Below are 288,358 nucleotides of genomic sequence, written 5' to 3'. Positions count from 1 at the left end.
AAATTCGGTTTATTTCTAGAAATATTAAACATACTTGTACCTTAATTAACCTAACAACTGTAATGTTCCGACTATTGATCTATATTCTGTAGCTGGATAAAGAGATGGGTAATAATATGTCATCATTGACCTGAATCATCTTGACTATGTTACGAGTCCAATTGTTGTGTTACTGTCCATTACTCCGGCTGAGTTCGCTTCCATCATCAACACGTCTGTGGTGGAACCCAGAAGACCTGAAGCCACCAGAGGTCGTCATCCTGGGGAGGGGCTCAGCACCCGAGGGAGGATGATACCTGATGTACCCAGAGGACGGGCGGCCGGGCACCTTGGTCCACAAGAACATACTCTCGTCAACCTTGGCTTAAACTCATCTTCCTCGACGAGTGTCGGACATCGAAGTCCCGCCGTGTGGCGACAGGAGTCAAGAGAAAATCCAGAGCTTCACAGATCATCATCATCAACAACAACAACAACAACAACAACACAGTTTTGATCCAGCAGGACTGAGGACTTTCTGAGTCTGTGACGAGAAGCCAAACACCTCCTCCTCCAGTACCCTCATGACCTTGACTCCTCGTTCACTGAGGACCCAAGAGTTCCTCGTGCCAGAGACACATTATCTTTATCAATCAAGTGAACGTTAGCTGCACCCGTGGCTGGCCTCCCCACGCTAAAGAACTGGAGGAGGTCATTAACCTCACGTGGAGAACTGTAGCCGAATGAATCCTGTAACATACAGTTGTAAGGGGTCATCCACATGACTGATCCTCAGATAAGACAATAAAGAGGTGATGAGATAGGAAGCTGGCTGCTCTCTTATCTTTAACTGACTCGATGAGCTGGGAGCTGAGACCACTCTTCTCCCACTTAATATCATCAGACACTCGCCCAGGCTTGTGCTTGAGTGTCTGTATGCCAGAGTTCGTGTGTGATATTCTGTGGGCCAATGATATAACTAACTCTGTTGAGACCAAAGTCACAGAACCAGTTGCAATTAAGAGTTACTGTGGTTCCAGGGACGTGTATCCCGTACTCTTTTGCAGCTCGACGTAGTCGGCAGCTGATCTCTAATCTTTCTGAGTTTCTTTTTTATATACTTATCAGCCAAAGTGGAGGTTCATGGGTATTACCACACCGACTGCCAGCCTCCCGTCCAGGAATATACAGTTACACCGACACGCCACTCGCCACTTCCACCAAGCCTGAAGAGCTGGGGTTTTCTTTCCACTGGACAATTAGCACAAGTAAGACTTCTTGCAACAACGTCATTACTTCCACGAAGCCTAGCTCCTGGGGTAGATGAACGCTTTGAGAAGATGATTAAGGAAATGAAGGTACAAGAGGAATCCTTCCTTTCATGCAGTGAGCACATGAAGTGTAGGCAACGTATGACGCACATGTATGATCTTAAGGTTTCTGTTACTGCATGAAAAGAAATGAAGATTTAAGACTAAAAGATGTTATAGGCATGTAAATTTGATCGAAGGAATGTGTATAGGAATGCGTATAGGTGCTTGGTGATCGTAAGTTGAGTCAAAAGCGGTCGCCCACCTTACAAGCTCTTCCAGACTAATTGATGAAATTGACCCGCTTGCCCTACGCCGCAGTGTTGGTTCACTTTCCCTCTTCTATATGTATTACTTTGATTTTCCCAAGAGCTGGCTGCTTGTGTGCCCCCACCACTAGCAAGACCCAGAATACTCGGCAAACTGCTGCGTTACATGATTTCTGTGTGGCCGTTGGCAACTCACAGGTGGGCCGTTTTGATAATTGTATCTTTTTCTACACCTCGAAGCTGTGGAAATCTCTACCCTCTCATAACTTTCCTAAGAACTATGAACTTGCACAATTATCAAAAGACAGTTTTTCACTCGCTCCAAATTCGTAAATGCTTTCCTCTGTGTCTTCTTTTTCCTTTTCTTAATCCGTTCTATATTTCCGTTAAGGCCCAGCCTTGATATGGACTTCTGTCCATGACTGAATCCTCCAACGTTAAAAAACAAAAACAGGATGATTTCAAACTACTGTGACGATGTTGGTGATGAAGCCTAGCAGGGAGTGACTTTGGTCGTCAGCATCAAATGTGTTGCTCCATAAGATGTTCAAAGAAATTAAAAGGTGAACACGAAGGACATGCTGACCACCAAGCGGGTAAGGTGGAGTCTGTGGCGTGTGGTGTTGAAGGTAGCCAGTGTGGGAACACCAACCGTGGTATTGAAGATCTTCTCTACGGTGAAAATACCTTCCACAAGCGACACTGAATGTACGTTTGGCTGTGAGTGCCGCAGGGGGGGCTTCCTGGTCCGAGGCTCCTTCATGGTAGAGCCTATTCACCCATCTATTAAATATCACTTATGTAAACATTCAAGTAGGGAGCTTAGCCTGCTTTTCCATCCTGCTTTCTCCATCACACAAAGTCTAGAATTTCTTTACGGTTTCCTTATCCACAACTTCACAATCCTAGCTCTCCACCACCCTCTCACTATCACTCATTACTTCCTCATTATCTTAGTTCTCCACTACTCTCACAATATTAGTATTTCCTCAGGTCATCTGTTACTCTTATGTTCGATTGTTTACTGTTTTTTCCTCCCGTCAAGCGGTTATCATCTCTCACTACTGTCTATCTCAACTGTCTATCTCAACAACTATCACCAAAAGTTGTGATCATATTTCACCTCAGTTGCTTCCGCGTGATATAGAAAATCTTAGTGTAACTGACCTCTCCTTGTGTGTGTGTGTGTGTGTGTGTGTGTGTGTGTGTGTGTGTGTGTATGTTTATTGATTTTGTTATTAATCTATCCAACACCGTCAATCTTTCTATTTGTCTGTGTGTCTATATGCCCGCCTATTGTCTGTCTGTTTGTCTGCCGCAAAAATGAAAATGGTCTAGACACAGCAGTTGATGACGTTAGAGAGAAGTTCTCTCCAGCACCAGGTTGAACCTCATCCACCTCCACCACACACAAGACAGCAACAGTTAGACCAGTCAGGGATAATACTGGTTAACACAGAGTGGAACGAAAGCAAAATCATGGATATCATTAAAATATATGTAACACTAGTGTTCAGAGAAGGATAAAATCTAACCCACAAACAGTGCAGGCCAGTCAGCTTGACTTTACACGTAATATAAGACTTTCAGAGAGTGATAAGATCACACATACTGTGACATCTGATCACGAGCAACCATATACATGAAGGTTAGCAGCAATTTGTACCAGGTAGAAATGCACACTCCTGATCATTCCTTCATAATAATGACGCGCATGAAAATTCAATGCAAGCAAACACAATGAACGCTGAGACAGATATATATCTGTCTGAGTATACATATATATATATATATATATATATATATATATATATATATATATATATATATATATATATATATATATATATACTCACTGACACACACAGAAACCTACAAAGGTCTGTAACCGTATTTACCAAGGGATGTGAGGGAGGGAAGCGTCAGCAGGGAGGTAAGGAAGCCGAGGGAGAGGGTGCACCATACACCTCCCTGACCCAGGCATTACACAACCTACTATTGCCAGGCGTCTCACCTGAGCTCCCGGCTGCTGCTGCTCCTCCTGCTGGTGGTTGAGGTAGTCTACAACACCATCACCATCACCACCACCATCACCACCACCATCACCACCACCATCATACGCCACATGTGGTGCCTCCCACATCCTCCCTGACCAACTCACGAACCATTTAAGGTTTGTGGTGAATTTTTCCTGGTGTGGCAGGTCTCGTGTGGCGGCGGTAGTGTGGTGGTGGTGGCACCGCCTGGTAACATGTTGCAACCCCGGTAGACCAGACCCCATTATTCACCAGCTTAAGCTGGGCTGGGGTGGGGGGGAGGGGCCTCACCCCAGCCCATAATCCTCACCACAAGCCCCACCGCACACACCCCTCCCCCCTCCCCTCCTTCTGTAGATAGTGTAGGGGCAGCGCTGGGTCGCCGGCTGACATGAGTCGACAAGCCTCCGCCACCGAGAAGTGACATGATGACAAGCCTTTCCGGCGTGTGTGTCGGGATGTGGTCGTGCAGGGGCATTACAGCCCGGCCGCTCGTGACTCGATGGTACCAACAGGAATCATAGCCAGTGACATGACAGGCACTGCCGCCTGACATGACGATCAAACTGACATGACCTGCCGGATGACTTGATGTGATATATTGTATGATATGACATCTAGAGCAGCCTTTGTAGGAGGTTCAGTATTGATCGTGACTGGTTCACTGACGTGACTGGTTCCAACGACTGACATGAGCTGTGGTGACTGACGTGACATGCGTGGTGGCTGAATGAGTCATGCCAACTAACGTGACACACCAGCGCCGTTATCATCAGCATGACATAACGAAGACGTGATATGACATAACGTATCACGTCTCTAGTGAGTGACATGATTAGCTGAGGTGACTGGTTGTGACGGGTCAGGTGAGTGACTACAGAAATAGAAATACAACAGGACCAGAATAATACTACAACACTACACCAATAACAACACCGACTCCCCAACACTACACCAACAACAACACCGTCTCACCAACACTACACCAACAACAACACCGACTCCCCAACGCTACACCAACAACAACACCGACTCCCCAACACTACACCAACAACAGTACCATGCTAACCACTGTAGCTCTTGAGGTCTTCCTCCCTGCCTAACATGACCCCTTGACCTCCACCAGACCTGAAATTATGCAGAGGTTAAAGTAATTACCACATGTTATGATGTGCATATGACCTCCATACCTTCTCTCTCCTCCTTCTAGGTACTTAGAAGGGCCAAGCCTTCTCTCTCCTTCTAGGCATCTAGAAGGACTAAACCTTCCTAACTCTAGGTATTCGGTTATTTCTTTACTTGTCCTAGATATCTAGAACTCTCCCCTTGCCGGACATTCTATCATTTCCATAGCTTTTCTTTTCCATCTAAATATCTAAAAGGACCTGAGCTTTCCCGTATGTCTCATGAATACAGAGGAATACACAACAACATTCCCAGAGGACAATGAAGCTCATGAACAAACTTTCCTAAGTCACTGTGTGGAGTGACGTGAGGCTAAGGATCTAAACCAAGCAATGGTCAAGATGGCTCCAGTCTTGTGTGACGTTCTGTGACGGAAACCTTGCTTCAGGGGGAGGAAAGATCACCATAGATAACACTTCAATAACAACATGATGAATCTATACCACTGGGTAACATGATAAACTATAGATAACCGAATCAGAGCACTCCACTGTGGCCAGAACTCGTCGTAAAAAGAATCAGAAAAACGAAAAATGTTGATTTTCTGATGTTTATCGAGTCTGATCCCCGAGAAGTTTCCCTAAATAAGATCTTAAAAATTATTACCTAAAAGAATGTAATGTTTGTGCCAGAGATTGTAAGGGAATCTGACTCTTCTTAGGTTACAATCTGAGCCAAAACATCACAGGAAGGAAGTCAGTGCTCCACAATCCTCACAGTACGTCATAGATAGCCAGGACCTTATCTAATCAGGGATGTGATAATTTCAGGGCCTTCCCTGCTGCTGGTGACTGACTCACATCTTTCCCTTAATCCGTTGAGCACGACGCGTCGGTACGACTATTGAGCACAAAGGTACGACACCTGGGCACGACGGTGCGACACCTGGGCATGTCGGTACGACACCTAGGCACGACGGTACGACACCTGGGCACGACGGTAAGACACCTGGACATGACGGTGCGGCCCTTGGGTATGATGGCCTGGCCTTTTGTTTGAACATTAAACTTACAGAAGCAGCAGCAGCAGGAGACACATGCCAGGAGCGCAGACGAGATGTGCCATTACAGCAGAACTGGACAGACTACAAGAAACCAAATAGGACATGACTTGTATTATACAACATGAAGGAGGGGGGGGGGGGTTGAGAGGCCTCCTGGGTGCTAAGGACGTGTTCTTGTCTATGTCCTTGTGGGGACTTGTGGGAGATGTCCTTGTGAGGACTTGTGAGGGATGCTTAAACAAGCAACAGTCTTCATCCGTCCACAATCAGAGACAACAAAATCTTACTTCATTCTCATTATCAAACAAAAAGTCGCTCATGAAGACCTTTGGTACATTACACAACCTAGATTACGCGGGTATTTGAGTCGACCTCTTCCTACTGTGTGGTCGCCCTCCTCACAGATGGCGGTAAACACACTTTGTACTTCAGCTTCAGAAGTCTGAGTAATGCTACTTCTCTCATTGCGAGACTCTGAAGCCACAGCGAGAAGCAGAGAGAATGGCATATCTATCCTTCACTACTATTCCCACGAGAGCTTGTTGGCGCATTTCTTTACATGAGGTTGATAAAACATTTGGTGATATGTTTTCTGTTTACATCAGGTTTATTGTAACGTGTTCTTTATCATCATATGTTATATACCTGTTCTGTCCACTGAATCAGTTCATGTTTGGAAATTTGGGCATTACGGAGAATTTTCTTGATTATATTCTTATCCACACCATCCTATGGAAACAACACTCAGCCGTACTGAAGGAGATACGAAATAGATTTTGCAAAGTCAGTTCAATTGCTCAGCAAACGAAATATGAGCTATGTGATATGAGGTCAGATACTGTGTAGTACTGACAACAGACTATCAGCTTCACTCACTATATGGTCACTACTATCAGGGAGATTCCTAACCCCATTGTTCAGAAACCTCGATTGATTTAGTGTTGACCTGGTAACCAGAGTTGAAATAATATTTGGAACACTCATTTTCCTCTTAATGATAGTGACCAGGGGCACTGGTGAATAGGAGTGGCGTTAAACCAGTAGTACTGGTGAGTGGGTGTGGTGTGGTGTTGGTAGTAGTGGTGAGTGTGTGTGGTGTGGTGGTGGTAGTACTGGTGAGTGGGTGTGGTGTGGTGGTGGTAGTACTGGTGAGTGTGTGTGGTGTGGTGGTGGTAGTACTGGTGAGTGGGTGTGGTGTGGTGGTGGTAGTACTGGTGAGTGTGTGTGGTGTGGTGGTGGTAGTACTGGTGAGTGGGTGTGGTGTGGTGGTGGTAGTACTGGTGAGTGGGTGTGGTGTTGTGTTGGTAGTACTGGTGAGTGGGTGTGGTGTTGTGTTGGTAGTACTGGTGAGTGTGTGTGGTGTGGTGGTGGTAGTACTGGTGAGTGGGTGTGGTGTGGTGGTGGTAGTACTGGTGAGTGGGTGTGGTGTTGTGTTGGTAGTACTGGTGAGTGGGTGTGGTGTGGTGGTGGTAGTACTGGTGAGTGGGTGTGGTGTGGTGTTGGTAGTAGTGGTGAGTGTGTGTGGTGTGGTGGTGGTAGTACTGGTGAGTGTGTGTGGTGTGGTGGTGGTAGTACTGGTAAGTGGGTGTGGTGTGGTGGTGGTAGTACTGGTGAGTGTGTGTGGTGTTGTGTTGGTAGTACTGGTGAGTGGGTGTGGTGTTGTGTTGGTAGTACTGGTGAGTGGGTGTGGGTGTGTCATGTTCGTCACATGAGTGTCATGATCAGCTGTTCCTGACGAGTGAGGGTCTGTGAGGGAGGATCATGACGCGAGCAACGTGTAAAAAATCTGGTGTACCGCTGCAACATGGTGGCCACAGAAGTGTTCACTTACCGCTTTAGGGGAAGGTGTCTGCCTTTCCACAAATGGTAGTTTTGTAGTTTAACTCTGGAAGGAAAGTAGTTCAACTTAGGGCAGTAATGGGGTAGATGGTTGTTGGGTAGCTTGTAAATTGGCACCGCAGAGCTGACTTCTCAGTGGCTTAAATCCTATTTCTGAGGTACGATCACTGCAGTCAGCGTTGGCGTTGGAGGAAGTGAACAGAGCAGAGTATGTCTTGTGATACCACACACATATTTGTGAGGAACGGTTCCGAAGGTTGGTTTGTGGTAGGGATGAGTTAATGTCCCCATGGTTGTTTAATTTGTTTGTGGATGGAGTGGTGAGGGAGGCAGATGCGTGTCTACGAGACAGACGCGAGTATGCGGTCTTTATGGGATGAGAGGGCCTGGGAAGTGAGTCAGTAGTTGTTTGCTGATGATACAGTACTTGTGGCTGACTCGAGTGAGATACTGCAGAAGTTGGTGACTAAATATGGAGGAATATATGAAAAGAGGAAGTTGAGAGTAAATGTGAATAAAAGCAAGGTTCAGCAGAGTTGTGGGACAGTTTGGTTAGGGAAAGAGTTTGAATGGAGAAAAACTGGAGGAAGTGAAGGGTTTCAGATACTTGGGAGTGGACATGTCAGGGATGAAACCATGGAAGCGGAAGTGAATCATATGGTGGGTGTGGGGCGAAGGTTTTGGGAGAGCTGAAGAATGTGTGAAAAGAGAAATCGTTATTTGGAAGAGCAAAAATGGGTATGTTTGAAGGTATAGCAGTCCAATCAATATTACATGAATGCAAGGCATGAGCTATGAGTAAGACTATGCGGAGGGTGGAAATGTTGGAAATGAAATGTTTGAGAACAATATGTAGTGCAAGGTGGTTTGATCGCGTAAGTAATAAAAAGAGCGTGGTTGAAGAGGGTGTACTTAAATGGTATGGACTTATGGAGAGAATGAGTGAGGAAAGGTTGGCAAAAAAGATTATTTGTTAAAACTAGAGAGAACATGGAGAACAGGGAGACCAAATTAGAAATGGAAGGATGGAATGAAAAATATTTTGAGTGATCGGGGCCTGAACATGCAGAAGGAGGAAAAGCGCGCACGAGATAGAATGAATTGGAATGATATGGTATACAGGGGTCGACTGCTTCCAGTGGACTGAACTAGGGCATGTGAAGCGTCCGTGGTAAACCATGGAAAGGTCTATAGGCGCCTGATTGTGGATATATAGCTGTGGTTTCGGTACATTACACATGCCGGCTAGAGAGTGGATGTGAGAGGATGCGGCCTTTTTCGTCTGTTCTTGGCGCTACCTTGCTATATCAAGAAACTGCGATCAGCTATGAATACACAGTAAGAGTAACAACAGCAGCAGTACCAATAGCAGCAGTAACAACAGCAACAGTACCAACTGCAGCAGTACCAACAGCAGTACCAACTACAGCATTGCCAACAGCAGCAGTACCAACTGCAGCAGTAACAACTGCAGCAGTAACAACTGCAGCAGTACCAGGATAGTGCCAACAGCAGCAGTACCAACAGCAGTACCAGTAGTAGTGCCAACTGCAGCAGTACCAACAGCAGTGTCAGCAGCAGTACCAACAGCAGCAGTACCAGCAGCTGTACCAGTAGTAGTGCCAGCAGCAGGAATATCAACAGCAGCAGACCCAGCAGCAGTACCAATAGCGGTGTCAGCAGCAGTACCAACAGCAGCAGTACCAGCAGCAGAGGTACCAGTAGCAGCAGCAGCAGCAGCAGCAGCAGCACCAGCAGCAGAGGTACCAGTAGCAGCAGTAGCAGCAGGAGCAGCAGCAGTACCAGCAGCAGAGGTACTAGTAGCAGTAGCAGCAGGAGCAGCAGGAGCAGCAGCAGTACCCAGTGCGGGCCCCAGGCTCCACATGCACCACCACCATTGATCCATGTGGACCCATCTCGTGGTGCTGGGGGGAGGGGGTGATGGGGAGTGGGTCGTTGGGGGATGAGGGGGGGGGCCTGGAAGGGGGTCGTGGGAGTGAGGGAACACGGTGGGGGTCGTGGGAGGTGGGGGAGGCAGGACGGGGGTCGTCGCACGCAGCACACTCCCAGCTGCCTGGGTACAAAAACAACTGCAACAACGACGACAACAACACATAGTCCACAACAACACGCCCAGAGTACTGCTGAGTGGCGTGGGAGCTGCTACTGTGGTGTGGTGTGGTGTGGTGTGGTGTGGTGTGGTATGGTATGGTATGGTATGGTCTGTTGTGGTGTGGTGTGGTGTGGTGTGGTGTAGTATGGTCTGTTGTGGTGTGGTGTGGCACTGTGTGGTTTGGTATGGTGTGGTATGGTGTGGTGTGGTATGGTATGGTCTGTTGTGGTGTGGTGTGGCACTGTGTGGTTTGGTATGTGTGGTATGGTGTGGTGTGGTATGGTATGGTCTGTTGTGGTGTGGTGTGGCACTGTGTGGTTTAGTGTGGTGTGGTATGGTATGGTCCGTTATGGTGTGGTATGGTGTGGTGTGGTGTGGTATGGTCTGTTGTGGTGTGGTGTGGCACTGTGTGGTTTAGTGTGGTGTGGTATGGTATGGTCCGTTGTGGTGTGGTGTGGTATTGTGTGGTGTGGTGTGGTGTGGTGTGGTATGTTATGTATAATGATGATAATGATAATGATGATAATAATAATAATAATAATGATAATAATCATAAAAATGATAATAATGATGATGATAATAATAATGATAATAATAATAATAATAATAATAATAATAATAATAATAATGATAATAATAATGATGACGATGATGATAATGATAATAATAATAATAATAATAATAATAATAATAATAATGATAATAATGATAATAATAATAATAATAATGATGATGATGATCATGATAATAATAATGATAATGATAATGATAATAATAATAATAATAATAATAATAATAATAATAATAATAATGCTAATAATAATGATAATAATAATAATAATAATAATAATAATAATAATAATAATAATAATAATAATACCCAGGCCAGAGCAATAGAGAGAACCAGGATGTCAAAACGTAAATTTGACAAGTTTTTGTCCTGGTTCCTGAGGTGTGGCCAGAGCAGGTGATACCTGTCACACAAACACAGGTACATGACTGGGACTCACGTGGCCTTGTCCTACCATCCCTTGTATATCACGGGTACCAGGGGAGAGCCCCACCTCTACCAGGGAATACTAGGAAAATACTACATTCAAAGTGGTATGAAAACGGATGTTGCGTCTCGTTTTCAATCACAGGAAGAGAGTATGGGAGGGAGTGTGTTCACAACGGTCAACAGGGAGAGGATGTGAACCAGAGGAGTTCCAAGTGTCGGTCTGGAAAAAGAAGAGACGATGTTGAAAACCACGAGCGATGATGATGATGTTGATGATGAGGCAGCGAGGGAGGCAGGCAGGGAGGGAGGCGGGCAGGGAGAGAGGCAGGCAGGGAGGGAGGCAGGCAGAGGAATCCAGGAGGCAGGAAGGGGTCGTCTTGTGAGCACGATGGTATGACTTTTGGGTATGATGTCCTGACCTTTGACTTGACCCTTTATGGTGACATCGATGGCTAGGTCAACATACCCAAGGGTCGTACCGTCGTGCCCAGGAGTCGTGCTGGTGTACTTCACGACGGTCGTGACCCAGGGGTGGTCGTACCGTCATGCTCCACGGGTCGTACTGTCGTGCCTAAGGGGTGATCGTACCGTCGTGCCCTATGGGAGTAGGTGCATACTGGACGAGAAGAGAGTACGTGAACAATGATGACCTAGAGAAGGCTGGGTTAAAGGAGATATGTCGTCGAGTGCGCTGAGTGAGGATCCAGGGGCTGCACCGCAGTACTCCAGCCTTCTGTCCCACTACCACGAGCAGGGTAGAAAACCGTGGACGGAGAAACAGTTGGACAAGATGACTCAATGAGACTTGGAGTGAAGAGAGGAAGAAACAACTCGGACGTCTTGGAACTCACTGCAGCGATAGGAGCGATGAGAAGCCACGAGACTTGTTACAGAAGCTCTGAGAAGCTGAGACACCTGATATAGAAGGTGTCATGAGCTAAGAAACTTTCTAAAGAAGCTATGATAAGCGAGGAGACTTGCTACGTGAGCTGTGGTCAGCTAAGAAACATGCTACGTGAGGGTGTGACAAGAAAGAAATTTGCCATAGAGGGAAAAGACGATTGAGGAAGGATGCCGCTGGAACTAAACGATCAGGTGATAACGAAGGAACCAGGAGGAACATGATGATTACAACCTGCAGAAGAAGGATCTGCGAGCGCTGGGTCTGAAGTGATTGGGTACGAGGTCATGCAGATTTTGCTCAGGGCGTTGGAGGTGAGTGGGATGAGGAACCGGAGTATGCTTTACGCTTCCACGAGAAGACGAAAGTAAGTTTGAAAACTTCCTGTATCTCGAGTGATAACTTCAGGCAACACGGTGGGAGTGGCGAATGAAATACAATCGCCAGCTGAGTTATCGAAGCCAAGAGGAAAATGTAAGAGAGTTAGTGATGTTTGGTACACGTCAACCTCACTGTTGTATGTTTGAGAAACGTAGGTAGAGTGAAGATGATAACATACTGAGTTGCTTTTGTCATGCAATAGAACGAGGATGGAGACGATAGAGAAAAATGAATGAGGGAACAGGTTGAGTCAGGGAAGACAGAGCTTCACACGATACGAGGAGAGAAATAGAGTGTATGGCTGTCATGCCAGGGTTGAGAGAGGAATGGCTGATGACAAGACCAGAGAGAGAGAGAGAGAGAGAGAGAGAGAGAGAGAGAGAGAGAGAGAGAGAGAGAGAGAGAGAGAGAGAGAGAGAGAGCGCTATGGTAGAGAGGTGAGAGTGTGGAGGTGGTTCAGCGTTTCACTGTCTCGTTCTGATCTTCACATGGTGTCAGACTGCTCGTTGCATCACTTACGACGTAGTGCGAGCTTATGTAAGGTCACTTTTATAACGAGATCAGAGTTACCATGCACGGTCGGTGTACACGCAAACATGATCATCCATGCTCGCTCATGCACACACACGGCGGATTCAAGTCCCCTGCTTTCCTATGATGGGTTCGAGTGGACCTCGGGACCCAGTTTGAAGCAGATCGGTCTGATGATTTTTGAGTAATAAGAGCAAATACTGGACGCTACCACACCACTCACATACCTGGATATTTATGATGGGGTCGTGTTGATCATTCTGTACGTCCTATTTTTAAGATTCTTCGTGGTATCTCCGTGAAATTTATCGTAGATTTTCGTCTGTCATTTATGTACTAGCAACATATATGGTGAGTAACGACATTCAGAATGATGTATGTGAGACAAAAGTGTAGAATCTTTATATTCAAACTGATACAGGTGGAGAATACGTCGACATTTCGGTGTCTAGATTGATTTATTTGAAGAAAAAAGTTTATATTCACATATGTCTGATGATGAATGCTGACAGAAATTAAGAGAACTGACGGAGATTAACCTGTCTCACCTTGCCAGATCTGTCACCAGAGCCTGACCCACTGGCTCATGTGGGACGTGGAAACACAGGGTTCGATATCATTTATGAGGGATCGAGGTCTCACATTTACCCTCGCTTATGTTGAGGACAGGAACGTCTTCCTTGACCTACTGAGAGTAAGGCAGGCTTGGCGGAACACCACAGTGCCTCACGTATGGTCGATCATAACCTTTCCTGAATTCCCACAACATTTAATATTACCGGATCCGGTGTAAGTATAGGACGTAGCAATGGTGATACATCAGTCCGTCTCATCCTTGTGTGATCATTGACGAAGTAGTCGAGGACGTTTTCCTCTTTGCATTCGTAAGAACTTTTGTCTCCACGCGAATCCAAATTCCCTCAGTACGTCTCTTTATAACCAATATTCTCCATTATCAACAACTTATCATCTATGAGAAAAGCGTGTTTAACTGCCTCACCATCAGTCTCATTGTTCCCTCACTGTCATCATTGTATATTTGTTCTGATTGGTCAAAATTCGTCGAAGAATTATGTATTACCAACACCGCTGTTCACTTCTCCACAGTTTTCCTCCTCAGTCTGCAGTGCTCGAACGGCCTGTGTTTCACTATTTCCTGAAACTTAAGACAGTTTCTTAACAAGACGTCCGATCCTCCTCTTCTTTTGTTATACCTTTTCCCTTATTGCCATCTTGAATCATTTTGGACAGAACAAGTGGGATCTTGTCTCTCTTGGAAGGTTTGTCTCCAGAGAACCAAAAATGTCAGGTACATTTCTCGTAATACAGTCTTGAATCCCAGCCCCTTAACACATGACCATCTGTATTTGTGTACATTATTTCCAGTCTGGCATTTCCCGTCTCTTACCGTTCCTGTTTTCTCATCTGTCTCACTGGCGGTCCTCTTCTCTTGTTTGTCTGGAATATAGTTTCCTACAAGTCTAAAAATCGTCAGACTGATCTACATCTACCTACCTCCGGCTTCGCTCATCTACCCATCTCCAAGCCATCTACTTTTCTACCAAATCCATTGGTGTTGACTCATTAGCTTCAACGTCTCTGGTTATCTTCGAAAATCTTGTTTCGCCATCGACAATTCTGACCCTGTAAACTGAGTACTTTTTCAATCCTTGGATCTGCTGGACAGTAAATACAGCTGATGTTTCTGTTCTTTAACAGTGTATATCATTCTCTCTACCGCCTCACGTTCTTTCTATGCCCTCAGGTCTCTTTCTCACAGCCCCTACTATGCCTCCCCGTATATCATGTTCGTACTCTGTGTTATCGTTGCTTCCTTTAGCCCTAAGTCTCTATAACAACCATAAAAGACCTTCTGATGCTTTTTGATTCCCCTTTATCTCTTCTTTCCTCTGGCTACACACGCTCGGAAGCTCCTCAGCCGATTTGATTTTCTTCAACTCCTTAATTTCCTCTTTCATCGGGTAGCACTTATCAACGTCTTTGGTTCAGTTACTCATTTTTTTTACTTCTTCCTTCAACTCTGTGTGTGTGTGTGTGTGTGTGTGTGTGTGTGTGTGTGTGAGTGTGTGCGCGTGTGAGTGTGCGCGTGTGTGTGTGTGCGTGCGTGTTTCAGGTGTGGCACTGTAATACACGCGGCATCGATCTGGTACCCCCCTTGCCACCCTCCCCTCCCACCGTGTTGCCTCACCCTCCCCCCTTCCGAGTACCCCCCCCCCCCCCAGCCTATCAGTGTCTGCCTAGGAACGTGACCAACTGTGTCCCTGGCAACAAGGGCTACACCTGCCGCTGCTCCTGCGGCTGGCGCTGCTCTTGTTACAAGTCTGGCAGCACTCGTGTGCGTCTCTCCCTGTTGGCCTTACCCAAATTGTCTTTACCCATCATAACCTTCCCTTACCCACCACAACCTTCCCTTCCGCAACACAACCATCCCTTGCCCACCACCACCTTCCCTTACCCCCACAACCTTCTCTTGCCTATGATCGGACCAGACTGGGGTCAGGTCTCGTCCCTCCCCTGACAACATCACCGCTCCTGAATTCTTTACAGCAACCTCCAGCTGCCAGTGGGGGGTGAGGGGGAGGGGCAGTCCATGGTGTGGTGGGGAAGGTAGCAGCCAGCCCATGATGTGGTAAGGTGGGTTGGTTCCAGCCCATGATATGGTTGAGAGGGCTGGCCCTCAGCCCATGGCGTGATAAAGAACATGAACAGAGATACATAATGTTGGAGATGGTGAAGTTAGAGGGAGTTGGAGGACCCAAAGGCTAGTGAGGGAGGAGGTAAGACAGCAGCAGCAGCAGTAGCAGCCCCTCTCCCTCCACCACACCTTGACCTCAACCTCCCAGTCTGGAAGGTTGACCTTCCGCTGTTCCGTCTGTATACAGACCCAACACTAGATGGATGACTCCTTCTCCTCGTCTGTGGTACAGACTCAAAGACCCTGAAGGGCGATCTCTTCTCTCCCTCGACGTATACACACAGACACAAAACTAGAAAATCGATCGCTTTACCCCTCTGTATACAGACACACACAACACTCACCCCACGTCAGCATATGCTTCACAAAGTCTGTTATTGCTGAACCTCAGGAGAACAAATGCTAATGTTGAACCTTCGTACAATAGATGTTAATTTTGAGCACCAGAAGAGAAATATGACTTACACAGAGCTAAACAATAACTTTACCTTCCCACAAGAACATTGAGCTAAAATGAAATGAATTAAATGAAGTAGAAAACAGATTCATTTGAAAATAACACCGATAATTATTAAGTGACAATATAACGATAATGGTGGTTGTTTACAGGATATACAAACGACAAAGAAAAATGACAAAGAAAAAGGAAAATATTGAGACACATTCAAAAGAACTTCACCAGTAGACAGAATTACTCATTAAAAGAACAATAATGAAAACGCATATATGCATAGAAGACGGCTACGAGTATAGAGCAAAGAACTATAAAAAAAAACAATATATCTATCTAAAAATGATAGACACAGTATTTGATCATACGTTTCTGTACGAGTCAACACACGCCGCCACACACACCTGCCTGAAGGTCGCCTTGTTCACAGTTCCAAACTCACAGCTCCTGAGGATAGTCATCACGTACACGGCCCTGGAGGACACCACACCAGGTGACAAGTACCTATAAACGCTTAGTAAGAATTAGAGTAGCATATAATGAGCTCATAAAACACTAACAACGAGAAAATCAATGACAAATACACTATGAAACGTATGGAACAAAAACACAAGCGATACTGAACTAACACGTCATCAAGTGCTTATGAACAAGTATACAAAACCTCACACACACACATATATATATATATATATATACATATATATATATATATATATATATATATATATATATATATATATATATATATATATACATATATATATATATATATATATATATATATATATATATATATATATATATATATATTTCTTTTCTCATACTTGATGGCTTTTCCCCATTAGCGAGGTAGCACAAGAACAGAAGCGAAACCACATCCGCTCATATCCATTCTCGAGCTGTCATGTGTAATGCACCGAAATCATAGCTCCCTATCCACACCCAGGCCCCACACACTCTTCCATGGTTTACCCCACACGTTTCACATGCCCTGGTTCAGTCCATTGACAGCACATCGAGACATAGTGTGTGTATATATATATATATATATATATATATATATATATATATATATATATATATATATATATATATATATATATATATATGAAGTTGCTCGAAAGTAAGAACAAACGGGCATTGACAAAAAAGGAGACCAGGTTACAAGCAACAAGTAATCCACACAGACGCCATTGCGCTACAACACACAAAAAACCTCGAGAACAAAAACACTTTCACAAAACGAAGTAAAACTTTACAAACAATAACATGAGATATTCTGAACAGTATAATGAGTGAATATAACAAACAAGAGACGCCGTATGACTAGGACAAATACCTTAACAAAAGGACAAACAAAAACAAAACCGTGATTACAGACAAAGAAAAACAAGAAAAGTGCAAAACGGGTAACAAATACATAAACACGGACCAATCAAGAAATAACAGACCCACTGACATAAATACACAGGACAAGGAAAACAAGAACAGAAGTAAAAACAGAGCAACATGATCAAGCAATGCGGGACACTAAAACAAGAATATCACAAAAACAAGACGTTCACAACGAGGCTGAGTGAGATCAGGTGCTGTTGCCGGGAAACCCAGCATCCGCTTGTGGCTCCTGCCCGGCCAGCAGGGGCCAGCAGGGGCCGGCAGGATGCAAGCAGGAGAGCAGGGGGGCGGGGGTGGGGAACACGAGGAGTAAGTAATGCAGTAGATTGGCAGCAGGAGGAGGAACTGGTAGAGCAATGGATAGGCAACAGGTACAGCAGCAGAAGAAGCAGAAAGTAGGGTAACGACAGCAGGTAAAGCAGCAGGTGGAACAGCAGGTGACTTACCACACTGGGGACCCCGGACGCCTACATCCAAAACAGGAATAACCTCAGATAAGCGACGCAGCGAAGTCGTCAGTACTCAGGGAGAGTCCTGGGTAGGACCTTTGTCCTGTGGGATCCCTATCCTCCCCCAGGCCAACTGGGACTGTTCCTTGGCCCAGTCCTGTGTAATGTGTCCGTCAGTAAAGTTGTCAGGGTGTTCCCGAGGGCGTCTGGCTGGGCAGGTGGTTGGTCCCTCCAGCTGGCGATATGGTGGCTGGAGAGTGTCAGGGGTCATCTTGCTGAGGACATTTGCCTCGGACGAGGTACTGGAAATGTTGAGGCCACGCTGCTGCCCAGGATCATCAAGGAGAAGTCTTCACACACATCTCTGAACACATCCTCGAGCGAAGGACGACTCGACAATGCTACTCTAGGTAACTTGTAATGAACCTCAGTCACTGAGGCCCAGTTTCTACACCTTTATTACACTATGCATACTTCTGTTGCGCCGCCGCTGCCCACAAGATAGTAGGGTAGGCACGCAAAATGAATTAGACTCTCTTACCACCAAAATCAGAATCAAGATAAGAAGGACATTACGTATATAGTTTTCAGGATACCAGTGATGTGACAGGTGGCATGTCTGTCTGTCTGTAGAAAATTTTCTGACTCTCAGTAAGGTTCGGGTCTGCGTCTGTTTGGATATCTGAGCTGCGCCAGCCAGGGGCAGGATTTTATTTCCTCTTACGTTGGAGGTTCCGATCACGAACAAGTCATCATCAAGACCGGGGTCTATGCTGGGGGCCAGATTGTGTAGTTAATCGTGAAGGATTAGAGATGGAAAACAGCTCCAGATAATTTGCTGAAAATGGAAAACGTGAGGGCTTGTCCCCCCACCATCCGTATGGAAGGAGTTCAACCATTCCCTATGGTGAACGTTGTAATACCCTAAACAGAAGATCTCGGCTTGCAGATGAAAGGATGCCACAATCTCTTGGCAGGAGTTTAAATATTCGAAGAAAGACATAAAATTTCTTAATCTGGGAGAGCAGCAGGCAAAACAAATGAAAAATGTGGTAGTTGAGAGAGAGACCTTGAGCCAGATAACATCAGAGTTTGGGGACTCACGTTCCTCGAGGCGTGCTACAGATGTGTTCATGTTGGAATAAGCACAGACACCACATTTGAACTGGAGATTGTTGGGTATGAAAACGTGGCTAGTGAGAACATAGACAACTGAGCCTTACAGAAGAGTAAGATATTAAGGAGAGGTACGAGACATGTGGTATTCAACAGAGGAGAGGTTACTAGAAAGGCCACAAATGTTGATACAGTGACAGAAAAAGAGGCAGTTCTATCAGAGAGATAAAAGGTCGTGTTAGGAGCCGGTACTACAACTGTCTGAGCCTCTCTCTCATTAGCAGGTTGGAAACCCGGAGATTCTTACCACCTCATGATGCTGGTAACTATGGACCAGAGGTTTGTGGGATCCTATCATGATTACATTTAAGAATGTTTGTACAAACAGGAGGTGGCAAGGGAGCTTGTGTGAAGAAAACGAATGAGGTTTGGTTAGTCGTCTCGATGACACAGAAGGTAAGACCATCAATGCTAACATGGAGGGAGTAAGATGGTTCCGAGTGCCACTTTAACGCTTCTCAGTCAGGAGGGAAGTACTACCCTGGGCGGCCGCTGTCAACACTCTACTGCCGAGTGAATTGTTCCAAGGTATAGGGAACGGGATAGCCATTGACTTAGCTGGGGTATTGAAAGGGACCCAACACTACCACCTGACCCTTCCCTCTTGCTGGCAGCAGAGTCACACAAGTAAGTGTAGCCGCAGAAGTACAACTTAGATTTGCAGGGGTCGTGGGAGGGGCCATTACTACCTGAGCCCTTCCTCCCATTGGCAGCCAAGTGCACTGACCTCACTATACATTTACAATATATATATATATATATATATATATATATATATATATATATATATATATATATATATATATATATATATATATATATATATATATATATATATATATTTATATATATATAAGAAAATATTTCTAAACATTCAGTGGACAACATCACAGCAATATAGATATGCAAATACAGACTAGTGGTGTCTCAGTTCTAATTCCAACATGACAAACTGAATAAGACGAAGAGTGTTCAAGCAAAAACCAAAACAAGAATACGTGTTTGTATAACACTCACGCCGCCTGTTTATGATCTTGTACTCCCCTTGTGATGCTAACCTTTGACCCAACGACCTTCAAAGTGCGACCAGAGGTAGAAATTTGCATGCAGCAGGTTGGCTGGTTGGTTAGTTGGTTGGACCTATCACCTGCCAGTGTCATTAAGCTACTACATCCACAGTCTTACAGCCACTGTGCAGGGAAGAGCCTAACACCCCACAACCTGGACATGACGCGCACTCAACCAACACCTTCACTTGGACGATCACCCCACCCTGGGACGACCACCACGGGAATGTGGCAACCCACACGGTCACCAGGAAGGATCAGAGTCACGATACTCAGCGTGTGGCTTGGTTCTGTCTTGCACCTGAGGCACCAGTAGCCACAACAAAAGCGATGCTCTCAAGCAAGGTTGCGAGCGGTCGCCCAGGTCAAACACCTTACCTCGACAAAGATCAGTTCCGAGGTGAGTGTGTGGCCGGCGATGACAGATGCGGGGTTATGACCAGCACACAGCAGCCTACACACAGCAGCCCCGCATCACGTACACAGAGCAGGGAGGCCAGCAGCCCCGCATCACGTACACACAGCAGGGTGGCCAGCAGCCCCGCATCACGTACACACAGCAGGGAGGCCAGCAGCCCCGCATCACGTACACAGAGCAGGGAGGCCAGCAGCCCCGCATCACATACACACAGCAGGGAGGCCAGCAGCCCCGCATCACGTACACACAGCAGGGAGGCCAGCAGCCCCGCATCACGTACACACAGCAGGGAGGCCAGCAGCCCCGCATCACGTACACACAGCAGGGAGGCCAGTAACTCTATACTACGTACCCATAGCAACATCCTGGTCTTCTCTTTCCCTCATCCCAGCCTCCCTCCACCCTCACCCTTGCCCTCCCTCAACTTTCATCCTTGTTCACCCTTAATCCTCACCCTGCTCTCTACCTCACCCTGGCCTCCCTCCACCGTTACACAGTCATTCTAACCCTCTCTCAAAAATCACCCTGGCCCTCCCTGGCCCTGGTCCTCCCTACACCCTTGGTAGCTGCGTAACAAAGCGTGATAAGGGAGATACACCACGGCAAATGGCACAGTACTGATAACATTCCTGGCTGCAGGGCTAGGGCGTCCCCAGCCCTCAGCCCTGGCCCAAAACACCTCAGATAAGGCGCTCGTAACAGGCACAGCCAGGACGCACATGAGCTGGAGGTCGTGGTGTGGCACAGATCATGCCATGGTGTGGCACAGATGATGACATGGTGTAGCATAGATCATGCCATCGTGTGGCACAGATGATGACATGGTGTGGCACAGATCATGCCATGGTGTGGCACAGATGATGACATGGTGTGGCATAGATCATGCCATCGTGTGGCACAGATGATGACATGGTGTAGCACAGATCATGCTATGGTGTGGCATAGATCATGCCATCGTGTGGCACAGATGATGACATGGTGTGGCACAGATCATGCTATGGTTTGACATAGATGATGACACGGTGTGACATAGATCATGCCATCGTGTGGCACAGATGATGACATGGTGTGGCATAGATCATGCCATCGTGTGGCACAGATGATGACATGGTGTGGCATAGATCATGCCATCGTGTGGCACAGATGATGACATGGTGTGGCACAGATCATGCCATGGTGTGGCATAGATCATGCCATCGTGTGGCACAGATGATGACATGGTGTGGCACAGACTATGCCATCTTGTGGCACAGATCATGCCATGGTGTGGCATAGATGACATGGTGTGGCACAGATTATGCCATGCTGTTGTATAGATGATGACATGGTGTGGCACAGATCATACTATGGTATGGCACAGATGATGACATGGTGTGGCACAGATCATGCTATGGTGTGGCACAGATGATGACATGGTGTGGCACAGACCATGCCATCTTGTGGCACAGATCATGCCATGGTGTGGCATAGATGACATGGTGTGGCACAGATCATGCTATGGTGTGGCATAGATGACATGGTGTGGCACAGATTATGCCATGGTGTGGTATAGATGATGACATGGTGTGGCACAGATCATGCCATGGTTTGGCATAGATGATGACATGGTGTGGCATAGTTGATGATATGGATATGCCATGGTGCGGCAGGGACACAAGCCATGGTATGGTCAGTTGAAGCAGCAACACCTGCAGCTCTACCAGCGAGGCGGCTGGCTGGTGACGGTACTGTCAACACGTCACACTACGACAACACATACAACAACAGTATGAGGTGTGTATGATAGTGCGACGTATGGCAGGAGCAGAGCTATAGAACAGCCGCCGAACACCAAGCATAACGCGCTGTCACCACAACGCATGGGATGACGCCGGCTCGAACCTGCAACCGTGGGGTCGCTATGTTACGCGGACCGCAAACAACACCTGCTTCATTGAAGGTTCGTTATGACCGAAGCCTTCTGGTACCTGCCTGCGGGAAGTAAGGTGAACGATAGTTAATGACACACAGGAGGAAGAAAAACATCATAGGAGTAGAGGTTAAAGGGAGAATTGTATAAATAGAAGTGCGTGACTGAAGGAGGGAAGAGCACGAGATGGACGAGGTACACCATCACCAGGACAGAGCCACCCGCTGCAATAACTGGGTATTGATCTGTGGCCTCTCTCTCTCTCTCTCTCTCTCTCTCTCTCTCTCTCTCTCTCTCTCTCTCTCTCTCTCTCTCTCTCTCTCTCTCTCTCTCTTGCTCTCCTACACTCATCCACCCACACACACACACACACACACACACACACACACACACACACACACTCCGCCAGCCACACTCCCACACACACACACAAACACTTCCATATCTAAGCTATTAGCATGGCCCATCACCAGCCAGCCAAAATTAGAGGACAAACCCACTTCAAATCTCCCTCCATGTTGTCCACTTCCACCATAACACATTGCTTCCTATAGAAGCTATATGCTATAGCTATGCTCTCTATCTCTCCAAGTCTTCGTATCTACCAGACTGTAATTAACCTCGGGATGATTTAATCATGCTATATATAGCTCTGCATTACCGTATTTTCTGGCGTCATTAACTTCACTGTAAAGATGATCTCTCTTGCGAAGACGATCTGATTACAAACCCAACTGCTGTACGTCATCATTATTGCAAGTGCATCATCCGTATGATAGTACAAGTGGATGACCTGTAGTGATTACTACAAGTGGATGACGTGGATGACCTCTAGTGATGGTATAAGTGGATGACTTCTGGTGAGTAGTACAAGTGGATGGCCTCTAGTGATTACTATAAGTGGATAACTCTAATGATTACAACAACTGAATTATCTCTAATGATCACCGCAGTTAGATAACTAGCAATATCCTCAGCTACACACCAAGGACATCAGCTCAGTAACACTCCATATCCACTCGACGCAGAACATGTATCCCTGACAGAGGTCTGGATAGCACGAAGGAAAGATACAGAACATCTCATGATCAACAGTGGATAAGGAACACGTCTGTCACCATCATGACTCTCTCCCGGAAGCATCAAACAGCTAGATCTCTGTTGCGTCCTGTTTACGGTACGAGAAAACGCTCACTTTTCTCTTGGTGTTGGATCATCAACATGGCTGCCTGGGAATGGCGTCTCCCAAACATCAGGGGTTAAAACTCGCCCCCTTGAGGATGCCTGAGGAAGACTTCCGAGAACACAACATGCGTTCCTTCATGTGATGGGTGTTCATAAAGGATCCCCCTGGCATCCACGACCACAAGAATATCAAAACCTTTAGTTTAGAAGGTAAGTCTTTACCCCAGTGCTCCTCCCTGATCCACTGTCCACACGTCACTAATGTTTTATGTAATGTTCAGAATGATGTGTAGGATTCCCAGTCAGAATCAGTAAATGAACACGAGGTAACTCTGTCCACTGGAACACATGCTAACCCTGGCCACTGGAACACATGCTAACCCTGGCCACTGGAACACATGCTAACCCTGGCCACTGGAACACATGCTAACCCTGGCCACTGGAACACATGGTAAACCTGGTCACTGGGACACAAGGTAACCCTGGTAACTGGAACACATGGTCAACCTGTTCACTGGAACACATGGTGACCCTGGCCACTGGAACACATGGTGACCCTGGCCACTGGAACACATGGTGACCCTGGCAACTGGAACACATGGTGACTCTGGCCACAGGGAGACATGGTAACTCTAGCCACTGGAACACATGGTAACCCAGGCCACTGGAACACATGGTAACCCTGGCTACTGGAACACATGATAACCCTGGCCACTGGAACACATGGTAACCCTGGCCACTGGAACACATGGTAACTTTGGCCACTGGAACACATGGGAACCCAAGCCACTGGAACATGCAAGCACCTAGTCCATCATACCTTGCGTCTGGAAGTACTATGGTCAACGTCATCTATCGCAGCCAGAGGTAGATGTGCCCTTGTGTCACGTAGATAGACAAGTGTCATGACTCTTCTTTCCTGGAACACTACTGGAAGGCTATTCTCTGCTACCTCGGTTGATGTCTTCAAGATTACTTCACGGGACACACTGTTTTCAACTTCAATTGGTGACTTCATGACCCAGTTGTGGGATAGTGATAGCCCAAGACCGGACCAATCATCGATTAATTTTCTTTCTCGTTCAGTCACGTACAAGTGGTGCCACGTACAAGTGGTGCCACGTACAAGTGGTGCCGCGTACAAGTGGTGCCACATATAGTTGGTGCCACAAATATTGTTGCTGGCTTCTTAGGTTCCCCGAACAAGACACTCCATACCTAAAGGACTGTGCACCTCCCTCGTTCGCTCTTCGCACCTCGCTTCGTCTTCTTTACACTTGCAGTAAGAATACACTGGATGATGTGCGAGAGACTGGCTCCCTAGAGTGTGTACTGGAGATAATGATAATGATGTTTATTCACCAAAGATGATATGTAAGGAGGTAGGAGACATGTCGTACAACAGACCAGTCCTCTGATTCAACAGACTCGTATAAAACCTTCGTGATTCCAAATCTGTTCATTCTGAATTAATGAGTTCCCATATCTAGATATTCCCAGAACCTCTGAGCATCCATATCTATACATTCCCATGAACTCTGAACTCCCATATCTATACGTGTTGAGAATTTCTGAGCTCTCATACATAGGTATTTTAGATTCTTTAAACTTGTATATCCTTACATTCTGAGAATGAATGAGTTCCCACATCTGAACATTCTACTATGTATTCAGATATGTGACCGTCCTATGACCCTGCTACTTCTAACAGTGCTATTCTTATCAGCTGGAAAGAGGTCATTAATATAATCTATGCCTCTAATGGCATTGCTGATAAGGACTAAAAGCTGCTGCTAGGTAAACAGGATAGTATCTACACTGGCTTTCATGATAAATGGAATATTTTTTCCCCAAGCTATTTTTCTATTTCCCAACCTCACTATGATGACGGAGTTGTGAAGGCTGCAGATTGTGTACATAACTTGTCCCTATACAAGGATTACTAATGTTGTGTGTGTGGAGGTCAGGTAGATCATTCAACCTGAATGTAGAAGAAACATTTCTATTCTTCCTTTAATGTCAGCTGAGACGGCACGGGCAACTGATTGCCCTAATCAAAGCCATTTTATTAACGATGTATATTCGTACGTATATACCTCAGCCTCAAGCCAGGTATCCATTTTATCAACTAAACTTCAGGGAAGGATGAAGAGCTGGTGTTGACTGTAGAGCGACTGCAGGAACCAGGATTCAAACCTATGCACTTGGCCCATGGACAGCCCGTGAATGGGTCTCAGTCAGCAACGCTAACCGATACACCACGGAGGTCCGTGCTGTATGGCTTCACAACCTCTGTATAACAGACGGTTACGGCAGGAACAATGCTGACAGACATAGACGCTCGGGGTCTGCAGATACAGATCTGTCGAAGGCATCGTCTGCGCTGCTTTGAAATAGTCATTACTTGTCTTCCTTAAGGTTTGTGTTGATGTTCTCTCTAAACTATCTACCAACTCGAGGGTAAAGGAAAGTATTGTGACATCTTTATTCTGCCAAGTTGTTCGTGTCCTACTGCTAATTGTTGCTGCTGTAGACGTCACTAAGCGAAGGTTTCGGATACCAAAAGGGTTTTCATACCAAAAGGGTTCCGAACCATCGTTCTGGGATGTCAAGGCAGAGTGTGCTTGTCGACCACACTATTAACGCACCTCAAGAGAGTGGGACAAGCGTGTGATCATATAGAGTGTGTTGTTGAGGTATTCATCTACCTCTCACTTACCATCCCACTCTGGAGGAGAGTGCGTGGCCCTTGAGGGAGATCACCACGCATGAGACATACTTCCTGGAGTGTGTTGATGTCATGATGGACTCATAATTTTCCGCCTTTGGGATCAGAGGACCAAAGGTTGGACGCCTTCATAGGTCAGTTGTTCACTTGATAAGAATCGGTGTGTCCTCCCACCTCGTCCATCGCACTTTACCTGACATAATCTTTCCAGTATTTTGCAACATCTGCTCGTCAGTGAACTTTGAGATTTTCCCACGTGTTATACAACGTCGAGACCAAAATACATCATTCCTTGCGTTCGCTCACACACGTCGCTTTGTGAACGAATCCTCAAAACAGAAGAGTAATTGAGTGAAAGATTTCTCATCAGATATTAACAGATTTGTTTGTCATGAAAACTGACTGTTAAGGGTTATTCGAAGCAGTCCTTCCCTCGTTTCCATAACTGATACTGTTATTTCAACTCGCCACTACAGTGATATCTTCGCCCAAGCAACATTTGATTGCTGACATTTCCGCAAACATTCGATGTTTGTTTGTCTGTCTGTGTGTATATTTCTGTGTATGATTGTGTGTATATTTGTGTGTATGATTGTGTGTAGTGGACGTGAGGATGAGACTATGTGTCGGAAGGCGGTGTGTGTGTGTAGGATGGGTACGTGTAATAAGTGATTGACGTATTCATTCAATGTGTGTTTCAGGAGCGACAATTTTTACCAACCAAATAGCAGCAGGCTAACTATCGGCCAAGCAGCACGCCAGTGCGCTGCCTGGTATACGATCCACAGAAAGACGCGTTGTACATGTAACTGAGAACTGTCAATATACACAGTATGAGATCGAGAGCAAAGAGATAATAGATAAGACGTAGTTAACAATACAGATAACAGAAGGGTTAACAAAACACTCTCTCCCTCTGTAACCTGACCATGCACTAGGTCCAAGGTTACGTTTCTCTCGAGGACGCCTTCTGCCTTCACGCTTCCCAGATAACAGGCACTCAGAGAAATAAAGAAGAGGGTTCGACTCATAGATTTGTTTTTTCATCCCTAATCATGAAAATAACAGTTGTATCTCCAAGGTTGAAAGGATGAGATAGCCAGAGCAATGTATATATGTATGTATATATATATATATATATATATATATATATATATATATATATATATATATATATATATATATATATATATATAAAAAACCTGCATCCTTACATGCGATGCACACGCGTCGCTCACTCCCGCACCACAAGCGTCAACACAAAAACAGTAAATAACCTTCAATACTCTCAAGATACTTACTGGTTCCAGATGTGGACAAGCAGAAGAATCCCATGGTATCCTCCTCATACAGTTCATCCTCTTCGCCCTCAACGACACCTCATCTTCCTGGTTTTTCAAACCTTCAAGAGCAAACACAACACCATCGCAAACCACACTAAACAGAACAATCGCCGGCGGCTGCTTACCAACCACAAATACTCAAAATCTATACAGAGGAACAATGATCTTCCAATGCAAACTCCCTTTCAATATACTTGGCACTTTGTCATCTGCAACAGCGCCCTATGACTAACCATCAACCTCTAATCAGATACAAAAAGCTCACTCCGTTTCACACTTCAGCAACTTCTACACACACACACACACACACACACACAGTTCCCCACCACCAGCAAACACAACAGTAACAAAACATATACACTCCAAAATGACCTGACAAGCACTAAACAACCGCCTCCTAAACCTGTCTTAAAAACCACCTCCCCAGACATACTCTCATATGAAACCACAATCCCCAGACATGTACGTTACACTTTTTCGTCTCCACTCTTGTCACCACCCATGCAACATTGCATGACTCATCATCACCATCATCATACAACAAGAGATGCAACGTCCATAATGAACAAAGCGAACACTAAATTGTCCTGCACTCACTTTGCACAGACATATACATACAGCTTCACTACACTCGATCTATAGTCTCGCCCATGTGGACGTGGCTGGCTTCCTGAAAGCTGCGAGGTAGCTTCTGGGAAGGGAAGGTAAAGGGCCAGGTGGATGCCTCTGGCATCTAAGAGGCCAGATGGAAGTCTCAGAGAGGAAGCCATGAGGAAACAAGATAAGAGACCAGTAATTAACCACATCAGCGGCTGAGGTTGTCCCCTTGTCCCTCATTAACATAAACAGATGAGTAAGATATGGACGGGCTAGGGCTGGTGTCTTCTCCTAGCACACGCAACTCTCACCTCAGATGAGAGTCTGCTCTCCCTCTCCCGTGCGCTGAGGCTCAGGGCACTGGAGCCAGCCCTTTGCCCTCAGCCCTGCCGGTCTGGCTAATTGATAAGGTTCACCTAGAGCCACTGGTGGTGGTGGTGGTGTCAGTGGAGTGAGTGGCAACGGGGGAGGTGCAGCAGGAGGGGTGGCAGGGGTTGAGAGAAAAGGGACGTGTAGGCAGGGGAGTGGGCAGTATAAGGGTTAGCACGGGAGTGGGTGGCAGGGAAGTGGGTGGCAGGAGGATATGTGGCAGGGGGTGGGCGGCTGGAGGGAAGTTTGGTGGCAGAAGAGTGGACGGCAGGGAAGGTGGGATGGGTTGCAATAGGGTGGGATGTAGTAGCTTGGGTGGCAGGGGAAGGGTGGCGAGGAGGGTGGGCGGCAGGAAGGGTGGCTGCCGCCGCCCACTGCTACTGCACCTTTGATCATGGACGGGGGCTGGGTGGCCCGGCCCGTGACCCACACCGCCTGGTCTCTCTTCCTTCAGAGGACAAATATTATAACAAGAAGAGACTTGATGACGTTGTTGAGACACGAGAGTTGATCAGTCCACTTAACAGGTCTACACATAACATCAGTACACAGAGGAGGATCCACGCTTCTATCAATCATGTACAGCAGACCAGTCAGTCTGATACCACAGGATGTTAATCTTTGTTTATGAAAGAGTGATAAGGAAACATCCTGGAACATCTGATTATAAAGAGCTGTTACATAAACGAAGGTCAGAATAGATTTAGTATATCAGATAAATGCACACAAGGTAGAGTCTCAGTTCACAGCATGTATGTCTGGGGTTCCTAATGCCATATACTAATGGTTCCTGATGTTTTAGATATACCCAGAATTCTAGTTTTTCACCGCCAGTTTCTCTATCGTAAAATATTTTCTTCCACTTGAATGTAATTACTGACCCAATTAATCCTGTAACTCCCTTGCCAAGACGGACCCAGTTCGTCCTCATGTACTATGGTTCGCACGTACATCTCAACCTTTACCGTCGTCAGCTGCCGTTGATCGCAATAGATTAAGTTCGGAGAAATTCATCATCTGATGTGGGATTTATAGTTGATCTTCTACCCGCAGTCTTCTTTCTTGATTCGTTAAGTTATTGATTAATTCGCCTGCCTATCTTTAGTTTCAGCATTGAGCTTATGCTCAACACGATAGCAAGGTAAGGCGGGCTCCTCTGAGGCGAAATGGTCCTTAACTGCTCTTTACTCTTTCCCTTCGTTGACGATGATACAGCCTCGTTGAAGGTAACTTCTTGCTCGCGGTGTTATCCTCTTCACTATGCTATACTTTCACTACACCCTCATCTCCACCATGCTGTACCTTCACTACATCCTCATCTCCACCATGCTGTACCTTCACTACACTCTCATCTCCACTATGCTGTACCTTCACTACACCCTCATCCCCACTGCAACCTTGACACAATTTGCTTTTGACTTCAACCCTCTGGACCAGGACAAAAACCACCTTCACTAAACCCTCACCATCCTGGACACACTTGACCTGAAACATACTGTTCAGGTCAAAGGCCACCATCACTACGCGCCTATCTTCACTACGCCCTCACGTATATTACACCCTCGACATAAGTGACCATTGACTTGAACCTTGTAGTTCAAGTAATGTTTCCAGCACCCTCATCTTCGGTACACCATTGTCTTTACTACACCCTTGTCTTCATTGCACCCTTGTTCTTATTACATAAGAGAGAAAACATGGGTACATGGGAAAGGTAAAGGAGAGGCGTACCCTCGTCTTCAAAGATCGTATCCTTGTGGTCAGGGGTCGTACCGTTGTGCTGTGAGGATAAAGTGAACAATGACCCTCGCATGGCCAAACTGGCTGTGTATATGATAATAAGTACACCCAGCTCAGGACGCCTTTACCATAACAAGTTTCAGTGAAGCAGACTGTTGGTAGAGGACGTGGGTGACGTCTGCCAGGCAGTTGAAATAACAGAGTTCAATGGATGGGATGTGACGAAGCGGCGCTTAAGGATCCGATACCAAGTCTAAACGATTCCTGGCGACAAAAACTGGACTGGACGATCTGAATGTTAAGGGTTCTACCCCCCTACTCCCTTACCCTGATGGCTCAGCCCTCTGGGAACACACACACACACACACACACACACACACACACACACACACACACACACACACACACACACACACACACTGGCAGTAAGGAGGTAAGTGTGGATGAACAAGAATACTAAAGAATCAGTGGAAAGCAAAGGTAACAAGCGGTGAAGAACAGACATAGGTTTATGTATCACCATTCCCTCCAACACCACCATCGCAACACTATTCCCTCCAACACCATCATTGCATCATTCCTCCCTCCATCACTACCATCCCCTCCATCCCTCTATCCTCCCTCCAAACTCACACTCTCACTATGGAGGCTACCTCCTGGTCCCCTCAACTTTCATACCCATGTCTTGAAGGTTCTCCCTCCCACTCCCCCTCCCCCCTCCCAACATAATCCCCCTCCCTGCGCGCCTCTACAAGAGCCATAATAACTCAAGGCGGACGCTACCGCACCCATCTAACACCACCAACAAACCTGTAAATTCATTATTCCTCTGTATGTATGTATGTGAATGTATGTGTGTGTGTGTATGTGTGTGTGTGTGTGTGTGTGTGTGTCGCATATTATTTTCCTCAGTTCCAACGGTATACATTCCTCGTGGAAGCTCCTCCCACGTGAGTGAGTCATCCTCTCGCCAGACGTCTCTGCTGTACACCTTCAAAGATTCTGATGACGGATAAAAAACTTTTTTCTTTCATTCAAGAATTGTTCACACGTTTATATCCATCCCAGAGTGGTATCTCCACAGTGGTATCTCCACAGTGGTATCTCCACAGTGGTATCTCAGAGTTCTCACTCGCCTACTACACTCTTCCTCCCTTCTGTCAACGTCTTCCTGTCATCAACAGATACCCAGACACGTATAAAAGAAACAAAAAAGTGAATGAAAGAGAAACGAGAAACAAAGATAAACAGATAGGAAAACGTTGAGACAAACAACAGACAGGCAAAACAGAAGAAAGTGAGTTTCATAATATGTAGATAGAAACGGACGGACAGAAAGGCTGGCAGACAGAAAAACAGACACACAGAAAGGCTGGCAGAAAAAACAGACAGAAAGACTGTCAAACAGACAGACAGACAGACAGGTTCGTGGATAGAAAGACACATACTAACATGAGCAGGGAGAGCATCACACACGATACATCAGTAGGAAAAAGTTGAACTTGTAAGGCTTCAGTTTGATGATGTGGTAAGTCAGAAGGTAAAAAGAGCAGAGATGAAACGTGACTCAAAGAGAAGATAAAATCGTAGAAATCAGACAGAACTCAACCAATTCTGTGATCACATAAACTGGAAAATGGAGATCAGTGGCCGGGAATCAGAATTCTGTGGTGGAGGGCCTCCGTGAAACTTACCAGGGAGTAGGAACCTAAAGTTCTAGGTAGAGAGGAAGGTTAAAAAAAAATGGTTCAGTTCAGAGAAGAATCTCGTAGATTTCTACGAGAAAGTGAACTCCGCTTTAGACAAAATAGACAGATGGGTGGATTGTCTTTATCTGGACTGCCAGAAAGCATTGGATACAGCCATATAAGAGGATAATAAAGAGGTTGGATCTTCAAGCAAGATTAAGAGAGACACCATTAAGGGAGACATCATTAAGGGAGAGACCATGTCGATAGATAGATCATTTTGCAAGGAAGGAACAAAGGACACGTGTCAGGATCCCGTCCAGTTCTATCAATATCTTCCTGGATGGGTAGGATTCCATCCTCGATATGTTTGCGGGTGATGACAATGTCATGAGTTACGTAAAGAGCCAGGAGGACTGCGCTAACCTACAAGGGGGCCTAAACAAGCTCCAAGGTTGATGTGATACGTGGTTGATAACGTTCATTCCAAGTCAGTGCCAGGTAGTGTGGTAGGGTCGCAGTGAAACATGGCCTCAGTGTAAATATCATGAAGCAGGAAATAAGATATAAAGATCAGAGAGAGAGAGAGAGAGAGAGAGAGAGAGAGAGAGAGAGAGAGAGAGAGAGAGAGAGAGAGAGAGAGAGAGAGAGAGAGAGAGAGAGAGAGAGCTGTAAGTCGACTTCATCCTTAACCTGTCATTTGTGTCTCACAAAAGGAGACAACCCGTTAGCAGGCAATTATTAGAATATCATCCAAGTATATGGAAAAGGAAATATTCAGCAAGCTGTTCACATCCTGCATTGGACCAAACCTTAGATATTCTTCTAAGGTCTGATCATCGCTCTTAAAGACGCAAAGAACTAGTAGAGGAGATCCAGAGGAGGGCAACAAAAAAAAAAAAAATTATGACAGCTAAGTGACAGGAATAAGTTAGAAGCCTTGAATACGCCCACCATGGAAGAGAGAAGAATAAAGAGCGACCTGATCACAACCTTTAAGTTTTTAATCATGTTTGATAATGTCAACACTGACCAGCCCTTCGCAAGATGCAAGGACAGAACAACTACAGTCCGTAACAAGAAGCTAAACATGAGAGGTGTTAGAGAAGATGTAAAGTGCTTCTCTTGTAGCACAGTGAGTGGCGGATGATTTGGAATAAAGTAAATGAAATTTTGGAAATGGACAGCTTACAGGATCATAAAAAGTGGTACGATAGTGGACGAATGTTCGAAAGATGGGCGCCCCATGAATGTGAAACTCCCTTTCTATACAATAATGGTATGTTATTACTGATAGACAGACTGATAGATAGATAAACAGACTGATAGATGCTCAAGAGATAAAGAGGGTGAAGAAAGATAGGAGGGCGGAATGAATGGAGGTCGCTTTAACATGGGTTCAGGTGGGTTTAGATGGGGTTAGGTCGGGTTTATGTGGCGTTTACTTTAGGTTTTAGTTGGGTTCACGTTGAGGGTTTTTGGGTTTCATACCTGGTTTAAGTGGGGTGGAAATGAGGTTCAGCGTGGGGTGGAGGTGAGGTTCAGCGTGGGTAGGAGGTGAGATTCAGCGTGGGGTGGAGGTGAGGTTCAGCGTGGGGTGGTGGTGCGGTTCAGCGTGGGGTGGAGGTGAGGTTGAGCGTCGGGTGGAGGTGAGGTTGAACGTGGGGTGGAGGTGAGGTTGAGCGTGGGGTGGAGGTGAGGTTCAGCGTGGGTAGGAGGTGAGGTTCAGCGTGGGGTGGAGGTGAGGTTTAGCGTGAGGTGGAGGTGAGTTTGAGCGTGGGGTGGAAATGAGGTTCAGCGTGGGGTGGAGGTGAGGTTCAGTGTGGGGTGGAGCGTGGGGTGGAGGTGAGGTTGAGCGTGGGGTGGAGGTGAGGTTGAGCGTGGGGTGGAGGTGAGGTTGAGCGTGGGGTGGAGGTGAGGTTGAGCGTGGGGTGGAGGTGAGGTTGAGCGTGGGGTGGAGGTGAGGTTGAGCGTGGGGTGGAGGTGAGGTTCAGTGTGGGGTGGAGGTGAGGTTGAGCGTGGGGTGGAGGTGAGGTTGAGCGTGGGGTGGAGGTGAGGTTGAGCGTGGGGTGGAGGTGAGGTTGAGCGTGGGGTGGAGGTGAGGTTGAGCGTGGGGTGGAGGTGAGGTTGAGCGTGGGGTGGAGGTGAGGTTGAGCGTGGGGTGGAGGTGAGGTTCAGTGTGGGGTGGAGCGTGGGGTGGAGGTGAGGTTGAGCGTGGGGTGGAGGTGAGAGAGCTTCCTCATGACTGATGCACTCTGCTGTCATGTCCAACTGGCCATACACCCCCGGGCAGGGGAGTCAGGTTCAACGACAGACGACCAGCAAGGCTGGTTCACCGAGGGATTAATGAGGGAACAGGTTCAACGAATGGATACCGAAAGATTTTGTTCAAAATCTTTACGACATGATCTTATGAACAGGAAGTTGGGTGGTTTGGTTCGATGAATAAATAAACGAGAAGTCAATTTCAACTTTAACGAGAGTTTGGCTCAGTGAGTGATCAACGGGACGTTTGATCTAACCAATGAACAAATGAGCAGTCTAGCTGAACATGCAATTCCCGAAATATCTATTTGATCGTGTGATCAACGAAATGTCTCTTCCAAAGAGCGATCAAACGAGATGTTTACCTCGACATCTTATCAACGAAAAGCCTGATTCAACGATTGATCAACAACAGGTTTTACTCAGCTAGTGATCAGAGGGGAAGCTTTACCCAACAGCTGATTAACGAGAGGTCTGGGTCATCAAACGACTATCATAAATTTCTGTTGAACGAGTATTTAATGAGAGGTGTCGCCCAGCCAGCGATCAGGATTTTGTAATGTTCACAATGTGTGTAGCCAACGTAAGGGTTGAGTTTAACGATCCTTTAATAACAAACCAGTCCTGATTGCTAGTCCACATATAATAACATCATTTAACTTCCATAGGAACCGCCCCTAATGACCTGTTCTCCTCTGATTGGCTTAGCGGGGCTAACGACCTCTAACTATTTAAAAAGAAAAGAAAGAATTGAACATATGAGTAAAGAGGACGACAGTACGACCCTTTAGCACGGCGGTACGACCCTTGAACACGGCGGCACGACCCTTGAGCACCGTCGTGCTCAAGGGTCGTGCCGTCGTGCGCACAGGGTTAAGAGTTTGGTGTAATCTTCAGTCCACCTCCAAGACTTCCCAATGATCGACTCACGAGACACTCGCTATTTGTAGGGGAGGGAGTTCAGACGTTTTGAGCAACGTCTTGGAGGCAGTGTGAAGAATCATGTTTACAGCCTCCTACAAACGGATATGATATAAAGGATTGGAGCGTCTGGGAAGAATCCGGAGTTTTGAATGCCTTGGAGGAGAGTTTGGAGACAACTAGGTATCCAGAGTTTTGTAGGCGCGTTTAGAGTGCGAGTAGGTATCTACTCTCTTCTAGCTACCTTTGGAGGCGTTAAATGTGTGGAGCCAACTACCCCTCGCCAGTTCATCTTCTGAAGGTCATAAAGACACAACAAATAACTGAGGTTATATCTGAGGTTATAGAGGAATCCAGAGAAGCTTTACACTCTGTAGAAATACTATAACTTGTGTTGTAGATCATGATTATAGGTCGAGGTCGTCATTGGACTACGATACTAACTACCCAAGGCCTCCCCTGCCTCCCTCCCCCGTGCATAAAGCGGTAGGCCTCTAGCTGGGCTATAATGCTGTTGCTACCCAGGTTGAACGATGAAAAATGGGACGTTTATATCTGACGATGGAAGGCGCCCTACACCGCAGGCCTACCATGGTCAACACGTTATTTTTTTTTCAGGAAAAAATGTGAAGGTGAAACTAGAATTGCTAGGGATTTCCTCCGTATGGCTACAATATATTTTCATTAATATATATTCAACACCTTTCATATATATATATATATATATATATATATATATATATATATATATATATATATATATATATATATATATATATATATAGCATTTGGTGAACGTCATCATACCAGAAAGAACAACAAGAACAACAACATTGGTCAGTTGGAGGCAGTGGAGGAGGGGGAAGTGTGTGTGGGGGGGGGGGGGAGACAGGTGGACATGTTGCTCTACACGTAAGTAATTTCCTACAGCACCCCCCCCCCCCCCACCCCCACACCCTACCCACACCCCCGTCCCAACCACCCTCCCTCCTCCCAACCTCCACCCCACCCCCCACCCCCCCTTCTCCTCCCCAGGTAGGGTTCATATTCCCTCCCTCCCTCCCTCCCTCATCCCGGTCCCTCACTTGGGGTGGCAGACGTGGCCAGTCTCAGGTGGTGGCAACAGGAGCTTTCCTCCCACTATAAGTGATCCATCTGGCCTGGTGTGTGTGTGTGTGTGTGTGTGTGTGTCTTCGTGCGCCACACAACCACTCCCTCCTCATCCTACGCACGTAGCCTCCCTCCCCCTCACCCCTGGTCAGGTGATCGTATGTGATACAAGCCTCGGTATCTATCACAAGTTACGCCACAGCATCAACACCAACACGGTACCACGGTGCTGGCCTCGCGCACCTTAACCCTTTGATCACGACGGTACCATCCTTGACCTCCTGACCTCTCCTCTTGTAGCTAGTAACACCAAGTAACACTCGAGTCAGTATGACGAGGGTGAAGGAGGCCACACTCGAGGAGAACTGTAGCCTCATAAGCCCTTCTATCTCTCTTGCCCTGGAGATGAAAATTCCTGGAGATTGTTATTCCATCTAGACTTTACGAGGAATAATGTATTCCATAAGATTTCTTTCCTTCCTTGTTGAGTTGGGCAACACTTGGGCAACACTCGAGCATCACAACCACTTGTCCCCTGCCTGGTCAGTGTTGTTGTCATGGGGACATCATCCGCTAGTGATGGGGTTGTGATCTCGTCACACCATCAGGAATTATATATACTACGATTCCCAGGAAGCTTATTACCATCAGGGAGAGTAGAGAACACCTTGCCCTTGGGTGAGGAAGGAAGGTCGTCACAACACAGCAGGAAGTCCTGCCTCAGACATACTGTGATAAGAATTATCACTCCTGACCTGATACAGCATTGCTCTCTCTCTCTCTCTCTCTCTCTCTCTCTCTCTCTCTCTCTCTCTCTCTCTCTCTCTCTCTCTCTCTCTCTCTCTCTCCTCGCTAGAACCCCTCACAGCTTTTCCATCAGCTATGATAGCTCTGTTATTCCACCACTCGTCACGATACACACACTTGGTGTTGAGCCCAAAACGACCATATTCATCATCTCTCCTCCCACTTACCCTACGCTATACTCTTGGATCCCTTCCTTCTTTCACGGAGATCTTTCCCCAGGAGCTGGCTGCGTTGGATGCCATGGCAACGAGCTACGCCAGACAGTACACAGCAAGCTACTGCGTCACATGGTTAATGTGGGTCGTTGTGGTATATCACATAATGCTCTCCAACAGCAAGGATTCGAACCAAGTACCATTTGTGAAGTAGCTGAGCACGAAGGTCGAATCCTTAAGGCTGTTGGCGGATATTTTGTGTTCTGTGAAAGTGTGCGTTCATTTACACTCCACACACACACACACACACACACACACACACACACACACACACACACACACATATCTTTATATCTACCTATGTACATAATATGGCCCTCTCCTGCCCTCACCTGGCCAGGTACAGATGCTGGCGCTGTCCTACACACACTTGGGATTTAATTACCGACGGAGCCACACCTGTTGTGAGCCACCACCAACTCATTTCTCAACATGCTGAGACGAAGAACGTAACGAGCCAACAGCTCATCCACATGAGACCTTAACTGTCATCTTCTAACACCAGATCATCCTTCATCTATCCATCTAAGCTTCATTTGGTTCAAGTTTTACCATAAAAACTAATATTTCAATAAATACGAACCTTGTGAGGCTAAGACCACTCCATTGCTTCGCTCTTCATTGTAAGTAATTAATCTTGGAAGTAAGAAGAAAAGTGAGCCTGATTATTGTCACTATCGTAGCTTAATGACTTATTCTTCCTCAGAAAAAGTAACAACGACATCTAAGCACAACAACAGCAGATACTGTATATGTTTTGTTGCTGTTATGATGACAAGTGTGTACGATAACGAGCGTACGATACTTTGGGCCCTTCAATAGGTTGATTTATGACATCGTGTGGAATAACGTCTAAGAATTTGACCATCATACCTTAAGTACGATAAGTAAACCACTAAACATGTTAGTTTTGCTTCGTCATACTTCAAGAAGCAGACGTATTCTCAGAGCATCATTAGTCAAGGCAAACTGGTCACTGGTCCTGAAGCTGCCAGAGTTAGCATACCTCGCTAGTGCAGTCATGGTCCTGAAACCGCTGCATTTAGCATACATTGGTAACGCCATCACAGATTCATTTTTCCCCTTAGCCCAAAATCTAAGTTTCGCTTTCATTTAAGACACGAATTCCGTTCATTCCGTTCATGTTTCGTTTAAACACTCGTTAATCTGCCGCTAGTAAGACAATGAATAAATGCTACGCTAATATGTTCCTGTGTTATGGACATGGAGGAAAGGTTTTGCATTTAGTTCATAACAGAAGAGAACGGATTATCAGTTTACAATTCTCGAGTCACTTGCAGCAGAGTGTGAAGTGTGTCGTGCTAACTTAAAGTGTTTGCTCAACATTTACTCACACTCTCTCACAGAGACGAGGGCTTCGTCTTATCAGCTGGAGGAGTTGATATGTTATCAGCTGTGGGAAACTCCCAGACTAACTCCCACGTACTCCAGCCACCAAGGATTGCGGTTGACTGGGTTTAGAGTGATCAAGAATGCGGATAGTTAACGTAATGGCGGGTAAGGAGGGCTAAGGTTAGCTGTGGTACGTTCAGCTGGCCTAGAGTGAGACAGCATGCTCATACTAGTGCTAGGATACGATAGGGTGTGTTTAACTAGAGCTAGGGTGTGGTAGGGTGCGGTCAACAGGCGCACGGAGCGATAAGGTGCACCGATAGCGTGCGGTTAACTAGGGCTAAGGTGACATTACAGCTACAGGGTGTGTTGTAAACTGTAGTCAGATCTTACAGCAGGACATTTCAGGCGAGGTTCAGAGGTATCAGCGAGTTTAGTGAGTCGTCAGCACCAACGACTTTTCAAACTACTGAACGACTCATTGCGGTAAACACGGCGATTACCGAGGTCAGTAATGCGATTAACAGGATTCATTGCGGTTACCAGGACCCAGTGCGGTTACCAGGACCCAGTGCGGTTACCAGGACCCAGTGCGGTTACCAGGACCCAGTGCGGTTACTAAGACTCAGTGCGGTTGCTAGGCCCCAGTGCGGTTACCAGGACCCAATGCGGTTACCAGGCCCCAGTGCGGTTACCAAGACCCACTGCGATAACTATGGCCCAGTGCGGTTACTTGAGCCCAGTGCGGTTACTAGGTCCCAGTGCGGTTACAAGGCGAAGGGTGAGATTGAATGCGGTCAAGAAGATACAAGATGAGAAATTACTATTAACGGGGTTCAAAGTAGGTTAGAAAACCGATTAAATGAGCTCAGTATAAGTTAACGAGGTTTGCATTGCTTTTTAAGTAACGCAGCATCAATAAACGGATCCAAAACGACGTTGATTATCGTTAATCATGATCTTGATCAACTAGTTTCGTTAAAAGGTCTCCTCGTTAACTAAGTCGGGGTGAAATTAAAAGCGTTTGGGGGTTTCCGTTTAACGAATACTAATGACAGTTAGCCACGAAGGTTACAGTACGTTGTGTGAAAACATCAAAAGATGACCGTTTGCCGCTTTGGCGAAGGTTGAGGCACTTTTAACAGATACAAAAGACCGTTGGCTGGTGTTTACGAAAGTTTAAGTACCGTTAACCGGATGTTGTAATAACGTTAACCGGCTGTAGCGTCCAGCACGTGCAGGATACACACCAGCAGTGATCCGGTCAGTTCTAGGGAAGCAACGCGACAAACATTTTTATGTAGTTTTCATCGTAAAGGAAACGGTGGCGTAATACTACGTAGTTGTCTCCCGTCCGGGTGATGGCCTGGTTTAGTGTGAGGCGGTCATGTTTTCCTACAGTGTTGAGATAATGTGTGAGCCCCAACGTAAGGAGGATGTTTACGTCAACACAACGGTTAAGATTCCCGCTCAACAGCCGGGCTCTGGACTCTGGGTAAACACCTTTTGAAAATCACTGACCGTTATGTATGAATGAGAATATTACTTAAATATCATACGTAAGTTAAGATAGGTAGGTTTTGTGTATATTTCACGTACCGAACGCTGGCTAATTAGTAAATCCATTCATAATATTATGGGAAAAAGAAGAGAAGTATCGGTGTGGAATTATGCCTAGTATCTTTTAGTTGTTCACCGTAATTTGTAAGTCCAATATGACATCTTGTAAGAGTATTTTATCTATATTTGCAAAAGAACAAATCCGTTAACTGTCCTTATCTTGTATACCTGAAAAGGTACCGTTTGTGAGGCAGATCAGCAGAAATGTGTTTGAATGTACATACTTTTCACTTTGGTTCCTTGTATTGAGATTACTTCTCTTAATTCCAACCTGTGCAACGTCTCAGAATGAGGATGAATTCGGCAGGGGAAAAAGGGAATTTCTCCTTATATCTCTAGCTAGATTTCACTTGTTTGACGCTAACACAGATTCCAGAACACTACAGTTTAGCCCTGCAACAACAAAAACATGTCAGGCACAGCCATATCCTGTACTCCATCATGGAAATCCCACATTATCAACGTCACAAAAATGTTTCCCGAAAGATGTGGATGTTGTTGCATACGTTGCTTTTCGAGAATGAGCGGTTATTCCACATGCACGGGGATACCACTCATCCCATATGTTGCACTGCTCACATGTCTTACATGAATCTTCTCCATTCTCTGACTCTCCCGTTACCGACTGTCCTCAACCATCCCTGTCCATCTGCTGTGTTGTTTTACTCTATCTGTTCTACGGGTAATAATTCGCTCACTTCTCTCATAAGATGTCGTCCCAGCCGCTAGCACCTGGATCTGCAGCACTCCACTGACCGCTGCTTCCCATAGTTTGTGTGTAGAGATGGGCCACACGGGTATTGACCATTATGTTACCTTCTTCGTTCCTCGAGATGTTGAAGAGTTCTCTTCCTTCTTACGTCTTTCCCTCTTCCATTAACCTTTCCACCTCTAAGAATCAGGTCAACAGGCACATGCAGGAACTAAGACTGATTTCTGTTACGACCTTTTTCATGCTTTTTCTTTCCCCTCTCATCTGAATTGACCATGACTGAGGCATATTTTTGTTCGTGTCCTCTCGACTACTATATATAAAAAAGCAAAATGCGTGCCTCCACCACTGTGGTAAAGGGGTGTGTGCTTACACCAATCACGCAAAGTGCAGAACATATCTGTAGGAATGTAGAATGTGAAATCGTTATGTCAGAGTTGTGAGCACTCCGTCCGTGGCTTTGAATTTAGTTGCAAGAGAGCGCTTGGCCTGGCGTGCTGTAGAGGGAAAGTAAACAGCCTTTAACAAAGTTGGAGTCGAGTGTGTGGATTGAATTACTGTAGAAACAACAGCCAAAACAGCGGAATGGTGCATGAACCCTAGCAGTGAGTGAATGACCTCAGAAACTATAGAAGAAAGTGCGTTGCTTTCACTAAGAGTTCGTGACTTCAGTATCTGTAGAAAAGATTGTGTGATTTCCATTGCTCTGGTGAGAAGTGTGTGTGTGTGAGTGTGTGTGTGTGTGTGTGTGTGTGTGTGTGTGTGTGTGTGTGTGTGTGTGTGTGTGTGTGTGTCTGTCTGTGTGTGTGTGTGTGTGTGTGTCTGTGTGTCTGTGTGTGTGTGTGTGTGTGTGTGTGTCTGTGTCTGTGTGTGTGTGTCTGTGTGTGTGTGTGTGCGTGTGTGTGTGTGTGTGTGTGTTTGTGCATGTGTGTGTCTGTGTGTGTGTGCGTGTGTGTGTGTGTGTGTGTGTGTATGTGTGTGTGTGTGTGTGTGTGTGTGTGTGTGTGTGTGTGTGTGTGTGTCTCACCGTCGTAGTGTGTAGTGCGTTGCTGACTGTATAGAGAGTGCGTGGCTTTCATAGATGTGGAGCTAGAGGGTGTGTTTCCTCGACCTCTCAGATACAGAGCACGTGACCTTAACACTGCAGCATTATGGTGGATGTGCATCAATTGCAGAGCAACGTGCGTGTTCTCGACCCCTCCCGCACGTGGCAGAGCGCGTGGGGTTATCGTCTGGCGAGGAGGGTGCCACACATTACGTATTGTGGCGCAGGAAAGTGCGTTATCCCAGTAACATTGACGAAGCTACGTCCTCCTGAACCGGAGACGACCATCGGTGACCCAGTAGAGTGCGTGGCAGTGACCCAGTAGAGTGCGTGGCAGTGACCCAGTAGAGTGGGTGGCAGACCCAATAGAGTGCGTGGCAATGACCCAATAGAGTGCGTGGCAATGACCCAATGGAGTGCGTGGCAATGACCCAGTAGAGTGCGTGGCAATGACCGAGTAGAGTGCGTGGCAACAAGAACGAAAAAAGTGCGTCGCTTGAACGGACGTGAGCCCGTGTGACGACACGGTGTTGTGGGTAAGGGGCAGCTCGCTCCCTGTCCTCTACCACCTGGGTTGTGGGGTAGACCACTGGTGGGTGGCCTGCGGGGTCGTCCTGGCCAGGGTGAGGAGGAGGGTGTCCGGCCACCAGGCACGAAGGGCAGGACGTGGAACTGAGGGGCTGTAGGGAGGCCGGGACCCTGGTGAATGTCAGGGATGGGCCAGTCTTCCCTGAGGGCGGCCCTGACTCACAGGGAACCTCAATTAGCCATAAAGGCAGTTCTAAACCCTAAGGCACCAAAGCCAGCTTTGAGGGTGACCCTGACTCCCAGGGCACCTTAACCAGCCCTGAGGGAGGCCCTGACTCCCAGGGCACCTTAACCAGCCCTGAGGGAGGCCCTGACTCCCAGGACAGGACAACTGGAGGGAGGGAAATATACGGGAGACAGTGTAGCCTCACCGCTCGTGCGGGGTTCAGGAGGTAACATGACAACAACGATGCATGGCGGGGGGGCTCTGGGAACCATGAGACAGACCCGCTCATCACCACAGTACCACTTAGCGTAAATAAGCAGCTGACAACCTCACATGACGTCATGGCATCCGGGAGGCCAGCTATGGCCGCCATTTTGTGGGGGGGGAGGGAAGGTGGGAGGTGGCGGTGGGGGTGTGTGGGGGGGTAGTGGGGGGGTAAACATAACTGAGGCACGTGTGGAAAACCAGCTTGTACCTGGCGAGGGACCACACCTGGCTAACCAGAGTCATGCTCGTCATGATATACCAGATGGTTGTTATCTCTCTCTCTCTCTCTCTCTCTCTCTCTCTCTCTCTCTCTCTCTCTCTCTCTCTCTCTCTCTTTGGCACCCAACCTCAAAAATCAGGATGTTGCCATTAAATCTCCTCTGTAAACCGGAAGGTCTTCCTGGTGTCCGGAGTGTGTGTGTGTGTATATATATATATATATATATATATATATATATATATATATATTTTTTTTTTTTTTTTTTTCATACTATTTGCCATCTCCCGCGTTAGCGAGGTAGCGTTAAGAACAGAGAACTGGGCCTTAGAGGGAATATCCTCACCTGACCCCCTTCTCTGTTCCTACTTTTGGAAAATTAAAAAAAAACAAGAAAGGGGAAGATTTCCAGCCACCCGCTCTCTCCCCTTTTAGTCGCCTTCTACGACACGCAGGGAATACGTGGGAAGTATTCTTTCTCCCCTATCCCCAGGGATAATATATATATATATATATATATATATATATATATATATATATATATATATATATATATATATATATATATATATATATATATATTCCTATGAGTCCACAAGGAAATGAAACACGATAAGTTCCCAAGTGCACTTTCGTGTAATAATCACATCAGCAGAGGAGACACAAGAAAGAAATATAAAAGTTGATATGCAACGAAGAGACGTTGTATATCAACTGACTGTTATATTTATATATATATATATATATATATATATATATATATATATATATATATATATATATATATATATATATACTTTTCCAAAAGAAGGAACAGAGAAGGGGGCCAAGTAAGGATTTTGCCACTGTGGCTCAGTTCTTTGTTCTTAACGCTACCTCGCTAACGCGGGAAATGTTAAATATGTATATAAAAAAAGATAGAAATGATACATATATACATATCAACACTTTCATCATACAATAGATTTTTCATCCTAAATCTCTCTTTTCATCATTTTTTTTTCGCTTAGTGCTATGAACGGGTTCCAACTTCCTCGTAAATAGCAGATAGAAAAAAAAAAAGACTTCCCGGGTGTTCTAGCCTAGCATGATCTTGCCTCGTACACATAGCTGAAGCTACAATCTCAGACGGGTATAATCAAAGCTCCAGCCCCGAGCTCTTTTAAATTATATAAACCTTTGATTGCCTGGAATCTAGACTAACTGGAAACTAGACTAGCAGCTGGGAGACCCTTCCAGCTTGTAAACTATGTTAGATGCTCTGTTAGGTGATTCTTTACACGTGGCTATGTTAGATGCTGAGGTAAGTTTGTCTATACGCATGGCTGTGGTAGATGCTCTATTAGGAGACTACGCAATGCTATGTTAGATGCTTTCATTGCTGACTCTCTATACACGGTTGCTAAGTGCTCTGTTAAGTGACTCTCTATACATGGCCTGAATCTGATTCCTAGGCTATAAGCTAGCCTTGATAAGAGTTTTGATAAAGCGAAGCTTGGTTTAAAGGTTATACATCATTGGCTATCTTAACCCAGAAGGTTATGCTTTGTTATAAACTACTTTGAGTCAGAAACAAAGCTACAAACCAGCAAACACCGACTGATCCTGTGTGATAATCTAGCTTAAGCAAGAATTTAGCTTGCCTTCTAAGCTGTTATAGTTCAACCTGTACACGATGTGACCTTTGCTACCATCAAACAAACTTCATACAGCTTGTTGACACCAGAGGCATCGACCTTTGTGTAAACCAGCTTCACCCAGAGTCGGGCTGAGGAGCCGGGGTTCCTCCTCGTTCCTCACGTCCGTAGCAACCTCGGTGAACTGCACGTGTGAGGAACAGCAAGTAGCACGGAGCAGAGGCATCTGGCTTGGTCTGGAGCGAGGCGGCTGCGTAGTACACTGTGTGCGTCGGCCGCTGGATCCGACATGGTTAAGACATGTAATATCATGATACGATCTACTGGTCTCTGGGGGAGAGAGAGGGAGACTGGTCTCTGGGGGAGAGAGGGGGAGACTGTTCTCTGGGGGAGAGAGGGGGAGATTGGTCTCTGGGGAGGGAGGGAGTGGCTAATCACAAGGCCTCACGTCACACTACAGTGTCAAAGTTTTCCGCCTTACTTACAACCCTTCACCTCGACACACTTATGACAGTGTTATGACTAAGACAACGGCATGACTGTGACAGTAGCATGACTGTGACAGTAGCATGACTGTGACAGTAGCATGACTGTGACAGTAGTATGACTGTGACAGACGCATGCCTGTGACAGTAGCATGACTGTGACAGTAGCATGACTGTGACAGTAGCATGACTGTGACAGACGCATGCCTGTGACAGTAACATGACTGTCACAACAGCATGACTGTCATAATAGCATGACTGTCACAGTAACATAACTATGAGAGTAGCATGACTATAATACTTGAGTGATCATGGATGAGGCTCACACATCCTCAACCTGTGAAGTACGTTGTTTATAACCAAACAAATACGTGCCACTTTCCTAGTGCTTTCGTTTGCCATTGCACCGTCGAGCCCGGCGTTGCTCCTCACTGTTGGATCCAGCATTGCTAAGCTTTATGGCCCTTGTGACCACAGAGGAGAGTCATTGACATTCCTGAACCAGGGCTCACGAGAGGCCCTTGCACCTGGTCGTCCTCCTCACTACACTCGTCGTGTTGCCTTGGTTGATAACATCGACGAGGGAGACTCAGCACTGGTTTACCCAGCTCTTTCCCAGTCATGAGAGGAGTCCCGGTTAAGTCCTTCCTTCACCCTCATAAACTCAGCTGAGGTGACCTCATTCAGTGAGGTATCAAATGAGCTTGAGAGTACATGGTAACGCAGACATAGCTTTCTCCACAACCAACTCGTCCTAACCAATACGAGGCGGCAAATCCACTTTCACTAGTCTCATTCCTCAAACCTCATACCACAGAGAGTGGTACCACCTCACACCACAGAGATTGGTACCACCTCACACCACAGAGATTGGTACCACCTCACACCATAGAGTGTGGTACCTCCTCACACCACAGTGGTACCAACTCAAACCACAGCAACCACAGATCAAGGTAAGCCTCTGCTGACAACAGACATGTCATTTGTTTTAAGACAGATAAGCATGTAACCAGTTCCTGTAAGAAAGATCCCTCGAAAGTTTCCTTTGATGATAGCATGAGCTTGACCCCCTCTATGATCACGCTATGAGCCGTCATAAGCTACACTGAAGAACTTGTGACTACCATGAAGCGCCATCAGCTCCGATGAAGTGCAAAGCGTACCATAAACCTCCATAATCCCCCATGAAGCACCTTGGAAATGTCCTAACTTCCCCTACATACCACCTCTGGCTACCATACATCACTGTGAGGAACCATAGGGTCGTCCTAACTCCACCTCACCCCTCCAACCCAGCACCGCATACCCCACCATGAATCACCATAACGTAGTGTGACTCCTCCCCACAATAGCTTCTCTCTTTCATCTTCGCGTGTGTCATTCTATGTGTGTGTGTGTGTGTGTGTGTGTGTTGGTACGACACTCTGCCGCCTTTTATAGTCTGCTGACGTCACGGGTTTCAGAAATACACTGCCAGCCGAGAGCCACACGACACTACTACATCTAGCTTAGCTACACCCGACTATACGTCGCACCAGCTCAAGCCATACCCTCCAGCTTTACGATAAGCAGGTTCTGTACTCCTACACTGATCCTGGGTGTACCTTCACACTGCCAGTTGATCTGACTTTACCACACGAAACTACAGTAAGTGCTGCGATATTATAACGTACTGCCCCACTACTCCACAAACACCACACTTCCCTACATCGTCACACTATACCATATTTCACTACACAACACCACACCATCATACAAAACCACAACACAACACCTCACCATCATACAACACCACACAATACACTCCACATGTAGGAACTTTCCGCCCTCACTGTATATTTTCCAGAGCGCTTGGAAAATTCTGCACAACACCCACGTCGGACACTGGTGACGCATCGTGTCGTGCTCTGCTGCCCCTCGTCTCTTGCTTCTTGTCGTCCTGTGTTCTGCTGCCAGTGTTCTGTTTGGTCCATCTGTGTCGTGCTAAGGTCTGCTGCCGCATCTCGGATGCGTACGTGGGGGTACTGCAGTGCTCGTTCTGTTAGCTTCAACCGCATGATATTGAGATATCCTGCCTTATGTTGTTGCTTTACTCTGTCACGCAATCTGTTGGCGCTGTCTGTTCACCCTTTTCTTTTTAGAATGAAGTTCTGTTGCCTCTGTTGTCTTCTTACGTGTTGCGTAGTCTGTTAGGCATGTTTTATCATTCTGTTTGTACTGTTTTGGGATTTCGTTGTCCCTCTCTAGGATGTCCTCAGATATGTTGCACCTGTTTGTTTGTTTTTATTGTTTATAGGACGGTGAGGCCTGCTGCCACCGTCTGTTAGTTAAGTATGTGTATCGTAAAGACTTAACTTGTCTGAAATCTCTGGCAGCCACTTAAAGTGACCCAAATGGTTTGCCACACAATGCGGTGTTGTTTGCCGCACAGTGTGAGTCTTTTTTATCCACAGTTTGAGTATCTGTTGGCCACACGATGGTAGTAGTTTTCCACACATCGTCTTTCTTCTACGCATACAGACGCCTTCGTGTTGAGCCCGGCCAAGCCCTACGTCTGGTACTTGCAACAGTACAACAACCCTTACATCGCTGCCCGGAGCTCTCATTCGAAAAGGCAAGTACATGAATTATGCAAAACATCTGTCTTGGTCCAGACTATTCGCGATGTTCTCCATTATTCATAATGATTGATCACTTTCGCTCAAACTTTCCGTACTCAGGAGAGGTAAACATGATGAGAAAAAGAGTTGACACAAGGTTTATTTGGGTTTGGTATGCTGGCTAGGGGCCATGATACGGGTCATCCTAGTGTAGCTAGACGATAAGCTTAACGTAGCGAGGTTGGCCGCGTAGATGGTAAGGCGGACGTGCGCAGTACTGGTACACCCACACCTACACCGCGCACCTCACATGCACCAGCCAGCCACCACCACTTTCATTCATAAACATGACTGCCCGGCCACTTTCTATCCACGTCACAATGTTTCCCCATAATATCGGCTTTCGGACGTAATTCCTTATCACCCACTCCCACATTAACTACGTAGCTGGGAGTGATATAGCCGAGAGAGGAGAGATAAGAAGGATATGTGAGGCGAAAAGAGAGCCAATGTATCGTACGCCAGGCACGGCGCATCGAGCCGTGGGCGGCAGCGTAGGTTACATTGGGCTACTTACCCGGGCCGGCGAGGAGCATCACGCTACAAAACCCTATTTTTATACGTCGACAGTCGTGTTGCTCCTGCAGGGAACCCAAATGTGGAGCATAGATGATGCCACTTGAGGCATAGCGGAGCCCTGGTCACGGCTCAGCTTGCAACTAGTGGCCAGGCAGGTAGGAACATAAAAGCACATTAACCCTAAGGACGAAGATGATGCAACAATTGCTATGCTTTGCAATAAACACTAAAAAGCTGTGTCATCATCCATACACGCACTGTCATCCACCACATAGGTAGTTATCCGTGCTCATCCACGCCCCGGACCAGCTGAGTGGCCATCCACATTCTTGCGTCTTTCAGGGCGAGTTGAGGGTGCTGTTGGTTACATGACTCTGCAGAGCGCCAGTGGCAGCCACTGCGCGTCGCTCTCCGACCCCAGCTCACGGCACGACAGCCGCCACGCGCTTGGTCTGGCACCCCTCCCGACCCTTGTAAAAACCCAGCTGGTTAGCTACTGTCGTCTACGGGAGGAAATCCGGCCCTATTTGACCTAGATGAAGGAGGCGAAGGACTTCATGCCCACTAGATAATGAGAGTATTACCACACGATCCTTCGGTCTAACTAGATATTTCCAAGAAGGAATAAAATGGACCTCAAGAACACTACTCTTGATTCGTTTCCGTTGAGTTCTTCACCACGACGAGCGCCTCTTATATAGGAATATCTTCTTCAGCGGTCATCTGTTAATCCTGACCTCTCTTAAACACACAGCTTCACTGTCTTGCCTCCTGATCCATTTTCTCTCATTATCCATAGCACTTCAGCATTTTTATCTTGCGCCCTTATCAAGAACAATCCCTACAATGTATAGCCCCTGATGTCGACACTATACCAGATGCCTTAAACAATTTCACATCGTATATAACCATCATCTGCCACTCTCCTGGTCATCCCGACCTATCCTGAGCCTCATCAAACGTAAGGTCACGTCATACGCCGGGTCATCACACCTGAGTTTTAACGTCCTCCTCAAGTTGTTCTTAAGGTCGAACTCAAGGGTTGTATCATCGTGCTCAAGGGTCGTACTGTGTGGCTAAGGGTAGTACCGTCGTGGTTAAGGGTTGTACCGTCATGATCAAGGGTCGCACCGTCGTGGCTAATGGTCGTAACTTCGTAGTCATGCGCCGTACCGTCGTGGTTAAGGGTCGTACCCTCGTGGTTAAGTGTCGTACCGTCGTGCTCAAAGGTCGTGCTGTCGTGCTCAAGGGTCGTACCGTCGTGCTCAAGGGTTCTACCGTCACCGTCAGGGGTCGTACCGTCGTAGTTTAGGGTCGTAGCGCCGTGGTCAAGGGTTGTACCGTCGTGGTCAAGGGTCGTTCCGTCATAGTCAAGGGTCGTACCGTCATGATCAAGGGTAGTACCGTCGTAGTTAAGGGTCAAACCTTCGCGTGCTCAGAGGGTTAGCGTACGATGGTGGTAAGTGCACTTGCCCCTCGCTCCACCAGAAGGGTTACATGTCTCTCCTCTTACTGGTCAAGAGCTCTGGCAGTCTGCCCGTCACCTGATAGTTTCTCGTACACAGTTCCCATTCCACCATCAGACGACATGTAACTTGTGTCGTGTACAACTTGACTTTATATATGGGCATATACTGGTCTTGTCCTGCACGCCCTGCCCCTTCAGTTAGTATAGGGCGATGTGTACATCAGGTGCTAATATCTTGGAGTAATGGTCCAACCAAACCTCGACTCTCACTGTCGAACATAACTATTCCCGCAAGTCAACCTTGTATGCAGTAAAATAACTGTGGTGGAAAAATGAAGGTTTCCTCGCCTTTCTCCAACTTGATTAACTTCAACATCGTTTCACGTCTCATTTTAACATGTGTGTTACAATTCTACAGAAGCTGTTCACGACACATTACAGCTTTCCTCTACAAATCCTCCACGATTACTGTCTCATAAACCTGTTATGGATCGTCTTTTCCAACATAAACACCCGTCCTCGTCGCCATGATTACCAGAACTAAGATTATCTTGATGATCTCATCATGAGACTCAGTTCTTTCAATAAATCAACTTTGTTTGTACCTCATTTCACCTCTTGTTCTTCTTCATGATTGTCTTCATGACTGACCTCACGTATATCTCACCTCCTCCCTGTAACCATGCAAGAAGCTTGATAACTACTTCATCTTTCCACAAGTCTTGTCACACTAAGTATCCGGACCCTCTGCCACCTTCACCTCTTCCCATATTTGTACATGGCTTACCTACGAACACGTCCTCGTCCAGGAGCCCAGATTTGACTTCATCTACTTCAGACGACTCCACCTGCGTCACTCTCCTCACTACCTGCGTAATCATTATCTTGCTTCACTTCCTCACATCGTCGTCTGGCCTCAGAAGAGGTAGGGCTAACCATCTGGCCCTATAGTTATGTACAGCCTTCAATGGATCATGAATATTTCATCACTCACTTATTTCTTAGTTTAAAAACATTTGCTTATGCAGACGTTCTATATTCCCTCTGGATACCTGGTTTCTCTTTTTTATACTTTTACTTTCACTTGAGATAACAAGTCATACTACAATCCGTGCTCGTCTTCTTTCTCATTGCTCGTCCGTGTACTCGTAACTGCTGTTTCTCACGAGTCTTCTGTCGTTTTTCATCCTCCGACATCCATTACACATCTTCTTTCCATATCCTTTATATCCCAGCGTTAATGGCTGGACTTTCTTCTCCAGGATTGCACTTTGCAAAGTCTCGTTCCATCACGCTGTCCCTTTTTGCTTCTTGTCTTCCTCAACCCACACACACACACACACACACACACATGGCCAGCTTCCTCGACACTTCATCACTCAAAAAGTTATCCGGTATCGTACCCGCTGTATCCAAATACTTCCCCGCCCACTGACACATGTCTTAACTTTACTCTCTCTCTCTCTCTCTCTCTCTCTCTCTCTCTCTCTCTCTCTCTCTCTCTCTCTCTCTCTCTCTCTCTCTCTCTCTCTCTCTCTCTCTCTTGCCTCTCACACTATTGATCCCCGACACTCGACGTAGAAGTGTGAGTTAGGATGAGTCAGTAGTGTGTGTCCTGGGTGACGTAATGCCTGGAGAAGGTTGTTGTGTATGTCTCCTTTGGCTCTCATTCCAGACGTTCGGGATGCGGTCGCAGGACCTGAGGATGTCCTCATTTCACAGCAGTGGCTCCCCGAGGGCTCTTCTGAGCATACAGACTACTGCTCGTGTTGTCAGCGTTGCAGGTACAGTTAACAAACACCTCTCGACGTCATTTCCTCGTAGCTCAAGCTTTCTTTAATCGGTTCCTCTCCACATTTCATGGCCAGGGTATCATGCACGCAGCATAGATATCGAATCAATTTCTCTTTATTACCTTGATACTTGGTGACCTTTCGTCCATCCGACTCAGCTCAAACCAGAGTCAACCAGATCTGATATTTCAGTGATCAATATTGCTTTCACAACGGTATCCATAACCACAGTGGCCTGTGTTTCTTCCTTAGTTGTGGGTGTTGGTCGTGTCTTGTGGGTGTTGGTCGTGTCTTATGGGTGTTGGTCGTGTCTTGTGGGTCTTGGCGGTGTCTTATATCACCAAATTTGGGAGAGGATTAGCCTTATCTTACTCCAGTGCTGTTCAAGGTTCAAATTTTCCATAACTATTTGGGCTTCTCATTATTCTTGTCGTGCAAACATGTCTCATTGTGTTCCACATCTCTCACAACTGATGCACATGATTCTATCTTGCTGCCTGACACCCACAGCAGCCATGGCTTCACACTCCTGCTCTCTTCTTGAATACACGATTACGTCTAAATCTTTTCAAGGCGAGAATCATCCTTTTTAAGTGAAGATCATCCTCCTTAAGGCGAGAATCATGCCCTTTCCATCCTATTTTGCCCTTTTCTCAGTCCTTCTCTGTGACTGCCAGGCTGTCTGTAACTACCCGCTTTCCTTGATCATCTATGTCTCTCTTTTGTGTGGTTACCTCATCCACGGATGCACAGCTCTGCTTCTCACGCTTTTCTTTCCTATCTTTTCAAATATTCTGATCAGAGTCGTATGTGTTTTGCTGTGACAAACATATCTGGTGATGTTGAGGGTCGTCAACCTGTTTCCCCGTTTCACAGTCTTTTATTCCATGTTATGTGTTTCATATCTTAGTGTCTTATGGGTTTCACAATGTTAGTGTCATGTTGGCCCCGTGTTCACTTGGTTGTCATCTCGCAGGTTTGGTAACTACTACCGGATCATTCCATGAACGGTGGATTTGTAAATCCCTTTCTCCACTCACGTCATGTCGTATCTCATCCTGGGAAACAACTCGACTGACTGATGATGGTCTTCAAAATGATCACCCGAACCTCTGATGCCTTTCCTGTGTTGTTAGGAAAATACGCAAAAGTAGACTTGCAAATCTTGTAAGGAAAAGAAATTGTTGTTTGAGATTACACCTCCGGACACTTCAGGAGGTGGGGGCCCTATGCTCTAGGTCGTGGTGGGGGTGTAAACCGGTTGGGGTAACATGCCCGACCCTTACCTGGACTTGTTACCCCATCCGGCCACTAAGGGAGCCAGACTCCCTCTGAGGGAAAAGAAAATGTATCATCTTGATCACGAATTACTGGTTCAATGTTTGTTTTACTGATGACGTGGCTGTACTCACGCCACACAACACCGCTGGAATTCCTCATTGATTAACAGTATGTATATTGACGGCTTTCTCGAGGACCTTATCAAAGACAGGAAAGTTATGGGCCTCATTAACTTCTTTTCTAAACAGTCGCTGTAGTATATGAACGACTCCTCATCAGTCATCCCAGCAGCTGTGAGCTGCCTCAGTCAGGTAATACAACTCTTATGAAGAAATGTCTCCCAGTGACTGAGTCAACCCCCTCCCCTCTCCTTCCCTTCTCCCAGTAATTGAGTCAACCCCCATAACTTCCGTCAGCCCCCCCTCCCCTCCCCTCCCCTCCCCTCCCCTCCCCTCCCCTCCCCTCACCTACCCAAAAAAATGGCCTCGGAACGTCATTCTTCTTGAAGAACTATTTCCTTCTTCGGAAATACTTGTCCTTCGGGTCACGACGCATCTGTGTCTCCCTCTGTTTCTGATGACTCCTGATTTGCTCGCGCATGACACTATACTTGGACCAAACCTGTCTGTTCCTTTCCTTCTGAGACAAAGAAATCTTTTCCTTTTAGCTCGCATTTACTTTCAGCCGCACCCGACATTAACCTGGTCTGAGCTTTCTCATGTTAATCATATCCAAACATTCACCTTTATCTAAATATGTTCACAACCCGTTATCTGGGGTCAGAGATCAGACATACGCTCCTGTAGTCTTTCTACTGTATTCTGTCTTCCAAAGTTTGTTACAGTGTGGGAAGAACTGCAAATTCATATAGATTACAGGAACCACCAGGTTTGAACTGGTAACTGCTAGATTTATGAATGTATTTTTCATTCTAAAAGTTGGACAGCAAATCTAATGTTACGTAAAAAGTGTAGGTGACAAGTTGCCTCCCTCAGGGACCCCTTATCTTCGGCCTTTATTTCGAGAGTATTGATGACTTGCCAGTCATGGTACGGAGACACATCATGACCGGTACACTATGGCTTGCTCTGTAGTGGGTGTGTAGCAGTATGTGGTGGGCTATGTAGGATGTGGTGGGTTATGTTGGCTGTGGTGGGTTATGTAGGATGTGGTGGATTATGTAGGATGCGGGGGTTTATGTAGTATGTGGTGGGTTATGTAGGATGTGGTGGGTTATGTTGGATGTGGTGGGTTATGTAGGATGTGGTGGTTTATGTAGTATGTGGTGGGTTATGTAGGATGCTGTGGTTTATGTAGTATGTAGTGGGTTATGTAGGATGTGGTGGGCTATGTTGGCTGTGGTGGTTTATGTAGGATGCAATGGTTTATGTAGTAAGTAGTGGGTTATGTAGGATGCTGTGGTTTATGCAGTATGTGGTGGGTTATGTGGGATGCGATGGTTTATGTAGTATGTGGTGGGTTATGTTGGGTGTAGTGGGTTGTGTTGGATGTGGTGGGATATGTAGTATGTGCTGGATTAAGTAGTATGTGATGGATTATGTTGGATGTAGTGGGACGTTGATATTAGGCGATGGCAATATTTGATGACCGCTGAAGTTCGTAGCGGTGGTAATATTTGGCGACCGCTAAAGTGTGTAGCGGTGGTAATATTTGGCGACCGCTGAAGTGCGTAGCGGTGGTAATATCTGACGACCGCTAAAGTGTGTAGCGGTGGTAATATTTGGCGACCGCTAAAGTATGTAGCGGTGGTAATATCTGATGACCGCTGAAGTGCGTAGCGGTGGTAATATTCGGCGACCGCTAAAGTGTGTAGCGGTGGTAATATTTGGTGACCGCTAAAGTATGTAGCGGTGGTAATATCTGATGACCGCTGAAGTGCGTAGCGGTGGTAATATTCGGCGACCGCTAAAGTGTGTAGCAGTGGTAATATTTGGTGACCGCTAAAGTATGTAGCGGTGGTAATATTTGTGGTAGATGATGGAGGACGTGGTGGCTGATGTGATGCTTGGGTGTGGATGTATTGTGGTAAATGATGCATTGAGGTGGATTATCAAATGTATGGTGGTGGTGGTGGTGGTGGTGGTGTGTGTGTGTGTGTGGTGTCAAATGTGATGAATCGCTGCTTCCCAAGAATACTTGAGTGAGCGATCAATTCGACCTGGAGCGAGGCGATGTATTGTGTGGTGACTGGTGTATTGTGTGGTGACTGGTGTATTGTGTGGTAACTGATGTATTGTGTGGTGACTGATGTATTGTGTGGTGACTGGTGTATTGTGTGGTGACTGATGTATTGTGTGGTGACTGATGTATTGTGTGGTGACTGGTGTATTGTGTGGTGACTGATGTATTGTGTGGTGACTGATGTATTGTGTGGTGACTGATGTATTGTGTGGTGACTGGTGTATTGTGTGGTGACTGATGTATTGTGTGGTGACTGATGTATTGTGTGGTGACTGGTGTATTGTGTGGGGACTGATGTATTGTGTGGTGACTGGTGTATTGTGTGGTGACTGGTGTATTGTGTGGTGACTGGTGTATTGTGTGGTAACTGATGTATTGTGTGGTGACTGATGTATTGTGTGGTGACTGGTGTATTGTGTGGGGACTGATGTATTGTGTGGTGACTGGTGTATTGTGTGGTGACTGGTGTATTGTGTGGTGACTGGTGTATTGTGTGGTGACTGGTGTATTGTGTGGTAACTGATGTATTGTGTGGTGACTGATGTATTGTGTGGTGACTGGTGTATTGTGTGGTGACTGATGTATTGTGTGGTGACTGATGTATTGTGTGGTGACTGGTGTATTGTGTGGGGACTGATGTATTGTGTGGTGACTGGTGTATTGTGTGGTGACTGATGTATTGTGTGGTGACTGGTGTATTGTGTGGTGACTGATGCATTGTGTGGTGACTGATGTATTGTGTGGGGACTGATGTATTGTGTGGTGACTGATGTATTGTGTGGTGACTGGTGTATTGTGTGGGGACTGATGTATTGTGTGGTGACTGATGTATTGTGTGGTGACTAGTGTATTGTGTGGTGACTGATGTATTGTGTGGTGACTGATGCATTGTGTGGTGACTGGTGTATTGTGTGGTGACTGGTGTATTGTGTGGTGACTGATGTATTGTGTGGTGAAATGTATTGTGTGGTGACTGATGTATTGTGTGGTGACTGATGTATTGTGTGGTGACTGATGTATTGTGTGGTGACATGTATTGTGTGGTGACTGATGTATTGTGTGGTGACTGATGTATTGTGTGGTGGATCATATTTCTTACCTCTGGCGTCGTAGCGATCGATGTATATCAAATGATATTGCGTTATTGCACATGTACGATGATGTACTAATAGTGGTGGGGTGGGAGGGGGAGTGTATTGTTTTACCCCTCCTCCTCCTCCTCCAAGGAATCAGCAACACTACCTCACAACACACGTGAGGCAGTGTTTCGTCATGTCAAGTTGTAAGGTCGACTACAACTTAGTGTGGCGTGGACTTCGGCGTGACGCAACGCAGTGCAACAACTGCGTAGGATCTGAGGCGACGCCGCGTTGAACCAGGCAGTGGGTCAGGCCAGGGCCGCAGTCTGCCACAGTTGAGGTCACGTCGGCTGCTCCACAAGGTCAGGTCACACCTGCCGTTGCAAGCGGTCAGGTCACACGTGTACTTCAGGTCCGGTCAAGGACGCTGTGGCACTGGTGAGGTCATACCAGCTCTTGCACAAGGTCAGGTGAGGAGTCGCTCTGTTGCAGCCGCTGGTAGCCAGTACTGGGTCAGGCCAGGGCCGTCGTTGCATTAGTCAGGTCACGCCTGCTGTTCCACTGGGTCAGGCCAGTAGGTGCCAGTGTTGCACTAGATGTGGTGAGGTGGCCTTACATCAGCAAGAACCCCTTGCTCCTCTCCCACTTTGGGAAAGTAATGTATTCACTGAATAGTTGGAGGCAAGGCGGGGAAACCCAGCTACCGATGACGCGTGGCCACCTGCGTGAGAAATCTGCCGTTCCTCATCCTGGGAATTGAGAACTACGAGTGACTCATTCAGTCAAGTGACTGCTGCTGCTGCTGCTGCTGCTGCTGCTGTCGAGGTCATGATGGGCGGAGCCTGACTGGTCACCGCCCCATGACATCACACCGAAAGCGCCGGCACGAGAATGGTCTGGAATTTCCACAGTTACTCAATGTGTCGCCATCTCCCGCCTTGCCTGCTGCCACGGGCAACGCAGATTAAAAGAGAGCCGGTCGGAGCGGAGTGATGGCAATAGGCAAGAGAGAGAGAGAGAGAGAGAGAGAGAGAGAGGTGTTTGTGTGTGTGTGGCCACAACCTCCCTTCACAGTTCGTGTGTGTGTGTGCGTGCGTGCGTGCTGGGGCAGGCAGCGTAGGCGCCAGGATTCATACGTCTGGCACGCGGGCCACAAGCGCCGCCCACATACTCTGCTCACATGTGCTGTGCGTCATACTGCCAGACTCAGCAGTAAACAACTGGCCGTGCTACACTACGTAACCCGGAGAGCCACGGACGGCACCTCAGCTCTCCCCACAGTGCAGTGACTGGACCTTTCCTGGCCCTCACACTCCCGTGCACAGTGACGCATAAAGGATTCCCTCTACATTTTACATCATTTATCTAGAGCGAGGTGGACAACTACGTAGTAGCCTAAGACAGGGCATTGGTAGCCTAGCGATGGTGCCAGTCAATGAATGTTGCTTAGTGACACACTGGCGCTGCGCGTAAACACCAGCGGATTCAGTTCAACTCGTGCCGTGGCAGCGTGAGGACGTGTGCTCCACCGCCCTCCCACCACACCACACTCGTTCAGAAATTCCCAATACCTGAACCTGAAGCACGTGGAACATACTGAGGATACAAATGTTGAAGTGCCAAGGATACCCATTATAGTGCAGGTGCGTTCTAGCGGTGGCGTCTGAAAATAGCCTAAATGGTGTCGCGAGCGAAGGGTTCAGCGGGGACGATGGCGCTCCACTGTTCACAGGCAAAACTTTGGGTGAAGACCCACTACGAACGTCACGAGGACGGCGTGGTAGCCAAGTCGGTCATGTACAAGCACTATGAGGACTACTGCCGCGAGCAGGGCCGCAACATCATGGAAACAAGCATTTTCGGCCGCGTGGTCAAGTCCGTCTTCCCAGACGTAACAATCCGTCGGCTGGGCGGCCGAGACAACCTGAAGTACTACTACTGCGGCATCCAGGCGAAGGAAACCTCTCCCTACGCCATCGACAACGCCACCACCACCAGACCTAAGCGTCGCCTGCGTAAGCGAGAACTTCTTACGGACAAGGCTGACGTACACCGCTGTCTCCTCTGGTTACACAAGAATTACTGCGTCGCTCCAGACTCCTCCGTTAGCAAGTCGGAAGTTCATGACCGGTACGTTTTGGACTGCATAGCAGGTGCGACGGAGCCGTTATCCATGCAGTACTTCGGCATGGTGGTGAGCCACGCCTTCCCACACATCAGTAAGAGGAAGCTGGGGCCCAGAGCCAACCAGCAGAAGTTCTATTTTGGCATCCAGGAGCGTGCAGCGCCCCTGCCCCTCGACACTGTCCCGCCGGAGCTAATGCGTGCGGTGGACCTCATGTTTAATAACGGCAGGTTATGTTACCGGGAGGAACTGGACGCCGACGATGATGACGAGGACGAGGAAGACTGTAGCTGTCGCAGCCCGGTGTCTGACACGTCAGAGGGGTCGCTGCGTGACACCCACACGCCGCTCTCAGGCGAGCCCCTCGGCGCCCACGCCCACCACTATTTCCACACCTGCATTAAGGACGAACCCGTCGACTACAGCCTCCAACACCTCAAACTCAAAGACGAGCCGTTGGACGACAGTTGCTCGGTGAAAGAAGAACCTTTAGACTTACATATCCCTCGCGACATGCATGACATGGACACCTCTTACATAGCCAGTCCCGAGCGATCCCCCTCGGTGGCTACTTCCATAAGTGGTTCTCCTAGTCCCTCTGTGAGAGACCAAAAAACTAGAAAAATCTATAAACCTCGTTTTCACATTATATCCGACTATAATGACGACGGTAGTTGGAATAGTGACCCCGAAAAAAAGATGGAAAAATCAGGAGTACAGTACTGTAATAATTCGATGCAGTCTCAGTGGGAGACGTTCCTCAGGGACTGGCTGTCACGAGCATTTGAGGAATGCGAGAGAATGTGTGTAAATAGGGATCAAGTGTACGCTTACTACGAGAAGTACTGCGAGATGGAGGGCATCATCGCCCTGCCTCTCACATACTTCGACGAGACAGTGCTCAAGGTGTTTCGTGGCGTCGGTACCATGATTCACCCTTCAGAAAAGACATTCTACGAAGGAATTCGTGTCCATATACATTCCGATTTATATAGTCGTATTGAGGAATTAATAGATGGCGAGCCGGTCATCTATCAGTTGATAGACGACGAGTCCAGCATTCAGCAACATTCCATGGAACTGTCGCCTCCGCCAGGCGCTGCCCCCCGGATCTCCCCGTTGACGCTCGACGACGACGATGGGGCCGAGGAGCGCTACGCCGACAACTACCGCGACGCCCCTGACGAGGAACTACATTCCACCCCGGAGGTGCTACGGGATGGCAAGTACTACCTTAGGATGTGGCTCACTGACAACTTCGAGTCCGTACCAGACTCCTGCGTGCTCAAAGCCGACGCGTACCGCCACTACGAAATCTACGCCAAGACCATCAAGCAGACGCCCTTTGAAATGAACGTCTTCGGTAAGATCGTGCGTCAGGTGTTCCCAAAGGTGACCATCAGGCGTCTGGGTGGGCGCGTTAAGCCCCAGTATCACTACTGTGGCATCGCCGTTAAAGCATCAAGCCCTCTTTTCAAGTTCATGAGCGGTAAGGACCCCGCCCAAAGATCCAGGAAGAAGGAGATAGCTATGGATAACAAGAGCGCCGAGATTGTCATCGACTGGCTTCGTAGCAACTACGAACCTGGTACGGAGAGGATCATCATGAAGGGCGTCGTCTTCAGTAACTACTGCAGTTACTGTAAGTCCATTAACGAGAACCCGGTTACTCTGAACTACTTCGGCAAATTAGTGAAGCATTGTTTCCCCAACGTGGAGGTGCGGAAATGTGGAGGCCGTAGTGAACCCACTTGGTATTACTTTGGTCTCGTACCTCGCGGGGAAGTCGGGGCGTCGTACCTAAGTCCGCAACACCACCACGACCCTCACGACGATCTCCAAGTACCCCAAAGTACCTTAGCTGAGTCCAGACAACTGAGTCCCATGGGCCATGACTTGGCTCATCAGCACAGTATACCAACTCACAGTACTAGTCCCATTCCAATCTGCCTGAGTAAAGGTGAAGCGGGGATGCATACGACCGCACCTCCCAATGGTTCCTACAGCTCGACCTCCATGATGCTCCAGTCAGTACTGCTCAACCAGCGCGTTAATCTTGCTCAATCTCCGCTCCTGAGTCGCCGCTCGCCCTTCCCCGGCTCCCCCGGCGAGGGGATGTTGGAAGCGTCGTACCAGCGGCCGCCTCGCGACCTCTGCGGCGCATCGCCCACTCGCACCTACCCGGACACCCTCACCTCGCACTCGCCGGCGGCCGAGGGCAGTAGCCTGCAGGAGTTGCGGCGTCAGCTGCTGGCTCGCTCGCCTTACGAGCCAGGAGACGTGCCCTCAGACAATATGTTCTCACACTCCCCTGGGGACACGTCGGCCCAGTACTGCAGGTCACCTCGAGAGCTGCTGGACAGCGAGGGGGCCATGGCAGCACACTCGCCTGCTGACACGTCCCTCATATTCTCCCACTCGCCGCTAGAGGCCAACTACCCCGGGGCTGTGAGGCCGCGGTCGTCCCTGGCGGCGGGGGGCGGGGGCGGACAGGTGGTGCCGCGTCTGCCACTTCAGCAACAGCAACAGCAGCAGCAGCAGCACCCAGGTGCTCCTCAGGCACACAAGCGACTCAAAGGTCATCTCCAGCTCGGCCTCGACAGTTACGACGTGATGAGTGACATACAACTCGAGTGAAACTCCACGTCTTGTTCTGGTGAGTAGAGGGGTCTATGGTGTTGAGTAGTGGGGTCTATGGTGGTGAATGGTAGGGTCTATAGTGGTGAGCTATGTGGTTTATAGCAGTGTTGCATGAGGATGGTCCTGCAGAGTTGTGTGGTTTATGGTAGTGTTGCATGAGGATGGTCCTGCAGAGTTGTGGTTATGGTAGTGTTGCATGAGGATGGTCCTGGTGAGTTATGTGGTTTATGGTAGTGTTGCATGAGGATGGTCCTGGTGAGTTCATCGGGCTTATGGTGGCGTGCGGTGACGTATGACAGGTGGTCACGGTGAACTGTTGAACTCTTGACACAGTGTGGTGACGTGTTCCTGGTGAACTGTGGTAGTTATGGTGCTGTATGGTGACGTGATTTGATGTGACTTTTTTGTTGTATGGTGAATGATTATTAGAAGAGGTCAGAACCATAGAGCAGTATGGTGAGTGGAGGACCATGTCGGGTCTCACACCCATGGTGGAGTATGAGGACTGGCAGAGTCTCGGTCGTGCTCAAGTGACAAGCCCTGATCACAGCGGTGTGGTGGTCGTGGTGTAGGGCTGGGATGGTGCCGTGTGGCAGTTCGATGATGAGGTGACAGGTTGTTTGTCGATATTGTGAGGAATAATGTTGAGATTCTTAGACGATTTGTTGCACAGGGTGTGGTGAGTGGTAGTACATGGTGTGGTGAGTGGTAGTACTTGGTGTGATGAGTGGTAGTACATGGTGTGGTGAGTGGTAGTACATGGTGTGATGAGTGGTAGTACATGGTGTGGTGAATGGTGGTAGTCCTGCTGGTTTGGGAAAGTGGTGATAAAGTGGAGGAAGTGTGGTTAAGATGGGCTGTGGTAGTATTGGTGTAGTTTTAAAATGAGATGAGCGAATGATAGGTGATATTTACCTTTATATCTGAAATGAGGAAGTTTGCTGGTCTGAACAATCTGGTAGATTGAGGTAGAGTGAATGCTGGAGAAACTGGTAGTTGGAGTGAGTCTGTAGCCAAAGGTAAGTGGGAGGGAGATATTGTGAATATGGTGAAATGTCTTCAATTATGAAGAGTGAATTGATGTTTCTTGTGGTAAGGGGCGAGTGATTTATATATGGCGAGCCTTTTGGTAGTGTTGAGAAGGGGTTAATAGGAGGTAGTGGCAAACATAGAGCTAGTACTTGTTGTTATGTTGAAGTGAGATGGTTGGTTCCAGTGGTGCTTAGTGGCTTTGATGATATGGGCGATAGATACAATGTATTGTGGTCGTTACGGTTTAGTGAATGTATGACGTGTAATGAGTGGCTGTGCTTATGGTGTATGTAAGGGGATGATGATGACCCATTATGGTTAAGGGTCCTGTTTGGTGACAAGTGTACAGTGGCATGTTGTTTGTATCCATAAAGTATTGTAACAGTAATGGTGATTCTTGGTAGTCATGGTGAATGATATCTGGTTAGTAATTACAGTGATACGTATAGTGAAGTGTTGATAGTATTAGGTAATTATGGTGACTAGTTGTGGTGGTTAGGTTTGGTTACTGTGTGTTGTTTGTGGCAGTGATGTTTAAGATCGTTTTGCTGAGTGATTGTTGTAGAGATGAGTACATTGAGATATTAGTGACTGTAATGATAATGATGAGTCATAACTAGTGGTTGTGGCAGTTGTTGTTGTGGGAGAGGTGGCAGTAATGGGAATATTAGTGAATTATGAGTAGTTATGGTAGTGAAGGTTATGGTCGATGTTGTACTGTTAGTTATAGCGAATTATGATTGGATGGTGTTGTGAGTTGTGGTTATGCAGAGTAGCTGTATAGCAAGTGATGTGTACGGTGAATATCATCAGGACTAGTGGGAGGAGAGAGTATGATGACGAGTTAAAACGAGTGTAGCAGCTGTGAGTGAGGGGGAAGGCCAGAGTTATTTCTGTAGTGAATAGTTTATGTCTATCTAAATATTAGGATAACCACGTGATGAATGGGATTGATGAATGGTTGTATGATGACCGAGAGATATGGTCATGGCCGAGTGTTAAGTTTAATGTATGTTGTCCACCGAGGTTGCCAACGGTGATTACCCACCTCGCCAACCAATCATATGTGGTTATGACAAACTGTCACACTGCTACTTGGGAACAGTGGTTGTGAATGGCTACGGTTGTTAGCGTTTGTTAGTGGTTCTTTTATGGTGAAAATATGGGCAAGATGCTGATGATGAACGTGTTTTGATCTGTAGGAATTGTGGTAATGTTAGCATGGCTTCACCTTGTAGGTCGGGAGGTAACCATCATTCGATATTGTACTGTATAACAGTTAAATATGATATTCATGATTATTGCTATGATTTATACTTACTCTTCAAAATAATCTTGATATCTTGTGTAATCGTTTTGATTAATTTGACAGCATTAATCCTTTGTGATAAGATTTAGTTCTACGTAGGAACAAGAGAAAACGGAGGAGTAAGTGAATGGATAACTATACTATATGCCCATCTTCGTCGGGTTTTTATAAAAGTTCTTTTAATCTATTAACATACGTGTAATGCTTTTAAAGTACCAAACATAATCGTTTTCGAAGAAAATAACCAGTATCTCTCTTAAAGGCTGAATCTCAAATAGTGAATTTATAGTAATTTGTAATTTTAGGAATATACTGAAGAATTTAATGTTCACCTTGGCATGATTTCGCACACGTTTAACACATCGCAGGTGATGGTTAGCATGATCCGGAAGTGTCCTGGGGAGTCAAATGAAATGCAAATTAGCAGCACAACACATTTATCTAGATATTTTGTTATTAGTTATCACTGGACGTTCTCTGATCACCGTTGTTGTTGCTGCTTGAATGGTTCCCAAGTCAGTCTTGAACACAAGTTGCTCAAGCATTGTAAGTGATGCATAATGATGACATCCCAGCCAGCCACTGTTCGATGCTGACGTCATGTTGGTAACATGTTCGTGTGGTTTTGTTGCCATCATGTTGGCAACAGATGTTCATGTGGTCCTATGTTGCCATCATGTTGGTAACACATGTTCATGTGATCCTATGTTGTTATCATGTTGGCAACAGATGTTCATGTGGTCCTATGTTGTTATCATGTTGGCAACAGATGTTCATATAATTCGTCACTGATGTGAACGAATACTTTCCTAATTTCAGTGTATTGCCCACTGAGGAAGGACCCCTGGACTTCTATGTTGATATAGCCTTTTTTATAATCTTACCAAAGTTAGGTTCGTAAATTCGTGTTATATCATTTTCATTTAAGGTTCCCTGAACATATATATATATATATATATATATATATATATATATATATATATATATATATATATATATATATATATATGATGCTATGGTGCCTTTCTTCGTCAATTCCTGGCGCTACCTCGATAACACGAGAAACGTCGATCAAGTGTGTGTGTGTGTGTGTGTGTGTGTGTGTGTTCTAATTAGCAGCAACCATATTGACGTTAATTAATACTGATTTCTCTGGACTTTACAGATACGACTGTGATACCTTGACGTACACATAGTCTCATCTCCCACTCACTTGTGCCTCCCTCGCCCGGTCAACATGGGGGGCTGCCCCACCGTCAGAGTGGTGCCCCACCTTCAGGAGAGATGCCCCTTGTCGGAGTGGTTCCCTCAAGCAGGAGTATCTTCGTCACCAGCAGGAATGGTGCCCCCCCACAATAGGAATGGTGCCCCCCAGCAGGAATGGTGCCTCCCCCACAGTAGGAATGGTGCCCCCCCCAGCAGGAATGGTGCCCCCCCACAGTAGGAATGGTGCCCCTAACAGGAGTGTCGCCCCTCAAGCAGGTTGGGGGCCTCTCCTACAAGCAAGAGAGGGCCCACTCCACCCATCTCCACCACCGCCTACCACCCTCCTCCTCCCCAAGTTCACCTGAACCCAGAAAATGCTTGGCCACTTGTTATGTTCTTTTCAACACACACATGGACCATCTCAAGTGTGCTCCCCTGTGCCTAAGAAATGCTCCCTGTGCCACAAAAGGAAAATATATGCTCCCTGTGCCTCAGAAATGCACCCTGTGTCACAGATATGCTCTCTGTGCCACAGCAATGCTCCCTGCGTCTCAGAAATATTTCCTGTGATATAGAAATGCACTTCTGTGGTATAGCAGTTCTCTGTGTTACATAAATTCTCTGTCTCAGAATCTTTTCCCTGTGATATTAAAATGCTCCTTATGTGACAGAGAAGCCGACTATGCCACAGAACTGCTGCCCAGCCTCAGTACCTGCTATTGACAACACAACTTCGTATGGCCCACAATCATGTATCATTCCAGTACGGGAATACTTGTTTACCTTTCATCAGGTACTTAGTACGACCAGGTGCCTCGTTCGACCAGATGCCCGGTGCTTCCATATGCTTGGGAACACCAGGTACCTGGTGCATCCAGATGCTTAAGAAGACCAGGTGCCTAGGACGACTAGATGCCTGGTACGACCAGGTGCCTGGTAAGATCAGGTGTTCCTGGTGAGACCAGGTGCCTTTGACGACTGGATGCCTGAGACGACCAGACGCTTGGGTCAGTTAGGTGCCTGGTACGACAGGTATCTGGGACGACCAGATAACAAGGACGACTAGGTGCCAGATGCCAAGGACAACCAGGTGTCAGGGACGACCAGGTACAAGGAACAACTAGGTGCCAGGAACGACCAGGTGCCAGGGACGACAGGTGCCAGGGACTATCAAATGCCAGGGGCGACCAGGTCTCAGGAACGACCAGGTCTCAGGAACGACCAGGTGCCAGGAACGACCAGGTGCTAGGAACAACCAAGTGCCAGGGATGACCAGGTGCCAAGTTCGACCATCCCCAAAAGTTCCTCAGTGTCTTCCCCTAAAGGTCTTGCCCTTCGTCGCTCGTCCTGCCCCTCTTGCTCTCCAGTCTTTCCCCCTACCATCTCATCCTGCCCACCACCACCTACCCCTTGCCCCCTACCATCTCATCCTGCCCACCACCACCTACCCCTTGCCCCCTACCATCTCATCCTGCCCACCACCACCTACCCCTTGCCCCTCCCATCTCATCCTGCCCACCACCACCTACCCCTTGCCCCTACCATCTCATCCCGACCCAGCAGTCCCAGGGCCCTGGTCCAGCATTGCACCCTCGTCAACCAACAGTACCACAACCCTCACACGTCAGACAGAAAGTTTAGTTCAGCTATTAAATGTATCATTAAGATGTTGCGCTGTTGTCTATTTATTTTATTTATTGATATTACACTAATTGTAGTTTTATACAAAGCCAGATTTCTGTAATACAGGAAGAAGGTTTGGTTTTACTTGTTTCACTCAACCTTTAATCTGTATGTATGCTTGTAAGATGGTATGTATCTTGGTATGTATGCTTGTATGTATGTTGGTATGTATGCTTGTATGTATGTTGGTATGTATGATGGTATGTATGGATGTATGATGGCATGTATGGATGTATGAAGGTATGTATGGATGTATGATGGAATGTATGGATGTATGATGGTATGTATGGATGTATAATGGTATGTATGGATGTATGAGGGTATGTACGGATGTATGATGGTATGTATGGATGTATGTTAGTATGTATGACTGTATGTTGATATGTATGACTGTATGTTGGTATGTATGAATATATGTTGGAATGTATGATTGCATGTTAGTATGTAAGGATGTATGATGATATGTATGTTGTTATGTATGGATGTATGATGGTATGTATGGATGTATGTTGGTATGCATGACTGTATGTTGGTATGTATGGATGTATGATGGTATGTATAGGTGGATGATTTTATGTATGGATGTATTTTGGTATGTATGCTAGATGTTGTTATGTATGGACGTAGGTATGTATGAATGTATGTTGGTATATATGGATGTATAATGGCTATATGTTGTGTACGTGGCTGTATGTGTATTCGTACGTGGAAACAAGTGAGTATGTACGACAGAGACAAGGACAGGAAGATGTCAAGGTACAAAGATGCAAGATACCAATCAGAGTCGACCAGGCTTGGCTATCACCTGGCAAGGTAAACAACGCTATCCCAGACTGCCATCACACACACTCCTGCCCAAGATGACGAAGAGGAAATTTACAGTAAACATTTGAAAAGAAATCTAGATAATTATAAAATAAAACCTTATAAAGGCAGCAATTATGAATATTTACATGTGTATATATGTATATGTCTGTGTATGTATATATATGCATACGTTGAAATGTATAGTTATGTATATGTGCATGTGTGGACGTTTATTTATGTACATGTGCATTTGGGTGGGCGAGACAATTCTTCGTCTGTTTCCTTGTGTTACCTCGCTAACGCGAGAGACAGCGACTAAGTATAATAAATAAATATATATATATATATATATATATATATATATATATATATATATATATATATATATATATGTATATATATATATATATATATATATATATATATATATATGTATATATATATATATATATATATATATGAGAGCTAGAGAATGGTTGTTGTTACATGCTTTCTTCATCTGTTCCTGGCATTACCTCGCTAACACGGTAGACGAGGACCAAATATGAAGAAAAAAAATCACATTGTTAGAGATGGTAAATGTTCAGTCCAGTGAAGGAGACTAGGTGATTCAGAGACGACCACGTTTCACTAAGGTCTTGTGGTCCGGTAACCATACAGGGCGCAGGTTCTGCCTTAATGACCATTCAGAAGCCATTAGCCATTTACTCCAAACAGCCAGTTGAGGAACTAGTGGTTAAGTGTGTCCCATTTGAACATGAAAAATAGTTGGGTACTGCACTCGTATATCCAACACATGGGTCACACACGATGACTGCCCAAATATAGAGTTGGTCTCGTGTCAGTAGGGAACCACAGTGATCTTTCCTATGTCATGTATACAGACTGGTTGGATCAACCCCCCCCCCCCCCCCCACTTGTGACCTCCCCGCCCACCTCTCAACCAACCAGCAGGTACACCAATATGTTCCGTGAGGTAAACATTATGGAGACAGGCTCACGTATTTCTTAGAATGCAGGATCTGATTCCATCTAAGACGGTTGATATAGGACCTGATCCCTTCCATCTCAAGAGAAGTAGGATCTGATCCCTTACGTGACAACAAATACAGGATCTGATCCCAGCATGACAGCGAATAAAGCATCTGGGCTCCCTATGCAAACAATGAAGTCAGGTTCCGACCCCCTGGCAGACCAGGAAAATGTGAGGTTTGGAGACGTTGTTGCTCACCGAGGTTGTTGCATCCTGCTGGACCAGCGGGGTGGGGTGAGGGGGAGTGGCTACAGGGGAGAGTGATGAACGCTGTGCATACCTGGGTGGGCAGGCAGGAGGGAGCCGCGCCGGGCCTGACCTGGCTCAGTCCTGGACCAGGCAGCCCCGAACTGGCTCTGCCAGGGACCAGGCAGCCCCGAACTGGCTCTGCCAGGGACCAGGCAGCCCCGAACTGGCTCAGCCCGGGACTAGGCAGCCCCGAACTGGCTCTGCCAGGGACCAGGCAGCCCCGAACTGGCTCAGCCCGGGACTAGGCAGCCCCGAACTGGCTCTGCCAGGGACCAGGCAGCCCCGAACTGGCTCTGCCCGGGACTAGGCAGCCCCGAACTGTCTCAGCCCAGGACTAGGCAGCCCCGAACTGGCTTTTAAGTTATTCACTCACAGCAGTGACGTAGATTCTCAGTGTCTTACGTCATCTCAGAACAATTACTTACATTTATCTAATGTTCTCAGCGGACGGCAGGTAGTCGATAGGCTGGACCCTCAGCCCGTTATCTGAGACTGTTGATAATGAAAACGAATGACGACATAGATAAATGTTAATGAAAATGATGAGAGAAGAGAAAAAAAAGGTAAGTCTTCAGAACCGGATCTTGCAACACTGGGGCAGTAACTGTTGCCACCTCTTGTGATCACCATGATGGTTGGTTAACAGATAAGAAAATAAAGATTCCATGGTTACAACTGTTATCATACTATAGTTACAACTGTTATCATACCATAGTTACAACTGCTATCATACTATAGTTACAACTGTTATCATACCATAGTTACAACTGCTATCATACTATAGTTACAACTGTTATCATACCATAGTTACAACTGCTATCATACTATAGTTACAACCGCTATCATACTATAGTTACAACTGCTATCATACTATAGTTACAACTGCTATCATACTATAGTTACAACTGTTATCATACCATAGTTACAGCTGTTATCATACTATAGTTACAACTGTTATCATGCTATAGTTACAACTGTTACCATACTATAGTCACAACTGTTATTATACTATAGTTATAACTCTTATCATACTATAGTTACAACTGTTACCATACTATAGTTACAACTGCTATCATGCTATAGTTACAACTGTTATGATACTATAGTTACAACTGTTATAATACTATAGTTACAACTGTTATCATACTATAGTTACAACTGTTACCATACCATAGTCACAACAGTTATCGTACCATTGTTACAACTGTTATCGTGCAAGATAACCGTAAACATAATCATTTCTTAACTTACACTTTCCCTCTTCCTACCTTATTCGTCCAATTGTCGTACTTTAATCTTGTTTGACTTTTCATGTAGATATTATCTTACTTTCATGGAAAATAACAACTGTACTGCAGTGGCAGTTATCGTACATCATATCACTCTGCACATAAACAGCAAATAATAAATATGATTCGTGCAAAGACAACGGAATGTGTTGTTAAGGTTCTCACAAATCAGTGCAACATTATGATAGGAGCTATCGTGCAGAGCAACATGGTTATAGGACCTAACGTATGCGCAACATAGTAAAAGGAGATATCGTACAGTGCAACATGGTAATAGGAGCTATCATAAGTGCAACATAGCAACAGGAGCTACCGCACAGTATGACATGATAATAGGAACTGTCGCACTGTGTAATATGGTAATAACAAGTATCGTACTGAGGAGTATAATAATAGGAATTATCGTACAGTGCAACATATTTATAGGAAGTATCTTACAGTGTAATACAGTGATAGGACTTATCATACGATGCAACATGGTATTATAAACAATCGCGCGGTGCAATATAGCAATAGGACCTACCGTAATACACAGCATAGTTATATAAATTATAACACAGTGCAACAAAACAATAAAAACTATCGTACAGTGGAACAAAGTTATAGCAACTATCGTACATTGCAGCAATGAAAAAGCGTACCGGTAACCCCTTTAAGAATCATCGTACACCGGCACACGAGTGAACGTACTACAGCGTTGACTATCGTGCTCTGCACCGTGAAAGAACGTACTACGGACCTACCTATCCCGGAAACTCCAGTCGGAGAGAAGGAATCACACGCCAGCCCTAACAGTGCACCCCAGGAGCAGGGGAGAGGTTAGTGAGGGTGGGTGAGGTGGGTGTTATCTCTGGCGTGGGTTACCGGCCCACCTGGTGCAAGGATAGGGGGGGGGGCGGGGGGCGGGGGCGGTGTGCAGTAAACAGACACGCCAGCAACAACACTTGGGTGAGCGCCAGCACCGCTAACACCACTTCCTCCCCCCAGGTACTCCCCAGTCTCTCTGTTCCTCCCCAGGTACTCCCCAGTCTCTCTGTTCCTCCCCAGGTACTCCCCAGTCTCTCCATTCCTCCCCAGGTACTCTCCAGTCTCTCCGTCCCTCCCCAGGTACTCTCCAGTCTCTCCGTCCCTCCCCAGGTACTCTCCAGTCCCTGCCTCGCTTCCTGTAACTGAAGACCCAGTGCACAACATCACCTACAGATAATAACATTATCATTTATTAATAATAACAATAAGGAACCTACCTTGCTGGACCGTACTGTGGTAAAAGCAAGCATGAAGGCACTTTGCTTTCACCTGCAGATGTGGCGTCCAGTGAGATGACCCCGGCCAGGTGACCTAACTGGCCATGTGGCCCGCCCGGGGACCGAGCTGCTGGGGTCAGGCTCCCACCCGCGCGGTACATGACTCAGCAACTTTAGTCTTAACGTGGCGAGCGGATCGATCACAACCGGATGACGTGGGTGTAGGGAGGGTTGTTGTGGGTGGTTGTAGGGCGCGGGTGGTTGTGTATGGTTAGGGTGTGGTGAGGCATGGCAGTGATGGTTGTTACTGATCTCCCATGTCAACAGCAGCCGGGGGTGGAGAGCAACACACTCGACCACACTCTCCCCCGAGTTCCTCAGTTCAACGCACCTTATCCTGGGTACAGGCAGGAGGAGAACGCACCTCACCAGGGTCATCGCCCACACACCCCCCCACACACACACACACGCACCCCACACACATTCTGTCATCAAAAATGCCAGTGCACTACAACGCACCTTTATCAAAGACACACAGTAACGCACCTTCCTCAAGCTCACACGGCAACAGACCTGTTTTCCTCACCCCACCCCAATTAACGCACCCTCTCAAGCCCCTCCGGCCACCGTACATCTCCCGGACCTCACACGAACCACCTGTTCAACATCCTCTCCCCGTCAACATCCTCTCCCCGTCAACATCCTCTCCCCGTCAACATCCTCTCCCCGTCAACATCCTCTCCCCGTCAACATCTTTTCCCCGTCAACATCTCCCCGTCAACGGAACATTTGTATGACTCCTGTCTTTAAATCCTTTTTGTGTTGAAACTTCCACACACCTCTCCCAGGTCAACGCACCCTTCCCAAGCTCACCACAGCAACGTACCGTTTTGGGGGAAGTTTGACCCCCCTCCCCTCCTAGCAAGCCTCCGTCAACGTACCCTCCACGTCAACACATATCAACGGTCTCCCGCCTTCAGCGCCCCACACCAACTTACCTCTGAAAGCCTCTACATCAACCCACTTGCAGTGATCCCGTAGTCAACACACATGACCAGTTTGCCACATCAGATCACTGGAATGTGGCTTAAGGAACATAACTGGACGATCTCCCACGTCAACCTATCTGGTCGCTTGATCACTATCTCTTGAAGCCCACGGCAAGATGACAGTAGTCCACCTCAGATGGAACACAAGTCAAGATGACTACGTTAGACCCTGCGTCGTGTGGCCCAGTGCCAGGCTGTGGCCCAGTACCGGATGTGGCCCACCTCCATATATGGCCCAGTGCTAAATGGAGCCCAGTGCCATATGTGGCCCAATACCTCATGTGGCCCAATGCCAATTATGGTACCGTGCCAGGCTATGGCTCAGTGCCAGATGTGGTCCAGTGACAGATGTGGCCTAATGCCAGATGTGGCCCAGTGCTGTGCTATGGATCAGTGCCACATGTGGCCCAGTGCCAGGCTATGGACTAGTGCCAGATGTGGCCTAGTGCTAAGCCATGGCTCAATGCCAAATGTGGCCCTGTGCCAGGCCATGGCGTAGTGGCAGATGTGGCCCAGTGCCCGATGTGGCCAGGTGCCAGGCCATGGCTCATTGCCAGATGTGGCCCAGTGCCCAATGTGGCCTAGTGCCAGGCCATGGCTCATTGCCAGATGTGGCCTAGTGCCCGATGTGGCTCAGTGCCAGGCCATGGCTCAGTGCTAGATGTGGCCTAGTGCCAGATGTGGCCCAGTGTCCGATGTGGCCTAGTGCCAGGCCATGGCTCAATGCCAGATGTGGCCTAGTGCCCGATGTGGCCTAGCGCCAGGCCATGGCTTAGTGCCAGATGTGGCCTAGTGCCAGATGTGGCCTAGTGCCAGGCCATGGCTTAGTGCCAGATGTGGCCTAGTGCCAGATGTGGCCTAGTGCCAGGCCATGGCTTAGTGCCAGATGTGGCCTAGTGCCAGATGTGGGCTGTAGACAAGTGCCAGGCTGTGAGGCGTGTGACCCACTGCCAAACTGTGGTCAAGTGACCCAGTGCCAGATTAGCCGCCACGCTACCTGACACACCGAGGTGCGTGACCCACTGCCGGGGTGGGTGCGTGACCCACTGCCGCGGTGGGTGCGTGACTCACTGCCGGGGTGAGTGCGTAGCCCAGTGCCGGGGTGGGTGCGTGGCTCCATGCCGGGGTGGGTGAATTTTCCAGTGCCGGAGTGAGTGCGTAGCCCAGTGCCGAGGTGGGTGCGTGGCCCATTGCCGGGGTGGGTGCGTGGTCCAGTGCCGGGGTTGGTGCGTGGCCCATTGCCGGGGTGGGTGCGTGGTCCAGTGCCGGGGTTGGTGCGTGGCCCATTGCCGGGGTGGGTGCGTGGCCCAGCGCCGGGGTGAGTGCGTGACCCAGTGCCGGAGTGAGTGCGTGGCCCATTGCCGGGGTGAGTGCGTGGCCCAGTGCCGGGGTGGGTGCGTGGCCCAGTGCCGAGGTGGGTGCGTGGCCTAGTGTCGGGGTGAGTGCGTGGCCCAGTGCCAGGGTGAGTGCGTGGCCCAGTGCCGGGGTGAGTGCGTGGCCCAGTGCCGGGGTGAGTGCGTGGTAGGCCAGGCGGTGAATGGGCGGTGGGTGCCAGATGCACGCACCCCCCCCCCCCCCGCACCCTTATTGATCCACGCACGCGGGCTCCTCCCCGCCACGTACCTCCTCTCAACTCCTGGCGGAGTTGGGAGGAGGTACGTCTGGTCCCGGGCTCGAACCCCGCTCCCGGAGCTGGCCACACCTGTCCACGGTTCGCCCCGGGGCCCAACTGGCCACTCCTGCTTCAGCTGGAGCGAGCTGGCCAGAGCTAAATGGGGCCAACTCCCTGGCCAAGTTTGCCACCCTAGACTTGTACAGGTCTGGACCGGTCTGACCCTGGGTCAAAGTGGCCATCCCTGGGAATGGAGAGGTCACAAGTGACCCTCAAGGTTCAGGTCAAAGGCATGTCTCCATAGCCAAAGGCCGCACCGTCGTGGTCAAGGGTCGTACCGTCGTGGTCAAGGGTCGCACCGTCGTGGTCAAGGGTCGTACCGTCGTGGTCAAGGGTCGTACCGTCGTGGTCAAGGGTCGTACCGTCGTGGTCAAGGGCCGTACCGTCGTGGTCCACATCTGAGGCACCAGGTCAGCAGGAAAACATCTTGGCAACATGTAGTCATGTTGAGTGGGAACCTGGCAGAAAAAAGTCATGTGTTTCTCGTTATTGGATTAAGATTTGTTTAGAAAGAGAGAGAGAGAGAGAGAGAGAGAGAGAGAGAGAGAGAGAGAGAGAGAGAGAGAGAGAGAGAGAGAGAGAGAGAGAGTTGGAACACATGCCCCGGATGCCTTCGCGAGGTCTACATTTATTTACCATTTACAAGTGAGAGTCAGACGGGCCAGACAGCTCCACACGTGACCATGAGGAAGTGCATCTCTGCAGGAGGTGTCGCTCAGGGATGGACCCACAACGTTGCTCCTCACAATCACACGTGTTATATTATTGTGGCCGAAATGTATACAACGTCACCGACCCAGGTCAACAGTAAGGGTACAACTGTATCATCATCTCCCACAGCCTCCCCTGCACGACCCCCCCAACCCCCCCACCTCCTCCCCTCCGCCCAAGTTTTCATCAGTGTAGAAACATCTGGATGAGGGAAGACCATCACGCCACATTTACTGGAGTTACACGCAAGTTCATAACTCATAATGTTTACCCGTCACCCCGTCCGTCACCCATCACCATTATGGTGTGTGTGACGTATCCACCCTCTGAGACGTGACGCAACTTCTAATTCCCACTTACATACCTCCACAGTCGTAGCCAATAGGAACCCCGCGTTCCAGTGACGTCGGCTAAATCACGACGTAGAAAACGGGACGTGGGAGCCCCACTGGAAGAGTAAAAGGGGTGGCAGGGTAGGTGGGGGGGAGGGGGATTCTTATTTGCAAGGAGCATCGAACCCTCGTTTGCCACTTGAAGTATACACACACTTGCCAGTGGACAGATACACGACGGGGGAGTCAACTCAGCTGCATCTTACCACCAGCTTCGCTGAGGAAGACGAGGAATGGCGGGCACCACGACGGTACGACCCTCGACCACGACGGTACGATCCTCGACCACGACGGTACGACCCTCGACCACGACGGTACGATCCTCGACCATGACGGTACGACCCTCGACCACGACGGTACGATCCTCGACCACGACGGTACGACCCTCGACCACGACGGTACGACCCTTGACCACGACGGTACGACCCTCGACCACGACAGTACGACCCTCGACCACGACGGTACGACCCTTGACCACGACGGTACGACCCTTAAGCATGATGGTATACCCTGACCTCTGACCTAAGCATCAGGTTTTGTACTTTTACTAAGCAACGTCATGTTGTAAACATGTATCGGCTGTCCACTGAAGACATGGTCACCTCTCACACACACACACCCAACCTGGCGGTAACCTGTCTTATCGTCGCTCCCACGTCCCGTTTTCTACGTAGTGATTTAGTTGACGTCACTGGAACGCGAGCCTCCCTATTGCCTACGACTGAGGAGGTACGTAAGGGGAAAGTAAAAGTTGCGTCGCGTCTCAGACGGTTCAATACGTCACATTGACCATAATAGCGCGTGGTGACTGGTAAAGATTAAGAGAATCAGTTACGAACTTGCGTGTAACTCCAGTAAATGTGGCGTGATGGTCTTCCCTCATCCAGATGTTTCGACGCGGGTGAAAACTTGGGAGGAGAAGGAAGGGGGGAGGGGGGGAGGGGGGAGGGAGGGAGGGAGGGGTACTTGGAAAGGTCATCCCGGGAGGCCCTCGGAGATGCACTTATGCCCTTTCTGAAGACCGGACAGACGGCCTCACGTCTGCCTTAATGATAAGGAAGCCAAGTGGATGTATGAGCCATACTTACTACTAGGCAGTAAGTGTCACGGTAACACTCTGGCCCTGGTAACTGAAGAGTCGTACTCCCTCCTGCTCAAGGGTCCCTCTCAAGGGTCGTACCGTCCCTCTCAAGGGTCGTGCCGTCCCTCTCAAGGGTCGTACCGTCCCTCTTAAGGGTCGTATCTTTGGTCACACTCAAGTAGTTAGAATAATCTGACCCACTGGGGGTGCTCGCTCGACCTCCCCACACAAACACACACACACACACACACACACACACACACACACACACACCTTCCGTTACCCCAAGTTATCGTAGCGTGACTCTCGTCTGAACAACTTTGAAAAAAGAATTATTGAGATAAGTTACAACTACTGTGGTGAGGAGGGTGGTCCAGTGTTGTGATGGGCCTACGGGTTGTTGTTGTTGTTGTTGTTGTGTGTGTGTGTGTGTGTGTGTGTGTGTGTGTGTGTGTGTGTAAGGGGAGGGGGGTGACCACGTCAGGTGTTGAGCCGATGGTGGATGATTTCTCGATGGTGGACACGTTGGGTTGGTCTACTGGAATGCTGTACATTTCCTCTGGGAAAAGAATATATTTGAAGTTCATTATTATCGTTTATCAACAATTATTTTGTTTTTAATTTTATTAGATTATTCATCCAGACGAATCATCATAAATCGCTTATAAAATGTACTTATAATTAATCTGTAAATGAGACTTTATATAAACTTACCTCTGGGTAACACTTGCCCCCTGGCATATTTTTCCTCCTTGTACTCTTAGATGAAACAGACTTACGTGACGCGCAGCACACACGCGCGTGCACGGCTGTGTGCACACCCCACCCCCCTCAACAGACCTGCACCTCCCGAGCTGTTGCAAGTTGTGCAACAGCCTCCATGTGCACCATCTTCAGCCCCAGCCAGCCACACTGAGGATGGTCAGCCACAGCCACTGCAGGATGTACTCTTCCACGACGCCATTACAAAACATAAAGTGTAATGAAGTCTAGAAATGTTACATGGTTAAGGTATATATACACACATCATAAATGTTACATGAATAAGGTATATATACACACATCATAAATGTTACATGAATAAGGTATATATACACACTTCATAAATGTTACATGAATAAGGTATATATATACACATCATAAATGCTCAACGCGAAATAAACGGCAAAGAACAAAGAAAGTTAAGGGAAATTATTCTTCTCTGCCATTCTTATCTTACCTACAATACATTAAGATGTGACTTACATAAGAAAATATAAACCAATCTTTCCAAGTAAATATCCAAACCATACAATTCATAGTTGAATACACAGTGTAACGAAACATACAGAAACAACTGGATGATTCTTCTCTGTATCTAATTGAATCTATCTACAAGCATAATAACTCTGTTGATAACTCATTGTCAGCTACAGTAGCGGGTTAATGCCTACGGGGTGGTGGGGGGGGGACACTCCAGTAACAACATATTGGTGTTGAATGAGCTAGTTTAGCAGTTTGTTGGGTTCTACAGCCATCGATCTATGAGGAAGGTCATGAGGCCTGCAACCCTATTTGATAAATGAACTCATCATGATAAAAAAGTATAAATCTGATACTATGATAACAAAAGTAAATAATGGAAGGAAAAGATGTGGGTATTGAGCCAACATGGCGCCAAATACCGCCCAGTCGGTACAGCAGACACGGTTGCAATGGAGTGCGAGAAGGTAGGACAGACAGGAGATGGTCCTGCACCATGTCGTACACACATAGATGATAGGAACTTATTCTGCTGACCAGGACAGGAGAGGACGCTGACCAGCACACTGGGTAGTCACTGACAAAACCGTTATTCTGTACTGCTTGGGAAGGTGGTTTGGTAATTAGGCGGTTCGTTCTTACTGTCTGCCCAAGGTATTCGTGGTGAGGTGTTGGCTTCGACTTAATAATACACCAAACGTTACCAGCTGTTACACCTACAGTGGTAGACCATGACTATCGTAACGCCGCAGGAGTAACAACATCTCTGGTCTTAGAAAATGATCGGGTTGTTGTTGTTGTTGTTGTTTTCAAGATAAATGTTAACCGGTGGAAAAATCTCACGGATTCCAGTGGTTGGTTGCATGGCGGGCGGAGTGAATAACCTGCCCTCCCAGTGAACAGGACTGGAACATACATCACATACCCAGGTGCAGTTGATGGTCTTACTGCAGGATATAACAGTTTGTTCAGTGTTCTATCAACATACACGTTAATGATATTGTGAGGGAAACAATTCAAGTGTAAAATTTTCCTCAGTGAATTTATGTCATCGTGGAATTGTAAATAATGAGAACATAAATGAAACGATTGTGTGAAGTTGTCACGCTTACTAACCTTGATATGATAATACGAGTTCAAGAATATTTGAATCCAAAACTCATAAATCCAACAAAGTATAAATTCAGAAACAAAATCCAGCAACGACTGAGTACAAATATATAGAAATCAAGGTATACACACATCCAAAAAAACAGACATAAACATTTGAGCCAAACAAGGGAAGGGGAACGTGGAACATTGGAACGTCTGGGAGAAGCAGATAGAGAGGAATACGGCAAGAGATGAGAAGAGGAGCACAGCTGGACCGTGGACAACATGCAGGAGAGGGAGGGACGTGGCTTGCAGAGGCATTGGACAAGACGATAGGAATATGGACCAACGTGCAGCGTGAATGTAAGTCTATATATTGAGTACACGGGGTCCTCAGCCCACCTCTGTAGCTTGTTGAGCACACGGGGTCCTCAGCTCACCTCTGTAGCTTATTGAGTACACGGGGTCCTAAGCTCACCTCTGTAGGTTATTGAGTGCACGGGATCCTCAGCTCACCTCTGTAGGTTAATGAGTGCACGGGGTCCTCACTCTACCTCTGTAACTCGCTTCATGTTCACTCTACTCACTCAAGTTAGTCAAGAGCCTCTCACGTCTTGCCAGTGCTGCAAAATGTGGTGTTGTAACTCAAGCGACGAGATCATATGATTGCATGGAGGACGATCAAAATGAAATAGATGAACTTATACGTAGACTTCATAGAAGGGAAAATAATGTGTGGGTTTATAAGTAGAAAAATGAGGCGTTTACGGATCTGAGATGAGAAAGCAGGTAGGAATGTGAGAGGAAAGTAAAGAAGACAAGTTGTGTGGAGTGAAAACATCACAGGAAGTGTTCATATCTTCACCACTCAATATCAGCAACTTTTTTTTTACGTAATCAAGATAGATAATGAAAAATGAGTGTAGTGATATATCTATTGAATCTGTATAGATAAACTAAGTAATGTTTATAGTTTTTAAGAAGATAGTGAAAGTTTCCATGTACCATCAAGTGAGTTTTATACAGTCAGTGTAACAGAACCTTCATGTTTTAGTATCATTAATGATTCCATGTTTCTTGTGGCCCCGTACCAAAGTCATCAGTGGTCTCATGGTTCATACAGGTGCGCGTTGTAGACCCTCTCCACCAACTTGTCAAACTTTGCTAACGTGAAAACTATCATTAGCTTAACTTAGGACCACTTCAGAAATTACTTGATTCACAATGCACTAACGATAGGTCATTACAAATAGGTAATTATACATTATTATCACGATCATTACAGCTGAGGCTAATTATAATACTTTATATTTTCTTAGAACACACATTCCATTTTCTCAAAAAGCCTTTTTTTTGGCGAATCAGATTTATATGACCTTCAGAGATCAATATGATAAAGTTAGAGAAGACATTAACAACCACATAGATCTCGACCATACAAACGCATGATGGACAGGTATCTCCTCCAGTCACTCATTCATGCTGGGTATGTTTACAATTGTTGATTCACACAGGCTGGGGATGAAGACTCGTTCATACAAACTGGAATTATGTATGTTTCTTAACCAAATCAACAAAGACATAAAAAGTAAGACACCTTGTGAAAAATCTCTACGTACTTGACACTCACTCTTTCAGTCGTTATCTATGTCTGCTTGAGCCGTTTCTTGTCAGACATGGTCCCAGACATGCCTCCGCCGATACAGACTCATACAGGCACACACACACACACACACACACACACACACACACACACACACACCACCGTAACCTGAGTAGACTTATCCTCACTACACCTTCACGCTCACTTGGCCCTCCTCTTCACTACCCTCTTATCTTTACGACACCCTTAATTTCATTGCATCCTATCTTCACAATGTCTTTATCTTCAGTAAACTAGGTTCGTTCACTATACATTTCTTCACTATACCCTCACTTTCACAATATCCTTATCTTACCTAAGGTAGGTGCAAGGCAACCCGTGATATTTCTTTACAAAGAGACGAACACACTGTTATCATTATCATTCATTATCATTATCATTATCATTATTATTATCATTATTATTATTATTAGTAGTAGTAGCATCCTTATCCAATAACTAACATCCGTTTAAAGGCCCTCAGTAATTGGCCTCAGCTTAAGTAACTAAAATACCACATATTTTCATAAAACTTCTCAAAAGATCCCCTAATTCAAAAACTTCCTTTCCTCATGAACTGTACTGGATCCATCGATTCTGAGGAAAGAGAACCTTCACACTTGACCAGAAGACATTGTCTTTTGTATAATTTCCTGACATCACACACCAGACTTAGTAAAGCCTTGACCTACCTTTCACGATGAAGGATGAACAACTCCACTGACCCACCGACACTCACTGAATACATGAATCTGTTTCTAAGAGTCAATGACGGACCCAAGTCGGGAATAAATATGACTAGGATATTTACGTGTGTACACCAAACCTGACTTTCCTGCGTTCGTCAAGGGGTTTACCTGCATCCATTCACAGATGAATGAAAAAAGAGTTTAAGCCAGAGAAGCCAGTTCTACGCTACATTCCCCGGGATAAGCCTCCATCCCTGGATTTGAGTGTTACTGCCAACACGATCAACTGTACCACATACATCTGCTCCTCCTACACTTATGTTTACATCATATGTGTAGTAAGTTGTGTTGGTCGGCTGAAGCCTTGACCTTCTCATCTTGGTAAGAACTCTTGTAAATGATCATATGAGAGAGAGAGAGAGAGAGAGAGAGAGAGAGAGAGAGAGAGAGAGAGAGAGAGAGAGAGAGAGAGGCTGTTTACAGTGATATGATCAGCTGGGTTTAAAGCCAGTTTATACAGTTAATGATATACCTGGACGTGTCATGGATTAGGTCAGTGTGTGAAGCGACACCTTGCTGGGTGACGTCAGCCTAGCTACTAGGCCACCGTGCCGCGGGTCGCCCGCTGACACCGTCGTCAGCAGCTGACGGCTTTCTACTGAGACAAAATATGTTTATTATTATTGTATATATTTCCTTTATTATCATCTTGAGATTTTACATTTGTAACTAGACTTCCAGACACTGTGACCTGAACTCTTGGCACTGTGACCTTAGATAGTGACACTGCAACACAGGAACGAGCGTTTGACCTCAGGATCTGGCACTGTAACCCCTGACCCTGGCATTGTAACCCCTGACCCTGGCATTGTAACCCCTGACCCTGGCACTGTAACTGCAAAGCCTAGCACTGTGACCCTAAAGCCTGGCATTGTGACCTCAAAGCCTATGACAATGACCCCAGAACCTGACACTGTGACCCCAGAGCTTGGCACTATGACCCTGAGCCTGGCGCTTTAAACCCACAGCCTGGTACTGTGACCTCAGAAGCCGGCACTGTACCTCCTGACCCTGACACTGTGACCTTAACATATGACCCTCTGACCCAGGAGCAGACTTTATGACCCAGTGCCTGGTACTACGGAGAGATGTATAGTGGCAGCCGCGGCAGATGTGTTCTCAACGCCTGGCACTCTGATGTGATCTGTGACGTATCGGTTTGACCATGAGAGAAATATGGCATTAGCAGAGACATAACACAAGCATATGTCTGCCATCACTGCCTTTCACTGTCTCGACCAACTCAACGTTGTAATTTACTTTTACTCAATGACCCTCGCTTTTTTTTTCCCCAGGGTGGTCACCACCTGATCTTGACCAGCTGCTTGGCACTAGAGGGTTGGCATTTCCTTCACCATCAACTGAATGGCATTAAATGGTTTCTATCACCATCCGACACTACATTTTGGTCTTATTGTAAGTAATGATGAAGAATTACCTCAGTCGAGGTGGTTGTGACTGTGAGTAACGAATCCGAAATACCCATCCTGCGAGAGAGAGAGAGAGAGAGAGAGAGAGAGAGAGAGAGAGAGAGAGAGAGAGAGAGAGAGAGAGAGAGGGGGGTTAACCACAGACAACACGACGTAGTGTTATAAGAGTAAACTTCAGAGCCATGATCAGTGAGTGAGAGGTGTATGCTTCCCTCTCCACATTGCACCCGCTACATATGTGAGACTTAGTGACGAGTGTTTGATTCAATTTCCATCATCATTGTTGGATGTAGAATGTATTAGCGGGAAAAAGTTTTTTTTTTTTTTTGGCAAAATTCGACCTCGTCAAGGGTATGATGTGAAGCAAGTGATGATACGTCTTGGTTGAAGGGTGACAAAGTTTCTCAGTGAAGTACGACCTTAACAGAACAATGTATATGACAAATCATGAATTCTTCCTGTGTATTGTATGGGGCTTGTGGGGAGGTGGCCGTATGCACTGCTTCATCTCGGTGACTGCGAGACACAGCAACCCTAAATACACCGGTTGACATTTAACCTCATAAAGTACTATATTTAGATGACCCAAACAAAGAAACACTGGAAAAGGTCCCAACGGGCAAGTGCAACAGAGGACATGACTATCCAGCTACGATTCAGTCGACCCCAGAATGGAAGCAAGGGCGCTACACCTCCGCTGTTGGCATGGGAAGGAAAAGGGATAAACAAAGAGAAGAAGAAAACGAGGAAGAAGATACTTGGCAACAAGATTATGTTTGTCTTCACGAGACGTAATCACATGACGTCAGGGAAATGATCACTTAAAATTATAAAGGATAATACCTCCAACTTTGGCCTAAGTTCTCCAGAATCCGGCAATAGGCCAGCTTTATTTCAGAAAACATACGCACATCAGACTTCAGAAAGTGACATGCATTTCAAAATCCTCAGAAGATACTAAGCTGACAAGTCTACAACACAACTGACTCTCTATGTAAAGCTTCAAACTGATGTGATGATAACATAACGACAGATGACAACTCAAAGTGTCACATAGAATTAGTTGAAAAGACAAGCTACAGTACGACTTCCTTTGAGCAACATATGGTAAATACGACAGAAGATTGAAGCATGATAATCTAGGGTGATCGACAGCTTAGTCAGCAGTTCTCAGAAGCAAGAAAACATATCAACTTCAAATTCTCAGATTCATAGTTACGGTTTTTGAATCCAAGTCTAGGGAAACTATCCTCACTCCTTACACTTCTTGGTTAACATATAGTGATTCACCAACCAGAGTGGTCGACAGCAGCAGCACCCACCATAGGTACGGTAAAGAGTTGACTCGTTACATTCTTCACTGCAAGTCCAGACTGACACGAGTTACGTCTCCTTTTGACGTGAAAAATCTACAGGTATTTCTCCTCGGATCACCTGCGTCCCTCCCTACTGTTACCAAACTTATCTACGAGTTTCTGGTCTCATCCACAATCACAAACAACCTCGAAAGGTCCCAGTGATCCGTTTCTGCTTGAATTAATTTTTTAACTAAAATGAAACTAACAGGAAGGCCTGTGTATAGCACAGACGCTTTGAAATGTAAAGGATTTCTCATTTAGGCTATTGGCCAAGTTCGTCAAGCCAGATAATTTAACGAAGCAAAATAGTATAACAGTCTGCTCTAATATGCCCTGTTAGCACACAAAAACAACAAAATCATAAATTAGTCTCCTGTCTTCACCAGGAGGGAAAAAGAACTAACTTTTGATTTGATTTTTACTCACAAAGAAAAAGTTTAGACTAATCTGTCACCATCACCAAGAAAATAGCCCGAAAACTAAGCAAGTCCCTTGTGTTCATCATCCATACACAGCCATACAGACGATGATCAGTGTGAGAGCAAGTGTGACTTGGGCTAAGCATAAATAGTTTGTGTGTTCCACGAGATGGCTAAAAATAGCAAGTGTATATGCTGTCTGAATGACCTAAAATCGTTTACTTTATTGATACACAGAAGCAGGAAATGATCCAAAAAATTCAGAGGTGTATCTTTTTCGTAAAATACACAGGTTTAATTCTAAGTTATGTAGCCTTTAAAGTCATCTCGTAGCTAGTGCACGCCCTTGTTGTGACGTAAGCAAGTGACATCACAGCAAAGAGCCAATCAGGGACCGAAAATACCGGTCTGTGGTTTTGTTTTTTGAGATCTGGTGTGTAGCGAGCATGGCAGCTGTATGTGTGTGTGTGCGTGTGTGCTGGCGGAGGGGGTAACGCCTTTGACGTACGCATAAAGGGGGTATTATTTTCAACAATTCTATATACAAGGGGGTATCATTTTCGATTGTTATAAATAAGAGGCACCTTAATCTCAGTGCTACAATACTCTGGGGTCTATTATTACAGTATGGGGTATAGATTATGACTCGGTAATATATAGATAGGGGGTATAATTTCGGTGCATCCAAGAACAGACGCTGTACTAGGCTCAGACAACGTTGCCTCCACAACCCAATCTTATTTTTGATGTAGCACCAACCTTGGGCAGTTGGTTACACCAGAGTATTCCCTCCTGACGTACTTGTCTGTTGCTGATGATACTAAGCTGTTCCGCTAACTGCATTTAATTGCAGTGGAGGCCTTAGGAGCTGGCCTTTACATGCACGTTCCTTGATGTCTTGATTTTTAAATGAAGGTTCCACTATGACGTATCTTTTTCTCTTGTTTCCAGGGCGAGGTCGCTGGAAGCCCCAGTGTTTTGCTTTTGTGCTGTTTTTGGAATTCTTCGCGATTTTCATCGTCTTGGTCTATCTCCCCACCCCATGATCCTCTGGTTCCAAGATATGAACGTTGCACACTGACGTTAGATGGGCATTACAGGAGCTGACCCGCGTGGCATCAACACTGCTGATGACACAGGAGTAGTACGTATGTACCACCGTGAGACCTGCCCTCAACACGTGCATATTACTCGCGTTCGCATACAAACTCACTTGGCACCAGTAAGGTAAACAGCCTCGGAGCATGGCTGGTTCGAACCCTTACCTCCTGAGTACGATGGTAGTGGAGCCGTTCAGCACGACAGAACGACCCTTTAGTGGAACGACGTAATGACATAGACGATGCCACACTACCTCAGAAACAGGTTAGAAAACAACATGAATTTGTTTTGTTTATATATTGAGTCTCAGTGGGATGGATAAGCAATCCCATGGGATAGATAAACATCCCATGCGATAGATAACCAACTGCTTAGGTGATATTCTGAGCAATGAAATCATCCATTACTTCTGCTTCCAGTTCCTGCAATATTTTTCAAGACTTTTGGAAACGTTCGTTGGAGAGCTGTTGCATTAGGCCGTACCGTCGTGCTCATGGGTCGTACCGTCGTGCTCATGGGTCGTACCATCGTGCTCAAGGGTCGTACCATCGTGTTCATGGATCGTACCATCGTGCTCAAGGGTCGTTGAACTTAAATCGACTAAGGTCCACTAAGAAGCGATGTAATTAAATTACACATCTCTAATGTAATATCATTTCTCATATAATTATGTAATTCAGTGGGAGATCGTCTTGTGGGTTGTCACCGTCTACTATGTGTGAGGGTGTAAACTTTTCGTAATCATTCGTTGTGTTACGAGGAGAGAGTTTTGCATTTGTGTTACCTTGTCTCTTAACCTTGCATATATATGTATCATGTCTTCACACACAAACCTAAGCCAGGAACCCATTCATCGACCAGCCACAAGGGGAAAATGAACACCTGGGTTGGGTGTGAGCCGACTGCCACGCCCAGGACACGAGCGCATATGTGTGCGTGTGTGTGTGCGTGTGTGTGTGTGTGTGTGTGTGTGTGTGTGTGTGTGTATCATTCATTGAATTAAGAGTATGATAAGTAAAGATAGTGAACAACAGGAACCTTATATATAAAGGAAGTTAACAACCTGGATCTTAGTTATCAGACCTGCTAGGCTGCAGCGGCCACTTGGGCGGCACGTCAGCACTAAATAAAGGAACTTGATAAAGGGTCGGTCATCAACCAGTCATCAATCATGTCTATAAAGTTTTGTTCAGTCTCCTCCTCACTGCTCACCGACGAGACATATAATATGTTCTTTTTTTCTTCAGATTTCATCGAGTCAGATGTAATGATGATGCCTTATGGCGCCCGAGACTGTTGGCTCGTCATGAAATCATGCGTCTTGGCAGACGACCATCGATAGAATATTTCTGCAGAGTTTTACTCGAAGTGAAGCGGTACTTGTGAGAAGATCAGATGGTGGAAGGTTGACTGACAGACGACAGACGATGTTGACGGGTACACAGTGGTGACAGGTGTTCCTCAGGTGAGCTGAGAAAGCGATAGTGTAGGAGCGGTGTGCACGAGTCCGGCTGGGATGCATACGGTTGTGACGCCGAACTGCCACTCGGGGGCGAGGGATCTCTGGTGACGGGAGATGAAGGTAGCGAGGACGGGGGAAGTACCTTCTTTTTAAACTGTCGAATGAGGTTCAGGTGATGCCTTAGAGAAGGTCGGAAGGGACAGTGCGGTTAGCGCCACTTGAGCGGTTATGTAAGAGGGAGCGAGGATGATCTTGCATGTCCTTTTTTTGCACTTCTTCCAGATGGCCTTGTTGTGTGGTGGCCGGGGAGGAACACGAGCCAGGTGAACGTAGGAGCCAGCCCACCTACGTATAGTCCCAGGTCGAAGGCGTCCTTGATGATCACCCGACGAGCGGCCTGGTTAACACCTTGGATGAAACGAGACGAGTCACAGATGCCTTCCCTTACGTTGTTGTTGTAACAACCTCTGAGAAGCTGACGAAGCACTGGGTTGTAGAGGCGGGACTTCATATGTATAAATTCCTGACGGTCAGCGGAACTGGCAGTGTGTGCGTGTGTGTGTGTGTGTGTGTGTGTGTGTGTGTGTGTGTGTGTATGTGTGTGTGTGTGTGTGTGTGTGTGTGTGTGAACATAAGTATGTTAAGGAAGGAATCACTAACATGAACCTAACGTATCAAGAATGTATTCATGAGTATCCTGAGTCCAAGAGTCATTAACAGCTTCAGGTATCTCACATTATCTCTCACGAAATCAGTGTACGTCATTTCCATAAACATTTCGCAGAGTTGCTGCATTTCCTGATCTTTGACCTCCAGAACTGGGATGAGACCGTCCACGAGAATGTTAGGATTCTATCCCACTGTGGAATGTATGCCTCAAGTTCTAGTTCGATTATCATCCAGTTTATGGTCGTAGAAAGAAAGAAAGAAAAATGAATACCCCTCCGCCCTCCCTCCCCACACTTTACGGGAATGCACACATCCTCTCCACAAATCGTCTCTGTAAGACGATATTACAACATTTTTTTTTTGTTAGTGGTCGAGGAGCTTAACCCCTGGACCACGAGGGTCACGACCCTTAAGCATGACTGTACGACCCGTGAGTACGACCCGATGACAAACATGGTACGACCCTGCGATGACATGATGCCCCGTAGTACCGTCGTGCTGTACCGTCGTACGTCATGCTCAAGGGCTGTACCGTCGAGGTCAAAGGGTTCAGAAGGCTTAGAGGAGCAGCAATGTGACCAAGAGGCAAACATGCCGACTCAAGGACGAACTCGTTGCTCCCATGTGTGTCCAACCCTCGGTCAAGATGGTCTCCTGAAGGGGAAGCAGGTGAGCGTTATGAGAGGTATTGATGTGTCTCCCTGACGTGTGCACGAGCAGGAACCATCATCCCTGTGACTCACGAAGGTAAATCCCAGTTTTGCTCTTGGCTGAGGCGCTCGTCACCATGTTTACCCTCCAGCGCCCTCTATCACCCCAACAGGAAATACCGTACGTGCACCAGAACAGACAGGCGTCTGACGTCACCAATGTTTTTTTCCATCGGCACCACAAAGCCATGTGATACACTTCCTTCACTTCTTTCGTCTTCCTTTATTTTGGGATTTGGTTGGAGACGATGTTTCGTCAGCGTCACCAGGCCATCCCACACGCCCGGGAGAAGCTCTAGATGGGGAGGTTGACACAGAGAATTCTCCCGTGGGAGAAAAGTTTGGCTCACGTACAAGAGCCGCCATGTGTGTTTCATACAGACAAACGTCATCAGTGAAACGTTTCGCTTCCAAACGTTTTGTTGTTGATTGTTGTAGAGATGAGTCACGTGCCTCGGGCGATTCTGTACTGGACCATGAGGGTCGTGCAGTGCTACAAATGTCCAGTCTCTCGAGAACGGCAGTACGACCCTTAAGCACGACGGTACGACCCTTGAACAAGGGCTGGTATTAAACCTGACCCTTGCATGTTTTCTCAAAGGTCAGACGAACATTACCATTAGTGGTACCGTCATGTTCAGGGGTCGTACCGTCGTGCTCAGGGATTGTACCGTCATGTTCAGGGGTTGTACCGTCGTACTCAGGGGTTGTACCGTCGTGCTCAGGGGTTGTACCGTCGTGCTCAGTGCATTAAGGCCAGACATGTACCGGCGGTGCTCAGGTCTGTTGTGAAGCTGTCAACAGAAGCTGTTTGCTCTGATGTGCGTGATCACTGGATCTGTTTCCTGTACAACAGCCAGATAGTATGATCATCAATCCCTCTTTGTTTCGTCTGTTCCAGCCAACGTATTCTGTCTCTCAAGAAAGATGGAAACGGAATTTTGACGTCATTTTCCCACGAGAAAAATCATTATATATAAAACGTTAGAGTGAGAGATGAAGAACGAACAACAACACTTCCCTCTGATCAGCTTTCTATAGTTGGCGACGAGGAAGCCATGACAACATTGGAGCACCACAACCAACATCACCATCACCATCACCACCACCATCACCATCACAACCTTCATCGCCACCATTACTATCATCATCATCATCACCACCATCATCACCATCATCACCACCATCACCATCATCACCACCATCACCACCATCATCACCATCATCACCACCATCACCATCATCACCACCATCACCACCATCATCACCATCATCACCACCATCACCATCATCATCACCATCATCACCATCATCACCATCATCACCATCATCACCACCATCACCATCATCACCATCATCACCACCATCATCACCATCATCACCACCATCACCATCATCACCACCATCATCACCATCATCACCACCATCACCATCATCACCACCATCACCACCATCATCACCATCATCACCACCATCATCACCATCATCACCACCATCACCATCATCACCATCATCACCACCATCATCACCATCATCACCACCATCACCATCATCATCACCATCACCACCATCATCACCATCATCACCACCATCACCATCATCACCACCATCATCACCATCATCACCACCATCACCATCATCACCACCATCACCATCATCACCACCATCACCACCATCATCACCATCATCACCACCATCACCATCATCACCACCATCACCACCATCATCACCATCATCACCACCATCACCATCATCACCACCATCACCATCATCACCACCATCACCACCATCATCACCATCATCACCACCATCACCATCATCACCACCATCACCACCATCATCACCATCATCACCACCATCACCATCATCATCACCATCACCACAAGCTGTGAGAACCCGCTGACCCTAGCTGTCTCCCTCCCTCTCACCCTCCCTTCCGGGCATGACGTCAGCGTCTGGGACCTATACATAACACTAGTGGTGGGGGGTTGTGGAGGAGGGGGCTCTTGCAACGTCATTCCTCCCACGTGACTGACCCGCATCTCCAACACCATTACCCACACCTGTGTATGGATCTCCACCTCTCCAACAACACTACGTTACATGTGCAGGTTTACGTAACCTCAGAGGCAGGAAACCTAGTTTACCTTCTGTAACCTATAGTCTACACGGATTATAGAGAGCTACAGATATGTATTGTATAATGGCCTCTTGTACTGTTTGCCTGGGAAGGTATGGTGTCTCCCGCGTGACTATAGCTATAGGTGTGTGTGTGTGTGTGTGTGTGTGTGTGTGTAATTATGATTATCTTTACAGTTCGAGGAGGGATTTCTATACTCGTGGGGCCCCATCTCTTGAACATTCTCTGTCATTATATAGTTTTATTAAAACTATTTATGTTGTTCACATTTATGATTTCCTAATTCAGTTTATTCCATTCGTCTATCATTCTTACACAGTAAAAGTACTTCTTTATATTCTTTCTGACAAGTTTCCTGCTTGATATCATGTTATGTTCTATGGTTGTTCTATCCCTACATCTAACGAAGAACTGTTCACTCTCTGGATCGTCGAACTGGCTTAAATGCTTCAAGTGTGTGGTCAGGTCATGCTGTGTTCGTCTCTCCGCCGTGTTTGAAAAGCTGAAATGATCTAACCCTTCCTTCCCAGTGACTCCTCTGGACCTTATCTAGCAGTTCACTGCGCTTCTATAAGTGTGACAGTCAAGTCTGAGATCCTACTCTGGTTTTGGCCGTAATGTAGGACGAAAACGGCTTGTTGGATAATTTCTCATTCATATTTTGGAAGACTGTTCTATTACTTGGCAGATGACAGTTTGTCTCGATGTGGGACTCTGGATGAAGGTTAGGGTAGATGTCACAGAGTAGAAGCGTTAGAAAAGTAGATATATGATTGTGCGAAAAAGTTATCGCAAAACAAAAACAGACGGAGACTAATAAGGGAAGAGATGGTCGCCAGTGTTGTCATATCTATGTAACCTGTATAGTATTCTTGACTCATTGTGTTATTTGTTATGTTGGGAATATAATATCTTGCAATTAAGAACCACTGTATGGAGGAGGGAGATCATATGTTGGCAACCCCACGGTGTTGATCGGTGACCAGGGTCACAACGAGGGGCCGACAGCTGGTGTGGAGCAAAGTATCATATAGTAAGAATAATGTAAGGAATTAGCACGTAAAAATAACCCGTGGCATTTATCATGAGTACAGCTGTAGGTTGATTATAGAGACTTAATTGGACGTGACATAGCCCTCAACAGCAGTTTCCATGTAGGATTACGTCAACTGCAAAGGTTTATTATCTACAGTGCTCAAACAAGAACTTACAGTGATCCATTTTCAAATAACGACACCATGAAAATGTATCGAGTGTGAAAAAGTGACAAAGTGACATAGTAAAGTAATTAACCAGGGAAACTGAAATGATCGCCTTGGCAACTCATCGTGATCCGGGTCACGCAGTAAACAGACGAGACTCAGTGTCACTCACTTAAGTACCCTACCTCCTTGGAGACAGTTACCCAGCCCGGGGGCCATAGCATTCATCATCCACTAAGAAAACCCGGTAAGCTAGCACCTCTATTTGTTGCAGATGTCTTTATACAGTGTGTATGGTTCGCTCACGGTGAGGGTAATGAGCCAATAATGTGTCTGCAAGAGACACTGATAACTACGATTCCAACAGGGCAGCTTGGTTGAGTCGAGCCTGTGTGGGTCGAGCACCTGTTTGGGTCGAGCATCTGTAGGGCACCAGTCAGGGTACCAGCTGGGAAGAGTATTAAGGACGTGCTTCTGGCGTGCTTGACCCAGCGCCGTTGTATGAAGTGCGAGCACGAAACCGACCCGACGTGGAGGACGAGGGTCCATTGCTTGGCCACAGACAGACCCACGCCCAGAGACCCGGCTGCAGTCCAGCTACTAAGAATCCAGCTAAGAACATGTGTTACACACTCAAGTGAACTTTTAGCACCAGAGAACAAGAAGTCCCTTGCGATTGTGAGTTAGGATGTTTAGTTACTATTAGCATTTGTGTTAGTATGCATAACACATTATTTCTGATACTGTGAGTAGCCTTAGATATTCAGTGTAACAATGTCTGCAGACCCATGCATTATGTTAGTACTGTTACAACCGGTTAGATATTAAGACTTCAGTCTACGTGATTATGCACATTTCTCATGTTGTGTGGACACATTTCATCTAGGTATTTATTGTAATGAAGTCATTGGCATTACCTTAGCCTACAAGGAAAGTGAGTAATCAAAGTATACTTGGAAATCCATTGGTCTAGTAGGGTCATTAATGTCTTAATCAAGGGGTTTCACCTAAACCTTGGCTATGGGCCCCCATGATAATCTCATCTGAACATCAGTTATCAGATGATAATTTCTATTTAGCATTACTGGCAATAATAACGTAACAGCAACAGTATTTTCTCGCCTCTCTTTTTTTTTTCGAACCGCTATATATATATATATATATATATATATATATATATATATATATATATATATATATATATTAGTCCATGGGGAAATGAAATGCGATAACATTCCAAGTGCACTTTCGTGTAATCACATCATCAGGGGAGATACAAAAAAGAAATAGAACAGTTGATATACAACAAAGATACCAGCTAGGACGCCAATTGGTAAACAAGTGACTACCCGAATGTAGGTCGGGTACGTTCGAGTCTGGCAACAAGCGTATCAAAGACTTGTGTGGACAAGAAAGAACTGTTTACGAATTTTATCAACAATAAAGCTATCCAATTTGTATAGACCTTCGCTATTATTGTTACAGCTCTATATTGTGATACATTATTCGAAATTATTACTCGTGGTACACGGTTAATAATGAGATGGCATTACCCCAGTTAGTACAATAATCATGATTCTAAACATGATTAAACGAGGCATTTGATTCTTGTCCTGTTCTTGCTGGAAAATTTGCTTCTTACATGCATGGACTTATCAAAACACAAACCAAATTTTCCAGCAAGACCTATAGTGAGTTCAGTGAGCTCCATTACATATAAATTGTCGAAGTGATTAGTTTCTGAATTAAGCCCATTAATGGATATCAAATTCTAATATCATGAACAATGCAGATTTAGTTAACAAGCTTACTGATATCAATGTTAATCGATTTCAAACTGGTTATCTTTGATGTTTCATCTGTTCACAAAAGTTCCAGTTGATGACATCGAATATTTATTTGATGTATTGGATGACATTTATTTACATGTTTCAAAGTCTGCTTTTATCCAATTGATAAAATTGTTTAAAAGATTGTGTATTTCAATTCAATGGAGAATATCGTGCTCTAAAATTTGGTTTGGCAATGGGTAAGCCTCTTTCGCCTGTCTTAAGTAATCGTAATATGGAAATCTTTGAAACAAAGTCACTAAAGATACCTTACCTTCTAATGCAATTTGGTTTAGGTATGTAGATGGTGTTCTTTGTGTCTAGCCAACAAATGAAAATTTACAAACATTTCTCCCCTTACTTAATAATTTAATACCTTCCATCAAATTTACTGTAGAAATGAAAATATTGGTATGTTACCATCTTTAGATTGCATGATCCATAGGGATGGAAACAAGTTAAGTTTGGCATATACAAAAAACTTGTGTATGCTCATATATCCGTTATTACTCAGCTCAACATGATAGGTAAATTATCAACATTCCAGTGTGTCTTCCTTGGGGCATTACGAATTTGCAGTCCAGAGTTTATTGATAATGAGTTTGGGGAGATGGATTCTATTGGATCCAAGTTAAAGTACCCCAGATCTTTCATTGAAAATCCCTTGAGTTGGCAAAGAAATAATTCTATAATAGAGTTGAACCTAAAACTCACCCTGACACCAAGAACCTTTTAGTTCTCCCTTTTGATAATAATTTTAGTTTACTTTCCGTGTTGCTTAAATCCTTTAATGTAAATGTTACTTTCAGCAACAACAATACTATAAAGAATATCTTAATCAGGAACTCGCTAGAAAGTTCTGCAGGATGCATCTATAGAGTGCCATGTAGAAATTGATAAGTTTTATGTTGGACAGACTGGCAAGGATCTTTGTTAGACAGAAGCAACATAAATATAGTATAAGAGCAGGACAAGAATCAACTGCCTTGTTTAACCATGTTAAGAATTGTGATCATTGTATTGACAGGAGTCATGCCATCTCAAGTTATTAACTCTATATCACGAGAAATATCAATGAATCATCTATCATTAGATACACAAAGAATTGTAACATTATTATTAGTGAAGGTCTATACAAATTGGATAACTTTATTGTTGATAATATTTGTAAATAGTTCCCCTAACTGTCCACATAAGTTTGATACTCTCGTTGCCAGACTCGAACGCAACGACCTACATTCGGGTAGTCACTTTTTTAGCAAATGGCGTCCTAACTACGTCTCATTAAGTTGTATATCAACTGACTGTTGTATTTCTTGTATCTTCCTTGATGTGATATCACACGAAAGTGCAATTAGAAACTTGTTTCATTTCATATATATATATATATATATATATATATATATATATATATATATATATATATATATATATATATATATATATATAAGAGAAAGCTGTGTGAGGTCAAGAGGAAGGTGCAGGGCTTGAAAAAGAGGGCAAATGAGAGTTGGGGTGAGCAAGTATCAGCAAATCGGTGAAGGGTGCAAAAGGGGAAGTTATAACAAGTAATGAAGTGAAGAGATGGAGTGAGTATTTTGAAAGATGCTGAATGCGTTTGATGATAGAGTGGCAGATTTAGGGTGTTTTGGTCGGGGTGCCATGCGAAGTAAGAGAGTCATAGAGAGTGGTTTGGTGAAGAGAAGAGGTGGTGAAAGCCTTGTGTAAGATGAAATGTGGCAAGGCGGCTGGAGTGGATGGTATTGCAGTTGAATGTTGAGGGAGCTGAAGAGGGTACGCTGAAATGGCTTGAACATAAGGAGAGAATGAGTGAGGAAAGGTTAAAAAAAAAGGATATGTCAGAAGTGGAGGAAACAAGAAGCGGGAAACCAAACTGAAGGCGGAAGGATGGAGTGACAAAGATTTTTAGCGATCAGGGCTTGAACATGCAGGAGGATGAAAGGCGTGCAATGGATAGAGTAAATTGGAACTAGGGTCGACGTGCTGTCAGTGGACCTAAGCAGAGTATGTGAGACGTCTGGGATAAACCGTGGAAAGGTCTGTAGGACTTGGTTGTGGATAAGAAGCTGTGGTTTCGGTGAATTGCACATGACAGCTAGATACTTAGTATGAGCTAGTACTGCATTTATTTACAATTACTCGGGTTTAATTTCACCAACCATATATCGGATCATCTTTAGAATTTGCCTGAGTCCCCTTGTATGACGATGCGATCCTTCTCACTTTGTGATAACCATTTTTGTGTTACGGGGAGAGAGTTTTACACTTGTCCCATCGCAATGTGATTACCTATTCGTAATTACCAACTTGTGATAAAAGGGGAGCGATCTTTCCACTCATTGGGGTCCATGATTTGGACATATTATATCATATAACCTTTGAAATTTCTGTACGTTGGTTGCTTTGACCGTGTTCTCTTTTAGTTTATTCCATTTTCCCTCCATTTCTGTACTAAAGAAATTCTTTTGTGTTTCATAAGTTTCTTGCTTAATTTCGTGTGTGTGTGTGTGTGTGTGTGTGTGTGTGTGTGTGTATGTATTATGGTGATCCAAACCACAACATCATTACGTCGGAAAATTCAGGAGTGTGTGGGTCTCGTGACCTTGAAGATTGTGACCTGGTCGGTGGGATCACCAGCACGTTATCACTAAGGCAAGTTCCGGGAATGTCTGGGTGTGGTGATAGTGAGTGCGGCGACCGTGGCTACACCATCATTGTTCATGATGCACAGTGAGGGAGGAGACCACCAGCACACTGTTACGTACTCCTCACTTGTTTTGTCCTGGTGAGTGAGTGATTTTAGTGATTGTGAAGATAGTGTTGGCCCAACTGCACCATGACACTATCAACAATAAGCAAGGTTCCGGGAGCATGAGTGGGCGTGGTGATAGTGAGGATAGTGACCCGTTGCCCTCGTCATTATCCCTCACCATAATTGGTCCGGCGCGCCCAAACCAGCTCAAGTTGTTTTCCTTGTGACGTCACATGTCATCGACTCCGGATCTCTCTTAGTGGCAAACTGCTGATGTCACTGCCCATATAGAGTAGCCAGCGTTATATTGACTTCAGCGCCATCTTCCCGTCAAGGTCATGGGCACAGGAATGTGGGTTGAAGATCATGTTGTGGTCTCGTAGCTGTAGATGGAAGGACGAGAGGATGTTATGTCTGGGAGACTGGAATCGACCCCGAGTTGATGTTCTGCTTATCTAATCATAGATGGCGTTAATACTGTGCTGTGTTTATAGAGCTGGAAGTGAACCGTGATTAATGTTCTGTTTATCTAATCATAGATGGTGTTGATTTTGTGTTATGTTTATACACATGGAAGTGAGGCTAAGTTGACGTTCTAGTTACGAAACTATGGAAGGCCCTGATGTAGTGTTATGTTAGGGAGGCTGTCAGGAACTACTATTCTAATGTTATGGCAACTCAATCGCAGAGGGCGTTGTGGTTGTGTGAAGTTTCTATAGGTGGAGGTGAGCCTTGGTTGATGTTCTGGTTACGAAACGATGGCAGACGCTGAGCTAATGTCATGTTTGTTATGGTAGACCTCTGTTTAATACTTTGGTTATTACATCACGGATGACTCTTGAGTTTGCGTTATGTTAATAAAGGTAGAAGTGAGGCTTGGTTGATGTTAGGAAGATGCAGATATTGCCCACCCTGAGTAGGCTGTAGATGGGAGTGAAGAGACACTGGCTTATGTAAGCACCAGCGAGCCTGGGGCAATGCTTGGAGTTTCCAGAGGTGTAACAAGGCAACTTGTCACAAGTATGACTGCCAGCCAGGCATCTCCCCCACGTGTTACACATGACAGTAACTTCACAAAAGTTCAGTACACAAAGTAGAAAATAAAACTTGTGTTTTTCCTGACCCGTAAAACTTATTACGAGTACGTCCGTCAGTTGTGCGTGTGTGTCCTCCGGTGGGCGACGCAATATGTCATCATCGTCTCACCAGATTTCCGTCACGTGTGACGGCTTGCGTCACTACCACCGGAAGGTGACCACACACGGAAGTCATTTAGGCATTTAGCACATGATGATGACGTCAAACGATGGAAATCTATTCGGCTACCAAGGTCTGGAGGGAGCTGGATGCTCGCGTTCTCGTGCTTGTGTAAGGCAGGCAGGCAAGCAAGCAAGCAAGAAGCGGGTGGGAGCGAGGACTGGGCAGGCAGGTGTGGGGGCCTGAACCTGCTCTGCCCGGGGCCTTAACCTTGCCATGATGGGTCATGAACTATGCCACCTGGACCCCTCACTTCCCTGCCAGATCCAGCTACTTCTACTGGGGACCACCTCCCTCCACCCCCCACCCGCTCACCCACCCTACAGCTGGACCAATCACCGCGGGGGACTGTGGGTCATCACCCACAGCATGGGCCACCTGCCCCCACCATCCCCACACATAGCAGGGCCATCTGCTCTCACCAGCCCAACACACCCACAACAGGAGACACCTGCCCCACCACCAGCCTGGCTTCTGCACAGCCAGCGCCACACCAGACCATGAGCGCCTCTGGCTCGCCTACTGACTTGTTTTCCTTCAGCGAGGCTCTGGCTCAGGTGGTCCACTCACTCCCACGTTGACAGTGACCTGGCTTTGTGTGGTGGAGGAGGGCAGCTGTTCTTGTAGTGGGAGGGGTTGACCTTTCCTGTGATGTGGGGGGGTAAGGGAACAGCCGGTCGTGTTTTGTAAGGGGGGGACAACAGTTCGTGAGGTGGGGGGAGGACGACTGTTCGTGTTGAGGGAGACGACCCCTTCTTGTGGTGTGAGAGGATGACCTTTCGTGTGGTTTGAGGTGACGGCCGTTCGTGCGGTGATCGTTCGTGTGGTGTGCAGGGTCCACGTATAACTGGTGATATCATTGACTGTTGTGTTGAGGAGGCCGAGTATAGGCATGGAGTTACGAGGACGACTGTTAGCGTTGGGTGGATAGGATCGACTGACGGTTTGATGTGATCTCGACAATTGTGGTGTCAACTATCGATGTGTTGTCATCTATTGAATCTGTGTCAGATTGTCGGCTGTTGTTGTGAAGAAGATAAGATTCCGTCGCGTTTCATTCGATTTAATTGATAAACTCTGCAGGTCATTAAACACTGATGGGTCATCATCAGAATTACACTTAAAAGTTTTAAGCATCCAGCATTTGTGATTATAACTAAGTCACGTTTGGACCGATCTTGTTCATATTTCACCTACGTCCTTCTAGACATGCAACGTAAGCGGGCATGCCGCAAGGTAATTCCTTGGTCCTACAAAGTTCCTTTACACAGAATTGAATATTTCCGCCAGTTGGAGGTGTCACACCTTGACTACTCGAGACATTTCATATAAAGGTCATATTCCTGACTTCGAGTCTTTGCGAAACTTGGAGACCAAACCTAAAACTGCTAACGGCCAGACCTTAACCTACTAAGGGCCAGACTTTAAATTGCAAAAGACCAGACCTTAAACTGCTAAAAACCAGACCTTAAACTGCTAAAAGTCAGCCCTTAAACTGCTCCCACTGCGTTCAATTAAGAACTTTTAATGAGTAATGAGTATAAAACATATCACGTGAAGCTCTTTACCTTCCTCGGTCGTCAGAACTTAAACAAAGATAAGGGTATCAGACCAGCACCAAATTGTTTACTTCCAGGCCCCATATTGACCTTAGATCTTCTTGACTTCTTCCAAGGACGAGCAAGGACGCCTCAGCCGTGGTGAAGGCAGTATGTGCATATTGCCAAGCGTTCTGCCCAGAGAACTGTTGTTACCTTAAGTGGCGGGAACTGCGCTGCTGTGGCGGGGTTCCGGTAACTCTGGCAAGGTTGTGTGGCGTAACACACTCTCTCTCTCTCTCTCTCTCTCTCTCTCTCTCTCTCTCTCTCTCTCTCTCTCTCTCTCTCTCTCTCTCCAAGTCTTTCCTTATCATGAACAACATCTATCCATAAATGTGTGTGTGTGTGTGTGTGTGTGTGTGTGTGTGTGTGTGCGGACCAGCTGTGGGGAATGTGAATTTTCGAGAAGACCGGATGTGACGTCAGCGCCTTCGGTCTAAACTCTGCGTCGTGTCGTATTTCGTTGTAGTTTTCATGAGTTGGTCTTGTGCAACGTGGTCGCACTGACCACCTACAGGCGACGTGGTCCTACCATCACCACACAAGACCTTCCAGTCATATGTTTACTTTCCAAAATATTGATCATTTGAGACACTTCTTGAAGGATATATCTATCACGTATGGTTCCTTCTCATGTGGTCTTCGTCTCCTCGTACTTCACCGTTTGCGGGATATTAGAAAGTTTCTTTTTCTAACATTTTCTGGTTTGACCACCATCATCTATATATAGTTGTACCTCCTGACTCGGTCATCTCCTCCTGACTTGTATGATTGGCTAATCATTCGTCACGAGAATGATTGTTTTTCGAATGATGAGTGGCTGATTATTTTCTCTTAAGAAGAGGAGGAGGAGAATTGTTTCAGTGTTGAGTGTGGCTTAGTGAAACGGAAGATTGTTCCTGTCATTGTTATATATATTTGTTTTTGTTCTTTGTCCTTGTTCTATATAATTGTTTTTGGTCTTTCTCCTTGTTCTATATCATTGATTTTTTGGTCGTTGTCCTTGTTCTGTATCATTGTTTGTGGTCTTTGTCCTTGTTATATTTAATTGCTTTTGATTTTTGTTCTTGTTGTATTATCACTGATTTTGGTCTTTGTCCTTGTTTCTGTATCATTGTTTGAGGTCTTCGTCTTTGTTCTGTGACCTTGTTTTGCGATGTGTCCTTGTTCTACATTTTTTTCTTGCTCTGCAGTTTCATGTCCTCTACGTTGAGTCTTTGTCCTTGTTTTGTGGTCTCTGTCCTTGCTCTGTGGTCTCTGTCCTCCCGTGCCCATGATTCGAGCCCGAGCGGGCCCGTGCATGGTGCGGTAAGCGACGCTAACTACTACTACAACTATACGCTCGTTGTCTGTCTTGGACAATCACATGTATATCGTATACCAAATGGCGTCCTAGCTACGTCTCTTCGTGGTATTTCAAGTGACTTATATTCATCTCTTGTGTCTCCCTGATGATGTGATTATTACGCAAAAGCGCACTTGGGAACTTATCGTGTTTCATTTTCCCCGTGGATTCATATGAATATATATATATATATATATATATATATATATATATATATATATATATATATATATATATATATATGGGGATGAGAGAGCTTGGGAAGTGAGTCAGTTGTTGTTCGCTGATGATACAGCACTGGTGGCTGATTCATGTGAGAAACTGCAGAAGCTGGTGACTGAGTTTGGTAAAGTGTGTGAAAGAAGAAAGTTAAGAGTGTGAATAAGAGCAAGGTTATTAGGTACAGTAGGGTTGAGGGTCAAGTCAATTGGGAGGTAAGTTTGAATGGAGAAAAACTGGAGGAAGTAAAGTGTTTTAGATATCTGGGAGTGGATCTGGCAGCGGATGGAACCATGGAAGCGGAAGTGGATCATAGGGTGGGGGAGGGGGCGAAAATCCTGGGAGCCTTGAAGAATGTGTGGAAGTCGAGAACATTATCTCGGAAAGCAAAAATGGGTATGTTTGAAGGAATAGTGGTTCCAACAATGTTGTATGGTTTCGAGGCGTGGGCTATGGATAGAGTGGTGCGCAGGAGGATGGATGTGCTGGAAATGAGATGTTTGAGGACAATGTGTGGTGTGAGGTGGTTTGATCGAGTAAGTAACATAAGGGTAAGAGAGATGTGTGGAAATAAGAAGAGCGTGGTTGAGAGAGCAGAAGAGGGTGTTTTGAAATGGTTTGGGCACATGGAGAGAATGAGTGAGGAAAGATTGACCAAGAGGATATATGTGTCAGAGGTGGAGGGAACGAGGAGAAGTGGGAGACCAAATTGGAGGTGGAAAGATGGAGTGAAAAAGATTTTGTGTGATCGGGGCCTGAACATGCAGGAGGGTGAAAGGCGGGCAAGGAATAGAGTGCATTGGATCGACGTGGTATACCGGGGTTGACGTGCTGTCAGTGGATTGAATCAGGGCATGTGAAGCGACTGGGGTAAACCATGGAAAGCTGTGTAGGTATGTATATTTGCGTGTGTGGACGTATGTATATACATGTGTATGGGGGTGGGTTGGGCCATTTCTTTCGTATGTTTCCTTGCGCTACCTCGCAAACGAGGGAAACAGCGACAAAGCAAAAAAAAAAAATATATATATATATATATATATATATATATATATATATATATATATATATATATATATATATATATATATACCGTCTGACCGTATATTAGAACAATCTTGTTTAGCAATATCTTATTTTGTGAATTTCTTTGAATTATAATTAGTTTTGACAATAAGCACGTATGATACAAACAGGAAGACATATCATAATTTATAACTGCCTTAATTTTTGTGTAATGGTCTCATAGTGTGGCACCGTCCACGAAAGGTACCGATAAGAGACTGAAAGTGAATTTCAGAGACCTTTTGGGAAAAGGGAACGTCACACACAAACCAAGACAGGAATTTCTGATGACTTGGGTAATCGGTGGTCAATCAAGGATATTTTGTGGTCACGAGGGGAATCAGGAGTAAAATTTGGCAGTACTTTTTGGCGTGTATGTGGATGACATGGGAGACGTGGTCTGCCATAAAGACTTTTAGGGAACTTTGGCAGTCAAGTTGGCCACCATCTCGGAAATAATCGATTAATCTTTAAGATAATCTAGAAATAATTGATCAATCTTTAAGGTAATCTAGAAATAACTGATTAATCTTTAAGGTAATCTAGAAATAATTGATTACTCTTTAAGGTAATCTAGAAATCCTGCCAACAACCTCGCTGGAGTTGTACCATAGAGGAGCAGGTCGTAGGACCGAGTTGGATGGTCGGCAGAAGCCTGGGGTCATCTGTGTTGATGAGGAGGAATGCAACCCACACATGGCACAGCCTAGTGCATTATGGTGGGTCAGGAAATATTAGTTCTCGTGAGGTCTCAGCAGTTCAAAGACCAACTTGGCGTCTGTTATGGTAAGAAAAAAAGAAATCTAGAACTAACTAGAGGATTTCTTAGACGAAAATCAGGTCTTACGCGAAATTATGATGGATTTTTTGTGTACGAACATGGGAGAATTGAAGTAATAACTCTAAAGACTTAAAGATATTACAGAAGTTATAGCTTGAAGAAATATGATCTGAAGGGGAATTTACGTCCTTTGGTTGGTTAAATATCAGTTAATGTGTGAAGGGAATTTGGTTTATCTTGACACGAAAATTTCCCCTGAATTTCTTGGCTGACGAGTCTATGTAAGAGTGGGACAGACCCAGCGTGGCGCCGCCCCGGCTTTTCTGTTGCGCCATCAAAAGATACGGCAGAGCTGGCGGACCCCAGGCCAACCCACAACGCCGCTGGCTCGAAAATGGACGACGGTTAGACCACCGAACGTAAAAGAAATTTTTCCGGAGTGGACACACGACCAAGCCAAGAGCAAGACTGACTGTGGAACTGGTGAGAATATAGAAGTGAGGACTGGCTCGTGTCAGGACCCACTGGAATGACCTGGTCAGAATCATGAGCATCAGGCGTGTGTGGTGTGAGGCGCGGGGTAAACCCACCTCTGATAAGATGAAACATAGCCAAGCAAGTGCTATTTATCCCTTACCTTCCACTCAACTCTTCCACCACCCCAGATACTGAGCCCAGGTGGTGGACTGAATACACCCTTGAGCACGACGGTGCGACCCTTGAGCACGACGGTGCGACCCTTGGGTACAATAGAGTGACGTTTGATTTGACCTTTAGGGGTCAGTGAAAGGTCACCTTATAACACTCGAAAATTGTACCGTCGTGCTCAAGGGTCGTTCAGTCGTGCTCAAGGATCGTACCGTCGTGCTCAAGGATCGTACCGTCGTGCTCAAGGATCGTACCGTCGTGCTCAAGGGTCGTACGGTCATACGGCCAGTATAGGACATACGGCCATGTAACAACTACGGACAACTCATTACAGGCAGTTCGCCACGGCCCTACATTGATCTGTATGAACAACAGTACAAGACACGTACCGGTCGGGTCATACATACACACACAACAGCTCTCTAGACCTGATCATAACACGTCCAGATCTCATCTCGAGGATATAATCGTCAGTGAAAAAACAATTATTTGAATTATGTATAGTAACGTCTGTAGGGACGCAGGAGAGTAGCAAGGAAGGGGGGAAAAAATAATCCACTCCCGCATGATTTGATATATTTGTGTGAAGCGGAAGCAACACAGAACCAGACGCTTTCCCTTTACTTGCAGTCACGGTATAGAAACAGTCGGTAGGAACAAGATGCGTGCTGATTCCAAGTGCTTCCTTATACTATCACCTCAGAACTAACGTTCACTGAGCTGACACAATCATCTACGGTGGTCACGAATTGACTAGTGTGTGTTGCTCAACGTGCCAGGGTCTGCTGCGGGCTAGAGTGTGTTGCTTAACGTGCCAGGGTCTGTTGCTGACCAGTGTGTGTTGCTTAACGTGCCAGGGTCTGCTGCTGGCTAGAGTGTGTGGCTTAACGTGCCAGGGTCTGCTGCGGGCTAGAGTGTGTTGCTTAACGTGCCAGGGTCTGTTGCTGACTAGTGTGTGTTGCTTAACGTGCCAGGGTCTGCTGCTGGCTAGAGTGTGTGGCTTAACGTGCCAGGGTCTGCTGCTGGCTAGAGTGTGTTGCTTAACGTGCCAGGGTCTGCTGCTGGCTAGAGTGTGTGGCTTAACGTGCCAGGGTCTGCTGCTGGCTAGAGTGTGTTGCTTAACGTGCCAGGGTCTGCTGCTGGCTAGAGTGTGTGGCTTAACGTGCCAGGGTCTGCTGCTGGCTAGAGTGTGTGGCTTAACGTGCCAGGGTCTGCTGCTGGCTAGAGTGTGTGGCTTAACGTGCCAGGGTCTGCTGCTGGCTAGAGTGTGTGGCTTAACGTGCCAGGGTCTGCTGCTGGCTAGAGTGTGTGGCTTAACGTGCCAGGGTCTGCTGCTGGCTAGAGTGTGTGGCTTAACGTGCCAGGGTCTGCTGCTGGCAGGATGACGAACCTGCCAGATATTTAGAAGACTGTGAAGGATAGGTCGATCCCAGGATATGCTAGCCAGGGTGTGTGTGTTGCATCAGAAGGTCACATACAATATGTGAAAGGGATTATACATATTTCTTTTTACAAAATCATATTTCATTCCTTTATTTCTCTCTTATATCTACTTATCTCTTTTCTTTCTAAGAATTTCAAAGCGATTTATGAATAGGGATATATGTATTCGCTTGGTAATTTGCTCCATTCACAACCCAACATTTTATTCACGGTTAAGAGTTATTCATTGTCACCTTGTAATATATAATGTTACAGTATAGTATTTTAAGGTGTATAATATCATACAGCTGTATACATTTATAGACATAATCATACATGTATACCACTTGAGTACCTCCTACATCTATAAGTAGGTACCTATATATGCATACCACATGTATACATATACAATTACCAACACATATTAACTACATGCATACACAGACTAGTACCAACACATATATACCACATGTCCCACACATATACAGAGACCTCCACATACAGACACAAGAACCTACACTTGTATTCATACACAAATACCCACACGTTTATACTGCATGTATACATGTATAAGGACCTCTACACTATACATACACAAGAACCTCCAGCTGTATTCATAAAGAAGCACCTAAATATGTAAACTTCATGTATGCACACAAAAGGACCTACTCATTTATAGCACATGTATACATATACAAGGACCTCCACATACATATATACACAAGAACCTACACAGAAGCCATACACCTGCAGGTGTAGGAAGAGCCATACACCTGCAGGTGTAGGAAGGCCCATTCATCTACATCTGTATATGAGTCCCACTCGTAGAGGTGTAGTAGCTGCAGGAAGACTGAGTCAATCCCTGAAGTGAGAAGGGGAAGACTCGAGAAACATGTATAGACAACAGTTTTCTCAATCAGATTTAAAGTCAGACACGTCCATTTTCAGCACTTGTGACACAAGGAAGACCAAGCTTGTGGCAGGTGAGAGTGGTGTGAACTCCGAGTCGAGAGCAAGTTATCAAATACACTGTTGAGTATTGATCACACAACAGTTCTGATAATACTTTGTGATGCCGGGGGGGAGGAAGCCAAGTAGGTAGGGAGGTGTAAGTTTACACATGGCAGGAAAAGATTCGATGGAAAGATAACCTCCTTGTCTCGTGTTCTCTTAGATCCATCGAAAATTGGAATCGCTAGAGTCATAAGAGGAATTTCTGTAGAATCTTTTTAAGAGAACGTGAGCCAACTGTTAACTGTGTCTTGAGAAACAGAAGGAAATCACTGTGGCTGTAGGAACAAATAGGATGATTATAAAGTTGGAAGAGCGAGGAGGGTCTTAAGGATGCCATCAAGGAGAGGAGGAGGAGGATGCTGTGAAAAACCTGGGTACATCCGCTGGCCAGAAAACTCCCTCACAAGGAGACAGATTCGCCCAGACTGAGACGAAGATGAATTCTGAAGATGTCGGAGGAATGAGCAACACAACGGAGGATCATTTTACAAGAGGAATGATAAGTGATAAATGTTAGTTACTTTGAAAAAAAAATTTATTAGAAGGAGGGAAGATTACGACGACCTCTCGAAGCTTACAGAGAAGGTAGTTAACAACCTACCTCCAGGGAATGGCATGATAGGCCAGCCTGAACTGGCAGGGTATAAGGCTCAAGTAACGTGTTTACAGAGGTCGTCTTGCCCAACAAGTTGCCTGGAACAGACGGGGCGGTACTGGAGCAGAGACAAGAAGGGGTGCGGGGGGCGTGATGGGAACAAGCAGTGACACCGAGAAGATCTAGAGTGCGGCAGCAAGTCGCCGGGGACTGGCGCCGCGCCTTGGGTCCGGCAGGAACGGAGGAACACTGGGCATGGAAGGCAAGGGCCGTAGAAATAGACCCTATCATCTCGTCCGAGGACAAGATCATCATATGAACGTCATGAAGTCGACGAAGACCAGACCTGTGGGTAACACATGATGACTGCATGATTGTGACAAGATAAGAAGCTACACAATATATTGTACACGTCCGTCCTCAAGTGACTGAAAGGAAGCTCCAGAAGATGACCGGTTGGTGAGGAGTGTCCCCAGACCCACCGAGCTGAAGCATCTGGCTGCGTTGACGAAGATCAGACAGCGGATGGCCATGGGGCAAACTCGGAGATTCATGGGAATAATCATCAGGTAATTTGACGATAAGTTGGTCGACTTGCCTACCTGCACCACATGTTCTTTCTGTCCAACTATCTATATCTATCTATATATTCATACTATTTTTTGTTTATCATACTTTGTCGCTGTCTCCCGCGTCAGCGAGGTAGCGCAAGGAAACAGACGAAAGAATGGCCCAACCCACCCACATACACATGTGTATACATACACGTCCAAACATGCACATATACGTACCTATACATCTCAACGTATACATGTACATACTCAGACATATACATATATACACATGTACATAATTCGTACTGTCTGCCCTTATTCATTCCCGTCGCCACCCCGCCACACATGAAATGAAAACCCCCCCTCCCCCGCATGAGCGCGACGTAGCGCTAGGAAAAGACAACAAAGGCCACATTCGCTCACACTCAGTCTCTAGCTGTCATGTATAATGCACCGAAACCACACTTCACATGCCCTGGTTCAATCCATTGACAGCACGTCGACCCCGGTATACCACATCGTTCCATTTCACTCTATTCCTTGCACGCCTTTCACCCTCCTGCATGTTCAGGCCCCGATCACTCAAAATCTTTTTCACTCCATATTTTCACCTCCAATTTGGTCTCCCACTTCTCCTCATTCCCTCCACCTCTGACACATATATCCTCTTTGTCAATCTTTCCTCACTCATTCTCTCCATGTGACCAAATCATTTCAAAACACCCGCTTCTGCTCTCTCAACCACACTCTTTTTATTACCACACATCTCTCTTACCCTTTCATTACTTACTCGATCAAACCACCTCACACCACATATTGTCCTCAATCATCTCATTTCCAGCACATCCGCCCTCCTCCGCACAACTCTATCTATAGCCCACGCCTCGCAACCATATAAATTGTTGGAACCACAATTCCTTCAAACATACCCATTTTTGCTTTCCAAGATAACGTTCACGACTTCCACACGTTTTTCAAAGCTCCCAGAACTTTCGCCCCTTCCCCCACCCTATGGTTCACTTCCGTTTCCATGGTTCCATCCGTTGACAGATCCACTTCGATATCTAAAACATTTCACTTCCTCCAGTTTCTCTCCATTCAAACTTACCTCTCAATTGACTTGTCCCTCAACCCTACTGTACCTAATAACCTTGCTCTTATTCACATTTACTCTCAGCTTTCTTCTTTCACACACTTTACCAGACTCGGTCACCAGCTTCTGCAGTTTCTCACCCGAATCAGCAACAAGCGCTGTATCATCAGCGAACAACAATTGACACTTCCCAAGCTCTTTCATCCACAACAGACTGCATACTTGCCCCTCTTTCCAAAACTCTTTGCATTTACCTCCCTAACAACCCCATCCATAAACAAATTAAACAACCATGGAGACATCACGCACTCCTGCCGCAAACCAACATTCACTGAGAACCAATCACTATACATATAGTGATATATATATATATATATATATATATATATATATATATATATATATATATATATATATATATATATATATACATAATTTATTTATATTTATTATACTTAGTCGCTGTCTCCCGCGTTAGCGAGGTAGCACAAGGAAACAGACGAAAGAATGGCCCAACCCACCCACATACTCATGTATACACATACACGTCCACACACGCACATATACATACCTATACATTTCAACATATATATATATATATATATATATATATATATATATATATATATATATATATATATATATCTTTTCTTTTCTTTCGTACTATTCGCCATTTCCCGCATTAGCGAGGTAGCGTTATCAACAGAGGACTTGGCCTTAGAGGGAATATCCTCACCTGGCCCCCTTCTCTGTTCCTTCTTTTGGAAAATTAAAAAAAAAAAAAAAAACGAGAGGGGAGGATTTCCAGCCCCCCGCTCCCATATATATATATATATATATATATATATATATATATATATATATATATATATATATATATGTACATAATTCATACTTGCTGCCTTTATTCATTCCGTCGCCACACCGCCACACATGAAATGACAACCCCATCCCCCCGCATGCGCGCGAGGTACCGCTAGGAAAAGACAACAAAGGCCGCATTCGTTCACACTCAGTTTCTAGCTGTCATGTATAATGCACCGAAACCACAGCTCCCTTTCCACATCCAGGTCCCACAAAACTTTCCATGGTTTACCCCAGACGCTTCACATGCCCTGGTTCAATCCATTGTCAGCACGTCGACCCCGGTATACCCTGTCATTCCAATTCACTCTATTCCTTGCACGCCTTTCACCCTCCTGCATGTTCAGGCCCCGATCGCTCAAAATCCCTAGAGTAATTACTGAGAGGCGATGTTGGCACAAGGGTCTGCGTGACCCAACCTCGACCTGACATCTCCCGGATGACCTTATTCGGGTTATTTGCTCCGGTTTATTGTCAAAACCTTAAAGTTTTCCCGGAGGATACACACATCTGCAGCTAAGTTACTCCAAACCAAGGAACAGTAGTCTACCCTCCACCCATCCTCTCCTGGGTGTGATCTGTTGTCTACCCTCTACCCATCCTCTCCTGGGTGTGTTCTGAGCTAATCAGTTCAGGACGACGACTGGTTTTGCGACATGTTTTTGTTCTTGTTTGTTATATTTCTTAATTTAGGTCACAAGCCCAGTGTAGTCCAATCTGTGTATGTGTGTGTGTAAATTTTCTTTCCTTAACAATGCCTTTACTACTGTGATCGTCTACTTGGCCACCTGAGTTGATGTGGGAGGAAGACAGCAAGTTCTTCCCAACTCCCACAGCAAGCCACGTCACGGGCCATGTCACGGGCCACGTCACGGGCCACGTCAACGGGCCACCTCAGCCTCAGTCAGTACCTACCCGCAGGTCATGATCCAGACTACGAGAAGAAAAACATATCCCACATTCTCTGATCCCATCCTCAATCTGGGCCAGGCTGGGTTCAGGTAGCACTGGGTCATACCGCCTCAGTCCTGACTCTATTCAGCGTCATGCACGCGTTTGTGCGGCCATGCACGGCGGATATACAACGTTACAGCCAGAGCTCCGCATCCTGTGTGGCTAATCTGATGGCAGAGTGAGGCTCGCGTGGCAGTTGACATCTCGTCTGATCCGGTTCTTGGTCTCTGATGTTCGCCTCTCTATAGTGCTTTAGAACGACCAGTCACAGCTGACCCGACCATCAGGTAGCGCCTCTCTCACTCTGTAGTGTCCTGAAGATATACCAGCTCCACAGTAGTGCCATGCCAGTAACTCCTTTCGACTCTGAAGATCTCAAGGGCTATATCAGGTCCTCGCAGGTAACGCTATAGACCTGAGGGTTGTTTCAGGTCCTCGCAGGTGACACTATAGACCTGAGGGCTGTATCAGGTCCTCGCAGGTGACACTATAGACCTGAGGGTTGTATCAGGTCTTCGCAGGCACCACATTAATCCTCTTTATATCCATTTCTTCTGAATCAGAGGTCGGACACAGGTCGCCTCTCTGGTCTCCCTCCAGACCATATCAGGGCAGGGGGGAGGGACCAGCGTTGGCCCCTGTGTGTTGACCTGACCTTCTGAAGGTGCCAACGTGACCCTCTTGTGGTGCTAACCTCAACTGGTCCCCGTGTTCTGCCCTGGGCACAGTCCGAGTGCATTCTTGACCTATCAGTAGTAGTGACACCTCGCCACGCATCTAGTCATCTTGACCTCGTTCACCCCAGGTTCTGACCCCATACTGAAGGCCAAAGTTGGCCCCAGATGACCTCGATGCCACAAACATTCTACACAGACAGGAGAGACTGTTCGGCTGATCAGTAGACGTCTGCAGCTTTAACATTTAAAGTGATGATAGTAACAGCAACAGGGAGGGAGCGGTCCAGCAGGGGAGGAGACGGTCCAGCAGGGAAGGAGACGGTCCAGCATGGGAGGAAGCGGTCCAGAAGGGGAGGAAGCGGTCCAGCAGAAAGGGAATGATCCACCAAGGGAACAGGCGGTCCAGCAAGAAGGGAACCTATCCGTTAGGGAAGGTCCGATGGGAGAGGTTGGGCCAGACGGGCCACAAGATAGGCCCATTGGGGACAGTTTGGGACAGACGGGCAAGCAGGACCGGCCCTGGGGACCGTGGGCGGGACGGAACAGTTCGTTGCGTCATGGAGTCTATTTTTATCGTGTGACCCTCACATGGCTGTGAGCCTGGCTGCCACTCCTATATTATCCTCTCCTGTGTTAAACAAGCTCCCCTTGACGCGCTCTGTTATCCTCGCTTCTGTTGCTTAATATTTTGATGCTTTTGTCCCGTTTGGCAATAACCATTCACCTATGTTAAGCTCTTTCATACATCACTTTGTGATGCTATGTTGTAATATGTATGTTATAGCTGTGTTTATACTACTTTGTTAAACATACCACAGATATACAGTTATCATGCATATGCTTTCCTTTGTCACATACTGCTCTGTTAAGTACTGTGGTGTCACACGTTCCTCTGTTATACTCTGTTCCGTCAGACACATCGCTCTGTTTGTTCTATTTAATTTGCTCTGTTTTACTACGCTCTGATCTGCTTTACAACTGCTTTATCTATTGAATTTTAGTTTGTTGTGATATGACTGACCCAGTAAACATTACGTTGCTTAAATGATACTCCTCTGTTACACAGGACTTTGTTCATATTTCCATTCTGATTTGTCACACATTGGGCCAATGTTACCTACATTACTCGAGTGTACATTCATTTGTTATGCACAAGTGTTCTACACTTTCAACAATGAATCTCCCGCGTTCCCCGCTAATTTAAAACCTCTGATACACACTTCCTGTTGTATTCACTGCTCATTCATACGTTTTTTGTGACACTGCGTCTTTACCCTTTTACACTTGCTGGATATCATAATTTTACATTTTCTATATATAATACTATTAAACTAGCGAGATATATGTAGATAACCACCAGTCTCCGTTTTCTTTATTGAGGCAATTCATTAGACGTATACTTTCTTGTTTGTGCCTGTTGTACACCTCTGCTCCCAGGATGAAAGTAACAGTATAGGAGAAGCAGGTACAATACAGGTATTGTAAGTGTCGTCGTTTTAATGTCAAACATAACAGCAATAGAAGCTGTCGCCGTAGTAGTAGTAGTAGTCACAGCAGCAGTGGTGACTAAACCACCAGTAGTCACAGGAACAATATATGCAGCTCAGCAGCACTGGCCCAGGTACCACAAATCTCAGCAATAACAGCAACATAACCACACAGCAGGGCTTATGGTCACTTTCGCAAAGATAAGTACAATCGATAATATAGTTGACACATGAGTGACTAATGAAATCTTAAACTATATCAGTTGATATTTTCTTGATCTGTTTTATATAGAAGCGGTTACCTTCTCCAGCTGCAGGAGGAACAACAGAGAGGACCAACTTTGGTCATGTCCTCGTGCGGCTGGCAGCGGGGAAGGACACTCTGGCTGATCATCGTATGTCTGGCAGCGGAAACATGTAACGTATCCCTTGGTCCTCACGTAACATTGTGTCTAACAATCTATAACTACGTAGTTTCAGTATGTGTCCTTTTTTTCCTAATTACTTTATTTTCCTTATTCTTTTTATTTTTGTGAGGAATCCGATCCAGACAGATGACTGGTCTATACACTCAATTATACTCGACTATCTTGTGTTAATTGGCTGGTTCTGCCCATATTTTCCGAATACCATTGTAAAATGTTTTCTCATTTTGTCCATTATAATATCACTTGTAATAGCATGTCCTTAAGGGATGTCTAAAATCCCTATTGTTATTGTTTAATGTCAAAGCGCTATCGCATTTTATCAATTCGCTTAAGAATAGAAAATATCACTTTATTATTATAATTTCATGATGCGCTTATTGCGATGATGACTTAATCCATACTTGAGAAGGATTTTCTCTATAACAGTACCTCCAGGAAACACTCAACAAAGGACCGCAAGACAGCTGGAGTTTGGCCAACAAGGTCATTACCCTCTGTCAGCTTGCGCCTCGACCAGCTGTCCCGCGGTCAAGGTCCGTGCTGACTGAACTCTTGGCCGCCGCCATGTTGGGGTTGTCTGTGTTGACGCCTGGGTACCAGCAGACGTAAGTGGCTTTGTTTTAACATAGGTTTGTGGTGCAAGGACGTTTGTATGGTAACCGTAAAGCTGACGTGGGCGCAGTAGCTACATCATAGCTTGGTAACAGTCTGTAATTGTCCTGTGTTGCTGCTGAATCATGCCTTGCACGAAGACGTGGTCATGACGCGCCATATGCTAGGTTATAATGTTACGCCATGACCCACTGGCTAGTTTATGTGTTTAGCCCAGGAGCTATGAGCGGCCGGGGTAACCTTACCAATTAACTTAAAAGTGCCCTGCCAGCTGGGAGGCGGTGCACCTCTAATGTGCATTAAATATGGCTTCGTAAATCATAAAAACCTAGCGATGGTAGGCTTAGATTGCTATGTTGTAGCCTGCATGGTACTCTGTGAAAAGCTCGTACTGTTATCATTTTAGTTACCAGCGTAACGTTACGCTCGAGTGATAGCATCCAACTGATTAATTTTCATATCTGATAAAAGGTAAAAACGTAAGAGTAACTTACATCGTTATTTTGGGCTAGAATTTGGCATATTGGATTATCTTTGGAGGGTACACTATCAGATTCAAGTGATCCAATTTCATCAACTATGAATGTTTTAAGGCCAAACTAGTTCAACATGGCTAAGCAAATATGAGTTTAGTTATGTTTGGTCTATTCGTTTTATCTGAAATTGGTTAGTTATACCTGAAAAAATTTCAGTGAAAGGTTGTAGGATAAAAATTCGTAAAATCACCGAATTGATCTAAACAAAACGTGTGTATAAAATGCCAGGAACTCTTATATTCATGCCATTTATCTAGCGAGTCCAATGCTTTAATGATCCAACTGGGGAACAATATATTCAGTTAGTGATGGAATCCTGTACTGATAGTTGATAGTTCCTTATACTCGTGCATCTATATTTCTTACCTGAACTGTTATTTCCTGTATGTGGCCTGTTTGTAACGTAGTTTTCTATTATTTCCTCTCCAAAATTTGTTTCGGACAGTGAGGGAAGTAGATAGAAAAGTGGTGACACGAAAGAGAGGTGAGAGATGGAATGGGTAATGTGGAGGACTGTTGAATGTATTGCATGATAATGTTTAGATGTGGGTGGTTGGAATGACAGACCATTTTTCCTTACAGATGCATGACTCGCACTCTATAATATACAGTTCACACTTTACTACATTTTTATACATACTGAAACTCGTATGTTGTGCAAGTGGTATGTGTAGCGAGCGAGTCCTGATGAATGGTTCGGTGAAACGATAGGAAGTAGTGATAGACTAGCTTAAGAAGTATGGCAAAGCGGCAGGAGTGGATAAGATTGCAGTTTTATGTCTCAAGAGAGGGCAAGAGAGTGTTGTTGACTGGTCAGTGATGCTGTTTAACGTTTGTATAGCCCAATGTCATAGCCGAGCTTTTCTCTGTCTGTCATAACCCTTAATACAACGAAGAGTAAAAGTAAACTGTAAGGGAGGGTTACAGGTGACAGAGGATAGGCCTAGTGCGTATGATGGTATGAGGTGCGTATGGTGGTATGAGGTGGGTGTGATGGTATGAGGTGCGTATGATGGTATGAGGTGGGTGTGATGGTATGAGGTGCGTATGATGGTATGAGGTGCCTGGGCCTCATGACAAGAGACTGGAAAACGAATTTGAATAGTCTAATATAAAGTTTGAAAACTACAAGTCATAGTCAATTTTAATGAATACATAGAAGTGTGTGTTATCTATTATCGATTTACGTTTACATATATAAAGTTTGTATGTAGAAATCTATTCAAAAGTAGAACGTGTTTATCTGGTTATCTGGCAAGCTGATAAGACGTTGCTTGTGTACTGGACATATCAAGATTGCTCTTTGTCACTACGGATATAGGGGTCAGCAAAAGTTTTAACATCTCGATTTGCCTAACTTGTCTAACTTAGCCAACTTGGTCAGCTAAAGTAACGTAATTCAACCATATTTTGCCCAACTTATACAAAAATATGATGAGATTAGACAGCACACAGTTCTAGTACGATGATCATAGTCGGTCTGAAAGTTTTGCATAAAAGAATAAATGTCTTTCATCATAGTCTACCAGCACTATGGGATGTGTCTTACCAGCCAACCACAGTATGTATCATACCAACCACAGTATGTATCATAACTACATCATGTATTATACCAACTACGGTGTGTATGATACTGGCTACAGCATGTATCATAGCAACTAGAGTCTGTATCATACCAACTCCATTCTTACAATATTCACAGAACATGTGTCACAGAACATGTGTCACAGACACAGAGGAAACAGGGGAGGCGAGAGTGTGACGGATGTGGTTATCATAAGAAGCATTCAGATGGTCTGGTGACCTGCTCGTAGTGTGCAGAGAGGGGGTCATGCAGACGTGGGGCTATACATCTCTTCAATCGTCTGTCATCCAGCAGCCATTTAAACCTTGGTAAAGTGGTTGTGGTCTTCACGGTTTCCTGGTTTAGTTTATTCCAACGTGGCGACCACCAGCCTTACGCTGAAACATTACCTTTTAACATCACTGTATTGACATGCTTCTAGATATAGCTTCTACTTACACTGACATTACATTTCAAAGATAACTGTTCGCTGCCGACGTCATATAACATAATTAGACTGTGTAAGGCTATGATCAGGTTAGCCCTGTCTTTCCTCCTCCCATGGTGGACATACTTGTATTCCTCTGCCACTAATTGTAACTTAGCTCTTTTGATGAGTTCCAGGAACCATTTTGGTTACAGTTCTCGAGACCCGCTCAGTTACACCTTGGTGTTTCTTTGTACAGGATTCAATTATTTAGGTCCAAATATGTATGTTGTAAATATCTTGCAGAGTATTTCCTCATCCATATGCTTCAGTGTGGTTCTGATATTTACCAGCGGAAAGTTTGTCTCTCTCACAGTCTTCCTGACGCGTACCTCTGGATACTCGACTCTCTCGCACACAGTTCTGTAGCTACAGTGTGTACTGTGTGTCGTGTGTGAGAGAGCAGGATAGGGATTTGCCATGTAGGGTAACCACTTATGTTAGATGGTACAGAACTAGAAATATGGATGAGAAAACGAGAATCGTCAGAATAGAAAAGTGTTGAGGAAAGGAAGAAAAAACCTCCAAGATAATTCAAATAAGGATGTTACCTCAGCACCTGGTGAGGGTGAGGTGATGTCGGGGCAGGTCCATTATCACATGTGTGTGCCACTAATGCACATATTAAGGAGGGAGAGGTGCAGTAGTGGGAGGTGGCTGAGGAGAGAGTCTGGAAGGAAGACCTCGGTCTCTCAGAGAAGAGGGGATGACTTAAATGGTAAAGAACATCAACGACAGAAAGATAAATGAAAAAGTTATGTCTTGGTGGATGAAAAATGAGTGGAACGCAAGTGATGACCGTGAAAGACGAACGAGAATATAAGGGAGAATAAGAAGCTGTATTGGAAAACAGGATGAACAATGCATGAAGGAGGGTAGTGTGAGCAGCAAGAGTGTGATGGACAGTTTTATGAGAAAGTTTGAAGTTTTTATAGGATGTAGAGGTTACTGGTACAATATGATCAGAAGTATAGATAGTATTAATGAAAACAAAGGTTAGTATGTGTCATGTTCCTACAGACTAGTAGAGGAACTGAAAATGAATATAAGAGAGGAATATGGCTTCATAACACAGTTGGGAAGGAGTGCGGTAGGACTATTACGAACCATATTAAAACTATTAGTAAATATCCGCGTAGTACGTGTAGAACAACAAGCTGCATGTTGGAAAGAAACCGGGAGCGTTGACCTGATTCCTGCACTTATGGAGGCAGTAGAGAAAATCGTGGAGAAAGATGATGTTTGCATAATTCATGTTTTTAGAAATGACAAATGATAGATGGAAACTTCATGGTGAAGATCTGACCCTATATGGTGTCCTCGAAAGACTTTCGAATGCTGTGAAGAGTTTTTATAAGTGAAGTGTGCGTGTGTGAGAGTAGATGGTATGAGTGAGAGGTTCATATTAATGTGGGAGTGTGTCAAGGTTGTATGATGTCACCGTGGCTGTTTGATATTTTTATGGATGGGGCATCGCGTGATGGGAGTGAGGTTAGGTGGGTGATAGCAGTGTACCGCTACATTCTAGTGAAACAATGTAAGTCAGTGCGGTTGTCGTATGCAGATGACGCTGTGATGTTATCTGGGTCTATGGAAAAATTAGGTAGAAAGATCCTGAAGGAGGTGCAGCAGTAAAGGTAGGATTTGTCTTTGAAATGTATTGTCAGTTTAACAAGTTGAAAAACTAGTAGTTGTAGATAAGTTTAGGTAGTTTGGAAGTTAGCAATTATAACAGTGGAAAAGGTAAAGCTAACGTTATAGTTTTTCAAGGTAGAAGAATAGTAGGCGCACTTTGCGCTGTAGTGAAGAGAGACAATTTCATATTATGCAGTAATCTAGCATGAATGATTACTTGTCTCGACTTTAATGTTTGGATATGCAACCCTTGTTGTTTGTAGGTTTAAAGTCAAAACTGCAAGCTGTAGAGACGAATAACTTACAAAGTATTTTTTGAAATAAGGAATAACGGAGCAGAATGAAGCGGAAACAAAGATATTATCCCCCCCCTTTTCTCCAACAGTGGTGTCCCTCGGGGTTCTGTCCTGTCCCCTACACTTTTCCTCCTTTTTTCATTGATTTCTTCTCGTCCACAAATAATCCACATATGTATGGCGCGTGGAAGTCAGAAGATATGGTCAGGCAACTCGTGAGGCAGATGATCAGAACGTAGGGTAGTTCATTGCTGAGGTTACAGGAAGGCCAAACACGGACTCGTACGGAGAGACGTGGTGTGGCCGTGATGTGGTGTGGCCGTGAGACGTTCTAGATGATGCCACAGGAAGGTGTCGTCATCGGGAGTAGTGGAGAGGTAGGGGTGCGGAGAGAGACTTTGCTTCACGAGATGAATCAGTTTGTGTACGTTGGAAGACACACAAAAGATGCTTGAATCATTATGGACTCCTACAGACACTGGACACTGGTTGAGGATTTGGGTTGAGGGTTTGAGATGAAGACTTGGGTCGAGGACAAGGGTTGACAGAGCACGGGTTGAGGGCGTGGGTTGAGGGCGTGGGTTGGGCCAACATGGGGAGTTTTGCCTATGTAGCGTATTGCAAGGAGGTGGGAGACAGGCCAGTGGTACTGAGTCAGCTTCCGCTGCCAGCCCTCATTGAGCACAGGTACGGAATATACCAGCAAAGTGAGCTAAGTTTATGGTACGTACCATAGCTGTAGCAGTGATAACTAAATTTACTTAGTTTCGTTACATAGCCAAGTTAGGTATGAACGAAGTCGAATTCTCTCATGTTACGTTGACTAGAGCTGGAGGAAGTACACACGCGGTCCTCTCTGAGCGGGTTGTGTGTCTCAACAGTGTGCGTGTGTGTGTGTGATGTTGACTGTCTTGGGTAATGTTAACCTTGGCAACGATAGTTCATCATAGCCGGACAGGCAGGACGGCGGCTCAGGGAGGTGTAGCTAGGCTGATCGTCTAACCACATGTTAGATTCCTGGCCGGGGACGCCTTGTGAGGCGTGTCTCCCAAGGTCGCCCGGGACTGGGCTAAAATTAGGATGACTTCCGCACCACTAAGCGTACTCCACTGAGCAATCCCCTAATTAGGAAAGAATTTCATTTTATTATATATATATATATATATATATATATATATATATATATATATATATATATATATATATATATATATACATATATTCCTATGAGTCCACGGGGAAAATGAAACACGACAAGCTCCCAAGTGCACTTTCGTGTAATAATCACATCATCAGGGGAGACACAAGAGAGAAATATAAGTCAGTTGATATACATCGAAGAGACGAAGCTAGGACGCCATTTGGTTTACTGACATATTTCTCTCTTGTGTCTCCCCTGATGATGTGATTATTACACGAAAGTGCACTTGGGGACTTATCGTGTTTCATTTTCCCCGTGGACTCATAGGAATATCTTGATCACCCTCAAAATTGCGATCCTTTCCAATATATATATATATATATATATATATATATATATATATATATATATATATATATATATATATATATATTATAATCTTTCATTCTTCTTCGCTGTTTCCAGCGTAAGGAACACACAAAGAAAAGGCCTAATCCACTCGCACTCAGTCTCTAGTTGTCATGTGTAATACAGCGAAACCACAGCTCCCTATTCACATCCAGGCCCCAAAGACCTTCCTGTGGTTTTCCCCAGCCGCTTCACCTGCCCAGGTTCAGTCCATTGATAGCAAGTCGACCTCAGTATACCTCATCGTCCCAATTCTCTATCCCGTGCGCGCCTCTCCCCCTCCTGCACGCTCAGGCGCCGATCGCTCAAAAATGTTTTTACTCCATCCTTCTACCTCCAGTTTGCTCTCCCCCTTGTTCCCTCCTTTTCTGACACGCACATCCTTTTTTGTCAACCTGTCATCACTCCCTCTCTCCGTATGTCCAAACCATTTCAACACACCTTGTTCTGCTTTCTCAACCACAATCTTTTTATTTCTACACACTACCCTTTCATTACTTACTCGATCAAACCACCTCACACCACATATTGTCTTCAAACATTTCATGTCCAACACATCAACCCTCCTCGGCATATCCTCATCTATAGCCCATTTCTCGCATCCATACAACATCTTTGGGACTACTATACCTTTAAACATTCCCATTTCGCTCTTTCTTTCATACAATTTGCCATTTCCCGCGTTAGCGAGGTAGCGTTACAAACAGAGGATTGGGCCTTTGAGGGAATATCCTCACCTGGCCCCCTTCTCTGTTCCTCCTTTTGGAAAATAAAAAAAAAAAAAAAACGAGGGGGAGGATTTCCAGCCCCCCACTCCCTTCCCTTTTAGTCGCCTTCTACGACACGCAGGTAATACGTGGGAAGTATTCTTTCTCCCCTATCCCCAGGGATTATATATATATATATATATATATATATATATATATATATATATATATATATATATATATATATATATATATGCGAGAAGAGGTAGTGAAAGCTTTGCGGAAGGTGAAAGCCGGCCAGGCGGCGGGTTTGGATGATATTGCAGTGGAATTTATTAAAAAAGGGGGTGACTGTGTTGTTGACTGGTTGGTGAGGATATGCAATGTATGTATGGCTCATGGTGAAGTGCCTGAGGATTGGCGGAATGCATACATAGTGCCATTGTACAAAGGCAAAGGTGATAAAGGTGAGTGTTCAAATTACAGAGGTATAAGTTTGTTGAGTATTCCTGGTAAATTATATGGGAGGGTATTGATTGAGAGGGTGAAGGCATGTGCAGAGCATCAGATTGGGGAAGAGCAGTGTGGTTTCAGAAGTAGTAGAGGATGTGTAGATCAGATGTTTGCTTTGAAGAAGCAGAAGAGGGTGCATTGAAATGATTTGGCCACATTGAGAGAATGATTGCTGAAAGATCGACAAAGAGGATATATGTGTCAGAGGTGGAGGGAACGAGAAGTGGGAGACCAAATTGGAGGTGGAAGAATGGAGTAAAAAAGATTTTGGGCGATCGGGGTCTGAATATGTAGGAGGGTAAAAGGCGTGCAAGGAATAGAGTAAATTGGAACGATGTGGTATACCGGGATCTACGTGCTGTCAGTGGATTGAACCAGAGTATGTGATGCGTCTGGGGTAAACCATGGAAAGTTTTGGAGGGCCTGGATGTGGAAAGGGAGCTGTGGTTTCGGTGCATTCGGTGCTACAGCGCTGATGGCGGATTCATGTGAGAAACTGCAGAAGCTGGTGACGGAGTTTGGTAAAGTGTGTGGAAGAAGAAAGTTAAGAGTAAATGTGAATAAGAGCAAGGTTATTAGGTACAGTAGGGTTGAGGGTCAAGTCAATTGGGAGGTGAGTTTGAATGGAGAAAAACTGGAGGAAGTGAAGTGTTTTAGATATCTGGGAGTGGATTTGTCAGCGGATGGAACCATGGAAGCGGAAGTGGATCATAGGGTGGGGGAGGGGGCGAAAATTTTGGGAGCCTTGAAAAATGTGTGGAAGTCGAGAACATTATCCCGGAAAGCAAAAATGGGTATGTTTGAAGGAATAGTGGTTCCAACAATGTTGTATGGTTGCGAGGCGTGGGCTATGGATAGAGTTGTGCGCAGGAGGATGGATGTGCTGGAAATGAGATGTTTGAGGACAATGTGTGGTGTGAGGTGGTTTGATCGAGTAAGTAACGTAAGGGTAAGAGAGATGTGTGGAAATAAAAAGAGCGTGGTTGAGAGAGCAGAAGAGGGTGTTTTGAAATGGTTTGGGCACATGGAGAGAATGAGTGAGGAAAGATTGACCAAGAGGATATATGTGTCGGAGGTGGAGGGAACGAGGAGAAGAGGGAGACCAAATTGGAGGTGGAAAGATGGAGTGAAAAGGATTTTGTGTGATCGGGGCCTGAACATGCAGGAGGGTGAAAGGAGGGCAAGGAATAGAGTGAATTGGAGCGATGTGGTATACAGGGGTTGACGTGCTGTCAGTGGATTGAATCAAGGCATGTGAAGCGTCCGGGGTAAACCATGGAAAGCTGTGTAGGTATGTATATTTGCGTGTGTGGACGTGTGTATGTACATGTGTATGGGGGGGGTTGGGCCATTTCTTTCGTCTGTTTCCTTGCGCTACCTCGCAAACGCGGGAGACAGCGACAAAGTATAAAAGAAAAAAAAAAAAAAAAATATATATATATATATATATATATATGTATATATGTATATATGTATGTATGTACGTATATTTTGAAATGTGTAGGTATGTATATGTGCGTGTGTGGATGTGTATGTACGTATATATATGTGTATACGGGTGGGTTGGGCCATTCTTTCGTCCGTTTCCTTGCGCTACCTCGCTATCGCGGGAGACAACGACAAAGTATGATAAATAAATGAATATAAAGGTAGATGTCACAGAGTACACGTTGGACAAGGAGAGATCTGACTGTGTGCATAAAGTGACATAGTGAAGTAATTAACCAGGGAGACTGAAATGATCGCCTTGGCAGCTCGACGTGATTCCGGGTCACGCAGTAAACAGACGAGACTCAGTGTCACTCAATGTTGGTGAGTATCGTACCTCCTTGGAGACAGTTACCCAGCCCGGGGGCCATAGCATTCATCATCCACTAAGAAATCCCGGTAAGCTAGCACCTCTATTTGTTACAGATGTCTTTATACAGTGTGTATGGTTCGCTCACGGTGAGGGTAATGAGCCCATAATGTGTCTGCAGGAGACATGATAACTACGATTCCAACAGGGCAGCTTGGTTGAGTCGAGCCTGTGTGGGTCGAGCACCTGTTTGGGTCGAGCATGTGTAGGGCACCAGTCAGGGTCCCAGCTGGGAAGAGTATTAAGGACGTGCTTCTGGCGTGCTTGACCCAGCGCCGTTGTGTGAAGTGCGAGCACGAAACCGACCCGACGTGGAGGACGAGGGTCCGTTGCTTGGCCACAGACAGACCCACTTCCAGAGACCCGGCTGCAGTCCAGCTACTAAGAATCCAGCTAAGACCATGTGTTACACACTCAAGTGAACTTTTAGCACCAGAGAACAAGAATTCACTTGCGATTGTGAGTTAGGATGTTTAGTTACTATTAGCATTTGTGTTAGTATGCATAACACATTATTTCTGATACTGAGTAGCCTTAGATATTTAATGTAACAATGTCTGCAGAACCATACATTATGTTAGTACTGTTACAACCGGTTAGATATTAAGACTCCAGTCTACGTGATTATGCACATTTCTCATGTTGTGTGGACACATTTTATCGAGGTATTTAATGTAATAAAGTCATTGGCATTACCTTAGCCTACAAGAAAGTGAGTAATCAAAGGATACTTGGCTGTCCATTGGTCTAGTTGGGTCATTAATGTCTTAAGGGGTTTCACTTAAACCATGGTTATGGGCCCCCATGGTAATCTCATCTGAACATCATCAACCATCAAATAATGACCTCTAGTAAGCACGACTAATAACGTAACAACGGTTCTCTCGTACACATTTTTTTTCGAACCTCTCTCTCTCTTTATTTATATATATATATATATATATATATATATATATATATATATATATATATATATATATATATATATATATCTGTTTCCCCTTTCAGAAAGTTAAAATACAAGGAGGGGAAGGTTCCTAGCCCCCCGCTCCCGTCCCCTTTAGGCGCCTTCTACGACACGCGGGGAATGCGTGGGAAGTATTCTTTCTCCCCTATCCCCAGGGATGGCGTATGGCTCATGGTGAAGTGCCAGAGGATTGGTGGAATGCATGCATAGTGCCATTGCACAAAGGCAAAGGGGATAAAGGTGAATGTTCAAATTACAAAGGTATAAGTTTAAGTATTCCTTGGAAATTATATGGGAGGGCATCGATTAAGAGGGTGATGGCATGTACAGAGCATCAGATTGGGGAAGAGCAGTGTGATTTCAGAAGTGGTAGAGGATGTGTGGCTCAGGTGTTTGCTTTGAAGAATGTATATGAAAAATACTTAGAAAAACAAATGAATTTGTATGTAGCATTTACGGATCTGGAGAAGGCATATGATAAGAGTTGATAAAGATGCTCTCTGAAAGGTATTAAGAGTATATGGTGTGGGAGGTAAGTTGTTAGAAGCAGTGAAAAGTTTTTATCGAGGATGTAAGGCATGTGTACGTGTAGGAGGAGAGGAAAGTGATTTGTTCTCAGTGAATGTAGGTTTGCGGCAGGGTTGCGTGATGTCTCCATGGTTGTTTAATTTGTATGTGGATGGGGTTGTTAGGGAGGTGAATGCAAGAGTTATGGAAAGAGGGGCAAGTATGCAGTCTGTTGTGGATGAGAGAACTTGGGAAGTGGCAATTGTTGTTCGCTGATGATACAGCGCTGGTGGCTGATTCGGGTGAAAAACTGCAGAAGCTGGTGACTGAGTTTGGTAAAGTGTGTGAAAGAAGAAAGCTGAGAGTTAATGTGAATAAGGGCAAGGTGATTAGGTTCAGTAGGGTTGAGGGACAAGTCAAGTGGGAGGTAAGTTTGAATGGAGAAAAACTGGAGGAAGTGAAGTGTTTTAGATATCTGGGAGTGGATTTAACAGCGGATGGAACCATGGAAGCGGAATTGAGTAACAGGGTGGGGGAGGGGGCGAATGTTCTGGGAGCGTTGAAGAATGTGTGGAAGGCGAGAACGTTATCCTGGAGAGCAAAAAAGTGTATGTTTGAAGGGATAGTGGTTCCGACAATGTTATAAGGTTGCGAGGCGTGGGCTATAGATAGGGTTGTGCGGAGGAAGGGAGATGTGTTCGAGGACAATATGTGGTGTGATGGGGGTTTGATCGAGTAAGTAATGAAAGGGTAAGAGAAATGTGTGGTAATAAAAAGGGTTTGGTTGAGAGAGCAGAAGAGAGTGTACTGAAATGATTTGGTCACATGGAGAGAATGAGTGATGAAAGATTGACAGGGAGGATGTATATGTCAGAGGTGGAGGGAGGGAGGAGAAGTGGGAGACCAAATTAGAGGTGGAAGGATGGAGTGAAAAAGATTTCACGATCGAGGCCTGAACACGCAGGAGGGCGAAATGCCATTTCATGTGTGGCGGGGTAGCGACGAGAATGGATGAGGGCAGCAAGTATGAATATGTACACGTGTATATATGTATATGTCTGTGTATGTATATGTATATATACGTTGAAATTTATAGGTATGTATATGAGCGTGTGTGGGTGGGTTGGGCCATTCTTTCGTCTGTTTCCATGCGCTACCTCGCTAACGCGGGAGACAGCGACAAAGTATGAGTAAATAAATGAATATATATATATATATATATATATATATATATATATATATATATATATATATATATATATATATATATATAACGTTTATAAGGGTTTGTTGTGTTTACGTAAGTCTAGTAACTGGAGCAGTAGAGGATGGAACTATGGTGGTAGATGACCCTGAGACTATACTGGTTGTCAGCCAGTGTATTGTTCCTGTCTAGTGGCTGGCCACTGTCTGGTGAGTGGCCACCTTCTGGGCCTGTCTGGTGGCTGGACAGTGTTTGGTCAGTGTCTGGTGACAGGCCGTTGTCTGGCTACTGTGTGGTGACAGGCCGCTGTCTGGCTACTGTCTGGTGGCTGACCAGTGTTTGTTCAGTGTCTGGTGACTGGCCGCTGTCTGGTCGTCGGCCAGTGTCTCCTCCTATATTATGCAACACAACTAACTGCACATCCTGTTTGGAGCTCTTTTTTTGTTACAGTTGTTGTCGGTGTGTTCTTGTTCCTACGATCGGTTGTTTTTGCCAGATAATGCTTTACGCTATCTACAGATGGATGGAAATTTATTTGGTTTACGTAGTTATTTAGCAAGCTTTATATCAAGGTGGTGCTTGCGGACGTGGAACATTCCTCCTGTGTTTCTGGCGCTACATCGCTAACGTGAAACGTCTGGGATAAACCATGAAAAGTTTTGTGGGGCCTGGATGTGGAAAGGGAGCTGTGGTTTCGGTGCATTACACACGACAGCTAGAGACTGAATGTGTTGCGGGGTGGCGACAGGAATGGATGAAGGCGGCAAGTATGAATATGAATGTAAATGTGTATATATGTATATGTCTGTGTATGATTATGTATGTATACGTCGAAATGTATAGGTATGTATATGTGCGTGTGTGGGCGTTTATGTATATACATGTATATGCGGGTGAGTTGGGCCATTCTTTCATCTGTTTCTTTGCGCTACCTCGTTAACGCGGGAGACAGCGACTATGATGTGAGGATGTAAGGCATGTGTACGTGTAGGAAGAGAGGAAAGTGATTGGTTCTCAGTGAATGTAGGTTTGCGGCAGGGGAGTGTAATGTCTCCATGGTTGTTTAATTTGTCTATGGATGGGGTTGTTAGGGAGGTGAATGCAAGAGTTTTGGAAAGAGGGGCAAGTATGAAGTCTGTTGTGGATGAGAGAGCTTGGGAAGTGAGTCAGTTGTTGTTCGCTGATGATACAGCGCTGATGGCTGATTCATGTGAGAAACTGCAGAAGCTGGTGACTGAGTTTGGTAAAGTGTGTGAAAGAAGAAAGTTAAGAATAAATGTGAATAAGAGCAAGGTTATTAGGTACAGTAGGGTTGAGGGTCAAGTCAATTGGGAGGTAAGTTTGAATGGAGAAAAACTGGAGGAAGTAAAGTGTTTTAGATATCTGGGAGTGGATCTGGCAGCAGATGGAACCATGGAAGCGGAAATGAATCATAGGGTGGGGGAGGGGGCGAAAATCCTGGGAGCCTTGAAGAATGTTTGGAAATCGAGAACATTATCTCTTAAAGCAAAAATGGGTATGTTTGAAGGAATAGTGGTTCCAACAATGTTGTATGGTTGCGAGGCGTGGGCTATGGATTGGATAGAGTTGTGCAGAGGAGGGTGGATGTGCTGGAAATGAGATGTTTGAGAACACTGTGTGGTGTGAGGTGGTTTGATCGAGTAAGTAATGTAAGGGTAAGAGAGATGTGTGGAAATAAAAAGAGCGTGGTTGAGAGAGCAGAAGAGGGTGTTTTGAAATGGTTTGGGCACATGGAGAGAATGAGTGAGGAAATATTGACCAAGAGGATATATGTGTCGGAGGTGGAGGGAACGAGGAGAAGTGGGAGACCAAATTGGAGGTGGAAAGATGGAGTGAATAAGATTTTGAGTGATCATATATGTGTCGGAGGTGGAGGGAACGAGGAGAAGTGGGAGACCAAATTGGAGGTGGAAAGATGGAGTGATAAAGATTTTGAGTGATCGGGGCCTGAACATGCAGGAGGGTGAAAGGCAGGCAAGGAATAGAGTGAATTGGATCGATGTGGTATACCGGGGTTGACGTGCTGTCAGTGGATTGAATCAGGGCATGTGAAGCGTCTGGGGTAAACCATGGAAAGTTGTGTGGGGCCTGGATGTGGAAAGGGAGCTGTGGTTTCGGGCATTATTGCGTGACAGCTGGAGACTGAGTGTGAACAAATGGGGCCTTTGTTGTCTTTTCCTAGTGCTACCTCGCACACATGAGGGGGGAGGGGGATGGTATTCCATGTGTGGCGAGGTGGCGATGGGAATGAATAGGGGCAGGCAGTGTAAATTGTGTGCACGGGTATATATGTATGTGTCTGTGTGTGTATATATATGCGTACATTGAGATGTATAGGTATGTATATTTGCGTGTGTGGGCGTGTGTGTGTGTACATTGTGTATGGGGGTGGGTTGTGCCATTTCTTTCGTCTGTTTCCTTGCGCTACCTCGCAAACGCGGGAGACAGCGACAAAGCAAAATAAATAAATAAAATATATATATATATATATATATATATATTAGGTACAGTAGGGTTGAGGGTCAAGTCAATTGGGAGGTGAGTTTGAATGGAGAAAAACTGGAGGAAGTGAAGTGTTTTAGATATCTGGGAGTGGATCTGTCAGCGGATGGAACCATGGAAGCGGAAGTGGATCATAGGGTGGGGGAGGGGGCGAAAATTTTGGGAGCCTTGAAAAATGTGTGAAAGTCGAGAACATTATCTCGGAAAGCAAAAATGGGTATGTTTGAAGGAATAGTGGTTCCAACAATGTTGTATGGTTGCGAGGCGTGGGCTATGGATAGAGTTGTGCGCAGGAGGATGGATGTGCTGGAAATGAGATGTTTGAGGAAAATGTGTGGTGTGAGGTGGTTTGATCGAGTAAGTAACGTAAGGGTAAGAGAGATGTGTGGAAATAAAAAGAGCGTGGTTGAGAGAGCAGAAGAGGGTGTTTTGAAATGGTTTGGGCACATGGAGAGAATGAGTGAGGAAAGATTGACCAAGAGGATATATGTGTCGGAAGTGGAGGGAACGAGGAGAAGAGGGAGACCAAATTGGAGGTGGAAAGATGGAGTGAAAAAGATTTTGTGTGATCGGGGCCTGAACATGCAGGAGGGTGAAAGGAGGGCAAGGAATAGAGTGAATTGGAGCGATGTGGTATACAGGGGTTGACGTGCTGTCAGTGGATTGAATCAAGGCATGTGAAGCGTCTGGGGTAAACCATGGAAAGCTGTGTAGGTATGTATGTTTGCGTGTGTGGACGTGTGTATGTACATGTGTATGGGGGGGGGGGGGGGTGGGGCCATTTCTTTTGTCTGTTTCCTTGCGCTACCTCGCAAACGCGGGAGACAGCGACAAAGTATAAAAAAAAAAAAAAAAAATATATATATATATATATATATATATATATATATATATATATATATATATATATATATATATATATATTACAGTATGTGAGGCGGGGTGGCGATGAAATGGATGAAGGCAGCAAGTATGACCATGTACATGTGTATATATGTATGTGTATGTATGTGTGTGTATACGTTGAAATGTATATGTATGTACATGTGTGTGGGGGGCGTTTATGTATATACATGTGTATGTGGGTGGGTTGGGCCATTGTTTCGTCTGTTTCTTTGCACTACCTCACTAACCCGGGAGACGGCGATTAAGTATAGTTCGTAAATTATATATATATATATATATATATATATATATATATATATATATATATATATATATATATATATATATATATATATATTTGTATGAGGGATAGTAGAGAACATGAGACAGTCAAGGTTCGAGTTGGTGTGTCGGGAGGAGCGAGAGATGCGAGGAGAACGTAGGCCTCTCACAGTAGGTTGGCCTAACATTATATAAGGAGAGAAGATATAACCCTATTGAGCTGAAGTGTAAGCTCAATACACCCAAAAGCGTTAGTCGTGTTTCTTAGATTGTTTGTTACAAATAGTAAGGGCAGAGATGATGGATACTTAGTGGAATATACGAAGCTTAAGAGAGTATTTTAAATAAGTCGTTAGGTTATCCTTGACTAGGCTTTATATGTTACGCAAGGAGCGAGGGCGTGCGTGAAGGCAGTAGTAGGCCAGTGTCTGGTTCACACCCACGGTTTAGGCCTACGCCATTAGGTAGGATGTTGCGCAACGCAGGTGGTGATAGGCTTGTGTGTGTGGTGGTCACGTGGTATTGTGTGACAGTCACGGGCACTGTTAACCAAGCAGCAGCACTGCTCATTATTGTTAACATCATCACTTTTCGTGAACATAACAATTGTCATTTTTACTATGTTGTATTTTGCTGTGTTCAGTGATCTATCTTATTTCGTTACTTATTTACAGTGGGGGAGAGAGCTATCTCAAACCTTCTCTGCTATCGTACAATTTTTAAAATTTGTGTATACCGTCAGCATTTATTTTCTCATTCTTTATTCCATTGATCCAATACTCTTATATACAATAAAAGTTACTTATTACATTGTTTAAGATTCTTGCTTGATTTCTTATGTAATCTGGATATTCTATCCCTAAAGAAGAGTTGTTCACTCTTTCTGTTATCAGTCTGGTTTAAGACCTCAAAAGGCTGTGATTAGGTCACGCCGTACTCGTCTCTCTTCCATGCTGACAAATTCATGGCCCGTAGCCTTTCCCTGTAATTCAGTTCTCGTAATCATGGTATCCAATCTTTGGCGCCCTCCTCTGGACCTACTCTCGTATGTTTCTTTAGGTTCTATGACCAAACTTTTGACCTTATGTTGGATGTGACCAACTTGCTGAATATTTTCTTACTCGTCGTCTTGAACGTTGTTCTAATATTTGCCATCACAGAACTGGTCTCCATTCCCATTTCTAGTTGATGATGTTCATGATGAGTCTCTCTTTATCTGTGATCCAGCCTCAGTCCTTTACGTCTATTCAGGATAAATTTCATGAACCATACATCAGACCAGCTGTGGGGTCTGATTAGGTCCCCGTGTAAGTTGCTGCAGTCCTCATCTACCGCTTGTGCCACCTGGAAAGATATTTGGGTAGGAGTCCACACTGTCTGGCCAGGCCTTCATAAACGTACATCCAGAAGAGTAATGATCTCAGGACAGATCCCTGCAGCACTCCTCTGGTGACCTTAACCCATTTTGAGAGGTCTCTCCCTAAGAAGCGTCATCTGTTCCTTTCCATTAAGATAATCTTATTCACTGTAGGTGTCTCGCTCTTATTCTTGTCCGGTCATCTGGCTTCTGTATCAGGTTGTGTTACGAATATCTTAAATTTCTATGAGAAAGTGAACTCCGTTTTAGAGTAAAAAGAGAGCTGGGTTGATTGTCAGTATCTGGACTTCTAGAAGCATTTGACACTGTACTACATAAGAAGCTGTACCTGGAAGCATTACTAAGGGGAGACTCCTTTGACGGATCGAGGATTATCGTAGTGGAAGGAAATAAAGAATCCACGTCCCAATAGCAATCTTGAAATGAGCCGAGTTCACTAATGGCGTGCCGCAACTTTCTTTTATGGGACTATTGCTGTTCTTGATCTGTGTGAATGATTTCCCAGAAGGACTGGATTCTTCTCCGAAGATGGTTGCTGATGATGGCAAGGTCCTGAAGGAAGTAAAAAGAGGAGTATCATATCAACTTGCAAGAGAACCTAAACAAATACCTAAAGTTGATCCGTTACATGGTTGATGAAATTCAGTGCAATTAAGTGGACAGTACAGAGAAGGGGAGACGACGAAAGAAGGCTTCGACACAAGTATTGTCTGGCAGAAACAAGCTGCAGGAATGTGTGTGTGTGTGAGGGACTTGGGAGTCGACATTGTATCGTGCCTATTACCAGAGCCACATCTTAAGAAAATTATAGTGGAGTCAAGCTGTCTGCTGGCAAATATCAGATCTGCATTTAAGTAATGGGTAAGAAATATCTACCAAACGATTTACATAGTATATTACGCAAACATTGGAATGTGTTTCTTACGTTTCAATCACCGCGCTTAGTGAAACACACGCTTACTGAGGACTAATAAGGACTATACAGAGGAGAGCAACAAGATTGATTCTAGAATTAAGAAAGGAGAGTTACAGCGGGATATTAGGGGCCATAGATTTATACAGAGTAAATGTGAATAAGAGCAAGGTTATGACGTTCAGTAGGGTTGAGGGACAAGTAAATTGGGAGAAGTTTGAATGGAGAAAAACTGGAGGAAGTAAAGTGTTTTAGATATCTGGGAGTGGATTTGGCAGCGGATGGAACCATGGAAGCGGAAGTGAGTCACAGGGTGGGGGAGGGGACGAAGGTTCTGGGAGCGTTGAAAAATGTGTGAAAGGCAAGAACATTATCTCGGAAAGCAAAAATGGATATGTTTGAAGGAATAGTGGTTCCAACAATGTTATACGGTTCTGAGGCTTGGGCTATAGATAGGGTTGTGCGGAGGAGGGTGAATGTGTTGGAAATGAGATGTTTGAGGACAATATGTGGTGTGAGGTGGTTTGATCGAGTAAGTAATGAAAGGGTAAGAGGTGTGTGGAAATAAAAAGAGTGTGGTTGAGAGAGCAAAAGAGGGTGTATTGAAACGGTTTGGTCACATGGAGAGAATGAGTGAGGAAAGATTGACAAAGAGGATATATGTATCAGAGGTGGAGGGAAGGATGAGAAGTGGGAAACAAAATTAGTGAAAAAAATTTTGAGAGATCGAGGCCTGAACATACAGGAGGGCGAAAGTCGTGCAAGGAATAGAGTGAATTGGTACGATGTGGTATACCGGGGTCTACTTGCTGTCAGTGGATTGAACCAGGGCATGTGAAGCGTCTGGGGTAAACCATGGAAAGTTTTGTGGGGCCTGGATGTGGAAAGGGAGCTGTGATTTCGGTGCATTACACATGACAGCGAGGGACTGAGTGTGAACGAATGTGGCCTTTGTTGTCTTTTCCTAGCGATACCTCGCGCGCACGCAGGGGTAGGAGGGGTGCCATTTCATGTGTGGCGGGGTTGCGGCGAGAATGATGAAGGTAGCATGTATGAATATGTCCATGTGTATATATGTATGTGTATATGTCTGCGTATGTATTGTATGTATACGTTCAAATGTATAGGTATGTAAATGTGCGTGTGTGGGCGTTTATGTATATACATTTGTATGTGGGTGGGTTGGGCCATTCTTTTGTCAGTTTCCTTGCGCTACCTCGTTAACGTGGGAGACAGCGACAAAGTATAATAAATATAAAGATTTATGCACCAAGGAAGATGAGAACAGTAAATGATTACTTGATCGCAACCTTTAATTCTCAAAACGAGTTTACTGATGTGAACTGTACAGTTCTTCGAAACATGGAAAGACAACAATTAAGAGGCCACAATACTGACTTAAGCAAGGAAACTGTTACAAAAGATGTAAAGAAATATGTTTATAACATGAGTAATGGATGGATAACAAAATTGTTTACAATATGAGTAATTGATGGATAAAGAAGTATGTTTACAACACGAGTAATGGTTGGACGGAATAAAGTGACTAGTGAAAGTGAAGGCTGAGAGCATACAAAAGTTTCCAGCGTTGTAGGAAGGTAGAGTTTACGAGATGGCACCCACAAGAGTAGGACTACCTTTATTTTCCGTACTAACAGGTCATGACACGCATGAGATTGACAACCTAACAAAATTCTGATGAATAGAAAAAAAAAATATGCTCTTTACGTCCCTCGAATTTGTCAACTATAAATCTGCAACAATGATCCTTAGCATCAATATAACCCTTTTTAAAAGAGTCTAAGGCGTTTATAATAAGCCACACTTTCATCTTCTTCAGGAGTCTTGTACCATTCAAAACGACGTGAAATTTGACCTAAAGATTTAGGGAGAAAAATAGGCAGTTCGGTCCACTGTCAGGGTTTCCAATATTATTGTCCCTTTGTCGAACATCGGAGGCACAAAGGTAGGAAGTGAGGCACTCCCTTGGTGAGGATGAGATCTACCGAAGGAGCCAACATTCTCTCTCTCTATAGACATCTCTATATCATAAGGAACTGACCTTGATGGAGTATTGGCCCATACATTGCAAACTCCTTAGATATCGGAAACTGTGAAACAAACTTTGTATATTGTCAGGGAGAGTTTTCCCATGTTCTGTTCTGGGAAGGGGCCTGATGGAAGAGCCTTGTTCTTGAGGCCACGCACTTTACCTGGTGTTGCCAATAAAAAAAAAAATTTACACCCTGATCTTGGACAATCTGGGAGATTTAAAGATCATGGGAACAACAGTTCCTTTATATTATGTGATGGTTTGTTCCTTTTCCTCAAGACCTGGTACTTGCATGACCCGTAGAATGCAATTCTCGCCCTTGACATGAGCCGTCTATCCAAATCATTAAGAAAATAAAAGGAGCTCTCCAAGGTTTAACTTAACCTTCCAAGGTTCCTATCTATCGCGGTGATCTTAAAACTAGGACTTTCTACAAAGTAGTCATCCTGGAGTTGTGCCTTTTGATGCAGGTATTTAACAAGTATAGATCAAAACTAACTTTTTATCTGTATGAGTCTTCTAGATGATGAGAGAGGCTCTTACAGGTTCTGATACATCCTGTTTCACATTTTCTGCTTACATGTCTTTAACCACGGAGTTAGGGCTGTTCTAAAATGTTCAACGGAATGGGTGGTTGAGAAATCCGTCTGTAACCTAGCCCCTTCCATAACATTAGATAGACCCACTGTCGAAAGCTGATAAAGCTCTGAAGCCAACTCTCGACTTGAGACTAACCTGAACGAAGGAAGGCTGACCTACTGCCTCAAAATGGCTATCGAGAAGGATGCCTGTGTCTGTTCAGGTATGAAATGGGATAATGCTCCTCTTCCGTACAGAGATGGGGTAAGTGGTTGACACTAGCAACATCCCTGACTCGTCCTTACACCATCATTAAGAGGTGTTAAGATCCACAATCACAGTTTTATCTAAAGTCAATAGTCTAAAAGCATCTGGTTCTACAGTCCTCCGTAACCTTCATTAGGTAAATTGGAATGGACAGAAGCAGCACTGATTTCCCTTATGTAGGGAAGACGGCCAGCTGTTTACATCTCTGGGTTGTCCATGCTGAAGACAAGAAGGTTGCCTGTAAGGAAAAGATAAATGTGTGGTAGCTGAATTTGAAACTGCCAATACAGTCAACCTTAATAGAGTATTCCTTTACACAGGGAGATGATACAAAGATTAGACATATCAGCAAAGACCCGGGAAAACTCCTGAATAATAAGTTAAAAAGGATGAGACTACAAACAGCATCTTGGATAAATTGTCTCCATTCCCCATCTACATATGCCAGTTTCTGGAAAGATCGGGGCAGTCTAAAGGGTCGGCACATCCCTTTTCCTCCCAAATAGGCCATTCTGAAGAAAGTCTAAAACAGACTAAAAGTCTCTAAATGGAAAAACATATCTGTAAGTAATAATGAAGGGAAAGTTTAAAGTTTTGATATGAGGACTCCTTTTGATTCCTCAGCAATTTGGAACATCTTGGCAGTATCAAAAATGTTCCAGGGGTAAAGAGAATCGAAATGGAACACTTCTCCAAGGTGAAGACTGTGGGAACAAATAGCAAGTGAGCAACTGATACCAAGCCCCTGAGTGCTAACCAAGTTATAATATGCATCCAGCAGTAACTTGATTGCTATCGAAAAGCAGCCAAGACTGACTATCGAAATTCAAGGAGTCTGGAAGTTTAACTCTCCTTGAAAAGACTAGAATTAAAATTCTGTTGACAATTCCTGATCTAAAATAACAGAATTGGAATCCTCCACGCCAAAAAATGAAAAAAATGGTTCATAATCACTTGATGCAGTGGACCCAGGAAGCTTTTGGTGGATTGGGAACCTCAGCTTATACCAGGAGGTGAAACAAGAGAGGACCTTGAGCCATACCTTTCTGAAGGTCGAGGTTCCTAGAATCTTTCCTGTTGGAGGATGAACAGACTCTACTTATGGTGGATACTAAGCCTAGTCATCAAATACCAGATTAGGCATAGGGACCTTCTGGAAATAATGATGGCTGATAATAATCATATCTAGTATTCCCCAACGATGAACTGGGCAATATAAGAAGCTAGTTGAACAAAATCGTTATAGTACCTAACCAGGAGCTGGGCATTACGTGGGCTACCTGAGTAGTAGAAACGCAAGACCAAAAACTTTAATAGGGATGGAATGCTGACGAGGTGAACCAATGTGTTAAAAGGTTTAGTTATTCCTCTAAACATCAGCTGGGCCTAAAACCTTTGATTCAGTTTCCACCTTGAAAATATATATCAATTTCATGGCACTTGACCACGTCAGCAGATAAAAACAAAGAAAGGTAAGAAACCTAATACTATAAAAAAAAAATGGTCCCAGAAATTAGGCTTATCGTTATAATTTTCTTATCAAAAGCTTTTTTCTTGTAGGGGTTATATCGCTCCTGCCCTCCAAGGGGCACTGATCCACCCCAATGCTTCATTGCATAACAATAGCTAATGTGTGGGACTGTCATATGAGTGGGGCAAATGATCCCAACTCTCCCATTGTGACCCGAGTGTGATCTTCGTCCACAAGTAACTCGCAGTGTTCCTCATCTTGACATAAAGTCTCTCTTAAAAAAAAAAAAAAAAAAAAAAAAAAAAAAAAAAAGACTACCCAAGGATCTAGAAACAGATGCAGCTTGTCTAACAAATCCAGCCCAGGTCAATAAGGGTAGAAACAAACCCCTGGAGACTTGATTGATCGACGTCCAGCCAGGGGTAGCAAAACTCAAGGGCTTAAGTCAATTTCATCACTTTAGGATGCCAACATTCTAGTGCCTGCCTATTCATAAGTACTCCCTATGACTTAATTCTGCTTCCATGGTTCTATTGGCTGCCATATCCACTCCTAGGTTTCTCAAACACTTCAGTTCCAAATTTTCTCTCTTCACTCTTGCATCCCACCTAACCTATCCCTTTACCACGCTTGACTTAACAGCCTTGCATTTTCTCCAAACTTACACTTGGGACATAATCCCAAACATGTCAAATTCAGCGATGTCTCGCTTGAATCAGCCTCCAGTGATGTGTTGTCAGCAAGCATTATTGTTATCTTAAAAAAGAAAAAAAATCGCTACGGGCTCCTGCATTTCCAGGACTGCACTACAATCAGCAACAGTAAAGGATGGACTCCTTTGGAGTGAATCTTGAGATTATACTCTAATGATATATCCTCAATGAAGGTGAGGTGACTTCATTCTTGGTCTACTATAATAAGTAGGTATTGAGCGGTAATACTAATATTCACAAAAAAAAAAAAAAATCTTTAAATTACTAATATATCCACTTCAGAACTGCTTCCAGAGAGTGGTAATCAACACTTAGAAGACAAACATAACATATTGTCAAGGGGTGGTTCAAATTGAGTACGAGAACAGCAAACATTCGTGTTCACAAGAAGACTCCTGGAACACGCTAAAAGTCTTCAAGAGAAGCCACCAAATATTTATGGTCGCAAAGCACACACAAAAAATGTCTTGATAGATTAAACCATTCTATTTTCAGAAATTATTTTCTAGTAAGTTGTAATAACCTCTGGAGATTATTTCTTTAAATAATTGAGAACATTCAGCATACAGTACACACTGCATATTAAGACTGCCATAGTGAAAGATTTACAACCATTTGTGTCAACTGTCATGGTTATCAGAAGCACTGTTGATCCCAAGCAAAACTATCAACAGGACCTTAGCCATTAGCAAATGTACAGGAAAAAAATCTATCAAAGTTATAAAATCCCCCTTATCCATAACTACCCAAAGATGTACAATTACAAGTTCAACTGAATATACTACCCTAACATTCAGTTCCTGCAATATACACTAATCCCATTCATAAAGACTACACCTGCATCCCTTAAAGCCAACTTCAAAAAATTATACCTACTGCTTTATACTAGGATGATTTGTCATACAAATTGAAGACTGACTCGCATTTGAAAAATGCGGAACGCAAAACTCCCAGGAAGTCATCTGCTCCAACGTTTTCATCACTGTTTTACAGCTCAACTAAGAACAATCTTCATAGCAGAAATATCACTGTCATAATCATGGATGTCAATGTAATAAGCACTACTCTGCCAACTGAAGATTCATGTAAATTTTTAATATACCTAAATCAATTGTCTTTGAAGCTTGCACAGACAGGAGTGCCTGTATCAGTTCTAAAAAAGTTGCACTTGAAATACTTAGTCATAGCAAGTCAAGCCTGAGCAAGATGAAAACTGAGAAACTTGACCATATATAAATCTTGTGATCCTATCTAAAATGCTGTCGAATCCTATAGCATTCCTCAAGTCAAGATCAAGCTAATTATAACTTTAAATTCTGTTATTAGTACAGATAATTGATACATACCTCCTTTCTTCATCTTGCAGACACAATGGCTAATTACTCAGCCATTTATTCCATAATAAGCTGCTGCATCGCTGTTTCTGAAAGATTGTAAACTCAAAAAGAAGAGCCAGATGTCCAATACCAACTACAAAGTAAACTAACACCAACAGATATAGGGTGAGGGACAACTATGTCAAGGCAATACAACTTCCCATATAAAATCATAATCAACTCTTATGATTGGCGAACCCCAATCACCAGTCATATGAGGTAAGGGTGACTGCTCTTGTTAAGTAGTCACACTTCTCAATATACAATGGATTCTGTCATATTTGTCTGCAGTTAGGTGTTAAATTCATGGAAAAAGTAATTATTCTTGTTTTGTATTAAGTTAACCTGTTGGAAATATTCCCAAATGTTCTTGGCCTTCCAGAACAGTTCCTGTTAAAGTTAAGCCAATACTAAAGGCAAAGTTTGCTTTAGGTATAATAAGTAAGAAAGGCCAACTATATAACATAAAAAATTTATATTTCAATAATATTAATGTATCACATGACACTAAAATTTACAAGACTATTTCTCTGTTGAGGAATCAAGAAATATATTACAATCTTCTGCCTTCTAGTAGATAAACAACTCAGTCTCCACAGAAACAACTTGTCCTTATAACAAAGTGAAGAATTAAAAAGCCAAGAAATCTATATAAATGACAGTAATGGCATGGAAATTTGTGACACTTAGAGAAGTCAAAAAAATAAATAATTCCACCTTTTGATAAAACATAAGTTATGTCTGATGAGCAATCAGAACTAAAAACTGTACAAAAGTAATAAAATTACAAAAGCAAATACAGTAATTTGTACATTCCTTCCTATTTACAATGGTAAAAAAGATATCAAAATATGGGAACACAAGTCCTCCCCCAGGACAACAGGTCCGGCGCCCAGAGCCCTGGCATTTAGGGTCAAAGGGCCTGGCCGGGGGTCAGGGGCGCCGTGCCCACCACACTGCCATGCTCAACAACGACCACCCTCACACTCCATACAAAAGTTACGGTAAAAACAGGGAAGGAAACAAGACATCTGGCTAAAGTAGCCAACTGAGGGCGGAGTGGGTGAACCAGGGGAACTACATCTGGTGGCTAGAGCCTGTTAGGCCCCAGTGAGTGAACAACTACCATAACATGGCTGTAAGGGAGGAGGCCAGTAGTGGTCCCTCCTGAGTCACCCATCACATTAACAATCATTGCCAACAGTGTAGCTGTACCCATGTAGAATCCCTTTAGGGGAGCGAGTATTTTTCCCTAACAAATGACAGTGCAGAACATTACATTAATAAAAAGAGAACAAAAATGGAGGCTGCAATCAGCCCATGAGATGCAAGTGATTTAATCCTTGCATAACTAACATAGTGCATCAAGTGAGCAACACCAACGGTATCTACATTTGTACATAATTATGGTAGTTTGTTACATTATTGAAATATTAAAATTATTACTATGAATGAGAAGCAATTATCATCTGCAGTCAGAGCCTTCCTTGTACGGGCATATCGTGTGGTGTAATGAGGGGACGTCTGGTAGAGGTGGTCCTGATTGCTGAGGAGGAGGCCCTAAGCTGCCGGCTGGGCCTCCACTTTCTGTTATACTTCTTCCGGCAGCAGCTATTTGAGCCTCTAATCTCTGCAACGTTTCTTCTGGTAGGTCAGATCTTGGTGGTGGACCTAACCCGCCAAGACCATAATCTACAGGGCCCATATTTAAATGTTCTGATGAATTAAATGACATAGGTGGGTCACCTTGATGAGGATATACATCATAGGGAGTACTTACAGGTGGGGGAGGATTTTCTTGTGATAAACGGGAATTAGCCTGAGGCTCACCCGTTATCGAAGGATCAGGTGGAGGTCGCGGTGATGGAGGGGCTGTGTCTGGTATAGAAATATCTGGCTGGGACTCAGGAGGATCAGGTGGTTTTGGGTCAGGAGGTCCTGGTCCTTGGTCCTGTACATCAGACTGTGGCTTTCTGGGAGTATTTGAGGCAACATAACCATCAGAACGTCTTGATAACTTTAATCTAAGTGGTTCCTTGGGAACGCTAGATTCTTCTTTATTGGAATCTGAATCTGGTTTTGGTAAGGACAGCCGAATTTTCAAGGAATGAGGCATGACAGTGTCAGAGTCCACTCTCTCCTCTTTAGAACTTCCTGAATCATTCGATTCTCCCTTTGTATTTCTATTATTATTTGAGTTTTCACTCTTACCTTTCCCAAACCTTATAACTAATTTCGGAGCATTTGTGCTATCCCCAGTTATTACTTTGATGTCATGTTTGTCAGTTGAGTCCTTCTCTGTACTAGAGCCATATCCCAACTCCCCTGAATGAACCTTCCGTTTCTTGGCTTTCTTGTCTCTGTCTGAGCCCTTTAATCCACCCTTCTTCCCAGGTTTGTCAAAGTCAGCCATAATTTGCTCACGAAATTTCATGCTATCACTCCTAATCTTAACCATGGGATTTTCTTCTGCAAGCCTTTTCTTAGGGGGTCGTTGTTTTCCAGCCAATTCTTTTGTATCTGTGGTGACTGTTGTGACTTCACTTCCTTTCTTGCCAAGACTTATTCGTAGTTTTGGTGGTTTAACACTTGAAACATCCTTCTCCTCCAGGTTCTTGGAATCCTTGGCACCTCTTGGTCTCTTTCTGCTTGCATCACTAATCTCGGCAGTTTCTGAATTGCGTTTACCCGATTCTTCCCTAATGGTCCATACATTCAAGTGCCTGAGTTCTCTTGGAGGTCTTTTCCGTCTACCCCCACCTCCTGTGGTGCTAGGTGGTTCATCCTGAGTGTACATTTTGTAATCTTCTCGAGTTGGTATTGATATCATGGATGCTACAGCCTTGGGAATAGTGATACCAGTTCTGACATGTGGCTGAGGGTTTGGAGCATTGTTTATAGGCCCAGATTCTGGTGGTTCAGCTGGCATCTGATCTTGATAACAATACTGCCGTATAAGTTCCTTTTTCCTCATTCGTCTCAAGGTTGATGTCGTTGATGTAGGTGTTGGAGCACCAACTGCCTCCTGGGGAGGAGCTGCTGTACTACTGTTTGAATAAGAATTGGCATATGGCCCTTTGATTTTGAGCTTGAGTTGGTTTGTTCGCTCATCTATGCCAATCTGAGCTGTAGGAACAGAGATTGATACTTTACTATGATCTCCAGTAGCCTTCTGAATAACTGTTAACTCTGAATTTTGGTTGGAATCTCTAGCCTCACTATTATTTGATATTGTAAGTTTGGTTTCAGATATATTTGCAGTGTAATCGGCATTTAACTGTGGCAGGTTTTGTAATCTGTCCGGTGTTTTTGGTGGACCGTCTGGGACGGTATCTCCCTGAGGTGGTGTGGGTGAGTGAACACTCCTCCGTAACTGAGATTTCTGCGTATTCCTATAATCTTCAAGTATTTTGGCAACTTTATCATCATCATCGTTAACCATTTTACTAGGACCCTTATCTTTGTATGATGATTTTGATTTTTTGCCAGACTTCTTGGGAGACTGTTCTTTGTGTTCCCCTAGGTAAGTAGGTGTGGATGATTGCTGCTGCTGTGGGGTAGTGTCTACAGACTGACGTTTTTCACGGGATTTTCGAAGATCATCCAAGGTATTGTTGGCTGGATAATCATCATCAAATTCGTTGTCAAAATCAAAGTCATATACCGTTCCCACTAATTCCTTGGGGACTGAAACAGAATTAAACCTTGGACTATAGCCCCTGCCTTTCCCTTTTCCAGCATTTCTTCCACGACCCTTGTTGTAGGACATTCTGTTAACTTTTGCTGACTTCTTTTCTCTAGTTCTTGTGCTTTCCTTATTCCACCGTGGAGACACTGTTCGAGATCTTGGAGATTTCTTCTCCAAGATTTTCTGAGACTTTAGTTCCTGCATATAAATTGGCACACGTTTCTGAACTGGTTCTTCTTTCTGGTGAATAACATTATCATCAACAGTAATAGTTTCAATTTTTGAGTCAGGTACTTCTATGGTAGTGTGCAGTGGCGATGATTCCCTTTGACTGAGGGGACTTGTCACTGCTGAGAGTGGAGATGTGTTTAGTGAGTTTAGACTAGTTGTAGTTGTAGCTGACTTTGCTACAGACATTATGGAATTAGAAATGGGAGGCAGCACATTCTTTGTTGTGAGCACAGAGTTGACAGTTGGAGACACCAAAGGGCATTTATTGCCCCCACTTACAGTGTCACTAGATGTTATACTGGCTGATACAGCCACCTGGGAAGCTTTGGTGGACTCTGGAGAGACCTGTGGCTCTAGTGACACTCTGTTCACTCTTGACAATAATACTGAATGATCAGCAGGTGATACTTCTGGCAGTGGTACTGTATTCTGTGGTGGCTGTGATGTTGGCTGTGATGCTGATGAAACAGATGCATCAGTTTTGTTAAAGATACCTGTGGGGGATATTTGCGGTTGTGCAGTTTCATTACGTGGTAATACTGGAGAGGGGGGTTTTTCTCTGGATGCTGTATGCTGTTGCCCTCTGCTGGTGGTGGGTAAAGTGAGACCTTGGACAATTTTATTACAAGAAGTTGGTGAAGACAGAGGCGGCGCAGTGATCATGTTTTGCAGTCCTGGAGAAGTTAATGGTTTCCCAACTTTATTGCCTGTGGCTGCAGGTCGGTTATTTGCCTTGTTATTGGTTTGAAGAATTTCTGGTGTAGGTGGCCGGTTATCAAGAGTGGTTAACCTGGCCAGGTCTGGAGCAGAACATATACTTGGTTTATCTGGAATCTGATTTTCTCGAGAAGACTGTGCATACTGTTGCTGACTGAGAGCTGCTATTTCTGAAGCATTGTGTTGCTGTATAAATGCTAAATTGTATAACTGCGCAGGAATGCGAGCTTCCATCATCTGACGTAATCGATTCCTTAGCAGAGCTTCTGGAAGCATGGCTGGGGCACTTAGAATTTCATATGGGTTAAACAGCTGAGGTGGGGCATCTGGGTAACGAGCTCTTAAGTCCAGCATTGACATGGACTGGGGAAGGCCAAGGTCAAGGCCACCCATAGGCAAATGGGGTGGAAGATGAGTTCCACTACTTGGATCCCCTTTACGGTCTGGTGGAGGTGGACTCTTTACCCACTGACCTCTCCACTGTTCCACAAAATTAGCAGTTGGAGAAGTTGCCCTTTTGGGAGTTAAGGTTTCCACAGATGATGCCTGAGAAGATGAAACAGAAGATTCTGGAGGAGGAATAGAGAAATTAGCTGAACTGGGCTGGCTGTGTTGTGGAGAAGCCGTGAGCTCATTCTGTATGTCAGTAGATGATACAGAATTACTAGGCTCAGGTTGTGCTTCTGCCTGTCTTTTCATCTCCCCTATAACATCTTCCAAGTTCTTTCTTCTTGTTGGAGACACAAATTTATTAACAGTTTGTTTGAGTTCCACTGGACTTGGTACAACCACCGGGGTTTTACTATTTGAGTCTACCACTTCCAAACATGACTCATCATGTATAAAATTATTTACAACATTATTTACACTGACCAGGTCATTACAAACAGGTTGAACTCTATCTACAGGTTCAGGTGTAGTTATTGCACTCTTGTATCCACTGTCCTTTGGCTGCTCTACTCTCTTATCTCCAGATACAATCATAGAATCCTCATCACTATCACCAACACGAACCCTTTTGTTCTCTGGCTCTGTGTCAGATGTTTCAACAATGTCCTCTAATCTCTCGACTTTCACTTCCTCATCTACATACCCAAATACACCAGGCTTTTTCTGTTGCTCTGTATTCACAGGAATGTCTAATACTCCTGCTGTAGAGTCCTTTTCTCTTGTTAGTACCTCTGGTTCAGCTGGTGCTTGTGTCAAAGTTCTTACTGTTTCCTCCTCCCTTGGTATCACCTCTTCAACTCTAGTCTCTGTTCTTAATGGCTCTTTTTCTCTTACTAATTCTATCTCTTCCTGTATGCCTTCCACCTTTTCCAATCCTTCAGACTCTTCAGTTTGTTCAGTTTCTGTAATCATCTCCAACTTTTGCCGTACCAGCTGGGACTGTTTTCTCTGTAGTTCTGCATGGTCTTCTGGTGAGTCCCGAGCTCTTGCAATCTCATTATTTTCTTTTGGTAAATCCTTCTCTCCCGTGTCTTTTCTTTCTGCTGGTAAAGCTTCTTTTTCTTTGTGTGATACCTGTTCTCTCAAATCTTCTTTCTTTTCCCTTGAAGGAACTTTTTCTCTTGGTGACAAAACCTTTTCTCTTGTAGGTACAACTTCTCTGGGTGGCATATCTTTCTCTCTTTGGGGCAAAGAAGCCTTTTCCCTAAAGGGCAAAACTTTCTCTCTTGGATGCAATATCCTTTCTCTTGAAGGTAATACTTTTGCTTTTGGAGACAAAATCCTTTCTCTTGGAGGTAAAACTTTCTCTCTTTGTACTTCTTTTTCTATGATGATATCACTGCTGTCTCCTGAAGAATCTGTTTCTTTTGGTTGTATATCTTGTTCTCTTGATGCTACAGCCTTAGGTATTGATGCTGTTTCACTTTCTCTTTCTCCTATATCCTTTTCTATATGGACAATTTCCCTTTCTCTTAATAGTGAGTTTTTGTCCTTAGGTCCTTCTTTTTCTCTTGGGACATCCTTTCTTTCCTTTAAAAGTTCTTTCTTTTCACACAATGCCTCTCTTTCTTTCAATGCCTCCTCCTTTTTGGAGGGGGTGACTCCTTTGGTGGTGGCTGACTTCTCTTCACTGTCTCCCTCTGTGATCTTCTTGGAGGGCTTGTGTGATTCCTCAAGCTGTATCTCTCGCCTTCCAGGGAGTTTGTTGTGACTGGCAACAAGGTCGTAGGTGAGTGAAGGCGGTTCTCTCTCTCTTCCTCTTCTTGGTCCTCTGGATGGCGCATGAGAGTTACTTCTGATGTCTTGCAAGGGGACATCACAAGAAGGAGTTCTCGGTCGGCACTGAGGCCCACTTTGACGCAATCTTGGCTCCAGTCCAGCCTCTCTTCTGACAGTTGGTTTGGCACTGTCATCTTTCGTCTCAGTGGACACTCGGGATTCACTTCTTTCAGTAATCGGCGGCTGAAACCCATGTTCAGGCCGCCCTTCGGAAGTTTTAAGCTTCTTATCAGGGGCCTTCCTAAGGGTTCCAACTGCCGGTTCCTGGTTCTCATCCTCTCTCTCATCACTGTCAGAGGTGAGGTGAAGGTCACCTGAGATGTTCGTGGAGCTGCGAAAGGACTGGTTTTTTGATGAAGACTCTTGGCATTCATCACCAGACCTACGAGCAGGGGACATGTGTGTCTTTCTTCCGGGAGTTGTAGGTCTCCCACTGTCGTTTTCATCTGATGAGCTTTGATACTCTCGGACAAACATATCGCCACGAAAAAACTGCCCACCTGTCTGGGCTTCCTTTGGTATTTCGGGTACTGGATCCGATTTCTCCTTTATTACTTTCTCCTTTTTGGCAGAGGTTGCAGATTCCTCATCACTGTCTGAAAATATTGACTTAGAAGACTTCTGCAAATTTTTCTGGTCTTTTGACCCTCTTCTAGTCACAGAAAGGCCTTCAAGTTCACTCTCTGATTCTGTGTCTGTGACTGTTGTTGGTGATGGATGTTTGGTTGCACGGGGTGACTTTGATTTGGGCCGTCCGCCAGATTTACTCTCTTGACGCGAGATTCTTTTTGCCTTTGCTGGTGGTACAACAGTTACAGGTGAAACCTCAGGTTCCTCAGCACCAATGGTAACTGATGCACCTACTTTACTGTTACCACCTTTGAGGTTCTCAGCAGCTTTCTTGGCTGCCTGGCGCATAGGTACATATGGCAGTATTTCTGGGGGCTCAAAGAGGTTCTTTTTAGGAGCATCACTTGCCTCAACTTTACAGTCTTCAACAACTTTATCATTCTTATCCTTGTTAATCTTTCCTTTTCTTCCTTTACTTGGTGATACTCTCTTTTCATCTAATGATTTCCGTTCCTCGATGATCTCAGGCTCTTCAGGTTCTTCTTTCACATCCTTAACTTGTCTTGCCATAGTCTTCTTTGCCTCAGCTGTTGTGGTATCAGCAGGCGTAGGTGCAGCAATAGCAACAGCAGTGGTGGCAGATGTACTCGTCGTATTCTGACTAGTGATGAGTTCTGATGCCTTCTTTGCTGCCTTTCTCTGTGGTACAAATAAATGGCCTGGCGTAGTTTCCACTTCACTATTTTTTGGGCTCACTAGCTCAGTATCAACCTCATCAAGCTGTCTACTATCAATTTTACCCTTTTCTACACTAATAGTTTTCTTCGCAGTTCTACCTCCCTTATCACTCTTCTTTTTGTTCATTCTCTCAGCCTTTGCCTCAATCTTTGGAGTAAACTCTTTCTTAGCTGCCTTTGTCTTTAATGTCGCATGATTTTGAGAATCTATGGTACTTTCTTTATTATCATCATCACTATTCACATCACTATCACTTAATATAGTTTCGTTCTTCTTATCACGTTTCTTTGGTCCTTTACTTAAAGCCGTATTGCGACCGTTATCAGAACTACTATCTGTCCGGTCACTGACACCAAATACATCACTACTAATAGCTGTTGGATCATTACTCTTCTCACTGTTGTCCTCATCACTGGACAGTTTGTATGTAGGAGGACCTAATTCATCATCATCACTTAACTCCAATTTTGGGGGTTCACTTACAGGAGAACCTACACTTGTCAGTTCAGTCCCAGTCCCACTTTTCATCCACTTCCCTTTACGATTACATTTTTTCTCCTTGCTGGGAGTAACTGTGACTGAAGGTTCATCCTCACTGCTCACACTAGATTCTACCTTAGGAGGTGTCACCTTTTTCTTATTTCTTCTTTTACTTGGTTGCGGTTTTGGTTTACATACCGTCTCTGTTTCATCCTCTGAACTTTCTACACAGGGACACTCCCTCACTGTTTTAGAGGAGGATGCATTTGTTTCACTTTTTATACACTTTTCTGATATCAGGGCATCAAAATCTTTTGTATCTTTATCATCACTGGATGCTGCAATACGATCCCTAAAAGATTTACTTTTGATGGCATTGGCTCGACCACTGCCTCTTCTTCTCCCAACCCTCCCTCTTGTTGACATACTCCCACTTTCTACCATAAGTTTTTCCTTGTCACTACTTTCTAACAATTTGCTCTTACTTGATACTGGCTCTAGCTTAATGGATCGATTCTCTTTATTCATTTCCTCCTCACTGCTCGTGTAAACAGAATGACGTGAACTGCCCTTTGGAGGAAGAGTCCATTTGGTTGATGCAAGAGAGGAGTCCGAGTCACTGGTGCTACAAAGAGAACTAGAACGAGAGCGACGCTGTTCAGCACCATTGACATATACCTTCTTGTAAGGATTGTCAGATTTTTCTTTTTTAGGTCTGATAAGGCCATTAACATCTTTCTTCTGTGGTGGCTTTTTGCTCTTGACCTTTTCAGTGAGAGTACCAGCGATGCATGCAATAATCTTCTCAAACTGCTTTTGTGTATGTTGTGGGGCAGTATGGTGAGAATATAGACGATCATACACAGAAGGGCCATGGTTGGCTTGCATCACTGCTTCAGCCTCCTGAGATGTCAAGTTTAAACTATTACTATTGAGGAGGGATGCCTGTTTTGAAAAGGTCTGCTCACGAATCTTGATAAAGGATCTTGATAGTCTCTCTCGTCGATTTACCATATAACACAGATTGCGAACCTGAAAGATAAAAGTACTTCTATTAGTACATAAAATTTAATCTTACACTTGGGATATTGCATTTTTATAAAGAAACTACTCCAAAGACTGATCAGATGCCATGACAGCATCACTGTGTATAGGAAAAGAATCCACAAATATATGTACTACCAACAAACTAATAAGTTTATGGATGGCAGTTTCTTTAAATGAATATCAGCTAAAGAAATTTTAGGAAAATATTCCAAAACTTGATTAGGAAAGGTTATGGAAAACTTCAAAGTGCATTGCTTGGAGGAAAATGCTAACGAATGCTGTGGAGAGATTTAACAAAATCTGACCACTTGTCATAACTGTGAACTATGTAAATGGTTAAAAGGCAGAACTATACACGAAAGCCCAGGGTACATTACATCACCATCGTTGTTTAAAATATACAATGATGTGGTGGTCAGAGATATGGCAGTTACGGAAAATAAAGGTACAGCACAGAAGAGACAGGTGCTCATGAGGATAGGAGTTAGTAGTTGCTACTTAATATTCATAATACAATAATTATCATAATAGCATAGAACTGTAAATCATGGTAAAGGTATCTGGATGCAAATCAAGAAAAAAATGCAAATACATGTCCAATATATGGAGTTCTAGAAAGGGGAATCAAAATGTGAAATATGACTGGATGGAGAGATGGTAAGACAAGCTGTAAACCCAGACATCTGAGTAGCAATTTCAGTAGCAACACACTAGAAGAATTCAGAAGGGTAGGCAAATTCCAAGCCTGGACCCTTAATGCCTAGAAACAAATACTTATGTAAGCTGGGTGATGCCTTGCTACAGATGTTTATGTAGAGAGTTTTCCTCCTCAATTCCAAGGCCACGCAACAAACCTGAGTGGTGGTTGAGGTAGCACTTCATGATACTGTCTCCCAAGACATCCTCCAGCCATAACAGTAACAGCACATCTTTGAGAGTTTTCAAGGAAGGAAACTGAGTGGCTTTTAGCTAGATTTAGAGAACCAGCCAGAAAAAGCTCCAGAATTATCTGACAATGATGATCTGACCTCAGATCATGTGGAGTGATTTTATGGACAAAACTCTTTCAGCATCAAAGGATGACCGAGAGGAAGAATGGAAAGGATTTCTGGCAAAAGTGAAGGCATTCTTACAAAATTCACCTGACCTTGACAATACAGCATCTAATTGTTGTGATTGGTAACTTTACAATTGTTTTATAGTTTTGCAGTCAGGAAATAATTATCAATGAATGATACTGATTAGAGCAAGAAAATATCTAATAAAAAAAGATAAAAGTATGAAAAAGTCAGTCAGTAATATTTCAACATGGGTAGATATGATAAAACAGTTGAATAGTGACAACTCACATGACATGACTTACTATACACTCTTTATCACACTGTAATAAAATATCTACAAAATTTCACTAATTACTACAGTGAAAGAAGTGAATTAAAAATACTTCTAAAAAGATAAGTTTCACTGTCGTATGAATATCTTTGAAAATGTAAGGTTAAATATATTTTCTATACTACTCAAAGAAATATGAATTTTGAGGGCTGGAAAGGATACCTTAGTTAAGGGGTTAAAGAGGGCTACTTTAGCACGAAAAGACTTTCTTCTGTACTGACAGAAGAGTCTTAAAAATCACATGTTTAGGCAGTAGTCCACTCAAGGCAGCAGACTTTTGGAGAGAAAAAAAAAAAAGTATCTACCACTCCCAACAAATGCCTTCCCTGGGATAGTTCAACATAACTTCTGAAAAAACAAATTAGACAACAGACAGATTATTGTATCGCCAATACACAGTGTTTGCTGGGCTTAAAGTATGATAACCAGCTAACTAACAGAAAAGCATGAGTTGCAAAGGCATTAAGCCCATTAGCAATACAGAGTAGCATAGATAGGAGGAAGGCACAGTATATGTCGTATTCATAAAGTTACCTCTGTTAAGTGCAGATATTAGTCTCCATATAAAACTAAGTTTCTGAACTCAAGACCAATTGAAAGACAAATGATAACTATATGAAAAGCCAGTTGTAAATGGAGAAATATAAATTTTTGCTGCTTGTCTCTCCCTGTGAGAATGCATCCATAAATCTCTTCAAAAACAAACAACTGAGCAAAGATAACTGGGTAATAAAATGTGCATCTTATCTTGTCCATGCCTGATTTGTGTTTTGCAGATGATCGTCTCCCTATCTCACTGATACCTCCTCCAATTAGAACTCCATTAGAGGGGTGGCCATGGCAACAGAGTCTCCATAACTAAAGAAGTCTACTGCCACTTCTTAGCCTTTAGCGCCTCACCCTAAACATGCCACTGGCAGAGGGCAAGTCTAGAGGAGTGTTAGCAGATCTAATTCTTAACAAGACCAAGGAAATAAGCAAGAAACAGTTTAGTCCTACAGTTATCAAAATCTATGTTCTGACAAGTTCACTGACGAAGTTACTTAGATGAAAATAAATGAAAGCAGTGTAAGGCTGATGAAGACAAGGCCAAGTAACAAAGATCACATAATCTATCTATCTATATCTCTGAAGCCTGTTCCCTTAAAGAACTCCAGCAAGGGGCTGGCCATGGCAACAGAGTCTTCATAACTAGTGAACTCCAGTGCTACTTCTTAGCCTTTCATGCCTCACCCTTAATAGGCCATGGGCAGAGGGCCAGTCTAGCACAGCATTTGCAGAGGCTCCTACCTAATGTCCCTACTGACAACCTACATCTACCTAATGTTTCTACCTAACACTCCTACCTACTACTTTTATCTGTTGCTCCTACCATTTTGCCAAAAGGCAGGGCTAGCACACAGTACTCACCACATGAAATCTAGAGTTATGAAGAATGAGCTGTGCGAGTTAAGTTGTGTGTGACAAGGAGAGAGATTTTGTATGTTTGTGGACAGAATGCCAGCAGTCCACATGTAGGTGAGGCAGAGAGAAAAAACAGCTACTTGGGTCAGAGGAGTGCAACTTGACAACCAATGAAGTGCTGGCTCACTATGCAGCTATCATTAACCCTCCTGACACCCAGGCGGGTAGTACTGGTAATATACCTCCCTGGTCATTGGCTGCCTACCAACTACTGCCTAATTTTTAAGAAACAGCAATAGGCCACCATTGCATAGGTGAGTATAATACCATGTTACTAGTTAGGCATTCCATACTAGGACAAAAGAGGGTATCAGTGTTCTGTGATATGGTGCTTCAGTTTACATATGTAGCTGCTGTCACTGTTGCCCAAGCATCTGTAAAACAACAGTCTAATCTGTTGCTCTGTTCTGAGACTGAGTTCCCTTGTCTGTTGTTCTCCCTTGCTATTTCCTTGTGTTTTGCCCATATAATAGTATCCAATAAGCATTCAAGCTCCATTGGTGAGTGTAGGACATTATGCTTATGACCTTACAGAAAGCAGTACTACAATGAAAGTTTACCCTTCCATAAACATAGATTTAAAGCAAACATTAACAACAGCAAAATTTTACTCAATACATTTAAGTATGACTTCAAATGTCTTTGATTTCCCTACAACAGATCAGTATACTTCACTCCAATTCTATGTTGCTGTGATTCTCCATTACGTATATCCATAAAAGTCAATATGGACATGTATATGAGAGATTAATCACCAAATGTTGTCCATAACTGGAATTTAAAAAAGGTGAAACTAAATCTCTTTAAATACTTCCCAAAAAATTGCAAAAAATCAAAACACAATTTATGATAATGTAATCAAAACATGATCTAAGGCACATATTATCCAAGGTCTGATTTATCATCAGTCTGCTTTCAGCAGGTATCATCATAAATATTGAACCTTAAATAATATGTAGAGTCCATACATTCCATCACGCAGTGTTGGATGGGAACATTTAAAATCAATGGAAAATAAACAAACTCATTATTATCTTTGTGTAGGCCTGTTCCAGAGATAACTGAGCTCTCAGAGGGAGTGAATAATGAGGTTGACAGCTCCTGATAAAACAGGAAGATGTAGAGATGATGTTTTCTTTCTAGTAAGCTTCTTTTCCATGTGAATTCTTACTTCATAAACAGGCACACAATTGGTGGAAAATACACGAATATATCTAGAAATATTATCCCTGGGGATAGGGGAGAAAGAATACTTCCCACGTATTCCCTGCGTGTCGTAGAAGGCGACTAAAAGGGGAGGGAGCGGGGGGCTGGAAATCCTCCCCTCTCACTTTTTTTTTTTTTTTTTTTTTTTTTTTTTTAATTTTCCAAAAGAGGGAACAGAGAAGGGGCCCAGGTGAGGATATTCCCTCAAGGGCCTAGTCCTCTGTTCTCAACGCTACCTCGCTAATGCGGGAAATGGCGAATAGTATGAAAGAAAAAAAGAAAATCTAGAAATATTATGCATTTCACAAAAAAAATCATGGTGAGGGAGATTAACAGTTACCTGTAGGAGATTAAAACAATTTTCTTTACAATGAATACTCAACTCTAATTTCATACACAGGCACAGAATTGATAGTGAATAAAATGAATATAGGAAGAAATACTACATCTTCTACATCACAAATAAGTTCATCAAGTGGTTAGCATGGGTGGGTAGAATATTCAATGTGTTTTTTCGAGGAAATATTCTAACTAGGCATTATATGTTACCAAAGCCCTCTAGTACCTCAGGGATTACAAGGAAAAAATAGGTGCACTTACCTCATGGAGGTTTCAGAGGTCTTCACCCCTGCAGCCTGGGAAAGACCCAGGCAGCAGGATTGGGTCATTGGTTAACCAAGCCTTCGGAAGCTGTAGCCCTAAGGCCCACATAGCTCTAACAGAATGGCTGTTTTGGTACACTTTATAGGTATTTGTTCAATTCATTCTTGAACCTCTCTATAGTTTATGCCAAGATGTTTCTGGTGGTAGATGGCAAAGAGTTGGAGTCTATGACCTGATCTTTAAGTTCTCTGTTCTTGAGCAAATCCCATTTCAAAGGTAGTATCTTACAGTCTTCCATGCCTGTTGTATCGGTCAAATGTTATTTCCGAACGCAAATTTGGCAACATAACTTCTGGGATTTTCCAGGTATAGATAATGATATACGTCTGTCTGCACACCAGGGAGTAGAGCCTCAGTAATTTAGTTCCTTTACCACATTACCATAAGCTGTGAAAGATCTCGGGATACTTTCTACATCTGCAATTTTGCCCGCCATGTAGGGTGATGTTATAATGCAACATCCAATTCATCAAAGAATTAGTGCCTTGAATACTATCATCATTGGTTTTTCTTCTCTTGTCTTGAAGGTATGCATGATTCAGCCTGTTATCCTTCTGCATGAGGCAACCCTTGTTTTGTTGTGTTTGCTGATGGTTAAGTTATTAGACAAGTTACTCCTAGGTGTTTCACAATATTCATCTTGTTAATGATAGAATGTGTCTGTGCAGTACTCTGTGATGCTTTTGATTTCTTCATTTTCCCCATACCAAAGGAACTCAAAAAATTTATCTTAACTGAAAAGCAATTTTTCTCAGCTGCCAAGTTAGACTTCATTTATGTTACTTTGTATCCTTTTGACATCATTTGCTGATGTAATTTTCATACTTATTCTTGTATCATCTGCACGGGATGATACTGAACTGTGGATTGTGTTTGTGTCAATACCAGATATAAGAATGAAGAACAAGGGGGCAGTAAATACAGTTCCTTGAGGGATTTAGCTTCTTACTGAGGAGGCACTGGAGATGGCATGGTCTACAACTACGTGTTGAGATCTATAAATTAAAAACTTGTATACACATCACCAAATTTTTCCAGTTACTCCAATCTTTTGTATTTCATATGCTATGCACCATGGTCACACTTGTCCAATGTTTTCTCATGTCTGTGTAAATCGCATCAGTTTTCTTTTTTACAGAGCTTCAACAATGCCTGGAATCATAATGGTGAAGTAACTGAGAGAGGCAAGATCTTCCTGCCTTGAAGTTATGCTGTCCTCAGTTATGTAGCTTGTTCACTTCCATATATTCCATCAGCTTGCCACTTAGACTCTTTTGAAGATTTTAATGATAAGTGATGTGTATGGTATCAGTCAATAGTTTTTCAGAATGCTTTGCTTCAAACTTTGAGGAATGGAGTGACGTGGGTCAGTTTCAGATTCTCTGGAACGATGCCAGAATCTTAAACATTTTCTCCAGAGGATATTTAGTGCATGTACTAGAGGTGCCTTCCATTTCTTTGTGAAGACTGACATTCATGAGTATGGGCCTGTAGCCAAGAGCACAGGTATGCTCTCAATGGCCCTGTCAAAATCTTGTGTTGAAAAGGTGATATCTGCTATGTGTACACTTGGGGGATCAATGTTTAGGATGAAGTGCAAGAAGTCTGTTGGGTCATTTATTTTCAGTGATGTATCTGGCTCAGTGAATGCAGATTCATATTGCCTCTTGAGAATCTCACTAATATCTTGGCAGTTGTCGTATAAAGATATCTTCTGTTTTGAATGGGCCTCTTATTTCATTAATGACTTTTTCTTTTTCCTGTAACATACGACATTCTTAATTTATGGACTATATCCAAAAATGCACTTGATAGGTTTTCTATACTTTTCTGGGTGTGGCTTCTTTTATGAGATCTGCAATTCTTTTGTGCTTTCTTTTCAATGGTATGTGTCTGTTGCATGTTTGGAGTACCAAAGTGGCCATGTTCTTATACATTCCCCTCCGTTCTGGTACTCAGCTGGGTTTCCCTCTGTTTTGCAAACGTCTCATTGATCACATCCTCCCATTTATCCATGCACTATTAAAACTGAAATTACTGAAAACATCTACACTATTTCTTGTGTTCTGACTAGGTGGTTTAGCATCCAAGCTTGTTTTTCCTTCAATCTGGTTGCAATCAGAGTATCGGGTGTGTAAGATGGTAATATCACAAACTAAGTCCACATCATTTGTAAATATCAAGTCCAGATGTTATTTTCTCTGGGTGGTTTTGTTTTTTGTTGGCAGAGGAAGAATAACTCTTTTTTACAGATGTTCATCTGAGCTGCTTTTGGTGTCAGAATTTTCCACTACAATGTTATTTCCTGCCTTTCTTCATTTAATGTGTGGGATGAAGTCTCATTAGGTGAATACACTTGGTACTGGGTTTCTGAGGAGGTTGAGACATGATTCTGTGTTTCTTATTTGTTCCATAAATTCATGAGGTTTTGCATCAGGTGGTCTATAGATTAATGCAATGACCAGGATTGGGTTTTCAATCTTGACGATGTGGACCTCTACTACATCATTTGAGGATTTAGGGGTTCAGCTGTTATAAATGCATCTATTCTAAACAGTCTAACTCCCTCACATGCTCTTCTAGTCCTGTCACATCTGCACAAGTTGTAATTTAGGGTCAACATCTCAATATTCATAAGGTCTTTTATGTGTATTTCTGTGAAAAGCCACAAATACTACAATTGACTCATTTAGCAAGCCAATTATATAAGACATTTTATTTGTTCTATGTGATTTCAGTCCTTATACACTGGAATACATGAAGGACATATGGCTCGTCCTTGTATTGTTTTGGGGGGTTAATGTGCTATGTTCTGCTGGATTTGGCTGACAGCTTTCGGTCCCCCTACTATTCTAAGAGGGAAGCCAGTGTCATTTCCTCCTCTGATAGTTCTTCCCTACCTATGTATGGTCCTTTGTCTGCCACTAAAAAGAATGTGTCTTTTGATGGGAAAAACCATATATCTCATTGTCCCTGATATATGGTGGTTCTCACAATGATCTTTCAAGCAGCACTTGATGTCTAGTGATTATCTGCACAATTCTGAATGGTAAATCTGCATCCTTCCCCATACTGGCATTTACCTTTCTTCATCTAGTTCAAACGTCTTCTTGGGAGGTTAAATTTTCATTTTTCCCAGTATCATATGCCAGTTTTGCCATACATAAAATTTCCCTTCACATAGCATCTACAGACTTTGTCCATTCCCTGGATTTGTTAACAAGTTCATGGTGACGTATCTTACCCTCTCTGTGTCTGTGGCCAGGCCTGAAAGAGTTTTTGCCCTCTTCCTCCCCAACTCCTTCCATACATGAGTTAGTACTAGAGTCTCTTTCTGTACTCATATCTGTGCTAGAAGTTTCCTGGCCTCCACCTTCTCCCTTTCCTTCCACACATAAGTCTGAGTCCCTGTCTCTCTCTGCTAATATGGTTGAGCTTGCCATGTCCAGGCTTCCACTTACTACTTCTGTACCTTAATAAGCATCTCTGACACTTTCTGTTCTCATGCCTGTAGTTGAAGTTTCCTGACCTTTGCTTTTAACATAAAATTCCACAGAGGACTCTCCCTCTGTGGCTGTAACAGGGTCTACTAGGTTTGCTAGATCACTCTCTACTACACCATTTTCCATTTCTGAGTTTTCACCTAGGCCTAAAATGGGAGTGTGTGACTTTTGCCACTTGTTATAGAGAGGGCAGTGCCAGTGAAACTTTTGCTTATCTGCCTCAGATTCCCATCTAATATTTGCAAAGGCAATAAGATGTGTGTTTGCAGTACATATCCAACACAAAATGTTTATCTGTTGAGCAATCCTTACAGTTTTTACCATATTACAATGTAAGCTTGTACAGTTAATGCAACAGGTTCTCTTACAAGATAAACAAGCAATTTCTTGGCTGTTTAGGGCATTCTTGTATTCAGGGCAATTCTCAGTAATTTTTTTTCTCACTGTTTCCACCTCAGGCAATGGTGATCAAGTATAAGAAATATGACTAAATAAAAAAGTATTTTGAAGGTTTGTTGAATGTGTTTGATGATAGAGTGGCAGATGTAGGGTGTTTTGGTCAGGGTGGTGTGCAAAGTGAGAGGGTCAGGGAGAATGGTTTGGTTAAGAGCAAAGAGGTAGTGAAAACTTTGCAGAAGATGAAATCTGGCAAGGCGGTGGGGTTTGGATGGAATTGCAGTAGAATTCATTAAGAAAGGGGGTGACTGTGTTGTTGACTGGTTAGTAAGGATATTCAATGTATGCATGGATTAGGGTGAAGTGCCTGAGGAATGGTGGAATGCTTGCATAGTGCCACTGTACAAAGGCAAAGGGGATAAAGGTGTGTTCAAACTATAGAGGCATAACTTTGTTGAGTATTCCTGGGAAATTGTATGAGAGGGTATTGAGAGGGGTAAAGGCATGTACAGAGTGTCAGACTGGGGAGGAGCAGTGTGGTTTCAGAAGTGGTAGAGGATGCGTGGATCAGGTGTTTGCTTTGAAGGAAAAGACAAAAAAGGCCATATTCGTTCACACTCAGTTTCTTGCTGTCATGAGTAATGCACTGAAACCACAGCTCCCTTTCCACATCCAGGCTCCACAAAACTTTCCATGGTATATATATATACACACACACACATATCCATTTGGAGAAGGGTCAAAGAATACCAGCCCATGTATTTCCCTGTGTGTCATAGGTGACAAAGAGGGGTGGGAGTGGGTGGCTGGATATCCTCCCTTCCTGTATCAATTTCCAAATGTTGAGCATAAAAAAAAGGTAGGGGAGAAAGAATTCTACCTCTAGTCTCTGCATGTCGTACAAGGTGAGTAAAAGGGCCAGAAACCCTTCCCTTCTTGAATTTCAATTTCTAAAAGAGGAAAATGAAAAAAAGAGCCAAGCAGGGAGAGCTTATCCTATAATCCTTGAAGGCTCAGGCTAGGGTGTCTAAATGTGTGTGGATGTAAATAAGATGAAAAGAGGGGAGACGTAGGTAGTATGTTTGAGGAAAGAAATCTGGATATTCTGGCTCAGAGTGAAACAAAGCTCAAGGGTGATGGGGATGAATGGCTTGAAAATGTATCAAGAGCAAAGTCAGGGGTTGGTGAGTAAGCAAGGGCTAAGGAAGGAGTGGCACTACTCTTGAAGCAGGAGTTGTGGATGAGTGTGACAGAATGCAAGAAAGCAAATTCTAGATTGATATGGGTAAAACTGAAAGCAAATGGCAAGAGATAGGTGATTATTGGTGCTTATGCACCTAGCCATGAGAAGAGAAATCATAAGAGGCAAGAGTCTTGGGAGCAGCTGTATGAGTGTGACAGCAGTTCTGATGCATAAAACCAGGTATTAGTGATGGGTAATTCAAATGTGAAGGTAAGTAATATAGCATTTGAGGGTATAAATGGGGTGCATGGGGTATTCAGTGTTTTTTTTTTTTTTTTTTTTTTTTTGCCGCTGTCTCCCGCGTTTGCGAGGTAGCGCAAGGAAACAGACGAAAGAAATGGGGCAACCCACCCACATACACAATGTATATACATACACGTCCACACACGCAAATATACATACCTATACATCTCAATGTACACATATATATACACACACAGACACATACATATATACCCATACACACAATTCACACTGTCTGCCATTATTCATTCCCATCGCCACCTTGCCACACATGGAATACCATCCCCCTCCCCCCTCATGTGTGCGAGGTAGCACTAGGAAAAGACAACAAAGGCCCTATTCGTTCACACCCAGTCTCTGGCTGTCATGCAATAATGCCTGAAACCACAGCTCCCTTTCCACATCCAGGCCCCACACAACTTTCCATGGTTTACCCCAGACGCTTCACATGCCCTGATTCAATCCACTAACAGCACGTCAACCCCGGTATACCACATCGATCCAATTCACTCTATTCCTTACCCGCCTTTCACCCTCCTGCATGTTCAGGCCCCGATCACTCAAAATCTTTTCACTCCATCTTTCCACCTCCAATTTGGTCTCCCACTTCTCCTCGTTCCCTTCACCTCCGACACATATATCCTCTTGGTCAATCTTTCCTCACTCATTCTCTCCATGTGCCCAAACCATTTCAAAACACCCTCTTCTGCTCTCTCAACCACGCTCTTTTTATTTCCACACATCTCTCTTACCCTTACATTAATTACTCGATCAAACCACCTCACACCACACATTGTCCTCAAACATCTCATTTCCAGCACATCCACCCTCCTGCGCACAACTCTATCCATAGCCCACGCCAAGCAACCATACAACATTGTTGGAACCACTATTCCTTCAAACATACCCATTTTTGCTTTCCGAGATAATGTTCTCAACTTCCACACATACTTCAAGTATTCAGTGTTATGAATGCTAATAGTGAACAGCTTGTGCAGTTGTGTGCTGAAAGAAGACTGGTGATTGGGAATATCTGGCTTAAAAAGAGGGATATACACAAGTATATATTTATGAGAAGGAGAGATGGTTAACAGACTTAATTAGATCACATGTTAATTGATAGGTGTGTAAAAGAGACATTTACATGTAAAATGTGCTAGGAGGGGCATCTGATGCAATGTATGATCACTATCCTGTGGAGGTGAAGGGGAAGATTTGTTGAGGTTTTTGAAAAAGAGGAAAAAATGTCTAGGAGAAAAGAGTGGTGATATTCAGTAAGCTTGGAAAGGAGACTTGTGTGAAGTAATTCCAGGAGAGAAAGGCAAAAGGTGAGAGTACACGAGGTGATGAGAGTGGGTGAGGAATGGGAGGTATTTAGGGAAGCAATGATGGCATAAGCAAAAGGTGCTTGTGGCATGCGAAAGGTGGGAGGTTTGTAAATCACTAAAGGGTAGTGAGAGGTGGGATGAAGAGGTATAGCTGGTAGTGAAAGAGAAAAGAAAGTCATTTAGGTGATACAATGAAGAAGTGCAAATGATTGGGAGATGTACTGGGATGTATACGGGAAAGTGGCATGAGGTCAAAAGGAAGGTGTAGGGGTTGAGAGAGGGCAAATGAGAGTTGGGAGAATGGTAAATGACATGTGAAAGATAATAAGAGAACAAATGGGAACATCTATGGTGGGGGTAAAAGTGGAAGTAATAACAGGTGGTGATGAAGTGAGTATTCTGAAGGAATGTTACATGTACTTGATGACAGAGTTGCAGATGTAGGGTGTTTTGGTTAGGGTGGTATTGAAGCGATGTGAGAGTCATAAAGAATAGTTTGGTGAAGAGAGAAGAGGTGATGAAAGCCTTGAATAACATGAAATACAGCAAAAGTGATGGAGCAGATGGTACTGCAGTTGAATTATTAAGAAAGAAAGTGACTGTATTGCTGACTGGTGGGCAAGGATATTCAATGTATGTATGGATAATGGTGAGGTGCCGGAGGATTAGCAGAATGCAGGCATAGTGCCTCTGTATAAAGGCAAGGGGGATAAAGGTGTGTTCAAACTACAGAGGTATGAGTTTGTTGGGTATACCTGGTAAGTTGTATGGGAGGGTACTGATTGAGGGGGTGAAGGCAGTTTTACTTTACTCATTTTGTTCAACATATCTCTAAAAACAACTGTACCATTTCATATATCTTTAGCTTAAAAGATACGATATCACTTTACAATTTCCCTACTTCTTTTCTTGTGCTTCACTCTGAAGACTTGAGAGTAGAAATTTTTTCCAGGTGGCAACACTTCGAGCCATTCAAAATATTTCCTCGTCAACTGGCCCTAGCACTCCAGGGAATACAAAACTTTGTATTTCATAATTTCTTCACAATCACGTGAAATCTAGAGATTCAACACAATGTATGTCACATTGTAACAAGACCAACCTGGTGGCGATGGAAAATCAAATGTCACAAGTATTGAAAATTTCTTTACTCAGCATGCTTCCAGGTACCCCATCCACACTCCCTGTTTACTTTATATGACTCGTTATGCCATGTAACCAACCCACACTCCCCGTTTTGGTAATCCTGTAAAAGTAATTTCTCTCTTCACATTTCTCTTTTTATTTACTTTCCTCACCAAGTAATATATATGTGATCTTGATAACTTAGGTAATCTAGCAATTTATGTAATTTCTGCTAAGCCAACTTGAATGCATGACTTTCAGATAGACTACCGTGCTTTTATAATGGTTGTTGTAGGGGTGCTGAGGAAAGCAACATTTTACGAAAGTGTTCCTCTAGATAACCTGTGCAATCTAACAATTTATGCATTTTCCAGTGAGTCATGTATGCATGACCTTCTGTTGGATAGTTGTGCTTTTATAAGTTATTTTTGGGGTACCAAGATCAGAATTTTTCCCACACTTTCTAGCTTTATAAGTTATTTTTGGGATACCAAGATCAGAATTTTTTCCCAAACTTTCTTGCAATGAAAGAAAGCTCTACAGGCCACTAATGATATAATAAATAAATTGGATTCTTGAAAAGTGGCAGAAAAGTGAGCACATCAATTGTTGCTGGCCACTGTTCTCTAAGTGTACATGTCATCACAGCTACATGAGAGTGAAGGGTTTGAAATAAAATGACATTAATTGGCAACATCTTATCAAAAAATTTAATTTTCATTCTTATTTGCCCCCTTTTCCAGCTACTTTACCTCCTGCTGCTTCTTCCTGCATATTTCCCGATCCTTGCACTCGATTACTGTAAGTACTGTCCACAATCCTCACTCTCCTTTTTCATTAAAAATTTAACTTCCTCATCCTATAACTCATTACCCTTAGTTACATGACCACATCATCCCACCTTCTGTATGCCACATACTTCTCACACATGCACAATCCTTACCTAAATGTCTCCTATTCCTTGCCCACTTCCCTAATTTTGTTTAGTCTCACCTTTTGCTATTCTTCCCCCATCTCTCCTGGTATTTCCTCACACAAGCCTCTTTTCCAATCTCACTCACTTTCACCAAACACTTCCCACCCATATCTTCTGTCTTTCTACAGCCTCTACAAGCTTTCACCCTACACTCCATTAAGAAGTGATACGGCATTCCACCATTTGCCATCTCAGAACAATTATATCCAAAGGTCTCTCTTTAACAAGTCTACCTATTAGGACATAATCCAATAATGCTCACTTACCATTCACCCTTACTCATCCAAATACACTTTTTTTACACTAGGTATGCCCAACATCAGTCTTTTTTTTTTTTTCAGAAAACAACCCATCAAGCTGTTCACAGTTTTCATTCTCAATGAGTACCCCATGACCCCCAGTTATAACCTCCTGATTGTCACATCGCCTACTTTTACATTTATATCACTAATCACTATTGTCTGATCCCTTGCACTGCTGACACACTACTCAGCTACTACTAAAAGACCTGCCTCTTTTCCTCACCCTTCATGTTACCAGGTGCCTAAGCTCTAACAATCACCTACCTCTTATCATCCAATTTTATTTTCATCTCTGTAGGTCTAAGGCTCACTTCCTTACATTCTATGACACATTCCCATAGCTCCTCCTTCAGCAAAATTGCTAACCCCTCCTTTACTACTGCCCACACATTAACCCTACAATTTACCACTGAAAAATTGTGTGGTAGTGAGAACCTGGAATGACATCTCATGTACGATAAGAGGTGTGGTAAGCTTGCAGTATAATTTGACAGTTGTATAGGGTATGCTGAAACATTGGACCTACAGAGAAGATGGGAGAAAAGACTGACTACATGGATCCATGTGTAAGAAGTGGTGCGAGCAAGGTGGAAAGGGAAACAAAATCGGAGACTGAGGTATAAGGTGAAAGAGATCTTGGGCATCAAGACCTATAGATTCATGAGGGAAAGAGGCTGTGCATGGAACAGAATATAGCAGAATGATGAAGTATTCTGGGGGATATTTACTGTTTAATCAGGGGATATGAAGTAGGCAAGGTAAACGCTGGATTAGTCTGTTCACCTTGACTGGGATGGTAGGCTCTGGTTTTGGTCCATTATACAAGTTTGCTAAAAAGTCGAGGTGGGCAAATGTGGCCACTATTCATCTATTCCTGAGGTTAACTTGCTGAGGCTGATAAGTATTTACGCATAAAAAAATAAAAACACCTCCAGCTTTACAATGAATTCTTAAAACATGTAAACAAGAGTTGATTTGACCCAGGGTGACACTTTTGTGGCTGACTCATTTATATGCACAACTCACCCATGCAACTCCATGTATCATATCTTGTCAAATTTAATTGGAGCTGGGATTATGTGCTAGTGCTGCACCTAGTTTTGTATGACAGCAGTGCCCAGGGTGTTTTTGTACTATGATTACTCACAATGTAAGTAACACTATTACATACATTCACATACATTTTCAACTTATTTCAACTCAATGAAGGTTTCCTGTTGCATGGGTGCAAGGGCACCATTCCAGTCTAAGAACTGCAACACAACAACTGTTTTTTAGTTTGTAAATTTTTATAAAGTACAACTTTTTTTGTCTTAATGAGCATCATTTTCAAAAGTTTCAGTGTAAATAACCATCTTAAGATAAATCACATTTAAGATATATCAGAAAAACAATTAAATCATATATGCACTTTTTCATTTCTTTTGAGGATGTATTGACCCCAGAACACATTTATCTCTATATATCATACTTGATCACCGTTCCCTGTGACAGGTAGTGCCAAGAAACACACAAAGAAAAGCCCTTCCACTCATATCTACATATATGTACATAAACAAGTTGGTAAGAAATTTTTTAGGATTACCTTTCTATGGTAAAATCACCAAAATCTTAATCAACTCTCCTTGACACATAAATGCCTAAAAGCCTCTAGCACCTTTCCTCCCACAACAAACACAGTTTCACAACATTTTCTTTTCTAGTTCAATAAATACTTCATATACATTCTTCCCCTTCTCTGACATTTTTTCAAAAAACACATCCATCGTAAAGAGTCAAACCATCGTCAGTTCTTTCAAAAAGTCCTCCTTTGTCATAATTCACTTTAACAACAGTGAGACTCTTAACTGGCTTCAAACCATCAATGTATATTATCAATAAAATCTTTCTTATACCTAAATAAACATTAAACTTAAAACATGCTTTCTACAGGTATGGTTAAATTTCGTATTCATAAGATTAGAGTCTATAGATGACTATAAAAGCACATGAAATTTTGCCATAAAAATGATCCCTTAATATCCAGTATTGTCTTTCTTAAAGAGAAAAAAGTTAAGGTCAGGCATATCAGACACCTGAGGAAAAAATATCTACAGCATGAGTTGTATTACCAGTTCCAACATCTGCTGTAAACACAGCACTCAGACACTAAAGTTTACACTCATAAAATAAATACATACCCTCTCCAAGTACTGCCGTAACTGCACAAACATCTTCATCCGTTCAATATCGTGTTCTTGTTGATGGGAGAGAAGATCTATTTCCTCACTGCGTGGTGTCAACAATGGCTTGTTAAAACTCGCCTGCAAATTAAAGGTTTATGATTTTCAAAGTTGCAGCTATATGCCATGTCCACTCCCAGGTAGCTAAAACACTTCAATCCCTCTAAAAGCTCTCCATTCAATCTAACACTCCAAATAACCCGTATAACACCACTGCTAAACCTAATACCCTTGCCTTTAGTCACATATACCCTCAACTTTCTCAAATAACACACTCCTTAACTTGGAAACCTGTCCTCCAGTTTCTCACTTGAATCTGTAACCAGCAAAAAGTAGCCAACTCACCTCCCAGGCCTGCTAAGCTTGACTGACTGCAGACCTGCCCTTCTCTCCAAAACCCATGCATGCACCTACCTCACTGCCCTATCCAAGAACAGATTAAACAGCCATGTTAGCATCACACGACCATTCACAGACTCATCTTTACCTGAAACCACTCATCCTCCTCTCTTCTGAATCATAAATATGCCTTACTCCCTGCAGTTTCTATTGGATTTCCTCCCACACCATATACGTTCCAAAAAGCAGATCTGTTAGCACTGATCCAGACATCCTTTAATACACTTGAAGCTGCAATATTCCTTCCAACTCACCACTCTCCCACACAATTTACCAGGCACATTCAACGAACTTATACCTCTGTAGGAAAGTTGTAGTTGGTATGCAGCAAACGACCAGGGAGGTATATTACTAGTACTACCTGCCAGGGAATTAGGAGGGTTAGTGACAGCTGCGTAGCGAGCCAGCACTTTAGTGGTTGTCAAGATGCACTTCTCTGACCTTGGTAGCTGTCTTTTCTTTCTGCCTCACCCACACATGGTGTACTGGCATACTGTCCACAAACATACAATCTCTATTTGTTATACATAACATTTGACAGCACGTAACTCACACAGATCATTCTTCAAGACCTTAGATTTTCCTGCAATGAGCACTATACACTTGCCCTGCCTTTTGGCAAAATGGTTGGAGCAAAAGATAGAAGGTAGAAACAGTTGCAGTAGCATAAGGCAGAAACTTTAGACAAAAGTAGTGTGTAGGAACATTTGGCAGGAGCAATAGGTGGAAGTCATGAGTAGGAACATTAGGTAAGAGCCTCTGCACTAAAGTTGCCATCTGCCAATAGCCTGTTAAAGGTGAGGCACTAAAGGCTAAGAATTGGCACTGGATTTCACTAGTTATGGAGATTCTAGTGCCATGGTCACCTCCTTCAAGGAATTCCAGGTGGGATCAAGCATCGGAGATACAGACAGATATACCTCTGTAATTAAAGCATTCACTTTTGTCCTCCCAGCCTTTACACAATGGCAGTATATGGGCATTCTGGCAATCCTCAGCCACCTCATTATGACCCATACATACAATGAATATCCTAACCAATGAAAAACATTGTCATCCTCATTCTTAAGAAATTCAACTGCAATGCCAACCATTCCAGGTGACTGCCACAATTCATCTTATGAAAGACATTCACCACCTCTTCTCTTTTTGCCATGCCACTAACCATGACTCTCTTACTCTGCATACCTCCTTGTCCTTAAAACCCCATATCTGCCAACCAACAAGCTAACATATTTTACAGCCACTCAGAATACCTACTCCATCTCCCCTTCTTTGCCTGTTACCATTTTCCCACCTGCTTCTTTACATGATGCTCCCTGCACCCTCCTTTTTTTTTCTCATCACACTATTTACCTCCATAAAAAATATTTTCTTATCCTCCCTGATTTTGCTTATTCTCTCACTTCACTCTTTTATAATATCTGCATCTTCCTGTTTTCCTCTAGCTGCTTCCTCATGTACATCTTTCAATCACTCCTTCCCTTCAATGCATTCCTTCTCCTTTCTCTCACTAAGAGCTTGACTTCCTCATTCCACAACTCACTATCCTTTCTCATATACCATATCACACATCATCAGCATGCAAAGCACTTCCTGGACACATGTAGCACTGCTTTTCTATAAATCTCCCATTCCTTATCCACTCTGCTAATCATGTATTTTTCATGTATGCATTTCCTGCAAAGTAAGGCAGTGCCTGGAGCAGACAAACAATGGCCTCAGTTGCTCACATTCTCTCTCTCACTGTCAAGAATAATGTATCAAAACCAAAGCACCCTAACCAGAGAACCTTTCAGTGGTTTTCCTGAGCTTCGCATGTCCTGACTCAGCCCAAAGACAGCATGTTGCCCCCAGTATACCACATTGATCCAATATGCATGCCTTACACCTAACTGTATGTTTTTATGTTAGTTGAGATGTCTCAGATCACTTAAAATATCTTTCATGCAATCCTTCCACCTCCAATTTGGTCTCTCCATTCTCCTTGGACCCTTCACTTCTAAAACATATACACTCCTTATTCACCTCTTGTCACTCATCCTCCTAGCCTGCCCAAATCATTTCAGAACATCTTTCCAGCTTTCTCAACCATAACCTTCTTATTAACATTCCTCTCTCTTACCCTATAATTTTCTACCTAATTAACCCTCAAAATAACACATAACATCAAGCATTTCACTTCCAACACACCCATCCTCTTCCATAACATTTTCTTTATAGCCCATGCACAATGCCACCAGGACTTCAATTCCCTCAAAAATACCTATCTTTGTCTTACAGACATCTCTTTGCACACACTCCATGTATCTACGATCTTAGCCCCTTTACACACCCTATGGCTTACTATAGCTTCCATGATTCCACCTGCTGCCACATCCATTCTCACATACCTGAAGCACTCCATCTCCAAGGTCCCTTCACTGAAACTCACACTCCCACCACCCTCTCTTTACCCATTCCAACGCTTATCATCTTACTACATATCTCAGCCCTCAACTGTCTTCTCTCATACACTCTCCCAAACTCAAACACCAATTTCTGATAAACAAACAGAATACCCACACTCTCTCCAAGACTTTTGCATTTAACTCCCTCCACCAAATTAAAAACCAAACTTAACAGTCATGGTTATATCAAACACCTCTGCGGCAGACCCACCCTCACCTGGAAGCATTCACCTTCATCTTTTACAACTTGCTTGCACTCCTTACTCTCTTGATAGAAACTCTTCACTGATCCTAGCATTTTTTCCAACATTAAATATTCATAAAACCTTCCACAAAGCATCTCTATCAACCCAATTGCCACACACAAAATCTTCTCCTTTTCTTAGTATTTCTCGCAAAGAATTCTGAGCACAGACACCTGATCCATATATCCTCTACCAACCCCGAAGCTACATTGTTCCTCCACTGTCTGATGCTCTGTGCATATCACAAATTTCTCAATTCCTCCTTTCCAATAAAACTTATCAAGTATACTCGACTAACTTATACTACTGTAACACGAACATTCACTTTAGTCACCCTTACCTTTAAACAATGACACTAAATAGGTATTCTGCCAATTCTCGGCATCCCACCATGAACCAACTAAACATTCACTGAAAACCCTAACTAACCAGTCTACAGCACTGTTACCCCATTCTTCAGAAATTTAACCACAATACCATCCACTTTGTTGCAACTCATCTAATGCAAAGCTTTCATCATCTCTTCTTTTTTCACCAAACTTTTTGCCATGAATCTATTGTTTCCCATACCTCCAAATCCCAAATACACTACAGTTACCACCCTACCATTTTCTATATAAGTGTAGGATATCTTAAGTTTCATATCCATATATGGTACTTGGGACATTTTCTCATACTTGTTCACTGTTTCCCATGACATCGAGGTAGTGATATGGAGAGAAGAAAAAGTCTAATTCTCACATCTATTCTTTAGCTGTCATATGTTGTGCATCGAAACTTCAGCCCCCTATACACAACCAGGCTCCACAGATCTTTCCATGATTTCCCTTGGCTGCATGACATGCCTTGGTTCTGTCTATTGATAGCAAACTGCCCCCTGTATATCTAATCGCTCTAATTTATTTCATCCTATGCATGCCTTTCATTCCCTTATATGTTCAAGGCTTGAGCACTCAGAGTATCTTTCATTCCATCTTTCTATTTCCAATTTGGTCTTCCCCTTCAACTTGTCCTCTCCACTTCTGATACTATATCCATTCTGTCAACCACTCCTCACTCATTCTCTTCATATGTCCAAACCAATTCAGCTTACCCTCTTCCAACAACACTCTTCTTATTACCATATCTCTCTCTTAACGTATTATTATTAACTCGACCATCCCTCTTCACACTATATAATGTCCTTAAACATTTCATTTCCAATCCATTCGCCCTCTATAGCCCATGCCTTGCATCATTACAACACCATTGGGACTACTGTATCTTCAAACATATGTATAATTGTCCTCCCAGATAGTGACTCTTCTTTTCATACATTCCTAAAGGCTCCCAGATCCTTTTGTGCTCCCTCACCCATCCTATGACTCACCTTCATGTCCATGGTTCCATTCACTGTCATTTCCACTCTCAAATATCTATAATACTCTTCGCTTCCTCCAAGTTTTCTCGGTTCAGTTTCACACCCACACAAATCTGACTTTACACACCGTTAAACTTAAACTTAATAGAATTGCCTTTATTCACATTTACATTCAACCTTCTCCTTTCACACACTCAGACACCAACTTCGGCAGTTTCTTATTCTAATCTGCCACCAATGTGGTGTCATCATCAAACAACAATTGACTTGCTTCCCAGGCCCCCCTTCACCCCCTACAGATTGCATACCTGCTCTTTTCATGACCCCTAGCATTTACCTCCCTCATCAGCCCATCCACAAAGTGAACTGTCATAGTGGCATCATACACCTGATACTGACCAACTTAAACCAGGAACCTCACTACCTGCTCACACACAAGCCTCGCTCTCCTGATAAAAACTCCTCACTGCTTCTAATAGCTTTCTCTCCACACCATATGTCATAACAAAGCATCTCCATCAACCCTATCTTATGCTTTCTCCAGATCAGTAACTAAGTATTTCTCATCTACATTCTTCAAAGCAAGGACCTGATCAACACAATTCTTCCATACAACTTACCAGGTACACTCAAAACATTTACATCTCTAATTGGAACACCAGCCTATGTCCCCCTTCCCTTTACACAATGGCACTATACATGCATTCTACTAACACTTATTCCCCCTTCCCTTTACACAATGGCACTATACATGCATTCTACTAACACTTAGGCACCTCACCATTAGCAGTGAAAATCTTAACAAACTAATCAACAATACAGTCACCCCTTTCTTGAAAAGTTCAAGTGTAATATCATCTACTCCAACTGCCATGTTACATTTCATTTTAAGCAAGGCTTTCACTGCTTCTTTTTCAACAAACCATTTACCATGACTTTTCTCACTCTGCATACCTCCCCAACCTAAAAATTCTACATTCACCACCCTAACATCAAACAATCCTTCAAGCTATCTCTTCTTCACATCCTTACTGCCTGTTACAACTTCCCAATTTGCCCCTCTTCATTGATGTTCCCTTTATTCTCTTCTTTTTCTCACATAATCAACTTTCCAAAAAATTAGCCTTTAGTGACTCACTCTTCAACAGGCAACTGGTGGAGGGCAACTCTAGTGCAATGTTTCCAGAGGCTCCTACCTGGCATTCCCACCAATAACTAATACCTAATGTGTCTACTTAATGTTCCAACCTTCTACTTCTACCTAATGCTCCTAACTAATGTTCTTACCAACTACTTCTACCTAATGCTTGTGTCAAATGTTCCTACCTATTACTTCCATCTATAACTTTTACCATTTTGCCAAAAGGCTGGGAAAGCATATAGCACTCACCACAGGTAAATCTAGAGTTATGAAGAATGAGTTATGAGTTAAGTGTTGTCAACTGTTACCTGTGACAAGGAGAGATTTCATTTTTGTGGACAGAATTCCAGCAGTCCACATATGGGTGAGGCAGAAAGAAAAAGTTCCCTGAGTCAAATGCAACTTTACAAACACTGATGTGCTAGTTCACTATGTAGCTGTCACTAACCCTCCTGATATCCATACAGGTATTACTGGTAATATACTTCCTTGGTTGGTGGCTGCCTACCAACCACTACCCTTATCATTTTCATTTGTAACCACCATATTTGACCAACCTCATCTGGCAGGTCACATGAGTGTCACATGCAATTCTTAAAATAATGAAAGTATGTAGGTAACCATGACATGATAATCAAGCTAAAAAAGTGAGTAAATTCATGACACTAGAGTATGTACAACTGCACCAATTTATACACACCGCATATCTTCTCCTCTAATTACAACTACATTATACAGCCCAATTTTCTTTTTCATACTTGACTGACATTACCTGCATTACTGAGTTAGTGCCAGGAATAGATTGAGAAAGGCCACATTTGCTCACATCCATTCTCGAAGCTGTCATGCACAATGCTAGTTCAGTCCACTGACATGTTGACCCCTGAATACCATATTGTTGCAATTCACTCAATCCCATGCATGCTTTTCACCCTCCTGCATGTTAAGGCCCAGTCACTCAAAATCTTCATTCCATTCTTCCATTATCCAATTTGGTCTACTCCTCCTTGTTCTCTTCACTTCAGACACATATAACCTCTTTGTTAACCTCTCCTCTCTCATTATCTCCATACATATCTTACTGCTCAATTTTCACATATAATGACCTACACTAACTTAGGTCTCATAACAACACTTCAAAATTGGGAAAAATACTCCTTCACGCACAACCAACCCTAAAATTTCTTATTCCACCAGAGCTTCAGTTTATAACTCTAAATTTCCCTCAGTTGCAGGTCCCTATTTCAACTTCATCTTTCCCACACATAGGCCTACACGAAATAATTCAACTATCACATCAATTACATACAGAAGACAGCTTAAAGAGCATAACCAGTATAATCATTTTACAATGGTACAAAAGGAGAACTGAAACACTTTTCTCAATTACCCGTCTCTTAAGTTTCCAGTAATTGAATATAGTTTCAGTTGTTTCAAAGTCGATATCAAGGAAATTTGAAGTTTCAAGGACATCAACATGCTTGAAGAATTCGGACTCAATTTGTCGCAGTTTTGCAGCACGCGCCTGATTTTTCTGCTCAGAGGTCCAATCTTTCTTCTTCTTAGGGACTCCCTCTTCACCCTCTTCACTCTCTCCTTCCTCATTTCCAGGCTTCTTGCTTGACACGCTGTGCTTCTCGCAATATGACTGTAAATGATGACAACATTCCAACAATAATGCTTAATCAGGATTAACATTAAACCAATAGACAGTAACGGTCAATGCACAAAAATTACAAATAAAAATGACAATTAATGGATGAATATCAGAGAGTATTGGAGTAAGGTTATCAACTATGTATGTATAAAATCCAAGCAACAAGAGCAGAATGAAGGACAATGCAAGCCATGAGAGAGTAAAAATAAGAGTTGGATACAAACAAACAGCCATGTGTGAGCAGAAAATCTGAGAATGTATCACAAAATTCAGATACTGCATACACTAAAGCAGTGTGCCCTCAGCTAATCCCAGGATTAAATCAAGAATGATGCTTTCTTTAATATCTATCATTCAGAGTTTTCATCTTGGGCTGTCAGAGAAATGTTCAACATATTAACCTATCTCCTTAACCACTAATAAAAGTCAAATTTTTGGTCTAAAAAAGAAACAAAAAATTCTTATCATACTTATCTAATTACTTTCTAAATCATGGAGTCTTTCCTTATATCCATGGCATGAAACTGCCTTCCTCTTACACAGTGACTATTGATTTTGGAGAATGTTCATTCAGTTTAATGCAGTCATAATATCAGACAGTTCTGAAGCTATCATGGAAGATTTAGTAACTTTCCTATATGAGATTCTATTGGCAAAGCCTGATTTTCATCGCATTATGAGCCATCACTAAACATCTTTGTTCTGCTTGCAGGAATATATCATGCTAAAAAAAAAAATCTACTTTTTGTTATTGAAAAAGCAATTCTAATGTCAAGATTCAGGACAGTGTTCACAAACAGATATATCTAGCAACCACAGTTCAGTTTCAATTCATGTAATGAATCATATACCATCAGCATGATTTTCCTATCTGCTCCTTGGAGTAGAGACACTATCTTCAAAATGTAAAAGGACTATGTCACTTTACTTGCAGCGTTTTAAATGTGAGGAGCCCATGTCAATCTTCCATCAAAAATCATGCCCAGAAATTCAGACTCCTCTTCATATCTATCTATCTATCTACATCTCTGATGCCTGTTCCAACTGCAACTGTCAAGGGAGTGGCCAAAGCAATAGTCTCCATAACTAGAGACTTCTGGTGCTGCTTCTTGGCCTTTAGTGCCTCACCCTAACAGGCCACTATCAAAGGGTAACTCTAGCAAAGTGTTTGCATAGGCTCCTACCTAATGTTCATACTGCTACTTCATATGGAATGAGAATACCTTTCAGAAATTCTTGTGGAACTGCTGATCTTTTTTTTGGCTGATCTTGCAAACTGTAATGCTATAGTTTTTTGTTCAGTGAAATACAAACAAGGGTCATCTGCCAAGTTAGCAATTTTATCTAAAACATATTGTGAACATCTCATGAAGAAAAGAAAGGACAGAGGTTAAAAAAGTAGGAAGGTACAGAAGGCAGGATACAGGAAAAAATTGTGTAAAAGAAAGGAAAAGAGGAGGGGAAGGGAAAATGGTAGGAGGGAAGGAGATACCTTTATCATAACTGGTTTAAAAGTATATTTCTGATCTTTTATAATTTTTTTTTTTTTTTTTTTGCCGCTGTCTCCCGCGTTTGTGAGGTAGCGCAAGGAAACAGACGAAAGAAATGGCCCAACCCACCCCCATACACATGTATATACATACGTCCACACACACAAATATACATACCTACACAGCTTTCCATGGGTTACCCCAGACGCTTCACATGCCCTGATTCAATCCACTGACAGCACGTCAACCCCGGTATACCACATCGATCTAATTCACGCTATTCCTTGCCCTCCTTTCACCCTCCTCCATGTTCAGGCCCCGATCACCAAAATCTTTTTCACTCCATCTTTCTACCTCCAATTTGGTCTCCCACTTCTCCTCGTTCCCTCCACCTCCGACACATATATCCTCTTGGTCAATCTTTCCTCACTCATTCTCTCCATGTGCCCAAACCATTTCAAAACACCCTCTTCTGCTCTCTCAACCACGCTCTTTTTATTTCCACACATCTCTCTTACCCTTACGTTACTTACTCGATCAAACCACCTCACACCACACATTGTCCTCAAACATCTCATTTCCAGCACATCCATCCTCCTGCGCACAACTCTATCCATAGCCCACGCCTCGCAACCATACAACATTGTTGGAACCACTATTCCTTCAAACATACCCATTTTTGCTTTCCGAGATAATGTTCTCGACTTCCACACATTCTTCAAGGCTCCCAGAATTTTCGCCCCCTCCCCCACCCTATGAACCACTTCCGCTTCCATGGTTCCATCCGCTGCCAGATCCACTCCCAGATATCTAAAACACTTTACTTCCTCCAGTTTTTCTCCATTCAAACTTACCTCCCAATTGACTTGACCCTCAATCCTACTGTACCTAATAACCTTGCTCTTATTCACATTTACTCTTAACTTTCTTCTTTCAAACACTTTACCAAACTCAGTCACCAGCTTCTGCAGTTTCTCACATGAATCAGCCACCAGTGCTGTATCATCAGCGAACAACAACTGACTCACTTCCCAAGCTCTCTCATCCCCAAGAGACTTCATACTTGCCCCTCTTTCCAAAACTCTTGCATTCACCTCCCTAACAACCCCATCCATAAACAAATTAAACAACCATGGAGACATCACACACCCCTGCCGCAAACCTACATTCACTGAGAACCAATCACTTTCCTCTCTTCCTACACGTACACATGCCTTACATCCTCGATAAAAACTTTTCACTGCTTCTAACAACTTGCCTCCCACACCATATATTCTTAATACCTTCCACAGAGCATCTCTATCAACTCTATCATATGCCTTTTCCAGATCCATAAATGCTACATACAAATCCATTTGCTTTTCTAAGTATTTCTCACATACATTCTTCAAAGCGGAAGTGGATCATAGGGTGGGGGAGGGGGCGAAAATTTTGGGAGCCTTGAAAAATGTGTGGAAGTCGAGAACATTATCTCGGAAAGCGAAAATGGGTATGTTTGAGGGAATAGTGGTTCCAACAATGTTGTATGGTTGCGAGGCGTGGGCTATGGATAGAGATGTGCGCAGGAGGATGGATGTGCTGGAAATGAGATGTTTGAGGACAATGTGTGGTGTGAGGTGGTTTGATCGAGTAAGTAACGTAAGGGTAAGAGAGATGTGTGGAAATAAAAAAGAGCGTGGTTGAGAGAGCAGAAGAGGGTGTTTTGAAATGGTTTGGGCACATGGAGAGAATGAGTGAGGAGAGATTGACCAAGAGGATATATGTGTCGGAGGTGGAGGGAACGAGGAGAAGAGGGAGACCAAATTGGAGGTGGAAAGATGGAGTGAAAAAGATTTTGTGTGATCGGGGCCTGAACATGCAGGAGGGTGAAAGGAGGGCAAGGAATAGAGTGAATTGGAGTCATGTGGTATACAGGGGTTGACGTGCTGTCAGTGGATTGAATCAAGGCATGTGAAGCGTCTGGGGTAAACCATGGAAAGCTGTGTAGGTATGTATATTTGCGTGTGTGGACGTGTGTATGTACATGTGTATGGGGGGGGGGGGGCCTTTTCTTTCGTCTGTTTCCTTGCGCTACCTCGCAAACGCGGGAGACAGCGACAAAGTATAAAAAAAAAAAAAAAAAAATTCTTCAAAGCAAACACCTGATCCACACATCCTCTACCACTTCTGAAACCACACTGCTCTTCCCCAATCTGATGCTCTGTACATGCCTTCACCCTCTCAATCAATACCCTCCCATATAATTTACCAGGAATACTCAACAAACTTATACCTCTGTAATTTGAGCACTCACTCTTATCTCCTTTGCCTTTGTACAATGGCACTATGCACGCATTCCGCCAATCCTCAGGCACCTCACCATGAGTCAAACATACATTAAATAACCTTACCAACCAGTCAATAATACAGTCACCCCCTTTTTTAATAAATTCCACTGCAATACCATCCAAACCTGCTTAATTTACTATTCATGCAATTCCAGGGGCAGTGGGAAAGATGATTTAAGTTTTAGCATACAAGCTCTTATTCTACATGTTACTATAATGGATAATGGCATGGCCATCTATGTATCCATGTGAGCAAATTTCATAATGCTACAATGGCATTACAGATTTCTTATAACTTGGTAGAGTTGGGTATGACGACAGAGCACAATTTGAACACTTTTTAGGTGCAGTAACTCCCAGAAAACAAAAATTTCTTAGTGTAAATATAATGGGCTATGTTAAGCACATGCCACTACAGCTAACTGATGTGGCCTGTGCTGTACATAAAGTCCAGACAGGCAACCCTAGTCACAGCAGCTAGACAGACCACCACTAAAAGTGGGTATGAGGAGGGGAGAGTAAAGCAAGAAAGAGGAGGAGGTGTTGAGGAGGGAAGGACCATGTAAAGGTTAGGGGTCTTAGGAGGGGATGGCTTTGCAAGGGGTGCAGACTATGGGGGAGGAGTGGAAATTAGGCAAGGTCAAGGCTTGTGTGTGTGTGTGTGCAGGGGGTGGGAGGCTTGATGGAAAAGAGGATAGTACAATAGGGAGGGGTTGGGGAAGGGTGGACCATGCAGGGGGTCAGATGAGGGAAAGGAAGGACTGTTTTGGGGTTGAGGGCCATACAAAGGAGTTTGAGGGGATTATGTCCAAATACTCAAGTGCCTACAATGATTAAAGTTTTGAAGCCCAAAATGCCCTAAGCTTTGAAGCTAGGTTGATGATGCTAGTGATGCAAAAAAGTAAACTTATCAGGTCTAAACAGCAGAAACATGATACATAAGGTGGTCTGTGTGTATGCCACCTCTGTAATTCAAAGTTAACCATTCTAATGCTTTCTTTAAATACACTCAGTGGCTTCACTGTCCAGCTCATCCTTTTGCAAGCAATGCCTATGTTCTAATATACATGATACAAAATATCACCAACAGCTTACACAACAGAACTCAATCTAGTCCCACGAGAGCTCCTGTTTTGCCAGTCTTAGGTGGTAGTGCTCCCTTACTGAAGTGTCAACATGGTGCAAAAGTAAGTGAGAGCAAACTTTTGCATGAAAATGTGAGGTGCAGCGGCTTAACTACTTGTTTCCTCTTTATATTAAAAGTTTCTAGTTAAACTTATGTTAACATTCTAAGCAATACTGGAGCTGAAAATCAACTTTAATATTTTTTAAATTCCTGTTTTGCTAAAAGCAGGCAATGGAACATCAGTAATCAAAAAGAGAACAATGAAAATCATGGAAACAAATGTCATTGTGCATAATTGTGAACAAAAGCAAGCAAAACTCAAAATCAACATCAGCCACATCATCCTTTTTTAAATTTCCTAAACAGATATATAGCCTTCTCCATTTCCTGATGATAACTTTTTGACAAAATCACAGTACTACAAAATGATCCGTACTTAAGGCTGGATCACTAATTCTCATTTAGGTTCTCATTTTTTACATTCTGAACAGATGTGGAGAAACTGTATAGTTGTCAAAATACGGTGGATTTTTTTTTTTTTTTTTTTTTTTTTTGCCGCTGTCTCCCGCGTTTGCGAGGTAGCGCAAGGAAACAGACAAAAGAAATGGCCCAACCCACCCCCATACACATGTATATACATACGTCCACACACGCAAATATACATACCTACACAGCTTTCCATGGTTTACCCCAGACGCTTCACATGCCTTGATTCAATCCACTGACAGCACGTCAACCCCGGTATATAACATCGCTCCAAATCACTCTATTCCTTGCCCTCCTTTCACCCTCCTGCATGTTCAGGCCCCGATCACACAAAATCTTTTTCACTCCATCTTTCCACCTCCAATTTGGTCTCCCTCTTCTCCTCGTTCCCTCCACCTCCGACACATATATTCTCTTGGTCAATCTTTCCTCACTCATTCTCTCCATGTGCCCGAACCATTTCAAAACACCCTCTTCTGCTCTCTCAACCACGCTCTTTTTATTTCCACACATCTCTCTTACCCTTACGTTACTTACACGATCAAACCACCTCACACCACATATTGTCCTCAAACATCTCATTTCCAGCACATCCATCCTCCTGCACACAACTCTATCCATAGCCCACGCCTCGCATCCATACAACATTGTTGGAACCACTATTCCTTCAAACATACCCATTTTTGCTTTCCGAGATAATGTTCTCGACTTCCACACATTCTTCAAGGCTCCCAGAATTTTCGCCCCCTCCCCCACCCTATGATCCACTTCCGCTTCCATGGTTCCATCCGCTGCCAGATCCACTCCCAGATATCTAAAACACTTCACTTCCTCCAGTTTTTCTCCATTCAAACTCACCTCCCAATTGACTTGACCCTCAACCCTACTGTACCTAATAACTTTGCTCTTATTCACATTTACTCTTAACTTTCTTCTTTCACACACTTTACCAAACTCAGTCACCAGCTTCTGCAGTTTCTCACATCAATCAGCCACCAGCGCTGTATCATCAGCGAACAACAACTGACTCACTTCCCAAGCTCTCTCATCCCCAACAGACTTCATACTTGCCCCTCTTTCCAAAACTCTTGCATTCACCTCCCTAACAACCCCATCCATAAACAAATTAAACAACCATGGAGACATCACACACCCCTGCCGCAAACCTACATTCACTGAGAACCAATCACTTTCCTCTCTTCCTATACGGTGGAATTTTATCTATCTATATCTGTTATGTCCATTCCCTTCAGGAACTCCTTTAAGAGAGTGGCCACTGCAAAAGTCTCCATAACTGGTAAACTCCAGTGCTACTTTTAAGCCTTTTGTGCATCATCATTAATAATCCACTGGCAGAGGACAACTCTAGCATAGTGTTTCCAGAGGCTCCTAACTAATTTTATTATTTATTTTGCTTTGTCGCTGTCTCCCGTGTTAGTGAGGTAGCGCAAGGAAACAGACGAAAGAATGGCCCAACCCACCCACATACACATGTATATACATACATGTCCACACACGCAAATATACATACTTATACATCTCAATGTATACATATATGTACACACACAGACATATACATGTACACACATGTACATAATTCATATTGTCTGCCTTTATTTATTCCCATCACTACCCAGCCACACATGAAATAACAACCCCCTCCCCTCATGTGCGCGAGGTAGTGCTAGGAAAAGACAACAAAGGCCACATTCGTTCACACTCAGTCTTTAGCTGTAATGTAATAATGCACTGAAACCACAGCTCCCTTTCCACATCCAGGCTCCACAGAACTTTCCATGGTTTACCCCAGACGCTTCACATGCCCTGGTTCAATCCATTGACATCACGTCGACCCCGGTATACCACATCATTCCAATTCACTCTATTCCTTGCAAGCTTTTCACCCTCCTGCATGTTCAGGCCCCTATCACTCAAATTCTTTTTCACTCCATTGTTCCACCTCCAATTTGGTCTCCCACTTCTCCTCGTTCCCTCCACCTCTGACACATATATCCTTTTGGTCAATCTTTCCTCACTCAATCTCTCCATGTGACCAAACCATTTCAATACACCCTCTTCTGCTCTCTCGACCACACTCTATTTATTACCACACATCTCTCTTACCCTATTATTACTTACTCGATCAAACCACCTCACACCACATATTGTCCTCAAACATCTCATTTCTAGCACATCCACCTTCCTCTGCACAACTCTATCCATAGCCCATGCCTCACAACCATATAACATTGTTGGAACTACTATTCCTTCAAACATACCCATTTTTGCTTTCCGAGATGATGTTCTCGACTTCCACATATTCTTCAACGCTCCCAGAACTTTCGCCCCCTCCCCCACCCTACGATTCACTTCCACTTCCATGGTTCCATCCGCTGCCAAATCCACTTCCAGATATCTAAAACACTTCACTTCCTCCAGTTTTTCTCCATTCAAACTTACCTCCCAATTGACTTGTCCCTCAACCCTACTGTACCTAATAACCTTGCTCTTCTTCACATTTACTCTCAGCTTTGTTCTTTCACACACTTTACCAAACTCAGTCACCAGCTTCTGCAGTTTCTCACACAAATCAGCTACCAGCGCTGTATCATCAGCGAACAACAACTGACTCACTTCCCAAGCTCTCTCTTCCACAACAGACTGCATACTTGCCCCTCTTTCCAAAACTCTTGCATTCACCTCCCTAACAACCCCATCCATAAACAAATTAAAAAACCATGGAGACAACACACACCCCTGCCGCAAACCTACATTCACTGAGAACCAATCACTTTCCTCTCTCCCTACACGTACACATGCCTTCCATCCTTGATAAAAACTTCTCACTGCTTCTAACAACTTGCCTCCCACACCATATATTCTTAATACCTTTCACAAAACATCTACATCAACTCTATTATATGCCTTCTCCAGATCCATAAATGCTACATACAAATCCATTTGCTTTTCTAAGTATTTCTCATATACATTCCTCAAAGCAAACACCTGATCCACACATCCTCTACCACTTCTGAAACCACACTGCTCTTCCCCAATCTGATGCTCTGTACATGCCTTCACCCTCTCAATCAATACCCTCCCATATAATTTACCAGGAATACTCAACAAACTTATACCTCTGTAATTTGAGCACTCACTTTTATCCCCTTTGCCTTTGTACAATGGTACTATGCAAGCATTCTGCCAATCCTCAGGCACCTCACCATGAGTCATACATACATTAAATAACCTTACCAACCAGTCAACAATACAGTCACCCTCTGTTTTAATAAATTCCACTGCAATACCATCCAAACCTGCTGCCTTGCCGGCTTTCATCTTCTGCAAAGCTTTTACAACCTCTTCCCTGTTTACCAAATCATTCTCCCTAACCCTCTCACTTTGCACACCACCTCGGCCAAAACACCCTATATCTGCCACTCTATCATCAAACACATTCAACAAACCATCAAAATACTCACTCCATCTCCTTCTCACATCACCACTACTTGTTATCACCTCCCCATTAGCCCCATTCACTCAAGTTCCCATTTGTTCCCTTGTCTTATGCACTTTATTTACCTCCTTCCATAACATCTTTTTATTCTCCCTAAAATTTAATGATACTTTCTCACCCCAACTCTCATTTGCCCTCTTTTTCACCTCTTGCACCTTTCTCTTGACCTCCTGCCTCTTTCTTTTATACATCTCCCACTCATTTGCATTATTTCCCTGCAAAAATTGTCCAAATGCCTCTCTCTTCTCTTTCACTAATAATCTTACGTGTTTATCCCACTACTCACTACCCTTTCTAATCTGCCCACCTCCCACGCTTCTCATGCCACAAGCATCTTTTGCGCAAGCTATCACTGCTTCCCTAAATACATCCCATTCCTCCCGCACTCCCCTTACCTCCTTTGTTCTCTCCTTTTTCCATTCTGTACTCAGTCTCTCCTGGTACTTCCTCACACAAGTCTCCTTCCCAAGTTCACTTACTCTCACCACTCTCTTCACCCTAACATTTTCTCTTCTTTTCTGAAAACCTCTACAAATCTTCATCTTTGCCTCCACAAGATACTGATCAGACATCCCTCCAGTTGCACCTCTCAGCACATTAACATCCAAAAGTCTCTCTTTCGCACGCCTATCAATTAACACATAATCCAATAATGCTCTCTGGCCATATCTCCTACATTACATATGTATACTTATGTATATCTCTCTTTTTAAACCAGGTATTCCCAATCACCAGTCCTTTTTCAGCACATAAATCTACAAGCTCTTCACCTTTTCCATTTACAACACTGGACACCCCATGTACACCAATTATTCCCTTAACTGCCACATTACTCACCTTTGCATTCAAATCACCCATCACTATAACCCGGTCTCGTGCATCAAAACTACTAGCACACTCACTCATCTGCTCCCAAAATACTTGTCTCTCATGATCTTTCTTCTCATTCCCAGGTGCATATGCACCAATAATCACCCATCTCTCTCCATCCACTTTCAGTTTTACCAATATCAATCTAGAGTTTACTTTCTTACACTCTATCACATACTCCCACCACTCCTGTTTCAGGAGTAGTGCTACTTCTTCCCTTGCTCTTGTCCTCTCACTAACCCCTGACTTTACTCCCAAGACATTCCCAAACCACTCTTCCCCTTTACCATTGAGCTTCGTTTCACTCAGAGCCAAAACATCCAGGTTCCTTTCATCAAACATACTACCTATCCCTCCTTTTTTCTCATCTTGGTTACATCCACACACATTTAGACAACCCAGTCTGAGCCTTCGAGGAGGATGGGCACTCCCCACATGACTCCTTTTTCTGTTTCCCCTTTTAGAAAGTTGAAATACAAGGAGGGGAGGGTTTCCAGCCCCCTGCTCCCGTCCCCTTTAGTGGCCTTTTACGACACGTGAGGAATGCACGGGAAGTATTCTTTCTCCCCTATCCCAACTAATATTCTCACTAATTACTTCTATCTAATGTGTCTACAGTGATGTTTCTTTGATTTAATGTAGAACAATGAGGTTCTACTGTCTTGAATGAACTTTGTTCTTAGTTTTATAAGAATACCTAAATAAGAGGCTATTTTGATGACATTCTACTAGAACTATTTTACAGAATAAAAAAGTTACTATTTTAAATGATAATGAAACCTCATGTAATGTGTTTTGATGCTGTAATTCTGCACTAGAGTTGCCTTCTGCCAATGGTCTATTGAGGGAGAGGTATTAAAGGATAAGAAGTAGCAATTCACCAGTATGGATACTGTTTTGGTGTGGCCATCCCCTTGAGGGAATTCCAGGAGGGAACATGTGTCAGAAATACAAACAGATTTCGTAAAATATTTTCAGTCTGCAGAGAATTCAAAATGTTAATCGACAATCATTTCAGATTCTGGGGTTTAATTTGGGAATTCTGTATTCTAATACATAATTTGAACTGCATGCTGTTTTGTGAATTCTTTTTTCCTAATGCAAAGAGAGAGAGAAAAAATTAAACATCCAGTGCTAAATACATTATGAGACATATGCAATCCTTACTCTCAACTTGACTCCATCATCAGCACTTTCATCTTCGATAATGGCCTTCATCTCTAGTCCATGTTTGAAGGCACAAGTTACATGGTAGGCTGTTTTGCAGGTCTTGACTGAGCATTGTATGCAAGCACCACGACGTTCTCGACACAACACACAAACAAGTGCCCATCGACTTTGCTGCAATTAAAAGAGTTTATGTTAAACCCTACTGGGTTAGCAAAAACCTGACTGTTTCTTATCTAAGATTTTCTTCAAATCAAAACAAAGCAACAGTAGTTGGTAGGCAGTCACCAACCATGGAGATATCAGGAGGGTTAATGATGGCTGCATGGTGAGCCAGCACTTCAATGGTTGTAAAGATGGACTTCTCTGACCAGATAGCTCTTTTCTTTTTGCCTCACCCATATGTGGGCTGCTGGCATTCTGTCCACAAACATACTATTTCTACTTGTCACACATAACACCTGACAACACTTAACTCACACAACTAATTCATTGTAACTCTAGATTTTCCATTGGTGAGTGCTATGTGCTTTCCATGCATTTTGGCAAAATATAAGTTATAGACAGAAGTAGCATGCAGGAACAATAGATAGGAGTATGAGGTGGGAACATTTGGGTGTGAGCATTAGATGAAAGTAGTAATTTCAAACATTTAATACAAATACTCTGCAGTGACAGTAGGTAGGATACTCAAGAAACACTGTGCTAAGGTTGCCCTCTGCCAGAGGCCTGCCAAGAGTGAGGCACTAAATGGATAAGAAGAGGCACAGGAGTTCACCAGTTATGGAAACTCTTGCTGTGGCCACCCCCTTGAGGGTGTTCCTAACGGTAACAGGCATAGGAGGTACAGATAGATAGATAGATGGAGTGACAGATATCCATTATCCTTGAGGTAAGGGAGAAAGAATTCTACTTCTGTACTGCCAGCATGTCGTAAAAGGTGACTAAATGGGAAGTAAGCAGGGTATTGGAAATCCTTCAATTGCTGTACATTTCAAGATGAAACAAAAGAAAGAGCCAAGCAGAGTGCTCATCCTCTTCGAGGGCTCAAGCACTACTCTTGAAGCAGACTTGTGGGTGTGTGAAAGAGTATAGGGAGGTGAATTCTACTGATGTGGGTAAAACTGACAGTGGGTGGTGGGAAATAGGTAATCATTTGTGCTTATGCACCAGACTAAGTGAGAAGAGATCATAAGAGTCAAGTGCTTTGGGAGCAGCTGAGTGCTTCAGCAGTTTTGATGCAAAATACTGGGTATTAGTGATGGGTCATTTGAATGAAGTGAATGATGTGGCAGTTGAGGGTATAACTAGGGGGATGGGACACCTTGTGGAGTTGTATTCTGAAAAAAGGACTGGCGATTAGGAATACCTAGTTTAAAAAGAGGGACACACAAGTATAAAATGTGAGTATGAGAGATGGGCTGCAGGCATTACTGGATCATACATCTCTTGAGGGGCACATAAAAGAGGTTTTAGAATGCAAATGTGCTGCGAGGGACAGATGGAGGGATGTCTGATCACTATCTTGTGGAGACAATGGTGAAAATATGTACAGGTTTTAAAAAGAGACAACAATATTGGTGAGAAAAGACAGGAGAATATAAGAGAGAGATGTGGTAATAAAAAGTGTGTGGCTGAAAGAGCTTAAGAGGGTGAGTTGATACAGTGTGGACATATGGCAAGAATAACTGAGGAAAGGCTGACAAAAAGGATGTGTCAGAAGTGGAGGGAACAAGGAAAAAAGGGTGTCCAAACTAGATGGAAGGTTGGCATGAAAAAGATATTAAGCAATAGAGGCCTGAACATGCTGAAGGGTGTAAGATGTGCAAACAATAAATTGGAATGATGTGGTAAACTGAGGTCGAAATACTGTCAATGGACTGAACCAGGGCACGTGATGCATCCAGGGTAAACCATGGAAAGGTCTATAGGGATTGAAACAATGATAAAGTATGAAGTTAAAACACAGAGATAGAGAAAAGAATGTCTAGCAAACCAAAAAAACAATACATATGCTTGATGCTAGAAAAGAGGCCATATTTGCTTAAGATACAATAACAGGAAACTGCAACTGAAATATTCTAAAGAAACGTAGGTAGTTTAAGTAACAACAAAAGATACAGAAAGGGAAATTTGGCCATGAGAGACACATCAATATAAGGAAATGATATTCTCAGTCAATGTGGCAATGATATTCTCAGTCAATGTGTGTAAACAAAAGCCAGACACACACAAAATTCATGAATGAAAGGGGAAGAGAGGGAAAGATAAATGCCAGTCACTACAGAACTGGTTTTTCAAACAACTTGGACAAAACTTGATAAAGATGCTATATCAACTTCTATATTCATTTTCTTATAACTAAAACAAAAGTCTAAGATGCACATCAAATCCTAATAACTAACACTTTATATACACATTCTACGACAAATACTCGGAAAATGCATTCTCTAACATCTATAAAATTTTTATACCTATATTTGAAGAAATATAACAAAACGTACAAAACGTATAGTATATTCACTCAAACAAGTAGGACGAAATTCAAATAGTAATGCTCTAGAACTTACAAAACAAGTTAAACATATATATTCAAACAACTATAATAATATATGAATGTGATGAAACACAAATTCTAAACACTATAATGAGAATGCACCGAAGAGAGCGAATATGATGGAAATGAAGTATATGAAGACAATATGTGGTGTTAGGATGGGTGAATGAATAAGAAATGATAGGGAAGGAGAGAGGTATGGTAAGAAGAGGAGTATGGCAGAGAGAGCTGTCAGGTTGTGCTAAATGGTCTGGACACTGGGAAAGAATGATTGAATTGACAAAGAGGATACGTGTATCAGAAGTGAAGGAAACAAGGAGAAGAAGACCAAATTGAAAATGGAAGGATGGACAGAGTAAGGTTTTGAGTGCACATGGTCTGAACATGCAGGTGGGTGAAATGGGTGCATAGGAAGAAATGAACTGGAGTGATGTGGTGTATGGGGGCTTGCTGTCAATGGACTGAACTAAGGCATATAAAGCAGTAGGGGGAAACCACAGAAAGGTCTGTGGGGCTTGGCTGTGGATGGGGGCTGTGGTCCTGGTGCAATACACATAACTAGAGAATGGCTGTTTTACACTCCTGGTTCCCCATCTTAAATTCATGCAACCTAACTGCATTAACTGTTCTATTCCATTCACCTATCACTCTTGTACTACAAAAGTATTTCTTTACATATTTTCCTCTAAGGCTCAGTTCTCTGTTCTTGATGCTAGCTCCCTAATGAGGGAAATGGCGAATATATATGAAAATAATTCTGAACAAATTTCTTGATCAATTTAATGTTATGTCCTCTGGGTGCTACATCCCCACACCTCTCAAGAAACTGTTCTCTGTCCATATCATTTAATTCTTTTAAAAACTTGAAGGTTGTGATGAGGTGGGCAAATCTAAAGCCTCTAGCCTTTCTCTGTTACTTGGCTCTCTTGATTCTGGTACATCTTTGTTGTCCTCTTATATTAGCTGTTTATGCTTCTTTATGTGCAGTGACCATGCTTGAGAAGCATATCTCAGTTCTGACCTTATGTAAGGTTTTTAACAGCTTGCTAAATATATCCTTATCCACATACTTGAAAGCTATTCTGACATTTGCCATCAGATAGTTTGTCTCCTTAACTATTCTCCAAATATGAGCCTCTGGTGATGGGTTAGGGATGATGTTGACTCCAAAGAAGTCTTTCTCAAACACAGAATCCTGAAGCTTATTTCCAGCTAGATAATACTCATATTTTGAGGTCTTCTCTCACCTTGTCCCATCTTCATTAATTCACAACTGCTCAGGCTGAATTTCATCAACCATGCATCAGACCAACTTTAGAGTATGTTAAGGTTCCTATTTATAATGTTGCAATCCTCCTTGTTTTTCTCTTCTTTCATGATCTTTGCATTATCTGCACAGACAGTCAAGTATGAGTCCATACCTTTAGGGAAGTCATTTATGTACATCCAGAAGAGTAATGATTCCAGAACAGAATCCTTTGGCACTTTGCCATTTAACTCTACTGACTCAGAGATGACTCCTCTAACATATGTCCTATGTTCCCTTCCACAGAGATAATCTTTTATCCATTGAAGGAGTGTTTCCCTCTCCCTTATGTCTGTCTGGTGGTCCAACTTCTTATTCATCCTACCATGCAGTACAGTGAAATATGCTCTTTGGCAGCCCAGATATAAACAATATACTTAGCACTCTGACAGAACTGAATCTCTCTCTCATAGAAATCTTGAGGTTTGTTACACATGACCTTTCCCTAAAACAGTGCTGTTTCTCACTTAAGCAATCTAAACTTTGTAAAATATCATGCACTTGATTTCTAATAATCTTTTTCAGTCTAACTCCTTTATAACTGAAATCCTCCATTTTCAATACTTTGCCATCTCTAAAAACTGAGCGTTGCATTGCTTCAAGCATCATTCTGATTCTTCCTTCTTTAACCATCTCTAAGAAGTGCTTTTTCCCTTCACTGCTATTAGTGTATATTTGTTCTGGATCACTGCAAATCTTTGGACACTCATATAATACTAACACTACTGTGCACCTCCTTTGTCTTCTGTATCTTTCTTTACAATCATGTACACTTCTTGGCAGAGCAGGCAAGATATTATCTCTTCAATAAGCTTCATTTTCACAACACCAACAATACTAAGAGCACTTTCCCTTCTACGATCCTTGAATTCCAGCTCTTAATCCACTTGTACTTGAATACATAATTTTCAGTCTGACATTACTATTTCCTATCACTCCTACCCTCTCTGCAGTGCTGGTAGGGTTACTCCTTCTTTTTGCCTTGAGTGGTGTCTCCAGTTTTTATCTTCTGACTGAGCTCTTTGCTTTTCTCCCTCTCTTCCCCTAATTTATCACATCTAATGAGTATAGGGCATATTCTTCACCTGTTTCTAGCACTACCTCACTTATGCAGGAAATGTCAAACATGCATGAGAACAAATTCTAATGTACATCTTCTGGCTACTACACACCACATCAGTTCATTCATTTTAACTAACCTGATTATTTGGTTAACAAACACTGCTCAAAAATTATAAAGTTTATTTACCTAACTATAGATAACTGACATAAAATCCCTTTTTCATAATCTGCAGCTCTACAAAATGCCCAACAATTTTCTTCAAATCTTAAAATGAAAAAAAATCATATCTCAGCAAATATTCAACAGACAACACTAAGCTGTTCTACATAGAGATGTCATCCAAATCTGGTGAAGTAGGAGAGAACAGCACCAGGGTTTAAAGCAATTACAGATCACTCAACCCTTCTTCTACATAACAATGCATGAAGGAGCTTTATGACCAAACGAAGAGTCTCTTTCCACTGAAGAGAAAAACAAACAACATCTGCCAGTTTTCTGAAGATCAAAATAGAATTTAGCTTTTTAAGGGGCAAGTATGAAGTCTGTTGGGGATGAGAGAGCTTGGGAAGTGAGTCAGTTGTTGTTCGCTGATGATACAGCGCTGGTGGCTGATTCATGCGAGAAACTGCAGAAGCTGGTGACTGAGTTTGGTAAAGTGTGTGAAAGAAGAAAGTTAAGAGTAAATGTGAATAAGAGCAAGGTTATTAGGTACAGTAGGGTTGAGGGTCAAGTCAATTGGGAGGTAAGTTTGAATGGAGAAAAACTGGAGGAAGTAAAGTGTTTTAGATATCTGGGAGTGGATCTGGCAGCAGATGGAACCATGGAAGCGGAAGTGGATCAAAGGGTGGGGGAGGGGGCGAAAATTCTGGGAGCCTTGAAGAATGTGTGGAAGTCGAGAACATTATCTCGGAAAGCAAAAATGGGTATGTTTGAAGGAATAGTGGTTCCAACAATGTTGTATGGTTGCGAGGCATGGGCTATGGATAGAGTTGTGTGCAGGAGGATGGACGTGCTGGAAATGAGATGTTTGAGGACAATGTGTGGTGTGAGGTGGTTTGATCGAGTAAGTAACGTAAGGGTAAGAGAGATGTGTGGAAATAAAAAGAGCGTGGTTGAGAGAGCAGAAGAGGGTGTTTTGAAATGGTTTGGGCACATGGAGAGAATGAGTGAGGAAAGATTGACCAAGAGGATATATGTGTCGGAGGTGGAGGAAATGAGAAGTGGGAGACCAAATGGGAGGTGGAAGGATGGAGTGAAAAAGATTTTGTGTGATCGGGGCCTGAACATGCAGGAGGGTGAAAGGAGGGCAAGGAATAGAGTGAATTGGATCGATGTGGTATACCGGGGTTGACGTGCTGTCAGTGGGTTGAATCAGGGCATGTGAAGAGTCTGGGGTAAACCATGGAAAGCTGTGTAGGTATGTATATTTGTGTGTGTGGACGTATGTATATACATGTGTATGGGGGTGGGTTGGGCCATTTCTTTCGTCCGTTTCCTTGCGCTACCTCGCAAACACGGGAGACAGCGGGCAAAAAAAAAAAAAAAAAAAAAAAAAAAAAAAAAAAAAAAAGCCTTTCTCCACAAAAATCTGTCTTGATAACCAATCCTGTTTGTTTGGGCACATAAATATGAAAGTCATGTTCCTTCAAACTAGCACCATATTGGTCTTGCAACCTATGAACCAAGTGATGACTAACATCTTCCAGTTATAATGAATCAGACATAGTTTCAGGCTATTCCTGCGAGGGACTGTTAGAGATGCCTACACTGGTATCTATCACCTGGCATTCTTCCAGCATTTACAATGCCACTAAGCACCATGGGAACCTGGTACAAGACCATGACACACTCAATCAATACCTGTAAGGATTCTTTGGCTGCAAGTGGTGAATGACAACCACAAATTTCCCACCAAGCATGAAGTCTCTAGGATTGTTAGGTTGGCCAGATATGTTTGAAAAAGAGGCTTCCAGTATCTATATAGAATCAGAGGTCCAACAATAGCTGAAGTCTCATCAGGAAGACCTTTCATCTAGGAACTTGTGAACCTATTACAGTTCATCAAGAACAACAAAGAGAGTGAAAAGGAACCTAAAAAGCCTGAGCTGACAACAGGGTCATTAGCAGAGTTCCTTGGGATGGTAGAGGCAGCAGGGAAGAAGGCAGCAGGGAGAGGCCTGTTTATGCTGAGATGCCCCAAACTGAAAACAGACCTCCAGGTTGTGCTGATTTCCTAAATGGACCTCTTTAAAGATACAAAAATAAAGCATGGTAGCCTAAGATTCCCAAATCCTTTAAATCTTTCACTGCATAATCAGGTGTCAAGGGGTGCCTAAAATGACCAATCATCATCTGAAAAATGGATTCTTATATAATATACCCAACCTACATTTTATGTGGGATCACAATATGTGACTTTGCTGTTCTGCGAGAAACCTACTTCTACCAGTCAGTCTTTTCATGGTCAAAATTCGTTAGTACACTGGTGTAAGCAGTAAAAAGTGCACTAAAATTTCGGTGAAGGATGGAAGTTGGAGTAAGCTTGAGCTCTGGGTGCAGTATGCCATGTTTTGTCAGCAGGTCAATCTCAATTACCAGAGTTTTGCAAAGATCTGTGCTACTTGTGCGATTCAGATATGACTGCTATTGTGATCTTTCTGCAACCCACTGTGTTTGTTAATATGGCATCCAAATGTCCAGCAACATCTCCTACCCAAGAATCAATACTCATATGGAAGAGAACCTCTCTGACCTTATCTATTTTCAACAGAAAAAATGTCCCAGATTTATCAAATGACATTTCCGTTTATCTTTTTGTTAAATCCTAACTTACTTATATGATGAAAATTTGGTTAAAACACATTTGGGGTTATTGTATATCACTCTTTGCACACATCCTATTTTTCAATATGTTTAATGGCTGGCAATATGCATTTCTCTTTGAACATTGTTTTTGCAGAAAATGATGCCCACACAAAACAAGGGAGGAGTGTACAAGTAGTTTCATTTTCTCAAAGAATCTTGAAGTTTACAAATAAGACATCATAGACACCTTGGAGTCACATAAAAGCATTACGTCAGCAGTAATTGAAAAAAAAATTACATTCTTAAAAATGATGCAAAATCAAGCTAAAAGTATTCTACAAACTTAAAAATGCACTACACATTCAGAATTCTGCTGAAGACCTGAATACATTCTTATATGTAGACAGAAAATACTGCAAGAAAGGAAAATACTTTTTCAAATGCCTGGGAAAAGCAATGGGTAAATCTAAAAGTTACTAGCAAGACAAAAAAAAAATCAGATATATCCAAATGTAACAGCAATAGGTATAAAGCAAGTGATAATTAAATAAAATAGTTGTACTCTGGAACCACCTGCCCTTAACCCCATATTTCCCATTAAATCAACATCTTGCTGCTAAAGCTTCTGACGAATGTAACCCTTATGAAAAGCAAGAAAAACCTGTACAGATCTGTCTTGAACTTTCCTGCCTTAAAGAAGCCCACCTTACTCTATTTGCTGCAGAGCTTTAAAGTTGCATGAGCCCCATGAAAGGGGTGAGGGGTTATATGATCAACCAAATAACTGAATCAACAATATCATCAGTTGAAGTTACATTCATTGAAGAAAGAAGAAACATCTATAGATTATCTAACTCACTGGTATGTTTGGGATTTTTGTAATGGGTTCCATCCGTTCGACTGACCCAATGGAAACTTCAGGAATCCACAGTGCACATGCCACATGCGCCCATTTCTGTCCAGATTTTGTTGACTTCATGGCGCCCCCTGTTGATATAAAATCACAATGTATGTTGAAACAGCAGTTGACATAAAAAATGAAAGTAAAGCAAGATAAAGCTAAAAACAGTAATGTATAACATCTTAACACCAACATTTCAAGGAACCCATATCAGAATAAATTCAGTAAAAGATTATGACTATGTAAGGAAGTGAGTGTGAAAAAAGAAAGTTGAGAGAAAATGTGAATAAAAGCAAGGTATTAACTAAGTTCAGCAGAGATGAGGGAGAGGTCAGCTGGGGTTTGAGTTTAAGGGAGAAAAACTGGAGGAAGTGTAGTGTTTTAGATATCTGACAATGGACATGGCAGTGAATGGAACCATAAAAATGGAAGTGAGTCACAGGGGGGGGAAGGGGATAAAAGTTCAGGGAGCACTGAAGAATGTGTGGAAAGAGAGAACATTATCTATGAGGGCAAAAATGGGCACGCTTAAAGGAATAGTAATCCCAACAATATCAAATGGACATGAGGCATGGGCTACAGAGAAAGCTGTGTAGAGGATGGTGGGTGAATTAGAAATGAAATGTTTGAGGACAATATGTGGTGTAAGGTGGTGTGATCGAGTAAGTTAGGGTAAGAGAGAGGTGGAGAGAGGTGAGCTAATAAAAAAGTGTGGTTGATTGAGATGAAGAGGGTGTGCTGAAATGGTATGGACATTTTTTTTTTTTTTTTTTGCCGCTGTCTCCCGCGTTTGCGAGGTAGCGCAAGGAAACAGACGAAAGAAATGGCCCAACCCACCCCCATACACATGTATATACATACGTCCACACACGCAAATATACATACCTACACAGCTTTCCATGGTTTACCCCAGACGCTTCACATGCCCCGATTCAATCCACTGACAGCACGTCAACCCCGGTATACCACATCGCTCCAATTCACTCTATTCCTTGCCCTCCTTTCACCCTCCTGCATGTTCAGGCCCCGATTACACAAAATCTTTTTCACTCCATCTTTCCACCTCCAATTTGGTCTCCCTCTTCTCCTCGTTCCCTCCACCTCCGACACATATACCCTCTTGGTCAATCTTTCCTCACTCATTCTCTCCATGTGCCCAAACCATTTCAAAACACCCTCTTCTGCTCTCTCAACCACGCTCTTTTTATTTCCACACATCTCTCTTACCCTTACGTTACTTACTCGATCAAACCACCTCACACCACACATTGTCCTCAAACATCTCATTTCCAGCACATCCATCCTCCTGCGCACAACTCTATCCATAGCCCACGCCTCGCAACCATACAACATTGTTGGAACCACTATTCCTTCAAACATACCCATTTTTGCTTTCCGAGATAATGTTCTCGACTTCCACACATTCTTCAAGGCTCCCAGGATTTTCGCCCCCTCCCCCACCCTATGATCCACTTCTGCTTCCATGGTTCCATCCGCTGCCAGATCCACTCCCAGATATCTAAAACACTTCACTTCCTCCAGTTTTTCTCCATTCAAACTCACCTCCCAATTGACTTGACCCTCACCGCTACTGTACCTAATAACCTTGCTCTTATTCACAATTACTCTTAACTTTCTTCTTTCACACACTTTACCAAACTCAGTCACCAGCTTCTGCAGTTTCTCACATGAATCAGCCACCAGCGCTGTATCATCAGCGAACAACAACTGACTCACTTCCCAAGCTCTCTCATCCCCAACAGACTTCATACTTGCCCCTCTTTCCAAAACTCTTGCATTCACCTCCCTAACAACCCCATCCATAAACAAATTAAACAACCATGGAGACATCACACACCCCTGCTGCAAACCTACATTCACTGAGAACCAATCACTTTCCTCTCTTCCTACACGTACACATGCCTTACATCCTCGATAAAAACTTTTCACTGCTTCTAACAACTTTCCTCCCACACCATATATTCTTAATACCTTCCATAGAGCATCTCTATCAACTCTATCATATATATATATATATATATATATATATATATATATATATGGAACCATGGAAGCGGAAGTGGATCATAGGGTGGGGGAGGGGGCGAAAATCCTGGGGGCCTTGAAGAATGTGTGGAAGTCGAGAACATTATCTCGGAAAGCAAAAATGGGTATGTTTGAAGGAATAGTGGTTCCAACAATGTTGTATGGTTGCGAGGCGTGGGCTATGGATAGAGTTGTGCGCAGGAGGATGGATGTGCTGGAAATGAGATGTTTGAGGACAATGTGTGGTGTGAGGTGGTTTGATCGAGTAAGTAACGTAAGGGTAAGAGAGATGTGTGGAAATAAAAAGAGCGTGGTTAAGAGAGCAGAAGAGGGTGTTTTGAAGTGGTTTGGGCACATGGAGAGGATGAGTGAGGAAAGATTGACCAAGAGGGTATATGTGTCGGAGGTGGAGGGAACAAGGAGAAGAGGGAGACCAAATTGGAGGTGGAAAGATGGAGTGAAAAAGATTTTGTGTGATCGGGGCCTGAACATGCAGGAGGGTGAAAGGAGGGTAAGGAATAGAGTGAATTGGAGCGATGTGGTATACCGGGGTTGACGTGCTGTCAGTGGATTGAAGCAGGGCATGTGAAGCGTCTGGGGTAAACCATGGAAAGCTGTGTAGGTATGTATATTTGCGTGTGTGGACGTATGTATATACATGTGTATGGGGGGGGGGTTGGGCCATTTCTTTCGTCTGTTTCCTTGCGCTACCTCGCAAACGCGGGAGACAGCAACAAAGTATAATAATAAAAATAAAATAAATATATATATATATATATATATATATATATATATATATATATATATATATATATATATATATATATATATATTTTTTCAAACTATTCGCCATTTCCCGCGTTAGCGAGGTAGCGTTAAGAACAGAGGACTGGGCCTTTGAGGGAATATCCTTACCTGGACCCCTTCTCTGTTCTTTCTTTTGGAAAATTAAAAAAAACGAGAGGGGAGGATTTCCAGCCCCCCGCTCCCTCCCCTTTTAGTCGCCTTCTACGACACGCAGGGAATACGTGGGCAGTATTCTTTCTCTCCTATCCCCAGGGATAATATATATATATATATATATATATATATATATATATATATATATATATATATATATAAAGAGAAATGAGTGAGATACGGTAGAAAAAGGGAAATATGTGCCAGAAGTGGAGGGAACATGGAGAACAGTGAGACTAAATTGGAGATGGGAGGATGCAGCGAAAACCATTTTGAATGAGTGAGGCCTGAACATGCAGGAGAGTGAAAGACATTCTTGGGACAGAGTGAATTGGAACAATGTAGTATACAGGGGTCATTGAGCTGTCAGTGAACTGAACCAGGCAAAATGAAGCATCCAGGGTAAATCACGGAAAAGGTCTGTGGGGCCTGGTTGTGGAAAGGAAACTTTGGTTTCAGTGCATTACATATGACAGCTAGAGAATGGATGTGTACAGATGAGGCATTTCTTAGTCTGTTCCTGGCACCATCCCTCAATGTAGGAAATGGCAATCAGGCATATAAATATATTTATATTTATCATTTATTCATTATGCTTTGTCGCTGTCTCCTGTGTTAGCGAGGTAGCACAAAGAATCAGACGAAAGAATGGCCCAACCCACCCACATACACTCGCTGTCTCCCATGTTAGAGAGTTAGCGCATGGGAACAGACGAAAGAATGGCCCAACCCACCCACATACATATGTATATACATATACTTCGTCCACACACGCAAATATACATACTTATACATCTCAACGTATACATATATATACACACACAGACATATACTTATATACACAAGTACATAATTCATACTGTCTGCCTTTATTCATTCCCATCGCCACCCCACCACACATGAAATAACAACCCCCTCCCTCCAAATGTGCGCGAGGTAGAGCTAGGAAAGACAACAAAGACCACTTTCGATCACACTCAGTCTCTACCTGTCATGTAATAATGCACTGAAACCACAGCTCCCTTTCCACATCCAGGCCCCACAGAACTTTCCATGGTTTACCCCAGATGCTTCACATGCCCTGGTTCAATCCACTGACAGCATATCGACCCCGGTATACCACATCGTTCCAATTCACTCTATTCCTTGCACGCCTTTCACCCCCCTGCATGTTCAGGCCCAGATCACTTAAAATCTTTTTCACTCCATCTTTCCATCTCCAATTTGGTCTCCCACTTCTCCTCGTTCCCTCCACCTCTGACACATATATCCTCTTGGTCAATCTTTCCTCAATCATTCTCTCCATGTAACCAAACCATTTCAAAATGCCCTCTTCTTGCTCTGTCACCCATGCTCATTTTATTACCACACATCTCTCTTATCCTATTATTACTTACTCGATCAAACCACCTCACACCACATATTGTCCTCAAACATCTCATTTCCAGCACATCCGCCCTCCTGCGCACAATTCTATCCATAGCCCAAGCCTCGCAACCATACAACACTGTTGGGACCACTATTCCTTCAAACATACCCATTTTTGCTTTAAGAGATAATGTTCTCGAATTCCACATATTCTTCAAGGCTCCCAGAATTTTTGCCCCCTCCCCCACCCTATGATTCACTTCCGCTTCCATGGTTCCATCCGCTGCCAAATCCACTCCCAGATATCTAAAACACTTCATTTCCTCCACTTTTTCTCCATTCAAACTTACCTCCCAATTGACTTGACCCTCAACCCTACTGTACCTAATAACCTTGCTCTTATTCACATTTACTCTCAACTTTCTCCTTTCACACACTTTGCCAAACTCAGTCACCAGCTTCTGCAGTTTCTCACATGAATCAGCTATCAGCGCTGTATCATCAGTGAACAACAACTGACTCACTTCCCAAGCTCTCTCATCCACAACAAACTGCATACTTGTCCCTCTTTCCAAAACTCTTGCATTCACCTCCCTAACAACCCCATCCATAAACAAATTAAACAAACATGGAGACATCACACACCCCTGCCGCAAACCTACATTCACTGAGAACCAATCACTTTCCTCTCTTCCTACACGTACACATGCCTTCCATCCTTGATAAAAACTTTTCACTGCTTCTAACAACTTGCCTCCCACATCATATATTCTTAATACCTTCCACAGAGCATCTCTATCAATTCTATCACATGCCTTCTCCAGATCCATAAATGCTACATACAAATCCATTTGCTTTTCTAAGTATTTCTCACATACATTCTTCAAAGCTGCCAAATCCATACATCCTCTACCACTTCTGAAACCACACTGCTCTTCCCCAATCTGATGCTCTGTACATGCCTTCATCCTCTCAATCAATACCCTCCCATATAATTTACCAGGAATACTCAACAAACTTATACCTCTGTAATTTGAGCACTCACCTTTGTCCCCTTTGCCTTTGTACAAGGGCACTATGCAAGCATTCCGCCAATCCTCAGGCACCTCACTATGAATCATACATACATTAAATAACCTTACCAACCAGTCAACAATACAGTCACCCCCTTTTTTAATAAATTCCACTGCAATACCATCCAAACCCACTGCCTTGCCAGCTTTCATCTTCGGCAAAGCTTTTACTACCTCTTCTCTGTTTACCAAATCATTTTCCCTAACCCTCTCACTTTGCACACCACCTCGACCAAAGGACACTATATCTGCCACTCTATCATCAAACACATTCAACAAACCTTCAAAATATTCACTCCATCTCCTTCTCACATCACCACTACTTGTTATGACCTCCCCATTAGCCCCCTTCACTGAAGTTCCCATTTGTTCCCTTGTCTTACGCACTTTATTTACCTCCTTCCAAAACATCTTTTTATTCTCCCTAAAATTTAATGATGCTCTTTCACCCCAACTCTCATTTGCCCTCTTTTTCACCTCTTGCACCTTTCTCTTGACCTCCTGCCTCTTTCTTTTATACATCTCCCACTCATTTGCATATATACATATATATATATATATTCATTTTTATTTATTTATTTTGCTTTGTCGCTATCTCCCGCATTTGCGAGGCAGCGCAAGGAAACAGACGAAAGAAATGGCCCAACCCACCCCCATACACATGTATATACATACACGTCCACACACGCAAATATATATACCTATACATCTCAATGTACACATATATATATACACACACAGACACATATACCCATGCATACAATTCACACTGTCTGCCTTTATTCATTCCCATCGCCACCTCGCCACACATGGAATACCATCCCCCTCCCCCCTCATGTGTGCGAGGTAGCACTAGAAAAAGACAACAAAGGCCCCATTCGTTCACACTCAGTCTCTAGCTGTCATGCAATAATGCCCGAAACCACAGCTCCCTTTCCACATCCAGGCCCCACACAACTTTCCATGGTTTACCCCAGATGCTTCACATGCCCTGATTCAATCCACTGACAGCACGTCAACCCCAGTATACCACATCGATCCAATTCACTCTATTCCTTGCCTGCCTTTCACCCTCCTGCATGTTCAGGCCCCAATCACACAAAATCTTTTTCACTCCGTCTTTCCACCTGCAATTTGGTCTCCCACTTCTCCTCGTTCCCTCCACCTCCGACACATATATCCTTTTGGTCAATCTTTCCTCACTTATTCTCTCCATGTGCCCAAACCATTTCAAAAGACCCTCTTCTGCTCTCTCAACCACGCTCTTTTTATTTCCACACATCTCTCTTACCCTTACGTTACTTACTCGATCAAACCACCTCACACCACACATTGTCCTCAAACATCTCATTTCCAGCACATCCATCCTCCTGCGCACAACTCTATCCATAGCCCACGCCTCACAACCATACAACATTGTTGGAACCACTATTCCTTCAAACATACCCATTTTTGCTTTAAGAGATAATGTTCTCGACTTCCACACATTCTTCAAGGCTCCCAGAATTTTCGCCCCCTCCCCCACCCTATGATCCACTTCCGCTTCCATGGTTCCATCCACTGCCAGATCCACTCCCAGATATCTAAAACACTTCACTTCCTCCAGTTTTTCTCCATTCAAACTCATCTCCCAATTGACTTGACCCTCAACCCTACTGTACCTAATAACCTAGCTCTTATTCACATTTACTCTTAACTTTCTTCTTTCACACACTTTACCAAACTCAGTCACCAGCTTCTGCAGTTTCTCACATGAATCAGCCACCAGCGCTGTATCATCAGCGAACAACAACTGACTCACTTCCCAAGCTCTCTCATCCCCAACAGACTTCATACTTGCCCCTCTTTCCAAAACTCTTGCATTCACCTCCCTAACAACCCCATCCATAAACAAATTAAACAACCATGGAGACATCACACACCCCTGCCGCAAACCTACATTCACTGAGAACCAATCACTTTCCTCTCTTCCTACACGTACACATGCCTTACATCCTCGATAAAAACTTTTCACTGCTTCTAACAACTTGCCTCCCACACCATATATTCTTAATACCCTCCACAGAGCATCTCTATCAACTCTATCATATGCCTTCTCCAGATCCATAAATGCTACATACAAATCCATTTGCTTTTCTAAGTATTTCTCACATACATTCTTCTCACATACATCCTCTACCACTTCTGAAACCACACTGCTCTTCCCCAATCTGATGCTCTGTACATGCCTTCACCCTCTCAATCAATATCCTCCCATATAATTTACCAGGAATACTCAACAAACTTATACCTCTGTAATTTGAGCACTCAAATTATATATATATATATATTATATATACATTACTTTCCATTTGAAGATCTCTGTGTACTTGCTATCAGTGTCCTTACTCTTCTCATAAGTCATCTCATCAGATAATATGTTTCCCTGTTTATGTTCTCACTTTTGTGCTTGGTGATGATACCTCCTTTATCCACTTGAAAAAATAAAGATGCTGTTGTTTTCCCTCATCCATTTCAGAGCAGCAAGGTATCCTCTTAAAATTTTGGGTGTTGTGACACTGCCAATGCCTTGTAACACTATTTTCCAATGGATCCCCTTATTGTAACATGGTGGAGCAAAAGGATTTCTATCCGAAAAACCACTTTCCATGACTCTCACTTTACATAACTACATGACCCAAATATCTTACACCCACCATCCTAACATCAATCACTATCTCCTCTCCTCACCGTTACCTATTACCTTTTACCTAATTGCGCCCTGCGTTGATTTTACTATTAGTTCTTTAGTTTTTCTTGCACTATTAACCTCCTTCGAAAACATCTTATTCTCCCTTAAAAAAAAAATCCTTGACTTAGGTTCTAAGGAATATAACTAGCCTTTATAACACGGGGTTCCTATGGGGAACATATCAATATAAGTTTTGCTAAGCTAAGTGGTGCACTTCCAGGTACGCAAATCTGAGATTAAATGAACCACCCCCCCTTCCCCCATGGTGATCTTCATCTCTTACACCTAGATAATATATTGGATATGTTCATGCCAGAATGTAAGTCCAAGCTGTCAAGGTTGATCAAACTCAAAAATGGAACTACATGTGTTCCTGGGGTATAACACATAATTTGGGAAAACAAACAAAATTAAGAACATACATATGTATTGAAGACCCTTCTTTGCCTAGAATGCTCAGTGAAAGTATCTGTAGGTATAACTCCAACAGTTATTCATAATGGCAGATCCATACTGGGAGCAAAATTCTCCAATTTACAGCATATATATGGGATGCAATTTACTTGTGTAAAATATATGGAGCAAAATTCTCCAACTTACAGCATACATAAGGGATGAAATTTACTTGTGTAAATATATCATTGTGCATGTGCTTCAAAGAATGTATTTGGGTACAATACACAATGCTTCCAAAAGAGACACTGGCCAAAGCATAATATTCATACAACACAAATGAGATTTAACATATCAAAAAGAATAAATCTCTTGAGATAAGCATAAGCTTGCCCACATAATCCCAGTGGTGCTAGAACCATTTTCCATCTATCTAATCTTATAATACAGGTGTATCAACTGAGACATGGTTAACAAATGTTAAGGTGAAAAGTTTCACAAAAAATATAGCTACAGGAGGACTGTTCAGCACGTGTACTAATCATTTTGGCAAAAATACAAAGAGCAGCAGTACATTTCAGCTATTCTAATTTCTTAGCATCAATAGTAAAAGGGTGCATCTTCAACAAAACAATGAAGGTCTCTGTTCAGAAGGCACTTTGATGATCAAGTATTACAGAATTCAGGAAGACAAACATCAATTACATTTCTTAAGTTCACTAAAATAAGTAGCTATTAAGAAACTCACCTTTGTTTGGACAAAGAACACAATCAGGTTTGATGCCAAGTGAGCAAGTTCGACAGAGCCACGAGCCTGAAGGGATGGCTGTAATTCCATAGCAAGCTTGGTGGACACATATATTGCAGGAGTCACAAAATACCATCTCATTCCCCTCCTCGCTGTCAGGCTAGAAGCAAGACATATAAAGTCTATCAAAATGATGTCTCACATTCAATATTCAAAGTTGAAATTTGCTCTAAGACAGGATTTCCATTACACATCAGCAGTAATTTAGGTACCTTAATCAACTAAATCTGTCTGATGCATGACAAAGGATATGGTTAATCATTCACTACTGGATTCACATTGTTCGACAGGGAAACATTCCAATTATTTTACTTATCCACCTAAACATCAATCATTGTACAAAACATACAATGTAACACTATAACAAGCATTCATATTTCAAGGGGCAGCACAGTATCATTACAGACCTCCTATAATCTGGCTTTATGAAATATTTGCTTTCATGTTCAAGAGGGAGTTATTACAAGCAGCCCCAACCAATCACATCAGACTCTAATTTCGCCAAGAATCTAAATTTCAAATAATCAATCCCACATATAATTTCATGACTAACCCCTCTGCAATGAAAGCAAAGGCACCTGAAAACAATTAATATCACTTCATTAATCAAAGGTGTGACAGTACATGGTGCGCGACATTTATTCATGGTATACGTCTAAGTCAGGTTCATTATGCTTTCCATCAGACAGGACAAAAATACACAGAAAGTTTCTTTTTTTTTTCTTTCAATAAAATTTACACATACAGTATGAAATGCATGTCTGTGCATATGTGTGTATGTGTGTGATATTACATAATATATATATATATATATATATATATATATATATATATATATATATATATATATATACACAGAAACACACACACACACACACACACATATATATATATATATATAAATATATATATATATATATATATCTGAGTGTGTGTGTGTGTGTGTATATGTGTGTGTGTGCGCATAAAGTGTTTACTAAAAACATTATACTAATACTCACCCTATTATCTGTCAGGTAATGTGCTGATTTTATAGTAAACAAGAGCCTTCGGAGGACAGCACAGCCCCCCAATTCCAAGCTATGTCGGAGCGACATGAATGCCCCCCGCCACAGCATCTTACCAAAGAAGAGTAATCTTAGCAAGTTTGATCAAATCCAATATGATTTAACAAAGCTAGTGATTAGAAACGACAGTCTGGGATGTGCGTGCAGGTGCAAGTCTGGATGAGTGATATGGTTCCATATTTGAACCTGAGCTGAGGACGAATAAATGATAAGACTTGTCAAATTTTAATGTGACAAAATCAAGAATAATTATCAAGATTCGAGGCAACCATATGGATGTAAGTATAAATATGCAATACAGCTCTGTCTCCAAGCTTGGGCTAAGGGTGACCAAAATAAGTAATCTCGCCAAGTCTCATTAAAATGGAATGTGATTTTGCAGCATTACTGAAACTGATATTCTTGATGCATATAAAGACAGAGATATGGGCATGTGATCTGACTCCCATGATCAAAATCTAACTGAGAAATAATGAAATGAGTAACCATACAAAGTCTGATCAAATTCTAACGAAGCTTAGAACAGCTAACCCTCTATTCAAACGGGGATGGATTCTTGGAGAGTGGCATGACAATTAAAACTGCAAAAACGAAAATGGCTTCAGTGAGAAAATGGGGATGTATTTCACACCCCTAAAGCCAGGCTCCAATTCCTTAAAACATGAAATCTGAAGTGTTCAGCATTAAAACTATTCACAATGTGCCATGAAACTTTGCCATAAAAAAATTAATTAAGAATGAACAGAAACTACTACTCACCAATGCGGATTTTGGTTTTCCACTCAAGAACCCGGTAGTTGTGCAGTATATCTTCAATGATTTCACATAATCATAGCTTAAGGGCACTGAGTTTTAGTTTAGATTTTCTATCCATAAAGTCAACATCTGTTTTTGTTATTTCTAGCGCAGGACTGTTTTTAGTCCTTTGGTTGCATTCTATGACTTATGATTTAATACACATCATTCCTTCTCACCATAAAATAAGAAGAAAGTTCACAGCTGTCAAGAAACAATTTGTACATCCTATGCCATTCGTCAACCCTACCCCAACCATGAAATGGTGATAGGCTGACTTAAAATCATTGTGCTTCAAGAATGACAGTCAGCTGAATGCCACAACCCATGCAGTAATTCTTTAATATCTCTCCTCTTTTTTACTGTTTTCCATGTTATTGTCGAGAGTTGCGATAGTATAATGTCAAAATAAGCTGTGTAAGTGTGTTATGAATTATAATGCATATATAAAGATATACATTGATAAAATACTAGATTTTTTTTTTTTTTTTTTTTTTTGCTTTGTCGCTGTCTCCCGCGTTTGCGAGGTAGCGCAAGGAAACAGACGAAAGAAATGGCCCAACCCACCCCCATACACATGTATATACATACGTCCACACACGCAAATATACATACCTACACAGCTTTCCATGGTTTACCCCAGACGCTTCACATGCCCTGATTCAATCCACTGACAGCACGTCAACCCCGGTATACCACATCGCTCCAACTCACTCTATTCCTTGCCCTCCTTTCACCCTCCTGCATGTTCAGGCCCCGATCACACAAAATCTTTTTCACTCCATCTTTCCACCTCCAATTTCCAATTTGGTCTCCCTCTTCTCCTCGTTCCCTCCACCTCCGACACATATATCCTCTTGGTCAATCTTTCCTCACTCATTCTCTCCATGTGACCAAACCATTTCAAAACACCCTCCTCTGCTCTCTCAACCACGCTCTTTTTATTTCCACACATCTCTCTTACCCTTACGTTACTTACTCGATCAAACCACCTCACACCACACATTGTCCTCAAACATCTCATTTCCAGCACATCCATCCTCCTGCGCACAACTCTATCCATAGTCCACGCCTCGCAACCATACAACATTGTTGGAACCACTATTCCTTCAAACATACCCATTTTTGCTCTCCGAGATAATGTTCTCGACTTCCACACATTCTTCAAGGCTCCCAGAATTTTCGCCCCCTCCCCCACCCTATGATCCACTTCCGCTTCCATGGTTCCATCCGCTGCCAGATCCACTCCCAGATATCTAAAACACTTCACTTCCTCCAGTTTTTCTCCATTCAAACTCACCTCCCAGTTGACTTGACCCTCAACCCTACTGTACCTAATAACCTTGCTCTTATTCACATTTACTCTTAACTTTCTTCTTTCACACACTTTACCAAACTCAGTCACCAGCTTCTGTAGTTTCTCACATGAATCAGCCACCAGCGCTGTATCATCAGCGAACAACAACTGACTCACTTCCCAAGCTCTCTCATCCCCAACAGACTTCATACTTGCCCCTCTTTCCAAAACTCTTGCATTCACCTCTCTAACAACCCCATCCATAAACAAATTAAACAACCATGGAGACATCACACACCCCTGCCGCAAACCTACACACACTGAGAACCAATCACTTTCCTCTCTTCCTACACGTACACATGCCTTACATCCTCGATAAAAACTTTTCACTGCTTCTAACAACTTACCTCCCACACCATATATTCTTAATACCTTCCACAGAGCATCTCTATCAACTCTATCATATGCCTTCTCCAGATCCATAAATGCTACATACAAATCCATTTGCTTTTCTAAGTATTTCTCACATACATTCTTCAAAGCAAACACCTGATCCACACATCCTCTACCACTTCTGAAACCACACTGCTCTTCCCCAATCTGATGCTCTGTACATGCCTTCACCCTCTCAATCAATACCCTCCCATATAATTTGCCAGGAATACTCAACAAACTTATACCTCTGTAATTTGAGCACTCACTCTTATCCCCTTTGCCTTTGTACAATGGCACTATGCACGCATTCCGCCAATCCTCAGGCACCTCACCATGAGTCATACATACATTAAATAACCTTACCAACCAGTCAACAATACAGTCACCCCCTTTTTTAATAAATTCCACTGCAATACCATCCAAACCTGCTGCCTTGCCGGCTTTCATCTTCCGCAAAGCTTTTACTACCTCTTCTCTGTTTACCAAATCATTTTCCCTAACCCTCGCACTTTGCACACCACCTCGACCAAAACACTCTATATCTGCCACTCTATCATCAAACACATTCAACAAACCTTCAAAATACTCACTCCATCTCCTTCTCACATCACCACTACTTGTTATCACCTCCCCATTTGCGCCCTTCACTGAAGTTCCCATTTGCTCCCTTGTCTTACGCACTTTATTTACCTCCTTCCAGAACATCTTTTTATTCTCCCTAAAATTTAATGATACTCTCTCACCCCAACTCTCATTTGCCCTTTTTTTATATATACTAGATATATAATAAAATACTGTGCTTTTCCTGAGTATCTTTGAGCTGAAACTACAGGGCTGCTTACTGTCCCTGTAAATCCTGCCTTTAAATTTCTTCCGCCCTTCATAGTTCATTCATCATTATAAGTATGTTATGTTTCATACCTGATCACCTTTCCTTCCATAATGAGGCAGAGCCAAGAAGAGAAGAACTGCCTCATTTGCTCACATTTAGTCTCTGTCTGTCATGTATAATGCACCAAAACCAGAACCCCAATCCACAGCCAAACCCAAGAGAACTACCTATGGTTTTCCATGGCCACTTCATATGCATTAGTTCAAACCAATGATATCACTTTGCCCCCTGTATACCAAATCACTTCAATTTGCTCTATCCTGTGCTTTCTTAATTTATACCTAGGCCTTAAACATCCAAAACAACTTTTACTACCTTCTTCCATACCTTCGGTTTTCTCCCTGTTCACTCCACTTCTATCTTGGTTACCCTGCTAGTCAGTCTCTCCTCTCATCCTTTCCTTATGTCCAAACCATTACAAAACACCCACTTCAGATCTCTACAATATACTCTTTTAACATATCTCTTACCCTACCATCAATTCTCCTCAAAACATGTATTGTCTTCTGCATTTCATATCCAGCACATCCACCCTCTGTAATCTATCACTTTTCTATACAATGAAACCTTTGTCACCACACGCAGTGACCTCTTTCCACACACTCCTCAATGCATCCCCGACCTTATCCCTCTTGCTCATCCCATGGTTAACTTCAACTCCGACATTTTCTTCCACTGCCATGACCTCTACTAATCATCTAAAACTCTCCACATTTTTTATGTTAGCTGACACAGCATGGGGAACTGGATACCCTGATCAAGGTCATCTCTTTCATACCATACAAATGAAACACACACACAAACATTTTTTTTCATACATATCTGCCTTATCCCACATTAGCGAGGTAGCGTTAAGAACATGGGAGTGAGCCTTAGAGGGTATATCCTCACTTGGCCACATCAAGGTTCCATCTTTTGGAAAATTATAAACGGGAGGGGAGGATTTCCAGCCCTTTGCTCCCTCCCCTTTTAGTTGCATTCTACAACACGCAGGGAATATGTGGGAAGTATTCTTTATCCCCTATCTCCACAAACATATATAATATATATCATTTATTTTATTTATTTTGCCTTGTTGCTGTCTCCTGCGTTATTGAGGTAGCGCAAGGAAACAGACGAAAGAATGGCCCAACCCACCCACATACACATGTATATACATACACGTCCACACATGCAAATATACATACTTATACATCTCAATGTAGACATATATATATACACACACAGACATATACATATATACACATGTACATAATTCATACTGTCTGCCTTTGTTTATTCCCATCGCCACCTCGCCACACATGGAATAACAACCCCCTCCCCCCTCATGTGTGCGAGGTAGTGCTAGGAAAAGACAACAAAGGCCCCATTCGTTCACACTCAGCCTCTAACTGTCATGTAATAATGCACCGAAACCACAGCTCCCTTTCCACATCCAAGCCCCAGAGAACTTTCCATGGTTTACCCCAGACACTTCACATACCCTGGTTCAATCCATTGACAGCACGTCGACCCCGGTATACCACATCTTTCCAATTCACTCTATTCCTTGCCCACCTTTCACCCTCCTGCATGTTCAGGCCCCAATCACTCAAAATCTTTTTCACTCCATCTTTCCACATCCAATTTGGTCTCCCACTTCTCGTTCCCTCCACCTCTGACACATATATCCTCTTGATAAATCTTTCCTCACTCATTCTCTCCATGTGACCAAACCATTTCAAAACACCCTCTTCTGCTCTCTCAACAACACTTTTTTTACAACACTTTTTTTTATCTCCACACATCTCTCTTACCCTTACATTACTTGCTCGATCAAACCACCTCACACCACATATTGTCCTCAAACATCTCATTTCCAGCACATCCACCCTCCTGCGCACAACTCTATCCACAGCCCACACCTCGCAACCATACAACATTGTTGGAACCACTATTCCTTCAAACATACCCATTTTTGCTTTAAGAGATAATGTTCTCGACTTCCACACATTCTTCAAGGCTCCCAGAATTTTCGCCCCCTCCCCCACCCTATGATTCACTTCCACTTCCATGGTTCCATTCGCTGCCAGATCCACTCCCAGATATCTAAAACACTTCACTTCCTCCAGTTTTTCTCCATTCAAACTTACCTCCCAATTGACTTGACCCTCAACCCTACTGTACCTAATAACCTTGCTCTTATTCACATTTACTCTTAACTTTCTTCTTTCACACACTTTACCAACCTCAGTTACCAGCCTCTGCAGTTTCCCACACGAATCAGCCACCAGCGCTGTATCATCGGCGAACAACAACTGACTCACTTCCCAAGCTCTCTCTTCCACAACAGACTACATACTTGCCCCTCTTTCCAAAACTCTTGCATTCACCTCCCTAACAACCCCATCCATAAACAAATTAAACAACCATGGAAACATCACGCACCCCTGCCGCAAACCTACATTCACTGAGAACCAATCACTTTCCTCTCTTCCTAAACATACACATGCCTTACATCCTAAATAAAAACTTTTCACCACTTCTAATAACTTGTCTCCCACATCATATATTCTTAATACCTTCCACAGAGCATCTCTATCAACTCTATCATATGCCTTCTCCAGATCCATAAATGCTACATACAAATCCATTTGCATTTCTAAGTATTTCTCACATACATTCTTCAAAGCAAACATCTGATACACACATCCTCTACCACTTCTGAAACCACACTGCTCTTCCCCAATCTGATGCTCTGTATATGCCTTCACCCTTTCAATCAATACCCTCACACATAATTTCCCAGGAATATTCAACAAACTTATACCTCTGTAATTTGAGCACTCGCTTTTATCCCCTTTGCCTTTGTACAATGGCACTATGCAAGCATTTCGCCAATCCTCAGGCACCTCACCATGAGACATACATACATTAAATAACCTCACCAACCAGTCAACAATACAGTCACCCCCTTTTTTAATAAATTCTACAGCAATACCATCCAAACCCCCTGCCTTGCCGGCTTCCATCTTCCACAAAGCTTTTACTACCTCTTCCCTGTTTACCAAATCATTTTCCCTAACCCTCTCACTTTGCACACCACCTCGACCAAAACACCCTATATCTGCCACTCTATCATCAAATACATTCAACAAACCTTCAAAATACTCACTCCATCTCCTTCTCACATCACCATTACTTGTTATCACCTCCCAATTCAGTGAAGTTCCCATTTGCTCCCTTGTCTTATGCACTTTATTTACCTCCTTCTAAAACATCTTTTTATTCTCCCTAAAATTTAATGATACCCTCTCACCCCAACTCTCATTTGCCCTCTTTTTCACCTCTTGCACCTTTCTCTTGACCTCCTGCCTCTTTCAATTATACATCTCCCACTCATTTGCATCATTTCCCTGCAAAATCATCCAAATGCCTCTCTCTTCTCTTTCACTAATACTCTTACTTCTTCATCCCACCACTCACTACCCTTTCTAATCTGCCCACCTCCCACGCTTCTCATGCCACAAGCATCTTTTGCGCAAGCCATCACTGCTTCCCTAAATACATTCCATTCCTCCCCCACTCCCCTTACGTCCTTAGTTCTCACCTTTTTCCATTCTGTACTCAGTCTCTCCTGGTACTTCCTCACACAAGTCTCCTTCCCAAGCTCACTTACTCTCACCACTCTCCTCGCCCCAACATTCTCTCTATTATTCTGAAAACCTCTACAAATCTTCACCTTAGCCTCCACAAGATAATGATCAGACATCCCTCCAGTTGCACCTCAGCACATTAACATCCAAAAGTCTCTCTTTCGCGCGCCTATCAATTAACACATAATCCAATAACGCTCTCTGGCCATCTCTCCTACATTACATACGTATACTTATGTATATCTCTCTTTTTAAACTAGGTATTCCCAATCACCAGTCCTTTTTCAGCACATAAATCTACAAGCTCTTCATTTCCATTTACAACACTGAACACCCCATGTACACCAATTATTCCCTCAACTGCCACATTACTCACCTTTGCATTCAAATCACCCATCACTATAACCCCGTCTCGTGCATCAAAACTACTAACACACTTACTCAGCTGCTCCCAAAACACTTGCCTCTCATGATCTTTCTTCTCATGCCCAGGTGCATATGCACCAAGAATCACCCATCTCTCTCCATCCACTTTCAGTTTTACCAATATCAATCTAGAGTTTACTTTCTTACACTCTATCACATACTCCCACCACTCCTGTTTCTGGAGTTATGCTACTCCTTCCCTTGCTCTTGTCCTCTCACTAATCCCTGACTTTACTCCCAAGACATTCCCAAACCACTCTTCCCCTTTACCCTTGAACTTTGTTTCACTCAGAGCCAAAACATCCAGGTTCCTTTCCTCAAACATACTACCTATCTCTCCTTTTTTCTTATCTTGGTTACATCCACCCACATTTAGACACCCCAATCTGAGACTTCGATGAGGATGAGCCCTCCCCGTGTGACTCCTTCTTCTGTTTCCCCTTTTAGGAAGTTAAAATACAAGGAGGGGAGGGTTTCCAGCACCCCGCTCCCATCCCCTTTAGTCACCTACGACCAGGTGAGGGTATTCCCTCAAAGGCCCAGTCCTCTGTTCTTAACGCTACCTCGCTAATGCGGGAAATGGCGAATAGTTTGAAAGAAAGAAAAGAAAATATATATATATATATATATATATATATATATACATTATCTCGGAAAGCAAAAATGGGTATGTTTGAAGGAATAGTGGTTCCAACAATGTTGTATGGTTGCGAGGCGTGGGCTATGGATAGAGTTGTGCGCAGGAGGATGGATGTGCTGGAAATGAGATGTTTGAGGACAATGTGTGGTGTGAGGTGGTTTGATCGAGTAAGTAACGTAAGGGTAAGAGAGATGTGTGGAAATAAAAAGAGCGTGGTTGAGAGAGCAGAAGAGGGTGTTTTGAAATGGTTTGGGCACATGGAGAGAATGAGTGAGGAAAGATTGACCAAGAGGATATATGTGTCGGAGGTGGAGGGAACGAGGAGAAGAGGGAGACCAAATTGGAGGTGGAAAGATGGAGTGAAAAAGATTTTGTGTGATCGGGGCCTGAACATGCAGGAGGGTGAAAGGAGGGCAAGGAATAGAGTGAATTGGAGCGATGTGGTATACAGGGTTTGACGTGCTGTCAGTGGATTGAATCAAGGCATGTGAAGCGTCTGGGGTAAACCATGGAAAGCTGTGTAGGTATGTATATTTGCGTGTGTGGACGTGTGTATGTACATGTGTATGGGGGGGGGGGGTTGGGCCATTTCTTTCGTCTGTTTCCTTGCGCTACCTCGCAAACGCGGGAGACAGCGACAAAGTATAAAAAAAAAAAAAAAAAAAAATATATATATATATATATATATATAAGAATATATGGATGTGGAAAGGGAGCTGTGGTTTCGGTGCATTATTACATGACAGCTAGAGACTGAGTGTGAACGAATGGGGCCTTTGGTGTCTTTTCTTAGTGCTACCTTGCACACATGAGGGGGGAGGGGGTTGTTATTCCATGTGTGGCAGGGTGGCGATGGGAACAAATAAAGGCACACAGTATGAATTATGTACATGTGTATATATGTATATGTCTGTGTATGTATATATATGTGTAAATTGAGATGTATAGGTATGTATATTTGCCTGTGTGGACGTATATGTACATACATGTGTATGTGGGCGGGTTGGGCCATTCTTTCGTCTGTTTCCTTGCGCTACTTCGCTAACATGAGAGACAGCGACAAAGCAAAATAAAAAAATAAATAATTAAGAATATATGGTGTGAAAGGAGGGCAAGGAATAGAGTGAATTGGAGCGATGTGGTATACAGGGGTTGACGTGCTGTCAGTGGATTGAATCAAGGCATGTGAAGCGTCTGGGGTAAACCATGGAAAGCTGTGTAGGTATGTATATTTGCGTGTGTGGACGTGTGTATGTACATGTGTATGGGGGGGGGGGGTTGGGCCATTTCTTTCGTCTGTTTCCTTGCGCTACTGCGCAAACGCGGGAGACAGCGACAAAGTATAAAAAAAAAAAAAAAAAAAAAAAAAAAAAAATGGTGTGGAAGGCAAGTTGTTAGAAGCAGTGAAAAGTTTTTATCAAGGATGTAAGGCATGTGTACGTGCAGGAAGAAAGGAAAGTGATTGGTTCTCAGTGAATGTAGGTTTGCGGCAGAGGTGTGTGATGTCTCCATGGTTGTTTAATTTGTTTATGGATGGGGTTGTTAGGGAGGTGAATGCAAGAGTTTTGGAAAGAGGGGCAAGTATGCAATCTGTTGTGGATGAGAGAGCTTGAGAAGTGAGTCAGTTGTTTGCTGATGATACTGCGCTAGTGGCTGATTCATGTGAGAAACTGCAGAAGCTGGTGACTGAGTTTGGTAAAGTGTGTGAAAGAAGAAAATTAAGAGTAAATGTGAATAAGAGCAAGGTTATAAAGGTACAGTAGGGTTGAGGGTCAAGTCAATTGGGAGGTAAGTTTGAATGGAGAAAAACTGGAGGAAGTAAAGTGTTTTAGATATCTGGGAGTGGATCTGGCAGCGGATGGAACCATGGAAGCGGAAGTGAATCATAGGGTGGGGGAGGGGGCGAAAATCCTGGGTGCCTTGAAGAATGTGTGGAAGTTGAAAACATTATCTCAGAAAGCAAAAATGGGTATGTTTGAAGGAATAGTGGTTCCAACAATGTTGTATGGTTGCAAGGTGTGGGCTATGGATAGAGTTGTGCGCAGGAGAATGGATGTGCTGGAAATGAGATGTTTGAGGATAATATGTGGTGTGAGGTGGTTTGATCGAGTAAGTAATGTAAGGGTTAGAGAGATGTGTGGAAATAAAAAGAGCGTGGTTGAGAGAGCAGAAGAGGGTGTTTTGAAATGGTTTGGGCACATGGAGAGAATGAGTGAGGAAAGATTGACCAAGAGGATACATGTGTCAGAGGTGGAGGGAACGAGGAGAAGTGGGAGACCAAATTGGAGGTGGAAAGATGGAGTGAAAAAGATTTTAAGTGATCGGGGCCTGAACATGCAGGAGGGTGAAAGGCGGGCAAGGAATAGAGTGAATTGGATTGATGTGGTATACCAGGGTCGACGTGCTGTCAATGGATTGAATCCGGGCATGTGAAGCATCTGGGGAAAACCATGGAAAGTTCTGTGGGGCCTGGATGTGGAAAGGGAGCTGTGGTTTCGGGCATTATTACATGACAGCTAGAGACTGAGTGTGAACGAATGTGGCCTTTGTCGTCTTTTCCTAGCGCTACCTCGCACACATGAGGGGGGAGGGGGATGTTATTCCATGTGTGGCAAGGTGGCGATGGGAATAAATAAAGGCAGACAGTATGAATTATGTACATGAGTATATATGTGTGTGTGTGTATATATATGTGTACATTGAGATGTATAGGTATGTATATTTGCGTGTGTGGACGTGTATGCATATACATGTGTATGGGGGTGGGTTGGGCCATTTCTTTCGTCTGTTTCCTTGCGCTACCTCGCAAACGCGGGAGACAGTGACAAAGCAAAATAATAAACAAATAATATATATATATATATAAATGTGTGTGTGTGTGTGTGTGTGTGTGGCGTTTGTTGTCTTTTCCTAGCGCTATCTCACATGCGCGCGGGGGGAGGGGGGTGCCATTCCATGTGTGGCAAAGTGGGGACGGAAATGGATGAGGGCAGCAAGTATGAATATGTACATGTGTATATATGTTTATGTCTGTGTATGTATATGTATATGTTGAAATGTATAGGTATGTATATGTGCGTATGTGGGCATGTATGTATATACATGTGTATGTGGGTGGGCTGGGCCATTCTTTCGTCTGTTTCCTTGCGCTATCTAGCTAATGCAGGAGATAGCGATAAAGTATAATAAATATAAATATATATCTGAGCCTAAGCCATGTACCCAATTTATCAACCAACACTTAATAGAGGATGAACAGCTGGGATGACTGTTGACTAACTGATGCAAAAAGAATTTAACCCATGTGCTTGACCAAGGCAGCCTGTAAATGCAGCATGGTCATCAGCACTTCCAGGCTCTCTCTATTCAAACTTGCACTCTAAACTGCCTGTTCCTCACTCCACTACTAAACTTAGCATAGTCTGCAAAGAAACTTCCAAGATATTCCCTTTCCCAGCAGAGTGCAGACCAACCCCTCTCTAAAACCCTTGCATTCAGCTCACTCAAAACCCTATCCATAAATAGGCTGAAAAGCCATGGGGCCATCACACACCCATCATGACACAGCATCATCGGCAACTGAAACCACACAACCTCCTCTCTTACTACTTGCACATGTCTTATTCTCTTGATAAAAAATCCTCACTTCTTATAGTAGCTTTCCTCCTATAACATGTTTGTTACACCTCCTACAACCCTATTTTATACTTTCTTCCATTATATAACTGCCACACACAAAAGCTTATCAAAATACAAAGGTTCTGATGAGCACTCATATGCTGATAATGCAGCACTGCTTAGCATCCCTTCAAATCTGGCTCTTTATAATTCGTTCATCATTATGAGTGTATCAAAAAAATCTGTTACACATGAGGAAACTGATGTCATTCTGCAGGCATCAGAGCATTACTTTATTTTCATTTTCTTTTTGTTTTTTGTCAGATGTCTTTCAGCCATAAAAGCAGTCATGCCAAATATGGAAACTTGTGGTTTTGCCTTGATGAAAAAAAAGTAGCAAACATTGACCAAAGACCATTTTCATATTCTACTGGAGAATTCCCCGCAGGAATTTAATTCCACAGCTTAAGAGGTAAGTGTCTTCAGTTTTGTTTATGCCATTTACATTTTCTTCTGCTTCTTCACTGAATGGTTCTTCATTAGTAAAAGAACTTCTTGGACACTTTTGGGGTGCCACAGCTATGAAAAAACAAATGAAGTTATGATCAAAAGTAAGCAATGATTGCAGACAAGGTCCACAAGGTAACTAGCAGGACACACTCTAACAAACCAAAGCTTATGCAGAAGTGAAGAAGCTTAAATGCACCCTGCACTGGAAATGCACGTAATGCTTTCACTAAATCATTAAAAAATCAATTGCTTGTTTATTGCAAAAAATAAAGGGTAGCAAAATTGCTTAACAGAGAAACTGTTTAAAAAACAGGATTGCTGTAAAGACAGTGTTAGACAATAAACTTCAGAAGATAAATGTGACTGGATGTAAAGATGCATGAGGACACAAGACCTAATATATTTTATTCATTTCGTATTCACCCCTAAACCAATTTCTGTGAAAGAGGCCAGGTGTCACCCAGTACCTTTCTAAAAGCCTCTGGAGCCCAAGGGTGAGTTAATTCCAAGAGGAGGGTAATACAGATTCCTTGGACTAATAAGTTCTTTGATGAGAAAGTGCTCCCAATGATACTGCCTCGCAAGGTGACTTTTCACATGTAGTGTTACCTCAAGCAGGCGGAATACAGTAACAACAGTCACTGCTGTTATAACCTTTACATTTCCTCTGTCATCCAGCTTTACCTTTATACACAATATGATAATCTCAAGAAAATATTTCACAGACAATGGATACATCAACCAATTAGTTGATAAACTTGTATACGATTTCTGAACTATTAAGTACCACCCTAATCATAGTATTCCAATGGTAAACATAAGCTGCTAAGGGGAAATAGAGTGGAACAGTACTAAAGGGAGAGAAATGGGAGAAGATTGCAAGGAATGGTATAAGCAAGGGAGGCATGTAAAAACAGAGACAAATGGACACCTTAGTCCCTTGATGGGAGTTCCCAGACAGAACAGGCATCAGAGATACAGATAGCCATACATAGTAGGCAGCCATACATAGTAGGTAGTTGTTGGTATACTAACAGTACTACCCACCTGGGTATCAGGAGGGTTAGTGACATCTGCTTAGTGAGCCAGCACTTTAGTGGTTGTCAAGTTGCACTCCTCTAATCCAGGTACCTGTCTTTTCTTTCTGCCTCACTAACCTGTGGACTACAAGCATTCTGTCCACAAACATTCAATTTCTCTTTGTCATATGTAACACTTACAACACTTTACTCATGCAGCTCATTCTTCATAACTCTAGATATTTCTGTGGTGACCATTATGCGCTAGCTCTGCCGTTTGGCAAAATGGTAGCAGCAGTAGACAGAAGTAGTAGGTAGGAACATTTAGGTAGGAGCATTAGGTAGAAACATTAGGTAGGAGCCTCAGCAAACACTCCCTGAGACTTGCCCTCTGTCAGTGGCCTGTTAAGGGTGAGGCATTAAAGGCTAAGAAGTGGCACTGGGGTTCTTTAGTTATGGAGACTATTGCCATGGCCATCCCTTTGAGGAAGTTCCAATTGGAGCAAGCATCAGAGATATAGATAGATAGCTGGATAAGCTTGGGAGAGGTGACTATTCAAATCAAAGAAACCCATCAAGCAGGAGCTGAGCATTTTGGTAAGCTCCTTAGTGAGTATACTCATGCATTTTTTGTAAAAAAAAAAAAAAAAAAAAAAAAAAAAAAAAAAAAAAAAGCAAACCATATGGAGCAGACCCATTCCCCTCCAAAAGAATCCTTCAAATAGGTCTAAGTTTCATCTGAAAATATCCTATGTAAATACTCGGACTTCACGCAACAAAATCTCAAGAGTTATAGAAAACAGTGTTTGAAGGAAATCATATGATTGCCATTTTCAAATCTTGGTTACATTTAAATATTAGAGATTTAATCTCTGAATACTCAATTCCAGGGTACACTCTGTTTAAAAGAGGTAGGGAAACTAAATCACGCAGTGGTGTCTTGCTCTTTGTCAAAACTCTTTTAAATCCCATGTAAAAAAATGTAGCCATTAAGAATGTCGACTTCATTTATGTGGAATTTAAAGACAAGCTTCAAAAGAAAATAACAATAGGACAAATTTATAGGCTCCCCCTGCACACACACCAGAGGCTGACAAAAGAATTTATGGTCAGTTAACAGAAATCTGTAATGAACAAGACTTTACCAAAGTAGGAGAGATTTCAAAATACTGGTATCTAAATAGGGAAAACCTCTTTTAAAGTAGCCCTGAGAATGGACTCAACAACAATTTCTTGATGTCATCCTAATCCAATTAGTCGATAAACCTACTTGCGATGAGAATATATTAGATTTAATTCCAACTACAATTAGGGATCTTGTTAATAATGTTGAGGTTGGAGAAAAGTTTGATACAAGCAATCACTTGCAAACAATTTGGAGGTTACTTTCAAAACTGCCTGTAATGTTGGTTAACATGACAGTTGTGAATAAATATCCAATTTCAAACATTCAAATCTTAATGATCTTCGCACCACTCTTGACAGGTAAACCTAGGATGATATGGTCAATGAAAACGATATGAACATGGCCTGGATTAACTTCAGTAAAATTCTTAAAGCAGTTGAGGGAACATATGCATAATAGATGACCCATTTCTAAAACAAAGCCAAAGGAGTGGAACAGAGATAAAAAAAAACGGCCTGCTGCCTAGGAAAGTAGCTCAAATTTAAAGAGGCCAATAACCAAAATACCATAGTTAAGTTTATATAAATCTTATTTATTCATTATTTATTTTGCTTTGTCACTGTCTCCCGTGTTAGCGAGGTAGCGCAAGGAAACAGATGAAAGAATGGCCCAACCCACCCACATACACATGTATATACATACACGTCCACACACGCAAATATACATACCTATACATCCCAATGTACACATATATATACACACACAGACATATACATATATACACATGTACGCAATTCATACTGTCTGCCTTTATTTATTCCCATCGCCACCTCGCTACACATGGAATAACATCCCCCTCCCCCCTCATGTGTGTGAGGTAGCGCTAGGAAAAGACACCAAAGGCCCCATTCGTTTACACTCAATCTCTAGCTGTCATGTAATAATGCACCAAAACCACAGCTCCCTTTCCACATCCAGGCCCCACACAACTTCCCATGGTTTACCCCAGACGCTTCACATGCCCTGGTTCAATCCATTGACAGCACGTCGACCCCGGTATACCACATCAATCCAATTCACTCTATTCCTTGCATGCCTTTCACCCTCCTGCATGTTCAGGCCCCAATCACTCAAAATCTTTTTCACTCCATCTTTCCACCTCCAATTTGGTCTTCCACTTCTCGTTCCCTCCACCTCTGACACATATATCCTCTTGGTCAATCTTTCCTCACTCATTCTCTCCAAGTGACCAAACCATTTCAAAACACCCTCTTCTGCTCTCTCTACCACGCTCTTTTTATTTCCACACATCTCTCTTACCCTTACATTACTCACTCGATCAAACCACCTCACACCACATATTGTCCTCAAACTTCTCATTTCCAGCACATCCACCCTCCTGCGCACAACTCTATCCATAGCCCATGCCTCGCAACCATACAACATTGTTGGAATCAATATTCCTTCAAACATACCCATTTTTGCTTTCCGAGATAATGTTCTCGACTTCCAAACATCCTTCAAAGCTCCCAGAATTTTTGCCCCCTCCCCCACCCTATGATTCACTATATAAATCTATGCAGAAAAAATGTAAGTTATATAACAAAGTAAACAACAATATGAAGCAAATAATGCTGAAAATAGCAAAACAAACCCGACGGAGTTTTACAGTTGCTTTAGAAGCAATAGTCATTACCCAGTCAAACAAGGTCGATCAATTATGGAAAATGATGACTTGTTCCATAATAATGAAGCAATGGCAAAAATCTTAGATGACTTTTGTGCAAATCTATTTTTAACTGAAGACACAACCTATGTCCCAGATATTCTTCAACAAACTGATATAAATGAATAGACAACAAATAGAATGAAAATACATAAAATGGCAGACCCTGTTAAGTTTTATACGAGGAACAATGATAGTTGAAAAATGAGATACATAAGCCTTTGGCTGCTCTTTTCAGAAAATCATATGCTACAGGAAAAGTCTTATATGGTTCCTTTTTAAATGGAGGCTCCAATCACAGACAAAAAGTCTACATCAAGACCAAAAAAGTTAAAGAAAAAAAGAGACAAAGTTGTGTATTTACTAATTTTGGAGGAAGTGAAAAGACTGTCTTTTTAAATGTGCCTAATCATAGCTATTGAGAAAGACATGCAAGGGTAAAGAGTTCCAAAGCTTCAAGGTGTAGGGAAAAAAGTTTGCCGATGTAACACCTACAGTCAAAAAGCTAATAAGCCACTGCGAGGAAGCTATAGTCAAATTACCTCAATGTCTGTAGATGGAAATCTCACAGAAAACATCACTCGAGATAGCTACGTAAACCACTTACAGAAACATGTCTGACAAATCTGCTTGATTTCTTTACTGATGTAATCAATATCTATGACAAAATTAAAGTGGTTGATGTCATCTATCTAGATTTTCTAAAAGCACTTGATATGGTTCCGCATCAAAGGTTATTAGCAAAATTTAAGTCACATGGCATTGGTGGGAATGTACTTTGGATAAGAAATTGGCTGACTGGTCAAAAACAAAGAACTGTGGTTGATGGTCAAACCTTAGAATGATTAGATGTAACATGTGAAGTGCCACAAGGATCATTCTTAGGACTGCTTCTTTTTCTCATATATACACCACCTTCCTAACATACGTCCCAGTTCTGTTCTGACCAACCAGTCGAATCTCAAAATGGATGCATGTCAGCATGGCACGCAGAATTCGTATACCTGTAAAGCATTTTTCATCCTACTCAATTTCTAATATGATTATCTTGTTTTCTATTAACCAGCTCTATTATATAATTCTGTAGTTTCTTTTTACCTTTTATCTAAGATTCTTTAGTTCATATTTCAAAATCTAAATTTCTTAGATCATTTCTTTCCAGTCACTGTATGAATGGACGTAAGTTGCATAGGTTGTAAGTAGGGGAGAACCTGTATTAATGTTACTGATAATAGGCTGCATTTCAGGATATCAAAATTCACAGATGATACAAAGCTGGGAAATAAATCTACAAATGAACTTGAACGTCTACAATTTCTATATCTATCTAGATGAATAAATAATGTAAACAAACTGATGGACTTGGTTCACAGATGGCAAATGAATTCTAATATTGATAAATGCAAAGTTTTACGTATTGGTAACAAAAACGAAAAGGCAAGCTACAGTATGAATTCTGTGGAACTGCAAAAGGTGAACGAGAAAAAGACTTGGGCATACTAATCTCAGGAGACCTAAAACCAAGTAAGCAGTGCACAGAAGCAGTGAACAGAAAGAAAAAACTATTGGATTCATAGGCAGGGTGTTTGAATCGAAGTCCAGGTAAATCATCCTTACTCTTTACAATTCATTGGTTCAACCACATCTTGCTTATTGTGTTCAGTTTTGGTCACCTTACCTAAAAAGACATGGACAGAGTGGAGAGAGTACAGTGTTGAGGCACCAAGATGATTCTAAGACTGAAAAATAAATCACACAAGAGTAGATTAAACGACCTGAATCTATTTAGCTGAGAAAAGAGAAGGTTAAGAGCCGATCTAACAAAAGTATTCAATATCACAAAAGGCTTTCAAAATCTTGATTTATCAAGTTTTAATACTAAAACTTGATTCGTCTGATTTCACATGTATTGTATACAAATTCATGGGCAAACATTTTACCTCGAATGAGGCGAGGTCCTTTTGCTTTAAGAGGATTTTAAGATTCGGAACGATTCGCTAATTAAGAGTGGATGAAAGAAGTACCACAAACAGACTTAAGAACAGCAGAACTACAGATAGGTTCAAGTATGGACTCAACTTGCACATCATTTGTGCCTCTTAATCACGCTCATGACTTGCAGGTTATTCTCTTTGAATTATTTGTTATCTATTTTCATTATACTTTGTCGCTGTCTCCCGCGTCAGCTAAGTAGTGCAAGGAAACAGACGAAAGAATGGCCCAACCAACCCACATACACATACATACATGTCCACACACGCACATATACATACCTATACATTTTAACGTATACATATATATACATACACAGACATAAACACATATACACAGGTACATAATTCATTCTTGCTGCCTTTATTCATTCCCGTCACCACCCCACCACACATGAAATGACACCACCCTCCCCCCGCACACGCGTGAAGTAGAGCTAGGAAAAGACACTCAGTCTCTAGCTGTCATGTATAATGCACAAAACCACAGCTCCCTTTCCACATCCAGGCCCCACAAAACTTTCCATGGTTTACCCCAGATGCTTCACATGCCCAGGTTCAATCCACTGACAGCACGTCGAACTTGGTATACCACATCGTTCCAATTCACTCTATTCCTTGCACACCTTTCACCCTCCTGTATGTTCAGGCCCCGATCGCTCAAAATCTTTTTCACTCCATCCTTCCACATCCAATTTGGTCTCCCACTTCTCCTCGTTCCCTCCACCTCTTTGTCAATCTTTCCTCACTCATTCTCTCCATGTGACCAAACCATTTCAACATACCCTCTTCTGCTCTCTCAACCACGCTCATTTTATTACCACACATCTCTCTTACCCTTTCATTACTTACTTGATCAAACCACCTCACACCACATATTGTCCTCAAACATCTTATTTCCAACACATCAACCCTCCTCCGAACAACCCTATCTATAGCCCATGCTTCGCAACCATATAACATTGTTGGAACCACTATTCCTTCAAACATACCCATTTTTGCTTTCCCAGATAATGCTCTCGCCTTCCACACATTCTTCAACACTCCCGTAACCTTCGCCCCGTCCCCCACCCTGTGACTCACTTCCGCTTCCATGGTTCCATCCACTGCCAAATCCACTCCCAGATATCGAAAACACTTCACTTCCTCCAGTTTTTCTCCATTCAAACTTACCTCCCAATTGACTTGTCCCTCAAAACAACTGTACCTAATAACCTTGCTCTTATTCACATTTACTCTCAGCTTTCTTCTTTTACACACTTTACCAAACTCAGTCACCAGCTTCTGCAGTTTCTCACCCGAATCAGCCACCAGCGTTGTATTATCAGCGAACAACACCTGACTCACTTCCCAAGCTCTCTCATCCAAAACAGGCTGCATACTTGCCCATCTCTCCAAAACTCTTCCATTTACCTCTCTAACAACCCCATCCATAAACAAATTAAACAACCTTAGAGACATCACGCACCCCTGCCACAAACCGACAATCACTGGGAACCAATCACTTTTCTCTCTTCCAACTCATACACATGCCTTACATCCTCGATAAAAACTTTTCACTGCTTCTAGCAACTTACCTCCCACACCATATACTCTTAATACCTTCCACAGAGCATTTCTATCAACTCTATCATATGCCTTCTCCAGATCCATAAATGCTACATACAAATCCATTTGTTTTTCTCACATACATTCTTCAAAGCAAACACCTGATCCATACATCCTCTACCACTTCTGAAACCATACTGCTCTTCCCCAATCTGATGCTCTGTACATGCCTTCACCCTCTCGATCAGTACCCTCCCATATAATTTTCCAGGAATACACAACAAACCTATACCTCTGAAATGTGAACATTCACCTTTATCCCCTTTGTCTTTGCACAATGGCACTATGCATGCATTCTGCCAATCCTCAGGCACGTCACCATGAGCCATACATACAATGAATATCCTCACCAACCAGTCAATAACACAGTCACCCCCTTTTTTGATAAATTCCACTGCAATACCATCCAAACCTGCCACCTTGCCAGCCTTCATCTTCTGCCTGAATTATTTGTATAACCTCTAATTCTTAACAAACTGATCTAAGAGTATCTGATATCTTCCACTCCTTTGTAAAATCATCTTTGTAAATTTTACCGACTTTAAAGTTGTTTCTTTAAAACTTGTTTAAATTTAGATATTTCTATTCATTCAAATGACATATGCTGACTGACTTATACTAGTCTGTTTTCAAGCATGGTATATAATAAGGCAGCACCAGCTCAGCCTTCAAAACATGATTGCACAAGCACTTTGGTCAGTTGAGTAGAATTAGTCACAGGCAATGCATCCTTCCTCACTCAGGATTATATGATCATCCTGAATCAGCAGTATCCTTCCAAGTCAGGATAATCTCTAGTGATAATTTGAGCCACCTATGGAAAAACATTCAAACCCCAGATGAACAATTATGTTTTGGATAACTTAAAATATACTGTAGATATACAGTAATTTTACTGGGTTTCAAATTCAAAGTATTTTACAGAATAACTTTTCATCACATTTGTTTTCATCTTTTTGCTGTGTCTCCATTTAGCCATGGGTGATATAATAATATGTTGAAAGATCAGAAATTAGAGATACCATTATCCTGACCCATGACATTCTCTTTCCTGAAGATGGGAAGATCTCTGTGAGTGAAGTGCATCTTATTTCACTTCTAGATTGATACCACTGTATGGATTCTTTAAATCAAAGATACACCTATCAGATGCTGGGTGGTCCACTCAAGTTTTTATTAGTTTGATAAGGTTTCAATTATAAAATAATGTTAAACATCAGTCAAAACAGGAATGGTGGAGCTGGGTGAGACTGATGGTACTATGCTGTGCCTCAGGGCAGAGCAATAACAGTTAATACCAAAGAGGAGCTGGTTGAGACTACTTGTACTGAGCATTGCCAAAAAACAAAGCAATAATAGTTTTTTATGATGCTATGCACACCATCTAAAGTAGTCTGTAAATAATGCATTGGTGTGCCACTTGAAATTCTAGAAATAAATGTTTTTTCTTCTCAAGTTTCAGCAATATGTTGCCTAATTCATGGAGCTATCTTATGTAAAGCAGACACAAGCATAAGCAATTCAACTCTAGTCTTGAACATAAGCGAAGTGATGAGCAATCTTGCCAAGTTATATCAAGAATTTCCATGGTTCTCAAAACCTAATGATAAACATAGGCAATCGCCAAATACAAAGTTCACAAATGAGGCATGAACGTAGGTCAGGGCAACAAACATTTGGTGAGATGCTAATGTGATCATTAATACACATTAAAATATGAACTAAAATGATCATACATCAAATAATGACAGAAATGAGTAGGTGAAGAGGCACAGGCAGAGATAGAAATGGTCACAGAGGTCATGGTAGGGCCTTGGTAGTGGTTGTGGTGTTGGTGGCAGAGAGGATGGCAGAGGTGGTAGTAATGCGGTCGGTCGTAAGTGAGGCAGTAGGGTGGCAGCAGCGATACTAGAAAAGGTAGTGGATAAGGGGATGGCATAGGTGGTAGGACAAACAGCGGAAGAGTTGGTGAAAGTGGTAGTGGCTAAGGGGATGGCAAAGATGGTGGTAGTGATAGAGGCAAAAGGGTCAACTGTGGGGTGGCAGAAGAAATGGTGACAAAAGGGATTATGTTGGTGGTTGTAGAAAGCAAATACACATGCCACACCCTGTCAAGTGTGTGGCAAAGTCATTAAAGAGGAAGACCACTGGTGTGAGTCACAAATGAAGAGAGATTACCAGTAGACATTGCACTGCAAAATCCATACTGGTGATCTGAAAGAAGGGAATGAATTCTAAGTGTTTGAAAAAAAAAAAAGCATAAGTTTATGAGAGTTTCCAAGAATTCAAAGATATCAGAAGTGAAAGCAATGGAACAATAATTGGAGGGGTTAGTGCAGTGTCCTTTCTGAGGGATGGGCTGCATAAACAACATCACAAAGTCTATTTCCTAAAAGCCTGGGATGTTGTATAAGTGCTGTGATTTTTTTCTTGTGAGCAGTTATTTCATAACTACAGAGGTTTTATATACCCTAGCTTGGAGCACATCTGTTCCTCAAAAAAACCAAGTTCAGTTTATATGACTGTGTTATTACAAGGTAAATAAAGTCAAGTGCATCTTTCAAAAAATTGCCCATCTACTCTTGGTTTAGATACAAATTTCAACTTTGCCAAATTCTGTCTAATTCAGTCATCACCATAGTCAGCATGAGACACCCTCACTTGCTAAGTTAACCCTGAAGTTGTATGAACAAAGTTGGGAGCTATCAAATGGCTTGTGGCTCAAGAGAAAATCTTTATAAAGAAGTATTCAAATAGATGTAATTGAGCACCATGAATCTGGTGAAAGAAGGGTGGTCATCAGCACTCCAACTAAACTGAACTATATCAGAATAACACAACGTATATCTATCGAAGTGCCTGAGTAGTGTTCATTTGAGCAAGAAGAACAATGTTTGATATAAAATAAGAAAAAGAGTAGCAGACGGTCAAAGAAACACTTATCTAACACTACTGCTCTTACCAGAATGGACACCCTAAAACACTTCTTGAATACTTCACTTCTTAAAGAGCAAAATAGTAAAATGAAAAACTATTTCATCTATGCAGTGAAAGAACATCACAGAATGAAACAGCCAAGAAACATGAAATACAGTTCTCAACATACCCAGGGAGAAATAAAATACATGGTGGAAGAGTACAGTAAGGCTACAGTACAACACAAGACAAGATACCAAAAAAGCTCATTCAATATCAAATTGCACTAAATTGTGGCATCCATGATAAGGGGCTAAGGACTGTGGAAAAAAAATGTATATAATGGGAATGATGAACCAAATCATACTCAAAATGTTATCCAAGTGATGAAAATAATAAACAACACATACATAAAATGACCGAAAGGTATCCACCAATTTGTAACATCCATGTTACTAAGGGATTCTGGGATATGCTAAGTAAGATTTTGTTGTGTAGTCTTTCTAAATAAATAGATAATCATTAGCTTATGCATAGAGCGAGAACCTAGAAAAGATAACTACACAGAAAAAATACCTATAGATTATTGATAGCGTATCATTCTCCATAACAATAAAGAACTGCAAATTCTGCTGTACCAATCATATTTCCATTACTTTTCTTTACATGTAACATATCTTTAATATATGAATCAGTCATGAACCTACAAAAGAGAAATGTGTAAAAAAAACATATAAAGAATACAATTTGCTGCTCCATTCCATTTTTCAGAAAACTGAGATACAAGAAGGGGGGGTATATAGCCCCCTTGCTCCTGCCCCTCTTAGATGCCTTCTATAATATGCAGGGGATGTGGAGAATTCTTTCTCCCCTACCCTAACGACATGCTGTCACTGGACTGAGCCAGAGCAAGTGGAGTGGCCAGGGAAAACCATGGAAGGGTCTGTGGGGCTTGGTGGTGGATAGGGGGCAGTGGTTTAGGTGCACTGCATATGACAGCTAAAGAATAGAAGTGAGCAAATGCAGCCATTCTTCATCTGTTCCTGGCACTATTTTGCTATCATGGGAAATGGCTAAATAAAAACATCAATCATCAGGTAAGATATACATTCTGAACTGAGATAAAACTACTCCATGCTCTCATTTATCTTTATTCATTTTGCTTTGTCGCTGTCTCCCGTGTGAGCGAGGTAGCGCAAGGGAAACAGACGAAAGAAATGGCCCAACCCACCCACGTACGCATGAATATACATACACGCCCATACACGCAAATATACATACCCATACATCTCAACATATACATATATATACACAGACAGACATATACATATATACACATGTACATAATTCATGGTCTGCCTTTATTCATTCCCATCACCACCCCGCCACACATGAAATAACAACCCCCTCCCCCCTCATGTGTGCGAGGTAGCGCTAGGAAAAAAACAACAAAGGCCACATTTGTTCACACTCAGTCTCTAGCTGTCATGTAATAATGCACCGAAACCACAGCTCCCTTTCCACATCCAGGCCCCACACAACTTTCCATGGTTTACCCCAGATGCTTCACATGCCCTGGTTCAATCCATTGACAGCACGTCAACCCCGTTATACCACATCGTTCCAATTCACTCTATTCCTTGCACGCCTTTCACCCTACTGCATGTTTAGGCCCCAATCACTCAAAACCTTTTTCACTCCATCTTTCCACCTCCAATTTGGTCTCCCACTTCTTGTTCCCTCCACCTCTGACACAAATATCCTCTTGGTCAATCTTTCCTCACTCATTCTCTCCAAGTGACCAAACCATTTCAAAACACCTTCTTCTGCTCTCTCAACCACACTCTTTCTATTACCACACATCTCTCTTACCCTATTATTACTTACTCGATCAAACCACCTCACACCACATACTGTCCTCAAACATCTCATTTCCAGCACATCCACCCTCCTCAGCACAACTCTATCCATAGCCCATGCCTCGCAACCATATAACATTGTCGGAACCACTAATCCTTCAAACATACCCATTTTTACTTTCCGAGATAATGTTCTCGACTTCCACACATTTTTCAACGTTTTTTTCAACGCTCCCAGAACTTTTGCTCCCTCTCCCACCCTATGATTCACTTCTGCTGCCAAATCCACTCCCAGATATCTAAAACACTTCACTTCCTCCACTTTTTCTCCATTCAAACTTACCTCCCAATTGCCTTGTCCCTCAACCCTACTGTACTTAATAACCTTGCTCTTATTCACATTTACTCTCAGCTTTCTTCTTTCACACACTTTACCAAACTCAGTCACCAGTTTCTGCAGTTTCTCACATGAATCAGCCACCAGCGCTGTATCATCAGCGAACAACAACTGACTCACTTCCCAAGCTCTCATCCACAGCAGACTGCATACTTGCCCCTTTCCAAAACTCTTGAATTCACCTCCCTAACAACCCCATCCATAAACAAATTAAACAACCATGGAGACATCACACACATAAATTACAAAAAAAATTATGTAAAAAAAATATATAAGAATTATATGTCACTGAAGACAGTGACACAAGAAATGCTTATGCAAGACAGGCAAGATGCCATGCTGAACAGTATGAGTGATATCATATGCCTACGTCCATACAATAAAATAATGATGTGGTAGGGGCGTCTGAAAACATTGAGCCAAAGTTGTCCTCTGCCAGTGAACTGTTAAGGGTGAGGCACTGAAGTGGCACTGGAGTCTGCCAATTACGGACACTCTTTTGCTGCAGCCACTCCCTTGAGGGCTTGGGGGGTTCCCAAAGGGAACAGGCATCTGAGCACTAGATATATAGACAGAAAGACAAAAAAGCCACAGTAAAAATCTTGAATGATTTTTTTGCATCTGTATTTACAACTGAAGACACAACCCATGAACCGAGTCCAATTTCCTTAGATAAGAGAAGAAAATGTTCTACAAACTGACATAAAAGCTAAAGACATACTAACTGCAATACATGGAAAGAAAATGAATAATCTGACAGACCTTTAAGTTCTATCCAAGGATAACGAAAGACGTGAGAAATGAGATAGCTAAGTCACTGGCTGCCCTTTTCTATAAGTCATTTGCTACAAGAAAAGTTCTAGATGAACGGAAGTTTGCAAATGTAACACCATTAAAAGATGGTTATAAGTCACTGCCTGGAAATCATTGTCTAATTAGCTTAATGTCTGTAGGTATAAAACGTATGGAACCAACAATCAAGACAAAATCAAATCATTTAAGGGACCACCACTTAATACACAATTCTCAACATGGTCTTCCACAAAATCAATCATGTCTAACAAATCTGCTTGATTTCTTTTATGAAATAAATAACAAGTATGATGAAAGTACTTTTTTGTTTTTGTTTGGAGACTCCAGTCATAGAAAAAAGTCCACATTGAGGCTGGGCCTTAAATGAAATATAGAGAGAAATATGTATGAGAAAGGTGAGTTTGAATGGAGAAAAACTGGAGGAAGTGAAGTGTTTTAGATATCTGGGAGTGGATCTGGCAGCGGATGGAACCATGGATGCGGAGGTGGATCATAGGGTGGGGGAGGGGGCGAAAATTCTGGGAGCCTTGAAGAATGTGTGGAAGTCGAGAACATTATCTCGGAAAGCAAAAATGGGTATGTTTGAAGGAATAGTGGTTCCAACAATGTTGTATGGTTGCGAGGCGTGGGCTATGGATAGAGTTGTGCGCAGGAGGATGGATGTGCTGGAAATGAGATGTTTGAGGACAATGTGTGGTGTGAGGTGGTTTGATCGAGTAAGTAACGTAAGGGTAAGAGAGATGTGTGGAAATAAAAAGAGCGTGGTTGAGAGAGCAGAAGAGGGTGTTTTGAAATGGTTTGGGCACATGGAGAGAATGAGTGAGGAAAGATTGACCAAGAGGATATATGTGTCGGAGGTGGAGGGAACGAGGAGAAGAGGGAGACCAAATTGGAGGTGGAAAGATGGAGTGAAAAAGATTTTGTGTGATCGGGGCCTGAACAATGCAGGAGGGTGAAAGGAGGGCAAGGAATAGAGTGAATTGGAGCGATGTGGTATACCGGGGTTGACGTGCTGTCAGTGGATTGAATCGGGGCATGTGAAGCGTCTGGGGTAAACCATGGAAAGCTGTGTAGGTATGTATATTTTGCGTGTGTGGACGTATGTATATACATGTGTATGGGGGTGGGTTGGGCCATTTCTTTCGTCTGTTTCCTTGCGCTACCTCGCAAACGCGGGAGACAGCAAAAAAAAAAAAAAAAAAAAAGTATGAGAAAAAGAAAAGCTAAGGGAAAGTACTTACAAATTTTAGAGGAAGTGAAAAATCTATCTTTTAAAAAAAGCCAGATCATAGTTATTGGGAAAGACATGAGAAGGCAATAAAAACCTGTCTTTTAAAAAGTGCCACATCACAGTTATTGGGAAAGACATGAGAAGATAAAGAGTTCCATAGCTTCGAAGTGTATGAAAAGAAACTTACCAAAAACCCTTGAGGTGCCAACAGCTACACAGTAATCACGTGATGGAGTAGCTTGTCAAGTATTACATGGTCAAGCTAGCTGCCATTGCTTGGGACCAAAAACCAAAGTAATACCTATAGAAGAATGTCATCTATCTCGATTATTTGGTGGATAGGATATTAGTTGACTGGCCATTAACAAAGAGTTGTGATTAAAGGTCAAGCCCCAGAATGGCTGGACACAAGGAGAACAGTGCTACAAGGATCAGCCTTGGGAATAGTTTTTGTTCTCATATGTATTAATGATAATGGGCTGCATAGCAAGATTTCAAAATTCATTGATGATACAAAGCTGGGAAATAAATTCACAAATAAACATCTGCAACTTAAAACTGATATAATCAAACTGATGAACTGGGTTCATAGGTAGCAAATAGTCTAAATATCAATTAATGCAAAGTTTTACAAATTGGTATGGCAAAAACGAAAAGGCAAGCAACAGCATGAAATCTGTTGAACTGCAAATGGTTAATATGGAAAAAGTCTAAGGCCATAATAATCTCTGGTGACTGCACACCAAGTTTGCAATGCACAGAGGCTTGAAAAGAGCAAACAAAATTCTGGAGTCACAGGCAAGGCCTTCGAATTTAAGTCCAGGGAAATCATCCTTACTCTTTACAATTCATAGGTTCATCCCCATCTTGAATACTGTGCTCAGTTTTGGTCATCTTACCTAATATAAAACACAGCCAGAGTAGAAAGAGTAGCAAGCGTCAAGGTAACAAGATTATTTCCAGAATGAGAAATAAATCCTATGAAAGCAGATTAAATGACTTCAATCTATTTAACTTAGAAAAGAGACGGCTGAGGGGTAATCTAATAAAAGTATTCACAATTATCAAAGGCTTTGATAATCTTGATAACATCAAATTACCTGAGGCACGTTTTGTCTGATTTCACTCAGTACTGGATACAAAATTGTGGGCAAACGTTTTACCTCGAAAGAGGCAAAGTACATTTTTCTTTAACAGGACTCCTAATATATCAAACGATTTGCCAATTAGAAAGTCTGAAAGCAGAACTATAGATACATTCCAGAGACTTGATAAATATTCTGCTTCAAGTCCATGCCTTACGTTATTTGTGCCTCCTTAAGTCACACTGACAACATGCAGGTACATCTCTTTGAATTATCTGTATACCTTCTAAATTTTACCACAATAATCTGAGTTTATATCTTCCACTATCACAAACAGCCTTGAAATGATGCAATGGTCTGTTGTTATATGCATGATGGCATGATGTAGGTCACAGATAAGTAATAACAGGATAAGACAGTAGTGTTGTAATCAGAGGAGTATGGTTGAATGAGCTGATGAGGATGTGCTGAAATGGTTTGGACAAATGTGGACAGAAAGTGAGTGATGAAAGGATTACAAAGAGGATGTAAGTGTCAGAGGTGGACAGAACAAGCAGAAAGGGGAGACCAAATTAAAAATAAAAGGATGGAGTGAAAAAGATTTTGAGTCCTCTGGGCCTGATCATGCAGGAGAAAGAAAGGTGTGACACGATAGGGTGAATAGGAGCACTGTGGTATACAAAAGGCAATGAGTTGTCACTGTCAATGGATTGAACTAGGGCATATGAAGCAGCCCTGGGAAACCACAGAAAGGTCTATGAGGCCTGGATGTGGATAGGGGGCTTCGGTTTTGGAGCAATACATATGACTGTTAGAGAATACATGTGAATGAGTGAGGCTTTTACTCTCACTATTCCTGGGAAACGACAAATAACCATGTTAGAATTATATATATATTATCCAACCTTTTCTTTCATAATTGATTGTTGTTTCCCCATGTTAGCCAGGTAGTGATAGAAACTGACAAAGAAAGGCTACATCTACTCACATCCATTCTTGAGATGTCGTATGAAGGGCGGTGAAACCGCAGCTCCCTATCCACATCCATGCTCCACAGACCTTTACATGGTTTACCCAGGACGATTCACATGCCCTGGTTAAGTCCAGTGAAAGCACGTTGACCCCATACACTACATCATTCCAATTTTGCTCTATCCTCTGTATCCCTTTCACCCTTCCACATGATCAGGCCCCAATTGCTCAAAATCTTTTTCACTACACCTTGGTCTCCCTATTCTACTTGTTCCCTCCAATTCTGACACATATATCATCTTTGTTAACCTTTCCTCACTCATTCTCTCCATATATCAAAACAATTTCAGTACACCCTCTTCTCCTATTTCAAGAAAACTCTTTTTTTTAACATATTACCATATATCTCTCAAAACCTTAAATCAATAACTCAATCAAACTACCTAACACCATATATTGTCCTCAAACACTTCATTTCCAACACATCTAACCTACTCTGCCTTTGTACAATGGCACTATACATGCAATCCACCAAACCAATCCTCAGGCACTTAACCATGATCCATATCATTTTCTATGATCATCATACTTTGTCGCTGTCTCCCATGTCAGCAAGGTAGCGCAAAGAAACATACAAGAGAAATGGCCCAACCCACCCATATACACATTCACACACGCACATATACATACCGATACATTTCAACGTATACATATATATACATACACAGACATATACTTACATACAAATGTATATAATTCATACTGTCTGCTTTTATTCATTTCCGTCACCACCCCACCACACATGAAATGACAACCCCCTTCCCTCGCATGTGCGCGAGGTAGTACAAGGAAAAGACAACAAAGGCCACATTTGTTCACACTCAGTCTCTAGCTGTCATGTATAATGCACCAAAACCACAGCTCCCTTTGCACATCCAGGCCCCACACAACTTTCCATGGTTTACCCCAGACGCTTCACATGCCCTGGTTCAATGCACTGACAGCACGTCGACCCCGGTATACCACATCGTTCCAATTAACTCTATTCCTTGCATGCCTTTCACCCTCCTGCATGTTCAGGCCCAGATAGCTCAAAATCTTTTTCACTCCATCCTTCCATCACCAATTTGGTCTCCCACTTCTCATTCCCTCCACCTCCAACACACATATCCTCTTTGTCAATCTTTCCTCACTCATGCTCTCCATGTGATAAAACCCTTCAATACACCCTCTTCTGCTCTCTCAACCACACATCTCTCTTACCCTTTCATTACTTACTTGATCAAACCATCTCCCACCACACAATGTCCTCAAACATCTCATTTCCAACACATCCACCCTCCTCCGCACAACCCTATCTATAGCCCACGCCTTGCAACCATATAACATTGTTGGAACAACTACTCCTTCAAACATACCCAGTTTTGCTTTCTGAGATAATGTTCTCACCTTCCACACATTTTTCAACGCTCCCAGAACTTTCACCCCCTCCCTCACCCCATGACGCACTTCTGCTTCCATGGTTCCATCCGCTGCCAAATCCACTCCCAAATATCTACAACACCTCACTTCCTCCAGTTTTTTTCCATTCAAACTTACCTCCCAACTGACTTTGTCTCTTAAAACAACTGTACCTAATAAACTTGCTCTTATTCACACTTACTCTCAACTTTCTTCTTTCACACATTTTACCAAACTCAGTCACCAGCTTCTGCAGTTTCTCACTTGTCAGCCACCAGCGCTGTATCGTCAGTGAACAACAACTGACTACCTTCCCAAGCCCTTTCATCCGCAAGAGACTGCATATTTGCCCCTCTCTCCAAAACTCTTGCATTCACCTCCCTAACAACCATAGAGACATCACGCACCCCTGCCGCAAACCAACATTCACTGAGAACCAATCACTTTCCTCTCTTCCTACACGTACACACGCCTTACATCCTTGATAAAAACTTTTCACTGCTTCTAGTAACTTGCCTCCAACACCATATACTCTCAATAACTTCCACAGAGCATCTCTATCAACTCTATCATATGCCTTCTCCAGATCCATAAAAGCTACATACAAATCCATTTGCTTTTCTAAGTATTTCTCACATACATCCTTCAAAGCAAACACCTGATCCACACATCCTCTACCGCTTCTGAAACCACACTGCTCTTCCCCAATCTGATGCTCTGTACATGCCTTCACCCTCTCAATCAATACCCTACCATATAATTTCCCAAGAATACTCAACAAACTTACCTCTGTAATTTGAACACCCTTCTTTATCCCCTTTGCCTTTGTACAATGGCACTATGCATGCATTCCACCAATCCTCAGGCACTTCACCATGAGCCATACATACATTCAATATCCTCACCAACCAGTCAACAACACAGTCACCCACTTTTTTTTTTTTAATAAATTCCACTGCAATACCATCCAATCCCGCCGTCTTGCTGGCTTTCATCTTCCACAAGGCCTTCACTACCTCTTCTCTGTTTACAAAATCATTCTCCCTGACCCTCTCACTTCGCACACCACCTTGACCAAAACACCCTATATCTGCCAATCTATCATCTAACACATTCAACAAACCTTCAAAATACTCACTACATCTCACATCACCACTACTCGTTATTACCTCCACATTAGCCCCCTTCACCAATGTTCCCATTTGTTCTCTTGTCTTAGACACTTTATTTACCTCCTTCTGAAACATCTATTTATTCTCCCTAAAATTTAATGATACTCTCTCATCCCAACTTTCATTTGTCCTCTTTTTCACCTCTTGCACCTTTCTCTTGACCTCCTGCCACTTTCTTTTATACATCTCCCGGACATTTGCACTATTTCCTAGCAAAATCGTCCAAACGTCTCTCTCTTCTCTTTCACTAATAATCTTACTTCTTCATCCCACCACTCACTACCCTTTCTAATCTGCCCACCCCCATGCCACAAGCAAGATCCATATATACACTGAATATTCTTACCAACCACTCAGCAACTGAAATACCATCCAATCCTGCCGCATTGCCGGATTTCATCTTCTGCAAGGTTTTCACCACCTCTTCTCTCTTCAACAAAACACTCCCTGATTCTCTCACTTTGTGCACCACCCTGACCACCCTACATCTGCCACTCTATCATTGAAAACATTTAACATTCCTTTAAAATCCTCAACCCATCTCCTCCTCACTTCATTACTACTTGTTATCATTTCCCACCTTGCCCCTTCACTGATGTTCCCATTTGTTTTCTTGTCTTATGCACGTAATTAATTCCTTCCAATACATCTTTTCATTCTCCTTAAGGTTTAATGATACCCTCTCAACCCAGTCATTTGCACTCCTTTCTTGTAAGTATCATCCAAACGCCTCTCTTTTCTATTTCACTAACAACTTTAATTATTCATCATACCACTCACAACCCTTTCTAATCTACCAATCTTTCTCATACCACATGCATCTCTTCCACTGCTTCCCTAAATACCTCCCATTCTTCATCCAATCCCATCACTTCATTTGCTCTAACCTTTTCCCATTCTACACTTAATCTCGCCTGTTAATTCTTAACAAGAATCTCCTTTCTAAGTGCAATTACTCTCACCACTCTCTTCTCCCCATTTGTTTTTTATTTTGAGAACCTATACAAATATTCACTTTTGCCTACACAAGATAGTGATCAGACATCCCACCAGCTGCCCTTCTCAGCAAATTTCAAGTCTCTCTTTTACATGCCTATCAATCTATACCTAATCTAATAAAGCCCATGGACCATCTCTCCTACTCACATACACATACATGTGTGTATCTCCCTTTTTCAACCAGGTATTCCCAATCGCCAATCTTTTTTCAGCACCCAAATCCACGAGCTTTTCATCATTCCCATTCAAAATAATGAATACCCCATGTGCACCAATTATACCCTCAACTGCCACATTACTCACCTTCGCATTCAAATCACCCACGCACCAAAACTGCTTCCACTCTCAGCGGCTCCCAAAATACTTGCCTCTCATGATCTTTCTTCTCATGACATAAGCTCCAATAATCACCCATCTCTCGCCATCCACTTTCAGTTTTACCCACATTAATCTACAATCTACTTCCTTATACTCTACCACACACTCCCACAATTCCTGCTACAGGAGTAGTGCTACTCCTTACTTATCTTTTGTTCTCTCAACAACCCCTGACTTTACTCCAAAGGCATTTCCAAACCATTCTTCCCCTTTACTCTTGAGCTTCGTTTCATATAAAGCCAGAACATCAAGGTATTCTTTCCTGAAACATATTACCTAATCTCTCCTTTCTTCTCATTTTGGTTACATCTACACACATTCAGCCACTCCTATCTGAGCCTTCCAGTAGGATGAGCACACATGAGTACATATTCATACTTGCTTGCCTTCATCCATTCCTGGTGCCACCCTGCCCCACAGGAAACTAAATTGCCACCTCCTGCACCAGCGAGGTAGCGCCAGGAAAACAGACAAAAAAAGGCCATATTCATTCATTCATTCATACTAAGTCTCTAGCTGTCATACGTAATGCACTGAAACCACAGTTTCCTATCACTGCCATGAGAGTGCTTTCAAGCCAAATAATGAGTCATATGATAATAATAACTTTCATAAGACATTGTAAAAAAGCTACTGACAAAATTGTTCAATATACATATAAAGAATAAAAATAAAATATTGTTTCGTTACATGGTCACCAACTAAACAGATGGAAATATTTATACAAGTTGATGAAAAAATGAAACACCATATTCAAAACTGATGGTTTGGAGCTTATAAATTACTACAAGAGACTGAAAGAACTCAAACTCTACAGTCTACAGGTAAGAAAAACATACATGATAATACATGTATGGCATTATACAGAGGGTTTAAACTGTAGCATTAAAATCTGAAAACATTTCAGCAATGATGATAAAGAATTATCAGATTAGGAAAAATTCCTGGGAACATATCAGACATTAGATGAAGATATACAAGTCTCCTGCAAAACAGCTAGAAAGTGATTTAACTCTGTCATTTCAAGCGGGGTTTATATGTCCTGGTACTTTTTTCTTTTCACTGAAGGTGGGGCATATACACTTTAGTGATATCTTTTTTCTATCCATACTGCAGCTGTGGTGCATATAGAGAGCCATTAATGCTTGTAATGGTATCCCACACACTTTTTCCTGACACTACAGCTAAAAAGTCTTTCACACCATAATGGTAAGTATAATGTCAAGGACACCTGTACATGATTTTTGCACTGTCATCTAAAAAATTTTCGAGAAAAGTCTCTCTTAAAGACAGCAGAAATTACTGAGGAGGATCTTTAGTAATTACGTTTGTTTGTGGCAAAACACTTTTGAAAATACCACACATCTCACTACATATTCCTTAAAAATGCTACCGGAGGACCTCCTTTCCCTGGCATGAGTTGAAAGATGCATAACATATAAAGTGTCTCATCAGGATGAATTATATATCACTTAATTTAGAAAGTTACAATCTAAATCAAAGTAACAAACGTATGAAGATATCTTTTGTAAGGATTTATGACAAAATCCAGCACGCAAAGTGTCCCTGGATGTAACAAATGCTGCAGGGAATGAGTTAATGCAATTCCAGAAGAAATCAGAATTATGGAGGGACCACAAAAACATTAAAAGAAAAAATATATAAAAGACTTACTGCTGAAGTCAATCCCTACTGAACTTCAAATGGGTAATTTTATTCATGAAGCACAGAGGCAGAGAAAAATAATGTGATTCAACAGGCAAAACATGCGATGAGAACTACACAATAGCCCTGCTATTTTGGCAAAATATCATCATACTTACTCCCCTTGCTTCTTCCACTTCAGGCATGTTTATTCTCTTAGTCATTCTCTCTTTGTTTTCCTCTCAAAAAGTTCAAACCATTTCAGCACACTCTGTTAAACTCTCAAGTATATCCCCTTAAATCTTCAAAACATTCCAGCATACTTTGTTTAACTCTCTAAATCACACTTCATTTCATACCACACTTCTCTCTTACAATGTCATTCCTTACACAACTAACCATTCTCACAGCACACTATGTCCTCAGGTGTTTCTGTTCCAAAATATCTACCATCTTCCATTCTTTTGGATTTATGGGCCAGAGGTTGCACCCACACAGCACCACTGGGGCTGATGTAACTTGGAATGTATCATCTTTGCCCTCAAAGACTGTGACCTCAATACATCCAGGACATTTGCTACCCCGCTCATTCACCCACTGGTTCACTTAAACTACCACAGTTTCATTTGATGCCATGCCCCCTCCAAGGTATCTAAAACACTTTACTTCCTTCAGGTTCTCCCTTATGAAACTAATACTCAAAACAACCCTCTGTTAACTCCATAACCTTACCTTTATCTACATAAACTCTGAACATCCTCCTTTCACACACTCACAAACTCTGACACCAGCTTCTGCAGTTTCTCACATGAGTCTGCCACCAGAGTTGTGTCATCTGCAAACACTAACTGACACAACTCCAAAGTCCCTTGACACCAGCTTCTGCAGTTTCTCACATGAGTCTGCCACCAGAGTTGCATCATCTGCAAACAGTAACTGACACACCTCCAAAGTCCCTTGACACCAGCTCCTACAGTTTCTCACATGAGTCTGCCACCAGAGTTGTGTCATCTGCAAACAGTATATTGAAGACATGCCTTCTCCACAACCCTCACACTTACATCTATAATCACTCCATCTATAAATGGATTAAATACACATACACACTCAACACCCATGACAAAGGCCCACCTTCACTTGAAATCACTCACTTTCTTCCCTACTGGTATGTATGCCTTATGCTCCAAAAGAAAGTTCTTCACTTTATTTGATAGTTTTCCTCACGCCATGTATTTGTAGCACCTTTAACAAAAGGAGCTCTATTGACCCTATCATATGTTTTCTCAATATCCAAAATGCCACACGCAAACCCCTCTTTCTCTAAGCATTTCTAACACAAATTTTCTGACAAACACCTGATACAAGCATCCCCTACCACTCCTCAAATCAAAACGAAAGATAAACACTTTTCAAATATTCTATGACTAGTTTCTCACAAACTCCTGAGCAGTATTCTATCATGATGCATGGGAACCATGGGTCTTTGAGGATGACTGATACAATGGATTTTAAGTCAATCAGGTTGAACATATACTATACATCAAGGTCAGATTCAATAAAATTTCTCTTATATGCGTTTGACATTTCCCATATTAGTATGTAACACCAGAAACTGACGAAGAATGACCTCCTTTGCTCACATCTACTCTCCAAATTTGTTGTCAAAATCCTAGAACTTATTTTGACTTAAGAGTATAAAAAAGTGATTCTGATATCCTTAAAGAAGCTACCCTGGTTTGATGTACAATTGGATGCCATACAGGTTAAAAGAGAAAAACTGAAGAGCTGATGAAATACAAATTCCTGTTGAGGTGTGTCTCCACCAATTAATTTTTCTCCAACAATTAAAGGATGAAACATTATGTGATTACAATTTTTCAACATGCCCACTCATATCATAAAAAACTATACATCCTGTTTCAAAGAGCTTATGGCAAAATTACTTGAATCTGTTATGAGGTATAACCTCAGCCAATACTTCACGATGAGTACTAAGAAACTAAATGATTATACAGCTTTAAGTAGCACTATTGTGCTATGCAAGATCTATGAACTTTATACATCTAAGGCAATATGAAAAAGCATGCCAGTGTCAGAAACCTGGTATATCTAACAACTACAACAAACACTATATGAATGTCCTGATAGTGATAAAAACACTAATTATGCTTAAGCTACCTGAAGTGAGCCTCCATTCTAATGGACTTCAATGTATTGGAATTTTACTTCTAATGGACCCTTTAAGCCTCATCAGACAATCTTTGGGATCTTATGGAAAATTCAATTGGTCATTAAAAGTTTAGTCCACTAAGGTAAGGATCTACTGGACTAGGCTTAGGAATTAGTGGAGTAGTCAGTTTCTGACCTTGGTGCAGGATGCTGGGTATCAGGAAAACATGTGGCAATTTTTTGTGTATCACCTCAGTTCATATCTTTTACATTTCACTAAAGAACAATGTTCTCTCTGCACATGTACATTAACTTCACAATGATTTACAATAGCATAATGTCGGAATCCTATTTTTCTTTTAACTTTACAATGAAAAAGATAATCTACCCATTCAGAGAAGCACCTCCAATTATTCTTCCTATACAGTGGGAGAAGAGAAAAACATTTTCAGTTTGTTATTAAGATTACCTTCACTATAACCTTCCAACTAAAATGAGGTGCACCTCAACCTGGTGATTCACTGTTTACGAGTGCTGTCCGCTCTTTTTTAACTCATGCTACACCACTGCCCAGCATATCAAGTACTCCATCAGTATTTTCAGGCATACTAAGTAAGTTGTGTAATATTTTGGTTAGTGTATATGTTGCAAACAAAGATGCTTACTATAGTTTAACATCATGAAAATACATCATGTAAGAATGACACATTAACAAAAATCATTTAGTAACACGAGGGTGCAGTTCTTATTCTGATGTCCATATACTAATGATAATACTGAAAAAGTTAAGGAATGAAGTTAAGGAAGCAATGTGTGGGATGCCATTACAAATATTAACAGCCATATATTTTGTCTCAAAGCAGAGGTGGCTAATTCAAGAACTGGTGCTCATATTAGGTTAAATGCCTCCTATATTATAGGTCTCAAGCGTGGTCAATGGCCTTCTAAGGGTTAAGCATAAACTTCAAGAAGATATAAGGCCTAGCCTGGTTACTGTCTACCAGTCTGAGATAAGCACAGGCTTGATCAAAACAAAAACTAAACTTGGTGCAACTTTCTCACAGCAATGAGGTGTTTTCTATGGTATATAAGTCTGTTGTTTAGTATTACATCATAGCGGATAAGAATGCTATCAGTGGTGTAAGAGATAAGGCGTTCTGGATAAATTTCACCATCAATGAAAGGCTAAGAACAATTGAGCATCATGAACACAGACAGCTTGTGCCTCAAGCATACCACATTCCTGACCAAGAGGTGAAACCTCCAGAGCTGTTTCCTTTTGATTCAATATCATCATTGGACCATGGTAAATTAACAGTTCACACATTAATGTGAATTTCTTGTTCCCCTCCAGGAAATCCAAATGCAAAAGAATCTGGCTTCTAATAGATTGCCCTAATCAGTCCATTAAAATGGGGTTTCACTGAATACTGATAACTTCAACATGTATTTTCCAACAACTATAAAAAAAGCTCTACTAAGCATAATGAAGCTGCCATTCATCCACCTACCAGCTTTCAACAAACCATTAACCCCTTCAGTGCATATCAATATTTGGTCTTTTAGGCAAACATCATAAAGAAAGGAGAAAAGCATAATATAATACATGGAGCAATAACAGCCTATCACTGTAAGCATCATGTGATGCATGGGGCAGTGAAAGGGTTAACTGCATTTGAACAAATATAAAAAAATATTTATCACAGTATGCCACTAAATGGGAGGATTCCCTCCAGTGTAAGATGGTGAATGTGGGCTTAATGTGACTTTATGAAGATCTCTTAACCCTTTAAGTGCTGGCTATGGATAAAAGGTATCTCCCAAGGACAAGCAAAATCAAAAAATACTGAAATATTAAACAAGGCATCTTTGAGCCATTCAAATAGCCAGAGCCACTCAAACCAAGCACAGCCTAAGACATTTAAGCCTTGGTGCAACATAAGGCATTTAAACCTTGATGCATTATAAGCCACTTTTCAACCCAGTGTGTATCCAGAAACCTAGTACTTCAATCAACTGATCTCTTTTTCTCAACTGTGCTTGGAGATTAAGTCTTTCACTAACATCATATCAAAATCACTCTTTTCACTGTCTCCTGATAGGTATAAATCAGATAAATGGCCATCATCATCATCTGAATCCTACGAAATCTTGTCCTTTTTACTTAACAGTAGTAGGGTGGGGCTTGCTTTGGATACCATGTCGGACCTACTTCCATTATAGTGATCTATGGGTATGTGAGAGGCTTAAAGACTTTTCCACAGGATAATCACAACTGCAAGTGACATATAGTGACTCTATATGGCTCTGGAAAGCATGGGACTATCCAAACATGGGAAAAAATGTCAAAAATGTATATATCCTAAGCATTTTCCCCACATTTAAAGGGTTAAGTAGATAGTACTATTGTACAACAAAAGCAAAGTACTGCAACACAATGCTTTAATAAGCAGCTTCACTTTCATTCCTACTTTATAATAGTTGCACTGCACTTCCAAAATCACTTAATGCATGAATGACTTTATCTAACCAAATACCATTACAATAGAAAACTAGCTTATTCTAATCCAATATACTATATGCAGAACTGTGTTTTGTGCACCATTCTGATACCATCAAATATAAAAAAGAACAGAATTTACTATACACTGTACAGGCTTGCTCTGCATAACAATTTACTACAATACATTTTCAATCACACATTTTATTGGAAAGTGTTTTTCTACATATGACGATAACACTGCAATCTGGGTGTGCAGTCAAATGTGTTCTAAATCATTATTCAAAGAGCCTATCTAATTCATTATTCAAAGAGCCCTTTACTTGGGTACCATATTGCATAGTACCACTTAAATCACAAGCTGTGCCCTACCACTTTTGATGTAAAGTGGATCTAATATAAAACTGTACATTCACTCATGAATGTCCCTCAGTAGAATGGTTTCCATAGTGCTGTCTGTTAATGAACATGATCAAAATTTGGGAGATCAAAGAAAAAGCTTGAAAATTATGTCTGCACACAGATAAAACATATGGAATATCAATGCTGACAGTAGGACATCATAGTGTTGACACATCAAACTATATGCCTCAACAATCAATGGTAACATGAAAAATATCATGAATCAGAAACTTTAATAACCTGGATTTTTTCATGCCACAGCACAACATATCATCTAGATTGAATCTTTAATCATTCAGAGAAACACATTATCATGAGCTCCTGTTTAAATCGTGTCCTGTCAGCAACTACAAATTACTGATTCAATCTTTTTCCCTTAAATACTTTATTTACTTTGAAGTAATGCAAAAATTAGTTTGATATGAATTACTCTATAAATCCTTAGTTACCAATAAAAACACACATTTCCTGAAACTTTCTGTTGCAAATCAACTAAAGTACCCTACTGAACTGCTACTACTAGGTAACTACAGTGCCTATGGGACTCACCGATCTACAGACATCACAGATAACATCCTCGTCAAACTCAATAGATAGAGATTCCTCAGTCTTGAGCAACTTGTGGATGTTCTCACAGCACGTCTCTTCAAGATGTTCAATAATCATCTCGAAGATCAGTGGTGGAACAGGTGCAGCACCTGCAAAGTACAACAACATACTGATTCCAAAAGAATTCAGACACAAAGCCTCTACATCATTAATTACATTCCCTTATTTTTCTACATCTGCAAATCATGTCCAGTGTGAAGAGTAACATGAACTTCCACATTTATAGAGGTACTTCCAGCTTTTTCATTTTACACATTAAGAAGATTGATCAATTGAGACCAAGGTCTCCATTCATACCACTTTCATACAAAGAATGTTTCCACTGAATATGATCCTTAATCATTCCTCTAACAGCTGATCTAAACAACCTCTACCACCCCAAAACCATAATTTTTCCCCAATCTGATGCTCTGTGCATTCCACCATCCTCTCTATCCCCAATCTTCTAAACAGCTTACCATGTACATTCAACACACTTGTACCTCTGCTAATTTAGACAATCACTTTCGTTTTCCTTATCTTTATAGAATGGCATACAAGCCTTCTGCCAATCCTCGGGGCTATACAGACATCAAAATTCTAAGCAACCAATCAACAACACAATCTTCCCCTTCCTATAGAAATTCAACTACAGTAATATCCATTCCAGCAGCTTTGCCATTCTTCATCTGAAGCAAGGCTTTCATCACCTCTTTTCATCAAATCACTTGGCCATTATGCTCACTTTGCATACCTTCACATCCAAGCCACCACACACTTGTCACTCTATCACTGAACACATTCAACAGCCTTTAAAAGTAATTACTTCATCTCCTCTTCACCTCATCTCTGATTGTTACCACTTCCCCATTTACTGAAGCTCCCTTTTGCTATTGCTTTTCTAATGCTATTAACCTTCCTCTAAAGCATTTTCTTATTCTCTCTCTAAAGTTTGCTGAAATTTGCTTTCTCCAATAAATAACTGCCTTCTTTTTCAAGCCCTGCACCTTCCTCTTGAACTCCTGCTGCTACATCTAGAACATCTTCCTTGCAAGTAACACTGATATGCCTATCTTTTTGCCTTCCCTTGTAATCTACCATCCTCATCCAATCACTCATTAACCTTTCTGACATGCCCATGTCACATACTTCTCTCACACATGTAAGCAATACTACCCTAAATACCTAACATTCCTTACCCAATCCCCTAACTTCATTTACTCTTACCTTCTACCATTTTATACTTAATCTCTTCAATCTAGGGAAAAAAATCAAGACATGCAGTCATTCTCAACTTTCTTTATGATGCATCAAACCTATTGCCTCAATCAATAAGCAAAACAATAAAAAAGTAATAATCTTACCCATTCTGGCTCTTTCTCCATTGTAAGCGTTCAGCCACTTGTCATCTAGGTCATCCATGTCGTAGCGGCACATCTTCTCTGCCTTGGTTGGAAGGTTGCTGAGGATGTGCTGCTCATTGCTGAAGAATTCATCATGGTTTACACGGATAAACTTGTCCTTGGTACTGGGGATAAACACAAATTTAATGAAACTCTGTCAAATGAAAGCTGGGGGATAAGGAGGAGACACTACGTGTGAATAAGTGGAGTGAAGGAAGAATGACTTAAAAAAGTACATATAAGTATGGAGGGCAGACGAAGTTAGAATACATGCATACTAAAGTGCAATGTGTATGGATGAATCGGGTACTTAAACCAATCTTAAAAAGCACAAGTGTGTATGACGAGTGGATATCTGAAAAGGGGGATTAAATACATGAGATGGAATGTGAAGAGGTAACTGACAGTGATGCTCATGAATAAACTCATTAATGGAGATGTGGAATGAAACAGTATTTGAGAGAAATCATGCATGGAAACCTACACTGGAGTCAGTTACCTAGTTGAAGCTAAAACTCCTACAACGGTAAATTATCCGGTTGTAACACAAAGGCAACTTCAGTGCTTTCGGTAAGAGCAACATATCACATTTTTCAGCAGATCTCTACTTTGCTCCATTAGGTTTCCAATGCTGTTTAGCATATTACAATAATCTTAACTGTAATAACATTTGGTGACTTTGAGATTTGCATAAGTCATCCTAAATACAGCATGATTCTTGAAAAATTATCTTAAATACCAATATGGACAAGTTTATGATTATAAAGATTCATGCACAGATGACTCTACTGTGTGTCATCCAAAATACTTTTGTTAGCATAATATGGTTATGAATATTTGTCAAAAGCTTAAAAAACTCATTAAAATGCATTTTTACAGTCAACAATAACCATTTCTGGGTCTAATGGTTCATGTTATAGTTTGAAGTGTGTGCCCATCTTTCCTATGCATTATGTGGCGGTACAATGCATCTCGAGTTCAGCAGGCCCACTCCTCTCACTTCAGACATAAATAATCTCACTTCAGCAGTACTTCAGTGGATCAAAGTCTGAGGAATTCTCAGACCACTCTAGCAGTTGAATATTTATTCATTTATATCTTTGATGCCCATTCCCTTTGGAAACTCCCTCAAATGGTAGGTAACAGCAAAAGTCTTTCCACAACTGTTGAGCTTCAGAGCGACTTCTTAGCCTTTAATCTCTCAACTTTAACAGGCCACTGGCAATGGGCAACTCTAGCATAGTATAGTAATGTACCAACCAACTACTACCTAGCATTCCTGCCATATGTTTCACCCTATAACTTCTGCCTAATGCTCCCAGCTAATGCTTCTACCTAAAGCTCCTGTCTAACATTCCTACCTACTACTTTTATCTATAGCTCCTACCATTTTGCCAAAAAAGGCAGGGATAGCACCTAATGGCATGGGGCACTTTCTTGCACAAAATGACCATACCTGTGAACCTCATAAAAAAGGAAGCTGATGGTCCTCTAGCATGTTATTGTATTGCTCTTCATCCATTTAAGTGTTTTACGTTAAGAAGTAAAAACATCCCCTAACCACTGCAACACTAAAGCAACACCAGATCATCACACTATCTAGGTGTTTTACCTTCTTCAATGTGAAACAAGAGTCATACTTGCACGTCTTTGTAAATACAAGACATTCGCTTTTCATTTCCTTTGTTGGCTTGGTTTTGGCAGCTGGCTTACAGGAGGGAATGTAAAGGTCCTTTTCCATGAAATGTTGAATGGTTCTTTAAGAAATGTTTCCTTTAAGTTTCGGATAGCTTTTCTTGAGATTAGAAGCTAAAGGGCAGCGTTGCTTCAACATTTCTTGTCTTTGAACCAGATAGGTTTTGGTGGTGGGATGCCACTGTCAAGGAGGCCATGAGAACTAGTAATCAGCTGCCTGCTCATGCATTCTAATCACCAGGTGCAACTAAAAATCTAAAAGTCTACCCAGATTTTCTTACTTCCATGTGAAAATTTGGGCTTTATCCTTCTTAGAAAGGTAAAAGCCAACCATCTTGAAGCACAAGCAGAAGAAACACAAGGCCCAGATGCTAAATTCCCAAAATGAATTGGCAGCCAGGAGTAAAGAAAGAACCTCCTTCCTTAAACATAGCATGAGCCACACTGAGGTAGCTTTATGATGCTCATAAAGAAACACCAGTCTCAGTAACCAGTTATATGACAACACACCGAGAGCATCATATGCTTACACCCAAAATAAACCTTAGCATTATATGGCCTTTGAAATAAAGGGGCAGACAAGGATTTTTGCACACACTGTAGTTCCTCTCTCTCAATTCAGACTTATGGAGTGAACTGGAAGGGGGAAGCAGTAACCTTGTGAAACTTTAAGGGCTAAAATGCAATTTCTCCCTATATCTCTTCCTAAGAATCATTTGTTTCCCTCTCTTCAATTTCAGAACATCACAATTCAACCTTGTAATATGTTATAAACAAGTTGGTCATAATCATCTCCTCCACTCTGTCTTGTAAACCCCATATAGTTAACATCACAAAGTCTGCTTCCCAAAAGCGTAGAGTGCTGTGTAGGAGCAATAAAAATATTTCTTTTTTTTTTAGGTTTCATTTGCAAAAGTATTCAAAACCACTCACAGATCTTGGGGGTTCACCCTCCATCACTCTATAAACAAGAGTGGAATCAAAAGCCTTCTGTTTAATCCATTTTCCTGACATCATCTCTCTTCAACATTCCCTTTCCATGCACAGAGATGTTGCTCTCTCCCAATTCTATAGATACTATTTTGGCCCATGTTCTTGTGAAAATGTCTGCATGTGTCCACAACCTCAAGATCTGGACCCATGGCACAAATTTTCACTCTTGCTGCATGGAGACTGGACACTCAAGGATTGGCTAATATTTCCTTTCCTCAAACCACTAAGCGGTAGAATTCTCTTCCTTCATCTTTCCAACTTCATGTAATCTTTCTTCCGATATGGGGCATGTCTACAAACACTTACTGAACCCAAATTAATTTATACTTTCTTTCTCCTCAACTTTTTCCTTTCACCCCGAAGTGGCCTTGACGGAGGCATATATTTGTTCATGCCATGTCAGTAAAAGAAAAGGAAAAAAATCTGAGGGTACTGCTACAGCAGATATACAAAGTTTTGTCATCCTACACCCACATGTTATGAAATGTATCCCAACATGTAAGGAACAGGTATGCCACATATGAAATTCTGCATTCTATATGTGACAGTGGCTTACCCCAGTCTTATGGTTTTAAGTTCAAGACATACTACAATTTTGAAATTTCTTAGCTTATTGCTGAGCCTAAAGTAATCAAACCTATAGTAAGCTACCCAATATATCCATTCTACTTAAACATGAAACTTCTGTCTATCTATTTATATCTCTTGATAACCATTCCTTCTGGGAACTCCCATCGAGGGATGGCTGCAGCAAAAGAGGTTTCACTTATCTGTCTTACCACACCTTCTTCACACACACACCATTCCATACATTCTTCCACCATTTCTCTCCCTCCAGTAACATTCCATTCTATTTCTCATTGCCACAGGTGATATCGTCTCACCAACCCCTTTAATTAAACTGTACATTCCTTGTAAACTTTCTGTCTTGCATTCTTTTCACATACCCAACCACCTCAAAATATTACCTTTCACCCACTACCACTCCAAAATTCTTTCCCTGCCATACTAAATCTTTAATACATCCCTTCATTTCTTTCTTCATTTCCATCTAGTCATTTCACATGCTCCTCCCAAACAGCAAATTTCTACAGCCTTGATTATTGGCCTCTATGGCTCATTCCAAGTCCATGTCTTGGCTGCATAAGTCAGGGCCAGGAGGCCCATACTGTCACTTCATCCTTTATTCATCACCATACTTACTCCTCTACCCTTCATTATTCTATTAAGGGACTCAATAACTACTCTTTCCTGTATTTCTCTCTCCCCTATATACCCTATATACCATGTACATATATGCACAATGGTAAACACAAAATGTCTAAAAGTAACATACGTATAAATCCAAATGAATTCGTACCCTGAGCAGTGTAAGGGTATATCCTCACTTAAAAAGGAAAAATCCATTTCAAACTCAAATTCATGAAACACTTCTCTCATCAGCAAGTATATCCATTAGATATTTCCCTACATTCAATACTGAGTGGAGTATGCCAAACATTACTTAAGCATTTCAATCTTGTACTATATCTCTAAGCAATCATATGTCAAAAAATTACTTGAAATAACTATATAGCGCTACCTTGCGCGGAGGAAGGGGGCGCCATTTCATGTGTGGCGGGGTGCGATGGGAATGGATGAAGGCAGTAAGTATGAATATGTACATGTGTATATATGCATATGTCTGTGTATGCAAATGTATGTATACGTTGACATGTATAGGTATGTATATGTGCATGTGTGGGCATTTATGTACATACATGTGTATGTGGGTGGGATGGGCCATTCTTTCGTCTGTTTCCTTGTGCTACCTCGCTAATGTGGGAGACAGCGACAAAGTATAATAAATAAAGAAATAAATATATAAATAAATAACTATATAGTATATAAAGTTTTTTTTTTTCAATTTTCCAAAAAAAGGAACAGAGAAGGGGGCCAGGTGAGGATATTCCCTCAAAGGCCCAGTCCTCTGTTCTTAAGGCTACCTCGCTAATGCGGGAAATGGCGAATACTTTGAAAGAAAGAAAAGAAAGTCTATAAAGTTATTTATCCCATAATTTTGGATTTTCACTCAAAACATAATCAAAATCAGTCTCTATCTAAGTACATATTCAGATCACAATCAGGGTATTTTCCTAAGGATTCAGCTTAGGCTAATTAACCCATGTGATACTTACAGCCTGAAGTTGGCCTCACGATCCCGCTGTGGTTTCTGTATGGTGACGGTGACAGTTGACTCAGGAAGGGAATCAGGGTTAACTGGGACCTGGACACCTCGTTCCCAGTCCTGCCTCCAAGTATCACCAATTCCCCAGTAATCATCGGAACTAAGGGGCTCATTGTCCGCGAGTTTCATGGCTGATATCAGGTCCTTGCGAAACAACTGTGATGACATAACAATCAATTAACCATCAGAAATATCCAATTCAACCTATCTCATAATACCCAATCCATACAACTACAAAGGAAGACAAAAGATCAACCACAAGCATGAAAGCATTGCATCAAGTAGAATCCTCATCAATAATATGAAAATCTTTCACAAAAAGAGTATGCATACATATCTTTTCTTTATACACAGCTGCCTCTCCAGCCTTAGCAAGTTAGCATCAGAAACAAACAAACAATGCCTTATTAGCACACATCCAGTCCCTAACTGTCATGCAATAATGCCTTAATACCACAACCTATCATCCATATGTAAGCTCTATAGACCATTTCATGGTTTAATTTGGCCACTTCATATGCCACTGTCTAGCCCAATAATAGTGCATTCCCTCCTATGTACCATATCAATCCAATGCATTCTATTCCATCAAACCTCTTCCCCTCCCAAATATTCAGGCTCTAATACCCTAAAGCCTTCTTCACTCTATCCTTCCAACTCCTTCCCAGTCTCATCCTCCATCTTCATCTCTTCACTCTCTTCAAATGTCCAAACCATTTCAGTATATAATAGTTGGTCCTCTCACTTCATCTACATGTACTACCAAAACTATTTCTTACAATGTCATTCCTTATATAATCAACCTGCCTCACACCATATATTGTCCTTAGGAATCTGATTTCCAACATATCAACCCTTTTTTTTAAAGGCACAAAAATCACATCTATACAACACTATCAGGACTATCATGTCTTGAACAAGATAAACATATCCATCTCTGCTCTAACAAAAAATGAGCTCTTCTACATGTTAATAAAGAGTCAGTGATAAGCAAGATCCCTGATGGATACAACTGTTGATACGAGGAAAACTTTAACGACTAAATCAATGGTATGACCAGACTACATTGGTATAGCAGTGAGCATTCACGGGCCACCCAGGATCCAGTGCATTGGTTCAAATCCTGATTGTGGAAGTCAGTCCATAGTCAACCCAGCTGTTCATCTACACCTAGGGGTTGGTCAATAAAATGGGTAACTGGCTCAGGCTAAAGTACACAAACACACACACACACACACACACACATACACACACGTGTGAAAAATACTTACAAAAACAGAAAGATTTGTATGTAACATTTATGGATCTGGAGGAGGAACATGACCGGGTTGGTGGAGATGCTTTGTGGAAGGTCTTAAGAGTACATGGAGTGGGAGGAGAAGCAGTGAAAGGTTTTACCAAGGATGTAAGGCAGTGTACGAGTAAGAAGACAGGAGAGTGATTGGTTCCCAGTGAATGTCGGTCTGAGGCATGAGTGTGTGATGTCCCTATGGTTGTTTAATTTGTTTATGGATGGGGTGGGTAGGGAGGAAAATGCAGGAGTTTTGGAGAGAGGTGCAAGCATGCAGTCCGTTTGGGATGAGAGGGCCTGAGAAGTAAGTCATTTGTTGTTCACTGATGATACAGCTCTGGTGACTGATTTGAGGGAGAAACTGCAGAAGTTGGTGATGAGTTTGCAAAAGTATGTGAAAGGAGAAAGCTGAGAGTAAATGTGAATAAAAGCAAGGTTATTAGGTTTAGTAAGGTTGAGGGACAAGGTTACTGGGATGTAAGTTTGAATGGAGAAAAATTGAAGAAGTTGATAGAGTTGATAGAGATGCTCTGTGGAAGGTATTAAGAATATATGGTGTGGGAGGCAAGTCATTAGAAGCAGTGAAAAGTTTTTATCGAGGATGTAAGGCATGTGTACGAGTAGGAAGAGAAGAAAGTGACTGGTTCTCAGTGAATGTTGGTTTGCGGCAGGGGTGCATGATGTCTCCATGGTTGTTTAATTTGTTTATGGATGGGGTTGTTTGAGAGGTGAATGCAAGAGTTTTGGAAAGGGGCAAGTACGCAGTCTGTTGTGGATGAGAGAGCTTGGGAAGTGAGTCAGTTGTTGTTCACTGATGATACAGCACTGGTGGCTGATTTGGGTGAGAAACTGAAGAATCTGGTGACTGAGTTTGGTAAAATGTGTGAAATATAAAAGCTGAGAGTAAATGTGAATAAGAGCAAGGTTATTAGGTACAGTAGGGTTGAGGGACAAGTCAATTGGGAGGTAAGTTTGAATGGAGAAAAACTGTAGGAAGTGAAGTGTTTTAGATATCTGTGAGTGGATTTGGCAGCGGATGGAACCATGGAAGCGGAAGTGAATCATGGGGTGGAGGATGGGGTAAAAGTTCTGGGAGTGTTGAAAAATGTGTGGAAGTTGAGAATGTTATCTTGGAAAGCAAAAATGGGTATGTTTGAAGGAATAGTGGTTCCAACAATGTTATATGGTTGCGAGGCGTGGGCTATGGATAGAGTTGTGTGGAGGAGGGTGGATGCGCTGGAAATGAGATGTTTCAGGACAATATGTGGTGTGAGGTGGTTTGATTGAGTAAGTAACGAAAGGGTAAGAGATATGTGTGGCAATAAAAAGAGTATGGTTGAGAGAGCAGAAAAGGGTGTTTTGAAATGGTTTGGTCACATGGAAAGAATGGGTGAGGAAAGATTGACAAAGAGGATATATGTGTCAGAGGTGGAGGGAACGAGGAGAAGTGGGAGACCAAACTGGAGGTGGAAAGATGGAGTGAAAAAGATTTTGAGTGATCGGGGCCTGAACATGCAGGAGGGTGAAAGGTGTGCAAGGAATAGAGTGAATTGGAACGATGTGGCATACCAGGGTCAAAGTGCTGTCAGTTGATTGAACCAAGGAATGTGAAGCATCTGGGGTAAACCATGGAAAGTTTTGTGGGGCCTGGATGTGGAAAGGGAGCTGTGGTTTCAGTGCATTATACATGGCAGCTAGAGACTGAGTGTGAACGAATGTGGCCTTTGTTGTCTTTTCCTAGCGCTACCTCGTGCACATGTAGGGGGAGGGGGTTGTCATTTCATGTGTGGCGGGGTGGCGATGGGAATGAATAAGGGCAGACAGTATGAATTATGTACATGTGTATATATGTATATGTCTGTGTGTGCATATATATGTATACGCTGAGATGTATAGGTATGTATATGTGCGTGTGTGGACATGTATGTACATAAACGTGTATGTGAGTGAGTTGGGACATTCTTTCGTCTGTTTCCTTGTGCTACCTCGCTAACGCGGGAGACAGTGACGAAGTATAATAAATAAACTAAAAAAAAATAATACAGGATGTTATGGATAATGAGAACAGAGAGTAGCAGAATAGCCTAATGAAAAGTATAAAAGGCAAAGACTTATGCCATACCATCAAATACTTTGAAGATGTCAAAGGAAAAAAGGTGAAAATCAGAGGTAAGTGACAATAACTTTGGCAATGAAAAAGTCAAATTGCTGATCTGAAACAAAGGAAAAGGATTTCAAGCTTTTCAGAAAGTGAGAGTTAAGAAGAGCTTCATAAACCATAAAGATAGTACAAGCAGAGCAATGGGATGATAGTTTTGAAGTAACAGAGAGGTCTCCTTTCTTCAGGAGGGGCTGCACCAGAGAATGCTTCTAAGCAGGGATGGTCTGGGTTTTCATAATGAGATGAAGTATGTAAGTATCAAAGCTAGTTCAGAGGCACACTCCTTTAGGACACAAGTTATGCTATCCACCCAATTTCAGCTGGGTGTGTACTTTGAAGACCCAGAGCAAGGAAAATACAGAAGGCATAGGTTGAATGGGAGAAGGTGGGGGGAAAAAAAGACAAGATACGAAATCATCCAAAGTAGAGTTAGAGGAAAATAAGGTACTGAGAAGAGCGGCTTTATCAGTAGGATTAGCTGAAGATCAAGTTGGATGTGGCTGCCTAAAATCAGAAAAAATACTAACATACGAGAAGAGGAAGCTTATTTACATATCATTTATCCAATGTGAAGTGAGATGACAGCAAATTGTAGTAAATCTTTCTTCATTAGCTACATTAAATGAAGCTGAAATTGAGTATGTAATGAGGGTATAAAGAATAAGCTTTTGAGGATAGTAGAAAATGATAAAAATGTATTGTACCTCATGAATAACCAAATCATAACTTTACTTACAAATCAATACATGCCCTGGATGATGAAAGCAAGCATAAACATACCTCAGCCGGGGCCTCTGAGGCTGACCGGTTGTATGCCCGCAAGTCACCCAGATGTTTTGGTGTCCAAACAGATCGCTCTTCATCGTCAGAACCAGAGTTGTCAATGCGGCGTTTTTTACGAGCAGCAGCAGATGGGGCGCCCCCTCCCCCCTCAGCTGAGCCCCCAGCTTTGCTCAGCTGTCTTTTAAAGCGCATTGACATCTTTACCTTGTCATAATTTCCTTCAGTTCACCAGAGGGAATTCTGTAATGTAAAAAAGAATACATCATTAACACATGGAATCTTTCAAGATGTAAGTTATATACACTGCAGTGTATATTTTTTTTCATTTCTGTTCATAATTACCTGCATGAGTGAGGTAGCATGAGGAACAAACATACAAATCATCTAAGTCACTTACACCTAGTCTCAATTGTCAAGTATAATGCACCAAAACCAAAGCTCCATATCCAAAACCAGGCCCCCACAGACCTTTCCATAGTTTCCCCTCAATCGTTCATATATCCTGGTTCAGCCCACCAACAGTACATCACCCTTCATGTACCACATTGTTTTAATTTGATCTCTCCCTTGCATGCTTCATACACTCCTGCATTTTCAGGCCCTGAAAAGTCAAAGCATCTTTCACTCCATCCTTCCATCTCCTCCTTGGTTTTCCCTTTTCCATATTCTCTCCACTTCTGACATGTATATGTGCCTACCCATCCTCTTAATATGTACAATCCATTTCAGCACATCCTCTTCAGTTTTCTCACAAATACTCCTCTTGCTACCAAACCTCTCTCTCACTATGTTATCTCCAGTTCAATCAACCTTACTAATGTTACATTTTGTCAAACGCTTCACTTGCAACACATTAACCCTTTTCTGTAAATCCATACAATACCAATGGGTTTAACATACCATCAAACCCACTCATCTTTGCCCTCACAGACAGTGACCTTTCTTTCCATAATTCCTCATTGCACCTACAACTTTCACCCCATCACTTATCCCATGGCTAACTTTAGCTCCTATGGTTCCATTTGGTGTCATCTCCACTCCCAAGTATCTAAAACAATCCACTTCCTCGAAATCCTTTCCATTTAAACTCACACTCTAAGTAACCCGTCTATCTCCAATGCTAAACTTTATACACCTGCTTTCACATCTACTCTCAACACTCCTTTCCCATTCTTTCCAAAACTCAGAAACTAGCTGCTGCAATTTCTCACATGAATATGCCACCAGTGCCAAGTCATTAGCTATAAGTGGCTCACTTCCAAGGGCCTCCCCAACCCTTGACTGACTGTAGACCTGTCCCTCTCTCCAAATCCTCATATTCAACTCCCTCACTACCCCATTCAAAACCCAACGTACAGCCATGGTGACATCACACACCCCTGCCACAATTCTACATAATCATCTATTCTGCTCATGAAATCATTGGAAGGTATAACTCTCATTTTTTTTTATTTTTTTTTTTATACTTTGTCGCTGTCTCCCGCGTTTGCGAGGTAGCGCGAGGAAACAGACGAAAGAAATGGCCCAACCCCCATACACACGTACATACACACGTCCACACACGCAAATATACATACCTACACAGCTTTCCATGGTTTACCCCAGACGCTTCACATGCCTTGATTCAATCCACTGACAGCACGTCAACCCCTGTATACCACATCGCTCCAATTCACTCTATTCCTTGCCCTCCTTTCACTCTCATATATAAGAGTATACTGTTAAACACAGATGATTTAATCTTAGCATTTGCTCTACCATTACAGCTAGTACCAAGACATCCACGGCAACAGAAGAATTTTATTCTTATGCTTTATGTATCTACCTATTTATCTATCAATTCATATCTCTGACACCTATTCCAACTGGAAGGCCATCAAAATGGTGGTCATTTCAGTAGTCTCTCCATAACTAGTGAACTCCATTTAAGTGGATTCTTACAATCCAATCTTGGACTTTTCAAACTATAGGATGCACTGGAGCATAGGATGATACAACAGCTTGGAGAGCAAACTACGCGTCAGAATATATCGTAAATTTACTTTTTCGGAGATTACTCAATTAATTCAAATACAGCCTGAATACTACACATTTCTGCAGCAAATATGGAAGCTTGTCTCTGAACTTTTGCTATATGAGTTTCTTCTGCCATAACTCCAACAAAGCTTACACATTCATAACATTTTGAGCCATTAGTAAATATCTTTATTTTAATTGCATGAATAGCATCATGATGAAGAAATCTATTTCTGTTTTTATAGAGGCAATGTTGCTCTCCATTGTTTTCATCTAGCCACTGCAAAGTTTGATCTCAGGAACCTTCTACGGAAAGAATCAAGCAAGAGCTATTTTTCTAACTGGGTTTATATCCAAACCAATCTCATTAACAGCATTCATTTTCTCCTTACCTTAAACAGTTTAGATAAATTTGGATGCTGAACAAATAACACAGTCTTCTCAGCAGTGAAAACAAATTTATACGCAGAATTACAGTGATGTATGTTTAAGCCTGAAGAGATACCTTAAGCCAAGTTCTTTGAGTTTTAAATTCATAGGATGCTCACTAAAATAAGCATACATATCTGAATGCCTCTGAGCATATTCTAAAAGCATGATTAGGGACAACAACAACTGAATTCAGCATGTCCCCATTGGCCAATGAAATATATCTGGTAACCAGAGTCATGTTTCGATACACAGAGTACATCATATAAACCCACAGAGGTTTTCCCAGCTGCTTCCCAAGAGTAGAGGTAGTGAGATATCAACTTCAAAATGTTTAGAAACTTTGTCACTCTAGTTTTGAGGTTTTTAATATCAGGGCACAACACAATCTTTTATCAAAAATCATGCCCAAAATTTTTGCTTATTCTTCACTAGAATGAGAATGCCTTTCAATAATATATATGGAGTTATTGATATTTTAGTTGACCCTGTAAAATGTATAAATATAGTTTTTGTTCTGAGAAACTAAAAGGCGTTACCTGCCAAATCAGCAATTTTATCAACAGCAACTTGTAAGCATCTTACAGCAAATTCTGACGTTTGATGATATACAACAAATAGCCGAATCCTTTCTCGTAACATACTGAAAATCTGAAATCCTTTGCTGTAAACTAAAATCACATTATCCTTGTTTGCTGTTTCCAGTGTCAACATGGCAGTACCAAGAATAGACAAAGAATGGATTCATTACCTCACATCTATATCTAGTTATCATGTTTAATACTCAGAAACCACAGCCCCCTCTCCACAGATAAGCCCAACCCAGCGAACTATTTGTGTTTGGCTCCTGGGTACCTCATATACCCTGGTTCTGTCCACTGACACTTTCTTGCCTGTCCCTAACAACATCATAGCATCTTTCATTACATCATTCCATTATGTCATTTAGTCTCTCCATCCTTCTCTTTCCTCCCCTCCTAACGTAGTATATCCTTTTGGTCATCCTCTTAACATTTATCCTATCTATACTTCCAAACCATAAGGTTTATATGACTAGCAATCAATAATAGTGTCATATACCCTGAAGAGAAACTGTTTTGCTTAAGGTATACTTGATACGTGCTACAAATCACCTGCATATCTAAACACAACCAACCTTGCAAGATCGGAGTCTTTCAATGAGAGGATCTGAAGAGGCAGGAGCCAGGACACAGTACAACCCTCTGTTTCACCTCACTGCCTCGTGAAAAGAATTCAGACTGCACATTATTCCAAATAACAGCTACGGTACCTTGCTGAAATAACAGGAAACAAACAATTATTAACTCACAATAAAAATTCATATTTCTATTAATCAATAGTTTTGACAAGTTTGGATTGCTTAATTGTATCATAAGTTTTGAAAACAAAGACAAAATACAAAAGTAGCTAATACGTTACATAGTTAATTTCAAAGACGAAAAACTGCAAAGATCTAAGATAAAAATTCTTTTCTCAGAAAACTGAAAACCAAAGGTTTTGCTTCCTCCAACAGAAAATTTCTAAAAACCAAAAGAGACCCTACCAAAATGTAAGTTACAAACAATTGTGCTTAGGGAATTTACAGCTCATAAAGTTGCCTTGCAATAATTTGCAAAGGAAACTGTAGAAACTATATTTATCAAAATAAGTGACTAACCACTAAGAGAAAAAAATGAATATAATGTTACAACATTGTGCAGACTAAGCAAGTATGTCAAATATAAAATGCTAAGATAATAAACATTCTTCAACTCTTCACTGACAGTTTCAACTATCAAACAATATGTGTATTTCTAACATATAATTTCCATATTTGTTAATACTATTCACTCTGCATTTACTGTATCTACCTGACTTCCTGTTAAGAAGCACTGCATTCTTCATATCCTTGTGTTTGTAATCCCTTATGCAGGGATTTCATTTTAGAATTAGTTAGGCTTTACCAGCAACAATTCTGGAGGAGCTGTGGCCTTTCCTTTTTACCCCTTAACTTTCTAGATTAAATAACTGTACACCTGAGTTTCCAACCATTATGACCAATCTTCCAACACATTCAACAGGTATTCTTCTTTTTTTCTCATACTTCTGAACCTTTCCACTAAACATACACTATTAATGAGCCTTCAGAGAATTCCAACCACAGTCTTATTTCTATGGCTTCTAACCTGTCATGCCAACCCTTTATCCAACACTTTAGAACTATTCAGTCATTGTTACATAGCTTCTTTACTGACTTTCCTGACAAGAGGTAATACTTTTCTAGCTGGGATTCCTCCAGCGGTGCTCAACATATTGTACAATGGAAGTTGTCTTGATCTGACTGCTCTAGCTCTGATGCATGTCACATCAGGAACAGAGCATGTAAGGTCATCAAATTCTTCCCTTCCCTGAATCCCACTCCACTTTCATTTCTGCTCAGAATCATAGCAAAAATGTTAACTGTAAAACCAAGCATACATACACAGGAAGAAACTGTGCTGATTTGACTTCAACTGATAAATCTCTCTTAACCAAAAACACCTCCAATAACTTCCGTAATTCATCCTTTACTCTTTTCTTCCAACCTTATCAAGCTACACTAACTCTCTAACATATAAAGCCACACTTGGCAGTGCTTTATTTTCCTCTCACTCAACTTTCTGTGATCTTGCAAGTCCTCCTCCTGATGAACCTATGCCATTGCCTACATTTCCTTTCAGTGGGACATGACAATTATTTTCCCAGCACACTGCCCTTATAGCATACCCACTCGAGTCCCAAGGAAGTATACCTCTGGACTAACAATGATTCTTGCTTGCCTATTTTGTCTGTATCTAACATCTCAGACTTTTTCTTCTGGCAAACATGCCTTGGTGTGACCTATCCCTACAAAAGTAGACTATTCTCATCCTCAGTTACTGGCACCTTGCTCTCATTTCTATTATCTCCACATTCTTTGAAACTCTTATTTCCTCAATCATTTAAAATCCGATTCCCTTTGCCTGTTCACTAATATGGCTCTTGCCCTGCATGGTCTGCTAATGACTTCTGAAGTGATTCACCAACAGTTCTTCTCTCGCAAGGATTTTGGTAAAAATTTGCTGTGGTCCACAACACCTCAAGAGTACATAATGGTGTGGTTTTCAAAACTTCCTTTGGTTTTGCAGCCTCCCTTTGTTCCCTAATGCACAACTTCCTTTCTAGCGAATCCAAAGATGCAGTCACTAATAGAGTGAATTCTCCCTTTTATCCTAATTGGTAACCATTGTGGTTCTGTACTTTTACCCATTTTTTTCTTCTCTTCATGAATGATCATATCTCTACAACTTCTGACACATCTATCCTTAAGATAATGAGTCAAATTCAAAACTCAAACTAAAAATTCCTAACAGAAAAAGGACCCCATCCACTATAGTGAGGTGCCTGCAAGTCTGGAATCAAAAGCCTTCCTTCGTTAATGCTCCAGGGATCACCTCTCTCAAACCATCACTTTCTGTCCACTGTGATGTTGTTGCCCTCTCTCTGTTCTATAGAAATCATAGTATTTTGGTTGCTGTTTTTGTTCATTTGTCTATGTGCATCCCTGCCATTGCTGCTTACACTCTAAACAAGTATCCAGCTGCTTTTTCCCATAACAATACCTCCTTTCCTAATACAGAGATGCTGTAGCATTATCTTCTACTTTGTCATGCTTCCCCTCTTCCATAACTTTCTACCTTTATAAGTCAGGTCTACAAATACCAGCAGAACCCTGACTCTTTCTTATTCATTTTTACTTATTTTTTCTTTTCATTAGGGATGGCCTTAATTTGGGCATGTGTCTGTGCAATGTTAGAAAAAGGCAATACTGTAGTACTTAAGACAAAATAATGATCCTCAAGGATCCTGAAAACTGGTAACCAGGCACTTGGTCTGGCACATAATTCACAATCTTCCCAGAGCCCTCGACCTTTCATTTTGTCTATCAACAAATCAATCTATATCTCTGATGACCCCAACATTATCCAATGGGGGCTCCTTTTAAAGGAAATGACCACAACAAATAAGCCTCTAGGCTGACCTACTTAAACACACCTCCCAAACAAGCTCTATCACTCACACTTTCCTGGATTCCAAACCCATGTGCTCCCTAACCTGACCCTATCAGAGAGCCAGCTACCTCCACCTCATTCAATTTACTTCTGGCCTACTACAAATTTCTCTAGCAAGCTACTATCATGCATCCTCTCCACAAGATGAAACCAATTCAATTTACTTCTCTTAACCCATTCACAACACCAAATCCTCTATCTTTAACTTTCTGTCATCAATTCCATCACTTCCATACTTCACCATTACTTATTATCTTCCCGCTGTAAACATCAAAAGAACCATCTGAATAGCTCATTCTAACAGCTTGAATCCTTTATAAAAGTCAACTACATTCCATGATCACATTCATATTTCACACCTGTATGCTTGAATTACAAGGAACAGCAAAATTCTTTGAACTTTATTTCAATGGTAAACAGACATGAGATACATAACTATGACAATGGGAAAATTCCTAGAGGCATGATCCTCAATCTACATCCAAATATCATTCCTTACTATTACAAGGTATGGATGACTTTGTAAATCAAAACCACTAAAATCAAAATGTGCAATAAAATCAAAGAGAAGACAGTAAACACCTGATCCCGAATCAGTTCAACTCACTAATCATAAGAGTAGCTATTGGACACTTTGTGGGTAAACACCAGGGACAACTATCTACAAAACATACCTCTTAGCCAGGTAGAGGAAAAGGTACATAGGCTTGCATGTAGCAACCTCAAAGAGCCTGACTGTTCAGATGACCAATAATCTTCCCTGGCCCTATCAAACACTACAGGTAGAGAGGAGTCTTTAAAATGAAAACAAGGTTCATACTGTAAGGCTAACATCAATCACCACTTGTCAACTGTATCATCATTATAGATGAAGAATCATCAAAATTTCATCCACTTCACCCAGATTTCAGATACCTGAAATTTGGGAAAGGGTTAGTTTGTGTCACACTTGAGGGGATATTCTGCATATGCAGCCTTGTTTTTATAATAAAAGAATGAATTGAATAATAAAATATACATATAAAAAAATCATCCCAATCACAGAGTGTATTCAAGGGACAGCCGGACCTAATCTTTACACGTCTGGCAGATCAACAGATTGAAGTGGTTATGCAGGACCATAGGTTACACAAGTAATCAACTTGGACTCGACTGTCAGGTATTTACAATGAAGCATAACAAAGGAGTAGAACCATGAAACAATTTGAAGTTTCTTCATGAGTAAATTCAGTCCACACGGAAATTGGAAAATAACTGATGAACAGTGCTCACTGAAGCCAAGAACTAAGTTCACTAATAGCATGAATCAATGTAGAAAATGGTTTAAAACAGGAACAGATCAAATCTAACATTACAATCCTACTCAATCTTGTAATACCACATACATAACCTAAGGTGAGTTGGAAAAAAAATTAACCCTTATCATCCAACTTTCAAAAAGACTGATACAAACTGTGACAATACTTATTGTGGCAAAACTTCAACAAAATCCACGAAACCAGAAAACCATTATTTGATTTACTGAGATACCAATAAGACCATAAGTAATATCTTTACAGCATCAAAGCCATGTAATCTTGACTTTATGGCATTTTTTCACAGGGATAAAGGGGTCATATAAATATGTCAATACCCACTCTATCTATCTATCTATCTATCTGTATCTCTGACGCCTGTTCCAACGAGAACTCCCTCAAAGGGGTGGCCACAGCAAGTCTCCATAATTCTAATGAATCATTCACTATACACTCTGTGCCCTCAACAGTTCAATAAAGACTGATACTGACTTAAAAAAAAAAGGTACTCAACAGCAGTATACGGTCTCTCACCAGTATAACTTCACAAAGTTGCCCTTACCACCAATAACAATTTCCATCACCTTCACTAAAATCATCTCTACTTTCCTTTTCTCACTATAAATGAAGTGCAATTTTCATCTAGCAAACTTACTTTACTTTTCCAAACAACAACTGAAGACATTCATGAGTCGTGTTTATTTCCATTTAATAATCAATCTAAACCCAATTCTACAATATTAATAATCACCTACAATAGTGTCGGTCTGCTGGTCTGAATAAAAAAATACATCACAAGAAGCTACACAACAATCACCCTAATTTTAGAATTATGATAGACCATTTGGTAGAAAACTGGAAGGTTTACTCGCATCTTAAAGTTTACCAGAGAGATACAAAAAACTATTCTCAGATTAATGTTTGTTCACACTGATGATCAACGATACTGTAAAGTAATAACTCCCAGCAAGAAAACAAAAGTAACTAGGTCATAAAGGGTCCAATAATATAAGTATATGAATTTCTAAGTCTATATTAAAAACAAAATCCACAGCACTAAAATTAAAGCAGTACCATAAGGAAGATTCACTTCTTAAATCTGTTAATATTATTACTGTGCCTAATTTCTAATACAATTATGTTAAAATTTAATCAACACGTGAGTGCATGTCAGAGAGAGATGGACAAAATGAATGCAATAAAATATAAGAAAAAACATTAAGAAATGATTTCTGCGAGCATCTAATAGATAAGAACTTAAAGCTTTCCTTATAACTATGAAAGCTTCCAGGCTCCTGTCAAATTACATAAGTAAAATGACATCCTTCTCCAGATAGCTACTACATGAAACATCCAAGTTAAGGAATTCAAGCTTGCAGAGTGCAAACTTTGTAGAAGAAAAAGCCCATAAAAACTACTGAGATTAAAGAGACCAAGCCAGTGAAAGAATGTGTACATCTATTTCCAGTCATCTCATATTTTAAGTTGCAAAACTACATGACAATGATTTCAATTCAAACCAAAAAACCCTTAATCACCATTAGTAGGTATCTGAGAAATTTTCTTGGGCACTAGGATGACAATTCATGCTACCTAAGTGTGTAACAAAAAGTACTGGTGCTTAAAATGTAATATCTGGTACTTTTTACTAGGAAATCAACAGCTCAGCAAAACATGAACAAGCATGTTAGCTATAAATATATCATGGGGATAAATGTTACAAATCCTAAAACCAAATCTGGTTATACAGAAACAATGTTAAGCCAAGTCAGGATAAATTACTTACTATAAAAAAATTTCATATCACAGTTACATTTTCTTTCTGTATGCCAAATTCAAAATTCTCTACACGTGAAATAAAATCAGACTTAAAATCTTTATCAGACAACAAAATAAACAAATTTCATGGAAAGTAACTGTTAGTCAGATAAAAATAGGACAAATTATTACTGCATTAATATGACTTTTCTTAGAGATAGGTGATGAAGATTCAAAATCTTACCCATGATCTGTTCTCAGCTCATCAGTGAGCATGGTAACTTGTGGTAATATATGAATGCTTGTTATAACAAAGTTTTATAATCTTCATTGTAACAGTTAAATGAAAATACTCAACATACTCTTAAAAGCATGTACCAGTGTAAATTTCAATCTTACAACTGAAGGCATACATTAACATCCTGTATGGTGAAGCACTGTGTGGCAAGCTCGCCAGAGATGCTGGGTAAGATTTTGGATCCAGTCAGGACAGGCTTATACACTGCTTTTTCCCCATCAAATTCCCTGCTACACTTGTAACTGAGCCTGGATTTAAAAAAGTTATATTAATATCAGCTATTATGTATTTTTCATATCTGGGGCAAATTTTTTTTTGGAATGGATTTAAGACATATTTAACTCAAAAGTAACTTCTCAGAAAATAGATAACAAATTTTCAGTTGTGCTTGAGCCTGGATTTAAAATGAAGTAATATCAATACCAACTATTACTGGATTTTTCAAATGAGAATACTTTCTTTCTGGATGGATTTAAAGCATATCTAACTATAAGAGACTTCTCGCAAAACAAATAACAAAACTCCACTTGTGCTTGATACTGGAATTAAAAAGAATTAAAAAACTTCTAAAGAAATAATGATAAAACTGGTACTGTAAAGATAACAGTCTTCTTTACACTTTGTTGTCCCTATCTTCAGAAGGTAACATCAGGAAAGGATGAAAGAAATTTGATGGAATATTCCTCAGGTAAAAATATCATAAATGATCATAATAACAATAATAATAATAAAATAATTCTACTAACATCAACAGTGTAATAATAATCTTTTCCCAGCTGTTTAAAATATATCCATCACTAAAACATCTCCCACCACAGTAAAAGGCAACAACAAAAGTAAACTTTTCCTTCCATTCTGGTTAAAAAATATCTTTCATGTGACATCTTTCATCCCTACAGTATAATAATAATAATAATAATAATAATAATAATAATAATAATAATAATAATTTTTTTTTTTTTTTTTTTTTTTATACTTTGTCGCTGTCTCCCGCGTTTGCGAGGTAGCGCAAGGAAACAGACGAAAGAAATGGCCCAACCCCCCCCCCCATACACATGTACATACACACGTCCACACACGCAAATATACATACCTACACAGCTTTCCATGGTTTACCCCAGACGCTTCACATGCCTTGATTCAATCCACTGACAGCACGTCAACCCCTGTATACCACATCGCTCCAATTCACTCTATTCCTTGCCCTCCTTTCACCCTCCTGCATGTTCAGGCCCCGATCACACAAAATCTTTTTCACTCCATCTTTCCACCTCCAATTTGGTCTCCCTCTTCTCCTCGTTCCCTCCACCTCCGACACATATATCCTCTTGGTCAATCTTTCCTCACTCATTCTCTCCATGTGCCCAAACCATTTCAAAACACCCTCTTCTGCTCTCTCAACCACGCTCTTTTTATTTCCACACATCTCTCTTACCCTTACGTTACTTACTCGATCAAACCACCTCACACCACACATTGTCCTCAAACATCTCATTTCCAGCACATCCATCCTCCTGCGCACATCTCTATCCATAATAATAATAATAATAATAAGAATAATAATAATAAGAATAATAATAATATCATTCCTGGGGATAAGGGAGAAAGAATAATGCCCACATATTCCCTGCATGTCATAGAAGGTGAATAATAAGGGCATCAGTGGGTGGCTGCAAATCCTCCCTTCCTTATTACTTTCCAAATGAAGGAACAGAACAAAGAGCCATGTAAGGAGTTTTCACTCTAAGGATTTATCATGTTTTTGACGATACCTTGTTCACGTGGGCAATGGCAAGCATGTATGGAAAAAATAATAATTTCTAAGTTTTGCATATTTACTGTCATTAAGGCTTGTAACAATGACTGCTTAAAGAAAATAAAAACTTAAGGTGTTAATGAGAAAAAATCTAATCTATGACTTTTTTCTGAAAAAGTATGTTGTTGTTAAGGTGAATATCCTAAATGAGCACCATAACCAAAAATATAACAAATGCAAGGATTTCATGGAAGCTGTTCTATGCACCATACACACTTAGCAACTAAAACTCATACACAGCCACAGGAGGTTTAGCCAACATCAAGTATACAAACCGAAACTCATTTCTCTATTAATAAATGTAAATGTCTTTTTAAACTATTTTTGTAATAAAACATACACATCTTGACTTCAAATAGGAACTGAAAATCACACATTTTTCACATTTCAGAATTTAAAAAAATCATCTTCCTTGCTGTCTTAGATAAGTACAATAAAATCATCCCAAAGAAAAGCAAATTGGTTAAAGTTTAACATGGTTTCTCCCTTTTGTAAACCTGGGAAGCCTCCAGCTTTTTTATGTTGTTTTTACGATGTTCTAAAACTGAACCTAATAGTTATATCCTTTATCTGAAATTTACTTGGCAAAAATTTCTATGGCCATTCAATTCCCATACCTTGATCTGAGAGAAAGATTTATGTGTTTTGTGACTGTCTAGAAAGGAATACATTTTATGCCACTGTAAATGGCAATTTGTAAAAGTTTACAGTGAATTATCTTAAAAAAGCTTTGCACAGACTTACCTATACCTAACAGGATATGTTTGGTTAGGTTCTACAAAGAGCCAAATCAAATATGAAACATAAGTTCATATCTAGCATACAAGATCAAACATAGGGTAGATTTCAAATTAGGTCCTACATACAAGATAGCTATGGTAGAATGTTTCCTTGCTTCAACATAAAAGCCTAATTCAGCTTTGTCAGAATGGTCCTACTTGAAATTCTGAATTTACTGCTAAGCAGTTCTTTACATATAATCAAAAACACTTGACACTGTGTTGCATTAGAAACTTTTATCATTCAATCTTTCCCTATCACTGAAACCTAAACAATAGTAATCTTTCATATTCATATAAGCCTACACTTAAAAATGGCTTTTCCCCTGAACCAGCCAAAGTTTACTTTCAAAAAGTTTTCCTAAAATCATATCAAACTTATGGACTTCATTCAAATCTAACATCACTAACACTAGTAATTACCTCTGAACAACATATATAAATCTCTCAAAACAGAAATGCCTCAAATTCTAAGGAAATGTTTCAATAGGCTTTTCCCCTGCAACTAACAAATTTCAATTTTTCTTTTACAAAAAAGAATTAGTACTAACACCCCTTACTAACCCTCAAATGAACAGCACCCAACTACATTTCAGCAAATCCATTCTAATCATGAGATCAAGCATTCATATTTCTAGCTTTAGAAAAAAAAGTTTATTACAGTGACTTGGTATATCACACAGAGGGAATGAAGGAAACATATCCTATGTTCCATGTTGCATTTCATTAACTAAGAAAATTCTCCCTTTACCCATGCATATCTTTCAAAGTCCATAACCCAAAAACTGAAACCAAATTTCTGTAGAAGTGACAATCTCTCTAATACTTCAAGTGGCCTGAAGATACTCAATCAAGTATGTTTAAGAAATCTCCATATATATATATATATATATATATATATATATATATATATATATATATATATCTTAAAAAAGTAAACAAAAACCTTCCATCCACAATCAACTGTATTTCTAGTAACTATTTCACCATAAGTTTGAGTAAATCAGCAGAGATACAGATGGCAGTATATGTGTGTGGCATGCCTAGCTGTATGTAAACAATCCAGGTTGAAGCACCTGAACCTTCACAAGACTTCACTTGAACCACAGACAATTAATCCAAACAGTTGTTCTGGTCCTTCCCAGTGCTACCTGGGAGGACCAGAAGCCAGACCAGGCTAAATGAATATTACCTGTCAGGTAACACAACAGATCTGGATACTAGGATGTCAAATTGGCAGGTGCCTTTCTCAGACCAGCCCACCTCCACTCACTTTATTTGTTATTTTCTATCACTTTCTCACTAAGAATCATCTATTACATAACTGTCCAGCGTACTTCTTGGCGTTAAAGGTCACTTTCGGCCACAAACTTCCAGGCATCTTTCGAAATTACTTTCAGATATGAAAATCAATGGCCCACTGCCAAACATAAACACAGCCGAGAGAGGCAGCCCGAGTGCACCACACCTTATCTAACACTGCAACACCGCTGAAAACCTTAATTACGCCTCGTTTATGGGTTTTTCTGGGGAATATCACCCCAAATACACTGTCACTAGATGCTAAATAGCGAAAAACGAAAATTCCACTATGATATTGTTCGCTGTGGCTTGATAGATGGCAGCACTGCGCAATTTCCAGTTTTTAACACCGAGCTTATTTCTCACGATCTCCACTAGTATTTCAACTCATTCCTTTCATGTCATACTTGGTAATCGTCATACAACCACTAAATTGATGATATGACATCATTTTCACTTCCAGGAAGGCGCGAAATGCCAAAATATTGAGCGAGAGGTGTGTTGTTTCTGTCTGACAACCAATTATTTACCAAGGGACTCGTATTAACCCTAAAATTACAGCCCAGCCACTTACCTTGTCGACACCTTTCATGCGGGACACCATACACAGCATCTCTTTACATCCTAAAACAGTGCTGAACAACGATAAAACCACCGCGGAAGAGACTAAAATTACATATAAATGTACATATACGGCTTGGCGCCATTGTGGTGGGAAAAAATAAACGTCTCTCTGGGTCACGTGATCTGAACGAGAAACAGCGAGATCCCGCGAGGTTCAGCGAGATTACACACAACCCACACTTTATTAAGTATATTTAAATGTTTAAAAGTACAAGTATGTTATTAATTCTACAATTACTCTATGTATACAGGATTTTTATATTAATAAGTTGTCTTCTACATTTTTTTAGATATACTCGATAAAAAAACAGTGATTAATTTTGAAGAAAAATAATTGTTGCTGGAACAAGTCTGTACAATTCAGAAATTGGAATGGTATCGACATTGGAGTCATTACCATTTTCTCTGCATTCGCTAATTATGGAAATAAGTTTTGATAATCATATTTTGGTGAACCATATATTGTACTACTTATATTACTATGCTGCGTCAAAATATAACTTAATGAAGATTTAAAGGGCCGTAATTTGTACCAGTACCGTTAATTGATTACTTTAAGTTAAATATGCTAATCGTTACATCACGCAAAGTCGATATGTTGATGAGTTTATGTGTTGTGTTTATAAGATGATGGGCATTATAATGAGTGCGGGAGGCGCTACCATTACTACGGAATGCGTTACTTGTTCCGAACTGTCACATCTCGCCAGCTGATTGCCATCTACCAGACGCGTTACACTATATCATTTTTATAACTTTTTAATTATTTTGTAATCAACACTGCGCTAATATTTTAATCGGAATGATATCTATATGAATTTTAGATGTTTAATTCACAATAATTTTTTTACAAACTTGTTTTTGTATGTTATTGAGCAAAACGAATGAAACATTTTGAGACAAGAAAATGTTGAATGAACTTTCCACCAGGGTCTGATCACAAGTAAACAAACCCACGAAATGGCGGCTGAGTCGGTGAGTGAGGCTCGACCTTCCTCTTTTCTCACTCTTTTCTTATGGATTTACCCACTCTTGTTAGTGATATATGTATGAGAATTGATATTAAATGTGCTGGTGTTCATGGAAAATCTTTTTTGGTTATCATTGTGCGATTTTAGCGACTGAAATTGCAATATTGCTCGGTTGTGTCCCGCGTTGGTTTGTTGTGAATAACAACCACGTTTAAGTGAAGTACGTTTTTGTTATAGGTGAACGATTATGGGTAACAAGGGTTCATATACCCTCTAGGCCACAGTGAAAGTGCATGGATGCAGTTCATTGCTTACCATTTATTATTGTGTGAGTGGGGAAATGTAAATGATTGTATTATATGCTGCTTGTGATTTCAAATTGAAATCGGTGTGAAAATTACGTGAACAGATGAAGTAAGGGATGTGATAGAATGAATAACTGATTGCAGAATAATAAACTGTAGCAGCAGCAGCTGTCCTCGTGAGAACGGAGGCGAAGACTTAGAAGGAAAAGGGAAGTTTTATATACTGGTTGTTTGTCTGTCAAGAAACCTTTATGGCGATTACTTAAACAGATGTAACTATTGTGGATGAGACGTATCATAGCATTACAGCCCACTTCAAAAGGCACCACACCTCATCCCTGTTGTGACTCGACTATCACTGAATACCACTGCATTACTTTTGTAGTTCTCCATCTCTTCTGAATCACTGCAGCCTGTATGTCTTGTGGTATTTTACGTACTCTCATGTTACATTGCGACCCCTTTTGTATGGCACTGAATGTTCACTCGAATGGCACTGCACCTTACCTCCTTGCGTGACACTGCACCCCTACCTCTTGCATAGCACTGAAATTTACCCCTTGTGTGGCATTATTCTTCACATTTTCCATATCACTTCTCCTCATGCATGACACAACAATCCACTGCTTTGGCACTGCATTCCAACTCTTGTATTGCTCTGTAACCATCTCATAAGGCAATTCACTCCACTTCTTGTATTACACAGCACCTCTCCTCTTGTATGGCATTGCACCCCACCTCATATGGCACTGTCCCACATCTCTTTTATGCCACTGCTCTCCACCTCATGTTGCACTGCACCCCACCTTTTGTATGACGCTGCATCCCATTTCTTTTATGGTACTCCCCAGTTTCTAGTGTGCGCTGCATACCATATGTTTGGCGTTACGTCCCATTTATGTAGGATTAACCAACGTACATGTAACAACAATAATGATTTATGTGGCATTGTACTGAATCCGTATAGGTGAATGGCACTGCACAAGACTCCAAATCGCCCAGTGTATGACACTAAAGCCCAGTTGTTTATGGCATTAAACCTCATATGTACTCTACCACACAGTACCTCAGATGTGTAACACTGTCTTATCTATTATTCTTTAAAGATGTACATCTTTTGTAATGTAGTTGCGTGACTCCAAAAGTAGCGTCATAATGAACTGGACTCACTATGTGACACCAGGCTGGATTGTTTGGCTTCGTATCTCAACTGTTATGTGTTTACTATGACACCTGGCTGTATTGTTTGGCTTCGTATCTCATCCAGTGTCTGTTTACGATACCTTATCTGTTGTTGTTTTTGTATTGTGCTTTATTATACATCACTGGCACACACCTGATTTGTAATATGCTTCTGTACGGCCCTGGACGTTACTTTCGTTTTGCTGGTGCCAAATGTATGGTAGAAACTCCACATATTTTTTGTTGAAATGGACAAGACCTCTCTTGTAATATTACACTGTAAACGATCTCCTGTGTCTTGTGGTATAGAACTACAGCTGTCACTGAGTTTTTCCCTTGTATATTATGTTCTTACTAAATGATCTGCTTCTGTCTCTGGTCCCATTTTATTGTGTGGCACTAAATGCTCAGCTCTTGTCCGTCATGATACGTTTTGCTGCACAGTGTCATTAACATTGACGCTGAATGCCACCTGTTGTCACAGTGCCTCTCGTGTTGCGCAATACTGGACCCGACTGTTTTGTAACAAAATACCGTCACATAAACAATAGTCAGCTCTTATTGTACGGGTCTGTGGCCTTAGACCTCATTTTGATAGTGACAGTATTCACTGCTTGAGTTACACCGGGTGTCAACTTTAATCCAAACCAGATGATATATGTGTGGCACTTACGCGACCCCTGTTCCGTGGCACCCAGCAAGCATGTGGCAGTATAAACCTCAGGACCCAACCTATTTTTTGACACTGGACCCCCGACACTTTTATATTTCGACTGGTCTCATATGTGACTTTAGACTGTTCGTTTCAGATGACAGTGGACACTGACTGCCGTGTGACACTATTCATTCCTTTTGACGCTGATCGTCCCTTTTGTGTGACACTGGCCTGACGTGTATCATTCACTGGGCCCAACGGTTGTTCCATAATAGAACCTATCTGTCTTGTTCCTAGTATTTCATAAAGTGTTACGTCAGTTTGTCATCATGAAACAAACATTCCATCATGTCTCTCAACACTTTCACCAACTTTTCCTAAACAGCATCATGGAGCAAACGTTTCGTCAGGTGTCTCATCAACCTTTTCTGAAGCCATCATGGAACAAACGTTTCAGTAGATGTGTCATTATTTTCACTCATCTTCCATGAGGGCATTACAAAACAAACGTAATGTCATATTCCCGAGAGTTTCACTAGCCTTTCCTTCATACTATCGAGAAACACACACACACACACACACACACACACATATATATATATATATATATATATATATATATATATATATATATATATATATATATATATATATATATATTGATCTACATTGTTCGTAAAGTGACGCGTCCTCTTAAAGGGCACTGGGAGTCAGATATTATCGCTCTGTCACAAGATAGGAAGAGAAACTCCGTCCGTCGTGCACACGTGCTCTTACACCAACACGTGCTGCCGTCCGTCGTCCGCACGTGCTCTCACACCACACGTCATGCCGTCCGTCGTCCGTACGTGCTCTCACACCACACGTGCTGCCGTCCGTCGTCCGCCTGTGCTTTCACACCACACGTCTTGCCGTCCGTCGTCCGCACGTGCTCTCACACCATATGCCATGCCGTCCGTCGTCCGCACGTGCTCTCACACCACACGTCCTGCCGTCCGTCGTCCGCACGTGCTCTCACACCACACGTCCTGCCGTCCGTTGTTAACACGTGCTCTCACACCACACGTCCTGCCGTCCGTTATTAACACGTGCTCTCACACTACACGTCCTGCCGTCCGTCGTCCGCGCGTGCTCTCACACCGCACGTCCTGCCATCCGTCGTGCACACGTCCAAACAACACGACACGAGATGGTTAAAGTAACAACCCCCCCCCCCCCTTCCACCAACCTGGACCCCACCTGTTGTGTGCCACAGGACCCCCACCTGTTGTTTGTCACTGGGCCCCACCTGTTGTGTAACACTGGAGCCCACCTGTTGTGTGACACAGGACCCCCATCTGTTGTTTGTCACTGGACTGCACCTGTTGTATGACAACCCCTCCTGTTATGTGCCATTGGATCCTTCTTGTTGTGTGAGGTAACCTCCACTTACTTGACACTTGACCCCACATGGTGTGTGTGTGTGATATTATATCCTATCCATTGTGTGGCTCTACTCCTGCTACTGTTTGTCACGTCCCCAGATGCTGTGTGGCACCATCCTGTTTACTGTGTGACACCATCCCAGTTGAGTTGTAACACTATTCCAGCTGTTTTGTGGCACTGTCTCAGCTGTTGTGCTGCACTGTATCCCAGCTACTGTGTAGCGCTGTATCCCATCTGCTGTGTGGTATTGTATCCCAGATGTGTGACACTATCCCAGTTGCTGTGTGGCATTGTATCCCAGATATGTGGCACTGTAGTCCAGCTGCTGCGTGTCACTGTATCCTTGAGGTGTGGCACTGTATCTGAGCTGGTGTGGCACTATTTCAGATTTGTGGCATTGTATCCCAGATATTTGACACTAATTCAATAGCTGTGTGGCACTGTATCCCAGATCATGGCTAGCACTGTATCCAAGCTGCTTTATGGCACTACATCTTAGATCATGGCTAGCACTGTATCTCATCTGTTTTGCAGCACTGTATTCCATCTGCTGTGTGGCACTGTATCCCAAATATGTGGCACAGTATTCCAGCTGCTTTGTGGCACTGTATCGCAAATATGTGGCACAGTATCCCAGCTGCTGGGTATGGGCATTGCTTGCCAGATTTGTGAGATCGCATCTCATATGTGTGGCACTACACACATGACCACCAGCTGCCAGTGATCACATGTGGCACTAAACACATCACCACCAGCTGCCAGTGATCACATGTGGCACTAAACACATGACCACCAGCTGCCAGTGATCACATGTGGCACTAAACACATGACCACCAGCTGCCAGTGATCACATGTGGCACTAAACACATCACCACCAGCTGCCAGTGATCACTTCTGAAAATGTTATTCATAAAGACCTCGCTTATCTTATATGGACTGCCATCCCTTTGGCGGGCTCATCTGTGCTTCAGCATCCTTCTATGTTACCCAACTGCATTGTTGCTCATCTGATCTGTGAGTTTCTCTACATTTTCCATCAGTTTCTTTGTAATGTTTCGGATATTTGTTGCTTAGGATGTTAGCTGCTTACGTGCTCTGGATGTTGCACCCCTCATGATGCTTACTTATTCTGGAGGTTACATGTCTCTCATGCCAAAATGAATGACAGTAGTATGATTTGCTTATCATACCGTCCAAGATTCTCAGTGCATAACTTATGATGTATCTCGTCCATCTGCCTTCGAGAAGATAAAGTCTAGGAAATTGAGTCATTCCCAATGGTTTTGATATGTGACCTTTATTGTGGCGAGTTCATTTTTTTTCTTTGCTGTCCTTCAGGTCCACAGTTTTGTCTGCCTGTAGAGGTGATATTAACACAGAAGTATTCGTCTGTGGAGCCCATGGCTGCTTTGAAAAGTATAATCAGTTTTCCTTCTCCAGTTTAGCAGACTGGCACAGATTCTTGCTGATCATCCTCGGGTGAGGTGATGGCTGTCATGTTGGCTTGCAGAAGGGAAGATCATGTGGCAGAATTAGTCCCGGGAATCATACTCATTCCCACGTGATATGAGGATGAATGGGTTTGTATGTGGTATTCTTACTTTTCGTAAATTCCTCTTGAGTGAAAGATGTGTAGCTTTTCTTCATTAGGTAATATATTATCGTAGTACAGTGGGACATACGTCTGATTGTTGTGCTTCAAAGACTATTGGTAGAGTTTGGTTTTGGATCCGAGTGCTGAGACCTGCTACTGTAGTCAGTTATAAGTAACCAAGGAGATTATCTCGAATAGGAAGGCCTATGGACATCTAGCTTTCAACTGATAACTATTAACACTGAACATAATAACATAGCATTCCTTAGTATTACTGTCATAAGGTGTGCAGTTGGTCATCCTACATCAGTTTACTACACGCGGACATCCTTGAAGCAAACTTGGCATATGAGGAGTTTTTTCTCTTCTGTCCCACTTTCATGAGTTTCACACAAGATTTTGAGTGTATTGTGAGTGTCTGGTTTAGATTAGTCTCTTTTCTTTGGCCTGGTGACGTATTATATAAGTAACCCAAATTCACTTATCCCGTGAACGCCTCTCTTCCTCAAAGCCTGTGCCACAACATCTTTCCTTTTACTTCTGGCTTTCCACCTCCCACATGCTCCTTTTTTTTTTTATTTATCATATAAAGTGTTTAGACCTCGGAAAATTGTAATGATCTGCTGCTTCTACAGGATCGCATGAAGTTGATGTCTGCCTGCTCAGCTGCAGAGAACTTCACCAAGTTGTATTATGAATCTGTTGATAAGGTAAGAGCAAACTTAATATTCTCCACATAACACTGAAAAGCCGTTGTGAACACAGACCACTTCAGGTTGTAGTTTTAATATATATATATATATATATATATATATATATATATATATATATATATATATATATATATATATATATATATATATATTTTTTTTTTTTTTTTTTTTTTTTTTTTTGCCGCTGTCTCCCGCGTCTGCGAGGTAGCGCAAGGAAACAGACGAAAGAAACGGCCCAACCCACCCCCATACACATGCATATACATACGTCCACACACGCAAATATACATACCTACACAGCTTTCCATGGTTTACCCCAGACGCCTCACATGCCCTGATTCAATCCACTGACAGCACGTCAACCCCGGTATACCACATCGCTCCAATTCACTCTATTCCTTGCCCTCCTTTCACCCTCCTGCATGTTCAGGCCCCGATCACACAAAATCTTTTTCACTCCATCTTTCCACCTCCAATTTGGTCTCCCTCTTCTCCTCGTTCCCTCCACCTCCGACACATATATTCTCTTGGTCAATCTTTCCTCACTCATTCTCTCCATGTGCCCAAACCATTTCAAAACACCCTCTTCTGCTCTCTCAACCACGCTCTTTTTATTTCCACACATCTCTCTTACCCTTACGTATATATATATATATATATATTTGTTTTTATCTATGATAATCTTCGTTTCCCACGTCAGCAAGGTAGCGCCAGGATACAGACGAAGAAAGACCCATCCACTCATATACACATATATACATACACGGCCATACACGTGCATATACATACGCATACACAGCCATATGTATATGTATGTATATATATGTATACGTTGAAATGTATAGGTATGTATATGTGCATGTGTGGACGTGTATGTATGTACATGTGTATGTGGGTGGGTTGGACCATTCTTTCGTCTGTTTCCTTAAGCTACCTCGATGACACACACACACACACGCACACACACACACACATATATATATATATATATATATATATATATATATATATATATATATATATATATATATATATATATATATATATATATTATCCCTGGGGATAGGGGAGAAAGAATACTTCCCACGTATTCCTGCGTGTCGTAGAAGGCGACTAAAAGGGGAGGGAGCGGGTGGCTGGAAATCCTCCCCTTTCTTGTTTTTTTTTAATTTTCCAAAAGAAGCAACAGAGAAGGGGGTCAGGTGAGGATATTCCCTCTAAGGCCCAGTTCTCTGTTCTTAACGCTACCTCGCTAACGCGGGAAATGGCAAATAGTATGAAAAAAAATATATATATATATATATATATATATATATATATATATATATTGACAAAGAGGATATATATGTCAGAGGTGGAGGGAACGCGGAGAAGTGGGAGACCAAATTGGAGATGGAAAGATAGAGTGAAAAAGATTTTGAGTGACTGGGGCCTGAACATGCAGGAGGGTGAAAGGCGCGCAAGGAATAGAGTGTATTGGAACGATGTGGTATACCGTGGTCGACGTGCTGTCAATGGATTGAACCAGGGCATGTGAATCGTCTGGGGTAAACCATGGAAAGTTCTGTGGGGCATGGATGTGGAAAGGGAGCTGTGGTTTCGGTGCATTATTACATGACAGCTAGAGACTGAGAGTGAACGAATGTGGCCTTTGTTGTCTTTTCCTAGCGCTACCTTGCGCACATGAGGGGGGAAGGGTTTTCATTTCATGTGTAGCGGGGTGGCGACGGGAATGAATAAGGGCAGACAGTATGAATTATGTACATGTGTATATATGTATATGTCTGTGTGTGTATATATATGTATACGTTGAGATGTATAGGTATGTATATGTGCGTGTGTGGACGTGTATGTATATGCATGTGTAAGTGGGTGGGTTGGGCCATTCTTTCGTCTGTTTCCTTGCACTATATATATATATATATATATATATATATATATATATATATATATATATATATATGCCCATACATGCCCATGTACATACATACACATGTACATATCAACATATATACATTTACATATGCATACAGACATATACAAATATACACCCGTGCATATTCGTACTTGCTTGTCTTCTTCCATTCTCTGTGCCACCCCGCCCTACATGATCTAGTATATGCTGGCATTAGGAAAAGGAATGTCTTCAGTGTAAATTAAGTAATGTCTGTCATATTTAAGAAGAAACATGTAATAGTTTTTTACTGTTTTTTTCAGATGAGGCATAAATTGGCAAAGTTATATTTAGAAGATGGAAAATTAGTATGGAATGGAAATGCAGTAGATGGCAACTCCAACATACAAAAATTCTATGAGGATCTGCCACCCAGTCTTCACAATATTACATGCTTAGATTCACAACCTATCCGAGGTAAGATAATGAGTAGTTTCAGAAAATCTTAAAAAAGGGTAAAAGCTTTAACAAGAAATGGAAAACCTTCAATAAGCATTTTTGTTCACCAAATTTTCATTGATTGTTCTTTCTAGAATGCTGTTAGAAAAGTAGTGTGTTATATGCTTTTGCTAATCTCAAAAAATCTAGGTAGTACAGGGAATATGGCAGGGCTTTGGAATGTCACGGAAGTTTATAGAGTTCTAAGGAAATTTGTAGAGACAAAACGATTTACTGAAATGAGTAGGACATATCAGAGGTGGATTAGGTCTAAGTAATTAGTATTTAGTAAGATCATGCAAAATTTTGATATAACATGGTCATTCATTGCTTTCACAGATGGTGTTATGGCTTATAGCATAGGTGAAAAAGTGAAGTAAAGGGTGATTGAAAGAAATGGAAGTTGTGATGCTTTGTATGGTTACGCAAGAGTTATGAATGGATAGAAAGTTTGAGTGAATGTATTATGACCAAATCAGGACATTTTTAATACATCTTTCTTTTTTTCAACAATCATTCTTTTAATGAAAATATCATCCACAGCCACCTCCCAACAAAAATATAATATCTAACCTATTACTCTGCTGCATATGATCTAAATATTGTTTGACAATTTTAAATGCTTTCTTTCATGTTGCATGCATATGTTTAGTCACACCAAATCACAACCATTCATACATATTGGTTGGATGCTTGTGCTACATCTAATAGAGAAACCTTTGCCAAAAGCTGGCACTTATTGCCACAAGATTCTGAGTTATGTGATTCCTTTCAGTATCCTCTTATCTATCTCATGGGAATGATAATTAATTTATTTAGATATTTTCAAAAATAATGGGGAAAGTGGGTGGAAGAGATGAAACAGCTTTAGAGTGCAGGAATGTTAGTGAGCTGGGCGAAGCTGGCATGTATACCCTATGGTTGCTCTGTCCCTACATCTCTGAAAGAACTGTCCACTTCATAAGTCTCTTTTAAAGACTGAAAGATTACGGTCAGGTTGCCCTTCAGTCTTTTCTCTTCCAAGTTGGGAAAATTTAAAGCCTCCAGCTTCTTCTGCAGGCTAGCTTTCGTACTTCTGGTACTATCTTTGTTGAACCACTCAGGATATGCATGGACTATGGTAATTTGTTGTGGTAGAAAGGAATATTGTGCATTACTTTAATCATAATTTGTGGATACAAGGTTAAGATTTGGTTAGAGTGTATAAACTTTATTTGGCAGGAGTGAATGGGAATAGGTATCTCTAGAAATGCGCACATATGATATGTGTTGTTTCGGTGTATTACATAAGACACCTACTGAATGGATGTGAACAGATTTGGCCTTTCTTCGTATGTTCCTGGCACTACCTCGCTAATGGAGGGAAAGGCAATCTATAATAAAAAAAAATCATGATGCATATGATAGATTTTGTTTTAAGCACCTTTACTGTTTAGTTGATAAAAACTTATCGAATGAAATAGATGAATTCTAAGATTATTGGATTTCTAAGATTTGCCAAAGATGGAAGAGCATGCTGTACATATTAGTGATTAGTTATAATTGGGAGATGCTGTATTGGGAAGCTATGGTTTTGGTGCATTACAAATGATAGCTAGAGGATAAACGAGAGCAGATGTGTCCTTTCTTCATCTGTACCTGGCACAACCTTGCTAATGAAAAAAGTTAATGCCCTATCATTGTGCTTGATTTTTTATGTATTACCATTACTCCATCCTCATTTACATGGAATGAATTAAGTGCATACTGTACAGAGATGCATCTTTAGTGGAAATCCATTTTGCAGAACTGAGGTTGAAGACTCCATTTCTAAGGAATTGATTCCCATAAAAAGTGCATTCCTGTAGGCACTGTATGTTAAACATGAATTGTTGATTTGAATATTTGATGTACAGATGGCATATTTTTCAGAGGAGGCAGTTGGTCAACAGTCAACTATACAGGTGACTACTGCTGGATTTGTTACGTTCAAAGATCGTAAGCACCCATTTCATCAGTCATTTTTGATCACAGTTAAAGAAAACAAGTGGAAGGTTGTGTCTGATGTGTTTAGATTTCAGACATCAGCAACATAAAAGTAGATATAGGTGTGGGATGAATATTTATAGTTTAATTTTTATTTCAATTTTCACTCGATCCATTCCTGGAAGTAAGAATGGAGGAAATTGTTATGAATAGGGATATGAATTTGTACTAAGAAATATATGTCAGAAAGCTAATAAACATGCAATATTTTCACTGAATCTGATTAATCTTCCTGAGTGATATTAACCATAGTTTCCAAGAGACATTTCTGAGGGATAGGATCTTTAAAGTACATCACAAGACTTTTTGAAGCATGACATAATACATGTTCAGGCCTGACAGAGAACCTTTTGAATTACAAGTTTAGAATAATTACACCCTGATGCAGGATTTCTCAAGGTATTCTGGAATTTTTTAGGCATAACACAGGTCTTGTTGCACAAATCTTTTCATTAAATGTAGAGCTTATTGCTTAATAGGGCATAATCTTTAATATCATATTCATTAAAATCCCTGTTTGCCTCTTCATTATTCCATGTTAATAAATTCTCTTTGATAAAATCTTACAGCATCCTATCAGTGAGGATATAAGATCTTCAAAGTGTTGAGACATTCATCAGACTAATGCTTGTAGTTTATCCAGTAACTTTAATTTCCTTCATATCTTTTGCAGGCTTAATATATGTACATTCATTTATTGTCCATATTTGCTTTTCCTATGTCTATAGTTCTGCCTACTTATTAGTTTTTTGTTTGAATTTTTTCTTTTTACTGATATATCAAGCTGCTGGTTAAGCAAGTATGTAGAAATTTTATACTGCAAAGGAATAACATTGCTCTATTTTATTGTAAATGTAAATTGCCCTATATGTAACACAAAGGAAGTGTTGTTATGTAAGTTAGCTGCTACTGGTAACAGGTCAGGTAAGAAACTCAATAACAATCAGCATTTTACTCTCTTGTGCAGACATTAGATGGGGGATGTCACCAGAACGTGAGATTTAGCTTGCATTATGCAGGTGGCTCTGTTCTGGAGATGTGATGCAAAATGACAGGTATCTGTGGTCTCATGAGGTGGGCTTCTTACATGATTACTGCCATAGGAGTACCTTCTCTCCTTATGAGGCTCATGCAGCACAAAGGAAGCTGGCAACATTCATTGATTGGGACCACAGGTGATAAAATGTTGTGGTGATGTTTGTGTGTCTATGTGGAGAGTGTGCAGGGCAATTGAATTGTAAGTGCTCTGTGTCTTTAGGGTAGTTGTGTCTGACCACATGAAATATTTTCACAGCAGAAAAGTGGATAAGAGCAACATGAATACTGTTAAAGATGTGCAACTGTTATGGTTTCTTTCAGAAAATAGCTCAGGAGAAGTTTGAATTGTTATTTTTTTTTTTTTTTTTTGCCGCTGTCTCCCGCGTTTGCGAGGTAGCGCAAGGAAACAGACGAAAGAAATGGCCCAACCCACCCCCATACACATGTATATACATACGTCCACACACGCAAATATACATACCTACACAGCTTTCCATGGTTTACCCCAGACGCTTCACATGCCTTGATTCAATCCATATATTAGTGGGAATTAAGCATAAGTATGCAGGAGTTAGTCATAACAATAGAGCTCAAGAAGCTCTCTTTATGTAGAAAATTTTTTCACCTGATTTATTGTTGCTTTGTTCCTGTTTTGGTGCATTGCACATTATGTATGATAGCTAAAGAATAGATGTTGGTAAATGAGGCCGTTGTTCATCTGTTCTTGTCACTACCTTGTCAAAGTTGGAAACAGTGAACAGATATGAATAAATGTTTTGCTTTGTGTTGATTGAATAGTCATGTGTCAACAAAGCATTTTACACTGTTCCATAGCAAATCCATACGTAAAAGACACAGATCAGGCATAGATATAACGATAGAGTATAAAGGAGTATCTTGACCCATATTTATCAAATTTTCTACTCTCTTTTCTATTATTGCATTTTAACAAGCTACATTATAGTATCTTGGATATCTCTCTAAAGTATTCTTCAATGAAGATATTAGATCTTTAAGATGTTGAAGTATACTCATCAAAGTACTGATTTCAGTGTAACCAATAACAGTCTTCCTCGGTCCTTATTGTAGCTTAATCTCTATAAATCAGAGTTTGTGTGTATTGGCTTGTCTTGTATCTACAGTACTGCCTAATCATTAATTTCTGGTCTGAAGTTTTTCTTTGCACTGATATATCAGGCTGCCAGTTTTAGCAAATGCTGCCCAGGTTTTATTACAGAAAATGATCCCATCTTGCTGATTTAGTTTTAAGGAGCTTCAACAAGAAGTTGAAATATAAAACTTTGATACTGATAATCTGTGTCTTTTGTATTAACCCATACTACTTTAAGGAACTTCGACAGGAAACTGAATTATAAGACTTCTCCAAAACTACTTTTCTTAATGTTTCTTACATCCACTTTTCTTTTCAGTGGGTTTAATGTGTTTCCTCAGTTCTTTCTGTCATATAAAGGAATTATTTTTGTATGCAGGTTGGGATTAGGCCTTCCAATATTTATCCAAATGTCATTGTGATATATCTTAAACCTTTCCAGCTTCTGCCTCCTTTGACAAGAGAGGCGAGTATGAATGATGAGAACTGTAAGTTATTTCTTAATATTATACAGGGCCCCACATTCCCAGCTTTTTTCCTTTTATTTTTATGTTTTTCTATGGGGGATATTTTGAATTTCGAGATACCGCAAACTCTTTCTTCGTGTTATATACTTGTCATGATGATTTGCTTAGTCACAAAGTATTGCACACTAGTACAGTTTAAAAAAATTGGAAGAAATGCCACAAAATTTCTGATGTATGGGCAGAATTCAAAGTTCTTGAGTAAAGATACACTGTATCATACTCTTGATAGTATTTTCATTGGTCATGATGTCTGTTACAATCATTGATAAGACTGTTCATGAAACAATGAGACACTCATGTAGCTGCAGTCTCTGGCTACCCCAGTGTAACCATCCATACCCGTCATAAAGCCTTGCCAATACAGAATGGAAGCGGAAGTGAATCGTAGGGTGGGGGAGGGGGCGAAAGTTCTGGGAGAGTTGAAAAATGTGTGGAATTTGAGAATGTTATCTTGGAAAGCAAAACGGTATGTTTGAAGGAATAGTGGTTCCAACAATGTTATATGGTTGCGAGATGTGGGCTATGGATAGAGTTGTGCGCAGGAGGATGGATGTGCTGGAAATGAGATGTTTGAGGACAATGTGTGGTGTGAGGTGGTTTGATCGAGTAAGTAACGTAAGGGTAAGAGAGATGTGTGGAAATAAAAAGAGCGTGGTTGAGAGAGCAGAAGAGGGTGTTTTGAAATGGTTTGGGCACATGGAGAGAATGAGTGAGGAGAGATTGACCAAGAGGATATATGTGTCGGAGGTGGAGGGAACGAGGAGAAGAGGGAGACCAAATTGGAGGTGGAAAGATGGAGTGAAAAAGATTTTGTGTGATCGGGGCCTGAACATGCAGGAGGGTGAAAGGAGGGCAAGAAATAGAGTGAATTGGAGTCATGTGGTATACAGGGGTTGACGTGCTGTCAGTGGATTGAAGCAAGGCATGTGAAGCGTCTGGGGTAAACCATGGAAAGCTGTGTAGGTATGTATATTTGCGTGTGTGGACGTGTGTATGTACATGTGTATGGGGGGGGGGGGGTTGGGCCATTTCTTTCGTCTGTTTCCTTGCGCTACCTCGCAAACGCGGGAGACAGCGACAAAGTATAAAAAAAAAAAAAAAAAAAAAAAAAATATATATATATATATTATCCCTGGGGATAGGGGATTAAGAATACTTCCCACGTATTCCCTGCGTGTCGTAGAAGGCGACTAAAAGGAGAGGGAGCGGGGGGCTGGAAATCCTCCCCTCTCGTTTTTTTTTTTTTTTTTTTTCCAAAAGAAGGAACAGAGAATTGGGCCAGGTGAGGGTATTCCCTCAAAGGCCCAGTCCTCTGTTCTTAACGCTACCTCGCTAATGCGGGAAATGGCGAATAGTTTGAAAGAAAGAAAGAATATATATATATGTATATCTTGGGCATAGGAGAGAAAGAATTCTTCCCACGTATTCCCTGCGTGTCGTAGAAGGCGACTAAAAGGAGAGGGAGCGAGGGGCTAGAAATCCTCCCCTCTCGTTTTTAATTTTTGAAGAGAAGGAACAGAGAAGGGGGCCAAGTGAGGATATTCCCTCAAAGGCTCAGTCCTCTGTTCGTAATGCTACCTCGCTAACACGGGAAATGGCAAATAGTATGGATATATAAAGATCAACGATGGCATGAATTTTATCTCAACGAAACTTATTCATTTCATGAAAATAAAAAAGATTAAAGACAAACGATAGATTATAGGAAAGTATTATACAGATGATTGTCTGCCATGTAAGGAAGGCAGGTTTTCAAAATTCCCTCACTTGGTACTTTCTAACTCGTTGCCATTATGACAACACGGGGCTGGACGATATATATATATATATATATATATATATATATATATATATATATATATATATATATATATATGTGTGTGTTTTTTATTTATATTTTGCTTTGTTGCTGTCTCCCGCGTTTGCGAGGTAGCGCAAGGAAACAGACGAAAGAAATGGCCCAACCCACCCCCATACACAATGTATACACACACACGTCTACACACTCAAATATACATACCTATACATCTCAATGTACACATATATATACATACACAGAAACATACATATATACCCATGCACACAATTCACACTGTCTGCCCCCATTCACTCCCATCGCCACCTCGCCACACATGGAATACCTTCCCCCTCCCCCCTCATGTGTGCGAGGTAGCACTAGGAAAAGACAACAAAGGCCCCATTCGTTCACACTCAGTCTCTAGCTGCCACGCAATTATGCCCGAAACCACAGCTCCCTTTCCACATCCAGGCCCCACACAACTTTCCATGGTTTACCCCAGACGCTTCACATGCCCTGATTCAATCCACTGACAGCATGTCAACCCCGGTATACCACATCGATTCAATTCACTCTATTCCTTGCCCTCCTTTCACCCTCCTGCATGTTCAGGCCCCGATCACACAAAATCTTTTTCACTCCATCTTTCCACCTCCAATTTGGTCTCCCACTTCTCCTCGTTCCCTCCACCTCCGACACATATATCCTCTTGGTCAATCTTTCCTCACTCATTCTCTCCATGTGCCCAAACCATTTCAAAACACCCTCTTCTGCTCTCTCAACCACGCTCATTTTACTTCCACACATCTCTCTTACCCTTACATTACTTACTCAATCAAACCACCTCACACCACACATTGTCCTCAAACATCTCATTTCCAGCACATCCACCCTCCTGCACACAACTCTATCCATAGCCCACGCCTCGCAACCATACAACATTGTTGGAACCACTATTCCTTCAAACATACCCATTTTTGCTTTCCGAGATAATGTTCTCGACTTCCACACATTCTTCAAGGCTCCCAGGATTTTCGCCCCCTCCCCCACCCTATGATTCACTTCCACTTCCTTGGTTCCATCTGCTGCCAGATCCACTCCCAGATATCTAAAACACTTTACTTCCTCCAGTCTTTCTCCAATGGGGAGGGGGCAAAAATCGTGGGTTCATGATTTGGACAATTAGATCGGCCAGAACTTGTTAAGAACGATCCTGGCTCCCGCAGCAAGCACACAGTTTTTACGATTTTTCTACGTTTGTAACACTGTTGAAATATAGTGTTTATTCCTTATATCACCTTATTGTATCTGCATGCATTACCATTCTTATTTGTAATGATAATTACAGGTTTGAATGCAACATATAGACTTTATGGTCGGTACTTGGTGACAATTATATCTACTAGAACGATAAATCTGTTCGGAAGTTGGCCACTATTATGCAATGGACCAAGACAAGTAATGGGTCATTTCAATTCAGTTCTGTGCTATATTGTCTTCTGATGTAATTATACGACATTAACACAACTTTGTATTGCCCATATTCCACCGTTCATTAAAAGAATACCGTTATCAAACTTGAAACTTCATACAAATGGCCAGAATATCTACTTCCATTTACCATATCACTTGTATTTAAAGTGTAGGAAATATAATATTTAGAAATGATTTGAATGTCTTCCTATGTAATCAAGTTGTTGCAGGTCATCTAGTTTCATAAATTATATCTATTAGTAATTGCCCGACTATATTTTTATTACTGGTTGATGAAATTAGGCCAAAGAGACTCGCCATCACTCACGGCCTGTTATGCGTTTGTCCGTCCCTCGTACGTACTACTGGCCATGTTACTAAAGTATCCCCTCAAAAGGCGTGAAGAAGTTCATTTTCTCTCAACACTTCCCGTGAGGAAGAAAATGTGTAATACAATCTTTGACGTCACGCGTCACGGGTCAATTCTGCAAGTAATTATATCTATTTTCTGTGCTCTGCCATTTCCAATTACTGCTTATGATTACTAAATGTGAACTTAGTAAACAGTGTTGCTGGGAATATGGGACTTTATGAATAATGCATACTGGGGTCCATGTACCAGGTATCGTGACTTTAGCTGGATTGTTGGTAAGTAACTCTGGTTTGATGCCTGTCGTTAAGGCTGTCAACGTCAAGTTATGACTATGAACCGGAAAATGAATTTTCTTTTCTCAGCTGGTTAAGTTGGTTGTAAGACAACACACACACTTTAATTGTATAAATGACCCTTAAACCTCTAATAACCTGTTCATGTTTAAACCCTTGAGGACAATGACTTAACACCTTTAATACGATAACTCTATAACGTATTGACTTTGATCATAATAGGCAAGGAATTATGTCGTCGTACCGCAGAATTTAGGGCGCCGCACCGCATGAATTTAGCCATAATGCAGAACAGTCACAGGACTTAACGTAATGACATGCAGCCAGGTAGGACAAAGCCCAGGTGTTCCGTCACAGGCAGGTGGGAACTACCTGGACAACACCAGAAGCAGAGGTCAGCGAGCACTGGTCAGTTGGGTAGACAGGTCGGGTCAGCGGGGAGGTAAGGCTCAACGAGAGTTCTGGGAGCGTTGAAAAATGTGTGGAAAGACGAGAATATTATCGCTGAAAGCAGAAATGGCTATGTTTGAAGGAATAGTGGTTCCAACAATGTTATATGGTTGCGAGGCGTGGGCTATAGATAGAGTTGTGCGGAGGAGGGTGAATGTATTGGAAATGAGATGTTTGAGGACAATATGTGGTGTGAGGTGATTTGATCGAGTAAGTAATGAAAGGATAAGAGAGAAGTGTGGTAATAAAAAGTGTGGTTGAGAAAGCAGAAGAGGGTGTATTGAAATGTTTTGGTCAAATGGAGAGAATGAAAAATGAAAGCTTGACAAAGAGGATATATTTGTCAAAGGTGGAAGGAACGAGAAGTGGGAGACCAAATTGGAGGTGGAAAGATGGAGTGAAAAAGATTTTGAGCAATCGGGGCCTGAAAATGCAGGAATGTGAAAGGCGTGCAAGGAATCGAGTGACTTGGAACGATGTGGTATACCGGGGTCGACGTGCTGTCAATGGATTGAACCAGGGCATGTGAAACGTCTGAGGTAAATCATGGAAAGTTTTGTGAGGCCTGGATGTGGAAAGGGAGCTGTGGTTTCGGTGCATTATACATGACAGCTAGAGACCGAGTGTGAACGAATGTGGCCTTTGTTGTCTTTTCCTAGCGATACCTCGCACACATGCGGGAGGAGGGAGTTGTTATTTCATGTGTGGAGGGGTGGCGATGGGAATTGATAAGGGCAGACAGTATGAACTATGTACATGTGTATATATGTATATGTCTGTGTGTGTGTATATATATTTATATATATATATATATATATATATATATATATATATATATATATATATATATATATACGTTGAGATGTACAGGTATGTATATTTGCGTGTGTGGACGTGTATGTGTATACATGTATGTGGGTGGGTTGGGCCATTTCTTTCGTCTGTTTCCTTGCGCTACCTCGCTAACACGGGAGACAGCGACAAAACAATATATATATATATATATATATATATATATATATATATATATATATATATATATATATATATATATATATATACATATATGTTATTAGGTACAGTAGGTACAGTAGGGTTGAGGGTCAAGTCAATTGGGAGGTAAGTTTGAATGGAGAAAAACTGGAGGAAGTAAAGTGTTTTAGATATCTGGGAGTGGATCTGGCAGCGGATGGAACCATGGAAGCGGAAGTGAATCATAGGGTGGGGGAGGGGGCGAAAATCCTGGGAGCCTTGAAGAATGTGTGGAAGTCGAGAACATTATCTTGGAAAGCAAAAATGTGTATGTTTGAAGGAATAGTGGCTCCAACAATGTTGTATGGTTGCGAGGCGTGGGCTATGGATAGAGTTGTGCGCAGGAGGGTGGATGTGCTGGAAATGAGATGTTTGAGGACAATGTGTGGTGTGAGGTGGTTTGATCGCGTAAGTAATGTAAGGGTAAGAGAGATGTGTGGAAATAAAAAGAGCGTGGTTGAGAGAGCAGAAGAGGGTGTTTTGAAATGGTTTGGGCACATGGAGATAATGAGTGAGGAAAGATTGACCAAGAGGATATATGTGTCGGAGGTGGAGGGAACGAGGAGAAGTGGGAGACCAAATTGGAGGTGGAAAGATGGAGTGAAAACGATTTTGAGTGATCGGGGCCTGAATATGCAGGAGGGTGAAAGGCGGGCAAGGAATAGAGGGAATTGGATCGATGTGGTATACCGGGGTTAACGTGCTGTCAGTGGATTGAATCAGGGCATGTGAAGCGTCTGGGGTAAACCATGGAAAGCTGTGTAGGTATGTATATTTGCGTGTGTGGACGTGTATGTATATACATGTGTATGGGGGTGGGTTGGGCCATTTCTTTCGCCTGTTTCCTTGCGCTACCTCGCAAACGCGGGAGACAGCGACAAAGCAAAAAAAAAAAAAAAAAAAATATATATATATATGTATGTATGCAAATAGAATTGAATACGAAGCATCTTTAGAGTTATCAATCTACTTTCTTATGTTCTCTATTTCCCTCAGTATTATTCTACCATTAAGTGGATGCCCAAACACGAGTGGGCCACAATTCTCCATTTATTACATTGAAGCTTTCGCCTTAGCAAAGGCATCATCAGGAATCTACAAAAACGAGAAATAACTGCGTCATAAACTTGGATATGATATGGGTAACGCAAACAAAATATAAAAACACTCGGAAGACCACAACACAGAGCACATAAAGTAAGAGAAAACACAAAGCGAAACAATTAACGAAATCATGAAGGGTAGTATGAGTAACAATCTCAATGCAACATATGGAAACAGCAATACAGCAAAACGTACAGTTGAGGGAAAATACAGCACAACACTGGACGAGGTAGGAATATAGAAGATCCATCACTAGATACACAACGAAGGTAGACCCTGACTGTCCGGGTGTGGAGCTAGGGTCAGGTTGGGCTCGTCTGATCCTCTCTAACCTATGTAACCCTAGACCGTGTTCCTGCAGTACAGGCATGGCGGACTTGGGAAGATGATTAATGGTTTATAATTTGTATATAGGCAGCCACTTGGTTGAAAATACACTGTGGAGGTGTTACGGATATTACAGAACACGGAGGCCATGACAGTTACCAGTTTGTGTATGCTTGATATTTCCATACTTCGGACAAACATATGGATGAGGTGCGTTTAGGTAGCCAGCGTGGCAGATATATGGGGATGTTTACCGAGTCAATGTTATATCTAATACATCGTGAGCCTGACTGAACATAGGTGATGAAGAGTAACAGCAAGACAGTAGTTGATACACCACATGGCCCAACTGACACGAAATTGAGCTGTTCAAGTTAAGTTCACTTGTGGGGAAATTTCTCGAATTAACAATAGCAGACAAAATACGGGAACACTTGGAGAATCATGATGTCATTAGGAATTCTCAACATGGGTTTACAAGATGGAGGTCATGTCTCAGTAACTTTCTCTCCTTCTTTATTAAATTATTTGAAACTGTTGATCAGAGGAAGAGTTATGATGTATATTTACACTTAAGTAAGGCTTTGACAGCGTACCTCACGAGCATCTGCTGAGAAAAATAATCAATGACTTAAGTAAATTAGCCGATGATACAAAAATAGTGGCCGTAATTGACTCAGATGAAAATTCAGTGAATTTGCGGAGGGACTTAAATAGATCATGAGAATGGGCGGGTAGATGGGAATTCAACATAGATAAATGCAGAACGCTTATTGTGGGTAAAGAGAGGAACACTAAACATAAACTGGACAATATTACTATTTGTAAAACAGAATGTGAAAGAGATTTAGGAGTACTATTGAGCAAGGATCTTAAGCCGCAGAAACAATGTATTAGAGTAATAAAGCTAATAGGATGTTAGGCTTCATTAGTAGGACTGTCAGCAATAAAACTCCTACTGAAGTGTCATTGCGTTGGTGAGACCACATTTGGATTATACAGTACAGTTCTGGGCTCCATACTAAGTAATTGATTGTTTAGAGAGAGTAAAAAGGCGAATGACAAAAATGATCCCTGGGATTGAAAACCTCACTTATGAAGAAACGTTAAAAAAAACTGAATTTGCACTCAAGAGGAGGAGGGCTGGTGGTGAGATGATTGAAGTCTTTAAATGGATGAATGACATTATTAAAGGTAACATGAATAATGTTCTTAGAATGGCCCCACCGGATGGGACAAGAAATGATGGATATGAATTAGAAAAATAGATTCAGGTCAGATGTGGGTAAATGTTGGTGTGGGAATAGGGTAGTAGATTTATGGAGGCAGGAGTTGCTAAGTACAGTAGAGGAAGCTACGTGGGTAGGAGTAAACGAAGGTTGGATGATGCGTTTATGAGTTCAGACGGTGGGTGGACAGACTCGGGACCTGCCTAACACGGGCCAATAGGCCTCTTGCAGTGTTCTCACTCATGTTCTCGTGTTTTACGTCAGTGTCATAAGCTGTGTGCTCTGCCGGTGTAGGTCAGAGAGAGAGAGAGAGAGAGAGAGAGAGAGAGAGAGAGAGAGAGAGAGAGAGAGAGAGAGAGAGAGTTTGCAGTACAGTATGAGTTGCAGCCAGTGATCAACAAATATCCAGCCGGAGGGTGGGGGAGTGACCCGCATCTCTGTATCTAGATAGTGTAAACACGACAGAAGGGACCAAATCTTACCTTTCAAGAGACCCAAGCTAATCTTCGTTACAACGTCTCATGGTAACTGTGATCACTGGAACATTGTTACAACGTGTAACTAACTTTGTGTTTCAGTAAGATTACATATCGTGACCTGGTGTGCGTCACGTCCTGGTAACACATGCACCACGAGATGTTAATGACTGGATTTGTTGTGCTTGTGTGAGACCTGACGCCGTCATCTCTACTTGTTTTGTTTATTTACTCAATATGTTTTTGTGTTAATGAGAAGAATGAGAGAGGGAGGAACTCATTAAGGTGTCTTACTCTCATAGTGGGTAATTAGTGTGTAGTGTTACTGAGGGTGCTCACAACACTCCAGTCCTCCGTCCTGCCCTTGTCTTGGGTCAGGGTTGCCAGACACCTTGATACAACACACGGAAGTAAGAAGGTGTCAACCGTGTAACGTATTCTATTCCTGTATCTAACTGATGCTCTTCACCACCTGCCCTGAGAATGACCTCTGGGAATCCAAAGAGACAGTAGGTCTAAACAATGATACCAACAACATAACACTTACACATGATCGAAGTTCCTGGAGATTCGCCATCTATAATGTTGCTCAAAATCAACAACGAATAATGAACAACTCAAATAGAGACGTGAGGAACATGACAAACTTATTTCTTACCTGTTACGTTTTGCAGATCCTTATCCTTCTGACTCAGACAATCAATGCAACAATCAATAATGAAGTAAACTTTACAAGGTTTATATTTTTTATCTACCTGAAAAAATACAGACTGCAAATCTTATTCAATTTACTAGCCTAAAATTTTAAGAAAAATAAAATGAACAACTTTAATTATTGAATCAAATCAATTGTATATAACGATTAATAGAATACAACGTCAAGTAAATAATTGACAATCATTTTTGTAATTTGAAATAATTTTGTTGTCTAAATGTTATAGTTTACGTTCAATATTCCTTCGTCTTGCAACATATGAGGCTTGACGCTACCGAAGAAAACCAGATGAGGGGGCTCACTTTAACGTAATATGTGTACCTCCCTAGGCATTGTGTACTTTCAGTTATTGTGTACTTCCATAGGTACTGTGCACTTCTACAGTTATTGTGTACCTCCACA

General features: G+C 42.4%; 3 protein-coding genes and 1 long non-coding RNA gene across 7 annotated transcripts; 3 read left to right on the top strand and 1 right to left on the bottom strand.

Annotated features, from left to right (window-relative positions):
* The first annotated feature begins 57,191 nt into the window (after nt 1–57,191).
* On the top strand, nt 57,192–66,267 carry LOC139766090 (uncharacterized). Its single transcript, XM_071694240.1, has 2 exons — nt 57,192–60,972; nt 64,463–66,267. Exon 1 carries the CDS (start codon nt 57,870–57,872, stop codon nt 60,951–60,953), a length of 3,084 nt encoding a protein of 1,027 aa, XP_071550341.1. The 5' UTR covers nt 57,192–57,869; the 3' UTR covers nt 60,954–60,972; nt 64,463–66,267.
* Nucleotides 66,268–91,002: 24,735 nt separating this feature from the next.
* LOC139766430 (uncharacterized) lies at nt 91,003–122,152 on the top strand. The gene is made up of 6 exons (XR_011716901.1): nt 91,003–91,176; nt 91,297–91,607; nt 111,397–111,521; nt 111,959–112,137; nt 114,383–114,573; nt 121,438–122,152. It is a non-coding gene; the product is annotated as an uncharacterized lncRNA (long non-coding RNA).
* Nucleotides 122,153–137,667: 15,515 nt separating this feature from the next.
* Nucleotides 137,668–264,868, bottom strand: rno (PHD finger protein rhinoceros). Of its 3 annotated transcripts, XM_071694236.1 has the most exons (13): nt 264,699–264,856; nt 253,942–254,080; nt 250,338–250,580; nt 246,056–246,261; nt 241,152–241,315; nt 239,749–239,897; nt 199,418–199,534; nt 198,357–198,516; nt 188,996–189,123; nt 180,406–180,579; nt 169,156–169,413; nt 162,129–162,251; nt 137,668–146,092 (listed from the first exon to the last, which is right to left on the bottom strand). In XM_071694236.1, the coding sequence occupies exons 3-13, from the start codon at nt 250,536–250,538 to the stop codon at nt 137,873–137,875; spliced, it is 9,900 nt and encodes a 3,299-aa protein (XP_071550337.1). In that variant the 5' UTR covers nt 250,539–250,580; nt 253,942–254,080; nt 264,699–264,856; the 3' UTR covers nt 137,668–137,872. The 3 variants fall into 3 exon arrangements, with proteins under 3 accessions (XP_071550337.1, XP_071550340.1, XP_071550339.1); XM_071694239.1 differs by lacking the exon at nt 199,418–199,534 and having other exon boundaries at nt 264,699–264,868; XM_071694238.1 differs by lacking the exon at nt 264,699–264,856 and having other exon boundaries at nt 241,152–241,270; nt 253,942–254,081.
* A 789-nt stretch (nt 264,869–265,657) lies between these two features.
* Nucleotides 265,658–276,221, top strand: Nxt1 (NTF2-related export protein 1). 2 transcript variants are annotated; one of them, XM_071694235.1, is made up of 4 exons: nt 265,658–265,723; nt 271,516–271,590; nt 273,811–273,964; nt 275,897–276,221. In XM_071694235.1, the coding sequence occupies exons 1-4, from the start codon at nt 265,709–265,711 to the stop codon at nt 276,058–276,060; spliced, it is 408 nt and encodes a 135-aa protein (XP_071550336.1). In that variant the 5' UTR covers nt 265,658–265,708; the 3' UTR covers nt 276,061–276,221. The 2 variants fall into 2 exon arrangements, with proteins under 2 accessions (XP_071550336.1, XP_071550335.1); XM_071694234.1 differs by lacking the exon at nt 265,658–265,723 and adding an exon at nt 270,844–270,870.
* Nucleotides 276,222–288,358: the final 12,137 nt, after the last annotated feature.

This window comes from Panulirus ornatus, chromosome 57 (genome assembly GCF_036320965.1).
Source record: "Panulirus ornatus isolate Po-2019 chromosome 57, ASM3632096v1, whole genome shotgun sequence".
Lineage (NCBI taxonomy): Eukaryota > Metazoa > Arthropoda > Malacostraca > Decapoda > Palinuridae > Panulirus > Panulirus ornatus.
This window is presented reverse-complemented; position numbering and strand designations above follow the sequence as displayed.

Excerpts from the sequence above, each read along its gene's own strand:
- LOC139766090 (XM_071694240.1), top strand. The coding sequence starts at position 57,870 with ATGGTGTCGCGAGCGAAGGGTTCAGCGGGGACGATGGCGCTCCACTGT.
- Nxt1 (XM_071694234.1), top strand. Across the intron at positions 271,591-273,810 it reads ATTATGAATCTGTTGATAAG|ATGAGGCATAAATTGGCAAA; the intron begins GTAAGAGCAAAC and ends TGTTTTTTTCAG. Across the intron at positions 273,965-275,896 it reads AGATTCACAACCTATCCGAG|AGGAGGCAGTTGGTCAACAG; the intron begins GTAAGATAATGA and ends CATATTTTTCAG.
- rno (XM_071694236.1), bottom strand. The coding sequence starts at position 250,538 with ATGTCAATGCGCTTTAAAAGACAGCTGAGCAAAGCTGGGGGCTCAGCT. Across the intron at positions 189,124-198,356 it reads TGTTCTTTGTCCAAACAAAG|GGGGCGCCATGAAGTCAACA; the intron begins GTGAGTTTCTTA and ends TTATATCAACAG. Across the intron at positions 180,580-188,995 it reads CAAAAATCCCAAACATACCA|CAAAGTCGATGGGCACTTGT; the intron begins GTGAGTTAGATA and ends TTTTAATTGCAG.